Source organism: Ornithorhynchus anatinus, chromosome 16 (assembly GCF_004115215.2).
Source record: "Ornithorhynchus anatinus isolate Pmale09 chromosome 16, mOrnAna1.pri.v4, whole genome shotgun sequence".
NCBI classification, from domain to species: Eukaryota; Metazoa; Chordata; class Mammalia; order Monotremata; family Ornithorhynchidae; genus Ornithorhynchus; species Ornithorhynchus anatinus.
Genome location: NC_041743.1, coordinates 29,099,914 through 29,386,993, shown reverse-complemented (window position 1 = coordinate 29,386,993; position 287,080 = coordinate 29,099,914). Strand labels below are relative to the sequence as shown.

The 287,080-nt window shown below is 42.4% G+C and overlaps 1 protein-coding gene across 36 annotated transcripts; it reads left to right on the top strand.

The window, feature by feature from the left end:
- The first annotated feature begins 47,782 nt into the window (after positions 1-47,782).
- Positions 47,783-245,215, top strand: TCF7L2 (transcription factor 7 like 2). Of its 36 annotated transcripts, XR_005660895.1 has the most exons (17): positions 47,785-48,504; positions 48,795-48,861; positions 49,134-49,258; positions 61,629-61,697; positions 119,381-119,482; positions 213,794-213,926; positions 219,869-219,971; positions 222,038-222,124; positions 227,383-227,523; positions 228,089-228,248; positions 228,823-228,942; positions 235,441-235,489; positions 236,090-236,140; positions 237,325-237,397; positions 237,992-238,064; positions 238,994-239,018; positions 243,005-243,092. XR_005660895.1 is itself a non-coding variant. In XM_039914291.1 (16 exons), the coding sequence occupies exons 1-15, from the start codon at positions 48,316-48,318 to the stop codon at positions 238,032-238,034; spliced, it is 1,512 nt and encodes a 503-aa protein (XP_039770225.1). In that variant the 5' UTR covers positions 47,785-48,315; the 3' UTR covers positions 238,035-238,064; positions 243,005-243,091. The 36 variants fall into 36 exon arrangements, 32 of the variants coding, with proteins under 32 accessions (XP_028936472.1, XP_028936470.1, XP_039770225.1 ...); XM_039914291.1 differs by lacking the exon at positions 238,994-239,018 and having other exon boundaries at positions 243,005-243,091; XR_005660896.1 differs by lacking the exon at positions 61,629-61,697 and having other exon boundaries at positions 47,788-48,504; positions 228,823-228,930.
- Positions 245,216-287,080: the final 41,865 nt, after the last annotated feature.

The window sequence follows — 287,080 nt, the reverse complement described above, 5'->3', positions numbered from 1 at the left end:
CGGTAGAAATCACAAAGCCCGAGCATTTCCGTAGTTACCTAGAGAAGACCGAGCAGCGCAGGGATGGTGGCGGGGAGGGGGGTTTCCGGCGGAAAAGGTGCCATCCTTTCAGCTTCTCGCCGCGCTCCGTTTCTGCCATGCTTTGAGCGGGAGGAGATCAAAGGCGCCCGCTTCCAGACAAGTGGCTCAAGTGGCCGTTGAGCCTGCAGGAGCTTCAAGAAATCTGCCAGGAGGGTTCAGGGCCTGACACAAGGCCTTCTCAGATTTGAAAATCCAGCTCTCTTTTTCATCTCCAGAGAAGCTCCCCACTACCCACGAGGTGGATTTTTGTCAGAAATTCCGGGGCAACGAGGTGGATACAAATCTTTATTTCTTGTTGAGTGGAGAGGGAAGGCTTGAGAGGGAAAAATTCCACAGATCTCTTTAATTATGAGCTAAGGGTGTTTCTGTCCCTTTGCATCTGTCTGTTTCATAGATCTTTATTTCTCCTCAATGCGTCCTCCTCCTCCACTAAAATTTCCCTTTCTCCCCCTTACTGTCCATTCAGTCATCACCTTCTTCATCAGTTGAACTTATTAGGCGCCTACTGTGTGCAACGCACTCTGTTACTCTCTTGGGAGCACACTGCAAAACTAAAAGGTAGAGTCCCTGCCCTCCAAGAGCTTACAGTCTAAGGAGGGAGACAGGCAGACACAGACAGAATACAAGAGCACAAACACACACACTCACACAGGCAAACACCTTTTTTACAGTATTTATTAAGCACATACTATATGACAGGCACTGTTCTAAGCACTGGGGCTCACAGCTTTAATCTCCATTATACAGATGAAGTAACTGAGGCCCAGAGAAGTAATGAGACTTGCCCAGGATCACACAGCAGGCATGTGGCAGAGCCGCGATTAGAACCCAGGTCCTTTGACTCCCAGGCCCACGCTCTATCCACGAGGCCATGCTGCTTCTCAACCTAAATGTAGTAGAAACAGGAGAGGAGATCTTGTGGCAAACCACAAGAGGAAACAGAAGAAGAAAGTGGTGGGATCAATAAACCATCGTCCACATAGGTGCTGAAGGGATGACCTGACCAAGGGAGGTGAGGATCAGTCAGGGAATGCCTCCTGGAGGAGGTGGCTGTCAAGAGGCCTTTCACAGGGAAGAGCATGTTAGGTCAGGAGGTTGTAGTGGTGGTTTAGGGCCACACAAAACAGCCACCCTCAGTTCTATTCCGTGTACCTTACTGCCTCTGCCATAGCGGTGGTTCCCTCTCGTTCTATAAAACCTCCCTCCGGCTGGGCCTACTCCAGTCACTGCAGAGTCGGATGGCTCAGAGTGTGGGGAAGCTCGGCTTGGGTTCCCGTGCCCAGCTCCCGGGCAATCCCAGCAGCACTTGTGGCACCGTGAGGCAGTGGGTGGCCGAGCCCGTGAACCGATTCGTCTCTTGCAGACAGAATGTAGCAGGTGTGGCTGGTGGGCTGACCAGACCAGAGCCTCCTGAGAGATCTCATAAACTCCCGCCTCCCCACTGCACCTCACACAGTGCAACCTGAATGAATGTTTCCCCAGAAGGACTCGGAACTCAGATTCTTACTGACTTCCCTGCAGAGGCCTGAGACGTTCCAGGATTCAGGCCCTCTGGAACCATACCTGATTATTGCCTTATTCTTGCCAGGCAAGGAAGAGCAAGAAAATATTTCTCATAGAGCAACTTGATACTCCGGCTTCCAGCAACGAGCTGATTGCAGTTTAAAGGTAATAGGGGAAAGATTTCATTTCTTGTGAAATGTCCCTCTCACCAAGTCGCTGACTCCAGACACACACACACGTATATATATATATATATATATAGATACATATATATATATATACATACATACATCAGTCCCCCGACCTCTCTCCTTCCACAAGGCTGCAGTCAGTCACAAGGAAGGAAGCATAGGCACCGTCACTGGAGATCAGAAAGGGGGAGCAAAGGAAAAGGCAGGGACATTTTGGGTGATGCTGCTCAGATATTTCCATCTGAAATTTTGACCTGGTTCACAAGTACCATGGAAAGTTTCTTATGAATCAGTTAAACCCTCAGGGCTTGTGCAATTTGTCCTCATGATTAGTTTATGTTTGGTGCTGTGGCTTCCTCTTCTGACAGCTAAATTGGCTGTGGTCTCCTCCCCTGCCTGGTCCTGTTCCTTTTGCCTAACAGCTTTGGAACTACAGAGAACGGGAGAGATGCAGCTATAATGGGGTGTGGTGTTTAAGTACTTCCTCTATATCAAGCATTGTAATAAACACTGGTTATGCAAATACAATCAAATTGGACACAGTCCCTGTCCCACAAAGGGTTGTTCATAATTCAACGGAGAGGGAGAACGGGTAGTTTATCCCCATTTTACAGATGAGGTTACTGAGGCATAGAGACATTTAAATAGCTAGAAAATTAAATTTAAAAGTAGCCCAGGAAACACATCCAGGTTTGGACTGTCCTTTCACCTGTGGCCTTTGAATTCCTTCAATAGTAACACTTCAGGTGGCCTAATGGATAGAGCACAGGCCTGGGAGTCAGAAGGATCTGCGTTTTAATCCCGGCTGTGCTATTTGTCTGCTATGTCACCTTTGACAAGTCACTTCACTTCTCTGTGCCTCAGTTCCCTCTGCAAAATGGGGATTGAGACTGTGAACCCCACATGGAGCAGGTACTGTTTCTACCCTGATTTGCTTGTATTCACACCAGCCCCTAGAACAGTCGCTGACTCGTAGTAACTGCTTAAAAATACTAAAATTATCATTGTTATTACTATTACTAAGTTATTTAACTTCTCTGTGTTTCAGCTACCTCATCTGTAAGAAGGGGATTATGACTCCAAGCCTCATGTGGAACATGGACTATGTCCAATCTTGAAGCTTCTATCTACCCCAGTGCTTAATACAGTGCCTGGCACATAGTAAGCACTTAACTAATGCCATAAAAAAAAAATTAGATTGCAAGCCCCTCTGAGGGACAGGGACTGTTTCCAAATCCCACCTATTTATTCTTTCCTGGTACTTAGTACAGTGCTCAGCAACAGTAAGAGCTTAATAAATACTCCTCCTACTACTAATTTTAGTATTTAAGTGCTTACTATATGGCAAGTACTGTACTAAATGCTGGGGTAGTGAGGTGGGCCAGGCTTGCCAAGACCAACTCCATTTTGTTGGCCAAGTCACCATAGCCTAAGGTGAACATATCACGACCAGTGGTGTGGTCAGCAGATGGGTGACTGGTATTGCTGATAGTGATTGGAGGGGCCTCGAAAGGGCTGGGGGAGGACTGGGGTATTGCTGACAGCAAATACAAGGTCCCCAGAAACTGGAAAGTCATGGTGTTGCCACAGGAGCTGTCAGCTGAACGAGGGTGTTTCTCAATATTGCTGATATTGAGAAAGAGGGTCCCAGAAAGGTGGTTATTTGGCCACACCTGCACTGATTAGCCCCCCCAGCATGCCACCCAGGTGGAAAGCTGAGATGGGCCTGATATCCTATAAAATCAGTGCCCAGGAGACAGCTCTGTGTAGCAGGATGAGTGCTACACCAACTCACCCTACCCAAAGAGTGAGATGCCCGTTCTGTGATGTCCAGGACCTGGAATGCCATGAAAAACCCACTAGGGATGTGACTATCCCCTGCTGTTGACCTATAAAAGAGTTAGTTGTCCCTTTTGGGCTGGAGTGTGCATAACTGACCTACAGGTATGTCCCTTAAAGACCTGGTGTTTGGTGTTTAATTTGCTTCTGCAATTAATGCAGCTGGACTTAGGTGAGCCTGGTGGCTTGGGCCTGTTTGTTGAATTGTAGTTGGACCCAGCTGAGCCCGATGGTTTGGGCCTGATTGTCCTAACTTTTACTCTAAATGCTAGCATGCTAGATACCTAGGTGAGCCCGCAATTGGACCGTGTTGTAACGAGTGTCTTCCCACTAAACAAGATGACTATAAGTGGCTTTAACAAGCCAGCATGTTGAGTATTAGCGATCCTGTCCCTTTGTGAACGTTCCTGCTTCTCTGGTGTTATGAATGTAGAAATTTGTATTCTAAATGGCTAGGTGTAGCTGGTCTGTTTAAACCCCGGCTCATACCAAGGTGTTGAAAGTCAGATCCTTGAACCTGGGTTCTAACAGACGGGTGACAGGTAGATGCAGTTAAATCAGATCAGATACAGTCCCAGTCCCCATGTGGTGGAGTTAGGGTGAGAAACCCGCTTTCTTGATGTTGAAGCCTTTGCTGTTTCTACTAGGCCACAAAGAAGCAATGTGGCCTAGTGGATAAAGCACAGGTCTGGGAGAGAGAAGGACCTGGGTTCTAATTCCAGCTCTGCCATTTGTCTGCTGTGTGATCTACAGCAAGTTACTTAACTTCTCTGTACCTCAGTTACCTCATTTACAAAACAGAGATTAAGACTGTGCCCCGTGTGGGACAGGGACTGTGTCAAACCCTGAAACTTGTATCTACTCCAGTGCTTAGTACAGTGCCTGGCATAGAGTAGGCATTTAATGAATACCATGGAAATTTTAAAAAGGCTGATCCCTCTCCCTTATCTTCTCTGCCCAACCCTGGCTCATCTAGTCCAGTAGAGAGACAGAGACTCTTCTGCTCAGGTTTCTTCCAAGCACCAAATGAGCCAGCATCGGGTGTGGATAGGAGGTAAAAGAAAAGTTGAATTTATTAAGTGCTTACCTATGTGCTAAGCACAGTACTAGGGAAGAAGTGTGGCTCAGTGGAAAGAGCACGGTCTTGGGAGTCAGGTCATGGGTTCAAATCCCAGCTCTGCCACTTGTCAGCTGTGTGACTGTGGGCAAGTCACTTAACTTCTCTGTGTGCCTCAGTTACCTCATCTGTAAAATGGGTATAAAGACTGTGAGCCTCATGTGGGACAACCTGATTACTCTCTATTCTACCCCAGCGCTTAGAACAGTGCTCTGCACATAGTAAGTCACTTAAATACCAACATTTATTATTATTATTATTATTATTATTACTACTAGGGTAACTACAAGATAATCAGATCCCACTAGGGCTCACATCTAAGTAGGAGGGAGATTGGATATTGAGTCCCATTTTAAAATAAATAAAATTGTGGTATTTGTTAAGCGCTTACTATGTGCAAAGCACTGTTTTAAGTGCTGGGGATACAAGGTGATCAGGTTGTCCCATGTGGGACTAAAAATTTTCATTCCTATTTGACAGATGAGGTAACTGAGGCACAGAGAAGTTAAGTGACTTGTCCAAGGTCACACGGCTGAGTAGCGGCGGAGCCGGGATTAGAACCCATCGCCTCTGACTCCCAAGCCCGTGCTCTTTCCACTGAGCCACTGAGCCACAACAGATAGGTGGCGGAGCTGGAATTAGAACCCAGGTTCTCAAACTAACAGGTCCATGCTCTTTCCACTAGGCCTCACTGCTTTCTGTGGCTTCCTGTTCCAGCCATGCTGTGGTGGGACGTAAGAGCTGTTTCCTTCTTCCTCTCTTCCGCTTCCCCTCCTTTAGAGGGGCCATGGGGGAGCAAGCAGAAATATCCCTGATAAGAGTAGCTCTCTCTGCCAAGGCTGGAGGAGGATCTGTCATCAGCCATCAGCTCACCTCTTCCCTCACCCTCTTGAGGCCAGGTGAAGCATGGGAAGCAGACCAGAGGCTCTTTATTTATATGATTAGCTCCCCACCTTTCAGCGAACAGTTGGGGGAGGGGGAAGAGAGACACCATAGTTATCTAAAGGATAAATCTGAGACCTGCAAGCATAGGGTCCTGAGAACAAGCTCCTTCCTGCAGCTTAACACTGTGGAAAAGAAAGCCTCCCTTCTGAAGGAACAGAGAGAAGGTAGGTAGTAGCTGGGGTCCATATGACTGGAATATCTTCACTACATGAGCTCTGGGCTCTATGGGTGTCTGTGGGGACTTAATGACTGGGCAACCTTCCCCTCTCCCAGCTGCCCCCCAGAACTGAAGCCCACCAACTATCACTGTGAAATACTTGATAACCAAGGCCTGGTGCCTACAGTGGCAAGGAGCCTGAAGACTTGTTTTGCTCATGGTAAACATTCAGTAACTACCATTAATTGATTGATCGAGTAATTGATTAACCTCTATGTACTTCCTTAACTTCTTTTAATATGGGTCAATTTTTATTCTATTTAGACAGCATTGTGATTTTTATCATTTGCTTTGATTATTTGCAATGATTCGGTTTGTCTAGTCATATGCTTCTAGATGTTTACTCTCTATGCCCTGTCCTTGTCCTCTTGGATTCTGAGTCTTTCGTGGATATCGCAGTGCTTAGTGCAATGCTTGGAACATAGTAAGCCCTTAATTAACAACAATGAATACCATGATGATGACAATAATAATAATGCAAAAATCAATATGAGTAATCAACGATCTTGTGAATACTCCGAACGTCGGGTCTTTGAGTGACAGACACATGGAACTCTCGATAACACGGCACCTCTTGTGCTCTGTGGATCCTAACCCTTTATTTCTTTGAAGTTCAATGGCAAGAGTTTGGGATTCAAAAGAATAAATATGAAGAAGTCAGTCAGGTGAAGTGAAGCATTTCCATGGGTTAAGAAAGTTTGCCTAGATTCCATTTAAACAGAAAGGAGATGCAAATCAAGCTCATTTGGATGTTTACTGATAAAAATGGAATGACCTCTGCACTACTCCCCCTGAAATCCCCCTAATTGCTCCAAGAGACTCTCCTGAATGGAGCTGGAAAGGTGCTGGAAGAAATGGCTGTTACTGAGGGCAACAGCAACAATCTGATGCCCACCCAGCGCTGAGGAGTTGCGCTTCTTTAGGAACTCAGACAATATGGCTGTAATCACCCCCCACTTCCAAGCACTCTCAAGCAAAGATCATCAGCTCCCAAACTTCCTGCCGAGGAGTCAGAGGAATTCTCCCATCGTGGGTCGCTGGGACTATAGCAGTTGGCCCATTTGTATTTAAAATATTCTGCATGCAATTAGCTGATTCTCCGGGCCTCCGGGAGGTGGCCAAAATGACTTTCAGAATTGCAAAGTGCGGAAGCCCACCCCACACTCCGCTAGATCTCACCCGCTGTGTCTGGTGGAAACGAGCCTGAGTGATCAGCTTCGGTGAGATTCTCTTCTCCCTTGAATCTCCATGGGGGGACCACACCGGGCTGGGAGACTCAGGCGGCATTTCTAATTCCTTTCTGCTACAGGCTGAGTCCGGAAGCATCAGGACTTCTGTTCTTGTGTTTACTGGTGCCTTGTAGAAAGTCTGAAACCCTGGTTCACTGGCAGCCCCATGGATTAATCGATGAACATTTGGCCACTGAATTTTATTATTAGAAGGGAAGTGACTGTGTGTAACTTATGGGAATCCTGGGAATATGCTGTTCTTCTTTTACCCTCAAGGAATAAGTGCTGCCTGGACTGAACCACGATGGCTAAGTCACTGCTGGTCACTCCTGAAGCCCTAAAAGAAAAGATGTGAGTGTAAATCTTTCCTGAATTTTCCAAAGAAATGAAACAGGTTTTGATTCTTAATCTAGGCCAGGGTATCCCTCCCTCTGCTCATGAGTTCTTTTATTCTCTTTGTCAATATTTTTATGTCTGACTCCCTCATTAGAGTATAACAGTCCTTGTGGGGCAGGGTACATATTCTTTTTCACTGTACTTTCCAAAGCTTCCTATAATGCCTTGCAACCAATAGGTGCTCAATAAATTCTATCATACCAGAAGGAAATGAGTTTTGTGGTTGGGTTCAAGGGTGAGGAGTCTGAAGCTCTGTGCCCTGCTGGAGTTTTATTCTAAATGGTGCTATTAGCTTTATCTCACTGATGCCTCTTTGGGTCTTGACTTTCTCAGTTGAAGCAATCAATCAATGGTGAATTTTGAGAGCTTACTGTTTGCAGAGCACTGTACTAAGCCCTTGAGTGAGTATGATGTAACAGAGTTGGTAGACATGATTTCTGCCCCCAAGGAGCTTACAGACTAGAAGAGGAAACTGTGGGAGTGAGAGTGGGGTGTATAGCAAATGCTAGGGTCAGTCTGAGATCTTCCCTCTTCCCCCACTCTTCCCACTCTCTTGCCGCCTCCCAAAATAACTTTCTTATTGCACCTTGCTTTGACTCTCCCTTGCTCATGCCCTTTCCCCATCTGAAAAGTCCTCCCCCTTCAAATCCACCAAACAACTCTCCCCAGCTTTGTGGTCCTCCTGAAATCTCTCCACCTCTAGGTAGTGCTCCTCCATTAAAACCCCCCATCGAGTTCCTACCGTCCCAGCAGCGACCCTCAGGACCGACGTATGTATACACATCAGCTTCAGAAGTTGTTCAGTTAAGATGAATGGCATTTATGACATTTCTAAATTTACATCATGTCAGCTTTACAACACATCTGATTCAATTTTACAACACTAGCCTTCCTTGTGGTACCGGTTCCAAGGAGACAGGCAATGGAAAGGAGGTACACAAGACTGACAGGAAAAAGGAAGCAATGGTTAAAAAGTCACTAGAGAGGGGAGAAACGGTAGAAAGTTTCAAGATGGTGGAAGAGGCTAAAGGCTGGGAATGAGGAGTTAGTCACCAAGTAGAGTTAACACTTCCATTTTACTTCAATCATGTCAAGGAACCTCTTTGACTCAATACACATGCGATTGAACATAGCTACATCACTCATCTCTAATTGAGTACATCCAGGGCCTTGATGGTTTGGGGAAGCTATTTCTGCCTAACCCAATGTAGAAAGCAGAAATGGTGGTACCATACCCGATGTTCCTGGGAATGTGGAACAGTGCTTGGCACATAGCAAGAACTTAAATGCCATCATCATCATTATTATTATGTCTGTTGTTGGAAGCAGCATGGAGTAGTGGCTAGAGCGTGGGCCTGGAAGTCAGAAGGTCATGGGTTCTAATCCCAGCTCCCCCACTTGTCTACTGTGTGACTTGGGGCAAGTCACTTCACTTCTCTGTGTCTCAGTTACCTCATCTGTAAAATAAGGATTGAAACTTTGAGCCCTATGTGGGACAGGGACTGTCCAACCTGATAAACTTGTATCTACCCCTGTGCTTAGTACAGTGTTGGGGTCATAGTAGGCGCTTAACAAATGCCATCATTATTAGGAGCGGTCCTCTGACCAGACAGTTCCTGGAGGGACTGGAGAACAGAGGGATCCTGGGGCCTGGGCAGGTGGGTGCTTAAAGTGCTTAGATTAATTCTCGTCTCCTCAGCCCCAACCTCTTTCACATGTGAAACGCATCATTTAGCCTTTAGATCCACCCCTGAAACTAAGTACATAGGCTTCTAGATTCACTGAAAAGGCTAAAAAGGACTGTGATCATCCAAAAATCAGGAAATTTCAAAATTTAAACTGAGTGTGAGTGATGGTGTTCATTTCCCCACAGTCCCACAGGAAGAGTCAGTTGATAAATTAGCAGACAGCTGCATAAAGGCTATTTCTGTGCTTTTGTTTGCACAACCAGAGGGGTCGGGGCACATATTTTGGGGTGCAGTGTTGTTCGCGCTCCTCAGTGCTTCTGTTGAATGTCCTAGAGCGGCTTTACTCGGGCAGTTTTACCTCGCTTTGAGGTGCATAAATTCCAACATTTTAGTATGTAACGTGATTTAGAAAATGAAATCTGAGCATCATTTTAAACCAAAATTTTGTGTTTTACTCTCTGCATATCTCCCCTGACAGGGTGTTGTAGGACCGTGGGTATTTCTTGCAGCCTTATATCGTTAGAATACTGTCAAGGTGTGTACAGAGATGTGAGGGCTTCCTAGGTAATTATAGAATTAAGTGCTTACTATGTGTCGTGTTGAGGTAGGTAGAAGACAAGCAGAGCAGCCATATCCTAGCAGCTCACAGTCTAAGAGATAGAAAGCAGTAACCTATTCACATTTTTCAGATGAGGAACTGGTCTCAGAGAGGTTAATGACTTGTCAAGCTCCCACAACTGGCCAGTAGCAGAGCAGAGTTTAGAATCTGAGGCCCCACCCCCACCCCTGCGACTCCGGGTCCCTCTTTCTTTCCATTTGGTCATCAAGTGGATCTTAGACTGTGATCTTAAACTCTTGTAAATCAGGTTGGCCCCTCCCAAATGTCTTCACATCACAATAACAATTGGGGTATTTTTTAAATCCTTACTATATGCCAAAGCTGGGTAGATACAATCAGCGCGTCCATTTACCATATGGGACTCACAATCTAAGGGAAAGCGATACAGGCATTTAACTCCATTTTCTCGATGAGGAAAACGGGGCACAGTCTTACTTCAGGTCACACAGCAGGCAAGCGGTGGAGCTGGGATTAGAACACGTCTCCTGACTCTCAATCTGTGTTCTTTTCATCGGGCAGGCTGCTGGCAGAACTCCATTCTGTTCTTTTTACAGTCAGTGGCATTTATTGATCACCTTGCTGCACGCAGAGCACTACATTAGTAGTTGGGAGAGTACACTTGAGAGAGCTTGTCCTTTGCCAACAGGAATTTACCAAGGTGCCTCCACCCATATCTTGAAAATACAGTCGTTGGGGGAGTAGCCAGGGGTGTGGAGCTGCATTCCTTCATTCATTCTTTCAGTCGTATTTATTGAGCGCTTACTATGTGCAGAGCTCCTTACTAAGAGCTTGGGAGGAAAAAAAATAAATGGACACAGTCCCTGGCCATAAGGAGCTCACAGTTTAGAGGGGGACACAGACATTAATGTAAATAAATAAATTACAGATATATACATAAGTGCCGTGATGGGGGGCTTAATCAGGGAAGGCCTCCTAGAGGACATGTGCCTTCCATAAGGCTTTGAAATGGGGGAGAGTAATTGTCTGTCGGATTTGAGGAGGGTGGGCGTTCCAGGCCAGAGGCGGGACATGGGCGAGGGGTCAGTGGCGAGGTAGGAGAGATAGAGGTACAGTGAGAAGGTTGACAATAAAGGAATGAAGTGTGAGGGCCGGATTGTAGTAGGAGAGTAGGGAGATGGGGTAGGAGGGGGCAAGGTGATTGAGCGCTCTTGCCCTCTGGGGTTGCTGCACTTCTGATGAGCAGTGCCAACGTGAAACCCCCTCTCTCTCCCCCCCCCTACTCCCACAAACCCACCCCTCATCTCAGGAGGGGGCTAGCAGCTCCTATTTATATTTGAGGCTCTTTTGCTTCACCCCAGTTATTGGCAGCTCTTCCGTTTGATGTTAATGAGTTTGTGGACCTAATGCAAACATGAAAGCCCAGACACTTCCCCAAAAAGAAAATCAGAAAGGAATCTGCCATCAGAACGAGCCACTAAATATTGGAATTGAATTCCACCTTAGCAGCTCCTTTCCTTCTCTGACGGTGTCGATTATTTTGAAAGCACAGAAATCAAAATAAAATGCCAGACCATTTAATTTTCCACAAAATAAGACAATCGGGTTTGTCAAATATCCTCTGACAGGGAAAAATAGGAATTGACAGATCAAAGTGAGAGCCTCTCCACCTCCGATCCCTCCCACCTTATTAGCCCTCCTTTAGACAAGAGAGAAACAAATTTCTCCCACATCAGTGATTCCTCCATAATCAATTTCAAATAGCCCCTTGCACAGGGATGCAAATCTTAGCTTTCCCTAATAAAGCATTTTAGAAGATAGATGTTCTGATCTGATATTATTAAACGAAAAGTGGTCTCTTTTTAATCTAGAGATGCAGGGGCGTCGGTAACCGACTGAATCAAAGGACTGGTCTCTTTCTGTTCCTAATTATCAATAGTGTTTTATAATCTTATTAATATTGATACACAGTATACCAAAGATCTGTTAACGTATAATGTATGTGGAGGATAATTAACAAGATCTGAGTCAGATCAATCGCCTATTTGACAGCAAACGGTGTGTGGCTTATAAATTATACATACTCTAGGTATGGCTAGAAATGTTTAAAGTTTCCGTCCAATCCTTCTAGTACAGAGCTGGGGAAACTGATGAACTTAAAGGTACAGTCCCTAGCCTCTTAGTTATATACCAGGCCCTCAAAGGAATCACTCTTACTTATAAATCACAGCATTCCATTAAACAACCAGATCTCCAAGTGGCTCGAAAACACACCTTTACCTCTGCTCAGTGCAGAAAAACAGCAGATGAAATCTTGCAAGAAAAGAAACGATTAATAAAAATGAAGTAATACACCTTTTGATTTCTGTGAGGAGGCAGTGGTCTCTGTGTTGCAAGCGACAGAACTGAGTCCGAGAATGGCCTTGACCCTGAAGGGGCCGAGACTTTCTGTTGCACTAAATACAATTAATAATTGTAATTAATATTGCATGGTTTGGTTGGCTCGAGAGGGCTCAGCTGTATGTGTATGCTTGGTGTGTGTGTGTGTGAGTTCAGACGCGTTCCCCCTAGAATTCACTCTAAGCGAATGTAGGAGTAAGGTGGAAGCAAAACTTTTGTTCAGAACTGGCAATGAACCTGTGGGTGGGATGAAAGGGGAAAGCTCTGGTTTACAAAAATAACGAATTATTGTGATGAATAATTTACCTGGGGTCACGACCTCACAGAGCAATACTGGCTCAGAAGGCTAAGCCTTCATTAGATTTGGAAAGGCGAGTGTGAGCTGCGATATCATCCGCTACCCTGAAACCGGCCTTGGTGGTAAAGCCAGGCTTGCCTGGGGCCCCGAGGAGCCTCTCTGACCTGGAATGCCGGACACAGGTCCAATCCCGGACCTGGCTTTCGCGTTCATCTCCCTGGGTCCTCCGGGGAGGATTCCAACATGAAGCCTCTGAAAATCCCTTTCGCCTTCCTTGTTTGAATGGGATTATTAACCAGTTAGCACTCCACGGGAGCAAAAGTGGACACTCTTTTAGACATGAGAAGCAATGTGGTCATAGTGGATAGAGCACAGGGCTGGGAGTCAGAAAGATCTGGATTTTAATCCTGGCTCTCACTTGTCTGTGTGACCTTGGGTTTAACTTCAAATACATTAGTTACCTCATCTGTAAAATGAGGATTAAGACTGTGAGCCCCCTGTGGGGCAGGAACTGTGCCCAATTTGATTACCTTATATCTACCCCAGTGCTTAGTACAGTGCCTGGCACAAAGTAAACACTTAACAAATAGCATTGCAAAAAAAAATGGTCATAGTTCATTTTTAAATGATTAATTTATCATAGTTTCTTTAAATCTTTTCCATCCCACCCTTTCCCACCTCTCCCTACCCACCACAAACCTTGCCATCTAAGCTTCCCTCTCTAGACTGCAAGCTCATTGTGAGCAGGGAATGTGTCTGTTATATTGTTATACTATAGTCTCCCAAGCACTTGTGCTCTGCACAAGGTAAGCACTCCATAAATACGATTGACTGACTGACTGACTCACAGGTAGAGGAAAAGAGGAGGTCAGTAGCAACACCTGAAAGCTAGAGATGTCTCTTCACCCAACCAATCCCCTTTCCCCCGAGACCTGCTGGGGCCCCAATCCCTGGATCGCCGAGATCCCTGGATCCCGGCCATCCATTCATTCATTCAATTGTATGCCCATGCTCTATCCACTAGACAAGCTGCTTCTCAGTGCGTTGCACAACAGAGATGCTAAGCAGCATGATGTAGTGGATAGAGCATGGGCCTGGGAGTCAGAAGGTGATGGGTTCTAATCCCAGATCCACCATTTGCCTGTTTTGTGACCTTGCTCAAGTCACTTCACTTCCCTGTGCCTCAGTTACCTCATCTGTAAAGTGGGGGTTGAGATTGTGAGCCCCATATGGGACAGACACTGTGTCCAAATCAATTTGCTCAGTACTTAGTACAGTGCCTGGCACAGAGTAAGCACTTAACAAATGCCATTATTATTATTACTACTAAAGCTAATGGATCTAAATCAGAGGGGATTCTGGAAACTGTGGTCATCTTGCCTCTGATCTTAATCTCATCCTTAATATAGCTTTTGTTTGGGAGATTCTTTGAGAGCAGGGAAATTATGGACAGTTGAAAACCCAAGTGAGTTGGAAATAAATCCATCCCCACAGTACCCAAAGTCAAATTGTTTTTAGCATATGGTGGTGGAATTATTTAGTGCCAGGTTCAATGTGCTACACTCAGTGGGTGCTCAGTAATAATAATAATAATTATGGTATATGTTAAGCACTTACTATGTGTCAAACACTGTTCTTAGTGCTGGGGTAGATACAAGGTTATCAGGTTGTCCCAGTTGGGGCTCACAGTCTTAGTTCCCATTTACAGATGAGGTAACCGAGGCACAGAGAAGTTAAGTGACTTGCCCAAAGTCAAACAGCTGACAAGTGGTAGAGTCTGGGGCTCATAATCTTAATCCCCATTTTATAGATGAGGTAACCGAGGCACAGGTGATTTGCCCAAGATCACACAGCAGACAAGTGACTGAGCTGGAATTAGAGCTCACGTCCTCTGACTCTCAAGCCCGTGCTCTTGCCACTAGGCCGTGCGGTAAACACCGTTGATTCTGAATTATATTTAGATTGAGTTGGCCACAGGGATAGAAAAGAAAATTAGGGCTGTTGTCACTTGCTCTCCCAACCTTCCTGCTCTAACTGTTGAGCAGGCCGTGACCGAGGGAATGGTGGGGCTCAGAGTCATGCTAGGTCCCGGCTAACTGCAAGGTGGGGTTGGAGCTGTGACTCCTGCTATCACTGGGCCCTGCTTTGGCTCCCATACGACCTCAAGGTACTGCAGCGTCAAGGAATCCGTCAATCGTATTTACTGAGCACTTCCTGTGTGCAGAGCACTGACTAAGCGCTTGGGAGAGTTCGATATAACAAAAAACAGACACGTTCCCTGCCCACGACAAGCTGACAGTCTGGAGGTTGAGCTTACAGTCTAGAGTCTAGATTCAGAGAGAGTCCAGCACCCAGCAGAAGGCAGCTGCCCCTGGAGACCACTTGGCCTAGAGTTGTGTGTTCCTACTACACAGCTCTGGAAGCAGGACAGCTGGGGAGGCAGGAAGTGGAGACGGAGACCCCAGTTTGGGCCAGAGAGGGGCAGAGGCCCTTTTGATCCAGGGGCAGCTCTACTGTCCATCAAAGGGCAGGGACTGTCTCTATCTGTTACCAATTTGTACATTCCCAATGTTTAGTACAGTGCTCTGCACATAGTAAGCACTCAATATATACTACTGAATGAATGAATGCTCCTTCAGAGTGATTGCTCCACTAGCTCTCCTTGCTGATCCATTGCTGTACCAGAGCCTCTTCTGGAACATTAGACCTTGAAGATGGCTGAAGCGATGAAGCATGTTCTTCTACCTTTCATTCATTCCTTCAGTCATATTTAATGAGTGCTTATTGTGTGAAGAGCACTGTACTAAGTGCTTGGGAAAATACGATACAACAATAAACAGTGACAGTCCCTGCCCATAGCAAGCTTACTTTCAGGACTAATGTGAAGCCATCTGCCATGTTTGGATTTGTAATGGGCTGGAACTACCAAGTGGTTACTATTTTCTGGCACCATATAAAAGTCTCACAGTGGTCCCCAAAACGCAAGATTTCACCCCTTCCCATAAGTTGACTTGCATGATATAAGGAAGAGTGAGCAAAATACCAAATGTGCCTCAAGGCAAAGGGGTACAGCTATGGGTCAGGAAAATTCTGCCAAAAGCAATGGTTGGCAAGGCTGTGCCAACACGGAAGCCTGGGCAGGGGCTTGACCAGTTTGGCAGGGACCTTGGTTAGGTGGTGGAGCCAAAGGGTTGCTACTACCTGTCCATTAAGTGGGAGCAATGTGGAGCCTGTCAGTCGCATTGACTGGGAATGGGGATAGAAAAAGGCCCTGCCAAAATGCTCGTTACTCGTGCCCTGGACTGGGATCACACCCAGTATTAGTACTAGTAGTTATTTATTTTAATGTTCATCTTCCCTACTAGACTGTAAGTCCCTTGAGGGCAGGAATTCTGCCTGCCAGTTTCATTGAACTGCTCTTTCTCAAGCACTTAGTACAGCACTCCGCACAGAGCTAAATAAATACCATTGATTGATAGTACTGATGATATTTAAGCACTTGCTATGAGCAAGGCCCTGTACTAAGCCCTGGGAAAGGATACATGGGTGAGAAGTAGGCCTTCGAGGGGCTCCCGCTCTATGGATAAAGGGGGAAAGGATACTTGTAACAGACACATAAGGAAAAAATAAAACAATAAGAATGGTAAAACAACATGGAAGATGAGGACAAGAATAAATACAAAAATAAAATGCAATAAAAGTCCCAGGGGATCGTGGCTAAAAGAGCAGAATTTCAGGCTGCTCGCAGCTAGGGCTAGTAGTCACAGCCACAAGGACCACCACAGCCACGCCTTTCCAAGAAGTCTGTGTTTCGTGGAGGCGGCCTGCTGTCTCCGCTCCTGTCCTACCCTCTGGGAAGGAAGGAAAGGAGTTTGGAATCTAGGCAAAGCACTAGACAAACTCTAGGTTTGGCTTAAACTAGGTGCTCCCGTTTTGACTGCAGCACAAATCTGTAACTCCCTGTAAGCTTCCTCTAGGCTGTAAACTCATTGTGGGCAGGGAATGTGGCTGTTTATTGTTACATTGTAATCTCCCAAATTCTCGGTACAGTGCCCTGCACACAGTAAACGCTCAGTTAAATGCTGGGAAGCAGCGTGGCTTAGTGGAAAGAGCATAGGATTGGGAGTCAGAGGTCGTGGGTTCTAATCCTGACTCTGCCACTTATCACCTGTGTGACTTTGGGCAAGTCACTTAACTTCTCTGTGCCTCAGTTACCTCATCTGCAAAATAGGGATTAAGACTGTGAGAACCACATGGGTCAACCTGATTACCTCGTATCTACCCCAGCGCTAAGAACCGTGCTCGGTACATAGTAAGTGCTTAACAAATACCATCATTATGAATAAATATGATTGAATGAATTAATGAAATCGTTATACCAAGAAATGCACCATCATTTTCCTCTACATCATCATCAGTATTAACTGAGGATTTCCTATAAACTTCATTGGGAACCTACAATAAAAGTAAGAGATACATCCTTGTTTGTTTTTTGGTACTTGTTAAGCGCTTACTATGTGTCAAACACTGTTTAAGAGCTGGGGTAATTACAAGTTAATTAGGTTGGACACAGTCCCCATCCTGCATAGAGGCTCACAGTCTAAAGTAGAAGGGAGAACAGATATTGAATCCCCATTTTATAGTTCAGGAAACTGAGGCTCAGAGAAGTTAAGTGACTTGCCCAATGTCACACAGCAAACAATTGGCAGAGCCAGGAGTAGAATCCAGGTCCTCTGACTCCCCGGCCCATGCTCTATCCACGAAGCCATGCTGCTTCTCCTCGAGGAGCTTACATACTTAAGGCGAAGATAGGCAACCCATATAGTATATATATTTTCCAGTTGTTCCCACATATACACACCCAGTGGGAACAACAGGAAAATAGCTGGTAACTTGAAATTAGAGATGCTTTCCCCTGGCAGTTTTAAAATTGGAAGGCCCAAGGCATGTGTTTGGTTTGGATACTACATTTCTATTTTGGATTGGGTGTCTAGACCCAGACTTTTAGCTTCCTCTTTGCAGGCAGCAAGTGACCTGGATACAGGTGCTAGAATAAACTTCTGCTCCCCTGGGAAAGTCTCACAGGTCAACAGTCATTCAAAAATCGCTCTACAAGCAGTATTTGACTTAAGACTTTTCCAGTTAAAGTTGCACTTGCAGTGTTTCTCGATTTACACCCTGTGTCAGCTTTACAACACATAGGTTTCAACTTTACAACACTAGTCTTCTTTATGGCAGCAGCTCCAGGAGTAGAGGGATTAGAAAGAAGGACCAAGGAGCCACTGGAAAATGAGGAAATGATTTTAGAAGCTATGATGGGAAGGAAAGGGGAAAAATGTTTAAAGAGGGAAGCTGCAAGAGCAGGAGTAGCCAGAGGATGGGGGTTGTCACCTGATCAGGGCAGAGTGATCAGGGATCAAAATGTCCATTTGATTTCTGATGGAGTTAAAGTCAGGTGCCTTATCTTGGAACTCTTCTGAAATCACTATTGCTGTTGCTAGGAGAGCACTGATTCTGACTAGCAACACTTTGACTTGAAGCAATTTTGAGGTAGCCGTCATCCAGTGGCAAGAGTCCGGGTCTGGGCATCAGGAGATCCAGGTTCTAGACCCGCTTTACCACTGACCTGCTGTGTATCCTTGGATATGTCACTTAATTTATGTGTGCTTCAGTTCCTTCATCTGAAAATGAGGATAAGATCCCAGCTATCCCTCCTTTTTTAGACTGTAAGCCTTAAAAGAGGTGGAGACTGTCTCTGATCTCATTCCCAGCACTTAGCATATAGTAAGCTCTTAAACATGTCATTTTTGATTAATGCCTTTATTATTTGGGAACCAGTTTTTTAGACTATTTGTTAAGCGCTATGTGCCAGCCATTGTACTGAGCACTGGGGTAGACACAAGCAAATCAGGTTGGACACAGGCCCTGTCCCACATAGTGCTCAAGGTCTCTATTCCCATTTTATGGATGAAATAACTGAGGTACAGAGAAGGTAAGTGACTTGCCCAAGGTCACACAAGAGACATGTGGCAGAGCCAAGATTAGAACACAGGTCCTCTGACCCCCAGGCTCGGGCTCCATCCACTCGTCCATGCCACCTCTTAAATGTGAAGACTATTGTGCCCTGGAGACACAAACACTCAAGAAGACTTGCAAATGATTATGAAGTGCTTCACCAAATCAGCCAGGCATCACAGTCTGGTGTTACATTTAAAGAAAACCAAGTTGATGTGCCAGCCTCCACCAGGGAAGCCTTATGCACAACCAAAAGTCTATATTGGTAACAGAAATAAATGCTGTCACAGAATTCTATTACCTAGATAGTATCTTGAACGATGATGCAGAGGTCCCGGGTTCTAATTCCAGTTTTACCACTTGCCTGCCGCATGACCTTGGGCAAGTCACTTAACTTCTCTGGGTCTCAGTTTCCTCATTTCTAAAATGGGTGTTCAATACCCATTCTCCCTCTCCTTTGGATTGTGAGCCCCACTTGGGACAGGTACTGTGTCTGATCTGCTTATCTTGTCTCTAATACCGTACTTGGCATATAATAAGCATTTAATAAATACCACGATTATTATTATTATCGTGGTCCTCTGTGAGTGTCCACCCCTGCTCCTGGAGGACAAAGGAGCTTCATGTCAGTGAAGTCCCCAAGAGGGCACAGATTCCTAGCTCTGAAGCTATGCTTGCCTTAACCCACCTGCTCTGGGTGGAACGCGTGAGGAAAACGGATGACAGAAGGAAACCCGGACAGCTGCTTTGGGGATAGCTCAAACTGGGAACCCTTGAAGGCAAGGAGGACAGAGGAAACGTTTTAAGGATCCAGTAATGTAAAGTGTCAGGCGAAGGTGCCTACCTGCTGAAAGGTGGAAATCAATCACAGCAGGTAGTTCGGTGAGACACACTATGCTCACAAAAGGAGTGGCTTTTTTTAGGAGCGAACCTTCCTAAGGATGGTGAGGTAACGGGGCAAAAGCAACATCAAGAGCTGTAATTGAGAGCCATTAGAAGACAAGGATGGACAGTCTTTGAGTGTGCATAATACAGTCAAGACCTGGAATCCCAAAATGACCTACGCAGCTACAGATGTAGCCACAGGTCACCTCATCAGAGGCACCTATTTAGAGCATGAAGGACAACTGTTTGTGTGTGTGTGTGTGTGTGTGTCTATATTGTGTGTATATGCATATACTGGATCAAGGAATTGCAAGACCGTGGTTAAATGACTCTGATTTTTTGCACCCAACAGCTGTATTTCATCATTCTCCTTGTCAAACCAACCCCGGTGACCATGGAGCAGTCTGAGAGGCAGCCACACAAAGACCTATCCATTCACTCTCTCTCCGCCCATTTAGCACCCGCTCAGCTTCGCATGTGTGGAAATTGGATTGCTAGTTCCCAGCGTTGTGCATGAAATTAGGCCCAAATCTGACTTGCCAATTTTTCATGTATTAGCCAAGAAATTATTTTTAACTCATTGGAATGTAGGGTTTGGGATTTGGGGGTAATTTTTAACTTTGTCAAAGTCGGGTGCTGTTAGGACACGTTCCAAATTAATATAGTTCTGGAATAGAGTGATGAGAGAGAGACAGATAGATGATAGATAGACAGACAGACAGATAGATTCTACCCTGACATGTTAAAAGCAATTTGCATCTGTCCCCTCTCTTTTCATTCCACTACCCTTTACCCTTCCTTTGTGTGTTCCGAGGTGCTATTGAATGCTCGTTAACACATCATTAAGTCTTAATGAGAGGAGGGAAACTGAATAGAGGACAAGAATGAAAGAGGGAAGGAAATTTATAAGTAAAGAGAAAGGCTAAATATTCATGAAGGGGTGTGAGAGAGATGTAAAAGAAAACCCTGGTTTCTGGTAAATCATTAACAAAAAAAGTTTCCCTTAAAAAAGTGCCAAGCAGAACTTTCAACTTCTCTAAATGTTAATGTCAAAAGTTTAATGGGGCACCAGAAAGCTTCTGTCAAGGCCTCTTTAGTGCAGAGTCATGCTATGTAAGGGCTACACTGTGGATCCCAGGAAAAGGGGAAGGTTGCTGGGGATTGGAAGGCCTGAGCCAGCTGCCTGAAGTAGACTGTCTCTCTGACCCATTTGAGCCTCTATTTTCTTTTCCAGATTAAGAGTCTTCAGGACGTGGTCCCCAGAATTGAGGGGAGTCTTGGGCGCCAGACCTTCATCCCATCCAGGGAGCTTATGCCATTCTTCATTAACTGTCCTGTCTGCTCTAGGTCAAGAAGGCCCCTAAAACACTCCTCGTCACTGTTTTTAACAAACCAATGGAGAGGAAGAGAGAAATATATTTTTCCGGGATTCCTTCAGTCCATTTTAAAGCAAGTAAGCTTTGAAAGTGATATTGGTGTCCTAATCTTTTATTCTTACATATAGAAAACATATATGTAATCTTTATAACCTCTACAACTTCTTTTTTGCAAAAAGAAGTACCAACAACTTCATGAAATTCCACTAGCGAAACTGCCACTCTCTGGACAAACTGTCTCTCCTGCAGATTGTCAGAATTACATTTTGTCAAGGAGTCTTAGGTACTTCTCCTCTTAACTTGTCGGTAGCTTTTCCGGAACTGCGGGGAGGGGGGGGGGCGGCGGAAAAAAAACCTGGTAGAGTTCACCGAGGTTAAAAAGTCCCCCAAAATATTCAGCATTAGCTGTGTGAGCCCGTTCGTATGCTAATTTGGAAACTAATGACAGCAGTGGGCAGAGAACTGTAGATATACAGGGGGAAATGGGTGGGTAGTTGATTACTGATTTTAGTCAGAGGCTGATTTCCCCTTCTTTTTTTAATCCCTTTTCCTTGTGAGTTGAGTTTATACTCCAGGCAGATCAGGACCTGGCAACATTGCCAAGATGTAATTGCTAAAAATCTTTGCAATTTGGAATAGACCGCTCAGCTGTCTAACAGGGTCACTATATTCTCTGCAGCTATCTTGCTGTTAATGTGAGTCCCAAATGGTCTTATCCTGAATCCTTTTTTCTTTATGGTATGAATGAGAGAGGAGAGCACCTGCTTGACTTAAACAAACAACATGGTTTAAAATGATTCGTGTGACATCATCGACTATGGAAAGCCTAAGTAATAGACTCACTGACTTTTGTTTTTGCCATTCTCGAGGCATCAAAAGAGGAGTGGGTGGCATCGGGAAAGGCTATGTTCTTCTTGACACATTTTCTTCACACTGATTCTTTGTTGTCTTGCATCTCATGTTAGTTTATTGTTCACTACCCAAAGGTTTCACACATAAAAATGAGCCCCTTGGCTAGAAAAAAAAAAGCCCGAATTTGTCATCCAAGTTGAATTTTCCCTAGCAAATAAATTATACATGGAAACATCACATAAACAAACAAGAAAAGCACATGGATTTGCACAGAGGATGCCCTGCTGAAATTCTTCTTAATTTTGGTGGCAAGCCTGCATTCCTCCCTAATTCTGATCACCCACGCCATTTCTGAAAGGAGCCTTCTCTTCTTTCAGATTTGGCTTCTTTCATTAACTCCCTCTCAATTTCTGAGATTTTCAATTTCCAACTTCCATCTTTGGTTTGGTTCATTGGGATCTGGTAATTCACTTGATTTCTCAGCTAATCTGATTTTTCAGGTTTGGCATCTCTTGTGATTAAGTCTACTAAGGTAACCACTCAACTTTCAGGTGAGTGATGTTAGTGAGAGAACAGGCTTTGCTATTCTCAGAGCAGAATGGAGAGAAGGAAGAGATTTAGGTGACTCAGAACTGGGTCAAATTGCTCTTAACCAGTGACTTTAAAATGGACTTTACTCCTTGAGCGTCTCTGTCAGGACACTGAAACAAAAACATGTTCATCTAATGGTGATGTGGGGAAGGGGTAACATCTACAGAGGCTCTTGTCGGAATAAGATTGCCACTGTAGTTCTGTGTAGAAAGAAAATATGACTTCCTCAGAATTCCTCAGAGATGGGGTGGGAAAGGGGAAGAGAGATTCTGATTATTTAAAGACTGGAGATTATGAAGTGGGACATTTAGTGGACTGGGTGAATGGAAGTGGAGTGGAAATAGAAAGGATCAGCAGAACAGAAGGGTAGGTCTGAAAAGATGTGTGTTCATTTAACCTTTATGAGAAGCAGCCTGGGCTAGTGGATATAGCATGGGCCTGGGAGACAGAAGGACTTGAGTTCTAACCCTGCCTCCACCACTTGTCTGCTTTGTGACCTTGGGCAAGTTATTTAACTACTCTGTGCCTCGGTTCCCTCATCTGTAAATGGGAATTAACAGTGTAAGACCCATATGGATGTGGACTGTGTCAAACTGATTAGCTTGTATCTACCCAAATGCTTAGTATGTGTCTGGCACATAGTAAGCACTTAACAGATACCATTAAAGACAAACAAATAGGAACAAAAAAAACAACCTCTGCGGCCTGAGTTTCAACTGTCAAAGGGGGATAATAATACCCGCTTCTTTCCATCATGCAAGGTGGTTGTGGGGAAAATGAGACAGTGTATGTGAAAGTACTTTGGAAAAATAAAAACAGTATACCAGTGGAGGCTGATGAAGGGTAGAATTGCAAATATTGTAGTAGGAGCGAAGTCCTACATTATAGATCTCAAGATTGCCTGGCAGAGGGTTTCTGGACAGCTGCTTTTCTGATACAGAGAACACAACCGACTTTTGGTGGGGAGTCCAACTGAGGGAAATCTGCTTGCTTGAATCATTTATTTTCTGCCCTTTTTTCCCTTCAATAAATGCCTTCTCTTGCCCCCTTTTCCTCATCCTCCCCTTCTGTCTTAGGCATCACTGCCATCTTCAGAACCCTCCTAAAATTCCCACTTCCTCCAGGAAGCCATCTAGCACTGATTTCAGTGGAATGTTATGCAGCTGGAAGCAGAGAGGATGTCCTGGTAGGTGCCCAGCTGCTGAAGGTTAAGGAAAGGCAGCTGATGGACCTGTGAGGATTTTTCCGTAGATTACGGACAGTCCGAGTTCGGGAAGATGCCTGGGATAAGCCTGAATCATCACCTCTCCCTAAAATGAAAATATTAATATAATAATAATTATGGTTCTTGTTAAACCACTTTGCTATGTGCCAGGCACTGTTCCCTATTTTACAGGTGAGGTAACTAAGGCCCAGAGAAGTGAAGTGACTTGCCCAAGTCACAGAGCAGAGATTTGGACTGTAAACTTCTTGGTGGGGAAGGGAATGCGTCTACCAAACTCAGTGTACTGTGCTCTCCCAGTGCTCTGTACATGGTAAGCACTCAATAAGACAATGGATTGATCATTTGAAATAAAGGTATTTTCTGTGCGAGGAAGTTGGAAACAGCTCAGGGTCATCTGTTTAGTTAGGGATCTGTGTTACTAGTTACTAAAAGTGATTTCTACTGGTTGGCGGCCAGAAATGTGTTGGTGGTTTCAGGCTGGTCCCCAGGGGATGAAGGCATCCACCTCAACTCTTCCCGTGCCGCTACACGAGAGGGGAGAGGTGAGAGCTTCAGCAGACGATGAGAACCCTCCGGGCAAGGGCCAAGAATCAGCTTGTTTGAACTCCAGTTCATGATATTTCCATTTTGTACACATGGGATCCAACAACTCACCTCTTCTCAAATTTCATCCCCGGAGAAAGTTTTTGACAAAATATTCAGGTATATTGTTTCCATCCACCTCCAGTGCTGCTGGCAGGAAGGCACAGAAAGGAGGCTGAGGAAAACTGGAAGACCAAGCTCTATTCTGTGTTAAATCTCTTCCCCAGAGGATTGTGGTGTACCAGTTTCTTACGTCAACAGCCCGAAACCCATTGGTGCTTGTAAACAACAACAAAAAAACCTTTATGATAGATTTTACGAGTCCTGCAGACAGGCTCTTGCTCTTTCCCCGCTTCATGGAGAGATTTGCAAGGCAGTGGATTTCTTGAGGTGAATCCTCCAAACTTCCACAGCAATCTGTGACTCCTTCCTCAGAATCAAGAGATACTTGTAATTAAAGCTTCTAATGCAAATCATTACTCAAACAATGGTTTTCATTGAGCTCTTGTTGGGTGTGAAGTACTGTACTAAGTGCTTGGGAGAGCACAATATAATACAGTTGTTAGATATAATCCCTGACCTCAAGTAGATTACAGTTTTATGAAGAAGACAGACACTGAAATAAACTACAGGAAGAGGAGGGAACAGAGTATATGAACGTGTGCATAAGTGCTGTGAGTATGTGTGTGTTTGTGTAGAGTGAATAATAATAATAATAATGTTGGTATTTGTTAAGTGCTTACTATGTGCCAAGCACTGTTCGCAGTTAAGAGATGAGAGATTAATCAGGGAAAACTTCCTGGAGAAGATATGATTTTAATAGGGCTTTGAAGGTGGGGAGAGTGCGATCTGTCTGTGGAACACTTTGTGAATCACTGTGTCATAGTTTTATAGAATGTATGCTTGTCTTGTGGGCCGAAGCTGTATTTATACTTTATTTAACATGTCTGTTTAATACAGTATCACTCAGGCTCCCTGTGGGATCTCAGGATGCTCCTTCCATCATTTTTACCGGCTCCTGTCCCACTTTATAAGAAGACACAACACGAGTCTGCACTGTTTGAAAATATTCTTGGAAAGTTAAATACAAGCCTTCCTTACCTGCCCCTGGAACTTTGCCATTCCCTCCTTGCATATTTCCACATATAATCAACTGCCCATTTGAATTTTGACTAATGTAGTAGTTTCCTTAGAATCATTTATTTGTGGTTGTTCAAATGCCATAATTTTAGCCATTGATATATGACCTTATCCTTTCCCATAAGCATTTATTTGAAACAATTCTTGTCATAAAAAAACTCATTGCTGATTTGTATTCCGTTAGAGGACTGCAGACTGTCTGGCTAAAACCAGATATGAGTACCAAATGGTGGAGAGGAGGCTTGTGAAAGTACAGTTGTGTGAGTGGCAACAGAAAGAAAATGTTAATAAAGGGCAGTCCACTTGAACTGAGGTTAAATACGTTCGTACTTCTCACTAACCCAGAAACTTCCCTGAATTCTCATTAAAAAAATGTTCTCTGTAATATGATGTTTTACCTCATTAAATGCTACAATTTGAGAGGCAAAGAAAGGGATTTAGTGAGGAATGGCAGCCTGCAGAGGTCAGCGAGTCCTTATTCTTTCTGCTTTTAGAGGTGTTTGGGTGCTTCTCTGGTACTAGCGATCAATCGATCAGCCAATGGTATTTATTGAGCTCTTACTCTGTGCAGAGTGTTGTACTAAGTGCTTGGGGGAATTCAATAGAGTTTGTAAACACAACCTCCTATCCTCAAGGAGCTTACAATCTCTCAGTCTGGATAGTCAGAAGGTTCATTTGTTTCACTTTCAGCCCTACCTAAGGGCTGTCAGGAGAAACAGCATGGCATTTATTTATTTATTTACTATGGCACTTGTTAAGCGCTTATTACCTGACAGGCACTAATTCTAAGCTCGTGGGGTAGACAAAAACTAATCAGGTTGGACAGAGTTTCTGTCACTCATGGGGCTCCCAATCAGTGGCATTTGTTTTTTAAAATTGTATTTTGTTAAGCACCTTACTATGTGTCAAGCACTGTACTAAACCCTGGAGTAGATAAAAGTTAATCAGGTCGGAGGAGGTCCCTGTCCCACATAGAGCTTAATCCCCATTTTACAGATGAGGTAACTGAGGCACAGAGAAGTTAAATGAATTACCCAGCAGATAAGTGGTGGAGCTGAAATCAGAACCCAGGTCCTTCTGAGTCCCAGCCTCATGCTCTATTGACCAGGCAACGCTGCTTCTTCACATGGCCTAGTGATAAGAGCATAGGACCGCTTGCCTGCAGTGTGATCTTGGGCTAGTCACTTAATAGTAATGATTATGGTACTTATTAAACACTTTCAATGTACCAGGCACTGTTCTAAGTGCTGGCGTAGATACAAGTTAATCAGGTCGGACACAGTCCCTGTCCCACGTGGGGCTCACACTCTTAATCCCCTTTTTGCAGATGAGGTAACTGAGGCCAAGAGAAATTTAGTGACTTGCCCAAGGTCACACAGCTCTGTGCCTGTTTCCTCATCTGTGAAAGAAGGATTAAATAACTGCCGTCTCTCCCCCTTAATAATAATAATGTTGGTATTTGTTAAGTGTTTACTATGTGCAGAGCACTGTTCTAAGCGCTGGGGTAGAAACAGGTTAATCAGGTTGTCCCACGTGAGGCTCACAGTCTTCATCTCCATTTTACAGATGAGGTAACTGAGCACAGAGAAGTTAAGTGACTTGCCCACAGTCACACAGCTGACAGGTGGCAGAGCTGGGATTCGAATCCCTGACCTCTGGCTCCCTAGCCCGGGCTCTTGCCACTGAGCCACGTTGTTAGATCATGAGCCCCATGAGGGCCAACGACTGTCCGAGCTGATTGAATTGCATTTTTTCCAGTGGCTAGCACAGAGGTTGGAACATTGTAAGCGCTTAACAAATCCCACAGTCATTATTTTTCTTCCATACTTACCTTCATTTTTCACACGTTTAAAATAAACTAAAGCCTCGTGAGTATGGCTTTTTAAGTTGTTTAATTTTTCAGTCCACCTGAATATAAAGGAGGTTTCTTTCCAGAGTTATTTTGAATCCAAAGATAAATCAGGATTAAAAGATCCTTTTACCAAACCCATTTTGATCGAATCTGGTTCGTGAAGGGTGTCACCTTCAGTTGACATAATTTACATCTACCTTACTATTTCTAGTTTAGGGCCAAACATTTCTTCCTGCTCCATCTTTTGAGGTGAAGGGTATCTCATAGTTGGCTCTGAAATCAGGGCACATTAACCCTGAAATTTAAGGGGAAGCAAGCACAGACCTGTTGTTTTACCGTGGTTCCTGATGCTTATTTATCTTTTTCCTTGTGGTGGCAGAAGGAAAAGTTGACTCACACTGAAGCAGTCTCTGCCCTATACAGAAAATCCAATCTTCTTAAAGACTGAACAACCACAGCACCACTTTGAATCAACACCACTCTTTCTGACCTCTTCACACTCTTGAATATTGTTTATGTTTGATTCTAGATTTGCAGTAGCTAGTCTTCAGGCAAAGTAAGGAATTAAGGAATATCACATCACACATGATATCATATCACATGGGAGACTTTGGAGTATCTTAAAGAGGTGGTAATAAGGAGAAATTGTTCTTTTTTTTGCCCTAGTCTTTTCCACAGTGTCCAAACCGGGCTTTAAACATACATATAGGACTCCTTGCTGCCATAGAGAATTGAGTTTTTAACTGTCTTTTTAAATATGACTTTATTGTTTCTGGAAGATCTGTCGTTTTATCATGAGATTTTATCAATTCAGAAAGTGTAAAAAGCCCTTTTCATTTGGATATTTAGAGCTTCTCTTCCTTGCTTTAGTATGCTGTTATTATTTTTACTTAGATTTTTAAAACACCTTTTGTTACCCTTGAGGGCCTGCCACGATTTCAAAAGCTTTTCTCTTTTCATGAGCTACTGTGGAGCAATAGGAAAAAGGAACTTCCTACTCTATTATACTGAGGTGTTTTATTCTTCCTTCCTTCTCCCTTCTTTTAAGGCAGTTGGATGAAGTATGCATTTCAGGTAATTCTCAGAAACTGGAAATAACAAACCACAGCTTCTACAGTGTGTTTTAGAGTTCTTCAGAAAAAAAGATGCAAGACTACTGTGCTTGGTATTATTAATGAAGAGTAAAATCTTCAAGATGGAATTGCAAAATATTTAATATAATCCCCAGGATGGTGCGTGTGTGTGCGCGTGTGTGCACGCATGTGTGTTGGAGCCGATGTGTGTGGTTGGGTATGTTTCCTATTTATATCCTGAAACATGATTGGAGAAAACAGAATTCTTAATGCAGTGCTATGAACCATGTTTCAATACAACAAAGATAACTGCACCACCAGTTAAGCACTTTAGGAGAAATAACCAATTATATCTCCATGAATCTTAAAGAGCAGTACTAGAAATACTTATACATCAAGCTCTCTTTATGTATCAAAATAGCTAAGTATCTATCTCAAAATAACTAAGATTTGAGGCTCTACTCAGTGACGTATAAATCTACAGGCTTATTTAGAGCCACAATCTGGGGAAAGGGATTTCGGCATTCTTTCATTACCAGAAGCAACTAAATTTGCCCCAAAGTGACAACATAAAACCTGGAGAAGAACTTTAGTAAATAGCATTTGTGTCATTAGATACAGAAACAAGAACCTCTTAATACTCGTTAACCGTAAAATGTTCTAGTACACGAACCCACCTTGAAAGTAGGCGTAGCAACATGATATTTAGCCCTAAAGTGAATAAGATTTTACAAGTCAAAAACGATTTACCCATAAAACCCCTCAATCTTTTTTGTCCCTAACCTGAAACTCCAGTTGTTAAGGGCACAGGCTTGGATTCTTGACAATTGCTCCTCTTTCCCTGAGTGAGAAGAGCCTCTTGTTCAATCCCTCTTTGTCAGGCAAAACCTAATAATAGCTGGTTTAGGGGTAGTTTTGCCTGCAGGCAGAGGGTTGGGCTAGCTGGGCAACTGCTAGAGGGTATGGACTCTGAGTCTCTTTCATTTCATGAATTATCAAGGATAGGGGCTAATCTGCTTTGACCACCTTTGCGGTGAAATTCTAGCACAGGACAGGTGACTCCCTTTTTCTACTTTGGAGACAAAGCCATTTTTTAATTTAAATTTGGCTTGGACCATCTGAGAGGCATAAGACTCTAAATCAAACTAGACAAGCTTGATCTATTGAGTCCAAGTGTTCGAGTGTTTTTAAGTCACTCCCTGGCTGGAGTTACTGGTCTGAAAGAATTAAGAGTGTGGTTTCCAAAAGATTCAATTTATTGTGAAGCTAGACTGTAAGCTTTTTGTGGACAGGGAACATATCCGCAAATGCTTTTGTATTGTACTCTCGAGTGCTTAGAACAGTGCTCTGCGCCTAGTATTCAGTCATAATAATAATAATGACATTTGTTAAGCGCTTACTATGTGCAGAGCATTGTTCCAAGCACTGGGGTAGATACAAAGTAATCAGGTTGTCCCACGTGGGGCTTACAGTCTTACTCCCGTTTTACAGATGAGGGAACAGAGGCACAGAGAAGTTAAGTGACTTGCCCAAGGCCAACCCAGCAGACACTTGGCGGAACTGGGATTGGAACCCACGACCTCTGACTCCCAAGCCCGGGCTCTTTCCACTAAGCCATGCTGCTTTGTATTTATTGAGTGCTTGCTGTGTGCAGAGCACTGTACTAAATGATAATAATAATGTTGGTATTTGTTATGCGCTTACTATTTGCCGAGCACTGTTCTAAGCGCTGGGGTAGACATAATAATAATAATAATGTTGGTATTTGTTATGCGCTTACTATGTGCAGAGCACTGTTCTAAGCGCTGGGGTAAACACAGGGGAATCAGGTTGTCCCACATGGGGCTCACAGTCTTAATCCCCATTTTACAGATGAGGGAACTGAGGCACAGAGAAGTTAAGTGACTTGCCCACAGTCACACAGCTGACAAGTGGCAGAGCTGGGATTCGAACTCATGAGCCCTGACTCCAAAGCCCGTGCTCTTTCCACTGCGCCACGCTGCTTGTCATAGGGGAATCAGGTTGTCCCACGTGGGGCTCACAGTCTTAATCCCCATTTTACAGATGAGGGAACTGAGGCACAGAGAAGTTAAGTGACTTGCCCACAGTCACACAGCCGACAAGTGGCAGAGCTGGGATTCGAACTCATGAGCCCTGACTCCAAAGCCCGTGCTCTTTCCACTGAGCCACGCTGCTTCAAATGCTTGGGAGAGTACTATACATCAGTAATCAGACACATTTCCAGCCACAACGGCCTTACAGTCTACAGGGAGGGAGACAGACATTAATACAAATAAATTACAGATATGTACATGTGGGGCTGCGAGGGGGGAAGAACAAAGGGAGCAAATCAGGGCAACCCAAAAGGGAGTGGAAGAAGAGGAAATGGGGTTAATCAGGGAAGACCTCTTGGAGGAGATGTGTCTTCAGTAAGGCTTTGAAGTGGTGAGGGTAATTGTCGGAATTGAGGAGGGAGGGTTTTCCAGGCCTGAAGCAGGATGTGAGTGAAGGGTCGGTGGCGAGATAGATAATAATATAATAATTAATGCACTTGTTAAGCACTTACTATATGCCAAGCACTGTTCTAAACACTGGGGTAAATACAAATTAATCAGGTTGGATACAGTCTCTGTCCCACATTGGGCTCAAACTCTTAATCCCCAATTTTTACTCATGAGGTAGCTGAGGCACAGAGAAGTGATTTGCCCAAAGTCACACAACTGACAAGTGGTAGAGCGCTCTGCACACAGTAAGCACTCAATAGGTATGATAGACTGATTGAATAATAATAATAATAATGTTGGTATTTGGTAAGCACTTACTATGTGCCGAGCACTGTTCTAAGCATTGGAGTAGATACAGGGTAATCAGGTTGTCCCACGTGAGGCTAACAGTTAATCCCCATTTTACAGATGAGGTAACTGAGGCACAGAGAAGTTAAGTGACTTGCCCAAAGTCACACAGCTGACAAGTGGTAGAGCCGGGATTTGAACTCATGACCTCTTGACTCCCAAGCCCATGCTCTTTCCACTGAGCCATGCTGCTTCTCTAATAACACGAATAAATACGATTGATAGATTGATCGAACAAGAAGTAGCCAAGACAATGGAAGAATGTAGTGACCCTTTATTTCCTGCTTTTAGAATGACTAACGATGTCATTTTGAAACCACTGCACTGTTTTATTCTGCATCACATACCACACACACACCCCCCACCCCTTCCCCCCAACCTCCCCAGATTCCCATCTGGCTTTGTGTGCCAGAAGCACACTAAATACTCCCATTTTGTTTTATATTTATATTTTCATTCAGAAATGTAGCATTTTCCATGCACAATGAGCCAACTAGCCCAAAGCAGGAATCAGATCGCTCAGATGTTGCAAAGCCAGTAGACAGGGATCATTCAAGTTCTTAACATATCAATCCAGAATTGCATAATTCACAAACCAGAGCAGCTACCAAGTCACAGAGGGGGCAACTTAATATGTTCCCCAAAGTCCATTATGTTATCCATATCCAGGAAGCTGCTTGTGCCAGAGCTTTCTCAAATCAAAGTGATGTCCACTATTCCTTGACGGTAAGCCTGCTGAGAATTTTTTTTCCAGTTCCTGGCCAATAAATATCTGGCTTTAGTAGATGCCAGTTTGATGCACTTTGTGACAGGTCCCTTAATAATATTCAAGTCTCCTAGTCCCATAACCCAAAGCCCAGTAACAGGCGAGAGAACATGTCCAATACTTTGCTAGGCTATGAGAACCCCCTATTATCCTCCCAAATTACCCACCCGAGACTTCATTCTGAGCGATACGGCTCCTTTTGCTTTCACAGAGGACCTGCAACATGCTGCTTTATTTTTTCATTTTAACAAATTTGCCGGGAGAGTGAACACCTGGATGCTAGGTTACATCAGTGGACTATGTTATCATTCATACTGTCCCATTTAGATACCCTGGATAGCTTCAAGTGCTCCTTTCATGTAGAGTTCTTAGCTCCTTGCCCAACCCTTGCTCTGTAATAACATCAGCTTTCCAATGTTGAAAATGTGCCACTAATGGTGCCCCTTTTAACAGGCCTAGCTAGCACCCACTGGCCCTCAGATTAGACTGTAAGCTCCTTGAGGGCAAGAATTAAGTCTACCAACCCCATTCTATTGTACTCTCTCCCAGGCACTGAAAACAGTGCTTTGCACCCAGTAAACTCTCAATGAATACCACTGATTAATTTTGATTGATTGATAAGGGGGCTTCTTTGTTAGAAAGATTAGGCTGCTCTAGTACCTCTGAGATCACAGTTCTTGAAAGGAGGGCATTGTAGTAGCATGAGATCAGCATGACATAGTGGATAGAGCACTGGCTTCAGAGTCAGAAGGTCTGGGTTCTAATGTGGGCTAATCCACTTTTCTGTTGTTTGATCTTGGGGAAGTCACTTCACTTCTGTGCCTCAGTAACCTCATCTGTAAAATGGGGATTGTGACTGTGAGCCCATATGGAACAGGGACTGTGTCCAACCTGATTTGCTTATATCCATACCAGTGCTTAGTACAGTGCCTGGCACACAGTAAGTGCTAAACAAATACCATAATAATAATAATAATAATAATAGTTTTTACTTTATAATGTCTTCAAATTCTGGAGAAGTAGGATATGAGTGTCCAGGCAATTTTCTCTTTGTTTAGAAGAAGAAAGGACAATGATCAGTACTTAACTGAAACAATGGGGGAAGAAAATACGGTTCATTCTGGCTCCACATAAACTCAACCACTCCTTTCTCTGAAAAGTAGACTACTGAACACCCCTAACCAGGGCCTCATGAGATAACAATATGATGTCACCAGCTCCAGCTTTCATTGACTGATCTTTCCCTGGAGGTTGACATGTCCTCCAGTTGCTTAACCCTCTCTCAACCACAACATGCCTCCCCTTAAATCCACAAACAGACGTGAAAAGGCATGTTTTGGTCTCCATCTTTAAACGCTGCTGTATCTTGGGTGCTTGCCACAAGAGCCTACAGGGCCGTTATATTCAGGACCCGAAACTTCTTCATCATGGACCTGGCGAAAGTATTAATCTTAGAGAGGTCCTAACTGCTTGTGAGCAGGGAATGTGTCTACCAACTTGGTATGCTTTCCCAAGTGCTTTTTTTTTAAAGATATTTGTTAAGTGCTTACTAGATGTCAAACACTGTTCTAAGCGACGGGGTAGGTACAAGCTAATTAGGTGAGACACAGTTCTTGTCCCTCTTGAGGCTCACAGTCTAAGTAGTAGGGAGAACAAGTTTTTAATCCCCATTTTAGAGTCGAAGAAAGGAGGTAGAAAGAAGATAAGTTAGTACAGTGCTCTGCACAGAGTAAGCACTCAATAAATACCCTTGATTGATTGATTGCTCCTACCTGTAAGGGCTAAATCCGAGCTAGTGATATCACATGCTTGTATGATGCAGATATAAAGGGCTTATTTACAGGGCTCTGTGCACAGTAAAACACTCAATAAATGTCACTGATTGATAGTTTATCAAGGGTTTTAAGTCAAGCAGAATATGACCAGCTCCTCCCCAATCAATCACCTGAGTAGTTTTTAACACTTTGCTGAGGCTTCTGGACATCTTCACAGGAATAACAAACTTCCTTTGATAGGCCTTTGGCTTCTGGCCAGTGATGTTCACAGAGTACTTATTGTGTACAGAGGGCCATACTGAACACTTGAGAGAGTACACCATAAGCAAAAGACAGGGCCCCTGCCCTCAAGGACATACCATCTAATGGGAGCGGCAGGCAACATAAATTATTTACAGAAATGGGAGCAGGAGGAAGAACAAGGATATAAAGGGTCATAGTATGACTATGTTTGGCTAAGATAACTGAATAAATAATAGAATGTACTATATGTAAGTATACACATATGCGCACACACACACACACACACACACAAATTCTGAGGAGGGTGTAAATACAAACTGTGTGCTAAGGGTGGTTTTGTTGGACATGCTATTATTAGTACTCAGTGATGATGGTGTGATGAATGGCTAGCCAATAAAAGAGCCACCCAAAGAGTTGACCTGATAAACAACACTCAAGTGGGACCCAGTTGCATCCCAAATGCCTTGTAAGGAGAGCCTTGGGTAATAATAATAACAACAATAATAATACTTATTTAGCACTTTCTAAGTGCAAAGTACTGTACTGCATGCTGGGGTAGATAGAAGATGATCAAGTCTGATACAGTCCCCATCCCACATAGGGCTCACAGTCTAAGTAGGAAGAAGAATAGGTATTAAATTCCCATTTTACAGATGATGAAATGAGGCACAGAGAGGTTAAGTAACTTGCCCAAGGTCACACCAGGCAAGCGACAGGATTGGGATTAGAACCCAGATCTTCTGACTCTCAAGCCTGTGCTATTTCCACTAGGCCACGTTACTTCAGCTTAGGTCTCCAGCCTAGTTTTACTTTGCTCGAGGATTAAGATCACATGGCTCTCCCAGGGTCAACCAAATTCCTCAGCCAGGTAAAGGAGTACAGATTCCAGGCAGCCTAAGCTTTCATTATAAAATGAGGAGGTCAGACACTTCCAGCAGACTTGTGCAGAACTTTAATAACTGGTTTGGCTGTGAGATTGAAACTTGGTTGCATTCGTCCAGAGTTTTGCAAAGGTTTGCAAACTTTTCAGGTAGCGGGGGCAGGCTTAAGCAAGTACAGGGTTAGAGATGACCTGGTAAAGAAGCTAGACTTTGCTGGGCTGAACCAGGTACGTTTATTACAAGAAATTTACACCCCAAAGCCTCCAGTGAAATTCTGGGAGATTGAGGTTCCGGGAACTAACCAAGCCAACAAATTCCCGTTTTAAATCTTTTACGGCTTCGAAAGCGCTTCCCTCAGAACATCCCTCATTCTCAGGGCAAACCATCTGGCTTTAAATGGGTCAAACTTCTGATCACTTTTAGTGAAGGGTGAATTTAAAAGCATGGTTTAAGGCTACCCAAAACCTTCTAAGCCCATTCCACTCACCCACCACACACACTAGACTGTAACTCCTTGAGGGCAGGGATTGTAGCTACTGACTTTATGATACTCTCCCAAGCAGTTAGTATAGTGCTCTGGTCAAGGTAAGTGCTTAACAAATACCACTGATTGATTGGTATTTCTGACAGGAGGAAAAGAAGCATTATAATTTGGGGGAAGGGGTTTAGATTAAGAATGGAATACTGGGTGGGTACCTCTTTTTGGCCCCCTCCCCTCCACCAGTGTACATAGTTTTGACTGATGAGTGGTTTCAAATCAGTTATACAAGTAAAGATCAGTGAGATAGCCTGAAGCCATGCAGAGAAGCCAGAAGATTTGTCACCATGTAGTTTTTGGAATTCTGGAAGACCTCAGAGCCTGAGATAGGAGGGACCAGCTGTCTGAGATTGTGACTTCTAGGCACGGAGGTGCCGGTTATACAAACAGAGCAGCGAGTTTCCCATATGTGTGCTTATGGAATATGGGTTAAGGGGTTATTTGGGAGAAAAAAATCATTCTTGTTTTGGAGGCTTGGGTGAACCAGGCTGTAATTCAATAACTGGTTTATGGCCCACCACCTGCTTAGGGGTCTGCTCAACAAGCATCATCAAGTTCACATAAAAATAAACATAAACCAGGACTGCACCTTAATGGGCAGGTGGAGAATGTCTTCGGGCTTGGCTGGGCCACGAGAAATCCTTTTTCATATAAATAATAAGCAAATATTGAGGAATTATATTCCTTCCCCAAGTTCACAAAGAGAAACACACTGGGAATATTCTCATGAAAGGTAGCCAACATTAGCTTTTCTCTGTCTGTTCCTTTAAGAGAACACCCCTCCCTCTCTGGCCTGAGGATCTGTGGCAGGACTCCAGCTGCTTAGGTTTAAGGCGCTGACTGAGAGAGGTGGCCCGCAGGCAGGGGCGGCAGTTCCCCAGAGAGAGCCATCCTCACTCTCAGGGAGAGACACTCTAGCTTTCTCCTCACAGCTTTTGGAGCAGGTTGGGTAGCCATAGATGGAGCTGGAACTAGAGCAGCAAAGTCAGTTCCATCTTTTGCTCCCTGCTGTCAGGTCTGGCCTGGCCCTGCTCTGGAGGTTCTGGAGCAGGGCCAAAGGCTTCTTCTCTTGACCCCAGCCCTGGAGCTCAGTGAAGGCGAGTCAGGGGCATGCCTCACACCCAGCCCATTGCCCCTACACCTGTTCTGGAAGGAAGGCAGGGATTTGACCTCGGTAGCGACTGCGGTGGCACTGTAAACCCCATGGAGCCTCGTTCTCTGATGCTGGGGGCTACTATCCTCTGCTGCTAAGTAGCCACTCAACTCAGCACTCAACTCCCTCGCTGGTACCTGGCTGGGGGCAACAGAAGATGGCAGAAATCAGGTGATAGCAGAAGGCAAGTGTTCTCTTCCTTTCCTTTCCCCTAGAAATAATTGTGGGATTGGTAAAGTGCTTACTATGTGCCAAGAACTATACTAAGTGCTGGGGTACATACAAGATAATCATGTCACACACAGTCCCTGTTCCACGTGCGGCTCCTAGCGTAAGTAGGAGGGCAACAGGTATTTTTACAGATGAGGCAACTGAGGTAAAGAGAAGTCATGTGATTTGCCCAAGGTCACACAGCAGGCAAATGGCAGAGCTGGGATGCTAACTCAGGTCTTCTGACTCCTGGGGCTGTGTTCTTTCCACTATGCCACATTGCTTCCCTCCTTTCTTCCCCCTTTCCTTCCTCTCCTTTCCCCTTTTTCCTTCTCCTTCTTGTCCTTGACCTACTTTTCCCTCTTCTTTCCCATTTCTCCCAGGTTGTCAAAATCCTTATAGCAAATAGATTCAACTCACCTTTCCCAATCCAATTTCTACCTGACACAGTAAACTGGTAGCAAAATGTACGGATTGAGGTTTGTTTCCACCCTTTCCGCCAACCTCATAGTGTCAGCATTAATTGTAAAATTACAGAGTTGGAAGGGACCTCAAAGAGATGAGGTCTGGTTTATCCCAGCCAGATTCTTGTCAGTGCTTTTTAAAAGCCTCTAGAGATAAATATTTTGCAACCTCCAAGGATGGCCTGTTATGCTTTTTCAACCTTCAGACAGTCAAGACGTTCTTTTTCTCTAAATGAACTCTTGTTTCAATTTCAATCCATCAATCAATAGTATCTATTGAGCATTGACTTGTGTCTAGAGCATTGTACTAAGTCCTTGGAAGAGTGCAATATCCTGGAGTTGGTAGTCATTATCCCTTCCCACAAGGAATTTACAGTGTAGAGGGGGAGACAGACAGTAAAATAAATTACAGATAGGGGATATGGCAGAGTATCACATCTCTAGAATCCACCCCTTCCCTTCCATCCAAATGGCTACCATGCTGATCCAAACACTTATCCTTTCTTACCTTGACTACTGCATTAGCTACCTCTCTGACCTCCCTGGCTCTTGTCTCCCCTCTCTCCAGGCCACGCTTCACTCTGCTATCATTCAATCCACGTCTCCCCATTCCTCAAAAACCTTCAATAGTTGCCTATCCTCTGCATCAAACAGAAACTCTTTACTATCCATGAGGCAATCAATCAATCAAACAATTGTATTTATCATACTTATGGAGCACTTACAGTGTCCAGAGCACACGGTCCTTGGGAGAACAAAATATAATAGAGTCGGTAGACATGTTCCCTGCCCACAAGGAGCTTACAGTCTAGAGGAGGAGCTAACAGTCTTACAGGCATTCGATCAGCTTCCCCCTACAACCTTACTTTGCTGATCTCCTACAAAACCCAACCTGTACCCTTCACTCCTCTAATGCAACCTATTCCCTGTACCACGATCTCATCTGCCTTGCTGCCAACCTCTTGCCCTAGTAGACTTTCCTTGTGGAAGCAAATAAGGAACACCATAGGCTGTGAGTTAAAATGACCCAAATTATACTCTTCCCTTTTGATTCTGGCTCCCTCTATGGCCTGGGGCAAAGTACTTATCCTCTTGGCTCCTTTGAAAGGGGGTAATAACACCTGCCACACTGGGGAGTTGTGATGCTTAATTAATGTTTGTGAAGGGCCAGGTATTATTAAATTACTGTGCAATTGAGGAGCCCTTAGGCTTCTGAAATTTGTCAGTTGTATGCTCTCCTACCGAAGACGTTCTTGAGTACGCATCCCTGTCTTCCACTACAAGAGAAAGAAGGTTTGCCTGGGCCACTATCAACTCAGCTTCTCCATTGGATTCCTGAATCTTAAATTTTCCAACAGTTCAGGAGATGCTCCGTTTTGTTAGATTCTGATGGGCTGCAATTAGTAATTTCACAGCTCCATTCCAGCAAGGTTGAGGTGAGCTCCTGTGGAATTATTCTGACAGGAACTGAGCCTCCTAAACCCACTGTTAGAATGGATTTGACCTTAGGCCTGATGGTTCTGTCCAGAAAGTTAGACCATCCCCCCACTTCACCTTGTGATTATGTTTTTGGTTTTGGTTTTTAATTGTATTTGTTAAGTGCGGGGGTAGATACAAGTTAATCATGTTGGACCTAGTCCCTGTCCTACATGCGTATCATAGTCTAACTAGGAAGAAGAATGGGGCTGTGCCTTTTGATTTCTATTGTATTGTCTCAGGGACATAGTAAACAATTTTGGCAGTAAGCACTCATTAAATAATGTTGATAATGATCACGACTACAATACACTGGTTGGAGACTTCATACAAGCATTGCTTGAACATATAGAAGCAATATACATATATGGGAAGTAGCGTGGCCTAGTGGGAAGAGCCCAGGCCTGGGCATCAGAGGACCTGGGCTCTAATCCCAGTTCTGCCATATATCTGCTGTGTGATATATGCTTAACACACAGCTTAACTTCTCTGTGCCTCCGTTACCTCATCTGTAAAATGGGCATTCAGACTGGGAACCCTACATGGGATATGAACTGGGTTCAATCTGATTATCTTATGTCTACCACAGCTCTTAGTACAATGCCTGGACATAATAATAGAAAAGAAAAATTGAGAAGACACACAGCATCGCGTCATCTTCAACAAGGAAAGTAAAAGATAAGGCTAGGAATAGCTCTTTGGATTCATTCATTCATTCAACTGTACTTACTGAGCGCCTCCTGTGTGCAAAGCACTATACTAACCGCTCGGGACAGTACAATATAGGATGGATGTCTTACTGCTCTCCATTGCCAGCGTGATCCTAGTCAGGGGTCTTTCTGGACTGTCTTCTGAGGAATCTCATTATCTGTTGCTCTAGAGGTCTGTGTGATTTTAGAACCAGGTTAGTATGGTGGTTACAATAATGATAATCGTGATATTTAAGTTAAGCACTTACTACATGCCAAGCTCCATACTAACATCAATGTAATCAGGTCAGACTTAGTCCTTGTCTCATACAGGAGAAGCAGCGTGGCTCAGTGGAAAGAGCATGGGCTTTGGAGTCAGGGCTCATGAGTTCGAATCCCAGCTCTGCCACTTGTTGGCTGTGTGACTGTGGGCAAGTCACTTCACTTCTCTGGGCCTCAGTTCCCTCATCTGTAAAATGGGGATTAAGACTGTGAGCCCCATGTGGGACAACCTGATTCCCCTATGTCTACCCCAGCGCTTAGAACAGTGCTCGGCACATAGTAAGCGCTTAACAAATACCAACATCATCATACAGGGCTGACATTCTAATTAGGAGGGAGAACGCCTCTTATATCTCATCTGCAAAGTGGAGGTAACTGAAGCACAGAGAAGTTAAGTGACTTGCCAAAGGTCACACAGCAGGCAGGTGGAGCAGGAATTAGAACCCAGGTCCTCTGAATCCCAGGCCTGTGCTCTTTCCACTAGGGCCACACTTCTTGCACCCCATCAGATACAAGTGATGTGCAAGAAGCAACATGGAGGTATTTACTCTTGTTTCTATGGGCCTTAGAAAAGCTTTCGGCACCCTCAGTAGATCTGGTCTGCACACTGGCCTTTCCTCAACCATCTCTCTCCCACCCCTTCTGTCTGGGACCCAAAGTCAGTTTCTGGACAAAGTGGGCAGTGGACTCGGGGCTCTCCTCTCTAGGGTGGAGGCTGAGGATTCTGAATTTCTCATCTCTCCCTATCACTGGGAACCATGCCACGAACTGAGGCTGGTGGATTCACCACAGAGGATCCGTATATAAAAATAAAACTAAAGATGTCTGCTGTACAGACATCAGAAGAAGGGGAGCAGCAGGTATTGTGGCCAAGTGTGGTAGCCGTCTCGATGGGGTTTATAATAATAATAATGTTGGTATTTGTTAAGCGCTTACTATGTGCAGAGCACTCTTCTAAGCGCTGGGGTAGATACAGGGTAATCAGGTTGCCCCACATGAGGCTCACAGTCTTAATCCCCATTTTACAGATGAGGGAACTGAGGCCCAGAGAAGTTAAGTGACTTGCCCACAGTCACACAGCTGACAAGTGGCAGAGCTGAAATTCGAACCCGTGACCTCTGACTCCCAAGCCCGTGCTCGTTCCACTGAGCCACGCTGTTTACGGTGTGGGTGCCATCTTGAATGTCCTAAGTGGGGTTCATCTTGGGAGAATTGAGAGGCCCCTTACTTCCCCTCCTCTCTGAAGCTGGCCCTTTAATCAATCAATCAATCAATTATATTTCTTGAGCGCTTACTATGTGCAGAGCACTTTGGAGAGCACAATATAACAGAGTTGGTAGACACATTCCCTGCCCACAGCGAGCTGACAGTCTAGAGGGAGAGACAGACATTAATATGAATAAACATATTCCGGGTAGGTACATATGTGCTGTGGGACTGAGGGAGGGATAAATAAAGAGAGCAAATCAGGGTGACGCAGAAGGGAGTGGGAGAAGAGGAAATGAGGGCTTAGTCAGGGAAGGCCTTTTGGAGGAGATATGTCTTCCATAAAGCTTCGAAGGTGGGGAGAGTAATTGTCAGATAGGAAGAGGGAGGGCATTCCAGGCCAGAGACAGGATGTAGGCAAGAGGTCAGGTGCGAGATAGACGAGATTGAGGAATAGTGAGTAGGTTAACATTAGAAGAGCAAAATGTGTGGGCCGCGTTGGAGTAGGAGAGTGGCAAGGTGAGGTAGGAGGGGGCCAGGCGATCGACTGCTTTAAAGCCGACGGTAAAGAGTTTCCATTTGATGCGGTAGTGGATGGGCAACCACTGGAGGTTTTCGAGGAGTGGGGAAATATGGACCGAAAGTTTTGGTAACCAAAATGATCTCGGCAGTATAGTAGAGTATGGGCTGGAGTGAGGAGAGACAGGAGGCAGGAAGGTCATCAAGGAGGCTGATGCAGTAATCAAGGAGGGATAGGATGAGGGGAAGCAGCGTGGCTCAGTGGAAAGAGCCTGGGCTTCGGAGTCAGAGGTCATGGGTTTGACTCCCGACTCTGCCACTTGTCAGCTGTGTGACTGTGGGCAAGTCACTTCACTTCTCTGTGCCTCAGTTACCTCATCTGTAAAATGGGGATTAACTGTGAGCCTCACGTGGGACAACCTGATTACCCCGTATCCCCGCCCAGCGCTTAGAACAGCGCTCTGCACATAGTAAGTGCTTAACAAATACCAACATTATTAGGAGAGCTTGGATTAAGGTGGTTGCAGTTTGGATGGAGAGGAAAGAGCAGATTTTAGTGATGTTGTGAAGGTTGAACAGACAGGATTTAGTGATAGATTGGATGTGTGGGTTGAATGAGAGAGACGGGTCAAGGAGAACTCCACGGTTATGGGCCTGTGAGAGAGTACAGACGGTGGTGCTGTTTCAAGGCCCGTCCGGAAGGTCCGTCCTAGCTTCCTCTATGGGACGGGGCCAGAGTCTGAATCCGGGTCCTTGTCTCTCTCTCCTCAGAATCCATGTCCTTGTCTCTCTCCCCAGTGTTGCTTACAGTGTCCTGCACACTGTAAACACTCACTAAATGTCTTTACGAGTACCCTTGTAGAATGCCAGCTTGCGACTCTCTTAGTTCATTCAAAAGGAGTCTGCAAATTAATTGTGATAGAAGGGATTTCTATATCTATACTTCAGTTGTATATCTCTTAAAAGCACCATGGGATTCGGAGCTGACATGTAAAGGGCATGATATGATGTAGAAATGGTGCTATATAGACATAAGCTAACTGATATTGCTTTTTTTTCTGGATGAAAACCTCAGGCATTTACATTAAGCATTCTCATAATAATTAATACTAAGTATCTATGTGAATCAACACTGGCACAACTTTTTTCACCCCTTTCCTGCCTTTTTTTTTTTCTTTTGGAAACACTCAGACCTACCCTTTGGCAATAACTATCAGATGGTATACCTCTGTATAGCAGGGTTGCACAAATAATTCAGAATAAAGCAGCCCAATTCTTGTAGACTGGCATTAGGATAAGTATATCTTAAAGAAAGTTCTTATTCAGACTTGGCTTCAGGCAATAAAACGTCATAGATGTATAACTGTAGCAAGTGAAATTTCTAGGGAGCAAATTAGGCTGAAAACATCTTCTAGAGAAAGCTAGAAAGGAATCACACACCACCCGAAAATAAGGCAAGTTATGCAGTAAATGTTTCATTTATTGGCCTTCTTCCTTTACTATTAGCGTTAAAAGACATCTTGTCAATAAGAAAGTTATATTTATGGAGGGCTGATGTATTTCAGAAAGGTATTTCTTGTCACAAAAGCCTAAAAAGTTGGATATCAGTTTGGAAGGTAAGAAATAAAATTCTTTCCATCAATCCATTAACCCTTTTATTCTTCAGATAATGTTGTCTCTTTAAACCTCTGATTAGGCTCCCAGAACAAGAAGAAGAAACCATATAAGTGCCTCATAAGCTTCAAAAAGGTGTCTTTTTCTCCATTTCCCTCCACTGAAGCCATGAGAGGACCCGAGGTTGGTGAAGACAGACACATTCTCCAACTAGAAGGACATGGGCTCTAATCCCGGCTCTACCACACGTCTGCTGTGTGACCTTGGACTAGTCACTTAACTTCTCTGTGCCTCAGTCATCTCATCTGTAATATGGGGATTAATACTGTGAGCTTCCATGTGGGATAAAGATTGTGCCCAGCAAGATTAGCTTCTGTCTATCCTAATCTTTAATACAGTTGGCTTGCACATAGTAAGCGCTTAAAAACCATAAATCCCCCCTAAAACAGAGAACGAGAATCCTGCCGGCTCTAACCCATAGATCCCATCAAAACTTTAGAAGGGAAAGGGCTGGGTGTCTAATTTCCCAATCATGCTCAAACAGGCGAGCGAGTATCATTATTCGACCGTCAAATAAGGAACTATCACCCACGTAAAAGATAAAGCAAACAGAAAATCTCACAGTGGAATGAGGACTTTGACTTTTAAACATTTCCCCATTTTATAGTTTCCTTATGTTTTTGGATTCTCTCTTTTTTTTCTCCCTCGGTCAGCACAGTGACCGTGCAGATAAGACCATCCCTGTGCACTGTGGGAAGCAGGACTATGTGAACTCTAGCCAGATTTTAAAAAAATGTCTGTCAAAGGTGATTTAACAGAATCTTGCTCGACAATCAGTGGCGCCTCAACTTGATTGTCAAAATGCAACCCCTATGTTAGCTGCGTGGTTTCTCATCACAGTTACAATATTGTGTGAAAATATGGTAGGGAGAAATGCCAACAATCAAAGTCAACTTGGCTCTACTCATATCAGCCATAGCCTGGGCTACGGTTCCCCTCAGCCAAGCTTCCTATCTGCGGCTGGAGCCTCTCCACTGACCTTTTCTCAGTTTAGAATAAATAACTGAGTTGCAGAATAGGCCCAAGCATTCATTTTACTCTCCAGATCCAGTCACTTGTGGAAATCAAAAATCACCAGGACCTCGATGAGAACAGGACCTTTAACAACTGGCTTTGACATACCACCTGTTGTTGAAAACTGGGTATGAAAGCTATAAATCACATGGTCCACATTATGGATTAGCCCAACTTTCCCCTGAATATTATATTACCTTGGCTTTTCCTAGTTAGGCACTTTTTTATCCATGCATCACCTGAGAACCCTCTAGCTAACAGGTGTGACTGTCCCTTTGAGATCTCTTGTATTTCTCTGAGCATTTTCATAGAATTGAAACTGTTAAATAAGATGTGGCACATGTGCTTTTATTAAAGAACTTTTAATTGCTGAATGAAAGCACCAATTTTTGAAGGAAATATACAATGGAATTATTGGAAAAAAAAGGACAAGAAGGATAAACTGAAACACCCAAAGTTCTTAACAATGCAACACTGTTACGAAACTGATGAAAATCCATGCCAGCACATAAAAATGCTAATACTCTTTTTAAAAATTTTAACTCTACCCTTTTTACGGGAGTACATTAAGGCAGACAGTTCTATAAAATAAAGAGGAACCCTTGTTTTCTGTCTCAAATCAGATCTGGGGTAAGTGGAAAAAAAAAACCCCACCCAAAAAACAAAAGTCAAAGAAATTGTCATAAAATTGAACTACTATAAACCTGTTCCAGTGCAAGTAAACAAGCTTATAAATGGATCTGGGGAAAGTGACTACAGTATAACATAATACAAAGGCTATAGGTGACAATTAGCAAATGTGTATGTACTCAGGGTAGTTCCTGAAATGCCTAAAACTAAAAGCAACTTAGTCAAAGGACCTAAAGAAAAAGAAACTGTTAAACCCATTTGTACATGGTTTTAACAGTGAAGTATTTCATTCTTCATGTTTTTACTTGGTGTCTTGAAATAATCCCTTTTCTGTCTCCATACTCCCACTTAGACATTGTTCACAGCCTTATTTATTTATGAAGTCTGAAGGTTAGTCCCTACCTGCTGAGACTAATTAGCCCTGTTCTTTGTATCCTATGCAATCCTGTCTGATTAAATGTACACATTTGTTTTACTTCTTTTCATGCTTCCTCTCGTTCTATTTCTGCTTCTCTGATTAATATTAAAGTTGTAAGTGGCAGTGATTATTTTTATTTTTCCTGCATACTTCTCTTTAGTGTGCAAATTTTGATGTGGCTTTCACGATGCCTGAGAATTTGTTAGCCTTGTCAATCTCAGTTTTATTATTTTAGGTCATTTTCTCTTAGAGAACAGAGTCTATAAGGCAGTTTTGCTGGAACCCCAAACTCTCTAAATATTACATGACAAATTGGTTTTCTTTTGGAAACCCCATGTGCTGAATTGCCCTCTGTAAGAGCAGCAGGTTAGATTTCTTAGGGAATGTTTGGATTATTTAGTACTGCCCGACCCTTGCAGCCCATCACTATTTCTGTAGGGCACTTTGCTAATTCCTACTGAATTCACTGCTGCTGCTCTTTTTACCTCTTTGGTGAAGTTTTCACTTGACTGTTAAAAAATTTTTATAATTGGTCATTTGCTTCAAGATCAATCTGCTTGCTTCATCTTTCGGCCATATTATATTCAGGGACCAGATGCCATTTTTACATTTACATTATTCCGCTCTCCAGTCTGCTACAGTGGATTCTGAACTCTGGCCAGTGACTCAAAATTCCTGCCTCAAGTCTTTGATTTAAAACCTCCATCCCTATGGCTCAACTTCTTAGTTTTATCTGTTTGTTGGTTTGCTTTCTCAGACACTTGCCTAAATCTTGGTCATTTGGTTATTTTCCGGGTGATTTTTCTGACTCAAGGTCAATCCAGAGGAAGGCTCTGGACCTATGGATTCTACAGGCCGTTGAACTTTCGGTTTTATTTTCCTGGGTGGTGTTTACACTCAAAAGTTTTCACCTCAAAAGTCATAAAGGACCTTAAAACCCTGCTTGCACCCACCTTTCTCCAGGCATCGATGTCAAATCTTCTCAATCATGCTTGCTTTCCTTCACTTTTTCATGGAAACATTTTCAGGTGTTTCTGCTCAAGATAAACAATGTGGACTATCTTATGGTCTTTTAAGAATTGTCTTTTTAACAAAATTATATTAAAGGAACTTGACAGTGACAGAAACCTCTCTTTACCAAAGAGTGCTATGATTTCCTTCCCCTACATTAGGGGCAAAAATGTTGTTTTAGTTATTAGGGTTTCTGTTTTAGAGTCTTGACTGACCATGATTATAAAATAAGAATATTTTTCAGAAATTCTACTCTTTTACCCATACAAAAAAATCAGTGCTGATCCTTTTTCCTTCCCACAGGTTGATTTGGTCAGCCAAAGGGTTGAGCTCCACTGCTAAGTCAACCACCAGATACCACCCAATGGTATCTTCCTTTCCCCACCTGCACCCCTTTTCTCCTCCTTTTGCTTACCCTTAAATGCACTTTGCTCTTACAATTTCGCAGGTAGTTTTTTTTCCCCTTTGGGGGCTCAAGGGTCTTTCCCCTTCTCTCCGACTTCTCTTCTTTTCCCCTTTTCCTTTCATTTTCCCTCCCTCGTCTTTCCTGCTTCTTTCCCAGTTTGCATTTTCCCACATTCTCTGGTCCTTAATATAAACCCACCCCTGCCCTCTTCCTATTCCTCCTCTGCTCCTTTTACCTCTCCATTTCTCTTCCTTCTACTTCTCCTCTCCCTTATGCCTCTCTTTCTCCCTCCTAACCCCATTATCCTCTCTCACTCACCTTCATTATAATCATCGGCATTTACTGAGCACCTTCTGTGTGCATAGCAGTGTACTAGGCCCAGGATAGCACTGTACTAGGCTCCTGGAATTAAATGAGATCGGACACATCCCTGTCCTTGAAGAGTTTACAGTCTAAGGGGGTGATGCAGGTGACATGGATTTCCAAGAATACAGTAGTTGAAAAGTAAGTGCTTAGGCACAAATAAGGCAAAGGAAGCAACTAAGGAAATGCATTAAAAAATAGCAGATAAAAAAATATATACGCAAGAATGCTATGGGGGCTGATCGGGCATGACCAGAAAAGTGAACGATTAGTCAGGGAATGCCCTCTGTGAATTTTTAGGAAGTTTTCAAGGTTCGGAGGATGTGGTTTGGCAGACTTGAGTCGGGGGTGGGGGTGGGGATCCACATGGGGGAAAGTGTTGGGAGTCCCCTGTTTTTCTGCCTTTCTCCTTCCTCTCCCCATCCTCCCTTCCTGCTCCCTCCTGTTTCTCCTCTCCTTCTCCATATCTCTTTCCGTTCCCCATTTCTCCTCTGCCTCCCCCTCTCTTCCTTTTGCCCCCCTCCTCCGCATCGATCGGGGTGGGGGGAATGGGGCTGGATTCTCGTCCCGGCTCTGCCACCGGCCTGCTGGGTGACTCCGGGAAAGTCACTTAACCTGTCTGGGCGTCCATCTCCCCAGCTCTCAAGTGGCAATAAAGATCCTCTACTTTCCCCTACCTCACAGGAATGTGCGGAGGATCAAATGTGCCAAGGGGCGCGCAAGCACTTTGGAAAAATAAAAGTGCTCTAGAAATTCAAAATATTATTATTACCTCCTCCCCTTTCCTTTATCCCCTCCCCCTTCATTATCTCCTCCTCTCCTCTGTCCCCTCCCCTATCCCTAAACCCCCTCCATACCCCTTTTACCTTTCTCCTCCTCCCTCCCTCTTATCACCTTCTCCCTTCTCTTTCCTTCTTTTCTTTCTTTTTTCCACCCTCCTCCTTTCCCCTTTCTCTTCCTTCCCTCCCTCTTCCCAACCTTCCCCTTCCTTTTCCCACCCTCTTCCCTCTCTCTGGCCAGAAAGGATCATTGTTAGTTTCTGTCCCTCTCCCCCTCCTCCCGGCCCCCTCCCAGAGCTGTTTATTTATGCATACGTAAGCGGAGGTGTCCCCGCCCCCTCCTGCATCTCATTAAGGAGCTAGTGTGTTTCTCTCTCCCTGTCAATAATCTCGGATCCCAGACTTCTCCGTTTCTCCGGATTTCGATCCCCCTTTTTCTATCTGTCAATCAGCGCCGCCTTTGAACTGAAAAGCTCTCAGTCTAACTTCAACTCACTCAAATCCGAGCGGCACAAGCTCCTTCTATATCTACGGCTTCCCCCCCGACCCCCCTTTGCTCTTTAGAGCTGACTTCTTGTTGTTGCTGTGGGGTTTTTTTTTTACCCCCCAATTTTTTTTATTTATTATTTTTTTTTTGGTACATTGATCGGTTCCGTGGGAGAGAGAGAGAAAAAAGAAACCTAAACTCACGCGTGCAGAAGAGATTTTCCCCCCCCTCCCCTCCCCTCCTCCCTCTTTTCCCCTCCCCAGGAGAAAAAGACCCCAAAGCTGAAACTTCACCTTGGACTCTTTTTCGTACCGATTTTTTTTTTTTGAAAAACTTTTTTTGAGATTTTTTTTTTGGTTTTTTTTCCTTCCATTTTCTTCCAAAATTGCTGCTGGTGGGTGAATAAAATGCCGCAGTTGAACGGCGGTGGAGGGGATGATCTGGGAGCCAACGACGAGCTGATCTCCTTCAAAGACGAAGGGGAGCAAGAGGAGAAAATCTCGGAAAACTCTTCGGCAGAAAGGGATTTAGCTGATGTGAAATCGTCGCTCGTCAATGAATCGGAAACGAATCAAAACAGCTCCTCAGATTCAGAGGTAAGGAAATTTCCCCCCGGGGGGTGGTGATGGGGGGTTTTATGTCCCCTGCTTGGCAGTGTTTGTACCCTCGAGAACCTGGGTTTGGGGGGGAGGGGGGAACCGGGCGGGGGGCAGCGCGGAGGAAAACAACGTTGCGCTGGGGGTTGTGACCGCTTTTTCTCCATTGCACAAACTTGTAACACTTTTTTTCTCTCCCCTCTGAATGCCTCCCCTGTTCGTTGTTTTTTTCCCCCCTTTCTTTTCTCTCCCATTCCCCCCCCCCCTTCCCTCCAACACCCATTCGAAAGGCGGAAAGACGGCCTCCGCCTCGATCCGAAACTTTCAGAGATAAATCCAGGGACAGTTTAGAAGAAGGTGAGTAACCCCCCCCCCCAAAAAAAAAATCACTGAAATTCCCTTAAATCAATCTGCTCCATTCCCCCCCCCCTCCCGCCCCAAATGTCCCCCCCTTCCCGCCCCCCATTTGAGCCCTCGTCCTGCTCTGCAGAACGCGCTGGCGGCAGAGATCCAGCTGTGCGCTGGTCCAGCAGTGAAGCCGGGCAACTTTGGGACACTTTGTAAAAAGTTTTCTCTCTCTCTCTTTTTTGTCCTCCCTTTTCTCTTTCTCTCTCTCCCCGCCATGTTAGCTGCGAAAAGGCAAGATGGAGGGTTGTTTAAGGGCCCACCATACCCTGGTTATCCTTTTATAATGATCCCCGACTTGACCAGCCCTTACCTCCCCAACGGATCGCTTTCTCCTACGGCGAGAACAGTAAGTGGCCTTTTTTTTTTTATTCTTGTAAAAAAAATTCTCCCCTCCCCTACTTCTGAAGTGGAGACCCCGATGGGTCCTGCATGCAACCCCTTTCCTTCCCCACTCTCTCCTCCTCCCCCCTCCCCTCCCTCCCTCCCTCTTTCCCCTCCCCTCCCTCCAACAGCTACGGCTAAGACTGCCAGAAACTTTCCAAACTTTCTATGCCTTTTGTGGACTGGGAATTGTTTCCTCTTCGCCATGTTTCTGCCTTCAGTTTTGTCTCGTTGGATTTTTGAAATCTTGCTCTACAAGCAGGGTTTTAAAAAAAAATCAGATGACTTTTTTTGCGCTTTGGGTTTTTTGTGTGTTTGTTTCTATTCCCTGGGAAGATTGCTTCGCTCTCTCACTCTCTTGCTCTCGCTGGCTCTCCCCTCCCTCCCTTTCTCCCCCCCTCCCCTCCAACCCCCTTGGGCTTTCCTCCTTTAACCCTTTCGCTGCTGCAGAAAACCCTCTGGTTACTGATTTACTGTAGCGCCTGGCGAATAGCTAGAGTACTTTCCTCTAGGCAGCACACTTGGAAAGAAAATTCCGAAAACTAGAAGCGATCCTCAGTGTCTTCCTTGATCTGGGGGTCCACACGCACACGAACCCACACTCTTTTATTTTCCCGGCCAGATGAGACTTCAGCAGTCTGACTTGTAGAAAAGTTAGTGGCCCTGGGCTCCTCGCTATCTGATTAGCTCCCGTTAAAAGTATGACGCCGGGAGCCCGAAGACACCTTTCCCGCCCGGCTCCAGCCCAGGAATCCGGGCGGAGAGAGGAAAAGTCCGCCCTCCTGCTTGGGATAGGAAAGTGAGCGCCAAGGAGCAGTTTATTATCCGTGTGCTGCTGGTGGCCGCCTTGGAGGTTGTAGGGCACACAGAGCCCGAGCTGGAGCTGATGAATAAAGAGAAGACGGCTCCCTTCCTGAAAGTAATGCAATACTTGTAGGGACCCCCCCCCCCCCTTTTTCTTTCCAGCACCTTTCCATCAGGCAGTGCAAGCAGCAGGCGAGAGGTGGTTTTGCTGTGTGCAAGCCCGGGGGCCGGTTTGCAGGGCGACAGGGCCCCGGGCCCGGCAGCTCTTGCAGTGGGAGAGGGAGGACAGTTCGAAGATCCCCTGCAAGAGTGGTTTCCCACCCGACCCTGGACGTAGCGAAAGGGAAGGATCGTTCGGTTCCCTCCTTAACCCCGCTCCCCTACACATTTTTATTTGGAGGAGGATGAGTTTCCCCTCCCCTGTTCTCCTCCACACCCTCCCAGTCCCCCGAAGCTTGCCCGGCCGGCTGATCCCCACGGGGAGGGCCAACTGTTAACTCGTGCGTCGGGGTTGTCGTTTTGCACCTTCTTGCTGGAGATTTCACACACACACACCCCCTTTTCCCTCCACTTTGTGTCTCGCTTATTTGCATCCTTTAAATTTTATATTTTGGGGGGGTAACTCGAGATAGTCATTTGAAATAATAGATCCACCGTCGAGCAGGCGTGGGGGTCGGGACTTAAAGACTCCAGGGCCCGCAGGACTGGGATAGATCAGATCTACAAGTGTTTAAAGCTTTGCAGTATTCACCATCGGGTCTGACTTGTTTTGCTCTGACAAAATGGCCAGGGCGCGCCAGACCCAGGATTCTTTTAAAAGCCAGAAATGAGGAATAATTGGCTTTCCTTGGCCCTGCAAGCATGAAAGGCTAGAGGAACGTGCTTCTCTACTGTCTTCCTTGCGGAGAGTATTCTGCAAGACAGATGCAGCTGTAGTGATTGGAGTTGTGGCGGGGGGAACCATAGATTGATTACTTTATAGTCTTCTTGGAACATGGTGTGTGGCAGTGTGTGTCTGTGTATGTGTGTTTTGCACTTAACTTGATTCAGGATCTGAGAGTTGGTGGCAAAAATCTATCCATAAATTCCCCAAAGGAAGCTGGAGAATCCCCCCCCCCCCAACGTTAGCTTCCATATTATTTCACTTTTCTATCTTACACTTTAAACAATTCACCTCTTCACCTGATACTTTAGTTGCAAGGGGAAATATTTAGATATTTTGATTTGTGGCTGCTTTAAGTTGAAGTGCCCTATCCGGTCAACAAATTTAATCTTTTATATTCCTCTCTTTAATCTTAAGGGTGTGAATTGTTCGGTAAACAGATAGCAAAACCTTTTACTTTCCTTGTTAAAAAAAAAAGGAATAGCTTCCTAAGGCTGGTCCTTTTGTGTGAATTAAAGGTGTAGAAGGGATCTAGTTATTTTACTGTTGATTTAGCAAGTGGCCTGGAAGTGTGATATCAGATTAATTCTAAAAAGACATTTTTGCATTCAGTAGCAATTTTAGTATTTGTGTCAATACCAAAGATTTTGTGTTTAACCCTTTTTGTGCATTCTACTTACCTGTTACCTTATAGTTTAATTACTTGATGTTACTTTGGAAATCTAAAATTATTTAGATTAAAGCCAGGTAGCAGTTGCGTGTGGCAATACGATTCTCTTGTCATCTACCAGAGATGCCAGTTTTGAGGCCCAGATTTTGTGGAGGAGCGTAGGATCGTGTAGTTTAGGCACAGTTTTCAATCGACAAGTATTTTTTTAATAATGCTTATAGGGTTTAGAGTCATGTCCTTGTGATTTTTCAATCAGGAAAGAGTGAAAAGATTATTGAGGCATAAGCTTTATTCCCTTCTCTTTTGCTATTACAAATTGTATTATTGGTAAGATGTATCTGCATCTGTCTAGTTTAGAAGCAACCCCCCACTCCCGCGCCCGCCAAATTGCTGATTTTTGCTTTTCTGTTTAAGAATGTTAAGAATTAAGGAGTATCATTAAATCAGTTTATGATGAATAATACATTATCTCAAGAATAATGCTTTAGTTAATCAAGACCCTATAAAGCTGGATAGTAATAATTCTGGTTTAAACCGACAGAGATTTCTAATGGTAATTTAGCCTTTGAATGAGTAAAGTGAATGATTTTTAAGGCTACAGATTTAGATACAGGCATACTTGAAGGAGAGGGCTAGTGAAGTAGACGTAAATTGAAGTAGCTACAAACATTCAGAGATTTTGGTAGCATGGCGTATTAGTGGCACTAAAGGATACTCTGTCAATTTTAAGTTAGAAATAGTTAAAATCTATTTCATACTGGTATAGATGATTTTCTGTGACATAAACAACTGACAGTGTTTGTTCAGAATCTCAGTCTTGGGGTTTGGGAATATTGGTATGTAAGGACCAGTTCATTTTCCTTATCCAAAGTTGCTCTCCAACTCGGGTCATTTCTTACCCTGTGACACAAATAAACGGCAACTTGAATTTATTTTTGAATTTGGAGTCCGGCATAGAAATAAAAACAAGATCAGCCTCTTCTCTGAAGCGTCTCATTTAGCAAAGGTACTTTCTTACTGACATGTGAAAAATAGATGTTTTCCGTTAGCCACAGGCTCAACTTAATCCTTTCTAATACAAAAGACTGAGACGTTGGGGTATGAAGGGTTAATAGAGGTCTTTCCCCACCCCTCGGTCGTTGCCCCCCTCCTCACCATCTGATTGTTTTGACAACACTTTTCAAAGTGTGACATTCCAAGCCCCTACAATACAATGTAATATTACTGTAATTACACAGGTCATTACATTTTAAATAGAGAACAATAAAATGCTTATCGCCCTGAAAAAAGAACAGGTGTTCTTGCCCTTCTTTGGTATTTATGCTAATTGTTTTTCATCTCCTTCAGAAATATTTATGGCCAGCATGTTTAGATTTCAATCTCAGTGCTAATCTTTATGGTTGAGGTTATATGTCTGCAGTATGGATTATGGTCTCTACATTTACCAACTAGTTTTAATAATGGATATGTAACACAGTATGTCAGCACTTTGCTGTTTTATTGATATAATAGTTATTTCGGGAGCTGCATTAATTTACCTTTGGTAGGATAGCCTTTTTTTTTTTTAAAAAAAAAGGAATGTTTTAATCAAGTTTTTAGAACTATTGCAGAAACAATCTCCAAAGAACCATTGAGTTTTATGACAGATATTCATAGAGACCAAATGGATAACATTTTTTAAGGAGATTTTTGAAAGTTTTCTTAGCATTCACTGACTAAATAAATGATTCACTGTGTTCATGCCTCATGATTTGTATACCACAGTCAAAAATCCATCTTAAATCAGTTCTTTCTCCACCTAGATTTAGTTTATCTGATATGACTTCATTTAATAACAAATGCTTTTGTAATGCTAGCTTTTGAAGAACCTTTCTGTTTCTTAGACAGCTACTGTAAAGTTTCAGGAAACTGGCAGAACAATATAATCCTGTTAGTGTACAGAATAAATGCAGGGCTACACTTCATTAAAAATAATATTTGCCTTGGAAATTGTACATTTTAATAGTTGGACCAATGACTGATATGAACTTTTCAAGACCAAGAGCCTTTGGAGGTTTTGAATATCTTCAAACATTTACTGAGGGTGTGTGTATATGTGAAATGGAAAAAGTGCATGGATTTCTGTTGGAAAAAAGAAATCATAGAACTTTATTTTCTCTCAGACTGAAAGATATCTAACAGGGCTTTTACATTTTTGTCAGATGTTTCACAACAGGGCTCCAAAATCACATTAAAAATGCAGTGTAGAGAAAAGACAGCTGCAGATTTTTGTGTGGACGTGTGTTTCTAGACCATGACTAAAACTCAGAGGACCTTTTCCCAGCTGTCTGGGAGTTATGTGGAAGTTGGATTATTGGCAGTTAAGTACGAGACAACCTGGATTTAGCAAATGCTCTTTCCTATACAGGAAGTAGATGACATTAAATTGGGGGAAGGGTGAAGTCCGTCCTGAGACATAGGAGGAAGCAAGGATTGCTTTTTCTTCTAAACCATCTAGTTGCCAAATAAATAAGCATCTTCCAGTGCTGTAGCTACGCTCTTTAAGGATGGCTAGGTAGAATTAGATGTTCCCGTGATTTCACTTTATAGCAATTGAAGAAACTTTTACTTCCTGTGAAGGGTCAAGGTTGGGGGATTGAGAGGAGGGATTCTAAAAGTCTTTTGGGGTTTTTTTTTTCCCCCCAGTTTTGGGTAAATATCTTTTGGGAGTAAGACCTGTGAATATGTAGGTAAACCTTAACCTTTAACTTAAGGATCGAGCACATTTGTGAAGGAAATGGTTAATTTTACAACCAAAGGCAAACTTGCACCTCGACAGGTCTGCTGAAAGAAATGTGCCCCAGTCATTTGCTGGCAAGCTCCACCGGGTCATAAATCCACAGGGTTTATTTACAGCCTATAACACTTATGAATGTTAAGATATTTGACGCCACGCTGGCCTTATAATATCCAAGGTCCGCAGACACTGGCTGTGGGTCAAATTTCTTTCACTAATTATAAGCAATGGGAGGGGAGGGAGAACAAAAGTCAAAACCAGTTCCCAGCCCCCCACCTCTGAAAGCGGAGCATATTGAGTTTGACCTGCTTAGCAGTTGCCTTGTGCTTGGGGTTTTATGTTGGTTATTGCTATTAAATTTATAATTAACACTTTCAGCTCTGAAATATCCAGGAGGGAGTCTTCACAATGCAGTTAGGGATGCAAACCGTGGTCTCTTTTTTTTTTCCTCCAAACACACTGACTGCATTGTGCAGTGTATGTAGATACCAAACCCACAAAATATTTCCCAGAATACTTAAAGAAACCTGATCCGTGGAACTGTTCTTTAATTTATTGATGTACCCCTGATCAGGATGGGAAAAACACGTTTACAGACAAGGCGCCAGTTAACATCTTGAGCTTAAAAAACAATGGCTTGATTAAAAGGCCTTGGGAGTATAGAGAAGGAAAAATCTAGGCTGACAGCAAAAAAAAAAAAAAATTCAAGTGTTTGGGGAAAGAGAAATGGTAACCCCGGGATGCATAGTGAAGAATCTAGGGATTGGGGAATATAATTGGATGGCTAAGAAAGAATAGCGAAGCGCAAGGAGAGATGTGAGAGGCCCGAAAAATAGTTTTTGGACAGAAGGTTGAAGAGAAGCTAGGGATAGAAAATTTGACTCTTATGTGTCAGGAAAGCCTTGGGGACCCAAGGAACGTGGTTTTTGCTTAGCCAAACTTGTTTTCAGTTCACTCCTGATCCTCAACTCTACTGAAAAAAGATGTTCAATAAAATCTTTTTTCTTTTTTTGCTGCTTAAATAAAAATACATAAATAATATATATATGTACATATCTAATATAATCTGCCTGATACGGTCTAATATCCTTTTAGCGTTAATCTCTCCAGCAGAGAGGTGAGTTATGCTGTTTCTGGGAAACTTGTCTTACACATTCACCTTGCTCTGAATTTCTATCTGTGGTTCATCTGCAAGGGAAGGGGATTTTTTTTTTCTCTCCTCCTTGTAGTGCTCTATAAATCACATTAAATAAGGTGGGACAAGACAGGAGTACACTATCATTTTGTGCTTTCTCCCAAACCCAACTAACAAGCAGCAGGAGGGTGGGGGTGGAAGGTTTTATGCATTTTCTTAATCAATGGAATGCTGAATTTACTAGCCCCCAGGGATAGATATGAATCCCTCAACACCAAAGTTACAAAGATGGTGTGGTAAGACCTTTGAACAGGTTATCAACTGTGCTATTCTTCAGTTTTCCCATGATACTTTTTCCCTTCTCCAGCCCATCAGATTGTATGTTGGTAATTCAATCCGTTTCATTTTTTCCTTTTGTTTTGGTCAGTCTTAAGCAGGCCCTTCATATTGTTGAGAGAAGCTGCTGGGAAGCCACAGGGCATTACGGGATCAGTTCTGAATGAGTTAAATTGCTTGCTAAAGTTTGGCATCATGAAAATAAATTTGAGGCCTGGTAGGCATTAGCAGGGCACAGCACATTTACAGAGCTTAATTAGTACGAACTGTAATTGTTCATGGTCTGCCAGAAGGAGTAATGTTCAGGAAAAGTGGAGTCGTTCTTTTGCAGTCTTTAGTTTTAAAACGATAAATCACTTGCATATTTGTGCAGTGATTCAAATGGAGCTGAGACCTCTCCCATCTCAACATGTGGTAAATTGTAAAGTCAATGAATTGCAGATGGAGGGTACAGTGAGATTCTCTAAGAAAATGCAGAATGAATGGGAAAGAGTGATGCTATAAATATTTACTGAGAAGATAACTAGAATCCTGCGTGCTGGGTCAATTATGATGTACTAAAGATATTACTTAAAAAAAAAACCACCCCTAAATCTAGTGAGTCTTTGGGTGGGTTGGTTGTTTTGGAAAGTGAAAATGAGGCTCTATTTAATTTTCATGTAATTTTAGTTCAACCAAAATCACAATGGAATGCTTGTGTAAATCCACATGAAATCCACATTAATGCAAATTCATTCATTATGAGTTACAGCAGAGTGGCTGCAAAGTGAAGTAATGATGGGGGGGGCATCATTTAAGAGTGTGGTGCGGCAACTTTTAATGAAGAGTTCTGTTGCTAAGAACATGTCTCAGCTCTAAGCTTGTGTGTTGATATTCAGTGGAAATGTTTACTATTTAAAGTGGAAACCCTAATAAATTGACTTAAAATGGACGATTTTTTTTTTGGCATTTTGATGAAGGGAGCCTTCCCCATTTCTTACTAAGCCCAATCTCTGTTTTCAGCAACTCTATTTCAGACTAAATGTAGACTCTAGCAAAAAGCTGCCAGCTATTGAAAACAATAAAGGTAGTGCCCATTTACGAATGTTTTAGATGTAACTTTCATGGAGGTTTTTTTTCCCCCCTCTAAGACAACTGTTCTGTCTCAGGCTTCCCTGCAAGTCAATACTTCTTTCCCCAATGTGAGTAGGTGGATTTGTATGGAAGCTGTAAAAGTTAATGATTGTTCTCTGACTCATCGCTGATGGTTTCAGTTTGAGGAAAAGAAAAAAATTAATGAGAGTAAATAGTAATTTGATGGAACAACTAAACGTTGCGAAAAGAAATTCCCTGTGGTGATAATATGCATTAAGGTGCTGTAGTGAGATTACTGGAGGAAAATGAAAGTTTCAGGAAGATGAACTTTTGGTAACTTGTTTCAGAATGTTTGAATGTTGAATTTTTATGAGATTGACCTGGGTCATGAAACCCACATTGATTCAGATTGCTGTCTATGTGGATGTTAGAGATTCCCATGCTATTGTTTTAAAAGAGGAAGGCAATTATACCCCAATGTACTGACCAGAAGTTTACTTCCAAATGTAATAGGCTTCAGGGCCCTGCTCTGTGTGTGACCTGGTGCTCAACACATAATGGCTGCTGTGTTTTCCTATAAAGCCACTTCATTACCACCACCTACCTAACCCACTGTTCCGTGAAGCCTGGGGGAGGGGTGCCTGAAGTATGAGAAAGGGGTTCACATAAATTCTAAAGTTATTTTGTCTTTAGACCAGTGATGCAGAAACCTTCTAAAGGGCCAAATATTCAGAGAGTGCTAGTGGGGTAGAGAGTAAAGGAAATAAATATGAAGAGAAAGGGAGATGTGGAGAAAAAGGAAAAAGTTTCTCATAGGCTTCTTTATCCTTCTTCACATTTCTTTTTCCTGACTCTGTTGCTCTGCATTTTATACTTCTGGACTAGAAGTTCTGGGTCAGCAGTGGTGGGTGACAATCTTAAAGGAGAACAGTGTTAATCTGTCCTCAGCCAAATTTCAAGGATTGTTGGCCCAGTTAGGTAAGCAAAGGCAATTAATCGGTAAAAATATGGATGCCTTTGCCTCCCTAATGAATCCATACACCTGGAACTGGCCCTTTGGAAAATCCTAGGGCGATTACTGTTTTAAAATGTGCCGGATCCAGGAAGAAGGGTGTGGTCTTTTACTGACCTTGACAATCGTAAAATAATCTTTTTTTTTGTTGATTGTAGTATATATGTGTATATACATATATGCCTTTTCCTGTAAGGAGTTCAGAGTTCTCATCAGTGCCTGTTATTCTTCGCAACACCCCTGCGAGGGACTTCCATGGCAAGTGTTGTTATCCACAGTTTTATAGATCGAGAAACTAAGGCATAGGAGGAGTTTAGATGGCAGGGTCGGGTAGTGTCAGCAGTTAGGGACAATTACTGCATAATTTGCTGAAGGGAATGGTAACCTCCCTCATCTTCTCCCTCATACTACAACATATATATTCTCTTATCTTCTCTCTTGGGAGAGAGTCCCGGGTATTTGTTATCACAAGGCAAGAGAGGTATCTTCTCCAGGCCTGTTTCTCCCAGCAGCCATTCAAAGTTTTCTGTGTTTTCACCGCTGGTGCCGCTGAGGTTCAAATGGCCTGTGAGGGTCAGGGCGAAGCTATGGCTCCTTGGGAGGGTGGCTGGAGGACATATTTTGGCCAAGGGATTTGCCGGGCTCTCACTGACCCAGGTCCACTAGAACTGTAAAATGGCCTGGGAAGGAGGTTTTATTCCACATCTAACATCCAGTCTTTACTGGCTCCTCTAGATTATTTCCGTTGCCAAAAAAACCCTAGAATGTAATGAACAAGGGGTCTTTGTACTAAGGTGGATGGGGAGGGAAGAAGCAAAGGAGCAAGGAAAGTAAAATATGTAGTAGAAAAGTGCATTTGGATACGAGAAGGATGGAAGAAGAAACACATAACATTTCGTATTTATTTTTGTGCCTGGGCAAAGCAAAGAGGATCAGAAAGTCTACAAAGGAAATCCAAAGCTATTTGAGAAGGCTGAGTTGGCATACCCAGAGAATGCACCTCAGAATTATGTGTTTGTGAACATGTTGTAGTGATTTTTGTGTGTTAAAGTTGGGAGAAGGGAATGCTTGTTAAAGAGCTTTTTCAAAAAATTGAAGGTGTGCCTTGTTTTGTACAGATCGTTACACATCTGTGAGGTTGACTCGGGGTAGTTCTGGTGACAGTTTTAAAAATAGGCCAGGGTGTTAGTTTTAACTCTCTGATGGCTTGTGTTGTTATTTAGGTAAGTATTGAAAACTAGGATAAAAATGGAACTGGGTAAGAAATTGGATTTGGGTTATCTGCCATTTTATTAATTTATTCATGAGACCATAGTTATGTGATTGTGGGTTTTTTTTTCCCAAGACCTATACTTAAAGTTATCAGGTGTCCATTCAGTTTTAATTGACAATATGAGATTCCTGTGGTTTCCCTGCGTACAGATCGCCTAGGGGCTCTGCAGGGTTTGTGGGAAGAAAAGCCAGGACAAGTTTCCATTAAAGCTCTGAATCAGGCAATTGGAAAAGAGGAGAATAAAACAAGCTGAAAAGAGGAACAACTTGTTAGTGTTGCATACTGGGCTTGGATGGGGAAAGCTTTGAGACAAGAGTGGTTCTCAGGCCAAGAATTTCAAACTCGTAGAGAAACCTGTCCGGAACACAAAAGTTGTTTTAGCGCAGTGCAGAATTGTCACAGTAATTAGAGCAATCTCCGTTTACTGACTGGCAAATCTTTATGAAAAGAACAGGGGATAAAGACCTCAAATTCATCTTTCTCTTTTAAAGATTCACTTTTGATGAACTGGCTGCAAGTGTGTGTGTGTGTGTGTGTGTGTGTGGTCATGTTTTCCACCAATCACCATTAAATTATTTGTTTTAGAGGATCTTGGTTGATATCTCTGTCCTGACTGTTGCAGAGATGTTTTTACCTTTTATTCTGTCCTATTTTAGATTCTGTTTAGTGTTTACTATTGGAGGAAGTGGGTATCAGCAGTGGTGAAGGTGGAGGCAGGAATGTTTGTCTCTTGTCTGTCACTCACAACTGAATTGTGCATTACATTTAAAGCAATTATATCCTGAGCTAGTCACTTACTGCAAAACAAACAAACAAACAAACAATTCTACAGCTCAAACAAAGGAAAGATAAACAATCTAGTTACTCTGTTACTGCTGCGGTTGAATATTATCAGAAGTTTGTTTGTATATGATCCTTGTGTGAATGTTTCAGCTGGGTAGGCCAGATCAATTTGCTTTCAGTGATCAAAATGCAGATCAGTGAGTCAAAATCACCCCCTCCCCCCCTTTTTTTAAACCTCAACTTTATTTTTGTAGCAGTAATGTAGAAATCAGTGAGTCTATCGTGGACAGGCTGTAGTCCCACTTATTGCTAGTAGTTGGAAGGGAGGGATATTAAAAATGAATGCCAATTCCTTCATCACTTGTTCTGTGTGATCATTTAATATGTGGTAGAGCCCAGCTGATTTCCTCGAACAAAATGGAGACCCAGTGGAGATTACTGATTTCTTTTGTAGATTTGAACATTGTTAACAAATTGTCATTTAATTTTCAATTTGAATCCCTTGAGAAGAAAAAAATGTTTTGGGGAAGTAGAAAGCTCACCTGTGATATCTAAAATCTTGTTTATTTTTTAGACCAAAGCCTATGAGCCAGTCAAGAGCATTGTATTAAGTGCTTGAAAGAGAATTAAGGCATGTGATCCCTGACCCCAAGAAGTTTGCACTCTAGAGGGGGAGACAGATGCTAAAACAAGTTACAGATAGGAGGAAGGAGGCAAAAGGGATATGTGTTTGAATTAGTGTTTAAGTAATAAGGGATGTGATATTTTTCACAAAAATGCTGGAGGCCGTAAGTATTTGAGGGTGAGTGAAGGTAGCCCAGAAGTGCTGAGCAGGTACTATTATATGAACACAATTTCTGAATAGTAAATTCCTTAGAGTAAGAACAGGCCTTAGGGAAGTAGAATGATCATTGTACTGTAGGGTGATTATATAGCATAATGATGGCTATTCAGCCATTGGCTAGTGTAGAATCTATCACTGATTGCTATAGAATCCAAGAACCTTCTATCCAGTGTGGAAAGACCCCATTATTGGGGTTTGTGGTAAGCCATGGTGCAGTCTCTATAGAGTCAACTTCTGTTTGGAGCAATGTGTGGTTTAGTACATTTAAAGAATGCTTAATGAACTGGGCTGATGCCTGTATTCCAAGTTCATTATACATAAGGCCAGTTATCAAAAAAGTGGGATTTGAATACCTGTTGCAGATTACTGACATCTAATGATCTTCTCTCTCTTCTATATGTGATAATCCTGATGCTGCTTCAGTAACACGCAGTCATTTTTCTTCACGACCGCTCGCAATACACTGGCTTCCTTTATGTCTTAATGGGCGTCAGTCTTTCTTTTACATGTCATTGATTTCTCCTCTACCCCCTTTTTGCTTATTGAATAGCCTTCTTTTTATACTTTCTCTTAGATTATTATGAGCATTTTATCCATAGCAACAAATAAAAATTCACGCACCTTGACTGAATGCCAAGGCTGCAGTTCAATCTAGGGAGGTTTGTCTGCTATTCATAAACTGCTTAAGATGTTTTCTTGTAGTTTGTGACATAAGCAGAATGCTTTGATTTGGTTTTTTTCACAGCTCCATATTCAGTCGGGGAGCACTCATTACTCAGCGTACAAAACGATTGAACACCAGATTGCAATTCAGGTAGGAAATTCAAGTGAACCTGAAGCTTCAGTTGTCAATATTTAGGCCATTTGTTTTCTAGTCTTTATTGTTATTTATTATGATTTGGGTGGGGGTGGGGTTGAGTGGGGAGGGAGATAAATGGGTGGAGAGAACAAAGGGGAAATGTTATTGAAATGATTGAAAGAAGATAGGATTTATTTTGTGGTTTTGAGTACTTTGGACGCACATTGACTTGCAACCACCTCTATAGAAATAATTCTGTGGAGGCTGGGTTTGGGGAGAGAGCGAAAGAGGGGGACATGAGGAGACCGTTGAAAAAGGGGGGAACTGAGAGGAAGTTGTGTCAGAGCAAGTTAGCTGTTTCTAGGGTATTCATGTTAAGTGGTGCTAAGTATATCGCTTTTGACCTGATTATCTTGAAATGTTGATTCATCTGTGACCTACTGATATATGAACCTAAAAGTGCTGGAATGAGGGGAGTGATGGATCCCTGCTCCAAATGAGTCCTGTTTCCTGTTCAAGTAATGCTTCCATTCTCTTCAATCCAAAGGCTAATCTAATCGTAGACTAATATAGACCAAGAGCAGAACTGTTGCCAAAAGAGTGCAACTACAGTGAGAAAGTGAGCTAGTGAGACTTTTCCATTTTGTCTGTCTTGCTATGTACATATGTATATATGTAGGTATGTGTGTACACACATACACACACACACACATATAAATCAAAATCTTAGAATGGGTAACTCATTCAAGAGAAGACTCAATTTTTAACCGTATCATTTTGATTTAACTTTTTCTCAAATCCCATGGATTGAGACAGAGCAAAATATTCTTTTGTTCCCACAAGTTAATTTTTTGTTGAAAAATGTCAAGTTCTACTTCCCTTCCTACTTGTCTACCCACAAGCACAGGTAGTATCATGAGTTCCAGTTATGGGTACTCTAGATTTCCATAGGACTTTGTGGATCTTTTCAATGAATGATATCATTTTTGAATGAATCTTGGGTGCCCAAGCAAGTGGTAGACCGTGCTGACTCCTTTTCTGAAGGCCGACCTCTGATTAAGGATAGGCTGGAAAGCATTATTCTTGGCTTGGTTAAATTGTGTACATTCATTCCTTCGGTCGTATTTATTGAGCAGTCACTGTGTGCAGAGCACTGTACTAAGCGCTTGGAAAAGTACAGTACCGCAATAAAGAGAGGCAATTCCTACCCATAGTGAGTTCACAGTCTCAAGTTGGGGGATGTATTTTCAAGGCTGCAGAAATGGATTTGATGATGGTCTCCAACCTACCGAGGAGGTGGAATTTGAGACTAGGTATTTTTTGGGAAGATAGGGCCATTTTGTTGGGCATTTTTCAGGTTGCAGGTGAATGTCTTTCTAACCTGGATATAATGCATTTAATTTGCTGGCAGTTGTCCCAACAATATGGATGATTTATGTCATGGAAGGTGCTGAGACCTGCCGCTGGTGGGAGGTCAAAGAGCCACGAAGTCCTAAGGACTATCAGGAAAATGTATCTGTTTGAAGACCCTCAACACACCATCTTTTGGAAAAACCTATTTACCAAAAATCAATTTGCTGGTGGTGTAGTTGAATCCAGAACCCTTTCCAACCTTAAAGATGAAATGGAGGTGGTGGTGGGAGAGAGACAGATAGCTACGGGTTGCCTGAACATCCAGTTAAATTTAAGAGACCCTCTTGGGAAGTATTTGTCCCGATTAAATGGCAGTGATCTGGATCTTGGTGTGGGATGGCCTTCTGAGCTGCAGCCTGGAAGACCAGCTGTTATATCTTAACACCCTCTGCTGAAGGGATCCCCTTGTTAACTTGGGCATTCATTCCTTTAGAGCCACCTGGCACTAGCAAGCCATTTGAAGATAGCTCTCTGGGAGGAGGGCAGAGTAAATTACAGAGCTCATTGTTCAGAGAACTAAAACCATTAATATTCCTCCATGAACAGGTACTATTGTTCTCCTCTGCTTCTGTTTGCTAAGGCTTGATGCCCATGTGGGCAAACAGAGAGACATTTTGTTAGATACACAGCACCAGAATGCTTTCAGTATTGATTCCTCCTGAATCCCTGATAGACTAGACTGTAGTCAACAAAGCCAAATGTCATCCAGCTGTAATTTAGTTTGATCATCAAAGGACGAGTGGCGAAAAAAGAGAAGAGAACTGAAAACGGACTGAAATAAAATCCTTGTAAAAGTGAGTTTGCATACAGGAAGCTCTTTGGGGTAATGTACCGCTCTAGTCTTGGATATGTGGGGAATATTTTCTCAAGCTCATCCTGCAGCATTCTGGGCATACTACAGCCTCAGAAAATTGCTCTTTCCACCTCACTTCCATGAAAAAATGTAAGACATTTCAGTAGCCAAAGGTTCCCATCCTGGAACTTTAACCATATTTAATATGATCCCAAGTCAATCAGTTCTTCTAAGCTGTGTCCTAAAATAACTCAGAGTAGTATGACACTACGCATCACGTGGGGTTCGTCATTTCCCTCTCCCTCTTTTTCCTCTCACCTCATCCCTCCTCCACTCCACCTCTGATGTTCAAACCGTGTTTATGTGAATGGTGTCAGAAAGATTCTATAGATGTGTCATATTCTTCTAAAAGGTTTGGACACCGTGTCAATTGCTTCTTTGGTATCTTTGCTTCTTGACATCCTCCACACTAGCTTACTTTCAGTTTTGAAAGGATAAAAATAGCACGGTTGGTCAAAATCTTATTGAGTGAAAATTGCAATTCCTTCTGCCAAACAAACCTAAGTGGCCAGTAAGTATGGTACAGCACCTGGATTAAGGACATCTCATCTTCTCCACTATCTTGGCCCTTTAGAGAGACATGAGAAGTGAAGACAACATCTCAGGCATTCACATTCATACTCATTAACGTGATAGTAGAGCAGTTAGTGAGATTACATGGAGATCCACTTTACCAGATGTGTCCCTAATGAGTTCGGGGGAGTAGTAAGTATAATTAGGCAGGAATAGACCCAGGTTAATTTTGTTGCATTTAGTGAGGTCACGGAGTAGAGGAAGAGATGCCCCTTGTTTCAGTGGTTTATTGCCTAACCACAACTGTTAGATTCTCTTCCTCTGTTTTTTATAGCTTTTCTAAGGGCACTTATGATTGGCAATTCCCGTGCAGTTACTTGTCTCTCTGTTGTACCCATTTTTCAGGGCAGGTAAAAATCCATTAGGTAGATCATTTCAGTAACGGTTGTTTCTTTAATGGCTTCCTCAGGGGATCTCTTCAGTCCGCTATGAACATTATTATTACAGCACTGCTCTTAGAAGAGTAATAAAGATCAAGGCTTCCCAACCCCTCCTGATTTTGTTCCACTTATGTGGCAGTAGGGCTGCCGCTGAAGTAATTAAGACTTTGTTTTAAGAGTCCTCTGGCCAAATATTAATGTTTTTTCATCAAATCAGTTGTACTGCTCAAAAAAAACAAGAGGGTGCACAGGACTGCCTGTGTTTTTCTGTTTAAAAAGATGTGAAATTGTGTGTGTGTGTGTGTGTGTGTACACGCACGCGTGTATCCTAGAAGAGCATCCAGGAGAAATGGACCATTTTATTTGTTTATTCAGCTGGGCTTTGGAGAAGGTTCCAGGGGATTTTACTTTCCCTCTCTCCCCTGCACTTTCCATCCTAAGCTTATAAAGTGTAATTTTAGCGATTCTCTCACGATTTAGCCTGCCATGTCTGTCTGGAAGTGTTAAGTTTTCATTAGTGTCACCAATGTGACCAGAAGGGACCTCCCTCTTCTACCACGATCCACTTGGGGAAACCACAATCAAGTGGTTCCTGACAGTTATTTGAGGTGGATGGTGAGGGAGACTGGAGGTTGTTGGGAATTTCAGAAATGTGGCCTCTTTTTTATGGTTCTTGTTAAGCGTGTACTTTTTGCCAAGCATTGTACTAAGCGCTGGGGGAGATACAGGATAATCAGGTTGGACACATTCACTGTCCCCCATGGGCTCACAGTCTAAGTAGAAGTCTAAAGAATTTCAGGCAGGAGCTGGTCTGGCTCAGGAAATGCTAGACACATCCCCAAGTCTGGGTCCTGGAATTTCTTCACCAGAATACTCTTTCTTCCTGGTTTTTTTGACATGGGGTTCAGGTTCACAAGCTGAACTGCCCTACCTTTTTCTTTTAATGGTATTTGTAAAGCACTTACTTTGTGCCAGATACTGTTCTAAGCGCTGGGTTAAATGCATAGTTGTTAGGTTTGGCACAGTCTTAATCCCCATGTGACATATAAGGTAACTAAGGCACAGAGAAGTGAGGTGACTTGCTCAAGGTCACACAGCAAGTCATTTCACTTACCTCATGCGATACCCTCTTTTTCAGCACACTGGGACACCTACGGTTTTACACATTCAATCTGCCGAATTCTAATTTTGCTTGGCTTTTGGTTATGGGAGTCTACTCTTCTAATATTTAAATGTTATTTAGCATCCTTGGAGGGTAAAGACACAGAACGATTTCTTTGAAGCAAGATATTTAGGGCCAATGTTACCTTCTGGGTCGGTGAGCTTTCAGTTAGTGTATTCAAGCAAATTGGCTTTCCCTAAAGCCAGTCTGGATGACTCCAAGGCTGAAAGACCAGACTCCTGTGAGACAAGACTCTGGTGGATCCCATAGTTTGGTGTTCAGATCATTAGCTAGAGACAGGATGGGGTGGGGGTGGTGGGTCCAGGAGAGAGGGAGAGGGAACGCTATTATTTCGCCGGCGCAGAACAATTAGAGAAGCAGCGTGGCTTGGTGGAAAGTGCATGGCCTTGGGAGTCAGAGGTCATGGGTTCTAATCCCGGCACTACCACTTGTCAGTTGTGTGACTTTGGCCAAGACCCTTAACTTCTCTGTGCCTCAGTTACCTCATCCGTAAAATGGGGATTAAGACTGTGAGCCCCGTGTGGGACAGCCTGAATACTATGTATCTCCCCCAGTACTTAGAACAGTGCTTGGCACCTAGTAAGGGGTTAACAAATACCATTATTATTATCATTTTATTAATCATTGCTGCACTTGGTGCATTTTAAGAGAACAGACCAAGAAGTCCCATAAAAGGAGGGAAAGTCTGTTGTGGAGGCCTTTTGGAGAACAGGAACGAGTTGACACGTATGGTGGCTGTTGGAGAGTGAGCAGAGGGAGCCATTTTTCCATTCTCTGATGTGAAACCAGGCTGACTTCATGTTGGGTTAAACACTTTAATCCTAAAATTTCTAGTTATGATTATTCCCTTATCAAAGGCTGATTAGGGCAGTTTTTGCTGTCATAAAGCAAGCACAGTGCCGTAATTGGTGGGGAGGAATGAGAGGGATGAAGGCTTCATTTCTGGTAACAGGTCTTTGCTTTGAGAGTCTCTTTCAACCCAAAACAGGATGAAATAGGGACAGAGGGTCATCTGAAGCAGTGCTTCCCTTAAAATGATTACATTATTTTTGAAAGGAAAGGCAAATATGTTGAATTTATGTCTTTTAAGAATAGTTTTTTTCCCTCTGGTTGATGGCCTTTGTCTCTGTTCTCTCTGTGTGTGTGTTTGAGTGACAAAGTATATGTGTGAGAGAGTGAATATGTATGTGTGAATAAATCAACACTTTATGTTGTTTATAAACCTATCTTTGTACCACTAATGGAAGGTGGATTCCTGGTGGTTTTTACTGAAGCAGCTCCTTTGTGTTGGTTTGGTTTCCCCTCCATTTTTTGAGGCGTGGAATGGCAAAGTTATCTTGCAGAAGCCGCCCTCTGGTCAGTGCAGCTCCAGATAAAATCATCCAATCTGCAGGGCCCATCCAGGTGGCAGTCAGGAAGGTGTGTTGAAGGTATCCTATTATGAGGATCCATTTCAACTTGGAGCCAAGGAAAATCTAAGTGATAATTTTTTATTGCTACCAAGACTATCTACTGTAACAAAGGTTTATGGCTCTTGTTAGTCATTATGTGCTTTGTCAGTAGATAATCTTTTGTGTGCATGGGGAAAGGATTGGAGAAAGGAGCAGCTGAAGGAGGAGAGGTGTGGGAGAATGTTTAGACACTGAAGAAAAGCAGCAGAGGATCTACAAGAGAAATTTGAAATTGGATGGATTACTTCATTCGTTTACATTTTGTTCATTTATCTTCAGAATTGGGTTTCTTCCCATCCTCATGCCACATTCAACACAATAAATAAACAGTTTCACCTTCTTGGCCCTCCAATTTGCCTGACTGGAGACAAGTGCAGAGTTGATTCCTCTTGAACTTTTTTCAGATCATTTCAGACTCTATAAATCCCAGATGCGGTTGTCCATTTGTTACTTATTGACAACCAGGGAACTGTTATTCATATTCCTAAAAGTGGATTCTTCCAGTCCTTTGTATAAAACAGCCCGTGGAAAAAACATGTCCTTTTTTTTTTTTTAAGTCACTGGGTTTTCCAGAGCCTTGTGAAGACGAGTCAAAAGTAACTGGCTAATAAATCTTAAGTTGCAGAGGGTTTTTAGGATCGAATAATGTCACACCAATAAAAACGAGTGATCGGAAGCTTCTTTCCAGAGCTTGGTCGGACTGCCAGCCTCGGGACGATAGCTCTGTCGGTGGCATTTAGGTTGTTTCAGTAAGCATTGTTGATGATTGAAATTGAAGAATTGTGAACACAATTCATCTTCACGAACAGAGAGCACCGGGTGTGAGCTACGCTGACTGGGAGCAGACATTGACATACGGGCCGTCATCAAACTAATTGTTGTTTGAATTACCTGTTATGATCCGATGACAAATCTGCCTTGCTCCCGCCACTGGAGCAGAAAATGTAGCTCGAATTGGCGTGATGTTAGCAAGTGTAAACTGTACTTCAACAAGATGGATAAACCCAATTACGGGGCAGACCTGTAGAGAGAAAATCCATTTAAATCTCGTAATGTTAAGCAGAGCTGTGTTTAATTCATTTGGACCAATTTGGGCATGATGTATGAGCGTTGGCGAGCCTTAGTCGAAAGGGGAACACTTGGGGGGGAAGAGAAGCACTGTTGTAGCAGTGTTCAACCCCAGTGGCAAGAGAGTTGTGCCGTTTCAGCAGCTAACACTAATGGCTGAGGGAGGCTGGAATGACAAAAAGATGTACTAACTGCTATTGTGAAAGCCACTCCGTGTAAATGAACCAATAAGAAAAACACCCGAAGCAGAAAAAGAGGTAGTGTTTTTCCTAAATACTACTGACAGTACAAATTGAGAAGGAATTTTGTGGGTTTTCCTCCCCCTGATACTCGTGTACATTTGATTTACTCCATAACAGAAATGTTAAAGACAACACCCAATCGCCCCTTACCCTGAAAACCTAACTTAAAACTTAAACATGAAAGGAAAAGGAATAGGAATTGATGACAAGCTTGTTTTTCTCCTCAAATAGGAATTAAAAAGAAATGATTCGTTTAATAAACTAGAACTTTTGGGGGCTATGTTGGTCAGTACCTTTCTAGTCAAAAAATGACACTTGCCTCCTAAAGTATTGGATGAAAGCAACAGCCAGTTTGCATCATTGAAGTAGTTTTCTGTAGATTCAACCCCAAATCACTCCCAAATTATCCACTGACTTCTGTCCCGATCTTGTGTAGTAGCAATAGGTGGGCCAGATTTCCTGGTTTCTCCTCTTACTTTTATCCTCCCTTGTGTTTGATATTAGGCACGTTCTTAATTAAGTTTGTTGAATCAGTGACCAGATTCTACCCCTTCGTTTGCCCTTCATTTTGGGGCTTACTATGATTTACAGGCTTTTTTTCCCCCTTTTTTATAAAAAAAAACCACACGTGTGTTAAGTGTCATTAAGAGCACGAGTCATTCTTGGGAGCTTGTATGTTGCACTCTGAATGACACCTACACCTTACATGGAGTCAGCTGTAGCTTTCCCTTGTATAAGAAGTGGACCTTTAATGCCATCAGTTCATTCATGACTAAAAGCTCTTATCCCCAGAGGCTATAAATCTAATCATGCACAGTTTTGGGATGCATAGGAAAAGTATTTAACTGTAGTATTTGTTAAATGCTTACTAGATGCCAAGCACTGTTCTAAGCACTGGGGTAGATACAAGATAATCAGGTCAGACACAATCCTGTCCCATGTGGGGCTTGAGGGAGGGAGAACAGGTAAATTAATTGCATTTTACAAATGAGTAAAATGAGACACAGACAAGTTAAGTGACTTGCCAAGCGCTTACTATGTGTCAAGCGCTATTATGAGAATGGGATAGTTACAGATTAATTAGGTTGGACACAGTCCCTGTCCCACATGGGGCTCACGGTCTAAGTAGGAGGGAAAACAGGTATCGAATCCCCATTTTACAGATGAGGAAACTGAGGCACAGAGAGTGACTTTGCCAAGGTCACATAATAAGCAACCGGCAGAGGCAGGATTAGAACCCAAGTCCTCTGACTCCCAGGCCCACACTCTCTCCATTAAACCACACTGCTTTTTTACTAGGTCATGCTGCTTCTCTTTTTGTTGCTGTTGTTTTTAAATGAAGTACAGCTGTTGTATAGAGTGATTTTGTATGTAGTGTCAAATGTAGTCAAGCAATTGATGTTTGCCAGAAGAAGACTTTCATTTTGCTTTCTGTAGACTCATGCTTCAGGTATCCTTCCTGTTGGAAACTATAAGGTCCATCTCTTTCTGTAGATTGTAAGTCCCCCGTGGGCAAGGATCACATCTACCAACCCCATTGTATTGTACTTTATCAAGCAAGTGCTTTGCACACAGTTAACCTGAGAGGCAGCGTGGTCTAGCGGAAAGAGCATGGATTGGAAATCAGACGACCTGGGTTCTAATGCCGGTTCTGCCGCTTGTCTGCTTGTGAGACCCCCGGGCAAGTCACTTCACTTCTCTGTGCCTTGGTTGCCTCATCTGTAAAATGGGGATGAAAACTGTGAGCCTTTTGTGAGACAGGGGCTGTGTCCAACCTGATTAAGTTTTAGGTACCCCAAGGCTTAGTAAAAAGCTTGGCACATAGTAAGTGCTAAACACATATTAAAAAAATAAATGCAATTGATTGATTGACTAATTAAGAAATTATTAGGGAACATTAGGGACTTCCTGGCAGATGCTTGCACTACTCATATCCCCTCCGGGTTAACCAGAGTGAAATCAATTAGTATTTATTGATTGCTCACCTTGGGCAGAGTACTGAACTAAATGCCTGGGGGAGAAGAGTAGAGTCAGTGCTCAGAATTCTCTGTCCTCAAGGAGTTTTCAATCTTACTTCATCTTCCTGGTGAACCTGCCTACCTTTCAGCTCTTTCCTCACACACACCTCTCCTACTGAGGTTTGTACTTCCGAAGTGACTTAACCACTCCCACTTATAGAGATAAGTCAAAACGGTGACTACAATTTAAATCGCCATGAAACTCACCAAAATTAGTTACTTAATCAAAAATCCACCTATATTAAAGTCCACAGACTTAACGAGGGAACAGGCTACCTATCTATTCATAGTGATTGTAGGTACCTATATCTGATGTTGAAAACTCTTGCAGTTCCAAGTTTTTGAATGAAAGATTTCTGGACTGGACATAAATGATATGCCCTAATCATCCCTCAGGGTATAAATTTAAAAAGAGTTTACTTTATCCAGAAAGGTCATTATTCCAAAGTGGATTGGTCCTGACCCATTTTCATTAATGGAATCTGTTTGTACTTTTTAATGGTAATTGTTAAGCACTTTCTTTGAGCAGGGAACTTGTTTATCAACTCTTTTATATTGTATTATTCCAAGCGCTTAGTACACTGATCTGCACATAGAAACAATAATAATGATGGTATTTAAGTGCTGACTATGTGCCAAGCACTGTACTAAGCACTGGGGTAGATTTAAGGTAATCAGGTTGTCCCACGTGGGCCTCAGTCATAATCCCCAATTTTACAGATGAGGTAACTGAGGCCCAGAGAAGTTAAGGGGCTTGCCCAAGGTCACACAGCAGACAAGTGGAGGAGCCCTGGATCAGAACCCACGACCTCTGACTCCCAAGCCCGGGCTCTTGCCATTAGGCTATGCTGCTTCTCAAAAAGCACTCAAATATAATTGATGATGATGATCAGTCAAGCACTATACTAAACACAGCTACTGTTGCAAACGTAGGTGTGCACAAAGAGGAAACACGGAATTGTTTTTTCACATGTTCATCCGCTGACTTTTGAGCCTTATATATGAATCCATAAAATATGTTAGGCTATTTTGAAGTAAGATCTCAAATCATTAATAAATAATACTAGGCAAACAAGGAATTGCACAAGAAAGGATTTTCTTAAAACAACTACTTGAAATTCAGCTTTGTCAGTGACTGAGCTTAGGAGTTCTCAGTTTCTCTTACTATCGTCGATGCACCCGTTAAAATCTAATGAAGCAGAAGAAACAGAAGTAGCAAGGTTATGGGTTCTAATTGTGGCTCCACCACTTGTCTACTGTGTGACCTTGGGCAATTGCTTTACTTCCCTGGGCCTCAGTTCCCTCATCTATAAAATGGGGATTGAGACTGTGAGCCCCACTTAGGGACTGTGTCCAACTCGATTTGCTTGTATCTACCCCAGCGCTTAGTACACTGCCTGGCATGTAGTAAGAGCTTAACAAATACCATAATTGTTATTATGAAACCCAGGTTTTCCAATATTATATCCACAATTTTAGAAGAAACTCAAATTTCATTTTGATCTGCTATGAAAATATTTAAAAGAGAAACTTTTACCTGACTGAAAAAGGAAACTGGTAAAATATGCTTGATTATTTAAGAAGCTTATTAGCCGATGCTTAACATTCATTGAAAATCTAGAGAAACCTTGAGTGTTTGGGGATGACTTATGGAGTGGCTTGAATTTTAAAACATTAAACACACCAAATTACTTCCTTGCAAGAAAATGACACTGATGCAACTGTGATCCTAAGCAAGATACAGATAACAGTAACTACAGTACCTCAGTGCAGTAGTACCTAGTTATATAGTGTCCTACTATTGGAGGTCTTATTTATTTGGATTATTTTGAGTTCAGTGTTCAGTGTGACCATTGGTATGTCTTAAGGCTGTGGTAGAAGAAGGGAAAGCCATGCTCACAGAGGTGGTGGCCAGTGGGGATAGGAAAAGGAAGGTGATGATAAGCCTCAGTAAAGGAGCCCAAGGAAGCAACCCAGAGGCAGAGAAAAGGAAAGGCTGATCTGAAAGGAGATCACAAACTCACAGTGGAGTTGATATGACTTCCTTGATTTTTATCCGAATATATGAGATCATACCTTATTTGTAAAACCAGTTCTTTAGTTTGATGAGTCACTGTTTAATTTCTGTGAAAATGATAGTGTTTATTAAGTGTTTACTACATGCAATGCAATGTGCCAAGCAATGGAGGAGATACAAGATAATCAGACGAGACACAGTTCCTCGCCCACCCGGGCTCACAGCATAAGAGGGAGAAAACTGGGGCACAGGAAAGTTAAGTGACTTGCCTCAGGTCACGGAGCAGGCAAGTGATGGAGCCAAGATTACGGCCTGGGCCACTTGACTTCCATTGTTAGTGCTCTTTCCACTAGGCCACGCTAATATCGAAAGAGTAGTGGAGTATATTTTTTTTTATGCTATTTGTTAAGTGTTTCCTGTGTGTCAAGCACTGTTTTAGTTTCTAAATACTGCATTATATGTGAAGAAAAACTGTTCTGATTAACTTGGGACTTAAAAATTGTAACTCAGAACTTAATAGAGAGAGGAGGAGGCCTCCTGTGGGATGTTAACTTATCTTAGTGGTGAAGAAGTTGGTGGTTTTTAAATTCATTTTAACTACCAAGCTCATCAATGTCCACCAAAACCCAAAAGATATATTTGTCTTTCTGCAACTTTTGATGTCCTTTGGTAAGAATCGGTTCCTGCTTTTCTGAAGCCTTCTCCATGCTAGTAGAGAGAGTGTCACCCATATTGGATAGGCTGTAATTACTCGACTGATTCCTGACATTTCCTCTTAAGTGATAATGGTTTGGATTGGCGGAATAGCTGTCTACCACAATTATCTAATTTCTTTTTAAAGTACATCTAATATGTTGGAAGATGTTTTGATTTGTTATTCCCCAGATAGAAAGCAGTGATTAGAATCTATCTACTATTTCACTGCCACTTTCTTTTAGCAGCCATGCAAACCACCATGGTTAATGTGACAGGAACCAAGTGAGCTGGCATACTTTTGAAAAAACCACATGCAAAGTATGTATGGTTTTGATTTCAGCTTCAGTGGGTCTGTTATCATTTCTGATTTTGGTGAGTGGATTTTTATCTCTGCCTTGGTCTGGTTCCTGGTGAAGTTCAAGGTTTGTGGTTTCATTAGTATTACTTGATAGGGTTTCCATTTTCTCTAACAATTCATGATTGTGCTGTCCAAGAAGACTATGATTACTCTACCTCTGGTATCCTCAGAATTTTATGAAATGAACTACTACATGAGAAGCAGCATGGCGTAGTGGAAAGAGCACGGGCTTGGGAGTCAGAGGTCATGGGTTCTAATCTTCGCCACTTATCAGCTGTTTGACCTTGGGCAAGTCACTTAACTTCTCTGTGCCTCAGTTACCTCATCTGTAAAATGGGGTTTAAGCCTGTGAGTCCCACATGAGACAACCTGATTACCTTGTATCTATCCCAGTGCTTAGAATAGTGTATGGCACATAGTAAGTGCTTGGCAAATACCATTATTATTATTAAGTATAAAATTATGAATTAATGAAATCTAGATTGAAAGTAGGTGAGTCTTTTAGGTCAGGGAATGATCTTCTAGGAAAGTTGTGTCAGATTCCCTGTTGCACTTTGTGATTTGAACTCTACAGGAAAATATATCTTCATGACATTCCATCTAAAGTAAAAGAGCTATGGGATAGAAGTTTTTTAAGTTGTTCATATAGTGATCCCAAGTTGATGTTTTCATTTTATCTTTCATTTTGTGAATCTTACATCCCTCTTCACCCACCCTCAGTCCCCCTCCTCTAGTATCTCTTTTTTTCCCCTCTAACGCTTTTATTCTATGTTATTTTTAGTAGGAAACTTTTTATTTCTTTTCTGTCACAGGCATGCAAGGCAAGCACAGTGTCAGTTGGATATCTCTAATGCCTCCTGACCCTAGCACTACTCTTATTCTAATGAAAACTAAAGCTATTAATGTGCTGCTGATGAGTTTTGAGGCAGAACAAGTGAAATTTCCTCTCTGTAGGCTTACCTCCCTAACAGTACAAAGTATTCCCATAAAACATGTCACCTCATCTTCACCACTGGTTTCTGATGATAATTGTTTTAAAACATAAACAGTTAAAGCAGGTAACATTTTTTTCAATTCGCCAGTGAAATGGGCCACTTTTCATTCGGTGAAACCACATACCATTTTTTTCCCCCTGCCCCACACTAAAATTAGGGACTGTTGGGCCTCTTCGAAGTAAGGGAATCCAAGCCAGGTGGCCCTTTGGCCCTTCAAGGGGTGTTAGGGTGAAAGACATAATTTATCTCCCTGTGGTGGAGAAAACAAAAGGCCGAAGGGGGAGACTGGACTTCGAATTATTCAGCATCGTGATGACCATGAAATTAGTGACAGCTAGGTGGAGAATTTGTTTCCAGTTAGCTGTACTATTTGCTCTGACTGTGGGAGCAGACTTTCTGTTGCTTGAAGTCTTCATTTTCGTTTATTAGCCTTGGTGTCCCTTGGAAGGCCTTGGGCTCATCCCTCACTTGGCTGATAACACCGCTTTCATTTTCATGAGAATATGCTTTATAAGAGGCAACATCTCTCCCGCATTGTTTGCCGGAGCGCCTAATAAGCGTGTAACAGGCCCCCCTCCCTCTCCAATTTGCCTCGGGAAGACAAGCAGTGCTAGTTGGCTTCTCCCAGTGAGAAGCTTCCTTCTGCCTGCCCCATCCCTGTCCCCAGCCTTTAGAGGTTTTGATTGATAGCTGAACAAAACTGTAGTCTATGTGCATGGACTCCTTTGGAACAAGCCTGTGACACCACCTCCTCCCTGTCTTGACACTGTCCTTCTATCTGCCAACACAGTGCAGATGGAATCGTTTAAAATGGCATGGGAGAATATGATAACGTGGAAAGTAGAGTGGCCAGAGTTGTGAAGGACGTTAATATTTTCATAAAACCAAAACTTTCTGAGGTGGGATGATTGGGAGGCAGCTGGGGTTAGCAATGTAAACAGATATCTCATTGGGGCTAAATTTCTGCCAATTGCCCATCACAGTAATTTCCCTGGGTGCTTGAGACAGCATGGTTCTGTGAGCCCCTTTGTTGGGCAGGGATTGTTGCTAGCTGTTGCCGAACTGTACATTCCGTGCTTAGTACAGTGCTCTGCACTAAGTAAGCACTCAATAAATACAACTGAATGAATGAAAAAATAGCCTAATTGGACCTATAGAGTGAGACAGCCACTTATTACTTTGCAGAAGTGTAAATTAAAACACAGTTCATAAAGATCCTTGTGTGTTTGCCTTTCCTTAGCTCCCCAGGGATGTAAATTAAAAGAACTGGGTGTGTATAATTTGAGAACCCAGAAAGCAGTTCCATTAAATGGGCTGTAACTCTGTGGACTTGAGTAACAGACCTTTCGTTTGGAGCGGTGTAAAGCAATAGATATGCATACTGGGATTACAGCCTTTTTTGGATATTTTTGAAAGTACTACTATTTCAGTTTAGTTTTGTGTGTGAAGAAGCTAAGGTATTTACAATATAGGCCAAGCTATTGGAGGCTGATAGGAAGGAAACATTTTCCAGTGCTTGATTGGCTGAGGTGAGAAAGTTGACTTCGTTTTTCTCCCCTTCGTACTAATTTATTGGTTGTCCCCAGATTATGGGTAGTGTTTCCTTCACAACTAGAAAAGGCTGAAATGGAACTCCCAGCCTTTTGATTTGTTGATTTCTCAAATTTCTGATTTACCACTTTACTACTTACCTACCTGAAATCTGCCTTGATTTACTTAATCTAATAAAAACAAAGTATGCATTCCCCAGGCAGCACTTGTAAAATAATACATCCTTCTCCTGGGAGTTCATTGTCTTGCTGCAAGGCAGTGGGGAGGAATTAATTAAAAGAAAGGAATGAAGCTTAGTAATTAGTGGGGGGGAGGGGAAGGAGCTGGAATGCCTCCTTGGTAGTGTTCCCAGATCTACCACTGAATTGTTAGGTGACTTCGGACAACTAATTTAACCTCTCTGAGAAGTTTGCCCACCACGAAAAATGTCTACAGTACCACCCTCTCTGCGGAGTGGGGAGACCAATTAGTATCTGTTTAAAGTGCTTTGCCATCCTTGGTTGGAAGCTGTTATTATTCTGATTATTATTAAACGGAGAATTAGTCCAATAGTTATAGTAAACTAGTAACTACTGTCTCAGCATGTTGGCTCTTCTTAATTCCACTCATAGACGAGCTGCCAGTTCCTTGAGGTGACTCCTGTTGGCTCTCCTCTGATTCTGTCATTTCTTCCCACCATTCTTTTTGGGGCTCCAGGAGATTGAGAGAGAGAGAAAGATATGGAACAATTTAAGTAATGAAATGCATAGTGCTTTATCAGTTGGAAATCTAACTTTCTGTGAAATAAACTTCAGAATTATTCGGTGGCAAAATCCCAACACAATACTTGCTAATCAGATTTTAACTTATGTTTTATTTGGAGGTGAGCTTCTCCCCAGTCGTCTCTCTCTCTCTCTCTCTCTCTCTCTCTCTCTCCCTCTCCCTTTTTTTCTTTCTTTCTTGATCAGTGTCTACTGGCCTAATTCCAGAATCAACATGTCTGTCTTTTTTCATTGCTGAGCAAAAACAGTCTGAAGGCACCGTAATTCCTTAAATTGGATTTCACTTCTCGATCCCCTTATGTTGGGTAAACAGAGTGTTTTATGAAATAGCACTGTTTAGGAATTGCAAGCTGGAAGTTCTTCGTTTTTTAGAAAGAAAACGTAGCATGGAAGACTCCTGAGTACTAAAAGTGTGGGCGGTGTAGATGATGCAGTTGGTCACCTGAAGAGAATGGGGAGTAGGGGAGAAAACTTGTTTGGCAAAAGTTTAGGAAAATGCTTCAGTGACTAGTCAGTTGAGAAATTTATCTTTCGTGATGTTCCACTGCGAAAATAAATTAGAGCCTAGGGCAACTACTATTGGGGAGGCAGAGGGGTCAAGTGGAAAGAGCTGGATTATTAATTCCTTAAGGGCAGAGATGATGTCTATTAGCTCTATTGTTTCAAACATAATAGTGCAGTGTTCTGTACACAGTAGGTACTCAGTAAATTGTATTTATTGATTGACTGGGGCTAGGAGTCAGTAGGTCTGTATTATAGTCCTAGCTCTGCCACTGGCCTGATGCATGTGTTTGAATTCATTATTTAAAAATCACTGTGTCTCAGTTCCCTCACCTGTAAAGTGGGATTGAATAATACCTGCCTCTCCCAACCTCCTTCCTCCCTACCAGGGATGTTTTTAAGGGTATGATGAAATAATTAATGATAAATGCATAATCAAATGCAAGATACTATTACTGTTGTTTTTGCTCTTGTCTGGCCATTTTCAGTAGTTTACAAGATGCACAGGAGCAAAGATAAAGGGGATAGCATGAACTGCCAAGTTCAGGGAATTAAATATAAAATGGAAACTATTTCTGATTCAGCCCCCCCGTATGACATTTCTGTTCTGAAAACACCTTGTTTCTTTCCATGCTAGTGGGTCTGAGCTACAGTTCTCAATTTTGGACACTGTAATTCTGATCCATCCATTTACAGGGTTGGATAGCTAAAAGCTGCAAACAAGTAAAGGCAAATAAAAACGTCACTACTGCAAGAAGCTTGGGAGGTGAGGTGTATGGTACTTGAAAACAGGCACCTCTTCCTTTACTTTCTCCAGCTTCCCCTAGTGCATTCCACTCGGAGAGCCAGTGGGCCTGCACATACCTCAGAGGTCTGATTAGCCCCTAAAAGAAATGGTAAGTTGATTGCTTACAGAGGTGACGTAAGCGACTGCTCTGGGGGACAACAGGCTGGATTTCTCATGCTTTATCTTATAAAGCCTAAATTAACAGCTGGTTTGGTTTGAGTTCTCCGGGATCTGACTAAGGGATTATAGTCCATTCTCAAGTGAGCCAATCTAGTTTAATTTATTTCAGGTCTATCAAAAAAGATCAATCAAAGCTCTTTTGAAAGTAAAGCTGTAATCGGTCTGCTCACTTAGATGTCACCGTTGTTGCACTTGCTCTGCCTCTCCAATGGAAAAATGCTCAGACTACGGCTAACAGGATGTATCAGAGCATTTTCTTGTTGCTTTTTTTTTTGCATCCAATTAAATTTTGAAAGAGAACTTGTGTTTTTCAAAGACTAGTGGAGCTTGTGAGTATGGATTTCCCTCTTTCACCATCCCTTTATGCCCAGCAGCTCTTGGGGTTGTGGAACCATCTGAAGTTGAAATGGCACCCTCTAGATGTCTGCTGCATTTGCTAAGGTTGGGGGCTGGCTCAGTCTATTGAATCCATTTCTCTAAGAGTAGATCTTTTGGACTGGTTAGGAGGGCGGAGTGCTGTTGACCAGGGTGCAGGAGGTGAAATGCTCCTCCAGTTGACATGTTAGGTATGTGCAGTTATCAGCTATGAATGCATCCAGGGTCCTCTCCGCTTCCCATCTATCCTTCATGCTAGTAAAATAACAACTATTAATTACCTTGGGGGAGAGGCTGCACTGTAATTTTTTTCCTCCAATGGTATGGGCCTATGATATTTCATATAGAAGCTCATTTGTAAAATGTAGCGGCTCTCCTTTCATATAGATCCGCTCCTGTGGATTTCCAGTTGGATCTTACCTGTCTATCATCAAGTAACTACTACTTTCAGACCATTAGTATTCTCCCTGTTAAATCCTGGAGGCCCATCTCCCATGGGCTCGCAGGTTTTCCCCTTGACTTTCGTGCTATCCATTCTATTGTACTGAGACACCGAAGACTAAGTTTTCTGGATGGCTCCATCCCCTGCCTGACTGAGTAGTTGTAGTGTCAGTTGATCAATTCATGGTATTTATTGAGCATTTACTGTGGGCAAAACACCGTACTCAGCGTCTGGGAGAGTATAGTAAGGATTGGTAGACACGATAGTTGCCCTTGAGGCGTTTACAGTGTAGTAATAGTATTTATTAAGTGCTTTCTATGTGCAGAGCGTGATACTAAACTCTGGGAAAGAATACAGAGGTGGGAATTGGACACGGTACCTGGGCTTTAAGGGGCTCCCAGTCTAAGAATATGAGAGGAGGGAAGGAATTGACCACAGACTCAAGGAGCGATCAATCAGTGAATCGTGATTATTGAGCGCTTACTGTGTGAAGAGCATTGTACTGAGTGCTTGGGAGAGTACACTATAACAGTGTTGGTTGACACGTTCCCGAGTTTACAGTCTGGAAGGGGAGATGGGTGTTAAATAAATTATGTATACATACATAAGTGCTATGGGGTTGAGAGAGGGGTGAAAAAAGGGAGTAAATCCAAGTGCAGGGGCGATGCAGAAGGGAGTGGTGGAAGAGGAGATGAGAGTTTAGAGGAGATGTGCCTTTAATGAGGCTTTGAAGGTGGGGAGAGGGAGGGTGTTCCAGGCCAGAGGGAGGACATGAAAAATGAAAATAAATGCCTCCAAAATAAAAGCCCCATTTAATTCTGTTTCAGTGAGTGGCTAGTGTGGGGCTGTAGTGTTGCTCTCCTAAGATACAATCATATCCTAGGTAGGGTGGTATTGTATCAGTAGCTGGTTGTTCACTCCAGCCATTCTTTTCTGCGTTTGTGAGGATTTACCCAACTCTTCAGACTGACTCTCCTCAATTGCCCACTCCCTCCCCTCCCGGACACTTTAAAAGTCAACAGACTAGGGAGGTCACTTTCTTTTGATTCTGCTGTGTACTAGAACCTTTCATAATTCATTTTTCTCATATGCTTACCTAGGATAAAAAGAAAGAGATTCAGAGTAAATGCTAATAATTGTAGCGTGTAATGTAATTGGAAGTGTTTCATTGACATGTGGATGAGAGTTTCTTCTTCATCTTAGTGCTTGAATATACCACTAGACTTGCATTTAGCTTCTTGCTGGAGCCCTTTGATGCAGGTAGATCATATTATAAATAGGCTCGTTGCTATGGTGAAGATCCGAGTCCTTGCTTGCTGTGGGTAACCTTTCTTACCTTCTTGGACACTGTTTTTATACACAGTCATACAATAGAATGTTATCTAATCTTTCGAGGGTGGGAGAGATGGTGAAGTGGAGATTTAAAAAAAATAATCAAAGGGGAAGAGTTTTTTTTTGTGGTTTTTATTTTTTTGAGCAGTCATTTCAGGAGGGAAGCACATTTCCTGGTTATTCATCATTGTTCAGAAGATGTTCGATATTGTCATTGTTGTTTGTTTTTAAATGCATTTTATAATGGGTAGGAAAAAATGTTCCTTTTTCTCCACCTCTGCCTCCTTTCCTTGTGAACATTTCTAAGAATTCATTGGCTTTGATGCAGGGTTCATACACTGAAAAGAAAGTTCACATAGGCATGATGCAAGAACAATTATTCTTAGTAGCAATATTCTCATTATTGTTAATAATATAAAAACAATTGCCTGCCTCTCAAGAGACCTAGCCAACAGCTGGGCATTCTCACAGTGATACATATTTAGTAATGGGACCTGGAATGCTTTTTAGACAGTGTTTCTCGTCAAATCCCTGGTGGAACCAGAAAGAAACACCTGTTTCTTTCCAGGGCTGTTAAACCAAGGATGACTTTTTTTTAAAACTTATATAGTTCTCCAATAACATGGGGTTATGCAGTAAAGAAAACTCATATTGTAATAAGCGCGCTTTGACTAGACCTGCATACATGTGTATTACTGTTTCTGTCCAGACAGATGAGTACTGTGGGAAGAACATTTTCTGATTCCACGACAGTAGTCTCTCTTCAAGTGCACAGTGAAAACCCAGCAGAGGGTATATATTAACAAGCAAAGATAGCAGTTCCAGTAAAGTTGAAGTCAAGGATTATCATTCAATTATCCCCACACACTTTAAAAGACATTCAGAAAAGTGGGGAGGAGATTTACACTTCTTTTCAGTGCCCAGGACTAAGAAGAGGGGATGTTGTAGAGTGAGGCACATTAAATATTTTAATCAGACACTTTAATCAGAACCAAGTCATCCATGGTTCAGCAAGTAACTTCCATGGAAAGAGACAGATGTTTCTTTCCAGTTACACAGGGGATTTGAAGAGAAACAATGTCCAAAGTCTCCAAAGTACTTTGATCACAATATTTCCTCTTCTCCTCTCATCCCTAATTAAAATGATTAGGAATTTTTCATAGTGAAAATTCTACCTTCTGATCACTGTTTCACTATTTTCACTATTTCTTTATCACCTTTGCCTTGCCTTCTTAAGCCTGTCTCGTGTTCCCTATCCCAGTAATAATTGCAGTATTAAATATTCATTCAGTCGTATTTATTGAGTGCTTACTGTGTACTTACTGTGTGCCAAACACTGTACTCAGCATGGGGGTAGATGCAAGGTAATCAGGTCAGACACAGTCCCTGTCCCACATAGAGCTCACAAACTAAGTAGGAGGGAGATGAGGTATTGGGTCCCCGTTTTACAGATGAGGCAGCTGAGGTACAGAGAAGTTAAATGACTTGCCCAAGGTCACGCAGCAGGCAAGTGAGTGGCATAGCTGGCATTAGGACCCAGAAGATCTGACTCCCAGGCCCTTGCTCATTCCACTAGGCTTTGCAGCTTTCCTAGTGTCAAAATTAACAGTAACGATTACCAAATGGAACCTGGATGGTGTTCTTGCCTCTGGGATGTCACGTGGTCTCTCTTCCTGGGTTTTGTTTTCCCAACCGCAAAATGGGTAGGCTTTTAGTGCCTGCAGAAGGAACAGACAAGTAGCCTCCTGCTAATCATACTCATTCACTTAGTGACGATACATGGTAATCCTGCCTAATCCCTCGGTAGCCCGATTTGAGGGATGGGAGTGGTTCCCTTCACTACCTAAAATAGGGCCAAGGTTTGTGGGCTGTACCTTGTCGTGGGAGAGTGTGAGAGTCACGTTGTGAGGCCATTTCTGGCCTCCTGTGACCACGATGGTGATGAAAAGTCAAGAGTCCACAGCTCTTTGATGTTTGAGCCCAGAGGGGTTCACTATCACCTTGCTCGAAGGCCGCTGGCAAAACTTGGGTGAACCCCACTTTTTCAAAATGTGATGCTTCAGCTCCCCAGATGAAAAATCTTGCAGGCATTCCAGGAACTCATTTATTCCCCAGGACGACCGATTGGATTGACCAAACCTCTCTCTGCTCGGTTTTGGGAAGGACTCTGGGTTCATTCATTCGGTCGTATTTATTGAGTGCTTTGCTTACTGTGTGCAGAACACTGTGCAAAGCGCTTGGAAAGTACAGTTTGGCAACAGATTTGGGTCTGGTTTACAGGGACTGACCTCTGCCCTGGATAAAGGGGAGGAGGGAAGGGAGAGGACTGTTCATTTTTATTCTACTCTCCCGGCTCCCCACACTAGCACGCTTATAGATTCTGCCTCCGATTCCCGAAGAAATCTCACCGAGAAGGTGGAATGTGTACCACAATAGAGGTGGTTGTGAGGGCAGCTGACAGATGAAAAGTTGCTGTGGCATGTATTGTGCCGTAAGCTGGGTTGCATATAGACCTCATGATGGGTTGGCTGATGTATTTATTTAGAAGTATTTCTAGAGGGTAACCTCATTGGGCTAAGAAGCATGTCTGAACAAGAGCCCTTTGTTCGAGTTGCACCCGGGGAACACTTGCAGAGATACAGATGCACAAACGCCTGGAAGTCAAACATTGTATTCAAAAGGCAGAGAGGTGGGGAGGGGGAGTGTGGCCTGGATGATGAAGACTCTGGATCCCCCATTACTTCAGAACCCCCAAACTCCTCAGGATTTATCAGCAGCTGGGGAAGACTTGTCATACATACCATTCCCTGACAGTTGCCTCTTCCTCGCAGTTCAGCAAAGGATCAGCCTTTATGGAATGGTGCCAGATTAAGGAAAAGAGGAAAGAAAAAAAGGGCAAAATAGACTTTTCTGAAAATTATTTCCTGGCTCTGCACAGTCTTTCCCTTCCAAGGAAACTCAAAAATCACCCAAGCCTATCAGTTTCACTCAGGAACCAGAAAGGGATCATTTGTTAGGGATAAAGGAAAAATGGGGAAAGTTGGTGTTGTGTTATAGAGCGAGCCGCGGGAGAAGGGGATTTAACCCCGACTCCCTTGCCTCTGTCCTCCGCTTTTCTGTTTGGGAAATGGGCATAGTCATACATTTTCCCCTCTCTTTTCCCCCTGACTCCCTCACATCTCTCACATACTCCTGCAGAAGGTACAGTTGTGTTCATGGTGAAGTCATGAGCACATGAGCAGAACAGTTTTTCCCGAATCCACGCTACATTCTCCCCAGATAGAAGCATGCCATTGGAAAAACATTCCCAAATTACCCAATGACATTGTAACCAACACAGGAGGTGAAGTCACATGGTCTGAAAGAACTGAGAGTACCTACCTGGCCCTGCTGCTAACCTGGTCTTTATCAATCAGTCAAATAAACAATGGCTTTTATTGAGCTTTTACTATATGCAGAGCACTGTACTAACCACTTACTTCCCAAAGCCAGAATTGTAAGGAGATGGAGCCATGGTGTATGTCCATGAGACCCAAGACAAGCAGTCAAAGGGTGGATGAAGGCCATTTATAATAATAATTATGGTGCTCCCAGCTTAAGAAGGGAGGAGAACAAGTATTTTATACCCATTTTGCAGATGAGGACACTGAGGCTCAGAGAAGGCAAGTGACTTGCCCAGAGTCACGCAGCAGGCAAGCGGCAGAAATGAGGCTAAAACCCAGGTCTCCTGAATGCCAGTCTCTTGCTCTTTCCACCAGGTCTACTGCCGTCTTGTAGCTTTCCCCAGGACCCACTAGCTAGAAGTGGGTACAGTAAAAGCAATAAGTAGTGGTCAGTGGTGTGCAGATGGGATGGAGGATAAGGAAATTGGAGGATATTTATCCAGCTCACCAACGAATCCCACATATAGCTGCAAATACTGGCCATCTTAAGGGGAGGATAAATCCGTCAAGAGCAGCTGTAGGCAGTTATGGAAGTCAAGGTCCTGAACTACTTAGTGGAGGAAGTATGTGAGAATTTGAAATGTAGTGGGGTTAGAAAATCTCATAATGCACGTAAAGTTTGTTTTTCTGAATTTTCTTTAAATGGCCATAAATTGCTGTCCACGGAGACTGCTGCCAAGTGATCTGTCCCTTGATAATGGCTGGAGTTTATTATTATTATTTTGTTGTTTGCTTTGTTTTAACAATTTAAACATGAGGGTTTTTTTTTTAACCCCAAGGCTTGTCTTCATTCATAAATAACTGACTACTGCTTAGTTTGCTTGAATGGGATATTTATAGCCAGGCACATTCACCCTGGGTAATCTTTTTCACAGACACTTCACAACTGTAAAAATGTGTTCATGGAACATATTGCTTGGCCATTATCAACTCTTCTGTTTATCGAAACTGTTGCTTATCCTGAAAATTCTCCAAAGCCACTGTAATTTCTGAATACTCTGGTTGGGCACAGTCTTTGTCCTTTAGGAGTTAAATCTCAGGCTGCCTTCAGAATTTGAAGAAGAAATGACAGGGTTTTTTTTTTTTTCTTCTTTTTTTTCCCCAATGAATGCTAAAGTTCTGAGTGCAGATTTTTGGGGGGCCGGGATAGATTGTGAACAGGCAGTGAATTAAGCCTTTGCTCTGATGCATGGGCTAGAAGTCAAATAGCAGGTGTTCTGCCTCCGAGAAACACTATCCCTTCCTCGGTGTATCCAGATGAGACTCCACTGGGGGTCTCGATTGGTAGTCTGAGTTACTGAAAGATGCAGAAAAACGGGAAGAAGCAAGAACATGAATTAAAAGCCTTCAGTGACTCAAGAGGAAAGGATTTCTGCTTGCAAATCAGAATTAAGTTGGGGGACATTCCAAGCATTTACAAATATATGAAAGGCATAAATGGCGTATCTTCAGATGATCATTATGTATTATCTCTGGATTGCCAGCAATGTCCTCCATGTACTCTTGGAATTGAGAGGTTTGCAGTTGGAAAAGTCCCCGAAGAAGGCTGCAAAGCCGCCTAATTAAATTTATCTTAAAGGCGAAAGGGGCTTTCTGCAGTCCTTCTGCTTTTGAAAGCTGGCTTCCTTCTGAAGCAGTCAGATGTCAAGGAGTTGAGCTTTTAGGCAAATAGTCTGAGTGTGTGGAGTGCACGGGTGGAGTTGGTGGGCCAGCCAAGTTTGAACTGTGGAGTGGGTCTCTGGGCATTCTGCTGGGGAGAAAGGCTAAGCATCCGTGTTTACAACCTGTTAACCGGATCGGCTTTACGGCCTTTGCCTTGGCTGCATAAACCACTCCCGTTCTCACCTCTGGTGGAGTTTATCTTGGAAAATGTCTAACAGAAAAGGTGGTGTTCACTTTCTCCACTATTACATCACTGTCTGGGGAGGAGCTCCATTTCAAGTAAGGTCAAGCAAAAGTCTGTTAATTCTCCCTCTTTTGGTTTGTGCTCAAGGTCTAAAGGAGGCCTCTTGAGTTAGTTGCTTAGTTGGTTGGTACTTTAGTTAGCATTGGTAACCATCAGGATTATGGAAATATTAGTGTATTCTTTGTAACTTTTCTTAAGGGGGTGGTGGGGATTTTACTCCTCTGAACAGTGGTGAGAAGTCCTTAGGGAAAAATCGGGCACAGAGAGGCTTTTCTCCTCTCCTTGACTGGGAGGAGGACTTTACTTTTCACCAGCAGTAACACATTTTGATTATCGTGTGGCCTCGGAAAGGAATAATAATAATTGTGGTATTGGTTAAGTGCTAACCGTGTGCCAGGCGCTCTATTAAGTGCTAGGGTGGATAGAACAAAATCGGGTTGAACACAGTCCCTGTCCCACATTGGGCTTACAGTCTCGATATGAGATGCTCTAAACAGATGTGTGGTTGTGGAAGAACTTAGGTTAGTGTTGGTTGGAGATCTAAAAAGCCGTGTTCGGGAGAGTTTTCGGGTATTCACTACCTGCTCCTAAAAAAAGATAGTAGACTGGGTGGATTTTGTATTTTCAGTTCTGCTGTGGGATTGCACCAGGAGTTTACCTAATTTACTTGTGAAAAGTTACAAGCAAACACTCAGTCAACAAATATTTACTCAGTGTCCCAAGGTGAAAAGCATTGTAGTAGCACTTGGATAAATAATAAAGAGTAGCCCTAGTCCCTGCCCTCTAGGAGTTTACGATATAATAGGGTGGGAATTAAGGCTGGCAATAATCAATAATCAAGAATGAGTCACACTTTGTGCTGGCAGGTTGGGAGTGGGTGGGGTTAATCTGGAAAAAAAACCAACTTCCTGAAGGAGGTGGGCTTGAAGGTGTATCATAAAAGAGTGGAGATGAAAGGGAAATTTGTTCCATGTGTATAGAGCAGTTTAGACAAAGCTTCTAAGGAGGATGGGGATGGTGGCGGGCGGCCCTATTTTAAAATATTTTTAAATGAATGAGAAAATTGAGTCATTGCATGGTGTTTGTCAGGGTATGGTAAACACCTGTACACCGACCAAAGAAGGATCATTGTATACTGGGCGTCCTCAGGGCCCAGGGACCCAGCTCCTGACCTCTAGGAATTTTATTCAGAAGATTAGGACCGGATCTGACTAGTTTTACACTTTTGCCATCACTTCCAGCGTGGCTTAGTGGAAAAAGCATGGGCTTGGGAGTCAGAGGTCATGGGTTCGAATCCTCACTCTGCCACTTGGCTGTATGACCTTGGGCAAGTCACCTAACTTCTCTGTGCCTCAGTGACCTCATCTGTAAAATGGGGATGAAGGTTGTGAGCCCCACGTGGGACAACCCGATTACCTTGTATCACCCCAACGCTTAGAACAGTGCTTGCCACATAGCACTTAACAAATACCAACATTATTATTATTATTATTACTGCCACACGTTCTAATGTGTGTTGTCCATCCCTCTATTGCCAACTTTAGTGGAGCTGCAGGAATCTCCCATCACACTTGTGTGACTGCCCATTGACTCATTTTCCTTTTCCTACTCTTTTTCTCTAATAATAATAATGGTTGTGTTTATTAGGCAGTTACTGTGTGCTAAGCACTGTACTGAGCACTGGGTAGATACAAGTTAATTAGGTAAAATACAGTCCGTGATTTAGGCTCAAATTCTCTGATACACAGTGGAGAGAAGGCAGTTAAAATGATTGACAGGAGTCATCAAGGAGTACCTAATGGATAGAATCATTTTTCTCCACGAAATGGGGATTCTGTGGTCTGATGAAATAAATACAATTAATTGATAGATTAATTGAGATCAGGCTTACCTGCACTTCCGCTTTATGAAATTGTCCTCATGCCTTTTTTGACTAGTTCCATGGGGATTTGGAGTAAATGGGAAGCCATTTTCTCCAATTCCATATATAAAACCCCAAATCGATTGCTGAGCTGTTCTAGTTTAATGTTCAGATCTACGGAGAAGAAATTGAATCACGATTGCCATCTTCCTGCCTCTGGCCCAGTGTGCAAAGTGCGTGGTGGTGGGATAGGGCAGGGATAATGATTATTATAATACTCATGATGGTGATACTTGTTAAGTGCTTGCTATTTGCCAAGCACTCTACTAAGCACCGAGGTAGATACAAGGTAAGCAGGTCTGACCCAATCCCAGTTCCACACAGACTCATAAGTAGGAGGGAGCACAGACATTGATCGAATCCCCGTTTTGCAGATAAGAAACCGAAGCCCAGAGGAAGTAAGTGACTTGCCCAAGGTCCCACAACAGGTAAATGGCAGAGCCGGGATTAAAACTCACATCCCCTGACTCCCAGCGCTCTCTCCACTAGGCCACGCTACTTCTCTGGGAAGAGCCTGGGGAAGATCATCCAGGCTGTTTGGACCATATCTGGAGTTCCTTCTTACCTGCTCCCGACATGGCCCAATGTGCTTCTCGCCGACCTCCCAGTGGAGGGGGAGAGAACCCACTTACGGGAAGAGGTAAATCAGCTCATCACCGGTCACCTTAGACAGTGGTTGGAGGCGTGTGGGGTTCGAGCTTCAGCCCAGGCCCAACCTGCCTCCAACTTTCAGGCCTGGGCCCCAAATTGAGGTGGTGGCCAAAGCTGGAGAGTCTTTTCCTACCCTCTTCAGCAGTCCTGGTCCTCTCCCATGTGAGTGTGCTTTGTGGGACACTTGAGTGAGAGCTCATTGTGTTTGAATGAGGTATTTAAAGAGGGCATATATCAGGTGTTGAGTAGGAGCGGGTGGGTCTTCTGAGTGTTTGTGTATGTGTATTGTGTGACCTGAAGTGAGATTTAAAAACATATGTGTATAGCTGTGTTAGAGTGAGAGCTGTATGTGTGTGTGTGTTTGTGTTTGACTTTGGGTGGGTGGCAGTGAGGGGCAGGCTGGGGATGGCGCTGAATCAGAGGGCTGGCATTCTGCCCTTATCCCAGCCTCCCTGTTCTGGGATGGAGCCAGACAGTTTTGCTAGTTCTTACCAAAGAGTGGGGTGAAGTGCAGGGTTATAGGACTTAGGGCCCACAAAAAGCAGTAGTGCTCTGTTTTTCCATGTTAGGTAACAAGAGTCAGGACCTATCCAAAGCATCTGAACCTGGCCCCGAGCCTGTTCATCTCACCTGCCGCCCTTCCTCCTGCTCTCTAGGACAGTACCTGCTTTGTAATGCCTCCAGGGATCTGGTCTCTGAGTGTCTGAATGTTGCCTCCCTCTTTGTGACAGGGCTAATGTGTACTCTTGATTATGGAATAATACCTTGTATTTATGTAGTGCCTTTCTTCTGAGAAGCTCAGAGAGCTTCAAGGATATTCCTTAAAGTGCTTCACAGATATTATCTCAGTTTAGCTTCTGTGAGATAGGAAGGAGGCGAAGATCGATATTAATGCCAAGTACATGACTGTGTTCCCTGTGGGCATTTAATATAGATTGGATTGATGGTAATGGGGGAGGCACCGAGTGGTTTGGTGGCTTGCCCAAGGGCACCCAGCAACTTGGAGATAGAGAAGAAAAGGATTTCTAGATACAGTTAGAGAATCAGGGAAAATGTCTGTCGACTCTGTTATACTGTAGTCTCCCAAGCATTTAGTACAGTGCTCGACACACAGTAAGCGCTCGGTAAATACGACCGATTGATATGAAATTAGTGCCGTTAATGAAAGTCATTTACCGTCATTGGCCTTTAGCCAGCACTTGCTGCTTGCGCTGAATTGGCGCTTGAAAATGAAAGCTGTGCCCTGAAAGAGCCTCCAATCAAACAGAAGAGACAAGCAGGCATCGTTTCCAAATATATACCAGGTAAAACTTAAAGAGTAGATATGAATGTTAAAAAGCACAGGAAAGCAATTCAGCCTTCATAACAAGCTAGGGGATATAGACTGAATGCTGAAATGACTGATGGGGTAGCATGATTAGGGAAAGTCAAGACGAGGTCCTGAATGCCTTTTGGAAAAGGTCATTTTTAGGAAGGCTTTGAAGGTGGGGAGGGACTTAAGGAAGAAGGAAGTCTCACTCGAGAGGAAAGGCATGAGCCTACCTCAGAAATGGGAGAGCTGAAAGGAAGATTGATACAATTAGCAAGTTAGCTCGGAAGGAGCCAAGAGGATGAGCCCGAGTGTAGCAAAAGAAGAGGACGGATAGATGATACGGGAGAGACAGATAAGTCACAACTGCAGAAAAGGGAATAGTTGAGACAAAAAGGGCAGCATTTTCAGCTGTTTCAGTGTATCCACCTCTATAAGAAACTTCAATTCTAAGTGTGGTCACCGAAGAGGAAAACTTTATAGAAAGAGGAACATAAATAAGGGTCAGGTGAAGATGGGCTGTTCTGGTGAATTTGAACAAGTACCTGACCTTTGGTTGCCCAAGTTGTTTAGTCTGTAAAATGGGGCGCAGATTTTCTCCACCTGGATGCAGTGAGCAAACCTTCCTGTAGAGCTGTTGAAAGAATGGGGCTTTGTCAATAAAGCTAAGCACTATTGTTATTACGGTGTTTTAATATAAGCATGCATCTTGTAGGAGCCAAGGGGAATGGTAAGAAATGCTCTTTCTCCCTGCAGGTTGTTGGGGTTTCCCTCCCCATAGAAGGCTTCGCTACTTGCCTGGGTTCTGCCAGCAGCAGGTGTGTCTGTGTATGAATGTTTGACAGCTAACATTCAGAGAAGCAGCATGGCCTAGTGGATAGTGCTTGGGCCCGGGTGTCCAAAGGCCCTGGGTTCTAATCCTGGCTCCACCACTTGTCTGCTCTGTGACCTTGGGCAAGTCACTTCACTTCTCTGTGCCTCAGTTCCCTCATCTGTAAGATGGGGACATGGACTGTGTCCAACCCGATTAGCTTGCATCTTCCCCGGCACTGAGTGCATTGCCCAGCATGAAAGAAGCACTTAAATGCCAATAAAAAATAAAATTTAAAAAAAGCGAAGATTTAGGATGCTGCCGAAGGTTTGAAATGAACCTTGTTTTCCTCCTTGAGGTATTTAGTGGAGTCATCTGCCACCACATTCTCTTTCTGTCTGAGATTTTCCCATGCCTCTCAGGCTTGTAACTCCAAGGAGCTAATACAGACTGTTTCTGTCTTTGTTTTGGGTTTTTTGAGTCTTCTGAGGGGAAGAGATGTTCTGGGAGGCCTAATGAGAAACAGGGGAGATCCTTGTGAGGTAAAAACATTTCCGATCTGGGCTGGGGAAGTCTCCCATTCCCCCTTCTGTGATTAGCCAGTAGAGTGGCCCGCCCAGGACCCTTGCTGAGAAGATGGGAATCCAGGCAAGCTGAAATCACTGGAGAGCAGAGGCGACTAGCCGGACTGAAACTTTTATCACTACTGCTACAGGTGAAAGACGTTCATTTGTGCAGGTCCAACAAAAGACTATTTTATTTATGTGCTTCCAAGCCCTTAAAAATTCTTTAAGGGCACATCAGTGGGGAGTTAATAGAAACTTTGAAATAAGAAAAAAAGCCTGCAGGGTAGGCAGAAACCCAACCGGGCAGTTTGAACAGGAGCTTGTGCTGTGAGTTGGTAGATCACTTGCCAAGAAGGAGCGAGGTAGGTGGGTTACCAGAACATGATCACCCTCTTCCTCGGTCTGTTATTCGTCATTGACTAAGTGGATGACTTCAAAACCTTCCCTGCTTATAGTCTTCTTAAGAACTGAATTGGTTTGCAGAGGGCCCAATGGGGAAACCTACAGAGAGAGAGAGCGAGAGAGCGAGAGAACGCACAAATGCATATTTGGATGTGTGAAGAGATGGAGCATTTCACACAGATCTGAAAAATCCTAAAGAACAGAGGATATTGGGGAGCTCTTATTCTCTTCCAAATTAGTCAGGTTTAAAATGACATCTGATCCAAGTCCATTAAAAGACCCACTAATTTGTTTATTTTTTTTCCTATCCAGAACTAACTTCCTAAAGAATTAAAATGCCTTCTGAGCCCATGAGGTTGCCCTACCCTTTTTCTATTAAAGGGGATTATAAAGGATTTAATTCGCAGAGAATTTTATGTGTCGAAGGCGGTTTCTCACATAATTTTGGTCCAGAAAGCAGTGGACCGTGACATTCTTGTTGAATTTACAGCATCCATTTAAGGGCTTGGTCTTGTTAGCCAGGGAACGGATTTTTGCAGTGTGCTTCTCCTCTGAATATGGGACTGGCGAATAGTGTTCTTTCCGTCAGTCGCTCCCAACACCATCCAGAGTTTGGCCTGGGGAGTCATGTGCTGTAAAGCATATGGGAGGAAAAGGAGAGTAAGGGGTCCATGTTCCAAGTGGAATGTGTGACCTCCAGCAATCTAATTTCAGTTTCTCATGAAGATGAAATTTCAGCCGTTTCTGAAAGCTGTCCGGGGTGCTTGTTTCAGTCATTACTCTTCTGCTAGGGATGTTGTGGAAGCGGGCAAGCCACAAATTCAGGGTGTGTCTCTTTTTAGGATTCTTTTTTTCCCTAACTTAATCCAAACTGGAACATTTTTCTGGAACCCAGCTTTCTTCCAATTTCAGGGAAGCAAACTTTTTAATTTTTTTTTCCCTACCACAAGGGATGGTTAACTCAACCCAGTAGCTTTAGGTTAGGGCTGTGGGACCTGAGAGTAGAAGTAAAACAGTCCAGTTTCCATGATCCCAACATAAATGAAATCCATTGGCAAAGAGCAGAGAGGAAAAGAAAAAGTTTGCTTCTATACCAGGAGGTGTTCCTTACTAGTTCATAGAGATTAGGTGACTTTTTTTCTTTTAGATGTCTCATAAGCTCTTACTGACCTGTGGAGCTACTATTGGTGACCTTCATTATGTAAGGATAAACCATTGGTGAACAACATCTCCATTGTGTAAAGCACAAAACAGGCTTTTCTTTGACACTGGCCATGCAGGCCTGCTTTCTCTAGCTATTGTTATTGGATGAAATTTCCTTTTTCCTGGTTTGAGCAAACATATATTTATTGTGGTCGAGGCACAAGTGGCTTCCCAGCTTTCCGTTTCAGCCTCCTTTCCCCCTTTTCTCCCTTTTCCTCTCCTTGGTTTCTTCTAGGGTTCTTGCTTCAATTTAAATGCTAATTTTGTCCGAGTTGAGAAGGAACAGGCAGTTGTAGGCGCAGTGGAGGTAGTGACCTTTCTGGCATCAAACTATCTACCTAGATATTATTCATGCTTCAGAGCACTGCTCCAAGTCTTTGGGAGAGTACAGTAGAGTTAGTAGACACAATCCCTGCTCTCAAGGAGTTTGCAGTCTAATGGAGGAGACAGACAAGAAAGGTAATTCCAGGTAAGGAGAAGTTGTAGAGTGGAAATATACTTACTTAAGTCCTCCTTTACTCTGACTTCCTTTACTATGCATGAAAAGGCTGCCTGGGAAATAGCACAGTAATTCTTTTATTAACCAATCCTTCACATGCAGTTTATTGGGAGGAGCACTGTGGGCCTGAGTGTTCAGCATAAGGCACTCAGATGCAGAGCTCAAACACGGTAAACTCCCGCATGCACTCGTTTTAAGAAGCCATAACTGGAGTTGTAGTTCTGTGAGTGTCCTCCAGCCCATCATTCCCAAACCTACACATATTTCCAGAACTTCCCCTTGCTGAATGGAAGGGAGATGTTGATTTATTTTTTTTTAGCTACACTGATATTAAAAAAAAACCACTGATGCCCACACATCCATGGATAGTGGAAAGACCCAAGCTTGACCCCCTTGTTTCTGCCTCTCTATCTAAAATACTTTAATTTCTTTGGCCCACTTTTTCCTGGGTTTGGATTAAGAGCATTTGCTCTCTAGGTTTATGAACTTATTTTAGATTATGAAACAAAGATAAATTTGTTCTGTTTAACTCACCCTGTATGGCACCTAGGCCAGGTATAAATATCCTCTTCCTGGGGGAGATGGAGATAATGGTCCCCACAGCTTTTGGAGCTGCACTCCAGATTTGTTCATCCCAGATCTTTTTTTTTTTTAATGATATTTAAGTGCTTAATATATGCCAGGCACTATACTAAGCACTGGGTTACATATAAGTTAAACAGGTTGGGTACAATCCATGTTCCACATGGGGCTTACAGTCTTAATACACATTCTATAGATGAGGTAACTGAGGCACAGAGAAGTTGAGTGACTTGCCCAAGGTCACACAGCAGACCAGTGGCAGAGCTGGGATTAGAACCCAAGTCTTCTGACTCCCAGGCCTGTACTTTTTCCATTAGGGCACACTGCTTCTCTTGAAATGCATTTTTTTAATTTGAGTTTTTCCATTTGAAAGTGGGACTGATGATGGGGCCCATTATGATCTAATGAGCCAAGATAATAATAATAATAGTTGTGGTATTTGTTAAATGCTTACTATGTGCCAGGCACTGTACCAAGCGCCGGGGTGGATATAAGTAAATTGGGTTAGACAAAGACTCTGTCCCACCTAGGGCTCACAGTCTTAATCCCCATTTTACAGATGAGGTAACTGAGGCACAGAGGAAATGAAGCATCTTGCCCAAAGTCACACAGCAGACAAGTAGCAGAGTCGGGATTAGAACCCAGGACCTTCTGACTTCTAGCCCTGTGCTCTATCCAGGATCTTCCATTCAGCTCTAAATTCTCCTGGTGGGGATTGAGCTGAAATTGTCATTCTTTGTTTGTAGGGGACACCAAGTGCTGAAAAGAGGTTTCATTTTCTGCATAGAGAAGGCCAAATGTTGCCTGCAGTTATGAACGAGCAGTTTAGGGTGGTGATGACAGTTCTTGTTTTCTGCGTGACCCTGTACTTACAAGGACTTGGGCTGATGGATGAGGGACTTGGTTAGGCAGTTTTCCTCTGTTGGATTTGTTTTCTCCGTGTCAGCTTCAGTGTCATTGTCTAAATGTGTGGTGTGGTGGTGAATTCTGGGAATCAAAATAAAATTTAAAAAAAAAAAAAAGAACCAGTGTTGGGAAAGGGAGAGGGCGAGACCCAGAGAGGTTAAAGGGAGTGTGAAAGGAAAAGCCTCTAAGTCAGTATTTGAAGACAAGGGGGAAGAAAAAAATAATCTTTTAACATCACAGAAACCCAGAAGTCCTCCAAAATGAGGAGGGGAATTCTCTGGGCATAAATAGCTTGTATTGATGTTTCTTAGATATGAAAAAATTAGGGAGAGAGCAACAGTGAGGTTGGGGAAAACATGATATTCACTGCATTAATCAATAACATTTATTGAATGCCATCTTTGTGAGGAGCACTGTATTAAGCTTTTGGGAGATATTGTAGAGTTAGAAGACCTGATATCTAATGATCTGTAAACTCAATATGGTCTGGGAGTGTGTCTTCTAATTCAGTTACATTGTACTCTCCGAAGTGCTCTGAGCACTTAGTACAGTGCTCTGCATGTAGTACGCGTTTAATAAATATCACTGATTGAGTGATTGTTTCTGAACTGTTCATTTGATTCTCCCAAGAACACCTCCACCTCTTTCCATTCTATGAGACAGGGTGGAAGGTGGATAGAGCAAACTCTCTCCGATAGGTTCATTTTCTCCTCTAAACTTTGGACTGGCTTAGACTTCGTTAATCCTTGTCTTCTGAGGTTTGATTGGCTCAAGCCCAGAAGGTGGCTGGAATGGACTGCTTCATCTTCCAAAAGTAAAGTAGACATTATTTGTCTATTTCTCTGTGCCAAAAGATTTTATATATATACAATGACATACACACATTTCTGTATATGTGTGTCATTGTATACATAGAGAAAGAGAGGGAGAGAGAGACATTGACAAAATGGTTTGTTTCATGGAAAAAAATTGCAGAAGCACCACATAGAAGGTGTCAACATTGCCCAGTGGGAACATGGCAGATTAGGAGGAAGGTCATTTTGGAGATCTGTTTCATGTTGCCTTAAGCTCCCTCTGGAAGTGATGCGGATCGCCAAAGTGGCCTTCCCAGGATTTGGTTTAGGTAACCCAGCCGCGGGTCTAGATAACTCTGTTCTTGTCCGACTTTCTTCCACAATAGCTTTTTCCTACCTCCCCTGTCTCTTTCTCCCTCTCTCTCTCTCTCTAGTCATGCTTTCACTTGGGTGCGCTCTGTCTCTCTCTCTGTCTCTCTCTCTTTTGGCCAGGATTTTAACATATATTGTAGGCTTGTAGGCTAAGAGCCTGGGACTTCCCCTCACCACACTCAAAGCCTTTGATCTTTTGCTTTGGAGGTAACATCAAAAGGATGGCTGAGAAAGACAGCCAGTGCTGTGAAGTTCAACGTTCAAGTTAATAGCTTGACTGAAGGTTGTGCTGCCTGGCTCAGGCTGAAATAAACACAGGCAATTCGGCCACATTTTATTGAAAATTGAACTTAATATTGTAAAAGGGCTTCATTTGCATTTCGAATGAATCCCAGCCACTGAGGAAGGGACGTATTTTTTTTTCCTTAGCTGTGAAAAACATGAAATAAAGGTGGTATTCAAAAGAGCGGTTAGGTAGATGGGGTAATCTCACCATCTCAATCAATGCTCTTAGCAGTTAGCCTTGTTCGGGTCCTGTGTGTTGCAGGGCTGTTTCGCGTTTCCTCTGCATGGCTTGTCACTTGTGATTTAGCTCCATTTTTCAGCCTACGGTGGGACCTGAGAAGGGTTGTCAAGTAGCTTTGGCTCAGAGTTTAGGAAGTTGTTTGCAACCCAAACATTGCCGCATGAGAACTGGAAAGTGAAATTTCGTTGGAAGCAAAAGTGAAACTGGGGAATCTGTTCTCCTGGCCTGTACGGAGCAGATTTTATTTTAAATCCACTTTAGTTAATATGAGGGAGCTGCTCTTCTTTAAGCTTTTTTTTATCCTTGCCAGTTTCAGGGACTCCCTTGCAGTCTTTATGCTCGTTAGATTCTCATCTCCCTAACGTTGCCTTTCCCCTAGATAGCTAGTCTTTCCTATATCACCTCCCCGAATAACTGTCCCTTTCCTCTCTAGACTATAACACTACTCCAAACCGTTTCCTCCCACACAAATACTTGCCAGTTGCTGATTTCTGTCCATTTTCCAGAGCTCGCTCCAGGTATGTGTATTTCATATGGGAAAGGTCAGGGCTGTGGGGTTTCTGCTACTCCCAACGACCCTGCCTCTAAGAGGTACCCCTCTTCCAAGCAATCAGTTAATTATCCCAAGGGAATCCCAAACCACAGAACCATCCACAGAACCATCCAGATCATTTCACACTCAGAAAAGCTAGGCACATAACACTCAACCAGATCTAGGATACTCCCCCAAATTAATGCCCCCAGGGTAAGGTCAGAACCCCATGGCCCCTCCGGGTGAGTGAAAAAGCTAAGTACCGAATTCTGCTCAGTTTGAGCTGCCGTTCAGAGAGCTATTGTTGCTTGTCCATCATTTGCCATCTCTTTCTTTAGCATTGTCGTTAACTTTTGTGCCTCAGTTTCCTCGTTTGTAAAATGGAGATTCAATACATGTTTACCACCTCCTCAGACTGTGGGCCCTATGTAGGACCAGGGATGGTGTCTGATCTGATTATCGTGTATCTGTTCCAGTGCTTAACAAATACCACAATTATTTAGTCTTCACAAAAAATCCCTTTAGTTGTTATAGGTTGTGCTAGAGACGTCTGACGATTGCATTTTCAGGCTTTAAGTAGTACACACCCAGGTTGCCTGAATGATTCAGCATTTATTTTCTTGTGGCAGACCAGACCTGTAAATTCCACAAAAGGTGCCTCACCCGAAAAGAGGATTTTGCCATAGTTCCACAGATTAAAAAAAAAATCCACCACATTCTTGTGTGTTAACAAAACAGCACCATCTAAATAAACTCTGCTCAGAAAAGTTTTTATAGTCATTTTAACCCCTTGAACAGAGATCTTGGAATAACATACCTGAAAGTTTGTACCAGTCTTAAAGCCTGAAAGGGACATTGTCAAATTTGTTTACAACCTCCCAATTTCAGTCCCTTGGAGGAAGTAAAATTGCACTCTGCATTCCTAGACAAAGCCTTTCATATATTTAAGAAAACTCCTAAAATCTCTTTGGGTGGAAGCATGGGAGAGAAAGAGATGAAAGCTTTTCTCTGGTCATGCAGTATGGCATGTACTGTTATTTAAAGTAATTTTTGGAGACTACAAAGGATAAGAGCATAAATCCATTTACCTTGCACTTGGAGGTCTTAATTCTTTTGTTGGGTTCCCTTAATTGGCCCATTAGTAAAGGCTGTGCTTTCCTCTTGATCAGGTCTCTCTCTTACTTAGACTGTGAACCCCATGTGGGACAGAAAGTGTTTCTGATATGATTATCTTGTATCTACCTCAATGCTCAGTACAGAGCCTGATATATAATAAGTGTAACAAATGCCACAAAAATCATTATTACTATTATTATTATTATCAGCTTGTGATTTTTTTTATCCTGGCGTGAAGACTATTGTACTGACGATTGTAAGCAACAGTGTAATTAAAAGGGACACCCCCAGTTCTGCTTTTAGAAGGGGTGGTGGGTAGGGAGGGCAGATAAAGCGTGTTAAATATTGTTGCTGGAGATTCACCTGAGATGCCGGAGACACCCTCTTTCAGAATCCCTCCCCTACCTCCCGCAACCGGTGTCGGTACATGATAAAAAAAAAAAAAGCACCCCATTTTTTTGAAGGGTGAGCACCCCGGAGGACTAAAAGGCTCAGTCGGGTCCGGCCCTAAATGGTCTCCCATTTCCAAATGGACAGAAGAGGGATGTGGAAAAATATTTAGCATCTGTAGCACTGAGTTTTGATCCAGCCCCATTCTGGGGAAGCTACTGCATCTAAGGTCTTCCAGCCCTAGTAGAAGACTGCAGGCAAGGCAGATTGCTAAAGAAGGGGCTGAGGATCATTCATTCAATTGTATTTATTGAGCGCTTACTGTGTGCAGAGCACTGTATTAAGTGCTTGGAATGTACAGTTCGGCAAAAGATAGAGATAATTCCTGCCCAACAACGGGCTCACAGTCTGAAATGGGGAGGCAGACAGCAAAACAAAACAAGTAGACAGATCAGTGTTTCCTGGTTCCCATACTCATTCATTCAGTCAGTCAATCATATTTATTGAGCACTCACTGGATACAGAGCACTGTACTAAGCGCTTGGGAAAGTATAACAATAAACCGAAATATTTCCTGCCTACAACAAGCTTACAGTCGAGAGGACGAGTTTACAGTCTAGAGGAGGAGCTTCCTTAGTTTCTGTCCAGTGTTCTTGACAGTTTATGATTCCTGGTCGGATGATAACTATTCATTCACAGAGGATGTAGCCATTTATTTAAATGGTATTTGTTAAGTGCCAAACACTGCACTTAGATATGATATAAACTAATCAGGTTGGACACAAGGGACTTACAGGACTAATCCCCATTTTTATAGATGAGGTCACTGAGGCACAGACAAAGTGAAGTGACTTATCCAGGTCACACAGCAAACACATACTGGAGCCGGGATTGAAACCCAGGTCCTTCTGAATCCCAGGCTCAGGCTCTTTCCACAAGACCATGCTGCTTCTCTCTTCTCATAAGGAGTCTATCTGCCTTGTATTGTACCCTCCCAAGTGCTTGGTACGGTGCTCTGCACACAGTAAGTGATCAATAAATACAATTGATTGATTCCCCATCTGGTTCACCATACAGATGCTTGAGTGAGGCATTAAGATAGTGGACTTATGTGAGTTTTGGAGGCCAGCCCGATTAAGCCTTTAAGGTGTAACTTGGGGTCATCTTGGGGCTTTCACTGTAACAAGCTGATGTCACACAAGGGCTTTTTAGTATAGTCATATAGAAATACTAAGAATTCCACTAAAATGGGAAGATGGTGGGAGAGGGGAGAGAATTGAACGGGGACGTGAGAGCTGTCCCTTTGTTTTCTGTTGCCGAGTGCACGCGTGAGTCCTGGAAAATTGCAGTAAGTCCCAGTAATAAATGGGCTATCCTGTACTTGTCCAGTAGCTTTATTCCAGTCAAAAAGCACATTGCCAGCAACTACCCACTGCTGTTCATTTTCACTGCACTTGACTGAGGGAAACTGAGTCATGGGAAAGTGAGATTCTGTAATAATAATTGTGGCATGCGTTAAGCACTTACTAAGAGCCGAGCACTGAATTGACCCACAAGTCAGATACATTGCGATTCCACATGGGGCTCACGGTCTAAGTAGAAAGGAGTACAGGTATTTAATCCCCATTTCACAGATGAGGAAATTGAGACACAGAGAAGTTAAACTTGCCCATGGTTATTCAGCAGGCAGGATTAGATTAGAACCCAGGGCTCTTGACTCCCAAGCATTGCCTTTGTAGCACTAGGCCATGCTGCTTCTCTTTTTAGTCAGCTCCCAGGAAGCAAGGAGAATTGTTCCTTGTGTAGCATTCTTCGGTGGAAAGGAAGAGAAGCAGGGTTTTAATCCCTGCTAGATTTGAAATCCCTTTTTTAATTCTGAAATTTAGATGGTCCAGCCCATTACAGCACCTTTCGTTCTTCCTACTCAGGATCATGCCAGCCTTAATTAGTTAATGTTTGTAAAGCACTTTGAAACCCTCAGATGAAAGGCACCACGGAAGAGTAAAGTATTATTATTTATTATTAGTCTAGACGGTAATGGAAAAATATAAGGCGGTTGGACAGTGCCTGTGTCTTGCACCAGTTTAATTCACACTGTTGAACACGTTCCTTTCCTTTTCTGCCAGACAGCCGTTCTGTTTTAAAAAAAAAAAGCTGCGGGTGGATTATAATTAATAAGTTATTTCATGACTAAATTGTAGACAGTTAAGGTAAAGGAAACAAGGAAACCCAGTGTTTACAGAATAATAGTCTTATTAACTCGTACTGAAGCAGCAGTCCCCTGCAGTGTTCTTTGGAAGGCAGGGCAGTCGCAGTTCACTCTACCCTGCAGGGATAAACACGATGTTGCAAACCTCACCCTGCTTCATCTATGCATTTTTTCGAAACCATTTTCAGCAGATTAACCGATAAGATATCATTACATATTGTTGAACCTAAATAAAGCATAACAGGATGTGGGAATTGGAATTTGCTTCCTGGGAGGCAAGCTGTGCTTTGTTAACCATTTTTTGCAAAGGTCTTTGGGTCCGGTGGGTCATACCCAGACGATTAATTTAACTTTGTGGGCGTATTCCTAATAATAATAGTAATAATAATAATAACAGCTTGAATTGATATAATGCTTTTATTTTTCCAAAAAACTCCGACGTCACTTATACTGCCCTCACAACAACCTGTGATGTAGGCGAATATGCTTTGACTGCTTTAGTTTTGGCATAATACGCAGATATTAAGTATGCCACTGAAATAAGAGAAACACACTTTATCTAAGGAACATCTGATTTAGAATATTTTCCTATATTTTTAATTTTTTTAAAAGGGAAATTATTGAGCTTGAGTTCATTGGCTTGGGATTTGAGCTACCTTTCTCCCAACGAACAAGCCTAACCCCCTTCCATCACCCCTATCCCCCCGACCATACTGTTCCCCACCTAACGAAACCCCAGGACGAGCCTTGAGAATTGCGGGTAAACTGCGATCACATATAAGATTATTTAATGTTGCAAGATTGGAGCCTTTGCTTTCTTGGCTGTTCAGTAAATACATTGGTGTCTCTTGGATGTGCCCTGAGGCCCTGAAACCTGAGGCCTGCCCACATCTTAAGTTTCACTTTCCTGCCGCAAAGTGCCCCTGGGCTAGGCCAGTGAGGAGTTGATTTCCCCTCTCCTCCCAACCCACTCTTCCCCATCCGCTTTGTCTTTAATGAAACAGTGTTTTAAAGCAAGCATAACTAGTCCAAGCTCAAGTAGCTGCTGTTCCTGTCCTTTTTAAATGAATTTGATAAATTTCCTGATTAATGTCTCCTTTGCTGTCCTCCCCACCTCTTCCTTACTTCCATATCAATCAGTGGTATTTATTGAGCGGTTACTATGTGCAGAGCCCTGTACTACATGCTTGGGAGAGTACAACAGAAGTAACAGACACATTCCCTGCCCATTATGACCTTACAGACTATTCACTTAAGCATGAGAAGCAGCATGGTTTAGTGGCAAGGGCATGGGTTTGGGAGTCGGTGGATATGGTTTCTAATTCCACCTCTGCCATTTGTCTGCTGTATGATCTTGGGCAAGCCACTTAACTTCTCTGTGCCTCAGTTACCTCATCTGTAAAATGGGGATTAAGACTGTAAGCCCCAAGTGGGATAACATGATTACCTTGTATCTACCTTGGTGCGTAGAACGGTACTTGGCACATAGTAAACGCTTAACAAAACCATAATTATTATTATTATTTGGGTATTCCCCCCCCCCAAACTTTTGTAACTCCACCCCCCCCCCAAACTTTTGTAACTCCACCCCCCCCACCTCACCCAAGCTTTTGTTGCTTTTACCTACTTTTATTTTAGTGTCTGACTTTCCTTCTGGAGTGTAAGCCCTTTAAAGGCAGGGAACTCTGTTTTATTCTTCCAACGGCTTAGTACAGTGCTCTGCACAAAGTAAGGGCTTAATCTGACTTTACTTTCACCCCAAACTCTTACAGTAAGTCCTGAGTTCTCATTCAGTCAAATCAATCAATAACTCGTACTTACCGAACTCTTATTGTATGCAGAGCACTATACTAAATGCTAACAGAATTGGTAGAGATGTTCCTCTTCACAAGAATAATAATAATAATAACTGTGGTATTCGTTAAGCATTTACTATGGGCCACACATTGTACTAAGTGCTGGATGTGGATACAAGCAAATCAGGTTGGACACAGTCCCTGTCCCACATGGGGCTCAGTCTTAATCCCCAATTTACAGATGAGGCAACTGAGGCACAGAAAAGTTAAGTGACCTGCCCAAGGTCACCCAGTAGACAAGTGGTGGAGCTGGGATTAGAATCCAGGTCCTTCTGATTACCAAGATCGTGCTCTATCCACTCAGCCACACAAAGAGTTTACACCTTTACTCGATAATAATCATGTTTTATATTTAAATAGCTCTTTAACCACATCCCAGTTAGGTAAGGAGAAACAGGTTTTGTTATCTTCGTTTTACATATGAGGAGACTGAGGTCACGAGAGATGAAATGACTTGCCTAAGATTACACATTAAGCCACTGGTAGGGGTCTTCTGACTCCCAGCCCAGCATCCTTCCCACTGGACAACGCTGCCTCCCTCATTCATTATATATAGTCCAAAGTTGGGATCTGGCCCCCCCAACTCTTTGAAAATGATCAGTCTGAATCACATAAAACAGTTTGATAACTTTCCGCGTCCTGTCTTTGGCCTGGAACGCCCTCCCTCCTCAAATCTGACAGACAGTTCCTCTCTCCCCTCTTCAGAGCCTCAATGAAGGCACAGCTCCTCCAAGAAACCTTCCCTGACTAAAGCCCTTTTTTTCCTCTTCTCCCTCTCCCTTCTGTGTTGCCCTGACTTGCTCCCTTCCTTCATCCCTCCTCCCAGCCCCACAGAGCTTGTGTACATATCTGTATTTCACTTATTTATATTGATGTCTGATTGCACCTCTAGACTATAAGCTCGCTGTGGGCAGGGAATGTGCTTGCTATATTATTGTACTCTCCCAAGTGCTTAGTACAGTGCTGTGCACACAGTAAGTGCTCAATAAATTTGATTGACTGACTGGCTGACTGTTGACTGACTGGCTGACTGTTTGAAAAGGTCCAGCCTGTTGAGCAGTTTCCCCCAAACTCAGGAATTAGGAACACTAAGGTCTGGTGATTGGTTTGACCAAAGACTTATGGGACTGGGAGAAAGACGTGGTGCTTTCTGACTGGTTCTAAACAGTGAAAAGCACACTGCTGGGGCCACCTCTGTAAGCAAGTGAGAATCAAGTGGGTGGTTGTGGGCTACGGAAACTGCTCATTCAAAGCTGAATAAGTTCTGATCTCCATCTCTCTCTCTCCTTCCCTGCAGTCTTGCATTTCCTTCTGCCTTCAGGGCATCTCTACTTGGATGTTCCACCTACACCTCAAACTTAACCTGTCCAAAATGGAACTCCTTACCTTCCCACCCAAACCCTGTTCTCCCCGTGATTTTCCCATCACTGTAGACAGCACCACCATCCTCCCTATCTCACGAGCCCAAAACCTTGGTGTTGTCCTCGACTCATCTCTCTCACTCAGCTCACAGATTCAGTCTGTTACTAAATCCTGTCGGTTCAACCTCCACATCGCTAAAATCCGCCCTTTCCTCTCCATCCAAACTATCTTCCCCTCTAGACTGTAAGGTTATTGTGGGCTTATTTTAGGGAATGTATCTACCAACTCTCTTATGTTGTACTAGCCCAAGAGTTTAGTACAGTCCTCTTGTACATAGTAAGTGCTCAATAAATATGATTGAATATTGAGTGAGCCAAAACAGATACAGAACATTAAGAGTGGAAGCATGAATCTGGGATTGGCAAAATCAAGGTTGTACTTTACCACTTAGTCATTTTGCTTTATACCAACAATAGAGTTCTGCAGTCAGAGGGAAATCTCAAAGCAAGAAATAACACTAATCCCCACCTATTTCTACCACAAAGGCCATGTGTAAAGAATATGTCTTAGAGGAACTGGGGTTTTTTATGGTATTGATTTAGCATTCCTAAATTAGCATTAATAATGCCAGGCAACATTCTAAGCACTAAGGTAGATACACGCTAATCAGGTTGGACACAGTCCATGTCTCACGTGGGGCTCACAGTTTAATACCCATTTTAGAGATGCTGTAACTGAGGCACAGATAACTTAAGTGACTTGTTTAAGGTCACACAGCAGACAAGCGGCGGAGTCAGGATTAGAACCCAGTCTTTTCTGAATCCCAGGCCCATGCTCTATACAGTAGGTCATGCTTCTTCTCCCTGAGTGAACTGTTCTTGGTAATGAAGTAGATGTTGCATCACTGGGAGTTGTTTTCTGTAAATAGTATTTGTTAACTCATTAAATTGTATTTATTGAGTGCTTACTGTGTGCAAAGCAATGTACGAAGCCCTTGGGAGAGTACAGTATAATAAGCAACAGGCACATAACCAGTAGACACATTCCTGCCCACAATGAGCTCAGAGTCTAGAGTGGGAGACAGACATGAATATAAATAAATAGATAAATAAATAAATTACAGATATATACAGATAGATACAAGGGCTTACTCTGTGCCAAGCATTGTACTAAGTGCTGGGTAGATACAAGTTAATAAGGTTGGACTCAGTTTCTGTCCCACGAATAACTCACAGTCTTAATCCTCATTTTACAGATGAGGTGAGGCACAGAGAATAATAATAATTATGGTATTTGTTAAGGATTTACTACATGCCAGATACTGTACTAAGCGCTGGGTTAAATATGAACAATTCGGATTGGACGCAGTCCCTGTCCTACGTGGGGCTCGCAGTCTCAAACCCCATTTTACGGATGAGGTAACTGAGGCACAGAGAAGTGAAGTGACTTGCCTCAGGTCACACAGCAGACAAGTGGCAGAGCCAGAATTAGAACCCAGGTCCTCTGACTCACAGGCCCGTGCTCTTTCCACTAGCCACGCAGCTTCTTACACTGTTTCCAGGCTTTGAGGAGCGCTTTAACTTAATCCTTTTCTTCCAATCTTGTTTGCAAATGGGCAGAGAGAGGTGAGTTGACAAAAGGCAGAAAGCTATTTGGTCAAAGTACCCCACTTGCATGAAAATATAATTCAGTGCCACCACATGAAAATATAATTCAGTGCCACCAAATACCATGTCCCCTTTTCCTTTTAATGTTTTTCAAAGGTTACTGCTGTTCTTTATGTTCACATTTTTCTTGATACTGTACTTTCGTGTTTTTGTGTTTTCCTTACAATGCTTATGCCATACCTCGTATCTATTTTGAGAGAGAGTTCAGACATAGTAATGAACCCCCAAACCACTGCCCCTTAAATAAAAATAAACGGTGGGTCATTCAGCTTTCAGCCTCCTAACTAAATTTAGTATTGAGTGCTGCATTTAGCACTGAGCTGGCATAGTCTTTGAATAGTTTACCGTAATGATTTCCTTGTTTCAACGTTTTCACTTAGTGGTGTTTTTAAAATGTCACCTCTACAGATCTTTTAAAGGTGGGTGGACTGGCTTTGGATGGGTGGATTGCTGAACACGTAGGAATTCTTCATCATTGGGGAGAATGTGGTTTAAGCTAGTTTAAGTTTGCCCAAATGTCACAAAATGAGCAGCATTAGTGCTGCCCCTTATGGGTTTTTTCTTTTCCCATCCCTCTGAAACAGCCAAGCCTTTAAAACCAATTCTAGAGGCAGGCATTTTTGGCTAGCGGACTAAGGTGAGCGGTCTTTTTAATACAAGACCTTTTATTTCTAACTTGACTGATGCTCCAGAATCACACTTTTTGCCTAATTCTTTCATTTAAAGAAATCCAACAGTCATCCAGAGCCAAAAAGAAACAGATTACCTTCGTCACGTGGTAAAGCAAGTATTACCATGGTTACCTAAAGACTTAGGCCGGAGACTGCCTGTTGAGCTGCACTTCCATACATCTCCATAATTTATTTATATCAATGTCCAACTCCCTCTCTAGATTGTAAGGTAGTGGTGGGCAGGAAATGTCTGTTATACAGTTATGTTGTACTCTCTCAAGCACTTAATACAGTGCTCTGCACATAGTAAGAGCTCAATAAATACAATTAATTGATTGATTGAGAAGTTACACTAGTGGTTCTAGGATCACTGGTTTGAAAGCAGAGTACATTACCCCCTGGTCTCCATTCTTGGGGCAGATGAAGGGAGTAGAAGGAAATTTAAATTTTCTGATTTTTGGATTCAGTGTGGCATTTAATAATAATAATAATAATAATAATAATAATGGTATTTTTGTGCCAAGCACTGTTCTAAGCGCTGGTGGCGATGCAAGGTAATCAGTTTGTCCACAGTCTCTGTTGCACATGGGACTCACAGTTTTATTCCCCTTTTTACAGATGAGGTAGCTAAGGCACAGAGAAGTTAAAGAAATGACTTGTTCAAGTCACACAGCAGACAAGTGGCGAATCTGGGATTAAAACCCAGACCCTTCTGACTCCCAGGCCTATGTTCTATCCACTTATAAAATGTAGATAGTACAATTTCACCCTCTTTGTGGCCTAGGACCCTTTATTGAAGGACATGTATTTAAACTAGCAGAGTGACTTGTAAAATCTGACAGATGAGAAGAAAAAAACTGTACTCTCCCAAGCACTTAGTACTCTGTCCTGCCCCTAGTAAGCACTCAGTAAATGCCATCGATGATGATGAGAAAAAGAAAACAGCCCATTAAAACCACTTTGATTTGTCCCAGGAGATTCTTTCACCTTTCCGGCCCTGTCAGGAAGTAGTTACATTGTTCTCTGTTGATATGGCAGGTGTCAATTGTTTGATTTTTTTTTTTTTAATTTTGAAACCTTTATGCATGATTTGGATTTGGGTGCCAATCAGCATTCAGGGGCAGAATAGCTGCGGAGAACTGGCTTGGAGAGATTTTGAGGAGGGGTTGCAGCAGGCTTGAAGAGCAGCCAACAGAATCTGATTTCCTTCTCCCCAGGTCCCAACAGCCAAGATTCTCCTTGGTCTTTCTTCTCCCCATGGTTCCCAGCCTTTTCCTGGACACCTCTCCCATCATCCTTGTTACAGCTCCCTCCTTTAATATGTACTTTCTTCTCCTCATCTTTCCTCTCAGACCTCCATCCTTGCCCTGCCCTCCCAAACAACCACCGCCACTCGTCCCATTCTTTGACGAGGCTCTTGGCCTAGCCTCCTCAAAATGACAGTTTCATTTGTGTTTCTTATGGCTCCAAAGCTGTTGCTTAAAGGAATGCTGTCAAGTTTAAATCAATCGAAGTGGCATCACTAACCTCTCGTTTCATGTGGTGTGCCTGTTTGCTGCCCACCGAGAATGAAAGCAGTTATGTAGAACTTCTAAGCAATTTGACAATCTATTTAAGCCTGTGGATGGGGGAGCAGTGTGAGGCTGGATGAGGCGATAAATGAGACAATTCAGTTTTGCAGCTGAGCTGGAGGTAAGGTGACCACAGGTGCCACTGTTTCTCCTCTAGACTGTAAGCTTGTCATGGGCAGGGAATGTGTCTGTTTATTGTCTGTCTCTCCCAAGCGCTTAGTACAGTGCTCTGCAAACAGTAAGTGCTCAATCAATATGATTGACCGATTGCCTGGGCGGCTCTGGTCCTGTAGGTGAGTCCACCTAATCCGGCCCGTCCCAAGCCATATCGTTACCACGTGGTGATGATAATAATAATAATGGTGATGATGGTATTTATTAAGCGCTTACTATGTGGCATGCACTGTTCTAAGCACAGATGACGGTGTCACCTTGGTGCTGGGTTGGGCAGTCCATCCGGCGCCTCAGCCCAAGAGCGGCAGCTACAAACCAGGGGGAGCAGCCGAGTGGCCCCTGCCTGGGGCCATGAATGAATGGAAGTTTTGGGTGTATGTTGAAAACTCATTCATTTATTCAGTCGCATTTGAGTGTTTACTGTGTTCAGAACACTGTACTAAGCGCTTGGGAGAGGACAGTATGACAATAGACACATTCCCTGCCCATAATGAGCTTTCTATTTAAGCTCAGGCTCCACAGGGACTAGTAGTGCTAATGAAGCAGCAGAGGTGGCCACAGCAACTGGGGCTTCTCCTGCTGTAAGAGGTAGTTTAAGAGAATCAGCCTGATCCAGTAGAAGGAGAATGGCCCTGGGAGTCTGAGGACCTGGGTTCTAATTCCTGCTCCATCACTTGTCTGCTGTGTGACCTTAGGCAAATGACTTAACTTCTCTGTCCCTCAGTTACCTCATCTGTAAAATGGAATTAAGACTTTGAACCCCTTATGGGACATGGACTCTGTCCAACCTGATTATCTTGGATCTACCCCACTGCTTAGTACAGTGCCCGACACATAATAAGCACTTAACAAATACCACAATCATTATTAACTTGGTGAATTCTTAGAAATTTACTTATCACTCAAGGGTATTTATTAAGCACTTTCCTATGAGCAGACCACTGTACGAAGCACTTGGGCAAGTACAGTACAACAGAGTTGGCAGATATGTTCCCTGTCCACAGTGAGCTTACAGTTTAAACTTATTTGTTCTTATTATTAAAGGACTGAAGTGTAAGTATTTGGATATGATAAATGCTGGGGTAAAGTCAAGATAATCAGGTTCCCACATAGGGCTCACAGTCTGAGTAGAAAGGAGAGCAGGCATTGAATCTCCATTTTGCATATGAGGGACCTGAGGCACTGAGAAATTAAGTGACTTGCCCAAGGTCACACAGCAAAAATGTGGCACGGTTTGGATTAGAGCCCAGGTCCTTCTACTCCCAGGCCTGTGCTCTATCCACTAAGCCATGCAGCTTTTCCATCTGTTCACCCTTCAGTTGTTATCCCCCTCACTTTTGAGAATATTTGAAAAAAAAAAGTTTCATCATCATCAGGGTCCCCAAAGTTGGGTGCTTTAGATTCCTTTGGCATTAGTTAAACTAATAACTGCGGCATTGGAACCTGCTACTTGATTGCAAAATCTGTCATCTTCCGTCCTGCCTGCCGACCTTGGTTTCTGTCTTCTCTGATTCAGCCCCGGGATGACCCTGATGTTCTCTTGTGGTGGTCTGGGACCTGGTACTTGAAGGATTTATTCTGCAGCTTGTCTTTACAGGGTCTTTGTCCTGTCCTGTCGTTTTTCCTCGCATGTGGCTTCTCTGGAACATGATGAAGGAATCCGGGGTGTGGACTTCCCTTGAGTGATTTGGATTAGGCATGTGTAGTCTGCTGTCAAATAACAAGTGTGTGGAGATAGTTAACCATTGTGTGAGGATTCCGGGGATGGAAAGCCCTTCATCTTTTACTTTCCTAATGGACAATTGAGACATTCAGCTTATGTTTGAAAGGAAAATGGGCCAGAGCGGTCTAGCTGGCCTCCCCAGACTAAAGCGGGGGGTAGAGGCAAATAGAGAAAAGGATTATTGATAGGGGAAACAACTGGTGTTGAGTCCTGGGAGGGAATGTTTATTTCCCTGCTCTCTAGGAGGGATTTGGAAAGAGCCATAATCCTGGGTTAGGAGTAATTTGTTACAGCAAGATGATACTTGAGTGGCAGGAGGATTCTGGCGGAGGCAGGAAGACTTTTATTCAGGGGAGTTGTTGGGCTTCCAGAAGGTCAGCCACACATAAATCTTCACCCTGGCCTGGTGTTTGTTCCTCCACGAGGAAAATGAACCAAAAGAGTTGCTGACCTTTCTGCTTCCTGGGTGTTGCATTACGAAGGTCTCTCGCCACATGCTCGTTACAGCTAGAATTTTACAATAAAGAATCTGGATGGAGACACCGGAGCGGGTAGACCTCTTGCAAACCTGACTGAAAAAAAATGACTTAGCACAATTCCTGGCCTCACTAGTTGCCTGTTACAGGTGCTTTGATTTGTTTTGATTTGTTTGTGTAAACATATTGGGGGGCAGGTCCCTTTTTTGAGGGAGGCCGGTGAGGCTTGATTCAGAAAAATTCAAACCAGAGTTCTTATCTGTGGAGAAAATGACAGCTTTTGCAATTCTGGGTTCAAACATTCTGAAATTAGAGGATTCCTAACTGCTTAAGAACAGGGACTCAATCATAAATGAACCTTCAAGGGAGATCCTGAGAAATATGGTATGAATTTAGCTGATCTTGGTAGAGAAAATTCCCCCAGAACTAGCTATACTAGAACTGGTATTCTGAGAAAACCTTCCAGGGGCTCTCGTTTGTTGTATTTATTATCGAACACTAGAAGGTGATAGTATAACTGCTAGTTTCAATTTAAAGAGTAAGTTTCTTCCATAGAACCTGGGCACTACATTTTTTTCTTTTATCTTTTAGATAGAGAACATCTAGTAGATTTTCAACTTCACAGAAACTGAGGCAAAGAGAGGTTAGGTCATTTGGGAAAGTTCACACAGTGGTGGAGACCGGAGAAGAACCTAGGCTTCTTGACTTCCTTTCCAGGATTCCACTTCCTCATTTTTGTGTTGTCCTTTAGCAATCTATCACAAATCAAACGCATAATAACGAAACAAAGAACTCTTAAGTTTAGTTCCTTTATGCATTTTACTTCCGATTTACTTGATGCATTAGATTGTAAGTCTCCCGTTAGCAAGAAACATGTCTTTTTGCATCCTGTGTTTAGGACAATGTTCTGCACCATGTAGGCATGAAATAATTACCAATGATTAATTCAGGATTTCAACCCCCGTCACACGCCAGCCATGTATTAACCCAACCTTAGAAGAAAACTCCTCATAACTGTTATTCATTCTTCCCAGGACCACACTTAAAAAAGCATTGTTGTTTCCTAAGAGATAGTGTTGGATATGGAAAAGCAGAGTGGTCTAGGGGAAAGAGTACAGGCCTGGGAGTCAGAGGATCTGGGTTCTAAACCCGGCTCCTCCAAGTCCCTGATGTATGACCATGGACAAGTCACTTAACTTCTCTGTGGCTCAGTTCCCTCATCTGCAGATTGGGACTTCAATACCTGTTCTCCCTCCTATTTACTCTTTTAGGTCCATGTGGGACCTAATTATCTAGTATCTACCCCAGCGCTTAGTACCACAATTATTATTATTACTAGAAAGTGTGAAGAATGGTAGAATGAATTAATGCATTTCTCTACTACGTTCTAGGAGCTAACCTAGCCTTTAGGGGGGGAAAAAGCCAAAACGTTTTTAAAATTGTATTTATTAAGCACTTACTATGGGCCAGGCACTGTACTAAGCACTGAGGTAGATACGAGGTAGCCAGGTTGGGCACAGTCCCTGTCCTAAATGGAGCTCACAGTTTTAATCTGCATTTTATAGATGAGGTAACTGAGAAACAGAGAAGTTCAGTGACTTGCCCAAAGTTACACAGCAGACAATTGGTGGAGGCGGGTTTAGAACCCAGGTCCTGACTCCCAGGGCCTTGCCCTATCCAGTAGGCCATACTGCATCTCATGAATTTAATTTTGTAAGTCAATATGTTTCTGGACAAGAACAATTCACTTCAGGTCATCCACCTGTAGAGCTATCCATTTCTCCTCCAGGGTCCATCTTATTTCATCAGTTTGCTTTCCATAGAGCTATTTTCAACTCTTTTCTACTACCAAGAGTCAAGACCAAATGGCGTAGTGGGTGGAAGACAGGCCTGGGAGTCAGAAGGTCATGGTTTCTAATCCCTGCTCCTCCACTTGTCTGCTGAGTGACCTCAGACAAGTCACTTCACTTTTCTGTGTCTCAGTTACCGCATCTGTAAAATGGGGATTGAGACAGTGAGACATGGGACAGGGACTGTGCCCAACCTGATTTACTTGTATTCCCCCCACGCTTAGTACGGTGCCTGGTGCATAGTAAGCACTTAAATATTATTATTATTAATAAGACTCAAAATTCGTGGTCGTCATTCAATCAATGGTATTTATTGAGCACTTGCCGTATGCAGAGCACTGTCCTAAGCACTTGGGGGAGTACGTCAGAGTTGGTAAACATATTCCCTGCTCACGACAAGCTTACTGGTCATCCCTTTGTCAATTCCAAACTATCTCCCCATCCTACAATAGCAGGCAAGGGGCATACCAACTAAACCTTGGGCTGTCTGGAGGCAGGGTGAAAGTTCTCCTTGATTCCAGGGAGTGTAACGATTCCTTCTTTTTTGAGGAAATAAGGAAGGGAGGTATTTGTGACTGAAGATTGAAATATCCTTCAGCCCAAACTGCATGAGGTAACCCTCATTGAAGTTCTAGTGTGAGCCTCTTAATGCTTTTCCTTAGGATTTCATGCCATCATTAATTTGTTAGTTACCATGACTCAAGGGCAGAAAATGAGATTTTGTGTGTTGCTGGCTTCGTAGATTGACAGGTACGTTGGGAGTAGTTTGACGAGAGGCTGGCACAGTTGAGCTAAAGATGATTCGAAGGAATGTGTGTGTTCATGCCCACATGTACGCACACGCATTCACACACTCTCTCCCCCTCCCTCCCCTCACCACCTTCCCTCCTCCTTCCCCTCTGCCAGAACTGTGAGGGCCAGGTTTGGGACGTTCTTAACCTAGCTTTCCTTATGTTTCTTGGAGATTATATCCCATGAGAAGTAAGAGAGAATAGAGTTGGAGGAAGGGGGGAAATGCCGGTTTGTTCATATTGAAAACTTGGGGTCACTGTGCGCTTATCAGGTGACTTTTCCTTGGGCCGTGGCCTTTAAAGTGTATTACTGGTGATGGGCTGGAGAGGTTTACTTTCACCATCCAGAACAGTTTTCAGTTGATGTTTCAAAGATTTGGTATTCAACAACTCCTTGCCAAAGCATTAGCATAGCAGATATGAAAATCCTTCAGTGGCAGGGTTGGTGGTTAGGGTAGAAACCATTAGGTTTGCTGCTGACTTAGAAAGTGTGACACTGGGGAAGTTGTTTCCGATCTCCAGTTGCCTCAGTGCATACTGCTGTAGAAGGGGACGGAAAATAATTAGCTCAGGTGGAAATTACAGTAATGTTTGTGGAGAAGTTTGAGAACGCTGACTAGAACTGCTGTGCGGTAGAACAGAGCAGGATGATTTAATTGTAGGTTTTCAGAGTAGCTTTTAAAGTGCTCTAAGACTTTGCGAACTTTTGTCTCGGTCATGAGCGCTACAGTGCACTGGTAAGGTGTTCCTGGGAGCCCAAAAGACTATCAAGAGCCCAAAAGGAAGAAAAAATAGTGACTTTAAAAAAATTGATTTGACACCGGTACAATCTGACCACAGAGTTAAAGCAGACACTTATCCGATTGTGCTTAAGTGTTAGAATACTGCACATTTAATTGTTCTTATTATACTGAGGCACTGGGAAGTGAATTAAGGAAAATGTTTGCACTCTGAGTGTAGTTCTTTGTTATTTTGAAGTAATTTTAGTCAATTTTATTTTTAATTGACTTTGGCATTAGAAAGTGCTTCATGTATTAGTGCCTCTGAAGTTCATGATTTTTTTTCCCCACAGTTAACAGTATAATAAAAAATTACCTAAGGGTTAATAGCTCTCTAGTTTTACAATAAGATATGTTCCAAAAATATGGGTGGGTAGTGTTGGGACTTGTGATTATCATTTTTTTGTTGAGTGGAAATAGCGACCTTTACAGTTCTGCAGATTTTTCTTCTGTGTTATGTGGTTAAAGGGAGATGAGTCAAATAATTTTAAAGAGGGAAACTTTGAACCCAGGTTTTCAAGACGTTTCAGAGTGGTTGGCTGGATTTTTCAGGTTGACTTATGTGAAATACCTTATTAGCCTTACTGGCAAGAGCACAAGCCTGGGAATCAGAAGGATCTGGGCTTTAATCCCAGTCTGCCACTTGTTTGCTGTATGATCTCGGACAAGTCACTTAACTTCTCTGTACCTCAGTTATCTCATCTATAAAATAAGAATTAAAACTGTGAATCTCTCGTGGGACATGGACTACTGTGTCCAACTTCATTAGCTCGTATCCACCCCAGTGCTTAGTACAATGCCCGAAACGTAACGCTTAACAAATACCATAAAAAAATTCCCCCCTGCCCCCCCCCGAAAAGGAAAACAACAACCCAGAATTGAGAGAAGATACTCCATGACTGCTCTGGGGCCATAGGGTCAGGGTCAAAATCCAGTGAGAAGCATTTGATGGATAATTTTCTTAATAAATAGTAGATAAGTTCTCTATTTTTCTGGATTGTAGAACAGAACATATGAATACTGAGGCCTCCCTCCAAATGATGGCACCTTTAGAGGGAGTTCTGGATAATCAGTCAATCAGTGGTATTTATTGAGTATGTACTGTGCAAAGAGCACACTCATAAGGGGTTGGGAGAGTTCAATGTATGAGAAGCAGCATGGCCTAGTGGAAAGAGTGTGGGCCTGGAAGTCAGAAGGCCCTGGGTTCTAATCCTGGTTCTACCAATTGCTTGGTGTGTGATGTCAAATCTCTTAACTTCTCGGTGCCTCAGTTTACTCAGCTGTCACATGGGGATTAAGTACATGTTCTCCCTCCTACTTAGACTATGAAACCAATCGAGATAGGGATTGTGTCTGACCTAATTAAGTTGCACCAAAGTGCTTAGAGCAGAGTTGACACTTAGTAAGCACTTAACAAATACTATTAAAAAAAAAGCAGAGTTGGTTTGATAGACACATTCCCTGCCCACGATGAGTTTACAGTCTAGTGGTAATCCGAACTCCTGTGAGGGGGGAGAGAGAGAGAGGGAGAAATAGACACAAGGGGGTTGGAGGGAGAAATTGACATCACTTTTTTCTTTTATTTCAAAAAGAGCGATGGTTATTTGTGAGACTGTGGTATAGTGGTTAGTGTCTGGAATACTGAGTCAGATGTAGGGGTTGTGACATTCTATTTCTAGCTTCCTCTTGCTTCACCCTCCCCACTCTTCCATGCTGTTCTATTCTAGTCACTGTATGTTTGTACTTTAAAGTGTGTTTTGAAAGTTTCACATGCTTCCCCATTCCTTTTAGATTCACAGGATTTTCTAATTTTCTTTATAGGTACTCTAAATAACCTATGCTATCTAAAGAACCATTCAACTAAATTTAGATAAAACAGTTAGATTTAGCTAGTGGTGTTACCAAGGGTGTGAAGTTTTAACTTTTCTGTTTAGTCCTTGTTTTTTGGAAGGGCGGTGGAGTGGGAGGGAGGCTGTTTGTTAGTAAAGGACATTGAAACTCCTCCTCAGAACTAACTTCCTAAGCGCCTTAAAGATCTCAAACTCAGCCACCAGAGAAAGCCACAATCTTAGGGGAGTTCCGGAACAGAACTGCTTTATAGTTTCTCTGAAGCGCTGAGAATGGTAGTGAAAGTAATAAGGGAGTTTATGAACCTACTTTGCTCACAAGACACTCATATTTTCCATTTTCTTTATATATATACATAAATAAATAAGCATATATATATATAGAATATATTAGTGTAAAAAATCCCAAGCCCTTTTAGATATCAGAGAGGGAAAAAAGGTAAACATTTAGCAACCTTGAAACAGCTTTGATTTCTTCAGAAGTACATTGGGATTTCATTGATTTGGGAGTTAAGCACAAACGTCTAAACTTAATAATTATTTCACTTATGGTCTTGGAGAAATACTATAAAAAGCATTATTTAAGAAACCTTAATAGTCCATGATCAGAACCTGTTATTAAGCAAAGGATAAAAAAAGTAAGCCAAGGTAGTCTGATTTTGAAAAGGGAAAGCCCATCAGAGCCCATTTCCCTGGTTTTCACTACAATAATTCCCACAGCCCTATTTGAGTCCAGTTTGTTGAAAAGTTTAATGTTTTTGTAGGCAGTCATAATTTCCCCATCCAGGGAGCCGAGGAGGAAAAGAGTCCAGTGTTGTTTTTGCAGCAGGAACAGTGGGAAATTTTTTTTCCCTGAGATGTAAATCGAGTGTTGGAACTGCTGGGAAAATCAGGCATGGTTTTCCTCGTCTCTTCCTCAAACCGGAGCAACCTCCCGCCCTCATTGGCATTTAGGACTCAAAGAATAGAATTTCCTGCTATTTAACTGCTTGAGGAAGGAAAGGATTTACCTCCTGCTTGTAATAGGACCTAATTTTCATTTTTCTAGTTCTTATTAAGCACCCATTGCAGAAGGCACAGAAAAATCTGTGAAAGCAATCACTTTTTAGTCACCATTTTCTTATAAAGGGTCCCGATGGTAACTCTTCTTCTGCCAAAAGAAGCTTGTCCATCTGGAGTTTCTGCCTTAAAGACGTGATGCATTGTGCACAGATTGTTGGGGCATAGTAATTATGTGGTGTCTTGTTCCATTGTGAAAGAGAGAGTTGTTGAGGGGCGGTTACTGCTACGTAACTCCACAAGATTGTGTGCTCTTTCTCTACCATCTGGATTCAGTTAGCTTTCTTGGGAGTAGAGCTGAGTCTCATTTCCTCCAACCAGTAATGTTATATAGGCAGTGATCCTGTTCTGCCCTAACATAATTGAAAATTATGTGTATTGTAGACCCGGAGCGCTGAAATGTAGACTTGTAAAAATATGTGGTTCAGGTAGCCTGTGGAGATTGGATCTGGCACACAATGAAGCTTTTATGTAAAGTAAGAATTATAAGCCACCACATTAATATTGCATTATGGGCATGACAATTCCTGGACGTGGAGTCTTTGAGTCAGGCTTGTCACTTTAAACAAAGCTAATATTTCATACTTTATCAACAGGGCTGGCATTTTAATGTGAGCAAATTACACTTTGCAAATGTCTAACATTGAAACTGTCAGTTAGTCTGACACCACAATGACTGGCTACAGGGTCTCAGCCTCCTTTTAAAATAGAGGCCAAGCATCTTTTCCTTGGTGTTCTGCATTTCTTCAGTAGGAAGTGGGTAGGTTGGAGGCTTCCCATTTTGATTGGACTTATGGGAATTGACTCAGTCGAGTGGTTTTGACCAGTGTAGACCGTACAGGGAGAGGCCAGTTTCTCTACGGGGTCACTCATTCAATCATATTTATTGAGCACTTACGGTGTGCAGATCACTCTACTAAGTGCTTGGGAGAGTACAATACAGGCACATTCCCTGTCCACAACAAGCTTACAGTCTAGAGGGGACTAATGGTCCCCACCATTAGGAGAGAGTGGATGGTCATGACAGAAGGAGATTCCAAAGCTTAGTTATAAACTTGTTTTTATTTACTGGAAAGGACACGCCAGCCCACCCGGGATTGTGACACGGAGCCATACTTAAGTAGCCAGATGCAGGGCTGTTTCTGTCTAAACTCATGTTTTTGGGTTGGTTGATCTAACCTGGGACTCCTGAGGGTATGGGGGTCTAACCCATTCCCTGTTGAAGTACCTCAGAGAAAACAAAATGGCCCTACTCTTGCACCCTGTTCCTTATGAGGGAATTTGAGTCCTGGGGTGGGGTGGAGCCAGGACTCATTTCCCCCAAGTCCTAGGATGTGGTTCTATCTAGACCAGCTACATGTAGAGGATTTTTTGTCCTTCTGCAGTTGAGTACCAGTTAGGTACAGGCCAGCAGGGTGTTAACATACACATTTTTTCCATCCTCTAGACTGTAAGCTTCTCCTAGACTATAGGCACCTCTGTAGACAGAGATCTTGTTTACCAATTCTTTTGTGCTCTATCTTCCAAGCACTTAGTACAGTGCTCTGCACATAGTAAGTGCTCAATACCTCTGATTGATTGGTTTGCATGTCCGGGCCCATTGCGCATCTTATTCCGTGCTTTCAGTGACAGGTGAAAATGCTTAGAGTAGTTGATTCACAGAGTTTGGAATGATTTTATTTCAGCTGTCTTTAACCATATCCATAGTACTAGGTGTCAAGTACAGTGCTGATTGAGGTACATATATTGAGACTATCCATCCTTTTGATTTTAAATACTTTTTTTCCTTTGAGTTTCCTGGTACTCAATATGAGGAATATATATTTCTTTTCATAGAGGCTGAATAAATAGAATGTTAGCTTGTGTCAAAGCAGCATCTATTAAATCTAGGAATTTCTTTAAGTACATCCTCCTTTTCCCTAAGAAAAGGATAAGAAAACGGACAATCTCTTAAATGATGACCAATAACCCTGATGATCAACAGAACAGTGTTGCTCCGAGTTTATAGTTTCCTTGAACACTTGACTTATATTTGCCTTCCTCCCATTTTTGCTACATCTGCTACGGCTTTATTCTCATTTTTTCCTGTCCTCTCCCTTGCTCCCTTTTACTAATTCCACATCCCCTCCCTCCTTCTTTTCTTCCCTGTCATTCAAGAAAACAAAGAAATCTGAAGTTCACAGCAATATTTCTTGTTTTATTTTGCTTCTGTCTCCTCCTTCTAGACTGTGAGCCCGTTGTTGGGCAGGAATTGTCTCCATCTGTTGCCGAACTGTACATTCCAAGCACTTAGTGCAGTGCTCTGCACACAGTAAATGCTCAATAAATATGATTGAATGAATGAAGAGTTCAGTGATGACATTATAGAAGGAAGCTATTGGTTCTCTGCATGTCCTGTATGCACAGATTCCAAGCCACCCAGCAGAGTTGATTTTAATATTCAAATATTTTTATAGTTTGGTTATAACTATTTTTCATTTTCTCTTAAAGTGGGACATTTTGTGTTTCTTTTCTAAACGTGTTTTTTTTTTTTTTTCGTGTTTGTTCCCTCCATCCAGTATCTCCAGATGAAATGGCCGCTGCTTGATGTTCAGGCAGGGAGCCTCCAGAGTAGACAAGCCCTCAAGGATGCTCGATCTCCATCTCCAGCACATATTGTTGTAAGTAACTTGGCCAAGACAATGGCTTCTGTAATTGCAAATGCCATTTCGATGGTGATGGTGTGCAAAATCAGTGTTTCTGGGTTTTGGAGTATTCTAACATGGGTATCATTGAGGTACCCTTGAAGAGTCCTTGAAATCTGTACTTACTCCCAGTTCTCTTGATTTTTGTTCTCTGATTTTTGTCTCTCCAGATTCCAAACAGACCGACTTACAGATTTTGCCATTTCTTATTGAATCTGTGACTAGCACTGGGGATTTTTCTAAAAATAGCCATATTCTAAAGACTTTGTATGAGAAAGACTAAAAAAAGAAGAAGAAAAACCTTGGTTTGGAGGCTTTTAAAAATGCACTCCTGGACCCTCATGCCCCTCCACCATAAAGCACAACATTTTTTGTATTTTATAATTATTCTTCGGAGATGGACTCTGTACTTTGAAATAATGGATGGCATACTTTTACAAGAGTTATAAAAATTATGATTATGCAACAGTGGAATTAGTCATTTATTTTGGATGTGAACATAAAAGTTGAGTTTTCACATTGTTTTCAAGTACAAATCAAGTATAATACATAAATGTGGTTAAGGGAAGACATTATAAGATCATAATGATTTTGAAATTTAAACTACTTTGGATACATTAGGAATATTGTCACTCATTTGCTAACCTCACATTTGTAGGATCTTAGTCCTGTGTCCATGTACACCACATTGGCTCAAGAACACAGCACAGATTACTTTGATTTCTTTAAAACCTTTTCTTGCCTGTTGTAAAACCACTGTCAGTGGGGGGATGGATTGGAAGAGAAGGAGGTAGACAGGTACCTTTCACTAGTTTGGTCTGTATTTTCTGCCAAGAAAATTGACTCGATCCACAGTTTAGGATTTGCCACCTTCTTGTAGAATTCAAAGCAACCTACCTTTCCCGAGTGTACTAGTAATCTGTGTAATGTTGCTCTGGCACTCCTGGATAGCCTTCCTTCACTGACTTCCCCGTCTAGCAGTAAATTTGAAATCGTAGAGGCCGGTCTATAAACAGAGGCTCCTAAACCAATATACCTCAGTATATACCTCAATGATTCCCAATCTGGCCTTAGAGACGGGGGAAAAGTGCACCAAGATCTGATAGTTTTGGTTTTTTTTTAATTGCCCTCCTTTGAGTTTCAGGTTTTTAATTTTTTCGTAATGAGCGTGGAAGTGATTGATGAGGGTTTGGACTAGCTCAGCCATTATGAAAGAAGGACCATTTCTACAGAGCACTGAATTGCTTCTGTCTTAGGAGAACCTTCGAAACAATGGCTGTTTCCAGTGCTGGGTAGTAACCATCCAGGCGTCCCCGGCCACACCTCTTTATGGACAGTTGTGGGCCGTCTGTCTCATCCCCCATCCTTTGAATGCTGCTCCAGTTTATGCCCAGTGAGCTTACAGAGCTATGCAAATGTAACCTTTGCCAAAAAAAACAAGTAGGGCAGCCCAGGTTCTAAAACCTTGTATTCATATTGCAAATTAAAAAATTGGGGGGGAGAGAGCAAAACATTTTTCCAGGAAGCCTGAGTCAGAACAAATGTGGATTTTGGCCATTGGGGTAGCGGGGGTGTCTTAAGGACCATTTTCCTTTGCTGTTCAATAAAAGGAGTGTTTTCCATAGCAACCACTTTGGAACATATACTACCTCTGAGACGGACCACCTTCCAAAAGAGCCACAGCTGGCATCTGTAATACAATCTTTTGTGCTACTTACAGTGTTTTCGAGTGGTGATAGTGGACCGGGGAGGAGGGAGCACCTGGTGGAAAGAGAAGGGGAGAGGGGCGAAAAAGATGGTGTGAGTTTTTAGTAATGATGAGACAGAATTTGCAAAAATATCTGATGCTCGTTTCTAAATGGTTTCCTGTGTTCTGTATAAGCGATCCCTTTCGTTCCCTATTTGCACATCTTTGATATTACATAAAGAGAGTGTGAGTGGTAACATTCTGGGGAGGTGGTGGAAGGACAGGAGGAACTGGCACGTAATACAGTGCCTGGTTAATAGTAAGCGCTTAGCAGTTATCATAACCGCTCCCCCTCCCCCACAAACAACAGCAACAACAACAACAACAAAAAACCAGGGCCTAAGAATAAAGAGACTATCAGCATAGGGCTATGTGGAATTAGCTCTGTATTTCTATTTATTGGTCTTGTTCCTAACTGTACCCCAGGATCTGCTATCTGTTTTCCCGGTAAGACTCAGTGCCAAATATGATTAGCCCTTTTAGTGGAGAGAGAAGGAATGTAAAGCGAATCGAACATGTCTTTGTGCAATTGGAAGACATGCTTTGGGAATGTGGGGGTACATTTTCCTACTGTCTTTGTCTATTACCTTTTTGGGAGGTTTGTCTTTGAGAGAGTATGAATTGGTGCATGTGTGTGCAGAATTTGTGATGGAGTGTTGTAGTGCTCTATCAAAGCTGTTTCAAGGTGAGTGCCGATCACTTTCTCTGAGGTCTGGATTTTGGTGCTTATGGTAAAATAACTTCTATAGATTACATTTGTATAATATAGTAATTGTGGTATTTGCTAAGTCCTTACCATAGGTCAAACACTGTACTAAACACTGGCCTAGAGACAGGATAAGCAGGCCAGAGCCAAGATGCTAACAGTCTAAGTAGGAGGGAGAACAGATATTGAATTCCTGTTTTCTAGATGAAGAAATTGAGGCACAGAGAAGTTAAGTGACTTGCCCAAGGTTCCACAGCAGGCAAGCAGCGGGGCTGGGATTAGAACCCAGGTCCCATGACTCTCAGACCCATGCTCTTTCCACTAGACCTCATTGAATGAATCTCATGTTTCTTCTCCTTTCTTCCTCCTATCATTGGGATTGCAAACACCTCAAAATTTAGAACCTGGTCTGATTGTAATCTTTTAATATGCCTCAACTTCTAGTTCAGTCTATTGCACAATTTGCTTGGATCCATCCCAGTGCTTAGTACAGTGCCTGGCACATAGTAAGCCCTTAACAAATGCCACAGTTATTATTATTAAGAACTGCTGATTCAGGAAAAAGGGCTACAAAGGCATTTTGGAGGTCTTGCTTTAATAACCTCTAATAATAATAATGGTATTCATTAAGTGTTTACTATGTGCCAAGCACTATTCTGAGGTACAAAGTAATCAGGTTGTCCCATGTTGGGCTCACAGCCTTAATCCCCATTTTGCAGATGAGGTAACTGAGGTGCAGAGAAGTTAAAAGTGACTTGACCAAAGTCACACAGCTGACAAGTGGCAGAGCTGGGATTAGAACCCACGTCCTCTGACTCCCAAGCCTGTGTTCTTGCCACTAAGCCATGCTGCTTCCACAGTTCTGTTCATAGAATGTGAAGGGATGTGCAGATCGTGGGAAAGTAAATTTAGACCACCTCCTCACTTTTCTCACTTTCTGGAGGTTTCCTTCAGTTCTTCATCAACCAGATTTCTGTGGATGGCATTTGACATTGTATATAGTAGCACCATGTATGTTGTAAATTCCTCCCCAAAAAAGTGATTTTCTAGGGGTAATGGCAGTTCTCAACAGGTTAGTGAAGAAAAATAAGAAGAGAATGATCTATTATTACTTATGCTTTTTATTTAAAAGATGAGAAGAATATGGAGAGATATTTTCACATCTGAATTGCTCAAACCCTCATGGCAAGATTATAAATCTTGTATGTGATGAGACGTTTTCAATTTAGCAGGCTTAATTTTCCTAAAAACAACTGTGATTTAAATAAATGTCCCTAACTGATAGTTTATATTACTTCACTTAAGAAAAAGATAGTGGGGTTTTAAAGTCATACATTTCTATTTCTTGTAACAATCACTGTGTCCTGTTTGTTATGATTCTGTGGCTGCTGATTTGTGTTCAGAAGTAATAGTAATAATATTTATTAAGGGCTTACTCTGTACAGATCACTGAACTAAGCCCTGGGAAGAAGTAACACAGGTAGGAATTAAACACAGATCCTGTCTCTTGAGGGACTCACAGTAGAAGAATAATATTCCTAAGGAAAGTTGTTTAAGGTAACTGACCAAAAATATTTCTAAATTTATCCAATAAATGCTGTTATTTTCCATCCTCTTTTGCTCTAGTTCAGAGATTGTGTACTGGACAAATATTCAGTCTTTAAAAAACAACTGACTTTTCTCCCAACCCAAATTCCTCTTCCCCATCTAGATGACTGCATTGCTCAGTATTTTTACTTCCAAACTCATGCCTGGTCATTATTCGCTCTCAGGTGTTTGGGTATTCTTTCTTAGCTTTCTTTTTAAATGACTAATTGGAGGCCTTCCCAGACTGAGCCCCCCTTTTCCTCTGCTCCTCCTCCCCTCCCAGTGGCCCCTACTCCTTCCCTCTGCTGTACCCCTTCCCGCCCAACAGCACTTGTGTATATTTGTACATATTATTCCATGTATTTTATTAATGATGTGTATATACGTATTATTCTATTTATCTATTTTGATGCTATTGATGCCTATCTACTTGTTTTGTTTTGTTGTCTGTCTCCCCCTTCTAGACTGTACGCCGTTGTTGGGTAGGGATTATCACTATCTGGTGCCGAATTATACTTTCCAAGTGCTTAGTACAGTGCTCTGCACACAGTAAGCGCTCAATAAATGCGATTGAATGAATGAATGAATGACTCTAGAGAGATCTTATATGATAAACTGAGCTGTAGATTACTGGATAAAATTTCTGAGTTGGGAATGATTCACCGGGTACTACCTCTGGTATCTTTGCCATTCAGAAGTTTTTATTTGACATCCTTTGTACTCAGCAAGAAAGATACTGTACCAAATGGTGGTATTTTGGATAATATAGATATTACAAAGTGGCAAGAGACTTCAGAAGTTCTGCAATTTCATCTCCGGGCTTTACTTTTGAAGTCAATGACTTTACCTTGGGGTAGTTCTTTAGTACTTATGTCTTTTTTGTTTTGTTGGGTAATGAGCATGTTCATAGAGGGTATTCTAGAGTTGTATATTCTTTTTTTGATGCCGCAGAAGGAGCAGGAAAGCGGGGGAGGGAGAAGTTGTTATAATATGATGGGTGAAACTTCAGGCAAAGGCTGTACTTGCAGCACTGAATATTTCAAGTGGGCACAGAGAGCGAGTTGTTGTTCCGAAGAAATCCCAGTGTCGTAGAGCACCATTTGAAGTTTCTGATGCAGCTTCAGATTGTAGACTTCTTCTGGAATTTTCTTTGGCCTTGGTTTTCTATTTAGAAGATAATTTTATTTAAAAATCTATGTGGCATAAACTCTTAAACCTTGAGCACATTATAATCAAAACAGACTCTTGACCCAGACTTGGTCATGAACCTTGGAATGACTCAGTTTCACATTGACTCCGAAAATTGTTGACCATCTCCCCCAAACCCCTTCAGCAAAAATGTATTTTTGGGTCCCCAGAGCAATTTGAGTCAACAATATTAGCCTATGTGTCTCATGCATCTTGAGTTGTTTTAATTGAAAGGATTTCACATAAGTACCTTGCTTTTTAGCCCATGTAAAACTCCACCCTGTTTGGAGAGAAAACTGAACTGGTCAAATTCACTTTGAAACCCAGGAAATGGAACTATATATGAACTCATTTCCACACACTGGATAGTGTGGCCCAGACATTTTGAATGAAAAGCTTGTGGAAGCCATTTCTCAATTCTTTGTCAAGTATTATTGTTCTCCCCAGTGGTGTTTTGGGATTCTGTAGGATCAGATTGGCCAGTCAATTCCTAATGGAGAAAATCCACATTCTTGATCTGTGACCTGAAAAATTACACCATGGTTGGCAATTGTCAAATCTGAGGGGCATGTTCATTTTACTCTCTTAGTGCTGATCCTCAGAGAATAAAGAAGGTTCATAAAAAATAATTTTTATACCCTCCCTCAGCATTTGTGGGTATGTATATGCATATTCTTGATTTTACAGTTTATTTCGATTTCCTCAATTGTAAATGTTTTTTAGTCTGTCTCTCTAGTTAGAGTTTAAGCTCCTTGTGGTCAGGGAATGTGGCATCATGCTACTATACTTTCCCCAGCACTTAATACAGTGTGATTGTACCCATTGGATGCTCGATTAACTCCTTTCCTCCTCTTGCTCCTCCTCCTCCGTCTCCTCAATCCCCTTCTCCTCCTCATCTGCACTGTGATGAGGTCGCCACTCAGGAAAGGATGAGATGTAGACAAGTGGTCCAGAGTTACATCTCCTTGCTGTATTTCAAAATTAAGCTTTTGCTCTAGGGGCATTATCTAATGGTTAGGTCACCATATCTGTTGTCGACTTGTTCATCCCAAGTGCTTAGTACAGTGCTCTGCACATAGTAAACGCTCAAATACTATTGAATGAATGAAAGAAATAACTGTTCCCTTGTCTTCACCTCACATAGGTTTTGAATGTTCTTGGCTATCTTGAGCATCACTCTCACTTTCTTTTCAAAACTGATCATTGAGTCTTTGCTTATGGTCTTCATATGCACTAGTGAGGGCAACGGGTCCAGTAAGTGGAGTGAGCCCACGAGATCTGGTGGGAATTTCTGAGAAGCAGTTGAATGTAGAATGTGTTTCCTATAAATGAGGTCTGTTGCATGGGCGAGGTATTTTGTGTTGGGAAATACAGCGTTCTCCTTAGCTTTGTGGAGTTTCTCCAAGATAATTTTCATTAGCAATTTGAGGCTCCAATGTTGCTTGCACAGTGATTGAGGGGGATATTTGTTCAGGTTGAGAGGACGGAGAGTAGTCCTGCCATAAATCATCTTGAAGCCTTGCAAGGGACATAAGATCTGTGTCACAAAGGAGGGCCCCAAAGCCTCTGTTAAATTTGATTTGTAGTGGGCCGATTATTGTTCTAGTAGGGTAGATGGCATGTTGGCAGCGATAAACTGCACTTGTCAGCCTGCTTTGGGCCTCTCCGAAACCAAATTACACATAACCCCTTGGAACATTTTGGCTCTGGGGTGAAAGGCAGGACATAAGAAGCTACACAGACACATGTTAAAATAGTAAAGGAAATGCATATCCCAGCTCATCTCTTTGTCCTCATAGTTCTGTTCTGTTCCATTCTTGGCATATAGACAGAAATTCCTATCTTACTAACCAAGACATTGAAGGTTAAAAGAAACATGTGTTCATTGCACAATCAATAATGGCCCTAAAAAGTAATAGCCTGCATATTTTTAACTAGTTCTTTTGGAGAAGCTTCCATTTTCTTTTCTTGTATTTCGAAAAACAAAACTAAAGAATACCATTTCTTGTGTTTGACCTGAAGGATGTATTTTGCCCTGGCGGTAAAGAGTAACTGTGTTTGAGAACAGGATGAGAACTCTAATTATAGCCAAGACATTTTCCTGCATTTTATTGTTGTGACCAAGATCAACTTGATCATTTACAATAAAACAGGTCATCGGCTATAATTTTAAGAGCTTTTTCTACTTACGTCTGTTTTTTGGAGATGCGCTTTCTTAGGCTGAAGCTTTGTTTGGGAAGATTTGATGGTCCAAATTTAGAAACCTTGAGTATCTTAATGAAACTGAGTTAATTACACCAGCCTCATTTCCCTGAAACATGGTAAATACAAGAGACCCAGTAGATGAAATCGAGGAAGGTCTTGTGTTCTGTTGATGGTCAAATGGAGTGGGTGGATGAAGTATTCTGAATACTCCAGGGTCGGTGGCAAATTGAGAGATTTTAAAAAAAATAACGCATGGTCAGGTTTAAGGTAGGATTAGTTGGGTGTGTGTAGAGTCATTTATATTTTAGAATTTGCTATCTGTTTGTTGAATGCTCTTTGAATTAATTTGTGCTTTTCTTCTTGCCGTTGCATTGGTCTTTTATGCACCTGGATTGGAAAAAAAACCCATGAATCTGTTTACTGTACACCTAAATCAATCAGCCAGTCAATGATATTCATTGAACACTCACTGTTTGCAGGACTCTGAACTAAGCATTAGGGAGAGAACAATACTACAGGATCAGTCTACATGTTCCCTGCCCACAGTGAGTTTACATTCTAGAGGGGAAGAAGTTAAAAGCTTCTTGGGATGGTGGTGAGAGAAGAACAGAGAACAGCCCACAACATTAGTTCATTGAAAAAGGCTCTTAGCTGGAACTATGAATGGATGTCGGAACCCTGTCATCCTATTTAGTTTCATGGCTTCACCTTCACAGTCCTGGATTAGGAGCATGCCAGTAATGGGACATTATAATAGCTACTGTAACTCTACTTCTTAATTACTTAAGTCAATTCATCTTAGCATTGGCAACGCTCTGATCTATGCAGCAGCTGTGGGGAAGCATTGTCAGCACTTGGTGACACTGTGTTGGACTGAGGCGAGGAACCTGCCTGGGTATCGGGGCACTGTAGATAGCTGGCAAGGGGAGACTGTTTAATTGCAGGCTTCACTTGCTCCAAGAGGGAGATCTGATGGGGCATCTTTGTCTCTGTTTCATCCGTCACCATAGTCACCAAGGCACAGAGCGTTATAAGGTTGTAACAAACCAGGGCTTGCGAGACGAACCTGAAGGCAGTGTGGAGCTTTTCAAAAACTGTAAGGGATAGGTGGCAAGATGTTTTCAGTTAGTCTGGCTGGCAAGGGAAGAAGAGCAGCACTAGTAATAATTGTGCTTTTTATTAAATTCTCTCTATATACCAGGCATCCTCGCAGGTTCGCACCTGGAGATTTGCCAGTATTCTACCAGTCTTGTGGGCAAGAATGTGTCTGTTTGTTGTTATATTGTACTTTCTCAATCACTTAGTACAGTGCTTTGCACACAGTAATCGCTCAATAAATACGATTGAGTGAAAGGGACAGAGTCAAACAGAGGCATACCCATTCCTAGCTTGGCCAGTAGCTAGTGAGTAGAAGACATTCTGCTCCAATCTGCTGGGCAGCAGAGGCATGGGAGAGAGTCGAGGGTGGAGACTCAAGTTTACTGCATGGAAGAAGGCAATGGTAAACCACTTCTGTATTTTTAACCAAGAAAACTCTAAGGATATACTACCAGAACATTTGCATATGGAGGTAGGACATTTTGGGAGAGATGTGTCCATGGAGTGGCTAAGGGTCAGAGACAACTCGACAGCATAAGACAAGACGATATACCAAGCGCAGGTAGTTACAGTATAATCAAATCAGGTACAGTCCTTGTACCTCATGAGACTCACAGTCTTAGGGCCGGGGGAGGGAGAACAGGTATTTAACCCCCATTTTATAGATTATGAAATGGAGGAACAGAGAAGTAAAATGACTTGCCCAAGGTCACCCAGCAGGTTCATGGTGAAGCTGGGATTAGAACCCAGCTGTCCTGAAATCTAGTCTCATACTGTTTACACTAGGCCACACTGCTTCCCAAAATAGTGCATAGCAGGAGACTTAATGGTTTTGGAGAAGGCCAGGTAGCAATTTATTGAGCACCCACTGGATGCAGTGCAATTTACTAAGCGCATTGAAAAGAATGAAATGGAGGAGTGACGTGTTCCCTGCCCATCAGTAGTTTATTGTCTAACAACTGAGATAGACATGAAAATATTTAAATATTGAGTAGTTAAAAGGAATAATCGAACGTACAGTTGAATAAACATGCACATACATATATGTATATATATGCACACGTGCGCACTCACCCATGGACCAAGGATGGGTGTAAATAAATATGCAAGCGTTAGAAATGGCTGATGTGTTTGTACAGCTTGTGGTGTTGGGGATTTGTGGAGTGTGGGGAAGACTTGTTGGAGGAGGACGGATTTTAAGGGGACTTTGAATATGAGGAGAGCCGTGGTCTCACAGAGAGCAAATATCATAAGACGGGGAGAGTAGGGAGAACGCTTAGTGACCATGATTCCAATGGTGGGGACAGAGGTCCTCAGTACGTCCGGGTCAGAGTGCACAAGACCCCTGTTTTTGGTGTAAACAGACGTTGCCCAGGTGCTGTGGTGGATAAAACAGCAAGTACTAAAATTACAAAGGAAGGAAGGAAGGAAGCTAGCTACACAGGACTTGGAACAAGAGTGTTCCCTGTGCCCCCAGGGACCCAGTCCTCTATACTGTGGTGGTGACAATTTCAACCCCTGTGGACAGGATTAACCAGTCTCCTCTCCTAGCTCCTCCCTCCTCATCTCTCTTTGTATTTTCCCAGTGTCTGTAATAATAGTAATCGTGGGGTTTTTTCAGCACTTACTTGGTGCCAAGGGCTGTCGTAGATTAAAGATATCAGGTGGGATGCAGTCCCTGTCCCACATGGGACTCACAGTCTCAGTGGGAGGGAGAATAGGTATTGATTGTGTATCTGTTTGGCAAATGAGGAAACCGAGTCCCAGAAAAGTTAATTGACTTGCCCAAGCAGGAAAGTGGTGGAACTGGGAGGGGAACCCAGGTCCTTTGACTCCCAGACCCGTACTCTTACCTCTAGGCTACACTCCTTCTCTAAAGTTTTTTGAGGCCATGGAAGAGCCTCAGGAAGGCAGATGCTGTTGATTTCTAAGACCCATTTCTCAAGGCCTTTCCAACTGACAGCAGAAATAGGGCTTGATAGGTAGAGATACCAATTATAAAGAAAATAAACCTAATGATTGAAAGATTGTTGGGGGGGGGGGGAATCAAATCTGAGGGGAAAAAATTATCGAAACAAAAATACCTCTTCAGAGATGTCTCCCAGAAAAACACAGCAAGGATCATAAACTTAGCATCTAAATTTGAAAAAAACCCAAAAAACCAAATAAAAAAACAGTGAATGAAACCCACCCCCCACAAACAATGCCAGCAAACCCTTAAGTTATCCTATTCCCCAGTCCTCCAAGGAACTCTGTGGAAATCCATAGGTGGCTTGAAGCCATTAGGCATGGGTGGGATCGAACCGTATTTCCAAGGACATGTACTTAGCCTGAGGAAATAAAATTCACAAATCCTCCAAGTCCAAACTGGTCCTGGCCACTCCAGGTGCAAGCTGCCTGGGGGACTGAACTGTTTGAACTGCTCCTTTGGCTCTATCAGGGACTTCTGTCTAGGGTGTAACAGAGTCAGAGTAGAGGGCTCCATGGGAAACGAGGAAGGGAATGGACAAGTGTCAAGGTGAGAAACCGGATTACCATGTTTCCAAAACAGTGAGTCGGTGCATGGGAAATTGGTTTGTGCGCAAAAGATGCAGGCAGGTGGAGAGTAACAGAAAATTTGGAAGAATACATCCGATGAAGTAAACACTTTCAGTAACAAAAATGTACAATTTTTAACCCCCGAATCTTTAATGTGATTTTCTTCAGTTTTGTATTTACTTTGAGCTTGATCCATTGGATTTTCCCAGAGGCAAATGGAAATTGGAAAATCGTGGCCTATATCGACTACAAGGGGACAGAGAGTTGGTGGATGTGAAGGAGGGAGTGGACATGGGGAGGAAAGTTGAGGAAGAAAGGATTGGGAGAGGAGGAGCAAGAGAGCTTTGGACTTTTTGGTCTGCTTCAGCCCAGGAAAGCCTTTTTTCTTGGGTTATCCCCGAAATGGACGGCATTTCAGCAACCTACAAAAACTGGTGTCTTTCCAGATCTCATTTTCTGGGAGAAAACAGGACTCATCTAAATCACCAAACAGCCTAGGTGTGTGTTGTCTTTCGTCAAGCAGTACTTATTTAAAAATCAGAGCTGTTTCAGAGAGGAAGTTAGGGCCTGAGTGTGTGAGAGTATGGTGATTGACACCTGTTTATTACCTGCAAGGGGGCAGGATCCAATGAGGGTAAGTAATGCATTGCCTTTTCTGATATTGTGGACTTTCAGGGTGTAAGTACTGCTTTTCTCTTTCTCGTAATGTCGCATGGTAAAACAGGCCTCAGATAATGGGAAAATGTTCCCAGGAATCCAGAGTTTCAATTCATCAGTCAATCATTGATGTTTATTGAGCATGTACCCTATGCAGAGCGATGTATTAAATACTTGTGAGAGTACAATACAACTGAGTGGTGACAAACCCTGCCAACTGCTTACAAGTAGTTAGTAAGAAACTTGTAAAGTCTCCCCCTTTCCCACTTCTCATTTGGAAAGGGTCTGAGAGAGATGAAATGAGCACATTTTAACTAGAACTGGGGAGGAGTAATTAAGTATGGAAATAAAACTTTCCAGTGGGAGGTTGTGTTGTCTCTCAGCATTATGAATTAGGCTGTATTCGTTACAGCATAAAAAATGCAATTTGTGTAGGGATGAAATTCAGATGAAATTCACTGACCCATCTGGAAATGTTGAAAATATAGACTTAGTCTTTAGTAAAAGCTCCATTTCATTGCAGATCCTTTCGAGAACCAAAGTGTGGAAACCATCCAGATATTTTAATTGGGAGATGTGTTTTGAGTGAGTAATTTTGTGACTGACAGGTGAAAAAACAAATATGAGTTTATCACTATCGGATTTTATTACCCTCATTTTGCTGCACCACCAAATTTGGTAAATCCCATTATGTAATGCCACTCTCTCCCAGGAGTCTTGCAGAAAAGAGTAAAATCAATGAGCGGTGAGAATACGTGTGACTGTTGAGGAGCTCAGTATTTACATAGAAAAAAACAAATATGCTTAGAAGCTATTAGAAATGGAAAGAGGGATTTTGGTGTATGAGGAAAGGGAGGCTTGTTCCATGAGGAATCCCACATAGCTGTGTTCATTAGCAAAGAGTTTGTCAGTTCATTTTGGATAGGCACCCATGTGTCTGGATGCTAATCTGAACCTTCTCCAAAACTCTTGAATCTGCAAAATAGCATCCGCTGGAGATGCAGAGGTCACAATAAGGGGAAGGATTTTTTTTTTTAAGTCCTCCTGGGCTTGGAAGTAGAAATACAGAGACAAAGGCAGAAGTGAAAATTAATGAAACCAAATTAATCAAATTTCATCTTGAGTTTTACAAGAAGTTGGGGGAGCCTGAGTGGGAGTCAGGCTTGAACCTACTTTTACTTGAACCAGGCAGGAGCTTCCATTTCTTGTTTATCAACTTTCCAGGATTGATTCCTCTGAGAAAAGGAATTTGGAAAGGCAAAGCAAATGCTAGAGTCAGTGCAGTTTTTAGGGAAAACTGGGGTTGACTTAGTTTGCAGTTTGGAGTAGAGGGCTGGAACATATGTAATATAGGCAAGGTGACTCCAGCACTTAATGCAGAATTTGAGCAATGATTGTCTCTTCCTTAGAGTGCAGTGATCATTTGGAAGCAAAAAGTTTGGAAAAAAAAAAATCTTCCTTTTTCTGAAAGGTCAGTCCATAAGGAATTCAAGAATGCAAATATGCTTCCATTTCCCATGAAACCACTCAATCTTGGCATGGTAAAACAGTACCAGAGAATACTTATATGTGTTTTGTCATTTCTGGGCAATATTATGAAACAATGCTTTTGCATTTTTAGAGAAGCTGTACTTATCTAAAACTTCCGTCCAAAGAATTCAGTTCTTTTCAATATTATTATTTTTTCTGATCAAGTCTACTCAGTGTACTTATAAAATAAGTTAGGGGAATAGTGTTATTCAGCTACTTTACAGCCATTTGTTCTCCCTCCTACTTAGAATCTGAGCCCCATGAGGGACAGGAGCTGTGTCTCATCTAATTAACTTGTTCCTACCCCAGTGCTTAGAGCAGTCTTTGACATAGTATAAGCACTTAACAAATACCATTTATAAAAAGGGCAGAAATGGACATTGGAGTGGGGAGAACTGAGGCATTGACCTAAGTCTTTGTAAGATCTGAAGGTCTCCCAGCAAGGTAGCCACAGAAACAAGATCCGAAAACATTTTTTAGTCCAATATCCTATCAGCTCAAGTCCACCGACTGCCTACTTATACCAGTAAAATAGCCTCTGTGAGCCCATTAAACTTTGGGACCATGCTGGTTAGCATTAAGCAGAATAGCATGTAGCGTTGAGTGGAGTAAGGGGGAGGGGGGAGAGACTTTAAAAAGCATTATTTAGAATGCTTGCTGGCTTGGTGGTCTTAGTGAGAGGAAGCCAAGAATTTCATTATTTATGGCTCTTTCCCTTTGCTATGAAAGTTGCTGTCTTACTGCTTCATAATCTCCCATACAGCGCTCAACTGTGGGAGACACATTGATCTGCAGCAATTCCTTAAGGGCTCAGGCCTGGGAAGCAGCATGGCCTAGTGGATAGATAGAGCATGGGCCTGGACCTGGGAGTCAGAAGGACCTGGGTTCAAATCCCGGCCCCTCTACTTGTCTGCAGAGTGACCTTGGCAAGTCACTTAACTTCTCTGTTCCTCAGTTATCTCATCTGAAAATGGCATCGAGACCATGAGTCCCACGTGGAACATGGACTATGTTTAATCCGATTAGTTTGTATCTTACTCTAGTGGGTAGTACGGTGCCCGGCACAAAGCAGGTGGTTAACAGATGCCATACGAAAAAGAAGGAGGCATGAACATCCAAAGTTGTACAGATGTGGATGACACATGTTCAGCTCACACTGCTTGACAACTGCTCAATCGAAATTTATCTTTCTCTATTTGGAATTAAACCAAGGGAGCTTTGACTGGAGTTGGATTAGAACTGCTGGCCCTCATGGAAAGAATGGGGATCTGGTGGTTAAGAAGCCCATATTCCTGTTCAAGCTCTGACAGTGGTGTGTTGTGTGGCCTTGAGCAAGTCAGTTATCCTGCCTGGGCCTCAGTTTCTTCATCTGTAAAGTGGGACTACTATACCTGTTTTTCCTCGTAGAGGGCGAGCCCTAAGTGGGATAGGGACAGTGTTCAATTTGATCACCCTATAACTACCCAAGCATTTTAGCACAGTTAATCCCTTGATAAATAATAAGAATATTATTTAAAAATTACCTTTAGTTACTATTTAGTCTGATAGAACCCCAGGGATGGGGAAGGAGGGAGAAGAAAATTATTAAAAAAAAAAAATCCAACCACCAAAAGTGCAACCCACCAGCAAGTGGTCAAAGCAAAAAAATGAATGCTTGGGTCATTAAAGAACTTAAAAATCAAAATACTAGTAGTGGATAAGTCACTGCTTGAGAATTCCATGTTAGCATCTTTGTGCAAGAAGTACATGGGCTAATCGTTTACTTTCTCCTAAGGAAATTCCAGGGGGATGTTGAAGATTTGAATAACCACAAAAGCCATTTATTCCTAGTACTCAGCGCTTGTCATAAACTTGATCCCTAATCCATAATATAATTAATAAAATTTAAGAGGTAATAGTACTGAAGCCCACTATAACAAAAACAGATTAAAACAAATATTTTTAAAGGGCTTGTCCTTTAGAAAGTTTCAAACTGACAGTTCATTTCCAAGCAGCAGATAAGTACTTTGGTATGGGCAGGAAACAGCTGAAGAATTAAGGGGATTCTCAGTCCTGGTACTTGGTAGCCCTACAATGCTTAGGAAACTTCAGGAAAGTGGTTTTTTTTCTCACTCCCTCCTCAAGAGCACCAAAGATCAGAAGGCAGTGTAAGGGAGGGAAGGCCTAGAGAAGGGAAAAGCCATTAAAAATCTCTTAGGGAAAATGATATTGAAATTTTTAAAAATATTCTGTGCATGTGAAGAGTACAGACCTTTTCATGACGTACAGGTCGGGGCAAAGGAGTACGTGAAGTTTAAGGAGAAGACTAGCTATAAATAGACGTGATCCCATGCATCCCTTATCTATTGCTTGCTACAGGGAAAAGGTCAGGGCTCTGTGGAGTAGCGTGAACAATTGTACCAGGAGTTGCCTTTGTTGAAAAGAAGCAGTGTGATCGGAGACCATTAATATCAGTCAGAGTTTGTGGGTTAAAGGGGAGGAAGAATTTGGAGTTATTTTGGCCGGTTAGTGGAATGAATAAGTACTGCACTAGTGCTTTTATCTGACTTCCGCAATGCCCACTAACTTGTTGACTGAAAAGTGTTGTGGGGGAGAAGGTATAATAGCAAATGGTTGCATGTAGACACCGAAGAGTTTGCTAGGGTTCAAAACTTTGTCCCTGGCAGTCATTGAGCTCTCTAGGGAAACGTGGTGTTCCTGGCCTCGAGGAGTTAACGTGTGTGTGGTACACTGGTTCGTTAGGTCTAAAAAGCAGCAGCAAACTCAAAAATCTTCGTACCTTTGGTCCATTGGGACACTGACTTTCAACCTTGGTTCAGCAATAACATGTGCTTGCTCAACTGGGCTTCCTTTTAGGAAATGGGAGAGAATGGGCTGTTGCATTTAAACATGCTATAAAAGTTTCACCAACTATTTTGGTGTCTTGATGGTCTGTGCTTGGAGACTCCCTCATGGTTTGGAAGTTCAAATGGAAAGGGAGCAGGCACGCCGAATTCTAAACAAAGGAGCGGCAAAGATAATTCCCAACATTTTTGGGCAAGGCATAGAAAGCAGGCCAGAAAAGGCAATTGGTTAAAGCTAGGCACCTTAGGTGGGGCGCAGTAAGCGCTTAATAAATATGATTGAATGAACTAAAGAGAAGAATTAGCTAATAGAAGGAAATCAGGAAATTCCGTGGCACTTTGGTGGCAAATGAAAGGTGTCCTAAGTTTACAGTTAGCTTTTCTTAATCAAGAACCTATGAAAGAGAATGAACTCTTAAACATGCATAAGGCAAGGGCACGAACAATAGTATTTTTACCCAATGTTTGCAAGACCCTCATTGGTTTGCATTTCAATTTCTTTTTGAGTTGAACTTTAGAGAGTCAAAGGTATAGTAGTTTGTGTGTGTGTGTGTCTGTCTGTCTGTCTGTCTGTGTACCTCAGTGCTGAGAGGAAGGGGTGAGAGACCTCCATGAAGAGACTGACAGGGTTTGATATAAACCAGCAGGACCGCATTGCTGCCATTATTCAACAGTAAATCCTTTCACAATGCCATATGCCGTGCATTCCATCGCAGCAGTGTAGGGTGTGATATAGTTAAAGCACACTCTGCAAACAGGAAACAGTGGTAACCGCTGTGTGTGCTTTTCATGTAGATAAAGTATCAGGAGCGTAACACAGAAAACCCCTCAAGAGCTGGAAGTGGGGATTGGGAGAGTAGGGAGTTTTGGGTGGGAATATCTCAAAGCTTAAAGCTCCAGGTGTTGTGAAAGTGTAAACCAGAGATAGAGCTGATTGGAAATGGGTCAATATTAGAAAATTATATTTTCCTTTTGGACATTTAGTGTATACTCCAAGTGTAGCCTCTGCTCTACTTGTGGATAGTAGAGTGTTTTTTGGGAGAGGTTATTTTTGACTCCTGGGTTACACGTATGTATACACTTGCAAGCACACATATCTGAAGAACTTTTTTTTCAGCTATGAAAATATGAGGCTTTCAGGCTGGGTTGTTTTTTTCTCATTTGGCAAAACCATACAAACACGGGTATTCAAAAATATTTTGTTACTTTTCTTGGCAGTCTCTGTGAAAGAAGGAATTGCAACAGAGTCCCAGAATTAGGAGGCAACTTTCTGGGGGAAAGGCGGCTGTGGGGGTGGGGAGAGTTGGAGTTTGAATCAAAAACAGACACCGAAGCTTTAATAAAATAAATGAAGTGGAGCCTTTTCAGCTCACGGCAGACTGTATTGGTGCAGGTCAGACTTTAACGTGCCTAGTGGAAATTGACAGGCTGAGAACTGGGACATAAACAAAAATGTCAATCCCTGGGAGTCCTGTTCACTGGACAATGTCTCAATTGTTTCCTTGGTTTTCGCAGGCAGCGGGGGATAGTGGGAGATTAACTATTTGTGGTCCAGTCAGGCCAGGGAATTGTTTGGAGAATGAAGAAGAGCAGAAAATAGCATTTTTGTTTGGGGAACGATTAAGCATGTCAGTGTTGATAAGGAAAAGCCATACTATTCTCTCTGTTAGCCATTCAGTTCTGTCTTCAGAGTTTTGCCACCCAACTTCTGTTTGTCACTCATCTAATACTTTGTGTTTTTAATTGCAAGGGGGTCATGGAGGTGGTTCACATTTTTTTAAATTTGAAACTCTATTTTAGGTGGTGTATTTGTAATAACACAGGTTTTTGATAGCTGGACTGTTTTCCTTGAAATGAGAAAAGTATTCTAATAGCCATTAATTTATTTTTGAAAAAGGAAAACGTTATGGAATGTCCTAAGGGACATTGCTGGATCCAAAGAAGCCCCAGAATTGTACTCACCCTCAAGTTTTGTTGATTAAGAGAACAAACACTTAGTGTCCACAACATACCAGCTTTATCTGAGCAAGGTTCAAAACCCAAGAGGTAATTATTTAGTCAGAAAGGGGTGTGTTACAAAAGGAGAGACCAAAGTTACTTTTGGGGGGGCCGAGATACTCAGTAGTTGCAGTTAAAGCTTAAGGAATTTAACTTGAAATACTTCATTTCTGGTTAGCTAAAAAATCCTTCAGATGAACAAGGCAGAAATCTAAACTTCTGCATTGTCTTCCCCGTCTCTGTCCCAGCTCCCCATTTTAACTGTTGTGTGGGTTTGGAAGGCAGCAAAGTCAGTTTTGGCTCCTGCTTCCTGTCAGGCAGGAAATCACTTCCTCAGTGAAAATTACAAGCTATGGCAAGACTTCCCTGCCTAAGCTGAAAAACTAATTCTCTTTGCGTGGAAATATTACAATGAGATTCAGAACCATGAGGAAATATGCCCAGAATGTGAACAGGGAAGGGTGTGTAGTTGTAAGAGATTAAAGGTAGGATTGTCCAACGATCTCATATAGAAAAAAGGGATGGTCCCTTATTTTGTCACTCTGTCCAGGTTACTGGGAGAGGACCAGCACATGTTCTGCCACCCTGCAGGAGGGGAGAGTGGATGCGGCCACGTTGCAGAAGGCAAGAGGGGAGAGTAGATGTGAACACACTGAAGGAGGGGAAAGTGGATAAGGTCACACTGCAGGAGTCAGTGTTCCATACACTCTGAACTGTAAGCCATTTGAGGGTAGAGATTGCATATATGTACTGTAGTGTCTCCAGTGCATAGTACAGTGCTTGAACATGGTAATAATAAATAATAATAATAATTATGGTACTTGTTAAGCACTTATTATTTGCCAAGCATTGTTCTAAGGGCTGGGGTAGATGTAAGTCAATCAGGTTGGACAGAATCCCTGTTCCATATGGAGCTCACACCCTTAATCCCCATTTTACAGATGAGGTACCTGAGGCCCAGGGAAGTTAAATGACTTGCCTAAGGTCACATAGGCTTGTGGTAGAGTTGGGATTAGAACCCAAGTCCTTGTGACTCCCGGGCCCGTGCTTTATCCATTAAGCCATGCGGCTTCTCCATGGTAAGCAGTTCATGGTAAACGCTAAACAAATGCCATTTATATTTTAGGGACTCAAATGCCATTGATTGGATCTAGCAATGTTAGTGCCTGCTAAATAGCACTGGCTCGACTGGTTGACTGATTGCAGTAGGGCAAAAGAAGGACCCAGTGACCAGTACGTTTTGGACATGGGTGAATTTAGTGTGGGTGGATTTTTTTTTTTTTCAGTGCAAGTTAATTTTCCAGCCAGGAAAGCTAACGAACTAGTTGGCAGCTTATAAATTTCAACTCTGAATCATGCCCACAATGTCATTAGCGCAATAGCTGACTCGTGTGAAGGTCTAAATTATCTATAAGCTTCAGAAGGCGAAACCGATAGGAAACTGGGCAGAGCCAGCAGAAATACAGTGTTTTGCACATGGTAAGCGCTCAATAAATACAATTGAATGAACAAATTCCAAGAGGCTTGGGACAGTTTCACTGTCAAGTTTCAAGCTTGTGGTTGCCTGTTTTTGAGGGCTCTATTAAAATGACTGGTTTAACCGAAACTGAACTGTTATAGGCCTTCTGGAGAGAGTTTTAAGTTTTTCTTGTTGTTTTTACTCCCAGGAGACAACTCCACATTAAGATGGGTTCCTCCCCATAAAAATAGCTTTGAGTAGAAAGAGGTCCTGCGGATCTCCTGATTAAGGAATTTAACATAGGTTTTATACAGTCCCACAGCTCTGCATAGCGTGTGTTGTAGTTGCAGAGACCAGTATAAGATGTAGAAACCAGATTGCCATGTTTTAGGGAAGAGCAACATCAGTGGGTATTTATTGAGAACTCAGGGGAGGCACAGCACGTTCTGATGCTTCCCTCTAGACTGTAAGCTTGTTGTGGGCAGGGAATACGACTACTGACTCCATTATATTGTACTCTCCCAAGCCCATAGTAGAGAGCCCACAGTAAGCACTCAGTAAATGTGATTGATTAATTCAAGAAAGCTTCTGTCCTTTAGTCTCTGCCTTGTGGGAGGTTTCAGTGTAATTGTGGGGAGACAAATCAACTGAGGCATGGTGGTTTCTTATCATTATGAAAATGATTAGGGAAAATGAAAATGACATTTGATTTGCTAATTTTGTTTGGGAGAATAGAGAAGAGTAACACAGGAAGCTAGACAAGTTTGTAAGCAGTTTTTTGTCTGGCTGGGACTCATTCCTTCAGTCGTATTTATTGAGTGCTTACTGTGTGCAGAGCACTGTACTAAGTGCTTATATCTATCAGGGAAACTTCTCTTTGCTTTTTATGCATAATAATTAATTTTGGCATTTATTAAGCATTTAATATGTGCCAAGCATTGTACTTAGTGCTGTAACAGATACAAGATGATACAAGGGGAAGCATTTTACAGATGAGTAAACTGAGGCCCAGAGAGGTAGAAAATTTAGAAATTATTTCTTGGGGAAATCCAGATTCACAGTAGCAGAGGTAGAGTTTAGGAGATGTCAGTACTTATACCATTAGAAAACTCGGGGGGTCTTTTTAGTTGTTAAAGATAACCAATTGGGATGCAGTTTCATCTCTGCTTCCTCATGTTTCACTTTTTGGAGACTGAGAAGAATCTTTCAGAATATCAAATTAATGCCTTCCAAAGTTTTTTTGATTGTGTATTGGAATCATCAATGGCAAATGAAATATTTTGCGTTGAATTTCATTCTCTTCTCCATCCCTGATGAAGAAGTGAATTAGAAGTTCTGGTAAGAGACATCAGCTCCAGTCCAAAGAAAGCGTAGAACTCTTTGAACGGAGAGAACGCAGCAGCGGAAATCAGTCAATCAATTGTATTTATTGACCACTTTATTACCTGCATAGCACTGTACAAAGCGCTTGGGAGAGTACAATACGACGGAGTTGGTAGAACAGGTTCCCTGTTGAAATGTAAACTTCTTTAGCATGATTTGCTGCCGGTTCCTTTTTGTGGTTTACCTCTGACCTGGAAAAAAAGGAAGAGAGAAAATATTTTGGCTTCTATGGATCATCTTATGTCCATCCTCTAGATAAGGTCCAAGCAGTGTACTTCCCAGTTGGATGCCATTTGGTTGTCAGTAGCAGTTTTACTCATCTTGAACCAAAGACAGATTTAAAACAAGGACATAAATGTCAAGACCTTGTGAGGTTTTTGTTTTTTTTCCATTCCTCTGAACCCGCTAACTTTCAGGACACTTTGCAATTGCATGGATGTGACTTGGTTTTCAGGATTGATAGATTTTGACTTAATAAATCATCTCTTTCCATAGATTTATGATAACTTACAACATTCTCTTCTTCCCCTGGTAACTAGCAATAAGCAGTTAGATTCACCAGGAAATCCATAATAGATGAATAATTTTGTTGAACAATATGAAAGACTCCTTTCCACTCTACTGAACTTGGAGAAACAAGTCAAAGATCTAGGGAAATGAATCTCTGGAATCTAGGCTCTTGTTGAACTCTTGGAATTAATTCTATCCCTCTGTTGGTAATCAAGTCGCTTAACTTCTGTAGTCTCTAAGTGAATAGCCATCTTATTCTGGCTAAAAGACTGGAAGAAGCACTAAATGCTCATAACACTGAGTGAGTTAAGAATTGTCCTGACAAATCACCTATGCGGTTCAAAGCCTATATTGGTTTACAGCGCTGTGATTTATTTGGACATAGTTCATAAATGCTAATGAACAATTCAGTTTGGCAATGTAGATAGAGTTTTATTTAGGTATTATAATTCATAACCAGATAATTTCCTTTAGCTTCTAAATGCATGGTACTTCATCAGGGGTTCAGAAGTGAGTGACTGGCCTATTGGAAATCCAGCTGTTGTGATAGCATGAGATTCATTTTACTAGTGAAATACTGCTTGAAGGTGTTCATTGAGTCATATTTACTGAGCGCTTACTTTGTGCAGAGCACTGTACTAGGTGTTGACAAAGACTGTACATAGTATAAACAGTTTGCCAGATCATTGCTGTTCCTCACTTCTCTCTAGTCCAATGAGGTATTCAGGAGGAAGAGAAGTTGGGCCAGGAGATTTGGTGAACATCATGAAAAATCCAGCAAGGGTTGTGAGATTTGGTTTTAGAGTGCCACCAGACTAGAGTATCTTTAATTTTTGATTTCTTCACTTTTTACATTTTGGTTATCTGCTGACTTAAATTCCATTTGCTTCGTCTCATGTTCGGGTCAGATAATCAAAAGAGTTTAATGGTAGGCTGGCCCCATGATAGAGACTCTATCATATACAAAATTGATGGGCCACAGTGTTCGAAGACTTGTTTGGGCCTAGAGTTTTAGAACAGTGAGGGAGGGCAGTTACTAAATGTAATGCAAAGGTTGATATTATCGGTATTTCCCAGCTGGTTATATGCTCTGCAGGAGGTTGGCTAACATCTGAATAGGGGAGCCCACATCTGCTTTTATTTTTCTCTTTGCTGCGGGCCAGACTGAAAACTTAATAAATTGCATGAAACCTAAGGAAGCATGAATGTAAAAGAACATTAGATAAATTATATAAGCATGCCTACCTGTAACAATTTTATAACATTAAATCACATATGTGTATTATTTTGCCATAAGTGTACACATGTACCTAAATTTTATTCCACAGTGCTCTTGTTTAAACTGTGTTACTTGTGAAGCTACTGTTTCTCAGCTTTTTCCTACTCCCTTCCTGTTTCAAACCCTGTTGCAGGAATCCCAGAATATACCTATGATGCTTTTAAATATCGTGGTGTGGATCTCTCGTTTCCAAACTTTGTCATGTAAGAGTGACAATTGCCTATAAAATTCTGGCCGATTTTAAATAACTGCTGAAGTTACATAGGCTCTTCACCTCTGAACACAAGACACTTCCTAAAAGGGTTGTTATTTGCTCATGTTTTTAAGGTGGCCCAGGCAATCATATTTTACTCCTGGAGAAAAAAAAGGCCCCAGAAGAATAGATTAGTTTCCTTCTGCACATGACAAGATATGAAATACAAATCTACCCCAGCGCTTAGAACAGTGCTCTGCACATAGTAAGCGCTTAGCAAATACCAACATTATTATTATTATTATTATTATTATTATTATTATTATTATATGTCTGACTCCAGGCCAGTGCTTTGACCACCAGATTCAGTATAGTTAGGGTTAGTGAGGCTGGTCCTCTTCACAGTTGTGGGCACAAGGCAGTAAAGTGAAATTTGCACTCACCTGGGTTTACCTCACACCAACCAGATAGACCTGTTTTTTAAACACCAGAAACTTTTTCATTTGAGGTGTGAAATGATCATCCCAGATTTCTTTCTTTCCCAGCAGTTTGGGAGATAGGAGGCCCAGGCTGATGGTTCAGTCATATGGGAAGCAATTCAAAAACTGATTTATTCCAGAGGACTGGAAAATCTGATCACAGTGTCAGCCAAGTCACCTGGCTGGCTCTGGTGTCATGAAAATGCTTGTAACTTGTAACCAGATCACTCTAACTCTCCTTAGTCACCAGGCAACTGCTGTGGCTTTTTACGGTTTGCAGTGAACAAGGATGTGTGGTACAGTTTGGTGTTCTGTTTACCCAGAGGTCAGAGCCTTGGTTTAAGGGGAAGCCTCTATTTAGGTTTGAACTCCCGTGGCTGCCGATGGTCTTTCGGTCCCTGTAATGTAACACAGAGCAGGTTGCAGCAACAGATCTGCCTCCAACCCCTGATTTTTGGTAATGAGAGTATGAAACTGTAATAGCCTAGAGTGTGGTATCTGGAGTAATAATCTTTATTTCATATCATGTGCTTTTAAAAAGCACTTCTGGTTATAGAAATATTACAAGTGACTGTTTTTGTCATACTTACATGTGATTGATCTGATGGAAGCAATGGCACAGCCCAGGCTTGAATATGAGTGAGGTGAAGAACCATATCATTCAGAATCCATTCAAAGCAGGAGCACCCAAAGGCTCGAGACACATTAATTAGAGCTGCCGAGCTTCGTATGGGTATGATAAGAAGATGATCATCTCTGAGCCCAACTATATTTCCTGGTGGAAGATTTGGTATTATTCATAATTGTGGTGTTTGTAAAGTGCTTACAACATGCCGAGCATTGTATTAAGCGCTCGGGTAGATACAAGACAGTCAGATCCCACATTGGGCTCACAGTCCAAGTTAGAGGGAGAACAGGTATTGAATCCCCATTTTGCAGATGAGAAGACTGAGGCACAGAGTGAGTTGCCCAAGGTCGTCCAGCAGACAAGTGGTGGAGCTCAGGTTAATAGTAATAATAATTACGGTAATTGTAGATACAAGATAATCTGGTTGCCCCATGTGGGGTTCACAGTCTTAATCCCCATTTTGCAGATGAGGTAACTGAGGCACAGAGGAGTTAAGTGTCTTGCCCAAGGTCACACAGCAGACAAGTGGCGGAGCCAGCATTAGAACCCCCGTCCTCTGACTCCGAAGCCTGGGCTCTTTCCACTAAGCCATGCTGGGATTAGAACTCAGGTCGTCTAACTCCCAGGTCTGTGTGCTTTCCACTAGCTACGCTGCTTCTCATTAACCCTTTCACACCACTGGACCATGTTGCCGAAGCTGAGTATTGCCTACAACGTCGATCTAACTTTTCCCAGAATTGCTTGAAAGTGTGAATGTCTCCAAGGGTAGCAGACCCCCTTCAGAGAGGGAGGTTAAGAACTAAGAGGATTGGACCCACTTTTTCTAAGTCCTGGGGAAGTGACTTATAAAAACTAAAGAACCCAAGTATTTGCTGAATTTCCCTGATTTTTAGGCACACCAGGGAAATCATTCCTGTATTTTATCTTTCCTTCAGCTTGTCCCCACTTGGCAGAGGTTGAGTTGTGGAAAGAAAGGGAACAATGAACATTGTAAGAGAGCCACCTTGGAGGAAGATATTTCAGTGTATTTCTGCTCCTGTGTATTCTGTTGTGAAAGAATTGTCACTGAACATTAACCTTACTTAAAGTGTGATAGAGCATACACGTGAAGATGGAACCAAAGAATATGCATTTCCACAGAGAATGGTTTTGAAAAAATTCAAGGTAATGGCTTGTAGTTATTAGCATACTGTGTGAATTGCACAACAGTCCACTGGGAGGACCTTGAACTAATTTCACCAGTTGAGTTGCCTTTAGATCGTCATTGCTTAAACCTGACTTCAGTTCTGTTGGTGTACTTGTCATATAAAGCAGTGAACACTGCTGGGAAAGGGGTCTGTTATATTAAAACAATAACAAAATCCTTTTTTCTTTTTTTTGAATGCAGGGACCGAGACCACATTCATCATCCATGGGATTTATTGAGTACTTACGGTGTGCAGAGCACTCTATTAAGTGCTTGGGAGAGTACAGTTCAATAGCGTCAGTAGACAAGTTCCCTGTCCACAACGAGAATAAGTTTATTATGCAGTGGAGGAGAAGGGATGCTTAGAGTCAATCAGTCAATCAGTGGTATTTATGGAGCGCTACAGGTGTGCAGAGCACTGTACTAAGCGCTTGGGAGAGACTACAATACAGAAGAGTTGGTAGACCTGATCCCTGCTTTCCAAGAGCTGATTTGTCATGTCCTTTGCTGTCTGTGAATAACCAACCCCAAACATTTCCTTTTAGAAGTACTCACTGCCCACTTCTTTTTTTCCACATTATCAAGAGACTCTTGCGAGGAGTATTATTCACCTGAATTCTCCCCTTGCAGCTCCAGGGAACACCACAGTGAGGTTCAGAGGGGGAAACAGCTTTCCATTCCCTTTCCTCTGCTGTAACTGGGTCCCTTTGAGGAGCTGTCGGAAAAGGAGCAGAGCAGCTGCGCACCTGGAGGATTAGCCAGAAGCACGTTCCTGCCATTCCAGGCCAGGCCCATAAATGGTACCCATCTCTGGTGTGCTGTGGTTTGCATGGCCGGGCCGGGACTTGGACAGGGTGCTTGTGCTGTGTGCAGCAAGGGGAAGGAGGAATTGTACTTTCCAAGTGCTTAGTACGGTGCTCTGCACACAGTAAGCACTCAATAAATAAGATTGAATGAATGAATGAATGAAGGAGGCAGATATTCTCCCACCCTCAGAGAAACACGCAGAGGAGCTTGAAAGAACTGGTCTGCAGGCTTAAAACAGCATATTTTCTCCTCTCCCTTACCTTTTGGATCTCCTCTCTCTCCCCTCTGCCTCTCCTCCTGGAGGGAGAGTTGTCCTCACTCTGCTGTTGTGCTTTTCGCTTCAGTCTTCCCAATTTGGACAAAGCCAAGTGGGTTTAAGTTGAGACAAGTCTTTCAAGAAATGGAGTTGCAGTCGTGAAATCCCAAGGCCATTAAGCTTTTACAGTCCCACCCCATATAAGCAAAGATATTCCCCAGGGCGTTTTTTTAATCCTACACCTCATCTCTGTTGAATTTCTCAGAATTTGCTTCTAAAGATGCATTTGCATTAGAGAAGCAGCGTGACTTAGTGGAAAGAGCCTGGGTTTGGGAGTTAGAGGCCGTGGGTTATAATCCCGGCCCTGCCACTCGTCAGCTATGTGACTTTAGGCAAGTCACTTAATTTCTCTGTGCATGTTACCTCATCTGTAAAATGGGGATTAAGACTTTGAGACCCACATGGGGCAACCTGATTATCTTGTATCTTCCCTAGAGCCTAGAACAGTGCTTGGCACATAGTACGCGCTTAACAAATACCATCGTCGTCATCGTCGTTTGCAGTTAGTTTAATTTGCCTTTTAATCCTCATTTCAATTTAAACATTTCGGATAAGGACACTGTTCACACATTTGAATGGTATATATTAAGTGCTCATGTGTTGGAAGCATTGTACTGGGTGCTTTCTTCATTTACATGGTATTTCTAAGCACTTTCTAGATGCCAAGCACTGTGCTCAACATTGGGGTGAATACAAGATAGTTAGATTGGTCATAGTGCATGTCCTGTGTAACGCTCGAAGTCTAAGGGGGAGGGAGAAGAGTAATTTTATCCCCATTATACAGCTGAGAAAACCGAGGTGTGGCGAACTTAAGGATTTTCCTAACCTCACACAGCAGGCAAGTCACAGAGCTTGGATTAGAACCCAGCGTGGTTTAGCGCAGGGGGCTGGGAGTCAGAAGGACCAGGGTTCTTCCTAGCTCTGCCACTTGTCTGCTATGTGACCTTGGGCAAGTCACTACACTTCTCTGTGCCTCAGTTACCTCATTTGTAAAATGGGGATTGAGACTGTGAGCCCTATGTAGAACAGGGATTGTGTCCAACCTGATGAGCTTGTACCTACCCCAGCGCTTACTACAGGGCCTGGCACATAGTAACCGTTTAATAAATATTTAAAAAAAAAACCAACCACCACCAGATCTCCTTTTTCCCATTCCTAGGTTTTGTCCACTAGGCCAAGATCCACTTCCCTCTGGGTGCTCAGTTTATGTTCGAAGTGGGTATTTGGTAACATCTGTACTGGTGATGGCGATTACCCTATCCATCCCTTTCCTCTCCCCCCTACCCCACCCCATGGGGACTCTAGAATGGATTTCCTCAGTGGGGAGGTCAAACTGACATATGTGTCATTTCGAGAACTCTTCCTTTGTGACTATATACTATGACCGCCTCTGCACTAGGATTACTCCAACAGGTCATTTTCTTCTTCAATTTATTGTGAATGTGTCTTCCATTTATTGGGTGTTGAATGAAGACTGATCTTTTGTGGGGCACCCTTAAGGTTGATGTCAGGCTGTTGGTAATCACTATTCTGGTACGGCCTGTGTCCACTCTGTCCCTGAGAGTTGTTTCATGGTCAGGGTGGTACACCTTTAGCTTATCAATAACCCATTTAATGAGGGACAGAATCTAAAGTCTTACAGATGTTAGATTGCAGTCCTTGCTTTCACCCCGGCTACACGGCTGTCACTCTAACCCAGAAAGGAAGTCAGATGTATGCTACTTTAAGGCACGGATCATGTGCTTTTCTTTTTCTGTATGTTTCCAAATGCCTACTACCTTGCCCTGTACACAGTTGGTGCTCAGTAAATACCACTTATTTGATCTTCGCGGAGCACTGTACTAAGCGCTTGGGAAAGTGTGATACAAAAGAGTCGATAGACACGATTCCTGCACACAAGGACCTTAGTGAAATTAAGTGACTTGCCCAAGGTCATCAGCAGAAAATTGGAAGAGCCGGGATTAGAACCCAGGTCTTCTGACTCCCATGGTTGTACTCTTAACACTAGGCCATTCTACTTCCCAGAACAGTGGTAATTGTTTGTAGGAGGTGGAACTGAATCCAATGCAAAAGTACCAAGTTGTCCTTGTGGATCCAAAATGTGGGGACTTATGCCATTGATTGATTGATGGACTGATTGATTGGATTGAGTGAGTGGAAGTGTGTTTTTGGAATCATCTGCAAGATCAATTTAAACCTCGAACACAGGACACCTTCAAGGAACGGGAGAATATTGTTTAGAGCTTGATTCTTTATAAATAAATGCATTAGCTAGAAAATCAGAACACATTCTGTCTTTGAATGAGCCTTGTTGGATTTTCTCGTTGGGAACGGTGGAACAGCCTCAGTCCTAAGACCGCATGGAGGAATTGTTTATAGTACTGGTGACTTGTTATGCATGTTTGGCAGAATCCCCTGTGGTATGGGGACTCTAGAATGGATTTCCTCCCTGGGGAGGTCAAACTGACATATGTGTCATTTCGAGAACTCTTCCTTTGTGACTATATACTATGACCGCCTCTGCACTAGGACTACTCCAACAGGTCATTTTCTGAAAGCCCTTTCCCTTTATCAGGAGATGTCTGTTCAGGATTGTATGGAGATCTGGGGACTTAACAGTGTTGGAATTGGGCATAGGACCCAGGCTCCCGGCGCCCAGACTGAAATCCAAACCAAACTGAAAGAGCATTGAAGGTTGTATGTTAGTTGCCTGCCTCTAGACTGGCAGGGCCGTCTTTTGGAGAATCATGTTGGCCTTAACCTTATCGGGAGAGTCGTTTTAGCCAATGTCCTGACTGAGTTTTATCAAGTTAGGCAGGGTTGCACCGGGACAGGATCTTGGATGGGAGTCTTCCAGGCACACCTGAGAGGATTTGGCAGGAAGTGGAGTGACCAAATAGACCTTCAGCAACCTTCCCCTGACAGGTAGGGGAAGTAGCGTGGCGTAGTCTCTAGAGCCCGGGCCTGGGAGTCAGAAGGTCATGGGTTCCAATCCCAGCTCCACCGTTTGTCGCTGTGTGGCCTTGGGCAAGTGACTTCACTTCGCTGTGCCTCAGTGACCTCATCTGTAAAGTGGGGATTAAGACTGTGAGCCCTGTGTGGGACAGGGACTGTGTCTAACTCGATTTGCTTGTATTCACCCCAGCACTTAATATAGTGCCTGGTTCATAGTAAGCACTTAACAAATATCATTATTATTATGATTATTAAGGGGGAATTTAGGCCCTGAGTTTTCCCATCACCCAGAACTTCAGCAGTAGCTGGAATTCTACAGACAGTGCCATCATGAGACACTGTGTGTTTTGTTATATTATTTTTTATGGCATTGGTAAAGTGCTCACTATGTGTGCCAGGAGCTACACTAAGTGCTGGGATAGATACGAGTTGGACACAGTCCGTGTCCGTTGTGCACTCACAGTCTTAATCCTCATTTAAAAAATGAGGTAACTGAGGCCCAGAGAAGTTAAGTGGCTTGCCCAAGGTCACACAGAAGTCAAGTGGTGGAGCCGGAATTAGAACCCAGCTCCTCTCACTCCCAGGCCCGTGCTCTTTTCACTAGGTCCTTCGCCTCTCTAGAGAGTTTTCCAGTGGAGATCACTAAATCCATCCTCTTCATTCCAACCCTCTACAACGTTCATTTCCCATGCCACGATCCTAGACACGCGATGAAACCTCGAAAATAAATGTTAAATTGGGGATTAAATGGGGTATTGGAAATTCCTTTTTCTCCTTCCTCCCAATCCTCCACAATCCTCACAGTCCTGATAATGAAAATAAGTGTCACTGCCTCCTTTTCGTAGCCTCTGTCACTTCTTATTCTCTACTTTGGTGATAACAGTAGGTCCCCAGTAGATGCTGTGGAGGATCATGAAAGTGACCAGGTGGGCTGGGAGACATGAATGGACATATAAGAAAGGGTTGGTTGAAGACAGTCCCTAATAGGTTGGTTAGCATCTTTGGTTTCCAATATGCCCTTTGGTTTCAGATATGTCTTTTTAAAATGTTAACGTCCATGACTTGACCTTTTGAAATAAAAAAATATTTGAAGTTTCTTGATTTTACCGAGGACATTAAAGGCAAAATTACGAAAACTCTAGATGGTTTAAAAATAGCTATTCATCCCACCCCACAGGACCCACACTCACACTAATCTCACGCTACTATAGTACAACAATTGGTACATTAAAATAAATAGGGCTGACATGGGGCTTTGGCAGAGTCGCTTGAGGCAGGGCATGATTCTCTGCGGGTCTTGATTTCATATTTAACACATCTACAGTATTTTGGTGGACTTCCAGGATTTCTGGTGGGATTTTCAGTGAAGGGTTGGAGATTTCCTTTTGGGTGCGTACACCGATTTTGGTTTTTGTTTTTTTAGGTGTTTGGTAGTTCCGTAGTACCAGGCACGGGGTGTAAAAAGGGAGAGAGTGGGAAAGGTAGAAATCTTGCTCTCTTCTGTAGCTTTGATCCATTAATACCTACTGTCTACAGCTGTTAACTTGCTGAAGAGGGAACATTTTAAAAATTGCTATTTGCATCAGAGAAGGAGGAATATTAGACCAGGGAAAAGTGAATTTATCATTCCCAGTTTGAGAAGTCAAGGTTAATGACTACTTGATTTGAGATTTATCACAGCATGTGGAATACATCTGTTTAAAAAATAGATTTTCTTGCTTAGTAGTTCACAAGGACATCCCTATCTCTCTTCCTCTATAAGATTATGATGGCCCAAACATAATATAAACTCTAATAGCTTTTCATGCTGAGAAGGGTTGGCTTTCAAGAGAATTGTCCCTGATGAACTGTCTTACTATCCTTATCCAGGAAGGGATCAATCAATCCATCAATTGTATTTATTCGGTGCTTATTGTGTGCAGAACACTGTACTAAGCACTTGGGAGAGTCCAGTATAACAGAGTTGGTAGACTTGTTCCTTTCCCACTGCCTTGAACTGGAAAATATAATTCAAAGTAAATGCATTTACATTTTTAAAAATCTTGGTTCTGACTTTTAAGCATAGAATATTGTACCCACCTAGTACTCTTTTTTTGTATGTGTGGTTTTAAGGGCCAAAAATAAGATCTCCTCCCACCACAACCTAAAAGTTTTTTAAAGACATAGCTCCTAATTACAGTCTGGAACTCCAATTCAGTTTTCTAAATCTTGTTCTTAAAAGGAAAAATACATTGACAGTACATCATAACTGTCTTAGCCACTCTCTGACATTTCTGGGGAAGAAAATGAAAGGTGTAAATTGAAAAAAGCAAGTGTTTGTGTTTCCCACTTTAACCTTCTGTTATGTTAAATGGTTTTATTGAAGAGTGCTGTCAGTGTTCTTGAAAACTTGGGAAAATCCAAGGCAAGAAGTGCAATTAGTTACCCTGGGAGCATCCAATGTTTGATGTGAAAATTATATGGACACATCTAATTGGGTGCATTTTCACCCCACCAGATAGCAACTAAAGAGGTGAATCTTTTTTTTTTTCCTCTTCTCTCTTTCTCTCTCTCCTTTAGCTAAATTGTTTAACCGGCATTTCATCCTACTCAAAATCAAGCTCTGAATTCCAGCTGCCATTTTTTTTTTTACAGGTTCTTCTAGTGGCAACTTTTCAAACAAGTCTAGAAATAGGGTTGTATCTTATTTTTGCTCACTCTCTCCTTAATTATGGGACAGTAGATTTTTTTTAAACCTTCCCACTTCTTTTCCCCTTCTTGCCATGCAGATTGTAAAATAACGTTAGCATTGAAAACTCTAAGATCACCAAGAGCCTGACAGTAATTTGGTTGAAACTACCTGTGGGCACCTGTTTGCAGGGATACCGAAATCCTTATTGTATTGGCTGGTTGGTTGGAAAGGAGTGTCTAAAATAAATATGTAACCTTTCTCAGCTCTAAAGTCTTGTTCTACATTTTTCCAGTTGTGCCAGTTAATCTCCTTAGCAGTCAATGCCACTGTTATTAATTAAGAATTGTAGCATTTGTTAAGTGCTTACTATGTGTCAAACACTCTGCTAAGTGCTGAGGTAGATACAAGATAATGAGATGCCAGTTCAACTATCAAAAGTTATCTACCATTAAGTTTTGAACATTGTTTGAAGCCGAATAACACGTTGGAAGGTAAATGATCCCAAACTGAAAATGGTTGGGCCGATTTAGATGGTCTGTTTTATTTTTATGGTGTTCATTAAGCTCTTTCTCATAAGCCAGCTACTGAAATAAGGACTGGGGTAAATACAAGATAATCAGGTTGGACACAATCTATGTCCCACATGGGGCTCCCAAATTTAATCCCCATTTTACAGATGAGGTAACTGAAGCACAGAGAAGTGAAGTGTCTTGCCCGAGGTCACACAGCCGACAAGTGGCAGAGCAGGAATTAGAACCCAGGTACTCTGACTCTCAGGCCTGGCTGTGCGCTATCCATTAGACCACACTGCCATTCGACTTCTCAGTTGGTTACTGCATGTTGGAAGTCCTTTATAATGGCATTGTAGATGTAGATAATCTATATCTAGGGAACTCTGGGCCAACTCTGTTGTAGTGTACTCTCCCATGCATTTAGTACAGTGCTCTGCACATAGTAAGTCCTCAGTAAATACCATTGATGATGATAATGGTGATGGTCTTAGTTTCCAGGAAGTTCCATATCGTGCTGGGCCTCAGTTTCATCTGTAAAGATAAAGTAAGACTGTCTTGAATCTGGTGTTATGGTTAACAATAATGTACTCTGATAAGAAACGTAATTCTTCCTGTCACTGCAAATAGCTAGAACCTTCATTCTGAAATTCCAACAGTGATTTGCAATAACTTCTTACAGTTGTAGGAAACCCTTAATCTTGGTATCTTCAGTCTACCCCCACCCCCACCATGTACATGGTATTTTTTCTTTAAGAGTGATAGTGATGTGTGCACATGTAGATGTGTATTTCATTCATTGGCATTTGCTTTAAAAATGTATCCATCTATATATCTGTTGTTCTTAAAGAAGATGCTACTGACAGTGAAATTTGTTATATGGTTCTTGTTAAGCACTTGTAATGTGTCAAACACTGTTCTAAGCACTTGGATAGGTACAAGTCAGTTAGGTTGGACACAGTCCCTGCCTCACATGGGGCTCAGAATCTTAAGTGGAAGGGAGAACAGGCATTGAATCCCCATTTTACAATTGAGGAAACTGAGGTCTAGAGAAGTTAAGTGACTTGCCTAAAGTAACACAGCTAGCAGTTGGCAGAGCAGTGGACAGAGACGGGATTAGAACCCAGGTCCTCTGACTCCCAAGCCCAGACTCTTTCCACTAGGCCATGCTGCTTCCCTGAAGTCCACCAAAAGGTGCAAATGAGCCTGAAAAGATGAATGTGGTATGCAAAATCCAGGTCATACCATAACAAAACAGTGTCTTTTATTGTCATATTAATTCTTTATCTCACAGAGAACAAACTTAAATATGACAAAATTGATTAAAGTCACATAGTAACACATTCTGAACTAGGTATTAGCATTTTCATTTAGTATACATGAACTGCATATTTTTAATATGTGATACTCTCAGTGTGGCACCATCTTCTCCTCCAGAAATAGACATTTAGGAGCTGTTTTTACTCCCTTGGTTTTGATCATCACTTTACTATTTTGTCAGGATACATTTTTTGAGTTGAGTTTCAACTATACGTTTTTTTATAGGGGTTTCTTCAAACACTTTAAGTAAAACATTTTTCAGTAATTTAGCTATTTTCAATATAATTATTTAATTATTGTGCCACAGCGGCGTTCTGTAGTTTGATGTAGTCAGGAAACATATTAGGCAAAAATAGTATATTGTCTGATGTTAATTAGCAGTTGGTAGAAATTAGAAAAGAGGACATGTAATTGGGCCTCCTGTGGCTAATAAGATGAGAATGATATAGACAATTCCAGGAGAGATTCCAGGTGCTATTATCTGAACCTGTTATTTGCATTTAAAAACATTAGTGGGTATTATGATGTGATCAGATTCATTTGTAGGGGAGAAAAACCGGCACTTTACTATGAAATGTGAATATACCATTTCCCGTCCGTGCTACCCTGCTGTCTTGTTTCTACTCTATAATTACTGATACATACCAGTCAATGCTTTTAATTGGTTCCATGAAAATATCGTTAAGTGAAAGAGTGCTAAATGAAGCATAATTTCCCGAACACAGTAATGTAAAGCACATTAAGTCATCCCGAAGGTCCAAAAAATTGCCCAAGAGGATACAAATACATTTTTTAAAGAAATGAAAAATAAACTGACGTTAACTCCATTAAGATACATGATCAAATAGCAATGTAAATATGTAACAATAATCAAAGATTAGGAATTTAAACAATTCAGTGTTAACACATGTACACAAAACACCAAACCATAACTGTCTTCATTGATGATCCTGCCACACCTAAAGTTTGTCATATGCGGACTGCATGCTCACCTGAGTCCAGGTACTTTAGCACATAATTATCATACTTTTTAAGCACTTACTATGTGCCAAGCACTGCATTAAGCGTCGGGGTAGATATAGTCCGTGTCCCACATGGGGCTCACAGTTTAAATAGGAAGGAATAGGAATTTTGCAGATGGTACCGAGAAGTTAAGTGATTTGGCCAAAGTCATATAGCAGACAAGTGGCTGAGCTGAGATTAGAACCTGGGTCTTCTGACTACCAGACCTGTGATCTTTCCACTAGTCCTTGCGACTTCACACATTTCATTAAGAGGCCATACTTAATCTCCGATGATTTTTTTTTCCCCACTCTGGCAGTGGCAGCTTTGGTAAACACGATGTATTACACACCCTACCCTCAGTTTCACAGCACTACCTACATATACAAAATTAATTTTAATAATAATGTTGGTATTTGTTAAGCGCTTACTATGTGCACAGCACTGTTCTAAGCGCTGGGGTAGATACAGGGAAACCAGGTTGTCCCACGTGAGGCTCACAGTTAATCCCCGTTTTACAGATGAGGTAACTGAGGCACAGAGACGTTAAGTGACTTGCCCACAGTCACACAGCTGACAAGTGGCAGAACCGGGATTCGAACCCATTACCTCCGACTCCCAAGCCCGGGCTGTTTCCACTGAGCCATCTGCCTAGACTGGAAGCACCTTATGGGCAGGAGGCATTTCTACCAATTCTGTTGCGTTCTCTCAAATGCAGCACTCTGCAAACAGTGCTCAATAAATACCATTAACTGATTGATTGGGCAACGTCATTGTAAAACACAGGAGCCGGTGTGTTGGTGCATGTCGGTTGCCCTGTGGGCCCTTTTGTGCCCTACACAGAGAACCTACCTGCATTGCGCAGAGCGAGTCAAACCAGAGTGCTGTCGTGGAATGAGAGCACTGCAGTCAAATTCAATAGCACCATTGTGAAAAAGCACTAAAAGAAGAGCCTATTCAGGGGACGGGGAGGAAGAGGGTGCCATAGACTGCTGCCTTTGGTTTTGTTTTGTTGTGGAGGAGAAGAAATTGATTTTGAAAGGTAGATTCCATGTAAAGGGTCATACTGTTCATCAAATTGGGATTTTGCCTCTGGCCATAGCTGACACCTCATTCTTTAAAAAACTTCTCTGAACCTCTCAGTTTGCCCTTTGCTCTGGTTCTACTGCTGTCCATGGTATGAATAGACATAATGCCTTGCTGATCTCCGTGCCGGTAGAAAGCTGATCTTCTAGAGCATTGGGGTTCACCTCTGGTATGTGAGATTTTTCAAAGCCAACAGGGTCCTAACCCCCTGGTTAAAAGCCAGCGACGAAGGGCAGCCTCTTTCTCTTCGTTTAATCTTTACTGCTGATTTCTCAGAAACCGGCAGTCTGCCAATGAATGAACGTCTGTGGTCTCCTTCATTGCGTCCTGTTCTCGGAGAAGATAGGGTCGAAGCGGGCCTGTCCGTGATGCTGTGTTGTCGTTGGTGCTGGTTCTATAATGATCGATCTTTTTGCTGGCTGGCTACACTTTTCTCACTAGGCCTTCAACAGGTGGGTGCTTCCTATTTTCACTTAGTAGCATTTATGGAGCGCCTACAGTATGCACAGCTATGTTCTAAGCATTCGGGAGAGTTTGAAAGAGTTACGATCCCTGTCCTCCGGGGAAGGGTAATCTCCCCTGTCAGGATGTCATTTTGGGTGTGTGTTACTTCTCTCTTGCTAGGGAAGGTTTCCATTTAGATCTTGAGTCACACCTCTGGGTGCTCAGAAACCACACAGATTTACGGTTATTATTATTATTTACAATAGTAATAATTGTATTTGTTAAGCACTCTGTGCCAGACACTGAACTCAGCAGTGGGGTGTAAACAAACAAAATGAGTTGGACACAGTTCCTCCCCTACATGGGCCTCACAGTCTTAAGCCCCATTTTACAGATATGAGGGAACTGAGGCGCTGAGAAGTGAAGTGACTTGCCCAAGGTCGCGGAGCCGGGATTACAACCTAGGTCCTTCTGACTCCCAGGCCCGTGCTCTATCCACTAGGCCACACTGCTTATCTTTAAAACAAAAATCTCTACCCCAGTGAAGAACACTGCTGCAAGTGGAATACACAAACCATTTTTGTGTTGGGGTTTCTGCTCTTAAAGCATAAAGGAGTTTTCCACTGATGGCTATTTATTTGACAAGCGGATACCTTTTTTATGGTATTTGTTAAGTGCTCACTATGTGCCAAGCACTGTACTAAGCACTGGGGTAGATGCAAGCTAATCGGGTTGGATACAACTCATCAGATTTGGGCTCACAATCTTAATCCGCATTTTACAGATGAGGTAATTGAGGCACAGACAAGTTAAGTAACTTACCCATGCAGCAGAAAAGTGGTGAATCTGGGGTTAGAACCCAAGGTACTTCTAACTCCCAGGCCTATGCTCTATCCATTATGCCACACTGCTTTTAAACTTTACCATGTAAATTGGCTGGCATTTTTCTCCAGAGAGATACGCGCGTGTTTCTGTGAGCATTCTGGCAATTCACTTGTCTGTAATGATTAGACCATTAAGACTGGTACATCTTAATTCCACATGCCAACAGTTGATGCAATTAATTGATGTGGAAATTTCAAGGAGAAACAGTATTTTCTAAGTGATGAGGTCAAGTTGGAACCTCATAGATTCTTTGCTCATAAACAGATTGAAGAAATGTATGGTTAAGGGTGGCTCAGGCCTAAAGAACTAAGCCCACCTTTCAAATGACTTTAGACTTTAAGCTTGTGAGCAGGGACTGTGTCTGTTCATTGTTGTATTGTACTCTCCCAAATGCTTACTACAGTGCTCTGTGCACAGTACGCTCTCAATAAATACTATTGAATGATTGAATGGATGAATGATTTCATTAGAGTCCAACAAGAATATGCATTGAAACTAGGTCCCTCTATGTCAGTCTTTATCCAGTTCTCCTCCCTCTTTCCTGAAAACACAATTTTACAGTTGCCAAGACTAGATAGGCTTCAAAATCTTTACCAGGATAAAGAGGAGGAGAAGTGTGGGGAAAGAAGAGAGCAACAAGGGGAGGAGCTTGAAGAGTGCCAATTTTCCTCCTTCAACCCACTGCTCCCCTGCCTCTCCCTGAACAAATCAAGGTCCTCTTGGAGCTGGGTCAGAAAGCAGAGTGGGGAGAAGGTCCCTTGAGTTTCACCAGTCCAAACAGGCACCAGTTCACAGATGATTTAGCTCAGTGTGTTTTCCTCATGAATTGAAGATGATAATGTTATTTTGTTTTGTGGGTGCTAAAATTGTATATTTTTGTGATCATTGAGGCTGCCTGTCCAGCAGCAATTCCCAACATAAATTCAGTAGGCAGGTGAACTCGATAAGGTTCAGGAAGGTCTGTTTGGTTTCAGGAATTGCTTAATCCTTCAGTGGTATTTATTGAGCATTTACTGTGGGAAGTGCATCGTATGAACCGCTTGGGAGAGTACAATATAATGGAGTTGGTAGAGGCATTTCCTGCCCACAAGGCTTTAATCCTGGTTCTGCCACTTGTCTCCTGTGTGAAGTTGTGCAAGTCACTTCACTTCTCTGTTCGTTAGTTACCTCATCTATAAAATGGGAATTAATACTGTGAGCCCCATGTGAGATACGGACCGTGTTTCAACTGATTATCTTGTATCTATCCCAGCTCTTAGAACAGTGTCTGACACAAAGTAAGTGCTTAACAAATACCATAAAAAAAAAGAACTGGAAGTCTTAGAGGTGAAGCCCTGTATGTTTAGGCTACACAAACTCTGAGACCCTCAAATAACTGCCTTCTCAATTTCTCTTTCTCTCTCTCTCAAACTAGCATTTGTACCCTTAGTCATGGCCTAGGCAGCAGATCCCGGGGCTTTGGGTTAAAGGTTGGATCCTGAAAAGAGACTTCTGGTCTTCCTGCCACATTTCTAGGGTATGATTGTCATCTTCCTGATGATCTCTCTTAGCCCCTCCTTGAATGGGTTTCACCTGACTGCCTACACTTTCCTCCCAGGATTTGAGTTGGTCTCCTGAACTTTTCCAGGTATCTGTCAGGATTTGGGTGAGTGCATTTTTGTTGTCACCTGAGACAGAAGTCAGTCTATCTCTTCCTAATAACAATAATAATAATAATGATGGCATCTGTTGAGCACTTACTATGTGCAAAGCACTGTTCTAAGCGCTGGGGGAGGATACAAGGTAATCAGGTTGCCCCACATGGGACTCACAGTCTTAATTCCCATTTTACAGATGAGGTAACTGAGGCACAGGGAAGTTAAGTGACTTGCCCAAAGTGACACCTCTGACAAGCGGCAGAGCTGGGATTAGAACCCATGACCTCTAACACCCAAGCCCGTGCTTTTTCCACTGAGCCACGCTGCTTCTCACACATGCCCATCCTCTGCCTGACCATCATGCAACCATTCTTTGTAAATGTGTTTTAAAACATCTCTCTTATTTTAAGAGAACACTGCATACAGCGAAACCATCTGTCTTTCCCCTACTTCCAGAGTGCTTCTCTCATCAAGAAAATAGTGAGCCCCATGCGGGACAGCGACTGTGTTTAATTCTCACCTGTATATTTTCTCCCAGGGCATAATAGAGTGCTCTGCGCAGAGTAAGTGCTTAATACTACTGTTGCTCCTCCCTGATAAAGAAATCCACTAGTCAATCAGTTGGTTCCATTTGTTGAGCACTTACAGTGTGCAGAGCACTGTACTAAGCGCTTGGAAAATACAGTTCAGCAACAGATGGAGACAACCCCTACCCAACAACGGGCTCACAGTCTAGAAGGGGGAAACGGACAACAAAACAAGTAGATGGGCATCGGTAGCATCAGATTGTGGGGGAGGCTGTTGAATAAAGAAGTGAGTCAGGGTGACACAGAAGGGAGAAGAATAAAAGGAAAAGAGCTTAGCGAAGGCCTCTTGAGGGAGATGTGCCTTCAGTAAGGCTTTGCAGGGGGGAGAGTAATTGTCAGATATGAGGAGCAAGGGCATTCCACTAGGTTGGCAGTGAGTGAGTGTGTGTGTGTAAGCTCATTTATGGGCAGGAAGTGTGTCCGCTAATTCTGTAATATTGCACTCTCCCAAATGCTTAGTACAGTGCTCTGGTCATAGTAAGCACCCAATAAATGCCACTGCTTGACTGATTGTGTGTGTGCGCGCGCGCGTATTCCCGGGCCATAAAATGTGCTCAACATTTACTATAGAGCATATAGTCTAAATAGTGTACAGTTTCCTACTGTGTTATGGAAATGCAAAGTAAATAGACCTAAGGATCTAGAATGATATCCTTTTAGAGGAGAAATAGTCATGACTGGGCTTTTCTGGTTTCCTTCTTCGGTGAGCAGGATATTCCAAATGAAGGTTAACTTTGCTCTTTGTAAATGGTGGAAGTGATAACTTGTCAAAAGCCCTGTTTGGACAGATAGAGCTTATTTGGCATCCACAGTAAGCTGTTTGACAAAATGTTTCAAATGTAATTAGTTCACATCAAAGACCCATCACCTTCAGTGGTGGGTAAAATTGATGGGAGTTAAAGATAGTCAGATCAGCACAACTTGACCAAGGGCCTTAATACTCCTTTCAGGTTTCTGGGATTTTTACAGGACGTCTTTTCAGCGGGATTATATTTTCTTAAATGTATCATTTTATGACTCATGTTTCTGAAAATCATTCTCTGACCCCCAGTAGGTGTAATTTAAAAGGTAACCGAGATGCCTTCAGAGTACAGTTAATGATCTCAAACCTAGAACATAGTGTGTAACCACTGAGACAGAATATGCAGACTTAAAAACAAAAAAATACGTTTTTGAGACAAGATGTTTCAACATCTGCAGGCTTTTACTTCTCTGCTAAAACTTGGGTTCGACAGCATAAGAAACAGTTGTCGGCTGTACTTACAGAGTGAGTAATGCCATTCAGTGCAGAATCCTGAATTTAAGTCTCAGAGGGCTTTAGAAAGGGTTTTGTTTTTTATAATGCTTTATAGCTTTCCTTTCTGAATCAATTTTTTCTTTCCTTTTTTTTTTTCCTGGCAAGAGCAGTTTGTACTTTCTAGATCATTGGGTCTGGTGCTCTTGCATTAACTTTTGAACATCGCCCAGTTGCCTGCTGATGGGTGCTGTAAAAACTCATAAAGAAATAAAATAACAGAACACATAGACATTGCTGTGACTTTATGGGTGGGTAATCTTGATTTCCAAACCCCCTTGCAATGGCTGAATAGCCAGAGACATTCCTATCAGGTTTATGTGAGGTGCTGATCCCCCAGTTCAACGGAAAATCTGAACATGCTGTACCTTCTTTTTCTATTTCCTTCTCTTTAACATTAATGTATAGTCCTACTGCTTCTTTTCCAAACACAAACATATAAGACACCGCTAGAGAGCTGAAGAAGTCTGAAGTTGCCAGAAGCAAAATACGTCTTTAAAAAGGGAGACCATGGAGTGAGCATGTTGTCCAAAAGATGGAGGAGCAGGAGCAGTTGAAAGGGAAAAAGCAGAGAAAAGTGAGGACCACTGTGAGCACAGAACAGTGACCAAAGTCCTAAAAGAGACTGTGGATGGTGCCATTTGTGGGCTAAAGATTGTATCATTTCTAATTGAAGTTGAGGAAGAAATTTATTAACCAGGGTAGTTTAGATTCTTCCTCAGAAACGCAGATTCTTCCGCAGAAGCCAATCAGAGGACCTGGGTTCTAATCCCAGCTCTACCACTTACCTGCTCTGTGATCTTGGGTAAGTCACTCAATTTTTCTGTGCTTCACGTCCTTCATCTGCAGAATGGGGATTCAATACCTGTTCTCCCTCCTACTTAGATTGTAAGCCCTGTGTGGGACTTAATTATCTTGTGTCTATCCCAAAGCTCAGTAGAGTGGCACGTAGCAAGGGCTTGACAAATAAAACAGTAATAATTCGTAGTATTAGTATTATCATCATCATCACAGTAAGTGTTTACTGAGCCCCTACTGTATATTGAATGCTAGACCAGGTGTTTGAAGACAGCAGGGGACATGATCACTGCCTTTGAGGAGCTATCACTTTATATACATATTATTTTTTAATTTATAAGGAAGGAAATGTAAGGAGGTTGAATAGAGCCACACCCAGACATTATCTCCAGTCTTATAGTGAATTTATTAGAGCTGATGAATAGGTCAGTTATGTCATTGACCTATGACTTTTAAAAAACCTCAAGAATAAGGAAAATACACATTGGAGGTGTGTCTCTTTATCTATTATATATCCATCTACCTACCTATCTATCTCTCCATTCTTGAGATGAAACAAATGGCACAGTCAAGCAGGGATTAAGCCTTAGCATGACTGGGTTAACCACTCTCACCTTTGGTGGAAGACAGTGAGTCATTGCTGTTATTAAGAAAAATAGGATTACTTGAGTTGTAAAATTGTAGTAATCACTCAAATGTCTCATTCCTAGCTAATGACTCATGTTTCTGTTTACAAACAGCAGAAACAATGCCCCTCACCACTTCCATGTCTTAAAAGCTTAATGATACCTGTAAAGCAGCCAAGACCCTCTAAAAAAGTGAAAAGTTGTTTCCTTTGGTGCCTCTAAGGACATGTTTTCCTGATGATCATCCTCAGTTTTCTGGATAGCGATGTGTTTGGAAGTATGGGTTGCCACCTCCTGCCGGTTTTGCCAGGGGTCCGGGGAGGGGGCAGAGCAAAGACAGACAAAGCTGCTGCTGGGTTATGATGGGATTCCCTCTTGCTATTAGGTGAGTTCTCCTGCAGCCTTGAGCCTAAACTGTAGCCCACGCGAGCCCAAATCGCACCTAGCACGTACGTCTGTGTGGACTTCTGGCAGTGGAGTAGGTGCTGTGTCAGACTTGATTTTTTTTTTTTAAGTTTATAGTGCCCGAGCTCATCCTGAAACAGTTTTTGTAGTGAAATTGATCTGGGAGTGTTTGATTTTAAAAGCCCAGGATCTGTAGCAGGCACCAACCAAGGCCTGCATGATTTCCAGTGACATTAAGAGTGGGATAAGTGGACTGTGGCTCCAGTCGGAATACAAGTCAAGATATGTCCTGAGGGATTCAATTTTGAGTAATGGCTTAGATGACAATAAATTATCTGGATCATTTAACAGCTCCCAGTGGAGAAGTGATAATCGGCACTTTTCCTATGGACGGCGGTGAGGAAGTTAGGTGCCAAAATCCCCAAACACATTGGTTCTTTTGCTGAACATATTATAAAGACTAATTCACATTCTGTCAAATCAGGTGTAACTCCCAGGGCTGGTAAGATGACATAGAAATTTCAGTTCTTTAAAAAGCAGATTGAAAAGGTGGTCATTCAAAAACACAGCACAGAAGTAGCATGGCTTAGTGGTTAGAGCGCGGGCCTGGGAGTCAGAAGGTCATGGGTTCTAATTCTGGCTCTGCCATTTATCTGCTGTTTGACCTTGGGCAAGTCACTTCACTTCTCTGGGCCTCAGTGACCTCATCTGTAAAATGGGAATTGACTCTGTGAACCCCACGTGGGACAGGGGACTGTGTCCAACTGAGTTTGCTTGTATCCATCCCAGTGCTTAGTATAATGCCTGGCACATAGTAAGGGCTTAACAAATATCACAATTATTATTATTATATGACTATATCAATCCAATACCAAATAATGATGACTTTCCTGGGTGTGTGTGATATTATAGATGGGTCCATGTTAGATGTAATTGTAGCAGTATTTATTGAGCACCCATTTTTATGCAGGGCACTGAACTAGGGAAAAAGTCCACGGATAAAAATCCAGGGTAATCAATCAGAGATATGTAATATGTGCTTACTGTGTGCAGAGCACTGTACTAAGTGTTTGGGAGAGTACAGTTGAGTAAGTAGACATGATCCCTCTCCTCAAAGAGAAGTCACTGTAATGTAAGGTTGTTGTGGGCAGAGAATGTGTCTACCAACTCTGTTGCATTGGCGTAGTGGATAGAGCATGGATCTGGGAGTCAGAAGGTCATGGGTTCTAATCTTGGCTCTGCCATTTGACTGCTGTGAGACCCTGGGCAATTCACTTCAGCAGCATGGCCTAGTGGCAAGAGCACAGGCTTGGGAGTCAGAGGTCATGGGTTCTAATCCCAGCTCTCCCACTTGTCTGCTCTGTGACCTTGGGCCAGTCACTAAACTTCTCTGTGCCTCAGTTACCTCAGTGGCAAAATGGGGATTAAGAGTGTGAGCCTCAGGGACAAGAGGGACTATGTCCAACCTGATTGGCTTGTATCTACCTCAGTGCTCAGTACAGTGCCTGGCACCTAGTAAGCGCTAAACAAATACCATTATTGTTGTTATTATTATTAAAGGGCTTAGCACACAGTAAGCGCTCAGTAAATACCAGTGATGATAATGTGGGGAAACAAACAAAAAATATTTACAAATAAAGTGGACAAAATACAAATTGAATAACTGGGCTACGGTGTACTTCTAGGAAGAAGCTAAATTTTGAAAATATCATTGTTTACAGTCGGCCTTCTCAGAAAATGCCGTAAGAGTAACATGTGTATAGGTTCTAAGAAGAAAGATGGAAATGGAAAGAATGGATTCAGGGAATAGATAGGATCACACTAAAAGGAAAATACAGTTTTTCATTTATAAGCTCAATAGTGGATGGAAAGAATTATAAAAATTTACAGTATGATGCATAATGAGACCCTCATAAATAAATTCATTTACTTCTAGGTGATGAGTGAGAATTCAAGGTTGAACTGTCATGCTTTCCCTTTAATCCTATGCGTAATTAGCAAATACAGCAACAGGAGGCAGAGAGGAATGGAGGGAAAACATCAAGCAAACAAACAAACACACACATAGCTGGGCAGAACCAGCCAACATCTGGCCGGGGTAATTCTGTTTGGCGAACTAAGCCAACATTTGTTGAGTCCTGTGTTTGACTATCAATTAGTGTACCTCATCTGATCTCTTGGGGAATAGAAGTTTGTGCATAGTGGAAGAACCACCACTAGTGACAAAAATGAATGAACTCCCAGAGGGCAGGCTGCTGGCATCGTCCTTCTTAAACTGTGTGCCAATGATAAGCCCATTTGGAGCAATCAGTACAGTTTTGTAATAGCCATGATGTATGCATCATATAGCTGGAGAAGGATTTGGCTCTGCTGAGGGAGACTCAAAGGATCACCATAAATCTCTAAATTAAAACAGTTTTATGTAAGGAGGTCTTTTTAAAAAGCATTCAATTATATGATTGGAACAATAGAAAATTTTGTAGCAGAGTTTATAACAGAACTTTATAGTATTCTGTTAGAATAATGGGATCCTGATGATCGTTCATTCGTTAGTACTTATTGGATGCGAAGTGAGTGCAGAGAACTCCATGGACTTGGGAGAGCACGATAAGAGTAAAGTTTGTAAAGAGTAAAGTTGAGAAGATGACAATCTAATGTGTGATGCAGGTAGACCTTCAGTCCGTGGTATGTGAGTGCTTACTGGGTGCAGAATACTGAATTTTGTGTTTAGGCGAGTACAATAAAATAGAGTTGTAGATGCAAGCCCTCCCCACAAGGACCTTATAGTCTAGAAACATAAATCTAGAAGGACCCCGATAAAGTATATTAATAACTGTTAAAAAATACATTCACATTCAAAGCATGATGGAATACCGGGCCTGCGAGTCAGAGGACCTGGCTTCTGATCCCAGCTCCACCACCTGTCTGCTACGTGACCATGGGCAAGTCATTTCACTTTCCTTTGCCTCAGTTTTGTCATCTGTAAAGTAGGGATTAAGGCTGTGAGCCCCAATTGGGACATGGCACCTAGTATGGCACCTAGAAACGCTCAACCTGATTAATTCGAATCTACCCCTGCACTTAGAACAGTGCCTGGACATAGGAAGTGCTTAACAAATACCATTAAAGAAGAAAAGCATAGAAAAGTAAAATGAATGAATTGTTGCGATCCTTGGAAAGATGGTTATGACAAAATGGGGGGGTGGGAGGCAGTGGTTGTGCGGTGGAGAATCATGCCTATTGTCTTGTCCTGTACTCCTGCAGAGCTTGCAGTGAAAGAGAAAGCTGCCTTTCCCAAGAAAGCACGTAATATTTTAAATGAAAATTCTCATAGACTGACAAAGTGCCTCAAGCCAATTCCTGTACTTGCTGGTTGGTATGGCCCCACCTAGAATTAAAGGAAGTTAGTAAGCCGGGGGTAAGATCCAGGACATTCATCTTGTGGAAGCAGAACACCTAAGACTCATTATCACCAGTTTTATGGCCATATTGTACCATAGGATATGATAGCCAGCAACGCACAACTCGTGTTGAAAGCATTGGGGGAAAAAAAAAATGAAATTCCAGGAAGACCTTTCCAGTGGAACCGATATAGATGGGCCAATATGACACCTGAACTTAATGCAGAATGGCAGATCAGAGACTCACACGATCTAAGGAGACCTCTCTGATGACAAAAATATATCCCATTGAGCCAAAATGCACCCTGGTGGGGCACCTCCTTTTAAACCTACTCCATTTAGAGTAGGAGAAGTGGCCGTTATGAGTGTGTGCCGCTTTGGAAGATACATCTGTCTGTCGTTAGTATGATCCAATCGATGAATGTCTTTCTTGGTCCCTTATACAGTGTGACAAGAACAGGGCACAGGTTCTGGCCTTCAAGGAGTTTACAGTCTACTGTCGGGAGGCGGGCATAATAATAATGCTAATAATAATGGTATTTGTTAAGCGCTTACTATGTGCCAGGCACTGTCCTAAGTGCTGGGGGAGATACAAGATAATCAGGTTAGAAAAAGATGTTTTACAAATAGTAGGAGCCGGAGAACAAACAGAGATATAAGCTGGTTGTGGGTAGGGAATCGTCATACGATATAACATATTGTACTCTCCCAACTGCTCAGTAGAGTGCTCTGCACACAGTAATCATTCAATAAATATGATTGATTGACGTAACAGGTAGTAGTATAAATGGGCCAGGGCGAAATAGCTGAGTAAATATCGAATGTTCAAATATTTTCAGAAGTGCTAGGGATAGGAATAAAATACGTAAGGTCTAAGAGTGGCTGAAGGATTGACACTGACTAATCATGACTAATCTTCCCCCTGCCTCCCATCTAGCACTTATGTATATATCTTTAATCTCTGTTGCTTCCCCGTACCTGCAATTCATTTTAATATCTATCTCCCTTCACTAGATTGCAAGGCAGTCGAGGGTGGGGATCTTGCCTACTAACTCTCTACTATCCTCTGCTTTGTACAGGGCTCTGCACAGAGGATACACTCATCAATAAAGAAATAAATTGATTGATTGTGAATTAACTGAGGAAGTTTACCTAGGGGAACAGATGGGTAGAGCTGTAGTTGGGCCTATGGGAGCATCTCAATTTTGTAGCTGATATTGGTTCCCACCCCAAAAACGACCACCCATTCCCCCTCATCCTGGTCTTCTTCATCCTTCTACCTGCCCTGACCAGGGGTCTGTGCCACAAAGGTTACGAGGGCCTCGGCACTTTGGCTAAACCCAAAACCCACCCTTGAACTAAAGCCTCTTCTACAAGCTCTCTCTGTTTCCACATCAGCCCCAGGAAGGGGGCTTAGCCGTGGTGTTGAGATCAGTACCAGGCTGGTGGGTCCAAAAGAGAATAGCCGAAGCCTTGGCACAAGCTGAGGCAGAGTTGCTTGGCTTCTTGCTCTTTTGCAGCTGAAGCATCTCCCTCCGTGGCCCTTGCCAGTTCCACCTCAGGGATCAAGGGTCAGAAGCGGGAGGTAGGTAACAAAATGTTGTGGAGGGTGGGGAAAGACAGCAGACATGAAAATACTCTTTTGAAGGACTCTGCTGTAGATAGCTAATACGGAATCAGTGACAGCACGTCAAAAATTTCATGTAGCTCTCTCATGGAGAGTGATTTAATCTTGGCCTTCTTGGTCTAAGACGGGTTTGAGTATTCATCTTCACACTCGCTCTTCTCGATTGCCTTGGGATTTTAACTTTTCTAGGCCCCTGTCTGAGTCACGGGGGTGATACTATCAGTTTACTTGGTTGTAGAGTGGAGATGGCAGTTTTTGGGTTATGCAGACCTTTGAAGATTCTTGGGTCACTCTGTAATTCCAATCCTTCTCTGGAAATTCTTTGTCAAGTCTTTTGATCAACTGAGGATTCAGATAGGAAAGGGGAAATATGTGACAACTTATCTTTTAAAGCTCTATTTACAAGGGATAGGAAGGAATTTCACAAATCTTCATCTTGTTTATGGGGTCTAGCAGAATAACGTGCAACCATCCAGCCTTTTTTTTTTTTTTTTTGCTGATGTGTTGGAAAATTGTAACTCTCTGAAACTCAGGCTGCCCAAACCCAGACACAACAAAACTGCCAGCTTTTTTTCAGATAACGCTCTCACAGGACATGAAACATTGTTAATTTCTCTTTAATAATTCAGTAGGATGTCAATACTCCAACTCCCAGTACTTGGGAGTGACAGTTCTGTTCAAATTAGTAGCCCTGAAGACTAAAGAACATCCAGGACATGCTTTTATCTCAAGAAAGGCAGAAGTCAATGCATGCAGAAGTTTGTAAAGTAGCAATTTGAAGACCAGACTTACACTTAAATGGCAAATGATTCAGTACTATTGCTGTGGCATTTTAAAAAGGCATTGAATATTTATTTTGGAGCCAGTCATTAAAGTCCCTATGAATAGACCCAGAAAAATTATAAAAGTTCTTTCTTTTATAAGATGCATTTGTTCACACATACATTTCATGGAGATTTGGCACAAGCATTCTTCTAGATTTACACAAAATAATTCAGTAGTGTTCTGTAGAAAATCCTCTGTCTCTAAGGAATTCCTTTAGACATGTGTGATCAAATTTGAGAAGGTTGGTGAAAATGTTTTCCACAGCACTTATTATGTGAAACATCTGCCTTTTCATCTATCCACAGGGCCGCAGGGAAATTTCACAGATTGGTTTATTGAAGACCACAAACAGGGTTGGCTTTGCCTAAAGACCCTTAGCACTCTAGTCCCTTTCAAGGATCTAAGAAAACAAAAACTTAAGGTGGGGATAGGAAAGCTAAGTTCCAATATCTTGTTTAGTAGATGAACTCTTTGTGCTTTTTCTAGTTTCTAATGGCAGTAAGTGGGATTCCCCCCATTTTCCCAGGGTAATTCCACTGTCACGGGGATAAGGAGTGAGTGTCGTATTTACCAGAAACCAAATATGAGTCAACAGCATGGTGCCAATATTTTACAACGCCAACATGATACTGGGGTGTCTTAAAAGAAGTATGAAATTCTAGGAGGTAATCTATGCTCTAGGAAATCCCTTTTTAGTGTTTGTGTTCAGTTTGGGGTTTTGATCATGTGTTTTAGAAAGGATATTGGCAAACTTTGGACGGCCCAGAGGGAGTGTAAAAAAACTTATTAAATTAATGGAGTCTAGATCCTTAAAATGAAAGGATAAAAGAATCTGGATGAGTGAAGTTGTCTTGAAGTTCAGTCAGTTCTCCCATATTGTGTGTTTTCAAGTAAACATTTTCTGTGGAACGCTGTTGAGGAATTAGGGGAAAGTTCTACTGACAGTATGCGGTTGTTTTCTTTTAAGACTTTGTAAAGCACTTACTGTGTGCCAGGCACTGCACTAAGCACTGGGGTAGATACAAGATAATCAGGTTAGATACAGCCCCTGTCCTATATAGGGCTCACAGTCTAAATTGGAGGGAGGAGGATTTAATCCCCATTTTACATATGAAGAAACTGAGGCACAGAGAAGTGAAGTGACTTGCCCAAGGTCACAGAGCAGTCAAGTGGCAGAACCAGAATTCGAACCCTGGATCCCTGACTCCCAAGCTCACGCTCTTTCCATTAGACCACCCTCCTTCCCTGCGTTTATCGGGCTAGAACATGACGCAGTGCCAGAAAGAACGGTTCCGTACGGACATGTGGCATCAGTCGAGATGCCTGTACTGTAATGTTCGTTTTACTTACGTGGAGTTCTTCACAAATGAAACCCAGTGTGATAGAGGAACTGACTGTCTGTGGAGGGATTTTGTGTGGGAGATGTTGGCCAGATGCCGTCCTCATCCACGGGTGACCGGACGAGGGAAATAGGCTCAAATTTAAGAGAGAAGGATTTTCTTGGCTGTAAAGGGAACATGGACTACCAGGGTAATAAAACATTGGAATAGGCTTTGGAGGGAAGTTGCAATACCTACATTAATGTAATTGTTAACAAAAAAAAAATGGGCCCCTCTCTGCCTTACTTAGACATTCACTTGCGTAGAAGCAGAAGACTTACCAGATGATTTCCCAAAGTCCTCTTTTTAACTTAGTCCCTGCAACGGCCTTATCAGCTTTACCATTAGGAAGTTTTTACTGGGGCAAACTTTATAAATCTACTGGTGTTCGATTATAGCCAGAAATGATAAGCCCTTACCAAAATTAGCTTCTAAGCTACAAAGGGCTTTACAAGCAGTAACTAATTAATCTTCAACCCATCTTTATGAGCTAGATAAGGGTCAGCCATTTTGTACGCAGGGGAAACTGAAACAGAAATATTAATTTCTTCCTTATGACTACAACAGACTCCGGAAAGTATTTTGGAATGGGTGAGCTCGAGTTCTGTTTTAAACTGAACCTTTCTTGTCATCCTGTCGACTGGACCGCTTGTAATCGAAAAACTGCTCTGAAAAGGCTAATTCTCTTATTGCAGGTTTTACCGCATTATCTCCCAAGAACCTGAATTGTAGAGCCACATATCCAGAAGACCTTTACCAGTGTCTCCTCAATAAGGAGGCTTTGGTTAGAAGAAAAATTGCTTGAAGGCTGTCAGTCGTTATGTTTTTAAAGGAGGATCATAATTCTTGGGTGTTGAGGCAAGCTACATTTCCCCTAAGGTTTGGCAAAGAGTATCTGAAAGTTCGGTTTATTTATCTAAAGTGTGGTTCAAACATTAAGCCCTTCACATTTTTTCCTCCCTTCCTGATCCATTCTTCTTCTGCCTTAGTAATAAAGGCCAAGAGCTTTGAATTTCTAAGTGCCAGGGAGTAAACAGGAAGCAAAATTTGTTGAGAAATCTTTCCATGCATGCTGGACTCCACTTTCTAATTTAGGTGGCATTTACTCCTGATTGGACGAGCATGCACACAGCCTGCGTTTCAGTATTCCCCATCTCCCACCACTCTACAAGTAGGGGTTCCAGGAGGTGTGGTAGTAGATTTCTTGTGGGGTGAATGGATGAAATTCCATTAGATAGCTCACTTTCCCCGAGGCCACGGCCAGCCATCATTTGGTAGTCATCTTTTTATTAAAATTTTGTTTAGAAAGAATGCGTTCCACCTGGCCCCAAATCCACATGGTCTCTGGCTAGAAGTGGGAGGATATAATAGGATGGTGGCTCAATTTCCTCCTGTTTCTTGTCCAGCTAGTTTAACTTTTGCCTGTTCCTGATTTCTCTTACACTTCCCTTCCTGTAGCACTATTCTGATCGACGGGGGGAAAAAAGTACCCCTTGCAGTAAGGATGGGAGATCAGTTGAGTAAATATTGCTAAGTAAGTAAATAGGGTAGAGAAGGGTTTGCTCACTTCCTTTTGGTTAGATATTCATTCAGGCTGAATAGCGAGCCACCCCCATTTGGACTGTTCAACTTGTTTAATAGTGACAATAATAGGGTGTGTGCCGAGGCATAGGGTTATACAGATAACTGAGGGCCTGGCCTGAAATTGCTAGGGCAGTATTTGTTTCGTGGAAGCACTTTTAACAAACTTGGCTTGTTTTTAAAGTATTACTCTATCAGCCCGAACCCCGCTTTTGCTGGACCGACAGACCGGCCCTGACCCTTCGTCCAACTAGCAAGATAATCACAATAGCCCTTCCACCTTTATGTTGACCTTACCTTCGGCTAAAGCAGAAGGGGCTTTTACCCCCAATTAATATCCTTCAAAGAAAACATCAGTCTTGAGAATCTCTGAATCAGAGGTACCACCCTTCGATGTCCACGCCGGGCTCACACTAAAAAGTCTGCGAAAGACCATTTCATACGATCTGCCTGCGCACTCTTGCGCAGACACATTGTACATGTTCTTAAACTATTTTGGGGAAGAGAAACTTAACTTAGGTTTATTAGACCACATCCTATAGAGCTGTTTCTTTTAATAAGTGTTCGTTTTGTAAAGTCACCCGTCATCGTGAAATCCAGATTGTGTTTTGGGTGCTTATTAGTCACTGGAGATGACTAATTCAAGAGTTGGGGGTAAAACTTAAGTTTGTAAATTGAAACTATTTTAGCAGTTTGACCGACCTGTGAAAAATTCAAGATTATGAATCAAGGTGTGCAAATTGTGGGTTAACCAATGAGACACATAATAGTCTTTTATAAGGGATCTCAATGATACGATGTTTCCTGTAGGAAACCTCACTTTCTTGGCTGTGACATAACTAATGTCGTCCATGTATGTATTACTTTTCAGAGAGAAATCGTTTCAAAATATTTTCCACTTCGTAATAGTCGTCCATCTGAGTGCCAGTGGAGGCACAGAGGTTACGGGACGGGAGTCAGTTCCTTTTTGTCCTTGCTGAAGTCACAGGCTCCTACATCCCATTGTTAACCCTGCTTTGTATGTTCTTTGGGTTAACATCACTGGTTATTATCTTTGCTGTGCTCCTCCCTGTACCTAGTCGTGGTGAGTCACAGACTTTCTTCACATCCTGGGTTACAAAGTTCAGGAATGTCATTGAGATATCATCCTTATTACTCTATCTTAGGTTCATGACATTTTACAGTTAGAGCAGTTTATTATCCTGGCTCTTCCCATTTTGCCACTGGGTCGGAGGTCACTTTTTTTTTAAATGTAAAGAATGATGGCAAGGAAAAGAATGAACTAACAGCCAAGAGACATCTTTTGGAAACCAAATAGAAAATAATAAATCAGAAGTACCGTAAAAAGGGAAACCTTTTTTTCTCACTGGTAGTTTCTTCTGTCACCGTCTCTTTAGGTTGGGCTTACTAGTATAGAAATTTCTGTTACAATGTGACCTCTTTCGGGTGTGATTTTGGCTAGACTACACACGGACGACTGGGGGATAGAGTGCTGTAAAATGGCCCTGAATTGTCTGTAACCTGACGTGGTTCTTGGCAGGAATGTCTCCCAGCAGCACTGCAGTGTGCTTCTGTATCAGAATCACTGTATCAGTTCATTAACATTGTATAATTAACTAATTGTAAATGTTTAAAATGAACCGTTACCATATATTTCCTGGAAACAGTGAACTTTCACAGTTACAAATTAGCTTCTTGCAAAAAGCTAATGAACTGATAAGGTGTTTCTGATACAGAAACACAGTGCGGGCTCAATATAAGGTTAAGCTCTAGAAACAGAAAGAAACTCAAGGATCTATAAGTCTCTGCCTCTACTGTTCTATTAGTTTAAAATCAGATTTCCCTTAACCCACTGTTTACCATTGAAACAGCAGTTGACATGACACAATTTTTAACTCAGGGATTTTACAGAAGACCACTGCTGACCACGCGCCGTTGTGGTCAGGGAATACATTCATTCTTATATCGTACTCTCCCAAGCACTTAGTACAGGGCTCTGCACATAGTAAAGGCTCAATAAATACGATTAGGCATTTCTTCTTTAATCCTACTGGATTGTGAAATTATTGGTTGAACTGCCAGTCAGCCAAGTGAATTCCTTTCACTGGGGGTTACTTTCTCCATGCCTTGATTTAATCTCACATCTCTGTAAAGTGACCAGACTTCACATTAGACAGGATGATCACAGATTTGGGGGTTCTGTTCCGACACTTGAAAAGCGTCGGGGGGATCACGGGTACAGCTTTTGTCCAGGGGTTGCAGGAGTAGACCGGGCTGCTCGGATGGAATATCAGGTGAGTGAGTGGAGAGGATATCCGCCCACCTTCTTCTCCTTCCTACCCCCCCATCGTTTCCTGGAAGTTATTGCCTGCCCGCCCTGATGTAATGCCCGCTCTACCAGCAACCTCCATTAACCAGCCTCTGCTTACTGGCCTGACCTGAGCAATGGAGGTGCTTGCTGCTGGGTGCAGAGCAGCAGAGTGTGCATTTGTGTGCAACTGTGTTGCTCCTGCTCCCCCTAGTGGAAGGAGCATGGGCCTGGTAGTCAGAGGCCCTGGGTTCTAATCCCTTCTTCGCCACTTGCCTGCTGGGTGCCCTTGGGCAAGTCACTTAACTTCTCTGGGCCTCGTTTCCTCATCTGTAAAATGGGGATGCAATACCCGGTCTCCCTCCTATTTAGAGTGTGAGCCCCATGTGGAACAGGGACTTTGTCTGAACTGGTTAACTTGTATCTGTCCCAGCACTTTTAAAATACTGCTCGGCACATCGTAAGTGCTTCTTAATAAATACTTCAATTATTATTATTATTATTATCCCCACCCATTGCCTAGCCCCTCTCTTATGGCTGACAGAGGTACTCTTACACCCATAATTAGCAAAACCTATATCTTAAGCCTTTCTTTCAACACATTTCTGCTCCCTCCACCCCATTTCCATTTGTCCAATCCATTAAATGAATGCAGCTTTTCTAATGTTATAGTACATGGGGCCAAATATAGTTCTGTACTCACTCTACAGCAGCAAATTTTGGACACCATTTAAACGGGATAGAAAAGCAGACAGTTTTGCCATTAGATAAACCATGATCTACCTTTATGTGGATTACCGCATGCAGTTCCCCTGACTGTGTCTTGTGAAGGATTCACTAGAGCCAGAGAAGGAACGGAGGGCCGGCCCCCAGAAAAGCTACTCTATGAGGATTCTTCGAACTGGAATAGCGAGGTTGAGAGGGACATAATTGAAGTTTATAAAATAACAAAGGATATGGACAAAGCAAACATGGAATTGTTGTTCACTATATCCCACAACAGAGACTAGGAGCATCCAATGAAGCTTAAAGACGGTGGGTTGAAAACAAAAGGAAACACCTCACCCAGTCGCTGTTCAGTATGTAGAATATGTTTCCCCAGGAAGTTGTACAGGAAAAAAAATACATTACCAGGTAATTCATAAGGTGTGATGGAGGAAAAGCCAAGGAAGCAGAGGGAAAAGTCAAGGATGTGAAAGGATTTTTCCCCAACCATAGGAGGGCAACATCGTGCAGTTCCTCCAAACTTCCTGGTGCCATTGTTGGAGACAGGCTTGGTCAGATTGACAACTTCCTGACAGAATAATGGAATCTCTTAGAAAACCCCCATAGTAAGACAGTTTGATGATGAAAACAGGTACAGTACAAGCCTTGGGTCACTCTTTGTTATTCTCCCCTCCCCCCATCCACAGCCAGCTGCCCTGGTTATCACTCTCAGGGTTATTCTTCACCTTTTTGAAGTTATTAAAAAAGTTTCAGGGGAAACAAACTTACCTTCAGTGGATCCTTACCAGCTTCCCAGCCTTCTGCCTGAGAATGAGTAGCTCAAATGGAATACAGAGCTCTGCCCTTTAGCCTCAATAGACCATTTGTTAGTTCCACTTTGTGAGTGTGTGTGTGTGTGTGACCTCTGTCAAACCAGCACCCATCCTCACTTCCTTTTTCAAAAAGAAAAAAAGACACCATGGTGTGGGAAGACCTAAATATAAGGAGTGCTCTATCCAGATTTAGATTCCTGCTTAGAGTGAGGATTTCTTTTTTAGAAATGTCAGTTCCTTCTAGGGTGGTGAAGTGAAGAGATGGAGAAGGAGGGCGAAGCAAGATCATGGGGAGCAAGGAAAATGGGAGTAAACTAAGAGCATGTAACTTCCCCAAGCAGCTTCTCTCTCACTCTCCCATCCATTTGATGGGCCAGATTTTCACTAAAGCCCACAGGCCCAAGTTTCTGTAGCAGGCTCTACCTCTTAGAAAAGCAAACTTGACAAGGAGATCATGTTGTGTTTACCATCATCCACAGGATTTGGGTCATGGGGAAACACCAGAGCCTTCAATCATCGGACAACCATCAACATGTCATTGTCCCCTAGGTTTTCAGAGGAGGGGTGCAGCAAATTAAGGCATTGGGTGAGAAGTCACCATCTTTCCAGAGGAATGAGAATATGGTGGCTAAGTACATAAAAAAAACCCAAAACACCCCAAAAAACAACAGGATTCAACGTGCATGGCTTCTTCCTAAACAGAAAGAGGGTATAGTGCTTTCAGTTGGGTTCTTTGAGGACATTGTTTTCTGAAGAAATTTTGAGAATGTGGGTCCCATGATTTTTTTCTCTCACAACTGAAAAAAAGAGGAAGTAGCATTTTTTTTTTCTTCTGCCTGTGCTTTCCCCATTTCTTTTTAAGAGGATGTATGTGTTGTGGATATCTTCAGGCAGAGCCAAGCAACATAAATATTCTAGCATCTGTGTTCGTACAGACTGTAAACTCCTTGAGGACTGGGATCAGGTCTACCAAGTTTTGTTGTGTTGTACTCTCCCAAGCGCTTAGGACAGTGCTCTGCACACAGTAAGTGCTTAATAAATACCATTGATTGATTGATACAGATGGCGTGGGACCGAAAGAGTGAATGAGCGAGAGAGTTCTCTCCTAATGCAGTGGCAGAGGTGAAGAACAGGCAGAGTGGGACGAGTCAGAAAAGGGGCTGAAAAATAAGAGAAGGAAGTGAGAGGAATGGAAAGCCAACAAATGAACTGTCCCTTAGAGGACACTACATTTTACTAACATGTGATTAAAGGCTTGGGGAGGAGGTGTTGAAGTGAGGAGGTGTTGAAGTTGTTGGCTTCCATGAGTAAGAGTGGAATTGAGGTTTAAGTTGCTGTTGGGAGCTTTCTATTGTGCCATATCAGCAATCCAGCAAGCTAAAGGAGGTGATGTGTGTATGTGTGTGTGTGTGTGAAAGTGAGAGATACAGAGACAGGCAGGCAGGCAGCATGGCCTAGTGGAAGGAATATGAGCCTGGGAGTCAGTGGACCTGTGTTCCAATCCTGGCTCCTCCATTTGAGATGTATATCACCTTAATTCTGTTTATTTGCTATTGTTTTAATGAGATGTTCTTCCCTTTGATTCTATTTATTGCCATTGTTCTTGTCTGTCTGCCTCCCCCGATTAGACCGTCAGCCCGTCAAAGAGCAGGGACTGTCTCTATCTGTTACCGATTTGTCCATTCCAAGCTCTTAGTCAAGTGCTCTGCACATAGTAAGTGCTCAATAAATACTGTTGAATGAATGAATGAATTTGCCTGCAGTGTCACCTTGGGCAAGTGACTTACCTTCTCTGTTCCTCTGTTTCCTCATCTGTAAAATAGCAATTTAATGCCTGTTCTCCTTCCTACTTAGACTGTGAGCCACCTGTGGCTTAGGGACCGTGTCCAATCCAGCTCAGCGCTTAGAACAGTGACTGGCACATAGTAAGAGCTTAACAAGTACCACGGTTATTACCTGTGTGTGATTGTGAAGAGCCCCTGTCAGGGTGATGGTATGAGGTTTCATAGACTACTGAAATCAGTTGAAGTTTATGATCTGAAGTTGCATACACGTGTGTTCGTCCACTTTGTCTACACAGAATTAGGAAATAGAGGAGTCGGGCCCGGAGACAGCTGTGATTCCAGGCAACCACACTCCAGTGGGCAGCATTCAGTGCTTCTGCTGTAAGCACTGCTCAGAAAGGTAATAGCAATCTCACACATGTGAATTCTTGTGTAATCTAATTCCTCTCTTTGTAATTACTTGGAAACTTGCCATTTAACCAATTGAGAGGGAGAAGCAGCGATCCAGCACATGAGCTGGGAGACTGAGGGATGGCAGGAGCAAGGGTGGAGAATAAATAAAGTCATTTTAACTTTCAGCCGCTTTAACAGGCAGCTGCAAACTTTTAGAAAAGGACAAAAGTAGAAGTACTGGCATGAGCTAACTAGGGCAGGGCAAGGAGGTCAGCTATCCTGGGTGTAGTGCTAAGGTATCCAGCTGGGCTCTTGTCCCTTTAAGGGCCTGCAAACTGCCGTTTTGGTTGTTGATCCCCTCAGTTGGCTCTGGCATGTGGATTTAAAACACACACACATAACATCTGATTTGTTTCAGAGTGGTGCCCTAGCCCAACTGGACAGGCAGGTGGAAGGCTTGCAATTCCAGGGGGACAGGGAGTTATGCAACCCTATTACAGTAGCACATTTTCTGGGGTTTCTGGATTCGGGGAGAAGGAAGGCGAAAGAGATGGAAGAATCCAATTCCTAATTCTGCTTTGGAGTGTTTTCTGTAGAGAAGTTTTCAAGAGAAGTTTCTACAAGGATGCTCCCAGTCTCCTGTAGGGTGCTAGCTCATTTTGGGCAAGGGATATGCCTACCAACTCTATTATATTGTATTCTCCCAATTGCTCAGTACAGTGCTCTGCACACAGTAAGCTCTCAGTACATATGATTGATTGATTTCATTTATTCCCCCCAAAGATCAGTAGTGGGGAAGCACCAGAGAGAGCCCAGAGCAGTGGGGTCTTGGTTTTCATTCATTCATTTATTGAGCACTTACTATGTGCAGAGCACTGTACTAAGTGCTTGTGAGAGTACAGTGCAACAATAAACTGACCACATTCCCTACCCATAACGCATGGCATGAAATTACCCTCAGAGGGATTCTCGCAGTAGATTATTATTATTATTTTTTTAAAGTTCACCTTGCAGGGGCCCATTTTCAAGAAGCTGCTACCTTAGAAGCATCATGGACTCGTGGAAAGAGCATTGGCCTGAGAGTCAGAGGAACTGGGTTTTAATCCTGACTCTGCCACGCGTCCGCTCTGTGACTTGGCGCAAGTCACTTAATTTCTCTGTGCCTCAGTTACTTCATCTGAAAGTCCTCCTCTCTCTTACTTAGACTGTGAGCCCCAAGTGGGACAGGGAGTGTATCCAACCTGATCAACTCGTATCTACCCCAGTGCTTAGAGCAATGCTAGGTACATAGGTACATTGAGAAGCAGCGTGGCTCACTGGAAAGAGCACGGGCTTTGGAGTCAGAGGTCATGGGTTCGAACCCCGGCTCTGCCACTTGCCAGCTGTGTGACTTTGGGCAAGTCACTTAACTTCTCGGTGCCTCAGTTCCCTCATCTGAGAAGCAGCGTGGCTCAGTGGAAAGAGCACGGGCTTTGGAGTCAGGGCTCATGAGTTCAAATCCCAGCTCTGCCACTTGTCAGCTGTGTGACTGTGGGCAAGTCACTTCACTTCTCTGGGCCTCAGTTCCCTCATCTGTAAAATGGGGATTAAGACTGTGAGCCCCACGTGGGACAACCTGATTCCCCTGTGTCTCCCCCAGCGCTTAGAACAGTGCTCTGCACATAGTAAGCGCTTAACAAATACCAACATTATTACATAGTCAGCACTTATAAAGTATAATAATATTAATAATAATGAAGAAAGTTGGAATAGGGATAATTACTACAGTTACCCTAGACTTCTATTCTCATGAATTCCGGGAGATCACTCAGATTTGTTCTTTATTCTGAAAGTTCTCAACAAAAAAGGCTGAAATCATTGTAACACAAAAATGCTTTAATGAAAGGCATCCCCTCTGCCCTTCTCTCACCACTCTTTTTCTCACCTCTTCTCCTCACCTTTAGGCAATCATGACTTAAGCTCATGGCCTTATATCCACTCCTGTGCTTAGTACAGTGCCTGGCACATAGTAAGTGCTTAACAAATACCATATTTATTATTATTATTATGGCCTAGAGAGCCTTAGGGTAGGTTTGAGTCACTCAGACTCCAACGGACTCAAGCTTACTGCCTCTGAAAGACAGATCCCAAACCTTGGGTGAAGCATGAGGGAAAGAAAAGTGGATTGTCGCATCCTGCTGACTCTTGCAATTCCCTGTCATTTGCAGAGCTGGGTTTACGGGCAGATGGAGCAGAAGTGCAAGTGGAAGTTCTCTGTAAGGAGAAAGTGGAAGAAGAGCTGTGGAGCGGGTGTTTTGGTTCTTTAATCGTTTGTTGTGCTGAACTAAAATAGCCTAGTGGAGATCTGCTGTCTGTAGAGGGATCGTTTCCCTAGCCCTGTGTTTGTTATAATGACAGTGCACTGTCCTAATTCTACTACTAATTTGCTATTTCAGAACCTCTGGGGACTCAGTTTCAACCGAGGTATTGCCGTTCCTTTGACAGTATGGATGTGTGGCTAAATGTCTTAATTCCCATGAATTCCCATGCAGTAGAGCACATGGTTATGTCTTTTTTTCCTTCCTCAAAATTTGTTGTGGCTCCTGATTAGTATCTGAAGCCCAACTTAGTTTCAGCAAACTCCCACATAATAGGTTTTTGGGTGACAGATTGCGTGGTTGAGTCCCAGAGATGAAAGCAGCAAATATTTGCTTTAGAAAAACAAGGCAAAAAATTATCTCATCCTCTCGGCTCAAAAACCGATCGGCTTAGAATTCCATTTTCAAAAATGACTGTCTAGAGTTCAACTTGTTGGTACCCCCTGGGCATCATTAAGATGATTCGCTTTTCCTCCTCTCACTACTTTTTTTCTTCCTTCAAATGTTGGACAGTGGTTGATTGTGCCGCTTCCTTTTCATGTGGTGTGTAATGGTCATTCTCTGTTCAAGCTGAGCCTAAACCATGGATAAGGGAAAATCTCTTCCTCTTTCCCCTTCTTCCAATCCATGTTTCACACCCTCTGTTGTATTCGTCAGTGCTTTAATATGTTGATAGATTTCTCTCAAATGACTCCTGTTAAAGCCCTGTTGTACTCTTTATTATTTCTACCACTACTAATAATTGTGGTATTTGTTAAGTGCTTACTAGGTGCCAGGACTGGGCTAAGCACTGGGCTGGCTACAAGTTAATCAGGTTGGACAAATTCCCTGTCTCGCATCTGGTTCACAATCTAAATAGGAGGGAGAATAGGTTGGTATGCTTTGGCTTAGTGGATAGAGGACTGGCTTGGGAGTTAGAGGACCTGGGTTCTAATCCTGGCTCCACCACTTGGTTGTTGCGTGACTTCGGGCAAGTCACTTCACTTCTCTACGCTTTAATTACCTCATCTGTAAAATGGGGATTAAAATTGAGCCCCATATGAAACAAGGACGGTGTCCCATCTAATTAGCTTGTATCTATCTCAGCGCTTAGTACAGTGCCTGGCACATAGTAAGCAATTTACAAATACCATTAAAAAAAAGTATTCCTCACTCTGCTGACTCAATGATTTGGTTTTCTGGTTGTATAGTACACAAATAACATAAGTAAGATTTTGAGAACAGTTATGGATCATATGACTGGATCTTACTCTTTCATTCTTCTCTGCAGAAATTTTTTAAAAAAAATCCTCGTTAGGATTTGGAGAGTTTGGCTCAGCAGAGTCTCAAGGCTTGCTTTCCACTGCCTGGAAACTGTGAATCACACACAGAGGCAGGCTTCCCCACCCATGTGGTAAAACTGGGCAGGATATATTGGGCAAAATCTGGGATGTTTATTGCTGTGAGTGAACATCAATTTGCCTTTCAGTTGATTTACGCCTGATTGAACCTTCTGTCGTCGCAGGAGGCACCGTGGCCTAGTGGTTAGTGCCTGGGTATAGGAGTCAGAGTCCCAGCTGTATGACCTCAAGCAGGTCATTTAAAGTCTCTGTGCCTCCGTTTTCTGATTTCTAAATTGGAGATAAAATACCTGTTCTTTTTTCTGTCTGTCACTGTCTTTCTCTCTCAGACTGTGAGCCCCTGGCAGGAGAGGGACTGGGTTTAATCTAATTGTCCAGTGCCAGGCACAAAGTAAATGCTTATTAAATGTAAAAAAAATACAAAATTCTGTGTGTGCCTTACTCCTGTGAGCTCCTGGTGGGGCAGAGTCTTCTTTTTAAATTCTGTTGGTGTGTACCAAATTCAATACCATTTATTAACGAGGCAAAAGCCTGGTGCCAGGCGTAGATACAAGATAATCAGGTTGTCTCAGTCCCTGTCCCACATGGGGCTCAGTCTAAATCCCTGTTTTAGAGATGAGGAAACTGATGCACAGAGAAGTTAAGTGACTTGACCTAGGTCACACAGCAGACAAGTGGCGGAGCCAAGATTAGAACCCAGGTCCTCTGACTCTCAGGCCTGTGTTCTTTCCACTAGGTCACAATGCATGTTCAAGCAAGTTTGATACTAAATTGCACAGGAATGCATCATGAGTTGTTACTTAAACATAGGTTTCTGATGGAAAATGAGATTAATACAGCCGAGTTACACTTTTAAAGCCAGGATTTTCACACATGAGATTGGGAACAAGTGTGTAACGACACGTGGAGCAGTCGACTGAGACCCATTTTGCCAACTATTGTAATAAATTCATTGCTTCCTTAATTTTTGAAATTTCATTATGATGGCTTTCCGGTTCATTAGCCCATTTAGATCCTCACCGAAGTCACAACTGCTCCAGAAAGAAGTGTTTTCTCCCCCAACTCTACTGATGCAATGCCTTTAAGAGGCAAATTTGTTCTTTGTGGGCATGGGAATATTAATATAAGCCTTTACACCTTGAGAATTTTCCAGTCAGACAAGCACGCGGGAGAAAAGAGGGAAATACCGAAAATTTGTGGTCTGAAAAATAAAACTGCGGTTCACATGCTCGGTGGGGCCTCTTCTCCCTTCTCACTGGTGTCTAAGTCACTTTTCAGTACAGTAGTTTGGTCAATTACAAGCGCTTAGTACAGTGCTCTGCACACAATAAGCACTCAATAAATAAGATGGAATGAAAACCCAGGCACTAGAATCAAAACTATTCACAACTTATATAAAAACCTTTGGTTAACTAAGCTTAAACCCAGAACCAAATTGTCAGCAGAAGATGGTTACCGTTTATGGAGCCCCAAGTCACAGAAAGCTCTGAGCTGGGCAACTTCAGGTGAGTCGATATCCAACTTTAAGAAGGATGGATGCGTTCTGGGAGGAGTATGACAGGGCCTTATTAAAGGTCAGGTGGTAGGACAGAGCCCATTGCCTTTGAAGGGGATGAAAACCGCTTCAGTCGCTGCTGTCGACAAGGCCACCACAGCTAAATGGTGTGTCTGGACCATGAGAAGCTGCATAGCTTTGTGGAAAGAGCGTAGGCCTGGGAGTCAGAAGACCTCAATTCTCATCCTGGCTCTGCCACTTACCTACTGTGAGACCTTGGTCAAATGACTTCACTTCTTTGTGCCTCAATTTTCTCATCTGCAAAATGGGGATTGACTCCATACCTGCTCTCTCTCCTATTGAGACTGTGAGCCCAGTGTGGGACAGGGTCTGTGTCCAACCTAATTAACCCGTATTTACCCCAGTGCCTAGCACGGTGCTTGGCATGTAGTCAACGCTTAACATATACCACAATTATTATTGTTAGGATAGTAAGCGGACCGACACTGGAGGGCGGGAAGGGAAAATGTAGGGCTTCAGAGCCCCCCAGAAGACTCTAACCCAATGGTTAGTTCAGTGTCTGGCACACAGTGAGTACTTGGAGGTGGGGAGGGACGGGGTTGGGGGGTGGAACTCTTGGCTTCACAGCCTTCCACTCTGGCAAAGAAGCAGGGCATGGCTCACTCTAAACTTTAGCAGGGAAGTGTTTCTGGACCTTATCATTGCCGTTTATCACAAGCATCAGCATTTCCTGAGTGCCTTCTGCATGCTGAGCACTCCAGTAGTGATCGGGAACATACAATAAAGAAGACACGGTCCCTGCCTGCCAGGAGCTAACAAGTGGACATATTACACAACTTGGGATGAGCTAACAACTCTGCTGAGAAATTATAGGCATTCTATTAATAACCAATGGGCCTCTATCCCAGTTGCAGTAGGCATTTAGCATTTACCTCCTTTGTGCTTGCAGATACCGGTTCTATAGCACCAGTCTCTCCATCAATAGAGAAGACTACAATTTTACTACTTTCCATTAGCAGCAGTAAAGGGAGTGGAATACAGTTTGCAGGATCTTTCTCTCAGTACCTCTGGTCTCATCTGGTCTGGAAGTTACAGGACCTGGCTTCTAATCCTGGCTCCATCACTTGCCTGTTTTGTGACCTCGGGCAAGTCTCTTCCCTTCTCTGTTCCTCAGTTACCTCATCTGTAAAATGGGGATTAAGATTGAGCCCACACTATGTCTGTTATATTGTACTCTCCCAAACATTTAGTACACTGCTCTGCATACAGTATGCGCTCAATAAATATGATTGAGGGGAGATGAAGATTGGCAGGCACTGTTTTGACTTGGTGTAGCAATGGAGTGTATTGAAGAGATGTGATCTAGTGTTTTGACATTGGTATACCTTGATTCATATTCATTAATTCAATAGTATTTATTGAGCGCTTACTATGTCATATGGGTATTCATATGGGCATCCTTCAGAATGGATTCTTAAGGGTTATCCACCCCCTAAAGAAATGTTGCATTGGCCTCAGAAAGAAAACTGATTCACTTAGAATCTTTAACTTGCGTATGTCTTATGCATCTTGATAGTCCAAAGTTTTTCTTTACTTTTTTTTTCCTTTCCGAGGCTTTAGGAAAAACAAAAGATCTCCTTTTTAAGTAATAAATTCCCTTCCCCAAAGGAGAAAAGGAAAAATGTCAACACAATAGGTTTTTTTTTTTCTAAGAGACAGAGAGAGAGATGGAGAGGAAGAACTAGAATAACTGCAAATGGTGCATCTGCCTAAGGAGAGATAATTAGGGTGGAGGGAGGAGTCTTCTTTGTTTCTTCTCCCATGAATGGATGTAAAGTGCTCAGTGAACCTGGATATACCTCCTTTTGTGTCTTATGCACTCGGGAACAGTTAGAGTTGGCACAGTTGCTCCTCCGGGTAATGTGAAGGCCGCTATTGTGGGAGGGAGGGGCTTAAAATGAAGTCATTGTTGGCACAGGGATTCCATTGTTTTTGAGTCTTATGGGTGGGTAAAAACCTCAAGGGCTGCAAGCTTCAGTGTAGCCACTGCAAACCTATTCCAGGATTTGCACTGGACAGTAATAAAAGCCAACAGTCCAAGGGGATTTTGTAGTTTGGAGGCAGTGCCCAAGAGGGGGTTGGTGCCGCTCAGGTGATAGGCCAGGCTCAACCTCAGTATCTGGGCCGATGTTTCCTCTCAGTGAGTTTTCGCACAGAGCATCCCTCCCAGCTATTCTTTGGTCGTTACTTTGCAGGGAGCAGTTTGCATTCCACAATCCTTAGGGGTTTGTGTATTTTCTTCTCTGATGGATTCCCCCCTTACCCCCCCCTTACAGATAATTGAACTTTAGTTTAAATATATATATATTTATATATATTTATATTTATCTACATATATAATTCTCTTGATCCCTGTGCAGCTCTAACGGGGCTGGTGTTTGTCAATATAGAGGGGGACTTTATTGGCTTTAATTATAGCATATTAGTGATTGGATATCCAAATAAAGGGCAGCAGATTGGCTCTTGAGGGTCCTAACTATATTACAACCTAGTTTCCACCTGTCTTCTGCGGGTCCCTCTTATTCCATTTCTAGCTATTAAAGTGTGCCTTCAGGTTTTGCAGTTTTGCTTTTAACTCGAGATGGGGTCAATGTGGGGAAAAATCATGCTTATATAAAAAAGCTAGAGAGCAGTAGGTGAAGATGGATGGATTGGCTAGTGAATCGAGAGGTGAATAAGGTGTTTGCAGGAAATCAAATGAATCTTACAATTTAAAAAATTCACATTAATTGGACATTTTTAATGTTTATCTGGAGTTAGATGTAGAGAGAGAGACTCCTTTTTGAGTATTGCAATATGAAGCTCTCAAGGAGCGATTATCATCTTTGTGCCCCCAATGTAAAAATATTATCAACAGATGGATGCTTCAGTGAATTCTAGAAAGTCTCATGATGATGGTATGGCTCATTATGTACCAAGCACTCTGCTGAACACTGGAGTACAGTCCCATGTGTGGACAGTTGAAGACTTAAATTAGCAGGCACTTACTCCTATGAAATGTTTTAGGTGTTTAACTTTGGGTCAAATATAAGATTATCAGATAGAAAACAGTTGTTGTCCCACCCAGCAGTTTACAATCTGAATATGTGGGAGACTGGGAGTTTTATCCCCCTGTTACTGTGTGAATGCTTAAATTGACATATTTTTAAAAATATGTGAAACTCTGTGAGCATAAACTGAAGTAGCTTCCTGTTGTCATGTAGTACTGAGGATTTCTTATGTAATGAAGTTTTCTGTGATGGCTAAGCAAAATATGCATACTTCATTTTTTAAAAGAAAAATTCTTGCTACGGACATAAAATTGGTATATTATGCTATAATGGTTGTTCTTTGAACCAAGGAGAAATGTGTGTACGTCTAGCTTATGCAAATGTTGACTTAGTGACTTTACTTAAAACATGTCTTTTCTGATCTCAATATTTTCCAAGAAGTCTGTAGGGGTGTAACTCTATAAGTGTCCATTTATGTAATTAAAAAATAAACTCATATTTCATATCCATAGTGGGGTTTTTTTTAAATCTGTAAGACTCACTGATTGCTAGAGACTTTTGGGAAAAACATTAGCAATAAACTCCATTTCCTCCTTTTTTCCACTTTAGTACAAGTCATCAATGGCTGATAACATCCTGGCTACTCCAGGCTGGTCCTTCTCACTTGTCCATGTATCTAGTCTGTGAACAGTCAACAGAATCTGGCTGGAAGGGGCCAAATTGATTTCACCTATGGCCTAACTAAACTTGAATAACCCCAGAAGTGGGAAAATTAGTTTGTCATTCTGCCTCCACCCGCTCCATCCCTGCTTTGACTCTAAGAAGTTGTGTTGCATTGGAGTACTTTGAGATTGGTGAAAGTATATGCTTCAAATTGACCAAAGATTTTAGTCCTCATAGAGCTGTAGGCAAGACTAAATTGTTATTAATATGGCTAAACTCTTAGTATGATATCAAATACAGACCTAGCCATGGGGACTGTGAGTGTGTTATGGAAAATAAATTATTTCCTTTTGAGGATTATGATAAGTGTGAGGCAACCCAACTATAGTATACCTCATTCTCCTAGGGCTCAGGAGTTGGGTTCTTGCAAAACTCCAAGTTGAGGAAAACTCACCATGCCTGATGCCCTTTGTATGTAGTGAACACACGTTCAGATAAATCACTCCTGACCCTGGAACACACTGCATCCAAAACAGCTTGCAGAACTGGATGAATGCTCCCTAAATCTTCAATCACATTCTTAACCAAAATACAAACCAAAAACTTGTGTTATAGATGAACTGATTCTGGCTCTTTCTATAACCGAAAGGAGAGGCGTGGTACTTGACCTTGAAAGGCTAACTATCCAGTGTTAATGAATAGTAAATCTAAATAACATAAAAGGTATATTTTTGATTGAGGGTAGAATTATAACATCAATAAGCCTGGTTCTTGCAGAGTGTCACTACCTGGGTAGAGCAATTCATTCAATAGTATTTATTGAGTGCTTAATATGTGCAGAGCACTGTACTAAGCGCTTAGCACTGTACTAAGTGATGCATTAAATAGCTCCCAAATGAATGATGAACCTCCCAAAATTACTACCTCTCAGCACAACATTTCCAAAGTCACATTAGGGAGGAAAACAGACCCAAACTTTCTGCCTGTCACAGTGCCAGTCACTGTGGAATCACAATGGAATCACGATATTTTATTTTACTTACATTCTAGACATATTCTTTGCTTACTAACTCCTGAGAATGTTGATAAGTTCCATTGGAGAAAAGGCAGTACATGATCAAGTTGGTGTGCAGTTGAAAAAAGTAGCAGAAAGATATGACCTAATAATAATAATAATAGTAATAGTTAAATGCTTACTATGTGACAAGCACTGTACTTAAGCGCTGGATACAGCAGGTCGGATACAGTCCTTGTCCCACACTGGGCTCACAGTCTAAGAGGGAGGGAGAACAGGGATCGAATCCTCCCGTTGTGGGCAGAAGTGCAGAAGCCATGAAGATTTTTTTTTAAAAAAAATAAACCTTTCAGATTTCAGGAGATCAATTTTCCGTACTTCCTCTTCAGAGTTACACATTACCTGTACACATATTGTTTTCCAAAAGCCAAAGGGGTAAAGGAAAAAAAATAGCATGTGAGAAAATGGTAGCAAATTTGGGGCAGAATTATGTATCTGGTGAGGTATTTATTTGAGGAATGAACTTCATCTTAGGAACAAATCAGCATGGTTAGGAATCTTTTCAAAAAGTTGTTTAGAGTGCAGGAAGATGGTTCTTTTACATTTTGTGTTATAGCCAAGTAGAATAGCAAGAATAATCTGTCAGACCTGGATGACTTTTCCCATGGTCATTCATATTTCGAAGTCTCCCAGGTGAAATTCTGCATGCGATTTGAGGATGCTTTCTTCCCATCTGTTAATCGTGAATTAGTTGGTTTTCTGCCAGAGATTCAGTCATGTTAACTTTAAACTCCGAAACAGACCTAAGAAATCCTTCCCAAGCCCTTTGCGTGATATGCCAGGATGTAGCAGCTGCATAACTATGCATACCCTCATTATGTACTTGAATGTTTTGAAGTGACCAGAAGGCAGACTCGTTCTGGTGTCATTTTATGGGTACAAAACAGTCACAGAAGCATGAACCCGCCTGCAGATACGTAAGGTCATCTTTCTTGGACTTCAGTGAGAGTTGCGTGGCATGTTTCGGAACAGAATTTAGCTAGTACTGTGAACTGAGCAAATAAGTACAAAACAACCAGATAAGCTTATTAGTGTAAGATCTTTTAATTTGATCGGATCACTGACTTCTCGCTTTGTGACCAACCTGGTGCTAGTAAAAACCATTTACTTTATTGCCTGTCCAGAGTCAATTAAGAAGCAACTCTCTAAATAGTCTCTCTGTCAGCCTAAACACAAAGGGCAAATTGTCTTGGGGTGGTGCTTACTGGCAAAATAGATGAACATTGCTTGTGGGCTTTGAGTGGCTTTCATATTTGCCATGAGAGGCTTTCATGTAGCCATTGTAATAGTGTTTTCTTTAGCTCCACGCTTCACTATCAGTATTTACCAAAGAGCCACTCTTCCTAGATGATCCTAGTTTTGTTGAACATATGGACCTAAAAGGCACATCACAATGAAAAAGCAGTTAAGTCTCACCTCCCATCTCCCATTCATTTCTTAAAACTACAAAAAAATTTCAGGAGCAATCGCTTCCAACCCCCAATGATTCCAATTTATGTTTAGAATCATTTAAAACTTCTAGCCAGTTGAAATACAAAGTGACCATTCATGCCGGCTGGGTGATTTGACTGTTTTGGTTTTTTTGTACCCGCAACAGCGAGGCTGCCGTCTTCGTTTACTGCATTGTCTCAAGACCATTGTTTTGAGTTCAGTTGAAGGGATCACTTGCTTTTTTTCTATTGATTTTTCTCAAGGAACTTTTTGAAGATGGATGCTTATATTTAGCCCCAAATACCTAACAGTGGATTTCTCAGAGCCAATAGCCGCATCGCGTCTGAACCCCACAGCTCCTTACTGACATAGGTTTGTAGGAAAAGATTACTCTAATTGGTTCTAATTTGCAACTTCACCAGAAACACTGACCTGGCTGTTCTTAACGATGAATCTATCTAATGATAACTGGTAAGATCCCTTACCGAAGGCATTGATGTATACCCAGTGATGGATACACAAGAAGTCATCTTCAACCCGCGAGCATTAGGAGGACTTAGTAGCGTAATTCATAATATCCCATTGTCCTGGGCATTTCCACAGCATGGAGCTTTGTCAGTTCTAATGATAACTATCCATCAGACCACCTAGCTCAAAATGAAGATAAATTGAGTTAATACCAATGTGAGTTAATGACTCATTGATATAATTAAACTGCCCAGATTGTCTTGATTCCACACATGTAGTTATATTATTCTAAGGTCTTTTGAGTGAAAACAGTTGTTTCATTCTCTCCCATAAGTACATAGAGCCACTTAATGATTCTCGAATAGCGGTTGATTGCAAGGGGTCTGTTTGTAAGGAAGCGGAAATTTGTTTAGTGTAACACGGAAGGTTTTAAAATTTGTCGTATTTTCAATTGATAGGAAGTTTTAAAGGAGGTCCGTTTTTGTCTGTGTGCAGCAATGACTTACCAGTTCAATAGCATAAAATAACAGGGAGTCAAGTAAAACTGGATTTTTGAAAACTGATTGAGCTGAGTAATAATAGCACAGTTATGTTAATGTGGTATTGTCATCAGGTTGCCTGAATTAGGATTTTAAATTGGAGCAATTAGCTTTGCTTCTAAAGAAAGGAGACTAGCAGTTGATTTATGAAATGCAAAACTCATACCAGATATTTTGTGAAATGTGGGCACGCTAGGAATATTTGATTTTTCAGGGAGCATTGAGTAATACTGAATATCATATTTCATCTCAAGCAAAAGATGATCAGAAGAATCATTTTTAACATTTAAAACGATTCCTAATTGGCATTAGAGGGTTGAAAGTTCATTACAAAGGTGTGTTTTAAATTTACTAATTAGACTGAAATGCACTTCAACTTAGAACTGATTCTTCTATTTTTAATGTCACTCTTCATGGGGAGTAAACGTTTTACTCAATTTCTCCTTATTTAATTTCAAGTGAAATATTGTTAACTTGGAAATGTTTGTATCAGAGAATTATTGTTAGCCGCTTCAGCTTCTCTGAATAAAAACCATCATCTGTTTACTATGGAAATCCTTATCCCAGACTTTCTCAATGTCGTTCAAATAGGATTTTAAACTCATGGAATTTTACGATGAACAGAGGTGGTTGTTGTTGTTGTTTGCCTTCACCAAGTTGTTTGATGCAGTTGAAATTGAAGGCTGAAGTAGAAGGGACCACTTAAGCAGTGAAGAGTTTTTCTTTGTAAATAATAGATCAAGAGCACTGGAGCTGTATCTAATGGAGCCGTGTGCGGCCTCAGTTCCAAGGACAGCGAGTGGTTTAACAAACCACAACCACAGATCGTCCCATCTACAACCTGTGGTCAGTTTTTCGTTCACGCGAGCATGTTTAGGCCTGCGCGTGCGCGTGTGTGTGTGTGTGTGTGTGTGTTAGGGACAGAGAGAGCCAGATAAGTCCGAGAGAACGTTTTTTCTTCTTTAACGGTCTGTCTGAATCACTTTTTATAATTAGTAAACTTTCGAAGTCCACAAAGATATTCTGATTTAGTGCAGTTAAGACGGTTCAGTGCTGATTTCCAAAAACGTTCAAATACACTGTGGCTTTCTTCTCTTTTTAATGAAAAAGGTAAATGATGGCACAGTTAAGAAGAAATTACCATTCTAGAGCGTAGCTGGAAAATCTTGCAGACTTTACAGATATATATTCACACCGAAATTGGAATCTGGTGGAAGTATTTAGCAGTTTTTTTCTCTCCTGGTCATTTTTTTGTGTATGTTTGAACTAGAAATAACAAAAATCTAGCACTGTTTTGCTAGATAAATAATGTAGATTTTGATTAGAAATTTCACCTGTGTGATATTAGACACTGAGAAGAAAATAATACCTTTTTACTTGAAAAAGACCTTCTAGTTAATGTTACCTATATTTACTTTGCCATTCAGGGTGTAGGCAATAGCCACCTGATTAGAGCATTATAATTGAATATTTCTATTTTCTACTGCTTCTTCACTTGTCAGCCAGAAATATGTTCCAGTTATTTCTGTTTAGCAAAGATTAAACATGTTTTAGGACAGCCACATGAAGTAAAAGTTAAGTGTTAAAAACACAATTATTTTCCATTTAAATATGGCAATTTCTAGATAGAGATTTAAAATGAGACCTATTTTATCTTCTAAGCAATAAGTGGTCAGTACAGCTATTGATACTGAATTCAAATAATCTGATGTGTTTTGTTCATGAACTTTCCAAAACACAGTTATATTTCTGAAAACAGAATAATTTTTCCTAAAATATTTTTTTGAACATATTTTGAGCTAAATCATTTAGTGTTACTTAACCTACATTTATCCTTTAAAAATAAAAAGAAAAGAATAACCATTTTGCTTTGATCAATGCTGATCTTTTTTGATATAAGTCAAAGTCTGGAATTTTGAATCCAGTGTCTACATATCTTCGGGGTTTAGGGACATTACTAATATGGCATTTGTCTTTTTGGTTTCATGTTCTAGTTTGTGCTTATTCAGTTTATTCACCAGAACTGAATTCTAGGCAGTATTAGGTGAATTTTTTTAAAAAAGGATCCTTTATGAATAGTTTAGATAAATTGTGGCTTAGTTTTTTTTGTTTTTTTTTTTTTAATAGAGTAACCGTCCCCAAATCTGATTCTTAATCTCGAACGGCATCCTAACCATTTAAAGAAAGCCGCCGTGGCTGTCCTTGGAAATAATTCACCAACTTTTCATCAGTTCCTCTTTCAAAGTCATCAGTGTAAAATAGTAACTTTTTAGTATTGTTGCAGTGGCAGGGCCACTTATGTGTCTTTTGGGGGGCAAAAAAGGAATACCGCTTGTCTTGTGCTGCAGACCAAAATCCTTTAGTGAAATTGTCACTAAGGTATTACTTTAAGGGATTGTATTCCACTTCTCCTTTCTTGGCAAGGGTCTCCACGGAACACAAATGACTGAATCTCAGTTAACAATGGAACATCTTTTTCTATCCCCTACAGCAGATATTGGTTGGCTAAATGAGAAAAGGTATTAGAATAGGATTCCCCATATTTAAAAATCATGTATAATTTGTCATCTTACCAGTTCTCGGCATCTATTTGGAAATCTGTTAGTCAGTGCCGGGAAAACCGCAGGCTGACAGCTAATAGATATCTCTGCCATCAATTGTTTAGACATTTTTGTCTTTTGTGACATTGAAGCAAAGACAAGGAAGGGAATGGAAACAACTAAAAAATGTCAAAAGATCAAAAAATCAATGGGCTGAAGGAATGTGATCTATTTATCAGGCTGTAGCTGCTCTTTCTGTTTGCATTAAGTCCGAGTGAGTGTCTCCGCTAGCCACTAAAGTTGCTTTTATTCACTCCCTAGGAGATGTAATACAAGCATGAAACGATGTTTCACAAAGCAGATACATCAGTCTTCCTTCCACCTCCTCACTGACCACCCCTCCTCCCACCCCCCTCCCCAAAAAAATCTAGGTTTTCTTTTAAAGACTGTAAAACTTGGTTTTTAGCTCGACATGTTTCACTGTTTCATTTCCAGATGCACTGCGTTGAGCTCAGCAAATGGGCTATGATATTTACTTGTAGCACTTTCATTTCCCTGTTAGAGGGCGAACTTGTCACATTTTTATTATTTATTTGGTTTTGGAGGAAAAGTCAATAAGAGTGAACGGGGTAATAATTAGGGGAGGGCAGGTCAAGCAACTGAATGAATATATGTGCTTTTGCCAGGTCATTCAGAAGGAGGACTTCTGGAGATCTTTCTTTTCGCCGTTCCGTGATGGGAAATTAAGTTGGATTTAATCCGGCGTTGGGCGTGAGATGATACAAACGGGAAGATTTTTTTTTCTTCTTCCAAATGCGTGTGGAGCTGGGTGCTGTTCAATGGATGATCTTGTTAAGACAGACCTGTCTAGCTTGAGTTGTTTTCTCTACAATAGATACTCTGTGTGTGTGTGTGTGTGTGTGTGTGTGTGTGCGTGCGTGCGCACATGTGCCTGTTCGTTCTCCGCCAGCCTATGAGAACCGATAGCACAGACAAGGCGATGCTACAATCTACGAGCATATTTTCTCAACCCTTGTAGTTATGTGATAGGAAGTATGGCAGGGGCTGCATATTTTATAAACTTTCTATTAAAGTTGTGGCATGTTATCATAAAACTCAATTGCGCTACTTTGTATTACACTCTGGGATTGAGAGATAGACATAGGATTAAAAAAACAATTTCTAGGCATTTCTAGATGATAAATTTAATTTTCTTTGCTATTTGGAGGTCTTCTTTGAAAATGCAATTGTAATGAACGCATTCAGAACTGGAGAATAGATTTACCCTTGGCTTCAAATAGTTGACGTTATCAGGCTCTGTCATTCGTTCCTTCCTATTTTCGGGCTGCTAATTGATGTTTTTGATGTCAGCAAGAAAATTGAAGAAAATGTCATGTGTGAACCAGTGCGGAAGTTAATAAGATTGACTTCGTTGACAGAATTTACAATGAGCGCAGAGACCGCATAATGGCACTGCTGCGAATTCGTGTGCTCTCTTTGGAGTCAAAATTGACACCTCACGCTAGGCCAGTGGTCGATAGGAAAGATGGAGCATTTGGGAAGGTTCCTAATCTCGTTGTCCCCTCTTTCCCCCTGCTCTCCCCCCCGCCCCCCGCCCCCATCTCCAGCCCCGGCACCCACCTCCCCCACCTCCGCCCCACTACCTTTTGGTCTGTGGGCTTATTTAGTTGAACCAGCAGCTGTTTATCCAGAGGGTTACCGCTTTGGACCAAGCCAAAGTCTTAGTTCAGTCTCCCATTGCCACCAACAATACTCATTTGTCATGCTGTTTTGAGTTTGAAAGCAAAAGAGTCTTAAAAAGGTTAGATTAAGATGTGTCATAAGGAAAGATATAACTAATATCGGTCAGGGTCATTGCATATGCTTGGACTATGTGCAATAAAGCTGAAACGTAAATCCCACTTCGAATAAAGAAAAGAAGCTGTGGGGCACTACCATGAGCTCTGACTGTAGCAGAAGGCAATAACTTGGGAAAGAACTCTAAAATTGGTCTTATTTCTTTAGGAATTTTAAAAGCACACCCACACAGAAAAGTTACCCTTTAAGAGTCAAAAAAGTTTTATTTTTCAGGGGCCAAATACTCTCCCTTAATAGCTTAATTTTCCAGCAATGTGGCAAAGTTTATTAGATTTGTGTGTATAATTATGGAATGGATTAGTTGAGTGTGGTTCAGTGCATCTGATTATTTTCTGGCCTTTAGGGAAATGCGCTAAAACCCTAATATGTCCACTCCCCCCAAGCGGTCTCTTTTTGAAGGCGCTGCACAAAATGTGGTCTCTACTAGTGCTTGGCCTCCAAGGGTCTTCAGTGAGAGACATTATTCTTGGAATATCCAATTAATTCCACGGGCAGTGATCAGTTAGCGCTTCTTCTTCCTTTCTCGCCATTTGAAATGCTAACACAATGAATATTTTCTCATTGGTCTGTGTCCCTCGGCTAAGCTGTTGCCGCGGGCTGAGAATTTCATCGACTGATGAGACCAGAGGCTCCGCCGATAAAAGGTTACAGTACGTGATTTGCATGCCAACCGAGGCTGGGTTTCACCAACTTAGAAATTCTTTAACTTTTATTTGACTTTTTTTCTTTTGTTCATAGGAGAGGGGACACTGTGTGTGTGCGCACGGGTGTGTGTGTGTGTGCATGTGTGTGTGTGTGTGTAATTATTGGGAACTTCATCAGCAACGAGATGGTTTGTACCCATTCACACAAATGGGCCTTAACTAAGGTCTATTATATCCTCCGCCTTTGTGTAGAACAAGTAAATCAAAACTTCTCTTCCCTCCTGACAGATGAAACCTATGATGCGTGCAATATTAGAATCTTGAATTTCTCATATACTCCTCTCTAAGGGTGTTCGCATTTTGAGTTCCTTACCATCATATCCCTTAATAATTTTACGATATTATTTAAGGTAATTGTAAGTAGTCTGGTATAGAGAAAAAGACTATAAAAAATTATTTCCTTTTGAATGATGTTGATCAGAGACCTGGGTTCCAAGACATTAGTGCCTTCCCATAAAAGAATTTAAGACAGATTGTTTGCTATTTTTGAGGGGTATAATAGATTGCATCAAGCATAAGAAAATCTATTCTCCCGCCGCCCCAGACAATGCTTTCCCACTGAAGTATATTGCCGGCAGATTAAATTTTAGTGGGTTAGATTAGAACATATAAAGCCCGTACTTTCAGAACCCTTCTTAACCTAGCAAAGCTTCACGAAGTGGAAAGCCACCGGTAGTTACGTATATATATATATAAAAAAGTAGTAATCCAAGAGAAAGGAAAGATGATTTGGAAAAAAACCTGATTGCACAATTTTCTCTTTGCTCCTTCAGAATCTTTGATATGCCATACATAAATTGGGGTAATCTTTGTTGATTTAGAGATATAATAGATGTGTCTTCTGATCTGAGAAGTATTTGGTTGGAGAGGTGGGAGAGGAAAGGGGAAATAAATACCAAATCCCCTCTTTCAAAAAAAAAAGGTAAGAGGTAAAGGACATCAAGGCTTCAAACTATTATAATCTTAGAGGTAGGGTAAGACAATGGGAGACTTGACATATTTCAAATGAAGGACGCCTTTACCAAAACTGTTAGCAAAGGAAACTGGCCAAGGTAGGCACGGAAACCTTTACCCAACCAACGGTCCCCTCTCCCCATCTCCACCTCCCCCGCCCCTTCTTGCTACCTTCCTTTTCCTAGCTGTCTATGAGGAGTAAAGCAGGTGACTCCCTGTGGCTGACTTTTCATGACAACATGCCATTAGAAATTGCCATCCTGTTGATCAATCCTCTCTACATGACAGATTTGCCGCAAGGCCTGGTTCTTTGAGCACCAGCACTGTGGCTTTTCCCTCCTTTTTTCCCGCACTAATTGGTGAAAGTTTTTTACTGTGCTAGTGGCAGAGGAAATTCTTTTGAACGTTGTCACAATCAAGTGTTGACTTCTTTAGAATTGCAAGTAGGTTAAGTGAGTATCAACATTCCAAAAAAAAAAACCACAAGCACAAAAGATGTTACTATCTAAATTTTATTATTAAAGCAGGATTGGGAAAACACATTGATTGGGTTATCAAAAAGAATATATGGGGATGAAGGCTTCAATTAAAATCATGTTCCTTTTAAACTTTCCTTTTTTGTCAGCCCTGCCATATTTGAGTCTTATAAATGGACCGATGTAAAGAAATGACACACTTCTGGGCCCTTATTCTCTTCGTGTTATAAAATGATGAATTAACCAGGAGAGTGACAATAAAGCAACCCTGTACAGATGAGAACAAGCGGATTGAAGCACATTTGCATCTGCCAATATTGCCTACTTTTAGTCCAAGACTATTAAATATTTTCTTCTGTCAGTAGAAAGAGGCCTGGCCAAAGATTCCTTTTTTACACTTTGATTCTTCACTCGAGTTCTGAAATTTCCAACTGTATCTCAATCGTGATGTTATCGTTTGGTAATAAGATATCTTATTTTCAGGAAAATAGAGTTTTCACTAATTTCTATAGTGGGATGTGTGAAATGCTGTCACTTCTGAACCCAAAATCTTTGGAGGGATTGTGAAGAAAATTTGCAACTTGCTTTCTGAACTCCCTTGTTGGAAAACAAACAAAAAAATACTGTTTATAATAGGCATTGTAATGACCTGGTCAAAAATAGGAATGCTCTTGATAAGTGAATATACTTAAATCATTGATATATTTAACCAGTATTTATATTTAATACTGCTCTTCAAATAATTTAGTGATTTGATTCTTCTTGCTTTATGTAGCTCATATATTAAAAACCAGCATATCAAAGAATAATAATAGTAATAAGCATGTATTCTAGAAACAACCACATAAAAATGACACTAAAAGGTAGTATTGTGTCAGTTGTTTGCAGAATAAATAAAAAGCAAAAGCAACAAAATTATGTAGGTAGATGTCAGGTATGTAGATACAGTAAACTAAAAATAATACTGCTGTAACAAAAAAACTTGAAATTCTTACTACTCTGCTGTGGTGGCTTTAGGTGTCTTACGGTTTATGATAAATAATTATGGTGTCAGAGCAACCCCGTAATGTGAAAGGTGGAAATTTTTGATGCACCAAGTTTTAAGAGCTCATTGTGCGACAGTTTCTTTTGCAACTGCAATTGCTGCAATTATTTTTCCATAGTTCGGGAAACCCAAATTAAGAGCAGCATAAATTCATATAATTAATTTTGCCATTGTAAAAATCATTTGCTAAAATTTGCATTATTAACATTATCAAGTCGGTAGTTGGTAAGACATCAGACATGACGAGTGTGAAGGACAGCTTAGGGAGAACTGGGCTTTAAACCCTCAGCAGATCGGAGTTAGGATCAAAGGCGCTTGTTTTATGTGGCTGTGCGAGACTTTGAAGTCTTGACTGCACCTACAGCACTCATTTCATCAAGTTCACTGGTGTCTTAATAGCAGATCAATAAGTTTCAAAGTCGGAGAGTTAATTTGATACTAGTGCTGATGCAGTCGTGCTGGGGAAGCCGAGAGAGACAGAGGAGAGTGGGAGAGAGAGAGAGGCAGTTAGAAATAGCAGCCTATTAAAAACTTGCACCGTAATGTTGTGATTATCCCTAGCAATCAAATAACAATTTGGAACTTAAATGTGAAGATGGGAGATTATGAAGTTCTTATTTTAATTAACTAAATTAATGGGGAAACAGCTTCTGCTGATTTATCATCGGTCATGTATACACGTATCTATATATTTATAATACATTTAATTTTTGTAGGATATAAAACTCTGTCCATTTAACTTGGGTCTTATATAAATGAAGATAATTTTATAAGAAGTTACATATTCTATGTAAAAGATCAAAATCAAAACCCCAAAAATGCCTTCTGTGGATTTTTTTCTAAAATGTAAACAAAATGGTTCAGGTGGGGCTTGTAAGATTTCAGCCCTTTATGAATCAAGGGAAAGCCAAGAGGGGAATTTGGAGATGGGTGTTCTCATATACATTTGTAAATTTCATAATGTAATTATGAAAAAATGTGGGTTTAGTAGTAGCCTTTTAAAAATCATGCAGTTTACAGGAATGCACTTGGATTCTGTTTTCCCCTCTAAGTGCATCTCTTGTTCTCTAGTAAAGAAATGAAGAAAAAGTTCTCACTAAAGCTACTCAGCAGCACTCTTTTCCCTTCTCAAAACACCACTTGATGTGTTTGCCAATAAAGGAAAGGGAAAAGGTGGAGATCTGGACTTGATTAAAACACACACTTACACACAGGCACATACTATGTTTTACCTCTTCTGATGAATGATTGATTTTTTTTTTCATTCCACATTTGTGATTAAAAGATGAAAGATTGTGGACTCTGCTTCCAAAAGTTTTGTGGATTTTAAAGGAAACTAGCGGTTCAGGGGATAACAAATCCCAAAAGCTATGGTAAGACGGAGCAACGGAAAGGAAACGAAGGTGGAGAGAGAGAGAGAGAGAGAAACTGTGTGTGTGTGTGTGTGTGTGTGTGTGTGTGAGAGAGAGAGTTGGGTGTTTTTTTTTTGTTCTCATGACAGCATAAAGATTTGGGGGTCTGTGATATTGCTGCCAGTGGTAGTGACAGTGGGGGGAGAAGACCCAGTTCAACAAAACCATGCAAATTATGAGAAGCGTAGACTAGAAGCTTTTTATTTTCATAAGAACTTTGCCATCTGTATGTACAGCGGCGGTTCCCTGGCACCAGAGGTCAGATTCACACCCTTTTCGAACAAAACTCTAATTTAGAATGTTCATCTAAGGGTTGATAATGGTATTAGGAGGCCAGTGGGGTGGTCAGTGGGTGTTGTAGATTAGCGCAGTGGCCATTGCAGCTTTACCTAGACCCCCGCGATTCATTGGATAGATTTAACAATCACATCTGTCATTTTATCCCTTTTAGTTCTCCCCCTTTTACCACATTTAAAATAAGAAAAGCAGGGGAAAAAGCGAGAAAAATATCATCTCGAGGACAATTTTTATGAAACAAGTCAGGGAAGCAAGCAGCTATGTCAAAAAGGTCTAAGAAATGGCTCTGATCAGGTATATATGTATGTGTGACAAACTATGTTGAAACTGGGTGAATTCAAATATGTGGGTTACTCCAGGTAAGCCGTGAGTTTTTGAGCTTAATGTGTTTCTTATTTGAAAAATAATGTACTGTATTTTATTTTCTTGTAAATTTCTCTCACTTGCCCATTTTTCTCATAGCCTAATATTCGGTAGTGTAGATTTTTCCAAAGAACTTCTGTTTAGACCTAGCTACAATTTGAATGGGAAAAATTGAACCCAAGTAGGTGGAGGCAACTCTCTCTTCTTAGACAACTTGGCACCTGCCTCTTAGGGGTGTGTGTGTGTGTGTGTGTTTATATGTGTGTGTGTGAATGTGTTGTTGCCTGTGTACTTATTACAGAAAGATGTCACTGTTAAAGGGAATTTAAGAATTTCTGTAAATGCAATGATTCTTTCTGAATAAAGTAAGAGAGACAGTGCTCAGGATCTGGGGAATAAGGGTGGGAAGAGTTGTAGCTGATGAAGGTGTTTCTTGTCAAATTTGTGTAGGAATTATTTACTGTGCTGTCTTTCCTGAGCCGCTACAGTAAAAGTGAAGACACGGAAAATTATCCCAGATGGGACGAATCGCTCCTTCTCTGTTCTTTTTTAAAAAAAGGAAAAGATTTCAGAAAACTCTTCTTTTCTGTTAGAACAGTATGAATAAAATCTGGACAGCTGTCGAAAAAGATATGCTGTCTGCATTTTTTTTTTAAATTTCTAACCGCCACCATAACTAAATAGCTTGAATAGTACATCTTTTTTTTCTTCATACATAATGATCTCTACTTCATTAAAAGCGTATTAATCTGGTTCCCATTCTCTTGGGAGACACCTTAAGATGATGATATTGTGGGTTTTTTTCCCCCCGAATTGTTTAAAAAAAAAAATTCTAGCAGATTTGGTCCCTGTCAGTCAGAAATAATTGTGTTCTTAATCTTGTCCCTGATGGATGACTCGGAGTTCAGCAACGGGCCGGCTCCAATGACAAATACAATATTAATATTCATTAACTGCTTTGACAATGCTAATTTTGATGCAGTAGTAAAGGGCCTTCCAAAGTTAGCGGCCAAAGCATCAGAGCTGCGCAAGGTGGCAAGATAATTTGTGCTGGTTTGCTGAGCTGAAGGCTTTTAAAGTCTATAGCAAAAAGCTAGGTACCACAAACAAAAAAGAGAAAGGGAAAAAAGTTCTGAAGCATTGGAAGGCAGGGCTGCGGAAATAATACGATCACAGTCCGCTAAAAAATTTGACACCTCTGATGCAGTTTCTTTGAGTGAAATTTCTACAAAGTTGCAACAAAAAAGCATAGCATGGTAAGTCAGCACATTCTTGATTTTGTTTAATCTTTTTGATCTTTTCAATTATCGCTATTTGAAGATCAATAGTCATTTTTTCCTACTATGCTTAGAAGACGCGCAGCGGTGGTTTAATATGTGTTAGGACCATTTGCTTTAAAGGAACACTTCCGCAAGTTTCTGTGGTTTTTGACTTAGCCATGATTTTTTTTTTTTTTACAGTAAATGGTGATGACTTTTTTTTATATTGAGGTTTTAATGGTTTTTTTTTTTTTAAGAAAAATCAATTCAGCAAGATAAGCTCTGGATCTTGTCAAGAAATCTTGAGGGTAGTTTTGGTGGGCAAAAACTTAGAGCTGCACGATCCTCTAACTTTATTCAAATTTAAATAGATTTTTTTCCTTTCCTCCTTCTCTGAATGGCATCAAATAGCTATTAAAGCTTAATTTCACCAGAGAACCGCAAAGCACTACTTTCAACAACTTAGGTGAACTTCTGTGGAGTATTGAAATTGCCTTTATATTTGCCAAGTCGGCAAATAAAATATCAGCCTTTGTTCTTTTGATTGAAAACGGGGTTGAAAAAAGTGAGAGCCTCTTTTTTTTTTTTCCCCTTTTTCTTTTTCGGTGGATCGTTATTGAATCGGGGAGGGGGAGATGCACGTTATTGTGTTCTTCCCTATCAAGCGAGATAATTCCATGAATGGAACTGTACTTGAGCATCTTTTCTGAAGAGGTGGTGTTGTGTGTCTGGTTCCAGTGTGTGTTTATCTGTTCGGTGCAGCTCGGTTGTGAATGGTTTAAGTAGGGTGCTGCCCTCCAGCGGATCCGCCAACAGCAGTGTTATTGCACATCATGTAGGTACGTTAATATACCAAACGGCAGCATGCTTGAAACCAGGCAGCGTGAAGGAGACCGATTAAAACCGTTATAAATGGTAAGCTATAACTCTGCTAGTTTCCCGACGGCTCAGGAGACAATAGCAATCCTGTGTGTTGGCTGATGTGCGTTTCTACCTAGCTCTGTGTTTTGCCATTTCCATTGCATGCCAGTTGCTGTAATCTTCCGAATGTCTGCTAACAGTTTGCAGTAACTTCAGAGATTGATGGACTTCTGACTGGGAAGGTTTCTGTCAGAGATCTTTTTCAAGAGAGAGATGAAACCTGAGCCGCGGTCAGTTTGGAAACATGTTTTGTCGTTTTCATTCAGAAATAAATGTGTTATATTAGCCTTTTCTCTCTCAAAGGTAAAGTGGCAGGACTCTTCTACCCTTCCCACCCCCACTCCCAACGATTTTAGTGACGAGGAGCATTTTCTGTCTTTAAAATATACCATCGCAACATCCTCCCTTGTCTCGGATGCGTACAAACTTTTAGGGGGGGAGTTGGGGAGGAAGGTAGAGGGGATGTTCTGAATCCAGGAATGCGTGATGCAAATTGAGTTGAGTTTTCTTGTCTTTTCCTCTTTCCCCTCCCAAAACGACACTATCCTTGCCCCCACCCTCACCTTTCCCCTCTATGTGATTGCAATTTCATGCTAAGAGGGGAGAGTGTCTTTCTTGGGAGAGTTTTTGCTGCCATAGTGTTTTCTTGCATGGACAACAGTTGAACACTTTGGTACTTTCTTTTCGTTAATGTATACACGCCCCTAACAATTTTGAGGAGCCTGTGATGGCATATTCCGAACCAGAGTGAAAAGCTAGTAAGTAGAAGCAGTTTCTTCTGAGGAATAAGTTTGGAAAAAAAAAATCTGTATGTATTTGAGAGGAAGTCTTGAATGTTTTGGCTCATCTTGACTTTTCCATTTTCTTCTGTCTTTTTAGAAAACCACAAAATAGATTCCTAGTCCAAGCTGCCCATCCGGTTTGCAGCACTTTATAAGTTATTGTGTCTAACTGATTGGGAACCGTCCATCATTGGCGAGAGAACTTGCAGTTTACTTAAGAAATTGCATGTGTGACAAAGGCAGCTGCTGGAGTGTGGTGGTCTCCATGAATAGAGGGAGGGAAGGCAATTAGCTGCCGTGTTGTTGGGGCTTTTTACTTGTCAAACCGGAGTCTCGTTGCCTTTGTTATTGCCATGTAAAGGGAAATCGGAGGGTTTTGTTTTGGTATTAAGGGCCTTAAAGATTGCTGGCTGACACTTACACGCGAAGGCCAGATAAGTGCAGGAGGGGAAGAGGTAGGAAGAAATGAAAAGTAAGAACTCCCTCTTGCGTATTATCATCCTTAAGCCTTTCCCAGCTTGAATTGGGTGTGAGCTTGTTTTGGGGGAAGGTTATTAACTTGTCCCGAATGCAAACCGATGGCTTAAAAATTTACGTCATGAAAACGATCCTGGAGAATCCAGATAAAGCCAAGCAACAATCGCTGTGCAGAATTTGCCGGGTCAGGGTAACTTCATGTAAAGGAATCTTTGGAAATGACCTTCTCTAAGCAAGAGATACTTGTGATGCCTCCGTAACTTACCTGGGCTAGAAAAGCGTACTTTTTTGGAGAATGACCAAATAGCTTTTTATGAGGGCTGAGGTGGGAAGGAGCTATTTTGAAATTTGACTATTTTCCAACTTCCTGTCTCTCCACTCTCTTGTGAGAAGGGAGGTGAAGGGGGTAGTTCAGCTGCACTCCAACTCAACCAACTCAGATTTAGAAAAGAAATTTCAGAGATACTTTAAATGCTGCACGTTTGAGGCAAACCCATCCTGGGACCATATATTGAAGCACAGGAAAAATGTCGCGTTGGTTTGCTTCAGTGATGGTATGTGTGCCTCTGGGCCCCCTCACTCCTTTTCTGGCTAAGCTTGCAAAATACAATAGCTGTTGAAAAGTGAGCAAGCATTTTGGCTCCTGGAACTCTGGCCATACTAAAAGCTCTTCCGGTGTTATATTTTGCAGTGAGGTCAGTTTTTAAAACAAAAACTTTAAAGTGCAGTCTTCACCCCGGGCAGGACAGGAAAATGTAGCGGTGGGTGTTCGGGGACTACATCAGCTCTATTGGCAGAGCCGTGATGTGGGGACGGGAAAAAAAATGCTTTTTGGGCAGCTCTCTCCCTAAGAAATGCATTTTGAGGGATCTGACAATTGTGCAGAAAAAGTGACTGCTTGCTCAACTTGGGTGATCCGGCTCCTTTTGGGCCAGTGGTTATTTCTCGCTCCACTCAGTGGTGCCTGCCCAACCTGAGCTGTGATAGCGTTATCGTTGTTTCTCAAGGTAACTGACTTGGAAGGGAGAGGAACTTGGAGAAGGTTCCCCAACCAGGCAGACTTGAGGTGGCCGCTCCCCACCTCAAAGGATTCCAAAGTGGTAAAGATTAGGAACCAGAGAAGGGATTCTTCCCCCCCGTATTTTTGTACTACTAGCAAACCGAGGCGGCTTTTTAAAATATGAAACACTCACTTCTCTTAGCCAACATGACGGTGGGTTTTGAGTACTCAGAATGCACCAGGCCAAAAAAACTGGAGACATCTTGATCTTTTAAGACAGTCTGTTCAGTACTTTAAGTGAAAGGGGTGGGGGGGAGGGCAAGTGGTAGGAAGTAGAGGGAAGCAAAGCCGTTAAGGAGAATTAAAAAAAAATACAATCAGCATCAAGACGGATTAGAGGAAGTTTATAGAGTTAAGACAAAGGAAGACAAAGCTGTTATGTACCCAAGAGATACAGTTTTGGTGGGAATGGAAGATTTCAGTGGTAAAGGAGGGACACTAGCCCCTGGGTTCTCTCTATTCCAGCACTTTGGCTGTTGGCAACTTAATTTGAATTGCTGGGTGAGTAGCACTTTGTGTGGTGTGCGCATGCTTTTCAGTCTTGACCACCGGACTTCTGACGTGACCCTCCTTCTAGAAAATTTGGGCGGAAGGGTGAAAAGAAGCCCCGAGCATAAACCGGTCATCTCAAGCAGTGACCTGATGCTAATTAAATTATGGGGGAGCACGGGGTTGAAGAGGGGGGAGGGAAGGGGGGAGAAGAGTATGTAGGGGAGAAAGCTTGACTCTTCGATCACAATCTTTAATGCCATAATAGTTTCGGAACAATATAAAACACCTCTCTGTCTTCATGTAAAGCTGAGCCAGAATCCAGAAATGACGGGGATGATTTCTGTTTGAGCGTTCTTGAAAGGAAATGATTTCCCCTCATCCCCTCCAAGGTGGGTGAAGTGAGTAAAGGAGTCCCTGCCCCATGTTCTTCTTACAAAGCACTGAATACTTTTAATCAAGAAGCCATGCCTTTTACCATGGCTGAGTTTGTGTGGGTGTCGGTGCAGAGTGCATATTCATGTAGCATTTTTTTTCTCTTTTTATGTTTTATGTTAATCTCCAAATTTGGATCCAGGCTTAGAGTAATTTAGAGTTTCTTCAGGTGCCTTCGTTTTGTACATTGGAAATTTTTTAAATGTTTATTTTGTTTGTGAAACCTAAATAAAAGACCAGTGACAGTTCACTGAGATGTTCATGAATGGAAATTGTTTTTGTTTTTGATTTTTTGTTTTTGGCCAGTCCGTTCTTGGATTTAGGATAAATTCCATTATTCTCCCCAAATGGTGTAGTTGTGTTTTTGAATAGGCAGATTTTTCACATCACTTCTATGCTGCAGGTTACAAATGATCAACTAATCTTATAAGGAAAACATCTTTCAAACCTAAGGACTGAAGTGAAATATACAACTTTTAAAGAAGCATGGATAGTATAATTCTGTTTTTTTTAACCCAAGGAGAGACAGGTTTTTTTAAAATTTTATTTATGGTTGTAGTAAAAGGTGCCTAAAAAAATAGGTGTTTTTTCCAAGTGAGGTGGAATGACAGATGTGGTTTTCAATCGTGTACACTGTCCCTAATTATATGTGATACTGCAAACAGGCTGTTAGGGTTTCTATAACTATCCCATCTAAAACTGAACCTTCTATTTAAAGGCTTTTTCATTTTTAGACCTGACATTGAAGTCAGTCATTTTGTTAAATATTCTGTTCCTTAAATGAATTGTTCCTTTTTCCTTCCTGAAGTTTTGCTTTAGTTATTTGAAACAGTTAAATCTTGGCACAAATGATATAGACATTACGATCCTTGTTCTGACCCAACACAAAACTGCACAAGTATTTTCTCAAAGCAGTGAACCCTGTAACCTTGTATTCTTGGAGAAACCTCCCTCTTGAGTCTTGGGGTTAGTGGGGGGGGGGGGGGGTCAGCGGGGGGGTGGCGGGGGGGGCGGTTGGTGTAATGAGATTCTTTCCTTCTGCAATATGTGGAATGTGTTGAAATCCTGACCTGTACTCCAGATTACATACTTGTGTTTGTATTTATTTTCTAATTGAACGAATATGCAGTGATATTAGGACTGCATCACTTCAGTATGTAAAATATAACTTCTGTTAGACAGTCCACCAATACCATTGAGAAGGATGTCTCATTTTGCCAATTAAGAGTGCTTCTTTTTTTTCCATTCTTCTTTTTTTCTTTTCTTGACTCGTATGCCCTGCTAAATACGATGATAATTTGGGCACTTTTGAGTGTATCCACACGAGGGAATTATGTTTTTATCAGGTGTATGGGGGAATTTTCTTTTTTCCCACCCAAGTCTGCCTTGAACTTTCTTCCAGAAGCCCGGGTTTTGGGTATCCTGTTCCCCTTCCCTCTTTACTCCTCTGTTACCATCCCACCTCCATGATCAGCAAGGTATTTTGCTCTTTGAAGGGGAGAAAGAAGTCTCAGCTGTATGTGTTCCTGAACATGATCTTTTGTTTTATTCATTTCATTTAATACGGTAACTTCCCTTTCAGGGTTAGATAACGATCCTATCCGTACCACCGTAAGGTCAAAAGGAAGGAGAGGGACCCTACACAATGTTAGAGAGATAGGGAAGGGAGAGTCTTAATCAGTTTAATGCTGTAACTGTTACAATAGCAGTGAGTTGCGATGGAATCAGGCATATCAGATAATCACTTAGATATTCGAGTTCTCGCTTCACTTCCTCCCCATCCCATTTGAATTCTAATACATGAGTTCACAATGAGGGGGTCTTCTGCTGCTTATTTTAAAATTAACATTGGCGGTGTTTTCCAAGGATTTTTGAATGCGGTAAACATGATTTTTTTTTTTTAATGTGCAATGAGTGTGCAGAGCAAAGATTTGTGGACATCATTTGGGTAATGAGAGGTGTGTCCTCCTCCCTCCAGTGCCCAAATATTCTACACTCTGGATGTTTACCTCAACCGATTAGGTTAACGCTCATCAGTTAACACGGTCAAAGATGCAGAAAAATATCTGCCCGGTGGGAAGGAGATCTCCATTTGCAATGATTTTGCTGGGGATGAAAGGTCATTTTGAAATGGTTATCGCTTCAGACTTGAGGAGGGGAAGGCCAGCAGTCAGGGACCTAGTTTCCCCTGTTGCAAATCCTCTTGTTGACCTAGAGGTTTATAACATTATGATGCCGAAAAAGGCTGGCACAGAGCAGAGGCGGCAAGACAAGCTGGGAATCACATAGGCCACAGATCGCTTGTACAGGCAAAGACTTACGCTTCCAAGTGCTTTAAAGGTTAGCTAGGCGAAACACAATGGGACGCTTTCTTTTTATTGGAAAATAAATGAGAATGAGTAGAAATAAATTATGTTTAATGAACTTAACTGGAAGCAATTGTTCAAGAGCCTGTGAAAGCTCAGCTCGGCCTGAACAGGCTTGGCGGAAGCTCTCAGGGAGTCTGGGATCTGGAGCATTTCTTTATTTTCGAGGTTTGAATTTTCCTTTGATTCTTCTTTTCTCTTCCCTTTGGGAAAAAAAAAAGTCTGAGAAGGAAGTTTAGTGTCCTGGCCACTTAAAAAGAATAGCAGGGTTGACAACTTTGTGTGACCAGCAGGCTAGTTTTTTTTGAAAAAACAAGTGGTTAAGATGGTTTGAGTTCGTGGGTGTATGCATATTTGTGAATTTTCATGGAAATTTATTGCATAGATATCATCTCCCTGCTCCCTCCAAAGTATCATCTTATAGGTGGAATGCAGAAAATGTCAGGGTGGGCCAATGAGAACAGATGATTTGGCAAAATTTTGGCCAGCCTGTAGAGTATATTTTATTTTTATTTTTTTTTAAATGATATGTGTCTTCAATCAGGAATGGAATAGACCGAGGACAAATAATTACAGGCAGCTTGGCCAGCCCTGGAACCCCTATGCAGTTCCCAGTGTATGGAACGGACTCTCCGAGATTGTTGAGTACCCTTTACAGGGAAGAAGGCAAACGTGGGCCCTCAATCCTGGGGAGAGAGGTTCAGGCAGCAAGCACTGCCCAAATTAGCTGACACCAGGATAACATTAGCTGCATTAAAGAATGCAGGTTGTAGGGGAGGGTTTGGTAGGGGTTAGGGGGTGCATATTTATTTTTAGCCCTGTGATTTGGAGGTGGGGGAAGAGAAGGGAGGTGAAACTGGTTCAGGGGATGGGAAAAGAGATTGTTCCCATTACATGGAACTCTTGTCGTTCTGTGTGAAAAAAGGGGAGGAGGGTGGGAGGTGGGGGCAGAAGTGGAAGAGCTTTGGAGTGTTATTCCTCCCTGCCCCCCTTCTCCTCCCTCTCCCCCTATTTATTTTCACCAGGGAGAACAGTGACTCTCAATGGAAGCCTTGTCCCGCAGAACAATAAGCAGTCGGCTTAGGGCAGGACCTTCAGCAGAAGTGAGTTACACTAAACTGTAAAGGGGCTCAGATTGTTCAAGGGGTTGCGGTGGAACAGGGAAGGCGGTAGAGCAGGAGAAGAGACTGCATGGTCAGATGCGAAGAGGTCCCTTTCCCTCCCCAGCTTCTCCACCCTCCTCTGCTTGCACCCATAAATTGGGAGTTAAAATGATTTCCAAACGATTTGTTTTGAAGGGAAAAATCTGCCCAGTTAGCAGTTTGGGGTAGAGAAAAGAGGGAGTGCTGCCCAAGGATTTTGTGCTTTGGATGCTTGGATCGCTCTCAGAATGCAAGTTTGCTCCCTGTGTAATTAATTCCAACAGCTCTGTCAGAGCAGTTCCTGGTTGCTATGAATCCAGGTCTGAAGTGGAAGTGAGTAGGTTTGAGAGCATTGGTTTAGGGAGAGGGTTCACCCCCTTGTGGGCCATTCGGATGACATCTGTTTCATTGCCAGAAAGACTCAGCTAGTTTTGGGACACCGAAGACTGGTCTGTCTTTAGGAAACTCTATCCTTTCCTCTGCCTGACTCACCTCGGGGGCCGAATCATGTGAAAATTCTATTAATGTTTTACTGGTCACCATGAGCCTCTGTGCTGCCTCAAAAAACGGCCTCTCCAAGATGCATGGAGATGAGTTATAAACGCATTTTTTAATGTAAACTGGGAGAGAATAGCCCCCCTTTGCTAATGCAGAGGGCAGTCCCTGGGAGGGCCTAGTAATTCAAGACCACTGTAAACCTTCTACATCCCCCCTAGAAGAGGGGAAAAGGCTGACAAACGCTCTTCTGTGCTGCTTTTGTTTTATTGTCCTGGGCTCATAAAGGCACTTTCAGTCTCCATCTTTCTTCTGCAGAAAGGGAAAGCAATAGGGGAGTATTGAAGAGGAGGACAGGACGAAAAGACAGGCAGAGCTATGGCTCCATTGGTTTTCAATGTCTGTCGATTAATAGGTTGAAAGGTGAATGGCAAGCTTTCATTCCTTTTAGGTTATCCATGGTAAGAGAATGAAGCTGGGCTGGATGCAGGGATGGTGAGGGGAGGGCAAGGGAACTAAAATCGAACTGTCTAATCAATCTTTTGCTTACCAAGTTCCAAATTACGAACAGAACTCGGCCGGTGTGTGTGAGCGAGTTTCTTTGGGGCGGCAGAATTATTCAGCAGCAGCACATGATGCTTAAGTGCCCCTGAAAGGTCCTGGGCTAGGTGGCGAGGTCTTCGGCAGGTTGTTGTTCGAGGGACAGTGGGATGGAAAGGCTCTTAAGTTCGTATCGTCGTAAAGAGTTCTTTCTAAATCAACTACTCAATGTTCAAATCGTTAATGAGCAAAATGGGAAATTTTCGTTGGCGGGGAGATGGGGCTGTAGACACTTAACAGATGGGTAGTAGACATCAGTCATCCACTACTCAACAGTTTAGCGAGTATTTATTTTTCTCCTTGACAAGCTATTTTTGGCCCCCCTATTCACTTGGAATTTTAAAACTTTTTCATTATTTTATTGTATAGCCGGTATTGACCACATACAGTGAGTTTTACCACCAGCTTCCCGCTGAGTACTGACGCCCTATACTGGAATTGGAGCAACAGAAGCATCCTATTAAGCCGTCTTCATTTTCCCGCAACTGCCAAGGTGTTCTAAGGCCCCCACCAACTCCTTTCCCTGAGTCGCAGGGGCATGCAGACGTAGAAGGCAGAACGAATGGAACCGTTTGTTCGGCTCTGCCCTAGTGCAATTCAGATATTTTCGCAAGTTGGTGCAGAGTCAGACAGAGGTAATCCAGGATGTGCTGTTTGAAGGGTCAGTCCGGTTTGATTCATGAATTGTCCACATCACCATAGGAAGATCAGTGCAGGCTAATTTCATACCGTGCATTTTGATCTTTTCACTGTCTCCCTATGTCGTCAAAAGCGATTAGCTAATCACAACTCGAGTAGCTCCAGACCTGAATAAGACCACATTACATACAGAAATTAGCCAGGCCTGGTCCAGGGAGTCCCCAAATTTCTCACAGTGTCCATGCATTTCTCCTTCCAGGTACTAATCGACATTTCTCATGATCGTGGCATTTCTTGGCATTTCTCTCAAGGGGTCTGCTGTGGATTGCAGTTGTCGAGAAATCCCATGGCCTTTAGTGTCATTGCATCTCTGGAGAATTGTACTCTCTGTTTTGTTGTGTTGTTCTTGTTGCTTTTTAAGGGGTAGTATTGGTTGCCTTATTTCAGATCACAGTGAATGGATGGAGCATGGGCCTGGGTGTCAGAAGGACCTGGGTTCTGATCCTGCTTCGGCTACTTGTCTGCTCTGTGACCTTCGGGCAAGTCACTTCACTTCTCTCTGCCTCCGTTTCCTCATCTGTAAAATGGGATTAAGACTGTGAGTCCTATGTAGGACAGGGACTGTGTCCAGCCCGATTATCTTGTATCTACCCCAGTGGTTAGAACAGTGCCTGGCATATAGTAAGCACTTAGTACTGTCATTACTATCATTATTATCATCATCATTATTATGGTTCCCTGATGGGCCATTCAGTTTTCCCACCATCTATCCCCACTTTGCTCTTTCTTGGGTTCCTTTTATGAGTCGTTAAATGAGACAGAAGTCATGGTAGTTTATTATGGTTGGGCAAGTTTTTTTCAGGAGCATTTCCTTTCCATTTCATTTAGTAATTTTTGGTGGTTAAGAGTTTGAAAATGTACTGTCTGGAGCTTTTCACCTCTCTGACTCCAACTTCTCCCCTTTGGTAACCTCATGGCCTTATCAGCTTATTACAGCTTCAATTATGGAAGGAAGTGATACAGATAAGATTTTATGCATTCAAGCATTTGCTTCCTCACTCTTCTTGCGATTTGAAGAACTAGCAAGACATCAGTGATCTGGAAGTGTTTGGATTAAAAGAACCCCTCTTTATCAGTGGACAAGAGAACAATCCTTTAGAGTGATGGATATGATTATTGATGTGAAGGATCCCAGTCATTAGGTTGCGACTGATTCTTTAAAGATGGTTTTAAGTGCCTTTTTGGTGGTGGAATTTGCCCATATTTTCCCTGTTGCTAAGCTGAACGTGGAGTGCATAATTAGTGTAACAGGAGGGGATGTTAGGGTAGATGTAGTGGGCAGGGAACGTGTCTACTTAACTCTGTTGTATTCTACTCTTCTAATAACAATAATAATAATCATAATAATGATGATATTTGTTAAGTGCTTACTATGTGCCAAGCGCTGTCTAAGCACTGGGGTAGGTACAAGGTTATCGGGTTGTCCCACGTGGGGCTCACAGTCTTAATGCTCATTTTACAGATGAGGTAACTCAGACACAGAGAAATTAAGTGACTTGCCCAAAATCACACAGTTGACAAGTGGCGCTTACAACAGTGCTCCAGAGCAAACAATCAGTAAATGCCACTGAATGACACAGGCTCCGGGGCCTATCTGTGAAATTAAATTTTTCCATTTCTGACTTGAAGCCCTTGTGCTTACACTCAGGTAGATCATAAATTATCTCACTGTCTACACAATCACCTGTTACCATCTTTTGTGACTGTTGATTTTCCTTTGTTAGTGGATTCACTTGTTTTATACCAGTCTGAAGATTGAGTTTTCATTTATTTTTAATCGCACATTATCCTGACTGGGGAAAAAACAAAAATGTAAAAAAATCATGTCTTCATTTTTGTTGGCGAGTCAGGCTAATTGGGCAGGTATGAGTGCAGTTGTTAGGAGAGCCTTCCCCTCTGGCAGTTCATGGTGAATAAAGTTTAGGAGGGAACTCTTATGGACTTCTCGACTGTGGAGCTCACTTTGGGAGGGTGAATAGTGGAATCTTTTAGAAAAGATATGGGGCGACTCTATTTGGGACAGCAGTTTTATTTTGGGGATGACACAGGTACCATGGATACAAAACTCTGTGAAACCAATATCTAGGGCCGTGGCTTCTAGGATTCCAATATTCAGCAAAGTATTTCCAGATCTCTGGAATGTGATGATCTTTGTTGGTGATTTAGCAGGACTGCAGTAGTGGCCAAGTTATGTACCCATTGTTTTCTCTGCAGCACTCTCCTTTGGATTGTGATCTTCAAGGAGCAAAGCAGAAGTTCTGAATATCATTCGAGTCCCTTCCTAATAGCCATAACCCTTACTGGGAATCATTCTGGCAGGCTGAGTTCCCATCGAGAATTTTCTTCGGAGGCACTTAAGGTGGCTTCGTGTCTCCCAGATACAATGCTAGTGTTTAGAAAGTTCTGAATAATTGTTTTCCATCTTCCTCTCTAGATTGTTCTCCCCATCTTGCGTGGAAGCTCACTGTGGGCAGGGAACATAATCTATTTATTCATTCATAATCGCAACCTATCTACTATAATGTTATTTATATTAATGTCTGTCTGCCCCGTAGACTGTAAGCTCATTACGGGCAGGGAGCGTCACTGTTAATTCCGTTGCATTGTACTCTCCCAACCGCTTAGTATGGTGCTCTACACATAGTATGTGCTCAATAAACATTGGTTACCAATTCTGCTGTACTGTACTCTCCCAAGTTCTTAGTACAATGCCCTGCACACAGTAAATGCTCAGCAAATACCACTGATTGATAAGAGCAGCAACAGAAACCCACACAATACCAGAAACCTGCTTCACGCTCTCTAAAAAGGAGTTTTAAGCCAACAAGTGTGACGATCCATGAACTCTAGTGGCGCTGGTGAGCGATCTCACCGTAACCTCGGCACCGTTCTTTTAATGCAATTCCTTCTCCTTGATGTTAATGCAAGTTGTTCCTTACTTAAAGTAATAAAAGGAAATGAAGACACATTCTAAAATGAAACCTGACTCTAATCCATTCATCATCTAATACTAGCCTCTTTATCTTCGCTAGTACCTAATCTGGTTAAATGTCCCTGTTGTAGGATTTTAGTGAAAATCCTCTACTGGGAATAGGGTTTTTTGCAATTGGATTACTCTCAGTAAATGGCCCCGTAGTACGTTTGTTTCAGCTTAATTTTTTTTCTTTGTGATCTTGCAAGGCTGTTATAGTGAAGTACTGCTTTGTTGAGGGGGAGAGGCTTTGAAATAATTTAGAGCAACGGTTTAGAAATGACAACGAGAGATGCTCGAAATGCAGATTTTTTTCCGTTGGCTGGGAGAAAAACAGCTTTTGCTTTCAGGGGCGGGCGGTGTGGGTGTGTGTGTATTTCAATTCAAGCCTTTTATTAGTGCAATTCATCATTATCCAGTTAACTTATTAGTGTTCTCTGATGAATTCCTAATGAGTCTGGCCTGCTGTAATATGCATAAAATATGCAGGTGATTGCTGTGCAGTTTAGTGCTGCCTGGCGCAGTTCACACTGAAAATAGGCACAGCCTACAGGCCTTTTCATCCTGAGTTTGGGAAAGGATTGGAGAGTGTAGGTGGAATTCAGAGAGCGGAAGCTGGGGGTGGAGATGCTGGGAGGAATCTGGGGTCCCCAGTCAGTGTCACGTAAATTACGGTCATCCATCCGGGCCCCTCGCCCTTGGAGCCTGCCTGCGTCATGGAATTGAGGCATGTAGAGCTGAGGAAGGAGCCGGCCTCCACATGCGGGAGCCCAGTGGGGAAAGGAGATTAAAGGCAGCTGCTTCCCCACTTACCTGTCCACAGGAAAACGCAACTCATGGGTTTTATGACGGGGAGGGGAAGAAAAGATTAAAAGTCAGACCCGGTGGGAAGGTCAACAGCACTGGGCCAGCCCAGGGAGGTGTTCTTTAATATTTGAGGGGAGGACCGTGGAGGATGATAGGGAGGGGGAAGTTTCAATTTTTTAAATGGGGACAACAAACAAATAAACCGTTATGGTTGCTTTGGGAATCTGTGGGACTCAGCTGTTAACCTGGCATCTCTTTCTTGTTTTTTTTTTCTTTTTTGACAGTCTAACAAAGTGCCAGTTGTGCAACACCCTCACCATGTACATCCTCTTACGCCACTTATTACGTACAGCAATGAGCACTTCACCCCGGGAAACCCTCCTCCACACTTACCAGCCGACGTAGATCCCAAAACAGGTAGGCATCGGGACGTCCTTGGCCAGAAAGGGTGCTCCAGCGAAAAGGTATTGCCGTGGTGACACAAATGTCCTAGGAAGGGTAGAGCTCAATGGGACCATAGAACAGGGGATTCATTTGATCGTATTTATTGAGCACTTACTGTGTGCAGAGCACTGTACTAAGGGACGTCTGTCACCAGAATTCCTTCAGGTTCAACTCAGTCGATCGCTCTATATTGAATATTTACTCTGTGCAAGGCACCCTCTTAAGCACCTGGGAGAGTGCTTTGTGACCTCGGGCAAGTCACTGAAATTCTCTGTGCCCCAGTTCCCTCATCTGTAAAATGAGGATTAATACTGTGAGCCCCGTGTGGGACATGGACTGTGTCTAATCTGATTAGAAAGTACCTACCCAGTGCTTAGAACAGTGCCTGGTACATAGTAAAGCGTGATCCCTGCCCTAAAGGAGCTTCCAGTTTAGCCAGGGAGACAGGTCGGGGGAAACAAGTTTAAAGATAGGTTTGTAAGTGTTGTATGGGGAGGCAGTGGAGTAAATACCTAAATTCATAGGGGTGAGGGCTCAAGTGTGGAGGTGACTCAGTGTGGGGGAAGCTGGGTGGATAGGTGAGGGGCTCTCTGGCTTTCGGGAGGAGACGTGATTTAAGAAGGACTTTGAAGATGGGGGAGAGTAATAATTGTTTTATTTGGTAAACGCTTACCATGTTCCAGGCACTGTACGAAGCGCTGGGGTAGGTACAGGCAAATTGGGTGGGACACAGTCCCCGTCCCTCGTGGGGTTCACAGTCTCCATCCCCATTTTACAGTTGAGGGAATCGAGGCACAGAGAGTGAAGTGACTTGCCCGGGGTCACACTGCAGACAAGTGGCAGAGCTGGGATTAGAACCCATGACCTTCTGACTCGCAGACCCATGCTTCATGTTTCCGTACGCCATGCTGGTGTGGCTGATATAAAGGGGAAGGGACTCCCAAAAAGGAGGGAGGGGGGAACCTTGGTCGTATTAGAGTCATTTCATTTTTCTTACATCATCATCATGATAGTAATTATATTTATGTTTGTGTTTATGTTCTATTTTTACCACCACTACTAATAATGTTGGTATTTGTTAAGCGCTTACTATGTGCCGAGCACTGTTCTAAGCGCTGGGGTAGACATAGGGGAATCAGGTTGTCCCACGTGGGGCTCACAGTCTTAATCCCCATTTTACAGATGAGGGAACTGAGGCCCAGAGAAGTTAAGTGACTTGCCCACAGTCACACAGCTGACAAGTGGCAGAGCTGGGATTCGAACTCATGAGCCCTGACTCCAAAGCCCGTGCTCTTTCCACTGAGCCACGCTGCTTCTCATACTAATGATGGTATCTATTAAGCGCTTACTGTGTGTCGAGCATTTTTCTAAGTGGTGGAGTAGAGTCAAGCTAATCTGGTTGGACACAGTCCCTGTCTCCCAAGGGGCTTACAGTCTTAATCCCCGTTTTACAGATGAGGTAACTGAGGCACAGAGAAGTTAAGTGACCTACCCAGGGTCACACAGCAGACAAGTGGTGGAGTTGGAAGCACCTTCTAAGCCATCTAAAGTTTTCCAAGCTAAGTAGTTCCGTGATTGAGTCATCACATCCCTGCCCGAGGTCTGCTAGTAGTTCGAGGGTACCCTAACCATTGGGATCCCCAATTTCTGTTTGTCAGAAGGAAGTTTAAGGGGGGGCATCTTGTTCCCATCTCCCTTCTGCCCAGAGCCAGATGTGAGGCTGCAGTAGAATAGCACAGTCTCCCTCTGAAGTGCTCCCATGTGTGCTGGGAGCACCCCAAGCTGCTGAGAGCAGAAACTGCCCTATGGGGAAATCACCATTCCTGGATTACCGAGTGGGGAATTCAGCCAAGAGTCTTCAACTTCCATTATGCTACTTCCATCTTAGAGACTGAGGCCAAGAGAAGTTTGTTATTCATAGAACCACAGGTCCTTGAACTCTCAAGCCTGACAAGCACAGATCAAGGTAATAAAAACAATCTATGGAAAATTATAGCGCAGCAGCTGTGTTTGCCGAGGGCCAGAGAGCAGGCGAGTTGCATTGATGTCCAACCTCCTACCGCAAAGTTAAATGTTCTGGTGATTGGAATGGGAGAATGAGCAGCCACCATGCGCTACTTGCCCACGTCTCCCTTCTTTTCACCTATTTGGAATGGCACTCTTTTTTCTGCTGAAAACAAACTATGTTCGAGTCTGGTTTAGAGACACGTGGTTTACTCTGTGGCTCAGAGAGAGTAGGACGGGCTAAACTCTTCTTAAAGAGCCATTGGTTGCCTTTTCATAGTAACAATTATGGTCCTCGTTAAGTGCCGACTATGTGCCAAGCACTGGAGTAGATACAAGTTAATCAGGTTGGAAACAATCCCCTTCCCACGTGGGGCTCGTATTCTTAATCTCCATTTCACAGATGAGGTAACTGAGGCCCAGAGTAGTTAAGTGACTTGTCCAAGGTCATACAGCAGACATGTGGCGGGACTGGGATTAGAACCCAGGTCCTTCTGACTCCCAGGCCTGTGCTCTCTCCACTAAGACACGTTGCTCCTCAACTCAACTCTGGCTTGGGTTGTGTTCAGGGGTCAAGAGTCCTGGCAGAGAGGCATCATCTAACCCACCCACTCCTGGCCACGTCCACCGCGCTCCTGGGTGCTTGCTCTGCTAACTCACGTAAGACGCGGCTAGGCTTCCTTCCTTCTCTTCCTTCCCACCCAAAGCAGCCACATAGATGCACCTCTGTCACAACACTGGAAGTTCAGGTCTCCCAAGCCATAGCTAAGCAGAGCACTCTTGTGAGGCCCTCTTTTATCTTCTGGTGCTTGACTTGATTTGAGTGTCTCATAAGGAGCAGCACGCTGTGTCAACCAATGGTCTGTCCAGTCCAGCAATAAGCACTGTTAAGCACTTACTTTGTGCCAGTCACTGTACTAAACACCGAGATAGGTACAAGATGATCAGGTTGGACACAGTCCCTGTTCCACACGGGGCTCCCAGTCTTAGTTCCCATTTTGGGAAAGTGCACTGAGAAGTTAAGTGACTTAACAATAATAATAATAATGTTGGTATTTGTTAAGCGCTTACTATGTGCCGAGCACCGTTCTAAGCGCTGAGGTAGATACAGGGTAAACGGATTGTCCCACGTGAGGCTCACAGTTAATCCCCATTTTACAGATGCGGTAACTGAGGCACAGAGAAGTAAAGTGACTTGCCCACAGTCACACAGCTGACAAGTGGCAGAGCCGGGATTCGAACTCATGACCTATGACTCCCAAGCCCGTGCTCTTTCCACTGAGCCACGCTGCTTCCCTATGTGACTTACCCTGTGTGACTTACCCAAGGTCACACAGCAGCCCAGTTGCAGAACTGGGATTAGAACACAGGTCCTCTGCTCCCAGCATCAAAAGATGTTTGGAGGCCATGCATTTGCACGGTTGGGTTGCTTCTTAGTACAGTGCTCAGTGTTTAGGACAGTGCTTTGCACACAGTAAACGATTAGTAAATATTATTTCCTCTCTTCCTCCTTCTAACATTCCTCCTGTTAACCCTAATAGTTCATCAACTTGCTGGACTGCACATTCTTATTGACAGTGGCCCTGAGGGGAATTGGATAGGAGCAGCTATTAGTTAGGGTTAGTTGTGTCTCAGCACTGCCGCACAAACAGCAGTGTGGCCTGGGAGTCGGAGGACCTCTGTTCTTATTCCAGCTCTGCCGTTTGGCCTTGGGTAAGTCACTTGACTCCACTTCGCACAGGCCTGGGAGTCAGAAGGTCATGGGTTCTAATTCCGGCTCTGCCACTTGTTTGCCATTGGGCCTTGGGTAAGTCATTTCACTTCTCTGGGCCTCAGGTCCCTCATCTGTAAAATGGGGATTGAGGCTGTAAGCCCCAACCCAATTTGCTTGTATAGCCAGCTCGTAGTACAGTTCCTGGCACATAGTAAGTGCTAACAAATACCGTTACTTATTATTATTATTATTGTTGTTGTTATTCTCAGCACCTCGCTTTCCCAAAATGGAGGATTAAGACTGTGAGCCCATCTGGGACAGGGACTATGTCCAACATGGCTATCTTGTATCTATTTCAGAACTTAGTACAGTGTCTGGCACATAGTAAGTGCTTAACAAATGCCATTATTATTATTATTTTAAACTGTGGCTCGGGGTGTTTCAGTCGACTTGACTCCATCTCCAGGGCTTCTGAAGCCATTGCCCCTTTCTTCATGGAAAATAGGGCCTGTTCTACACTGATTTCCTTCACGTGCCTTTTTTCAGAACACCAGCCCATTATGAAGTGAGGGAGACCTGTACTTCTCTAGGCAAAGGGTGTAGAGGTCACCTGGGACCAAGTCACTTGGGGCCCCGATTGGAAATCAAATCGTTGGATTCACACATAGGATGTTCCGGGGCATCGGGCATGTGGTGGGCTTGTCCCCTGCTTGTGCGGAGTGCTGATTCTCTTTTATAGCCCCCCGTTAGATAATTAGCTGTTTCAATTTAAAATGGAGATTGCGAGTCATTTTTGTCAAAGGAATTGTTCCCTCGGGTGCCTGACGTGCTGCAGTTTATTTACACCAACCCCAGCCCCTCTGAATAAAGCAACACATTAGCTGGTTTTCCCAGCCTCCTTCCACTGGGCCTCCTTTAGAAAGGGCCTGCCTCACTCTCTCTGGGCCCTGGGAGTGAATGGCAGAGTCAACCACTCATTTAAATAATGGTAGTACAGGGAATAGCTTTTAAACGGTTATCGTAAAACATATGATTAACGTCTGTAGACTGTTTACTTTTCTTCTGTGAACATTCTTTCAAGTGTGCAAATGGCTCACTGTATGGTTAAAGCCTAGTTAATCTGTTTGGTTTTTGTAATGGAGAAAAAGCAGGGTCTGCATGAAAATGTCACACAGGGAGATTTAATTTAGAGATTAAAAGCTTCCCGAGTGACTAAAAAATAGTTTTCAGCCTGTGAATATGCTGCTCCTTCACTTTAATGCTCTCTGTTTTAATTCTGCCTCCCTGTTAGGCACCAGTTTCTTCATTTAAATGTAACGTGCAGAATCTCCTGGCTTATATCTGAAGTCCTTTCTGACCCTCGCTGCCTAAGAACAGACAGAAGGGACTGTGTGTGCTAGTCTGCCTGTTTCTCGGACTTCAAACCACATCGTTAAGTGGTTTCCTCATCCTGATTTCTCCTGTTCTCTGCCACTCCCGCTATTTTACGTGTATTGCACCTAGAGGTTTTTTCTCAGTTGCCCTTTCTATCCATTTATAACTGTAAGGTGGGATCAACTAAAGCCGGGAATGTCAGGATGGATTGGCCATCCCGTGAGTTCAATACAGAATTTAAAACAGGGTCCAAAGCTCCTTTCTCCTCAGATTTTCCCCAGCCCCAGGGAAGATGTCTGTTGACATATGGAAAGAGGAAGGGACATGACTACAACAAGTCGCTCTGTACATTCACTACCAAGAAATGTGATTGATTAAGGTGAGGGAGAAACATTTTCAAATTAAAGAAAAGTGGTAAACACTGGACGGGGAGTGAGGATGTTGTTTCTTGAAATGATTCAGTTTTCAAGTTGGAGATGATAGTTCTGATGCAGAAGGTCCTTTGAGAAATTTAGTTGAGCAGGTCTGTTCTCCAAGAACCAGGGCGGGGAGCTACATAGAGCTTTTTCTCAAATTTTTCCATTGCTACCACTCAGACCAGCCAGCCCAATCCCAAGTAGACAGCATGACTTCTCAGCTCCGCAAGACTGGGAGAGCGGTTCAGAGAAAAGCTAAGGTGAACCAATTAGTAAGCAGGCAACTAGCTCAAATTATAGACCATTGCTCTCTGCATACCTCCTATCTCTCCCCCTCTTCCCATACTCTCTCTCTTTTCCTCTCTTGCTGCCCTCATGCTCATAACATTTTTTTTCTTCTTTCCTAGGAATTCCAAGACCTCCACATCCTCCAGATATATCTCCTTATTACCCGTTATCACCCGGCACCGTAGGACAAATCCCCCATCCGCTAGGATGGTTAGTACCACAGTAAGGAGTTCCATTTTTTTAATTTCCATTTCCGATTGTGGCCGGGTACAATGTATTCCTTTAATTTTTGAAGAGTGTGAGAGTTGGGGGGTGGTAAGAGAGGGAAATCTGACCTAGTACTTTTGGGATGCAGGTGAATCGATAGCTAGTCAAGAGAGTGGGTGAAATCCGAGGGACATGCTTAGCACCTGGGCACACTCTGCTAAATCTAGATTTTGGCATCCTATCTCGTGTTCCTAGTCAACTTGGATAGCATCCCCCGCTGCTGCAACCTGGGCTCCACACATCAGTGGAGTTGGGCATCAAAACTTTGGCCACAGTGTAAATTTCCACATTCAAATAAGACTTATGTTAGTCGTGGAATAGAGACAGAATTTTTTTCCCCTGTTGAGTTGTTTCTTTTGGGTATTCAGGAGTTGGGGAGAAGGGAATGAGTCCATTTGAGACCAAATCATAGCCAACAGGTTACAACCTGGGCACAAGGTTTAGACTTTGGGGAGAGGCCTGAAGAAAGAAGACACGGTAGAACCGGTTTTAAGGGAGTGGGGGGGGAGGCTAGCCGGAGGTGACGCAGAGAGGAGAGAAGAATAAAGGAGGGGCTGGGAGAGGAAGGGGCACCCCAAGAAGAATTTGGGGGATGGGGAGATCCCATGGAGTTGCGTGTCGTGGTTCATTTGAAATGTGAGGAATAGGTGTGAGGTATTCCTTCTTCCTATTGAGGTTTGTATAGAGCCTGTCCCTGGGCTCTTTTGGCAAGAAGCAATTCTACTTGACCAGCTTTCTTAAGCGGGTAACTCTGGGAGCTTAAAATTCCCCATTCATGTTTCAAAGAGAGAAATTTGCAGTGTAAGGTATCTGTCCACCTTTGTAATCCTTTTCCAATAAGGAGATGCAGCAGGAATGGAGAGTCAGCTCTCTCTGCCCTCATTTGCTTAGAGTAGAGGGAGTCCTGTTCAACCCCTGGTACCGATGATTCTTCTTTGAGAAGTCTTCCATTGTCTCAGTTTTACATTTGGCTAGTTAATTTGAAGTGTCATGTAGCCAAATTGCTAGTTCTTTGGCCATAATGCTTGTTTTCGAGGGGCCAAATAAATAATTTGGGTCCCTCCAAATCGATTGAAATCTTCCTCATCTAATCCTTGCGTTTGCCAAGAATTTGGTAAAAACTGTCATTTTCTTACATGAATTTTTAATTCAACAGTAATAACGAGAATATCTGCATAATAATCCTGGTAGTGGCCTGGCTCCCAACTGTGCACATTTTTCCTTGGACTTGCCATCAGCTATTGATCCATTGATTCTGAAATAGGGTGGGTCAGATTTAGCAGATGATTCAGATTCCATCTTCTCCCCACCCCGCAGCTCATGAGGAAACATTTGAAAGCTAGATAAAAAGGAATAGCCAACTCAGACAAACCTCGCTCAGGAAAAGTTGTGTGTCTTTCATGAGGATGCTATTTTGCATGTTGCTGTATTTTTTAATTATTGTAATGAGGTGTGATTGTCTATTGGTTACCCACAATTCTTCTTGGGGACTCTCCCCCGGTAACTCTTGTCAACACTTGTTAATTTGACAAAAGGCTACAAATTAAGCTCTGTTAATTTAATGTTTTCTCACCGAGATCTAAATACCGAAAGAGGCCCAAAGCGCAACTGAAGTCCTTTGATTCACTGTACTTTATTTTGGTATAAATTTACATTCATTATTGTTTTCCTTTGGATGTGTAGCCCTCAATTAGTGTGATGGCTCCATTAAAGCAAGCGAGACTTCGCCTTTAATTATTACAACAAAACACCTAGTTTCAGCTTGGGGAGAGGGTTTCTATTGACATAAGCAGAGGTTATAAAATTTAATTAGCCATTCCTATCAGATTTATGGCATTCAAATTGTTCTGTGTTTCTTTCCTTTGATCCTTGCTGTACAATCCCCAAGATTTTTGTTCTGATCAAATGAGAATAAAGCTTGCTGGGCAGAGAAGGGGGTTTTTTCTTCCTTTTTTTTTTTCCTATTTCCCCCCCCTTTTTTTCTTTCTCTTACTTTTTTTTTCCCCTTTTCCCCTTTCCAGGCAAGGTCAGCCAGTCTACCCAATCACAACAGGGGGATTCCGACATCCCTATCCCACAGCTCTGACTGTCAATGCTTCCATGTCAAGGTGAGTTCAATGAACTGAGGTCTTGAAACCAGGGCAATGTATAACTTCTTGGACGGTTCTCTTGACAGTAATGTGCTTCATCTAGAAACACTCAAAATGCAGTTTGGAAGACAGCTAGCTAATGGCACCAAACAGATTTTGGATGATAGAGACTCACCCTAACTAAGATAAGTGGGTATTAAAATGACACTGAATTCCCAAGGTGAGCAGTATCAGAAATCAGCTAATTGAACAATATAGAAAAGGGTGTTAAAGGAACAGGGAGAAGTCATGACACGAACATCCTTTCTAGTTCATCTTCTCTGGAGTGTTGGACTCTGGGAGAAAGGGGATGGTGGAGGTAATTTTATTGTTATGCAAGTAGGGTTTGAGAAAAGGATATTATGCTTTCCCAAGAGCTCAGAAAGCAGATAGCGTAAAAGAACTGCCTGTCCCCCTCAAGCTTAAGAAGTTTTTAAAAATGTATTTCTTCCCTACATGCCCCCTGCCTAATTAATTCCAGCTAATTTTCCAGTGACTGCTAGTTTATTTACAAACTGGTTGGCAGCACTATGTTTAAGTAATCACTAATTGCTCCTAATGATAGTTTTATTCTCTGTTCATCTGATTTTCAGCCTGGTTAATTAAATCGGTGGAGGTTTAGACTTTCCTGATGGGCTGAAACAGCTAATCCATTTTGATGATGGCACATAATTAAATTAGCATGCATTACATGGCAAGGATACTGTCCCTTTACCTCCTCTTCCTCCCTCCCACACTTCCCTCTTCCCTCTCCCTTCTTGCTCCCCACCCCCTTCTCCTTTGTAGTTAACATGTGAAGTCAGAGAACAGGAAAGTTTGGATAAAAAGCAAGCGTAGCTCTGCAGGAAAATATTTTGGAAGGTCGGGAGGAAAGAGTGAAGAGTCTAACCAAATATATATATCGTTAATTAAACCCAGGAGCTCTGAGGAGGGTGAATAAATCATGCTACCCCACCAAATCTGTTTAATCAGTTAATCAGTGGTATTTATGGAGCTCTTACTGATTGCAAAGCCCTGTACCAAGCGCTTGGGAAAGTACAATACAACAGAGTTGGGAGACCCGATCTACCAACTCTGCTTTTAAACGCTGCGTTTGAAAGCCATGGCACCAGAAACAAGAGAAGAGTCAGATTGCATGGGGTCCTCTTCTTTTTTCTCAAATTGTACAGGGCTATAGCACTGAATAGTGTTAAATAGGGCCCACCCTCCCCCCACCCCAAAAAACTTCCATTCTGAAGTTGAAAATTCCCATTCAAGCATGATTGCGATCCTTTTTATTGGTGTTTGTTACATTCTTTCCAGAAATGGAAAGCAATGGGTTACTGATAGGACGGGAAGCCGGCTGTAGTTTAAGAGCTGAATTATTAGTAGGTAGATTAAACCTCTCTCTCTGGTAGGGGGTGCCATGGGGGTGGTGGGAGGAGGAAAGCTTATTCCCCAGGTAGGTCTTATGAAAGATACCTAGTTAAAAAGAGTATACAGCAAATTAAATACATTATTGTGGTAATGGGGTGACAGAAGTACAGGTCTATTATATTTATGGCAGTTATAGGATTGGTAGGCTGCTTGGCCTGTTCCTGTATACCCTTTGATATTCATTCCATTCAGCGGCAGGGCCAGGGCTTCTCAGAATTAAGTGATGGGTCATTATACTTTAAACACCATGGAGAAGCCTAGATTGGCAATTAAACAGCACTGGCTGACACTCGTTTGTGCCACCCTGTGACCCGCTTTAGATTGAGATGTAGGAGCTCCGGGGCCCTCAGCCTGCTAAATTGGTGGAAGGCGCTTTTCCTGACGAGGGTTGGCTCTGAAATCCGCCGGCTTCAAAGGGAGCAAGATCATGTATAAACCATAATGTGGGTGCACCGTGGCTCAAAAAAAATAAGCCAGGAAGAGATGAAATGTTCCAAGTGCAAGGGGAAAATGAGAGAATAATGACAAATCTAATGCAACTCAAAGCAGGATTGTTGCAGAGGAAAATGCATCCTACTGCTTGTGCATAAAATCAAGGCAGGCAGATGACATCCAGTTAACAGAAACATGTCAACAGTGAAGTAAAGTGAGAGTGAGTAAGAGAGGAGCCCCTGAGACAGCCAGGAACAAAAATTAGTTGTCCTTAACAAGTTAAGACTCATCATTATATTCTGGCTCGGAGCCATAAAAGCAGACAGGGGTATATAATGAGCTACTTAGAATTTTTAGGGTGTTTATTCGATTTCATGAAATGGTGGTCTTCAGACAGGGAATTGCTTAAGCAAAGGTGGACCCTGTCTACGTTTTCTCCTGGTCATATGCGGGCAAGTGAGCACTTAAGGAGCAATATGGGGTTAGTGAAGTTCATCGTAAGGCTGCCCTTAAACTTTGTTGTGTGGGAGTTTTTTTCCTGCATTTCCCCTATCAGGGAGCACTCACGAGCACATTCATCTCACCCTAATCTTACTAATTTCTCATTACAACCCATCCCCCACATTTTGCTCCTCCAACTCATATCTGCTTTCTGTACCTCAGTCCTCACCTGCGTTTCAGTTGGTCCCTTTCTCACGTCATCCCTCTATCCCTCCTGCCTGTAACTCCTTCCCCCTTCGTATCTCACAGAATACCATTCTCCTGTGTGTAAAACCCTATTAAAGATCACATCTCCTCCAAGAGGCCTTCCCTGATTAACCCCTCATTGTCCCACCTGTTCACTCTCCCTTCCGTGTCATCTGTGCTTATGGATCTGTTTCCCTTATGCACTCCTGCTCTACAGAACCTATGTGCGCATCGTTATACTCTGCTGTTTCCCCTCTAAAGTTTGTTTTGATGTCTTCCCCGACTAGAATGTGATCTCCTTGAGGGCAGGAATCGTGCCTGCCAAATCTATCGTATATACTCTCCCAAGCGCTTAGCACTGTGCTCTGTACAAAGTAAGTGCTCAATAGACCCCATCAATTGACTGATATCTGGAGGTGTTGGAGGGGGTAAGGTTGGGTAAAGTCGAGGGTCAGAAATCCAGGGGGAAAGCTGCCACCTTGTACCATGACCAATCGTGTGGACACTCTGTGGGTACCTTGAATGCTCATGAGGCCCCAGTGCCCTTTTGGGGCAGCATAGCGTACCCTGAGATCTTCGGCCTCTTAGATGGTGGTGTTTTTTATGCTTATTAAGCAAGTGGCCAGTTCGGATTATGAAGAATTACATTTTAATTTTAAAATGGCCAAGAGAGATCTCATTTGTGTGGTGGAATTAGGAGCTATAAAAAACAAACATCTCCACCGTAGCAAAACTAACACATCTGGCCTATGTTAGTCAGCAGTTGGCTAGGGAGAAAGAAAGGTGGCTGGGGTTTCCTTTTCTTCAGTCCACTCACTGAATAACCTCTTTTCAGACTGTGTTGGGTATTAATATTAAATTACTATACCCCTAAGTTTTTAACATTTTCTGTTGCATCATGCTTTAAATAACATTCATTTGTTACTCTGGCATTTAGTTAACAAAGGCATTCCTACTACTTCTAAAAAATATATGGAACCCTGTGTTAGAATAATCAATAATTCATGACTCAGATGGAATTTATCATCAGTGGTGCCCTTATTTCTTTAATAACAGCTACAGTATGTGCGTATGACTATTAATTAGGATGATGACTTAAGGTGGGATACTGCTGAGTAGTTTGAGGGATTGGTTTTATTTTTATGGGTTTTTTTTGGTAAATAAACTTAATTAAATGTCTGGTCCTAATCCTGGAAGAAGATATTAGTGCTTTCCTCTTCGAGCCTTTCACACTTGACTGACCCCATCAGATTGGTCAGGGTATCCTCATTTTTCAATCAATTTATCAATCATATTTGTTGAGTACTAACTCTGTGCAGAGCACTGTACTAAGCGCTTGAGAGAGTATGATATAACAATATAAAAGACACATTCCCTGCCCACAATGAGTTTACAGTTTAGAGACAAGCTTACAGTCTAGAGTTTGTAGGCATGGCCCCACTCTAAAGGAATTTACAATCTAGTTGGGGAGACAAACTAAAAAATAAATCGTAGGTAGGGGGAAGCAACAAAATTTAAAGACGTGGGCAATAAGTGCTGGAGATGAGGAGGATTGGGTGAGCCCTTGGTGAGTAAGCTTTAGAGGGCAATATAGGGTTGACATCTGAAAGAAAAGCTTGCCAAAGCTTCAGGGAAGGCTTTCTGAAGCTGATGCGATTTTAGGGTCACAAACAGAGTCTTTGATTGCGCTTTCAGATATATTCAAGCAGGGTGTACAATACCTCTGGTCCCTGGGTCATGGGGATTAAAGTATAGTTTTAAAATGACACAGCATCTGCTCTGAGTTTCCCATAACTAGGTTTATCCTTGGGTCTGAATGAAAATTATAAGCATTGATTTGTGGCCTAAGTGTCTTTGAATGTTCTTTGAAATGTGGCTAAGAGCATGAGAGAATGGTGAGTGTGAAATGTAGAATTTTGTAAGATGAGAATCCTTTTCTGATTTTCAGTGAGTTTTAAGATATAATTGGCTATCTGAAATATCTATATATTCAAAATATTTGAAAATAAAAGTAATTGATATGGCTAGCCTGGAAAGAGTCACTTAATTCATGTTGATTAAAGTTGTCATTTCTCTGGATATTTGCTATTTTTAGGGAAAGTAAATGAAATAAATCTTCTGATGTGCACAATTGGTGGAAATTTGGGTTTCTCTACCCCTCGCCCCACAAGCTTCACCCAAACCCTTGAAGCAGTACATCCCAATAGTAAATCAACAGTAAAAATTCATTGGAATGCAGTCTGGTGAAGCTAGAGGGCCATGAAAAGAGTGGGCAAAACTGTAAACTGCGGGCAGAATTCATATTTCAGTTAACTGCCAGTGGTAAATGAATGATTTCATCACTAATTCTAGGGTCGATTGGGAGCTATGCAATTGGCTTTTTAGTCGCTACTCAAAAAAAGTGGACACAGGGCATCCGACTGGGAGCTTAAACCCCATTTTTCTGCCTAAGTGCATCAGTTGATTTGTTCTTTGTTCAAGATGTTTAAAGTCATATGGTCTAATGTCAGTAACAATAATGAAGGGAAAGATTGGCTTTAATGACTTAATAAGAATCATTAAATTTTATTTATGGTTAATTAATGCTGACAGCTTTCATGTGCTTTGTGTAGCTTTAATGTACTTGTTACGTGCCGTTATTTTTTTAATATGTGTACACATCCCTCCCCATTCATTCATTTTTATTCTGACGATTTACACAGCTTTCTCTCCTCTAGGTTTCCTCCCCATATGGTCCCACCACATCATACTTTACACACAACTGGAATCCCTCATCCGGCCATAGTTACACCAACAGTCAAACAAGAATCTTCCCAGAGCGATGTTGGCTCACTCCACAGCTCGTAAGTACAGTCTGTTTACTAATTTCACCTTAATAATCTCAGGTCGCTTTGGGAACTAACCTATGAGAGTTACTGCCAGGGTAGTTTTTTTGTTCTTTATGAAGGGGCTTGAAGTTTGGCTTGTGCTGTATTCTTAGTCTTGACGCGGGGATCACAGCTCGTTGTAGGAGAGAGTTAGGAGTGCTTATCATTTGTTGGGTGGAACTGAGATTAAAAACAGCTCCCTTATCATGTTTCCTGTGATTCGATTTTGGGGTTTTATTGCAAAAGATTTAAAAAGTAGCCTGCTGGAGTGCATGTTCAGCAAGTAAGAGTTTTTCCCTAAATTTAAATGTAAAGTGACCAGAAGAAGTCATTAATGAAATCCATTTCCTTTCCCCATGGTTGTTCGTTTAATTTTAAGAAATATCAAAAGGAATTTTCTTACCTTGGTATCTAATCAGGGGATTGTCCGGCTATGGGGCCCTTGGGTATTGAAGAAAGGTGTATTTTACAACCTAGGAATCAGGCTGCGAGAATGTTCATCACTATATATGTGGTGTCTTCTTGTGTATTATACATCCAGGAAGCATCAGGACTCCAAAAAAGAAGAAGAAAAGAAGAAGCCTCACATAAAGAAACCTCTTAATGCATTCATGTTGTATATGAAGGAAATGAGAGCAAAAGTCGTAGCAGAATGCACATTGAAAGAGAGTGCGGCAATCAACCAGATCCTTGGGCGAAGGGTAGGTAAATGAGACGAATAAGAGAGGATAGGTGGGGAGAAGTGGAATGGAAGTCAAGAACATTTGGCAAGGGAACTGGCAGGATCCCTCTCTATTTCCCTTCTCTTAAGTAATAATATGTATTTCAGAAGGACTTTAGGTCGGGAGAAGTTGTTGGGAAAATTGGAAATTCAGCATGTCATGAATGTTAAGTATAGTGTTGTATCTGAATAACATTTGTATTCCAGCACTTAGAACAGTGCTTGACTCATAGTAAGTGCTTAACAAATAGCATTTAAAAAAAAGTGTTAGCATACTTCCCCCTTCCCCCCCATCCCAACCCCCCCGCCCCACATACTTTCCAAACTTCCTCCTGTCCCCTGGAAAGAAATGATAAAAGACTGAACAATAGACAGGACATATTGAATCTCAATTGAACTGTTTGGACAGAGCCCTTGTCTCAGTAAAATAACAGTTAAAATGTGCTGTTTGAGAATATCAGTAACAAAATCTTTTTTTCATGTTATGTGGATTTTGGTTACTTAAAGATGACATCTTGATTTGTTTTTCTCTTTTCCCCATCCCTCTACTCCAGTGGCATGCATTATCCAGAGAAGAGCAAGCTAAGTACTATGAACTAGCAAGAAAGGAACGACAGCTTCATATGCAACTTTATCCAGGCTGGTCCGCACGGGATAACTATGTAGGTGGCTATGTAGGTGGATATTTTTTTCAGTAGTAGAGTTTGTAGAAATGTACTGTTCATTGAAATCACTGTTATTATTATCATCAACCAGTTGACCCACATTCAGTCAATCACTTGCATTTATTGATCCCTTACTATGTGCAGAGCACTGTACTAAGCATTTGGGAGAGTACTGTACAACAGAGTTGGTAGTGCATTTGTTGTCCATAAGGAGTTCAGAGTCTAGAAAGGGAGACAGACATTTATATAAATGAATAAATTATGAATACGTAGATAAGTGCTGTGGGGCTGAGGAAGGGTTGAATAAAGGGTGCAAATATAAGTGCCAGAGCAATTCAGAAGGGAGTGGGAGAAGAGGAAATGAGGGCTTAGTCAAGGAAACCCTCTTGGAAGAGATGTGTTTTTAATAAGGCTTTGAAGGTAGGGAGAGTGATCCTCTGTCAGATATGAAGGAAGTAGGCATTCCAGGTCAGAGGCAGGATGTGAGCAAGGGTCGGCCCCGAGTTAGACGAGATCGAGGTGAAATGAGCCGGTTGGCATTAGAGGAGCAAAGAGTGAGGTCTGGGTTGTAGTAGTAAATCAGAGATAAGGTGGGAGGGGGCAGGGCGATTGAGTGCTTTAAAGCCGATGGTAAGGACTTTCTGATTGATATGGAGGTGGATGGGTAACCACTGGAGGTTCTTGAGGTGTGTGGAAACATAGATTGAACTATTTTGAAAAAAAATGACCCAGGCAGCAGAGTGAAGTATCGACTGAAGTCAGGGGAGTCATGAGCCAGGAGCTTAACAAGGAGGCTAATGCAGTAATCAAGGCAGGATAGGATAAATGTATGAATTTACACGATAGAACTTTGGATGGAGAGGAAAGGATGGATTTTAGTGATGTTATGAGGGTTGAATCGACAGAATTTGGTGACAGATTGAATCTCGGGGCTGAATGAGCGAGATGTATAGAAGATACCACCAAAGTTATGGGCTTATGAGACAGGGAGGAGTGTGGGTCTGTATAGAGTGATGGAAAAGTCAAAGGGAGGACAGGGCTTGGGTATAAAGATGAGGAGTTCTGTTTTGTGTTACTTTAGAGGTGTTGCCGAGACATCCAAGTAGAGATGTCCTGAAGGTAGGAGGAAATATGAGACTGCAGAGGAGGAGAGAAATCAGGGTGGGAAACATCCATATAGAGATGGTAGTTGAAGCCATGGGAAGGAATGAGTTTTCCAAAGTGGTGGGTGTAGATGGAGAATAGAAGGGGACCCAGAAGTGCCTCTTGAAAGACTCACACAGGAGGTAGGAGGCCAAGGAGGAGCCCACCAGAGTGGTAGGAAAATCAGAAGAGCACAATGTCAGTGAAGTTCAAGTTGGGTAATGTTTCTTGAAGAATGGGGTGGTCAACGGTGTTGAAGGCAGCCGAGTTGTCTAGGAGAATTAGGATGAAGTAGAGGCCATTGGATTTGAGAGGGCAGTTTTGGTGGAGTGAAGGGGGCAGAAGGTAGGTTGGAGGCAGTTAAGGAGAGAATTGGAGAAGAGGTAATGGAGGCAGCAGGTGAAGTCAGCTGACTCAAATACATGCCCTTGGTTCACTATTAATGGCACTTCACAGTCCCAGACTAGATCTTATCTCTCTCTTAAGATGTCTAGAAAGACCCATCCTACTTTAGCATGATAGGCAGCCTTTCGAGTGGCATTCAAGAAGAGGAGAGAGGTAGAAATGCTAAGTGAACGGATATGTATGTTTGATCCGTGTAAGAACGACTGCTCACATTTAAGAAAACTGAAGTGTTATAGCCATTTCTGCTCACACACCCTACTGCTGCTGTTGATAATTGATGGTCAAGGGAGGAATTGGACTTTCTTCTCCGTTCTCACCTTTAACTGGTAAAAGTAAGCAAATCCAACAAGCTGTTGGTGATTGTTCAGTGAGAAATGGAAAAACATTTAAGAAACGGGAAAACATTCTGCCTTTAGACAGATTGGGGCATTATTGCTCATAGTCATGGATGTTTTGTGCTCATATTTACAGGACTAAATGCCTCATGCCCTGCTGCTACCCGACTGGGCTCTGTTCTCTTCATTGTGCACGTTTCTCTTGGCATTTTGCCTACAAGCTTTCCATTATCTGTACCCTTTATTTTAAAAATATATATATATTATGGCCTTGCTGCTTTTCTTTATTCTGGACACCTCCCTCCAAATCCATCCCCTTCCACTTTTCTATTCTTCTCAAAGTTTGAGAAACATCTTCCTATTACAAAGAACAATCTATGTTTTATTGCCATTTTGCATCCAAATTTCAGGCCCGACATCCCTATTGCCTTTAAAGTGGATTTTACCATGTTTTCAGTGCGTTTTTTCAGATGTTTTATGTTTTGTGTTGGCACGATAATTTGAATTTTAAAGCATTTTGTTTCATAAAGCAATTTATTATGCATCTCTTGGAAAGCTTTGGGATTTTGCCGTTGACGCTAGTGACATACGTAATCCTTCGGCTCTTGTTTCCAGATTCTTTTAGACCGGTCAGTCAACACTAAATCCTGTGGAACGGCTATACAGCCTCTCCTGTTTGCCTATTTACATGTCATTGTATGGAAATGGAAGATTATATCCTGATCCCTCTATAGCCTCATGCGTTTCAGTGACAACACAAATGTGATGATGGAATAGCTTTTCATTAGGCAGGGTGATTTTTGTTATCCTTTTCCCTCCTGCTCGTTCTCTGATGGGTAAATCCAAAATGGTACAACCAGGCCAGGGGAGGGTATAGTAGGGGGCGTGGAGGAGGTGGGTAAGGGAAGAATTCAGTCCTGATTTACCCAGCCTTCCAGTGGCTCGCACCCATTCATTTACATACCCTGCCCTTATGGGGCAGTGGTAGACCAAGCTAGTGATTCCATAGGGTTGAGTAGCTTTCAGCACTAGTCTCTAGTCCGATTCCCCCAGGAGTTGAAGCAGGAATTAGTGCTAGGACCTGTCAAATGCTTGAAAGGGGTTTCAAGAAATGTTCATTCTCCTGATAGACTGTGTCGCTGACAGATGGGCATGTACAGTGTCTTAAATGTTTAGGACCTTTACATTTGTCCTCAGCATGTGTGCACTGTAAAACCCTTTCTTCTAGAGCTAAAAGAAGAGGATGAGAAAGCTAATGCTTTCTCAGAGGCTTGATGCTGCCTCCCCACATGACCTTGGGGTGGAACCTCCCAGCAGCAGGAGAGAGCTCAATAGCCTTGGATCATGCAGGCATATCACCTTCAGGGCTTCTTTCTTTCTCTCCCCTCTCAACTCCAGTCAAGAGTTCTTGGAGTTTACTTCATTCCTCAGCCTCCTTTGGACACCATCCTCTTTGAGCAATCTAGAATGAAGACGTGGTGGGGAATCCATGCCGGACCGTACATAGCTCACCCCAAACTGGCATGATCAGAAATGGCCTTAAAGTTTTGGGGGCTTGACCTCCTTAATTCTCCTTCATCTTTTGCTTTGTTGTTCCCATAGGCTGGTCTCGCAGTGCCTTTTCAAGCAATATGTTGCATGTTATCTTCAATGCACGGTCCCACATCTGATAGTAAACTGCTTCTGTGTCATTACCTTGCTTCCAGTAACGTAAAAGATCCTGCTGGTAGGACCTGCCATAACACCAGCTCAGTTTCACATCATAAATGAAATTGCTGGAGGTTGATAGAGTAGGAAGGAGGGAAAAGGTCCTGGAGAAAATTTGGTCAGAAAGGAGGATTTCTCATCTCCTCCCTTCCCCAAATTCTCCACAGCAAAAACAACACATGCGCGCTCTCTTGCTCTCTCTTGCGCTCTCTCTCTCTCTCTCTCTCTCTCTCTCTCTCTCCCTCTCTCTTATCTGATCCCTGGGCTCACAAAAAGTCTCCAGGCCTTTTGCCTCCTCTTCCACCCCCTTCTCAACATTGCTCTTTCTCATTAGTGTCCAGGGGTTCTGCCCTAACTCATGTTTTCCTTAAGCCCTGTGATAGAATCCGTGGTAGATAATCAGTAGAATTGGTGACAAGAGAATTGGATAGATCATGACAGGAGAGTTAAGGAGCTTTCTGCTGACCACATGTGTTTCTAGACGTGAAATCGGACTCAGTGTGAACACCTCAATGTGTTTTCTCTGTAAAGCAGGGCTCTGTACAAAACCAGGACTCTCTAACAACGCAGCCCTTGCATTATAGGAAGACTTACTGGACCTCTTTTCTATATGGACCCAATCAACTACTGTCCCGGAAAGTAGACAGTGGGGCCTGAAAAGTGGCAAGATTTGGTTGTTGAGAGACCTAGGGAGTTGATAACACCAACAAAGATGTTTCTTCACATTCTTTTGTGCACAAGGCCTGTGTGGATCAGGGCTTTGTCTCCAAGTAGGACATTTTGAAGGGTCAAGCAGTAATTTGTAGGGGACCAGAATTCTCTTCACTTAATAGGACCAATCTGATGTTAGTTTGCCTTTCCGTGGTCACAGAGAGTGTTACCTTGAGTTATTAACAGGTTGTGTGTAGTAGAGTGTTTTCCTACCAAGGGCTTTTCTCCTTCTTTCAAGCCCGCCAGGAACAATTTTTGTATTTTGACTTTGGAAGATGACTGAAGGTGAGCAGCTGCTTTTCTGCCTGCATTTCCCTTTCCAGATGTCAAGGGATGTGGAATCTGAAGAAAAGGAGCTGGGAGAAAAGGCATATCAGAAGAAAAAGAAACAGTAGATCAGGCTCAGGTCTATAGCTCTGTCAAATATGTGTGTGTGTGTGTATAGTTGACAGAACTATAGATTTTAATCTATTCTGAATCTATTTAGCAGCAATTGGAGAAGATTTTGGATTTCTTCTTTTCTCTGTCCTGATCAGAGGATGAATGATCTCTTATCCCTCTATGTCTTAGAAACCTTGGCACCCCTTTTTTCTCTTTAGTCTTCTTGAAATAGTATATTTGCTAAGCCACCCACACATTCAGAAGGCCATTAAACATCTTCCCTAGACAATTTAGACTATTCAGGGTGTGTCAGGGTGGGGGATAAGATTTCAAGCAGTGAGGAAAGTCATAATGTCAAAAGAGTGCCCAAAGGCCCTTATGTCATATTGAACCTGAAGACCCTAGAAGAAGCTACAATGTTCCCGGCTGCTTCAGAGCTTTACTCCAGCCTCCAGAACATTTTACCTAAACAACACTCTACTTGTCAGCCTCACTCAACTGCATGGTGGAGAGTTTCTTCTGGAGCAGACAGACTGAGCAGGAGGAACGAAGAGTAGGTGCCAGGAGTTCTGCATGATTTTGCAATTCAACTTCAAAAAGGGCATTCACCGTTTTGCTCTGAACATTTCAAGAAGTATAAACAGTTTAACATATGCTTAGAACCCAAGCCCAAAGTAAACCTCATAAGTGGGCTTTAGCCAAATTTATTGAAAGAAGAGGGCTCATATCTAGGGAAAGTTGGCCTAGTTCCCCGCTGTCTAGCCACCTCTCGCTATATGAGGTCTTATCTTGACATCCTTCTTTCTGTTCCCTCAAGCTAACATCTTGCTTAGGTACTTCAATTCCCATATCTCTTATGCTAGGTTTTCCAAGACAGAAACATCGGCTTCCTTAAGCCTTTGCTTCCCCGTCTGGGAACTCAGAGAAATACAGGTGATTTTAATACTGTTTTCTCTAGCCAGAGCATCCTTCTATTTTGAGCAGAGTCTAAGAGGGAGCAATTATAAGTTCTCCAGGGGATACAGAGATCGGCTTTGGGGCTGGGTGGGAGGGGGGCTTGTAGAGCCCAGAATCCCCCTGCTTATTTTTAAGCAGCATCCATAGAAAATCAGAGGTAAGTTTGATCTTCAGTTTTAGGGGGGAAAGGAACATTCCCTAATATATTTGTCTCAAAATGGGACGATTTGAAGGGTCAAGCGGTATTTGTAGGGGGCCAGAATTATCTTCACTCAGTAGAACTAAACTGGGGTTTGTTTGCCTTTCCATGGTCATAGAGTGGGTGACCTTGAGGTATTAACATGTTGTGTGGAGTAGAGTGTTTTCCTACCCAGGTCTTTTCTCCTCTAAAAAGTTCTTAGATGGGATTCTAAGTGTTTTGGTTCTCTCCTTCAACTAAAATTAACAAAAGTCCTTTTTCATCTCCAATGATGGAATCGCGTACTTCCTTTCAAATTTGCCTTTGAACCTCTTACTTCTTCCAGGCTGTAACAGTTGTAGTTTCAGCTGGGCCAGGCGTGGAAGTAGTTATAGAGAGGGTTTAAATGAAGAGCAGAAATATCTTTCAATTCTTTCTCAGAATGGGACCCTGAACTGCCTTTGCAAACCACCTTACCTTCTTCCACCATATACCACCTTTTATTGTTCATTCTTCTGGCAGGAGTGCCTAGTGGATCCCTAATAAATAATAAACAACAAGAAGCCGCTGGACTGATAGCAGCAATCCATTTATTGTTCATCATCTCCTCCTTTTCCGATGAGCAATAAGCAAGCTTGGCCCCCAGTATTTCTGGAAGTAATTATCTCATATTTTATATATTTCACATAGGGGAAGAAGAAGAAGAGGAAAAGGGACAAGCAACCAGGAGAGACTAATGGTAAGTAAGTTAGTTCGTAGCAAATAAATCTTGGACACCCCCCTATAGTATATCTGTTTTGGATCTTGGGGGAGGCAAAAGGAATCAAGGGCCGGGCTTTGGGTAACCCATCCTAGCTAGGTTTTTTGTTAGTTAATTTTTAATTGCTTTATGACTGGCCTTTAAAAGCTAGTAACTTTCATTGTTGCATGAAAAGCACATTGTAATACTAGTGGAATGTGTTTAAAAATAATTGTGAAGCCATTAACTACAGAGCAGTAGGCACGCCTATGCCACCGTTTATAAAACATCTGCTTAGTTTTCTAAGGGTGTGTGTGGGTTTGTGTGTGGCTGTGTGTTGCGTGGCTGTGTGTGTGTAGGGGTGGGTGGGTGTGACCAGTCGGCATGTCTTGTGTGTTTGATTCTAATTTGGGCTGTTCTTATATGTTCTGATGCATGCCTTTACAGTGGTAAATTGTGCCCATTTTAAATTAAGGAGGTTTGTCATTTTCTAGAGGAAATTAGAAATACTGCATAGGCAATCTCAGAGCCCATTTGAAGAAGCCCAGACTTTAAACAAATATTTTTGAAGACTTTGTATAATTTGTTCTTTTTTTTCAGAACACAGCGAATGTTTCCTAAATCCTTGCCTTTCACTTCCTCCGATTACAGGTGCTAATGTCATTTTGAGTAATTAAAATAGTTGATAAACTGCTTTTTAATTTTTCTTGCCATTATAGTTTTATTAACATTGAACACGTTTGACATTCTTTAAAATGACCATCCACATGTTTTTATATGTTTGGTAGCTTTTTACTTTTTAAAAAAATTTTGTTTAACTTTGATTTTGTTTTTTTCATAACAGTTGTTGTTAAACAGTGATGAAAGTGATTCAGAATTGAACTAACTGTGCAATTGAATATGCAGTATTTCTTTAAAGAGACTGGTAAAGAATGGAAGGAATTCAATAATAAACCTCCTTAATCTAATGGCATTTTTCGTTGCTCCCACTAAGTTTTCTCATGCAAGCATGCATATGCAGTATGGCTTTTTTTTCTTTAGTTTCATTATTTTTATTTTCATTTTTCTCCTTTTGCTTTCCTGCTCAGCCATTAAATTGCAGTCCACTAGTTTTTACTGACTCAATGCCTGCTTCATGCTGCTATCAGTTTCTGGCTGAACTAATGTGTCCATTCTGCATTCTGCTTATTCTTATCCATTCTTATCTTAACATTAAAGAAAACAGAAAAAAAAAGGAAAAAGAAAAAAAAAGTTGAATGTTCCAAAAGCTGCAATATCCCAAAATGTACAATATTCTTTCCTTTTTTTTTTCTTTCTTATTTTATTCCTTTCTGGTTTGTTTGTTTGTTTCCAAACTATTAAACTGTTTAAACTGGAAGAGAAAAGCATGTTAAGGATCTCACTTCCTTCCTCCGCTTTCTTTTCTTCTTGAAAAAAAATAAAATAATCAAAAAATAAAAAGGAACACCAACCCAAACAATCCTTCGAAAGAAATTTAGCCATGTGACTTCCCAATATCTATTCGGTCCAATCCCAGAGACAGTCCTTGAGAAAGGGATACTGCAGCTTTAGTTGCAACAGCTAATTTCACAAGTTGACTAAAGAATGTGATTTTCACTTTTTTTTAACTTTTAAAAATCAAAAGTCAATATTTTGCAATTGGTAACTGGGTCATTGATTTATTCCCTTTTTTATTTTTATTTTTTTCTTATTTTGATCTTTCTCTTTTTCCCCCTTTTTCTCTTCCTCCCTCTCCCTCTCTCTCTCTCTCTCTCTCTTTCTCCCCTCTCCTTTCTTTTTCTCTCTCTGCTCGCTTCTTTCTTGAACTCATTCAGACCTGAGCGCTCCTAAGAAATGCCGAGCGCGCTTTGGCCTTGATCAACAGAATAACTGGTGCGGCCCCTGCAGGTGTGTATAGTTTTCCCAGACTCGCTATGGCTGGTTTGCAGCTGGTTTATTTGGTACTTTCCCCTTTTCTGCCCTGTTGCTTTGTAGCTCTGTGTTGTGATCTTAGCAGACACAAGGGAGTGGGGCACAGCCACACATGATCGTCTCTGTGAGGGATTTTGCTTTTTCTTCTTGCTGCTGCTAGCCAAATGCCACTGTAAAACAACAGCATCAGCCGTCACTCTATCTGGTCATTGACAGCAATTACAAGTCTCTCCCTCTCTCAAGGATGTTTCCTTCCATCTAAATGTCTCCGACACCCTTCAGTACTGCAGCCAAGAGTGTTGTTCAGTGTTCAGTGGTTTGGATGTTAGCGCTGGCCTAAGTGGAACAAATAATGTCACATTTCTTTCTCTCTTTCCTTCCCTCTGTCGTTCCTTTTTTTTTTCCTTAGATTCACCAAAGTCTCTTTCCTTTTGTGTCCTTGGTGAGGGGAGATTACCAAATAAAACTGAGGTGATTTAAAACAAATAGCTGTAGTAGCTAAGATTTCACATCCAAATGAGCACTGTCCACCATTGTATTGTATTTTTTGTGTTTACCTTATGCTAACAGATGCAAATACTCCAAAGAAGTGTCGGGCATTGTTCGGGCTTGACCGACAGACTTTATGGTGCAAACCGTGCAGGTATACTACTACCGTTAGGCCTTGGGGAAATCAAAACATTCTGTTCTTTTAGTTAGTATGATTTGTTTTATCCTTTCCCACCTACTCCCCTGACTACCACTAGCATCAACGGCTAATAATCCTTATCCTGGAAATTCCTTGCTAATTTAATTCTGTTTCCTTTCTCCTCCCTCCCCCCCCCCTCTCTGTCTCTCTCTCTCTCTCTCTCTGTCTCTCTCTCACTCTCTCTTACCCACAACATCTCCCTGGTGGTAAAACTGGGAACAATCAAACCTTGAGGTGCACAAATCGGCATCTATACTTTCACTCTTAGAGAGCTGGCACATTTCAGGCGGCCGTAGCCCTTGAATGCTTAGAGTGGGTGTATACTGGACGTACATATCCAGTTTCCACCGGTTAAACGATTGAAGGATCTGCAGCAGTGGTATTCTATCCTGAAAGTAGCTATCAAGAGCCAGTGTTAGCGGCTCATTGTGCATCCATCCAGTTGACCTTCTGGTAAAGTGGTGGGCACTGAGTCAACACGAGCTTTTGGAAATGGTTTTTCAAAAAAAATATACACTTTTCATAAAGATGAGTAAATACACTTTGCTGATGATGCTTTATGGAGCCAAAACGAAACGGTGCATGGAATAGTACATACCAGCTGAGGAGCTGTAAATCCTCTGAGTAACAGGAAAAGAAAATTGTTCTGTCAGTAGGCCTGCAGGATAATTGTTGGTGCTTCAAGGAAGCCTGTAACACAAAGGAATCCAAATGAAAAGCCCCTGTTTCTACTGCAGGTTTAAATCAAACCTGTAACGCCACGTTTCACTCAGTAGGTACTTCTTTCTTGGTGGAGGGATACCAACTAGTTCTCTTGTCTCATTCCTTTTCCTTAATGACCACATTTGGTTAAATTTGTTGTTTCTTTATTCTGATACAAGCAGTCTTTGAATTTGGAATCTTATGATGGTAGGTATTTCAACCCCCAAACACTCTTCTCTGTATGTAGTGCTTCCTGTGTCACCTTTCCTTCCTGTTCATGCCCTTGCCATGTGCTTCATGTTGTTTAGATTCTAGACCAGATGTTCATCACATTACGTGCATGCCCACAAAATCCCTGTTTTCTCTGGTACCAGTACAGAAAAATTGAAAAAGTCCTATATGTTGAAATGTCAGGCAGGCAAAGGGAAAGTGTAGTTATGGATCCAAACCTCTAAAGATGGCACTTGGCTTATCTGACGCATTAATCAGTACTTAGTACGGTGCCCAGCACTTAGTCCAATGCCTGGAACATAGTAAGAGCTTAACAGATGCCTTAAAAAAACAAAAAAACAAGATGCTCACAAATTAGCATTGAGTGAGAGAATGCATGCTCGGTACAGAGCACCATGAGTGAGCAGCAGACACATCCATGCAGGAAGTCAGAGTCAGTGTAAGTGATAAAAAATATTTAGAAAACCACCCTTTCAAATGACTAGAGAGCTCCAAGACAGCTGGTAATCACTTTCCCCTCTGAAGTGCTAAGCATCTCACTCTGATGATAGCTAAGAACCCAGTAGCACCCAGTAGCAGCTTGTTTAACCACATCAATAGATGCCTTATCTGCCCTAAAGATAACATATCTAATTAGTATTAAACTCGGTATGCTGAGTGGGTAGACATCTAGCATGGCAACCTGTTCTGTGGCCTATCACTTTTTGCCGTTTAGGTTTGCCGACGAAAGGGACTTTTGATTAGCAAAGAGACCTTTTATTTGATCTAGAGGATTAACAGTGTTGTTAATAACACTATTGTGTGGCGGGAAAAAAATAGAAAAGGAAAGAAAAAAAGTTTAAGGGGGAGTTTGGGTATATTCATTTTCATTCAGAAACTGTTGCTGCAAGATAAATTTGGCACCTGTTCATACATTTTACTTTACATGGCCGGGGTCACCCCCATTCAAAGGTAGATCTTTGCAGCAAACTTTAAATGGCTTGATGTACTTAAAAGTGCTCCAGGCCTTACAGATTAGGCTCGTGGAAATAATCTCCTTTTCCATTCCCAATCCAACTGTTGGCGCTTGATGTTTTCAAATCGCGGTTTTCTGGAGTGAAGATGTGAGGGTTAGGGCTAGGGTCAGGCTGTAAAGACAGAGACTCTGCCATTGGAATAGAAATCGAGAGAAGCCCTTGGTCATAGGAAACGAGAACCCAGCAAACCCTCTTCATTATTCACGGCTTTCATTTCTAGCAACAGCAGTGTCATCAGTTTTCAGGCTGCCATTATCATCTCTTAGGGGCAGGATTCCATCACCCCCAAAGAGTTTAGCAGAATGAGCAGTATATTCTACCTCAGAGGGTTAGCATTCCAAAGATGTGACCGGCAACATCCTTTAAGCTACTTTAACTCTCTGTAGCTCTTCTGAAGGCCAGGGAGAATGTGCAAACCAATACCCACAGGAAGTGCATGCTTGGAGTCTGGGGAGCAGCCAGAGGGGCAACACTAGGTGATGGTTCTCCGTTTTGGGGGAATGTACCTCTATTGCTGTATTCTGGCAGAAGTAGGGGCTGGCTGCCAGCTGAACCAATTGGACCAAGTCAAGTTCCCTTAAGAAACAAAACCTGTTGGAAAGTTGCATTGGTTTCCTGAGAAGAGAACTGAGGCTCAGAGACACAAAGTCATTCCAGCTGCCTTCAATTTAATCATCTTCTAGAAACGGCCCTCTGTCATTCCTTGGGCTCAGAGTTCAGTTTTTAAATTCCCATTCTACCACAAGCTGCCCAGTTTCCCCCTAGAAGCAGTAATGACTTTTGAGGGGAAAATATTTTAACGAATTCCAGCAAAGTGAAACTCTTAGCTTACAAATGTGGGTTTCCAATTACATTTTCTGTTTGGGACCCCCAAGCAAGGTTCTGTTTCGAGCCCACCAAGTTGATTTTTTTCCTCCCATCTTTTAACTTTGCTCTAATATAGCATGGTATGCTGCCTGACGTTACTCACCTTTCTCCTCTTTCTCAGCCTTTCTCATTTTTTCATTCTATTTCTTTCTGTCTTTTTTTCCTCCTTCTCTCCATAAATACGTAAAATGCATGAACATCTTAGATTTTAGCATGTTTCAAATCTGCAGGCTAAGGTGGTTAAAACTCTAAGAGCCTAACCATATATCTTACTGTCTGGGACTTGAGCAGAACCTCAGCCTAGTGTCTGTCTCCGAACCGTGGAGCTTTCCAGAAATCAGGATGAGGGCAAGCTTCCAGCCACTGACGTGAGGAGTCCCCTGAGGACTGATGGATGCAATTGGTTTCCTTGAGGCAGCAAAAGGCCCCGAAGCAGAATTCCTTCCCTCACTCACCCCTCACCCTTCACTCTTCTTTCCCCTCCCATTTGCCTCAGCCCCCATGAGCCTCGCCCAGAGGTCATGATGAGGGATCCCAGATGAAGTGGGGAGTTAATCCCGTCCGATTCAAGAAGCCGTTAACCTCGTGCGGCAGCAGCTGCCCAAACCTGGTACCGTCTCTACGATGCTGTAGGTAGAAAGAAGCTGCTCAGTGGTACTTAAATGGGAGGTTTACCGAATTGGTTTCTGATGCCAGGAGGTTCTAGGTGAACTTTGGCCAATGAACCCCAGAGAATTCAGTGGCGCTGAAGCACTTTCAGGAACCAGCTGTTTGATGATGAGATCCCTTTTCCACCATATCTTATTCGACCGAACCTGTAACGAAGGGTGAGATGTGTTCAGTCACGTGCCTGATTTCTTTGTTCAGTTGCTAACTTTGTCCTTCGCAAGACAAGGGAGAGGTTCTGAAATATCACTTCTGTTTCTAAGTGGATACCAGGAAGGGGAAGTTTTATTTTTGTTTGCAAGTTGATCTTTCTGACAACACTCGGTGGAAACAGAAATCCATGGTGATCGCTCATCTGCGGACTTTCCTTTTTAATTATTGTTACTATTATTACTACTATTATCATTTTCTGTTGCGTCCTCACTGAGACTTGATTCCCGCCTCGCCATGTTAATTATGTGAAAGGCCTTATATCAAATGATCAGCACATCCATAAATGATAATCTCCCTCTCTACTTCTCCCCACTCGACTTGGCATCCCCACTGGTGGGGAGGGGGGTGGGGAAATCAAGTTTTAACTTAATTTAATCCACAACCTGCAGGCCATAAAACCAGTTATTCTTGTTACTTTGGATCATTTTCTGTTTATCTCCTTCTTCCCCTTTTTTATCCTATTCTACCTGTTTTGTTTTATTTCTCCTCTCACCTGACTCTGACCTCTCTTGATTTGGTGCGGTTCTTAACAGACAGAGCCTGAAATATAATTTCAGCTCCGGCAGCTTCGTGTTGATGGTGTTCTAAAGCCTTTAAGTCTCTCACTAAAGCAGCCTTCAGCTGTATGGGCTACACAGTCAGCATTTTCAAAATTTGATAGTGATAAGAGGCACCGAGGGAAGGTCCTTTGGAAAGGCTAAAGGGTGAAATGGAGAAAGGGTTGATGGGGTGGAGGGTGGAGAAGACAAAGCTGAAAAGCCCAGTGGAGAGAGGTTAGCGATTCAATTCGAACGACCCCGAAATCCAACTGGGAAAAATTCTAAGTCTAAGGACAGGTGCCCCATCATATGGTGACCTTAAAAAGGGTGCACCGTGGAACCTCTGTCTGGGCCTGTTGGGTGGCGGGGGATAGCGGCTGCGTGTCTCCCCTTCTTTTTGGAATCATCAGAGTTAGAGACTGGGGGGCAAGGGATTTGGGGCTCGGGGGGACCAGGGGGACCAGGGGAGCGGGGAGGGCTTCGCAGTTTAGCTCATGTTCACACCCAGCAAAAATTTAAGTGCTGTCCAAGTTCTGGGTGTCGGTGTGACACGCGCAGGGCCTTAGCTAGAGGACATCGGCTCGGCTCCTTGCAGTAGATAACTCTCTCCATTCGCGTCTTTGCCCTTTATTCACAGATAACTCTCTCCCCCTGTTTCTAGGAGAAAAAAAAAGTGCGTTCGCTACATACAAGGTGAAGGCAGCTGCCTCAGCCCACCCTCTTCAGATGGAAGCTTACTAGACTCTCCTCCTTCTTCTCCTAACATGCTAGGCTCCCCTTCCAGAGACTCAAAACCACAGACTGAACAAACACAACCTCTCTCGCTCACATTGAAACCCGACCCCCTGCCACACCTCTCGATGATGGCTCAGCCGTCCCCTCTAATCTTGACCCAAAGCGCCAACGGCAAGCCCAGCGCCCTGCCTGCCGCCCACTGTCCGAACGGAGCCCTGGACCCACAGCCCGCCATTTTGCAGCCTCCGGCCGCCCCCCCGCCGCCGCTCGCTCAGCCTTCGACGTCCTCTTTACATTCCCACAGTTCCCTGGCCGGGGCCCAGGCCCAGCCCCAGCCCCTCTCCCTTGTAACCAAGTCTTTAGAATAGCTTTAGCCTCTCTAGCCCTGGATGTTTCGGTTCCCTCTCCCACCCACCTCCCGCCCCCCCTCCCCCCCCTTTCGGTTTTGTTTTCGGTTTTGAGGATTCGTTATTCTGTTTCGTTTTTCTGTCGGTTTGAATTTTGTGCCGCATGGCTACATTAGTTGATGTTTATCGAGTTCATTGGTCAATATTTGACCCGTTCTTATTTCAATTTCTCCTTTTAAATATGTAGATGAGAGAGAACCTCATGATTCTGCCAAAATTTTTATCAACAGCTGTTTAAAGTCTTTGTAGCGTTTAAATATATATATATATATATACATAACTGTTATGTAGTTCTGATAGCTTAGTTTTAAAGACTGATTTAAACAAAGAAGCAATTTTGAAGCAGCCCTTGAAGAAGGCGTTGGTTCTTTATTATTTGTATTAAATACGAGCTTGCGAACCAATCATTTTACATCTGGTTTTTAAACCATAAGGGCACAATGAATGCAGTGTGCCATTACCTTTTTCCTTGTGTGAAACAACTTTTATTGTGATGTTACTTGTTATTGTTTAAATGTACAGAAACAAAGGGTTAAAAATGTGTTAATATACCTTGTTCCATGGTGTTGTTCTTTTTAGGGGAGGGGGTGCTACTCAACAATTAAAAGTATCACAACGCTATTGGACCAGTAGTATTTATTGCTTTAGAGATTGCTTGTTGTATCTGTATGTTGTCCCTTTTAAAATATGTTTTCTTTTTTCTTGAAACATTGTATAAAGTTTTTTTTTCCCCCTTAGTGTAAGCATCTTATATATAACTACTCATTTGTACAAGGTTTTTAAGTTTATATAAAAATGTGTATATATATATTTTTTTGTTATGTTTTGATTTTTTTTTGTTGTTTGGTTTGTTGTTTTTTTTTTGTGGCTGTTATTTTTGCTGTATGAAACACAGGTGCCACCAAATGGACATTGTAGATGCATTAAAGGATCAATAGTGTAAAAAGAAAACCAATTGCTTTAAAAGCCATTACGTTAAATAAGACTTGAAAATTAGCAAGGGAATTTTAGCGAAGCTGTTTGAAAAGCAGCCAAAGCATCGGTGACTTCCAGTAGGAACTGCAGTTAAATCCCCTGCGACATTAGGACTGTGGATGGACTGTGTACAAATTTTTATGTGCCAAAATTCTCAGTGACTTTAACTTTCTCCCAATTTTTAATGCTGTAATTTTTGTTCATCCTGTTTTGCTGTGATGTTACATAGGTAGATATGTATGTAGTTTTTAATGTCACCTATAACAAGACGTGTTTGGTAGCAGATTGTCCGGAAAGCATTTAAAATGAAGAGGTATGAACCCTTAAGGGCCAAATTCTGTATAATAAATTACTCATAAAGGAAAAACAGACTGCCACTTTTATGTACCCTTACTACATACAGGTAGGTAGCAAACTTAAAAAAAAAAACTAGGCATGTTGATGTTGCAAAATCGCTGTATAAAGCTGAAAATTGTTCATCTGTTCATTCAGTGCCATTGTAGTTGACATGACGCGATTGTAAAACTGTCTCAGATTTTTCTCTGGTTTATTAAGATGCTAACTATAACATTTTTTGTGAATACTTTGAATGTTTCCTAACAGTTGTGATGTTACTGTTCCGTTTTATGCTCTTATTCCGATTTTCATTTTCAATGGTTTTGGAGCCATTTTTGTAATGAATAAATGTTCATGCTGTACAGTATCTGTAGCATGCAGTTCTGGATTAATAAAAGCAACTTAGTATGTGCAGATAATGGCTTGTCGCTTGTTTCCTTTGACTGCATTTTCACTTAGGGAAAATCAGATCCACTCTAAGTAAGGCAAGAGTTGAGCTCCCAAACCCTTTTCGGTGTTCAGGTTGGTATTTTAGTGGATATTCTGGAAACTCAAGAGCTGGCCCAGAAAGAGCTCTTTTGGGTAGAGTTTCCCTGTCATGTATCACAAGGCATCTTGGGTAGCTCCCCTCAGATATAACCCTGACTTCATATCTTTGACCCATGCTGGAATTCGTTTTGCCCGTCTTTTACAATGCCTTATTCCTACAGAGGTTACTACCTTGTTGCTACCTTCCAGGAAACAGTTGTCCCATTTCAGTGGCTTCTGTACAAATAGCTTTTTGCTGGACTAAGTCAAACTTGGGGTCGATAATTGGATCATATGCCATTTTCATGGCTGACGTCTTGCTGAGAGAATTGAGCATTGTTGACCAAGATGGACTGAAAAGACCAGCTCTTCCCAGGAACACTCTAGGGCCATAATATCTATTCATTTGAAGTCACTTTCTATGTCCACTGGCAAAACCTGAATTTGCCCTCCGTGTACCATGCATTCCTGGGAGTAAGATTTCTTCAAGGTCAAATCTTTCTGTACCAAGTTAAAACCTCTTTTGGGAAATTTGATCCAGCACCATTTTCAAGGCTCATCTGGAAGATGGTGTCAGTGGCAAGGCAACAGATACAGTGGTAAGTTTCTTCATCTTCATTAATGTGACTGTGAAGTGAAAAACAGAATGTCCCTGTGGATTCTCCGTGGAGATGATTCTGAGTCTGCTCTTGATTCTTCCTCTACCACACTTGATGTCCTCCTTTGTCCCTTTCCCGAATTGAGGTTCCATTCTCTCAGGAAAATAAGGGTGAACAAACTGATCTACCTCACCAAGATATTGAGGGGAAAAGTGCATTTCTAGTGGTGAAATATTTACAGGACCTTCAGTTCTAAAGATACTCTAGTGAATCTAAGGTGAGACATTAAATGCTGTTGTAGGAGTTCATATTTTAGCATTCCAGCCCATTTCCAAGATAACTGAGGACCCAGTTATATTTTTTTTCCCTCCCATCTAGCCTGGGAATTTGGACATATCCCAAGCCGTGAAAGGAAGGCAGGCTTTACTTCAGCCTTCAATGATGGTAGAACTGCCTAGCCTGGTGGTTTATGTTAATTATCTCACACCGTTATCTTCAGCCCATGAACCTGCCTTTTCTGTTCCCTGCAGTGTATTCCCTCTGGCTCCAATGTCCTTTCTTCTGATTAATTTCTCCTATAAATGAACCTCTCTGAATTTCCCCTTCTGATATTGCGACTGTTTCTCTCTTCCCCCATCCCCTCTAACCTATTCCTACCCTTGGCTTTTATCTGCCTAGAGTTTTATTTCAGATTGGTGAACATCATTTCGGGCAATAATGTTCAGTAGTGTTTGCTGTGTTTCCAGCCATTCATTTGCAAGGTTGGATTGTTTTTAAGTAAAAAAACAAGAGCCCACTTCCATCAAAGGGAAACTGTTACTCAGCTCCCTGGCTAGGAGTTCATAAAGGCCAGAAATTCCTTGGCAGGAGTCAATCTTATGTGCAAAAAGGCAGGATGGGATACAGTTGATTTTTTTTGTTTCTGAACAATGAAGAATGCTGTAGATTCAGCCTCTACTTCAGACCAGGTTTGAAGTCTCATTGGTCAGCATTAACAGTGACACATACTGAGAAGAAGCATTGTTTTTTAGAGAGTTCATCTTGGGATCTTTGAACAGATAGGAAGCCTGTGGTCCTGAAAGAAATGATCGTTTGCCCTTCTTTCAAAATGGACTTGTTAATCAGAAGGTCCAGGCTTTTGAAAGCGTAAGAAGCATGGCCTAGTGAAAAGAGCACAGGCCTTGTAATCAGGGGATCTGTGTTCTAATCCTGGCTCTGCCAGTCTGAGGCCCAGTTTCTCTGTGCCTCAGTTTCCTCATCTGTAAAGGGGGATTCAATACCCATTCTTTCTCTTAGATTGTGAGCCCCATGTGAGAAAGGCAGTGCCTGATATAAATATCTTGTAACTATTCTAGCTCCACTACCTTGCAGGACATATAGTAACCACTCAACAAATACCATCGTTATTTTTAGCAGGGTATTTTGCTTTTAAACACATAATTTTTTTTTTAAAGCACTGCTGAGCAAGCATTCCAGCCAAATGGAGACTTCTTTGTCTTGTAGCTTCTTCCTTTGGGCCTCTTTCCTGCCAGGGTCATGCAGGATGTAATGAAATGTTTCAGCAAGATGGTTGCCAATGGCCCCAAGGCTCTGAAATGCCAGCTGTAATTAAAACGGGCTTTTTTCAAAGGATTTGACCATTTGTTCAGGGAGAAGGATACTGCCAAACATTCAGGTTAAGAAATGGAACAAATCATGTGCAAAATAGTGGAAATTTGTAAAGCAGAGTATAACCCAGTATAAAATAGTGGGAGTTTAGAGAAGGATCAAGACTATATGAGCAAGTGTGTGCGCACACGGCCGACTTCGACATGCTGATTTAGAGAACATCATCATATATATGGCAAAATTCCCCAAGCAAATAGCGTAACCATCAATACCTTGTTCTCCCTCCTATTTAGACTGTCAGCCCCGTGTGGAACAGGGAATGTGTCCAATCTGATTATCCTGAATCTACCTCAGGACAATGTTTGACATATAATAAGCACTTTGAGAAATACAATTTTTATTATTAATAATCTCTCACTCTCTGCTCTCTTGCCTCTCACCCATTACTTATGCCTTTCCCTTCTGCCTCCCTACTCAATTTAACCAAACCCCTCTCTTCCTTCCAAGCATTTCTAAACAGATACCATGCCAGAAAATTGTTTCCCAGTGAATTCCCTCATCTTTCAGAGCATGCCATCACCCCAGCACTCTTATACGCATCTGTTATGTCATTCATGCATCCCTTTGTTATCATGTCTGTCCTCACCCTGACTAGTTTATGCCACTTGTCTTCCCCATTTGATTTGAAGTTCTCTGTAGCATTTACACTGCATGTTTCAGCTAGAATGTTTTTGGGAAATGGTGAAGCGCCAGTCAGAGAACATGAGCCGGACTGGATGTGATACATTCAGGTGCTGGAAAAAATAGTGCTGCATACCTGAAGCATCGAACCCAGAAGAGTGGGAAATGTGTCTAGCAACTCCGTTATAATGTACTCTCCCCATCACTTAGTACAGTGGTCTGCACATTATAAGTGCTCAATAAATGCCACTGATTCATTTAACTTTGAATGTAGGGTTTTGCAAGAAGGCAACCTCTGTGTTATCTATCAAGCAGTGATATTTATTGAGCTCTTACTGTGCACAGAGCACTGAACTAAGAGCTTGGGAAAGTACAATATAATCTAGACAAGAACTCTGCTCCTATTGCTAACTCTGTTTGCGATCCCATAATCTGGATTGAGTTTTAAAGAGCAAATTCTCCCATCTGCCTTCAGGCAGTGTCTTTGGGAACTCGGATGGTTTAGATAATTTGCAAATCAGGGCAGTCAAATTGCACTTATTCTAGAGGACCTGGATGTCCAAGGAAAGAGAGGCTATGGAGGGTCCTCACCTAGTCTGGGGCAAGTGATCAGTCTCTCTGAAACTCAGTTTGCTCTTCTGTAAAAGGGGGGCACAAGAATGCCACTGTTTCCCCTTTTCCTCAGAGCAGCAGTATGAATTTTAAAGACATGTGGGTCACTTGTGTGTGTAGTTGGGGTAACCCCAAAGTGCCCGTCTCATCAGACCACTGGCTTCCATCCAGACGAATAGGGAGGTGATAGTAACATTGGATTCTTTAGCCTGAAATGCTCCTTCCACATTGCTTAAATTCAGGTAAGACCTCCCTCATCTGAGATCTGGCCCATCTAAAAACCTCTGCCTGATATTTAGAGGTCTTTGGGGAGTATTTCTAGGGTAATATAGAAAGCACACAAGCCAATATGTATGTTAATATCTATGCTGGTATATGTAGTGCTTTATGTACTTATGGGAGTTGTATTAAATTCTCATTATCCAGTCTTCATTATGAGGAAATAACTAGGTAGAACAGGAAAGACACTGTGGAAACACTGAAGAACCTGACAGTCAACTATCAGTCTTTTCAGTTTAAACTCCCATCTCCATCAGCATCATCATTTTGGATATGTTACTAAAAATTATCTGTGGCATTGGTATAGATACAAGATAATCAGGTCAGACATGATAAACACTACAGTATTAACAGTTACATCAGTAATGATTATAACTCATCTAGTTTGTGACTAGATTGAAAGCTCACTAGATTGTAAACTTGTGGGTCAGGCTCATGGCCACGAACTCTGTAACACCCTCAAAATTGCACAGTACAGTGCTCTGCATACACAGTTAAGGGCTCAGGAAATGCTATTGATTGATTGATTGATTGATTGATTGATAGAAGTGAGTTTTTCTCCAGAGAGTTGTCTTAAAAGTGGTACTTCCATATTTATTTTAAGGATCTTGAAAACCATTTCCTGAACTTGAAGTATTATTTAGTAATGCTTATTGTTGGATCCATTCTATGCAGTAAAGCTTTTTTTAAAAAAAAATTACCTTAAAGCTGCATTCATTAAGTAAAGTAAGTAATAACACTAGCTATTGCTTCCATCTGGTGTATTGGGTCAGGCAGAGAAGCTAGTCAAGGCATCTTAAAGTCAAGCATTTATTTTCCATTAGCGTTATAAATCTCATTTTTCACTTAGTGTATGGAATTTTAAAAAGTTAAAGTGTAAGCAGTTGCTGACTCAATAAACCAGTGCCACATGGTTTTAAACTTAGGGAAAAAATTTAGAGTCCTATTAGTTTTATTAGACTATAAAAGGATGTAAGGGAATTCAGCAGTGAAAATAATAGTATGGACCATTGGAACAGTCATGAAAATAAATAATAATAAAAAAGATTGAATTCCTGTTCATGGGTGAGGCAGAATGCTGACTTGAAAATGCAAGTATTACCCTGGCTTGTGTGTTGGGGATGCTTCCTCTTCCCCTGGTCCTCTGACTGTAACAGTAACCTGGTTGAGGTCAGGGTTGGGGATAGGTGAGTTGCCAGGCAGAAAATCTGTAACTTGAATTGTGGATTTGTTTTTTTGTTTGTTTATTGCTATGTTTGTTTTAATGGTATTTGTTAAGTGATTACTCTGTCCAGTCATCCAGGAAGAAGCAAGGTAATCAGGTTGGACACTGTCCTTGTCCCACATGGGGCTCAAATACCTATTCTCTCTCCCACTTAGATTATGAACCCCATGTGGGACAGTGCTGTGTCTGTCTTGATTATCTTTTATCTACCCCAGCGCTTAATATAGTGCTTGGCTCCTAACAAATGCTTAACAAATATTATCATTATTTTTACCCCAACCCGATAGATGAGGGAGCAGACTTAGTTCAATGCTCAAGGGCAAAATCACACAGCAAATACATCACAGAACCAGGACCAGAACTGGGCTCGCCAACCGACCACCCGACCCTCTTGTCTTCTCCACCACGTTTTGGGATGGCAGATTCTGAGATTGCGGAGCCCAGGCTTTCATTTCCAGGGAAGGAGTTGCTGTTCTCATTCAGTTTTTTTCTTCACCCACAGGAAATCCTGGCCACTGGCCCAGGGCATAAGGCTTCAGTTTAACCTTTAATGTGGATTGGATGGATCAAGGAGTCAAATAGAATAGGACAGCTAATCTTCCTCTGTCCTCTAGAAAAGGGATTCAGCTGACTGCTTCCATAACCAACCAGTGAGAGAGCCTCACAGCCATTAAAGAGACATAGCACAGGGAGGTGGGGTGGAGAGGAGGAGGGGTAGAGAGGGCGGTACCTACACCACTCCGTGGATTGGGTTTTCAGGTTAGAGGCTTGTGTATTGGTGGATTGGCCCAGAATGTTGCAGATGCAGGAAAAGCAAAATTAATCTGGATGGCTGGACACCCAACCATACAAGCTGCTTTTTTAGCCCCAGGAGATATAGTCTTAACCCACCTTTATTTTACTGAATTAAACCCAAGACAACTTTGAAAAGAACTTTATTTACTTGCAGAATCATCCCAGTAGCAGATTCAGCAGAAATTGTATTGTGCAAACCTAGGCACTTACATTAGTGTGCACATGTGGGTGTGTGTGGGTGTGTGTGTGGGTCGTGTGCGTGCCTGTGTGCATGCCTGTGTGTGTGTGTGCGCTTGCGTACTTGAAAATTGGCTGACATTGTCTTTCTCTGCTCATATATCCCCTGCTGATTTCCTCTGGAGTTCTCAATACCTTTAATCTGTTTCTCTTCTTCTCCTCCTCCTCCTTCTCTCTACCTCTTTCCAATTTATATAATGGCACATTATATAAAATAGCTAAGCAGGTGGTATTTTTAAAGACAGTGAACATTTTGGGGCCTAAATTTGGAAAGAAACAGATGGATTTTTAAGACTCGGTGCTTTTCCTATGAATAGTAACCGTTGTTCTCCTCTGCCTTTAAACACCAGTTTCAAGACCACCTCCAGCAACCAATCAGCACTCTGTTATTTAATTATAACAAAATTCTTAGCTCTGTCTGCTGTTGCATGGGCAAGTGGGGGGCACTGGATCAATTTCTGGAGCCAGCCAGACTTGCCAACAATAATTTTCCTTTTCCCAGAAGGCTTCAGAGGCCTGGAGCAGGTTCCAAGTTTCTCCTCTCCTGGCTATTCAGTTTGGGCTCCCTGACAGAGTGTTTGAAAAGGGTTATAGAAAGGCAGATAAATGCACTTCTTGTTGCAGGCTCCTCTGACAAGCCAGGCCTCAAGAACAGTGATCTCATTCCTGCCTCATTATTCCTGGTGCCAGATTTTTTCCATTAACAGGTAATTGAGTAGAAACTAAAATAAGCCGAGTTTGTTTCATCCCCTGCGTTTTCTTTCTTGCGTCTGAAAGAAAAACACTTTAGCGTCATGAGCTCGTAATGTTTCTGAAAATACATTTATGTTTTCGGAGATATTTTGCTCTCCTCAGGTGTCGCAAACCGGCATCGGCAACTCACTTGCTCTTGTTTTCATGAACAGACACCAGCAGGCTTTTTTTTGTGTTTGTGTGTGTTGGGGCAGGGGGTTGGGAAGAGGTTGCTTTTCTTTCTTTTTTAAGTGGATCGCATTCCTCTGAAACGATAAGGCCCACCGCCCTATTTCCCTGACGTGGCCCGCTGCAGTGTGAGAGGTTCCTAGGTACACACATTAGTTTCCTTCAACTGACTTCTTTCAAGGTCCCAGAAGCAAAGTAGCAGCAGGGACCAATTAGATCCCAATCCACTACATAGCCTGCAAGCACAACGAGATGAGCTTTCAATTGCAGTGTGGGGGATTGGCGCTTATACCATCCCATTAAAACAGGGAAACAAAGTTTAGCAGTTCTGCCCAGGGGGATCTGGCTATATTCTAGAGCTAGATCACTTTTCCGGCCCCAAACAGGTCTCTGATTCTGTGTATACTTATGTGTCTTCCTTCCAACGGGTTTCAAGCAGAGTGAGAGTCTATCAGACAGCAATGTCCGTTGCCAGGAATACTCACTGGATCTACTGAAATGCAAAATATCCCTTTTTGTCTCCTGGCTGCTTCTGCTCAGAGTCAGTTTTGCCTTCTGCTTTTTTTTTTTTAATGGTCTTTGCTAAGAGTTTATTATGTGTTCTATGTGCTATACTAAGCAATGGGGTAGATACAGGCTAGTCAGATCGGACACAGTCCATGCCCCACATGGGGCTCTCCGTCTTAATCCTCATTTTACAGATGAGGTAACTGAAGCACAGAGAAGTTAAGTGACTTGTTCAAGGTCACACAGCAGAGAAGTGTTGGAGGCAGGATTAGAACACCAGTCCTTCTGACTCCCAGGCCTGTGCATTATCCACTAGGCCATGCTGCTTCTCATTGGGCCAGGTTGGAAGTTATCACTCAGAGCGTCTACAATTCGGAAGGCTCAGTTACCCTTTCTCCCGAGCTACTCCCTAAGCTCCTACAGTGGTGTTCAATAAGATGGTGAAAATTCCAACTGAGAACAATTTAGGGTGATAGCTTAAAAGCCAATGGATTTCATGAGCCACCTGCTTTATTTCATACCGATAACTGATGTGGCTAAAAGATAACTAGTAATTATAAGCCAAGAGCAAGGGTCCTGTCTACCAACTCTGTTTTGTTTTACTCTCAGTTTTGTTTTTGTTTTTGTTTTACTTATAGTAAGTGGTCAATAAATACCATTGATGATGATGATGATTGAGCACCTTGTCTGTGCAGAGCATTGAACTATGTGCTTACGTACTTCTCTTTAAATTGTATATTATAAATTATTCATATTAATGAATCATCTTTAAATTATAAATTATTTATGTATATTAATGTCCATCTGCCCCTGTAGACCGAAGCTCGTTATGGGCAGGGAATGTGTCTGCTAATTCTATTGTATTGTGATCTCCAAAGTGCTTAGTATAGTGCTCTTTATGTAGTAAATGCTCAATAAGTACGATTGATTGACCGAGACCACTGGAGTTAATAAGCACGGCCCCGCCTTAAGGAATTTACAATCCAGAGGGTAAATAAGGCACTAAGACAATATGCAGATGAGGGAAAGGGAAAAAGGGTATGTTACATGAGTTAGAACTGAAGTAACAAGGGATGGAAGATACGTACGTAAATGCCAAAGGAGGTGATGAGTACGCAAAAGCTCGGTTGGCCTAAAAGTGCTGTAGTGGTATCTGTGGTGATACCGCCCAGGGAAATAGTTGCCTGCTGTGTTTTTTTGGGCAAGACACTTAACTTTCCTCTGCTTCAGTTTCCTCATCCTCAAAATGGGAATTCAATACCTGACTGGGAGCCCCAGGTGGGACAGGGACTGTGTTCAATGTGATTATATCTTATCTATCCTAGTACTTACTACAGTGCTTGACACACAGTAAGGGCTCAATAAATACCGTAATTAAATGAAAATGCAATCATATGGGAGAGGATGAGTTGCCCAAAGGAATGAGTGTAGATTAAGGAGACAAGGGGCCACAGAGTAGAGCATTCCAAAACATGCACAGTTAGGACCCCCTTACTGGAAGTCAGCAGAAAAGATTGAAAATGATCAGACAGAGAGAGAAGAGGTGAACCAAGAGAGAAAATCCAAGGATGGATAGCATTTCCAGGAGAAGGGAGTGGGCCACAGTTTCAAAAACAGCAAAGGAATCAAGGGCAATTAAGATAAAGAAGACTCTGTTTGATTAGTAAGGAAAAGCTCACTGGTGACTTTGGACAGAGCAGTCCTAGTGGTGTTATAGAAAGCAGAAGCCTGAATGTAGAGGGCGAAGAAGAGAGTTGGAGAAGTGGAGGCAGCAGGTGTATTCAAACTGTTTGAGGAGTAGGAAGATGGGTGATAGATGTAGGGTACGGTAAGGTTCAGAGAAGTTTCCATTAGCCTAGAAGAGAGGTGGGCATAGTTAAAAGCAGATGGATAGGAACAGTTGAAGATGGTGGTCAGGCAAGGAACAAGAATGGGGGTTAGTATTTTAAGGAGGTGAGAAGGGATGGAGTGGGAAGCTCATATGGAGGGGGGAGAATTTTGACAGCAGGGAGGAGATCTCTTAAGAGATGTCTAAGAAAGATGAGAGAGTAAAAGTGGAGGTGGGTTCGGAGAGACAAGGGGAGACTTTGACAAGTTTACACCTGGTGGTTTCAATTTTGTGAACAAAATATTTAGAAGGGTCATTAGAGGAAAGAGGAAGAAGAGGTGGGGACCTTGGAAGTGCAGGAGGAAGTTAAAATCCTGGAATAATTGGTTGGTTCAATGGGAATGGGAGTCAATGAGGGAAGAGGAGTAATGTCACTGAAGAGAAGAGAGGCCAGGGTTGTAGCTATTATGGATGGAAATTCAGCTGGATTTGTACGTCAAGAGTGGGGAAGTTAGTTGGGGATCCAATTGGGGCATGATGGCCTGGGATACGAGCAGAAAGTCTAAGGATTGGAGATCTCTCTCGGGAAAGAGAACACTTCTGTGGATAAGGGGAAGAGTAAGAAGGCAAGTTAGGAGTTTGTGGTCAGAGAGTAGGATTTCAGCATTAGTAAGGTTAGAAATAGCACAATAAGATTTGATGGTGATATCCAGTGTGTGTTCCAGTTGGTGTGTGAGTGAAGTGGGCTGGAGTAGGAGAGCTCTGGAATTTGGGAGTGAGAAGAGGTGGGTGACTTGGGGTTCATTAGGAACATTAGGCCCCCGAAGTGAGCCCCCAAAGATCAGTTTAGAGGAGAACAAAGAGAGGAGAGGAAGGGTGTCAAAATTTGTCAGAAAAGAGGAGGTGGGGCCAGGGAGATTTTAAACTCTTCCCACTAAATTGTAAACTCCTCCCACTAGACTGTAAACTCTTCCCACTGGAGTTTACAGTAAACTCATTAGAGGGAGGGATTATGCCTAACCACTCTACTGTACTTTCCTAAACACTCAGTACTGTGCTCTGCACACAGTAGGCATTCATTAAATACCACTGGTTTTATGACTGATTTGAAAGAGTTAGATGACTCCGACTCATAATTGTAATTGACTTGAACACATTCTTGGAATAATTGTTACTTGTTCTGAGATGAATAACTTATCTTCAAGCAGCTGAGGCTGATGCCTGCTCCATTTAAACAAACACTTTTCAATCCTCATTTAGCCTAATGGAATTAATAGTAATCACTTTTAGCATACTGAATTGCAACTATAGTTCCACGTGGGGTTTGCTACAGGGGCATAGTGGGCAGTGGGAGCTCTTGGGGGCATATCAGGACCCAGAAACTATTGACCTTCATGTGGAGCCCCATTCAACTGGCTCTTTTTTTTAATGGTATTTGTTAAACACATTATTTGCTAAGCACTGTCCTAAGTTCTTGGGTAGACACAAGATAGTCAGGTTGGATAATGTCCACGTTCCATGTGGGGTTCACAATATCAATCCCCATTTGAGAGATGAGGTAACTGAGTCACAGAGAAGTGACTTGCCCAAGGTCACACAGCAGACAGGTGATGGAGCCGGGTTTAGAACCCAGGTCCTTCTGACTCCCAGGCCAATGCCCTATCCATTAGGCCATGCCGCTCTTGTTCCTTCTGCCCTTCCTCCCTCCTCCAAAGCCTCCCAAGGGAATCTGGTGGGTCAGAGTGGAGTCCTTCTGGGTACGAGCCATGAAAAAAGCCGCTTGGTTCAGGCTAGCAGATGCAGTGACTCTTCTAAGAGCTCTGTGATTAGGCCTTTGCGGTTGAACAAAGCTTACATACACAGTTCCGATCCCCAATTCCCCAGGGTCTGTTATTACTATTTTCCCCAACAGTCCAGTTCCTTTTTTTAAATTTTATTTTACTGATGCAGCTCTGGTTAAAACGGCACGTGGGATCTACCTCTCCCCCTTTCCAGATATTACACTGCAGCATGTTCCCTTGGACAGAATACACAAGCCCAATACTGATCAGTTAACATTCACAACATCTTTAAACTTTAATACATTTTCGACTATAAACGCCATCGGGCTGCTTTCGTGTAGGTACTTTTCCATTGTTCGTCGTCAAAGTCTTCTTGAGTGGATTTCCCACTGTGACCCTTTTGTACGAGTCAGATCAAGATTATAGGTAACGGAGAAGAAAAAGGAAAAGAAGAGAAGGTTAGACCCTCATTTTCCAGTTTGAGAAAAATCTGCCAGCGGGTTGTAGTTTGAGTTGGTAATGAACATGAAAGGGGGAGTCCAAATCCTGTCAAGGATGTCACTCTATTAGGTTTTCAGGGGAAAGCATACAAAAACACGCATTGTAGTGATTCCATAAGGAGACATAAATTTAGGAACAAGCTCTGACTTGGCTTGAACGTAGCCGGCTCTGATAATAGGGAACAATCGGCTGGAATTCACATGAACTGGATCCCTCCCTGGCCCTCCGTGTCCCTACTCAAAGCTGTCCTTATTTTCATCCTGGTCACTTTTACCTCCCCCGCCCCAGCCTAGCTGGAGGGCATTTTTCCTAGCATTCAGTACTGGGTTCCGCTCACAGTAACCACTTAGTAGATGCCATTGCTACTAAAGCTCACACATTCCATGAATTAGCCAATTGGAATCACGTGGACCAGCAGAATTTTTCTAAAAGGTCGGTGGCACTTCACCAGTGTACATTCAACTATTATTCTGATATTTCCTCATGATGATGATGATGATGTTGATGATGATGGTATTTGTTAAGTCTTTACTTTGGGCCAATCACTGTATTAAGCTTTGGGGTAGATACAAGCTATTCTAGTTGGGCACAGTTCCTGTCTCACATGGGGCTCACAGTTTAAGTGGGAGGGAGAATAGGTATTAAATCTCCATTTTAAAGATGAGGGAACTGAGGCACAGAGAAGTTGAATGACTTGACCAAGGTCATAGCAGGCAAATGACAGAGCCAGGATTAGAACCCAGGTTCCCAGACTCCCAGGACCACTCTCTTTCCACTAGGCCACGCTGCTTCAATAGGAATAGGATAATGAACTGGTAAAGCAAATCAAGAGGAGGCTGTGTACTTGGACCTCTCCCCATTGACCCTTGAACTTCCTTCCGCTCCAATTATTGGTCATTTTTTGTCTTCTACATTGGATTGTAAGCTCCTTGAGGGCAGGGAATGCCAGTGTTGCTTCTGTAAAAGACGTCGAAGAGCTCTGAATTACGTTTAGCATTCAGTAGGTTCCTAACAAATGCCACTGATCTATGGATTACTTTGTAGCAGAGTTCAGGTAGGGAACAGCTAGGTTTTGGTAGGCAGCATCTAGTAAGTTTGTGTGTCCCCGAAATGCTAATCCATAAATCAGGGGTAGCCAAGCATTGTGAGTTGAAGGACCTAACACAAAATCATAATATGGGCAAAAACCGCAGGGCAGGAAACAAAGTGTTGTGCTGGTGCAGTGGGGAAATGGCAAGTGGTGGTGATGAGTCAGAAGCGGCATGGAAAGCAGCATGGTGTGGTGGATAGAGCCTGGGAGTCAGAAGGTTCTAATCCCGGCTTTTGTTCTTGTCTGCTGTGTGGCCTTGGGCAAGTCATTTTACTTCCTTGGGCCTCAATTACCTCATCTGTAAAATGGGGATGAAGACTGTGAGCCCCATGCTTGACAGGAACTGTATCCAACCCAATTTGCTGGTATCCACCCCAGAGCTTCGTACAGTGCCTGGCACATGAGAAGCCCATAACGAATACCACGATAATTAAAAGCATCTGGGGTACGTGGGCAGGAATACCACGGCCACCACCACCCAGAAGCAGTGGCCCACTGCTGCCCTCCGTGGAGGTGAAGTATTTTCCATACTGCAATAACCTATTTGGCAACTTTTGTTTTACCAGAACCGAGATTTGACCCATTCCAGTTTATTTTCACTCCTGATTGAACCATAAGGTATGTTACCTAGCTTTACCATGACCCAAAAGGCCAGCGAGCAGCCGCCCCCTGAGATCGACCAGCTGCAGTTTGGCCACCCCTGCTAGAGGCCCAGGCCGTGGAAAGGGCACAGGACTGGGAGTCTGGAGACCTAAATTCGAATTCCAGCTCAACCATTTCCCTGCGGTGTGACCTCAGGCAAGTCACTGAACTTCTCTTTGCCTCGGTTTCCTCATCTGTATCTGTTCTCCCCCCTTCATCTTTGAACCTCAGAGTGTATCCAATGTGATCATATAACATTTACCCCAGTGCTTAGCTCAGTGCTAAAAATACTATCATTGCTATTATTACTGTTGTAATTATCATCATCATCACTACCATCATCCCAACTCACTTTCATTCATTATCTCTCTTCTTCTTTATCTCTCTTCTCCTTTCTACTTTCCACCTCTATTGGAGAAGCTCTGAATCTGCCATTTGGGTCAGGGAGGGATAGAAGAAAAAAAAAAGAAAAAGAAAAAACAAGCAATGATAATTCAGCACCAACTTCTACTGTGTTTAAGTACTTGCAAAGCCCTGCCTTAAGGAAAACTAGTGTTGTAACACTTATGGTGTACGGAATTACATTGGTGACCTATTAAGCCCATATACGTGCACAAGATTATTTCTTCCGGTACTTTAGCTCTCTATACCCAAAAAGTGCATAGTGTTGGTTGAACATTCCCTAATTCCCTAACTGCTCTCCAGTCCTGACATATAGTGCACAAGCACATATGATGTAAAAACAATGTACTTGAGAATTAGGTGATACGATGATGTACTGTCACAGAAGATGCATGCAAATCATATGCAAGTGTTATGCAAATTCACCCATGACCATCTGTTGCCGTTGTAGTTGGTTCATGTAGTGGCACAACTTCCCTCCGCTTTTGTTTTACCTGGTAGGACTCACTCCAACATCATCCTCGAATAAAATCAAACTAAAGAATTTCTTGAGTCTGCAGATTCCTATTCATTTCTGAATTCACTCTGTATCGTCCAACAGCTCCTTTTATTTCTTAGCACATTTCCTGCCCTTGACAAAGATTAACAGTGCATTATTTTTAGTTTTGGCAATCTTTGCAAGGTGCTCTTCAAACTCCTTTTTTGCCCACCTAATTTCCTGTTTACACCTAACCTGACATTCTTTAAGAACTTCTCTGTTCTCTCTAGCGTGAGTTTTCCATTCTTGAACGATGGCCTCTTTAGACTACCCTGGTTTCTATTCATTTTCCAGGTTCCTTAGTTCTGTGTTCGTTAGCTAGTCAATTAGTAAGAGTTAGCAGTATTAGTACTGACCTCCTGTACTCTCCAAATGCTTCATTCAGTAAGTTCTCAATAAGTAATGATAATAATAATGATGGTATTTGTTAAGCACTTACTATGTGCCAAGCATTGTTCTAAGCGCTGGGGTGATAATAATAATAATAATTATTATGGTATTTGTTAAGTGCTTACTATGTGCCAAGCACTGTTCTAAGCACTGGGGGAGGTACAAGGTAATCGGGTTGTCCCGCATGGGGCTCACAGTTTTAATCCCCATTTTACAGAGGGGGCACTGAGGCACAGAGAAGTTGTGACTTGCCCAAAGTCACACCGGTGACAAGTGGCGGACCTGGAATTAGAACCCATGACCTCTGACTCTCAATCCTGTGCTTTTTCCACTAAGCCATGCTGCTTCCCATTCTTACTGATTGATTAATTCTGGTACACATTTTTCCTGATTTCTAAAATCATCTTTATAAACAGCTTCCAGGCTTTAGTTTTTTCACTGATCCTTCCCAGGTTTTTTTTCTAATAAAGCTCCTAGCTTTTTCATAGTTCTCTTTTTAAATGGCCTTGTGCAATTTCTTTTCTTCTCTTCTCCCAGAAAGAATGGTAAATTGTATTGAGTTGTAGTCACTAGGGCTGAGTGGCTTCCCCCACATAAATCCTCCTGCACAAAACACGGCCCACTATATAGAATGAAGTGATATATTATCAATCATTTATTATTGGAAGCAGCATGGCCTAATGGTTAGAGCATGGGCTCAGGAGTCAGAAGGACCTGGGTTCTAATCTTAACTCTGCGGTCATTTGTCTGCTGTGTGACCTGGGCAAGCCATTTCACATCTCCATTCCTCAGTGACCTCATCTGTAAAATGGGGATTAAGGCTGTGCGGCCCATGTGGGACAGAGACTGGGTCTGACCTGATTACCTTGTACCTACGCCAGCACTTAGAAACAGTGCTTGGCACATAGTAAGTGCTTACGGACACCACATTGTTATGATAATATAACAATAATATATTATTAATAATAAAAAATCATATTTATTGAGTCCTTACTGTGTGCAGAGCACCATACTAAGTGCTTGGGAGAGGACAACACAACAATATAACAGTCACATTCCCTGCCCACAAGTAGGTTAGAATCTAGAGGAGGAAACAGACATTAACATAAATAAATACATAATGGATATGTACATAAATGCTCTGGGCCTGGGCCGGGGTGGTGAAATAAAGAGAGCTAGTCAGGTGACACAGAAGGGATTGGGAGAAGAGGAAATGAGGGCTTAGGGAAGGCCTCTCGGCAGAGATGTGCCTCCAATAGGACTTTGAAGGTGGGAAGAGTAATTGTCTGTTGGATATGAAAATGAAGAACATTTCCTTGTTGCCTCTAACCTGTCACAGAAGACAGTTTTTTGTCCCACCTACTCTCTCGCTGAAGAATTCTTCAATCATTCTTTGTGAGGTAAGTGAAGTGCTTAGAACAATGCCTGACACACAGTAAGTCCTCGACAAATATCATTTTAAAAAGTGAAGCCTCCAACTGTTATTATCTGCTTTAGTTTTAGAGCTTCTCCCCCGATTCATCCAACACATCCTGATCACTCTCCATGTGACCTATAGAATGCTCCAAGTGTGATATTTGTGTTTTACTTTACAGTTTCTATCCAAAGAGATAAATAAGCCAACTTCCATTTCAAGGGAAAACTTTGCAAAAAGCTTCGGTTCCCAATCCCAGCCACTTTAAGTTTCACTGGTTTCCGGATGTGTTGCTATTGTTATTTTTAAATGACACCTCAATCAGACCTAATAATTAATAATTATGGTATTTGTTAAGCACTTATGTGCCAGGTACTGTACTAAGTTCTAGGGTGGATACAAGCAAATCGGGTTTGACACAGTCCCTGTCCCACATGAGGCTCATGATCTTAATCCCCATTTTACAGATGAGGGAAATGAGGCACAGAGAAGTAAAGTGACTTGCCCAAGATCACACAGCAGACAAGTGGCAAAGCCGGGATTAGAACCCCTGACCTTCTGACTCCCGGGCCCATGTTCTATCCACTATGCCATGCTGTGTCTGTCTTGTATGATGATGGTGGTATTGTTAAGCGTTTACTATGTGCAAAGCACTGTTCTAAGCGCTGGGAGATACCAGGTGATCAGGTTGTCCCAAGTGGGGCTCACAGTTTTAATGCCCAAGTCAGCTTTTCCCATGATGCATCCCAGGAACCCAAGGCAACATTTTGTTCCCCCAAAAGTCCCAAGTACAAACTTATTCCCTGATAGTGTTTTTGTGTCCTTAGCACTCAGTGTACTGAGGCCACATGACACAGTTGTCAGGTTAGGCTTTTTATGTCTATTCTCCTGAGGCAGAGAATGTTATATAAACTTCCTACTAGAGTCAAGGTTGTTATGCTAGCCTGCTAGGAGATTTTCCATTTAGAAGGGAAAAAACTTGGAAACCAGCTCTAACCTTAACCTCTTGCTTTGGTCTAAATGATTGATTCTATATAGGGATGCAGACAGGTTGATTATACGATTCTATATAGTGATAAAGACCGGTTGATAATATAATTCTATATAATGTTGCAGACAGCTGGATAAAGTAGGGCAGGAAAGATTGCTTGACACATTCATTCATTCATTCAATCGTATTTATTAAGCACTTACTATGCAAAGAGCACTGCCCTAACCACTTAAATGCAGTCATCTACTGTATGATTCAATACCTGTCCTCCCTCCCCTTTAGACTGTGAGCCCCATGTCCATAGGGATTGTGTCTGACCTGATTCTCCTGTTATCTACCCCAGGGCTTAGTATGTTGCTTGGCGCATATTAAGTCCTTAACAAATATTGTTACCATCATCTTCAGTGGTCAGTGATTGTCTTCAGTAATTGATAGGTCCATGAGAAATCAAAAGAGTACCAGAGATATTGGGGCTGAAGGAACAGAGATTCGGGTTCCTTTCCTTTCAGATAAGACTATTTGGGCTCCTACAGTCCCAGCAGCCCCACTGGCAGGGTATGGAGCTTCAGTGGCAAAACATAGCTGGGGGTCATCATCCTTAATGGGGTTGCTGAGTGAGGATCTTGAAGATCCTGTGGGAATTAGGGTAACCCCCTAGATTGTAAGCTCCTACCAAATCTGTTACATTGCACTCTCACATGCACTCAGTACAGAGCTCTGCACAGAGTAAGCACTCAATAAATATAATCGATTCATTAATTAATTGATTGTGCTCATAAGGTAAGCAAGTGAACAAAGGGATCTAGCCCAGGAATAAAGGTTGTCCCTTCTAGCTTGGTTTGGGGACTGTTCCAAGGAATTTCCAATGACTGTGAGTCATAGTGCTCAATTTCATTCCTGTGCTCTTTACTGAGGTACTTTATTTGATCTTGTGCATTCTCTGAAACTCAAACATCATTCTTTCATTCACTATTAAATTTGGTCTCAAGGATGACATATGGCTCCAGCTAAAAGGATGTCCCTAGATTTATTGAGGCAGAGATTGGTCCAGTACTTAAAAAAATCAGACCTCATTCCAGTTCTATATGAACAAGGGAATAGAGAAATGTTTTCTTCCCTAACTTTCCAAGCTCCCAACCATAGACGAGACACCAGAAGTAGATTCTTCAGGGTTACATCTTTTGGGTGTTGGCAGTGAAGAAAAGTTTCATTCAAGTCAGGTCCACATCGCCAGACATTATTTCCTCTATTACTGGAACATGATAAAGCAAGGAAGAAGCCTCCTTTAGGCCTACAGGATTTACATGGCACCAGCTTAAGTGGGTTTAAAAAATGGCTCTCAGATATCTTAAACCCAGTAAGGCAAAAACTAAACACAACTTCCTTACTAAACTCGTTCCTCCTCCTAACTGTCCCATTACTGTCGACAACACCATGATTTTCCCTCTCCCAGAATTTGGCAACCTCATTATCATATTTGACCCTTCTTTACCTCTTCTCAAAGTCAACTGGTCAAAAAGTAAATAAAGTAAATAAGGAATCAGGTTAAACTTCACCAAATGCAGTCTCTGGAGCCAGCCATCTCAGAAGGGTCATTTCAAAGGGTAGAATTTGGGTTAAAAGAATAACCCAAATGCTACGTATTGGATCGTTATGACTGTGGAGCTAGGTAACCAATGAATGGTATTTATTCCACACCTCCTAGGCAACGGGCACCCAGTGAGGTACTAGAGAGGTAACAGAAAAGATGGACGATACAGTCTCTGCTTTATTGGAAGCTCTGCGTAAGAGTGAAAGATCCATACATCAAGATATCACAGCATAGTGACATCCAGGGTAGGTGTGCAGAAGATAGGCTCCAAAGATTTAATTTGGAAATATCAATCAATTAATCAACGAGGTATTTCTTGAGCACTTACTAAGTGCAGAGCACTTAAGCACTTGGGAGAGTACACTACATCAATCAATCGTATTTACTGAGGGCTTAAAGCGTGCAGAGCACTGTAATAAGCTCTTGAGTGAGTACAATATAACGGAGTTGGTAGACACAGAGTTGGCAGTAGCATTACCTGCCCACATCAATAAGAGGTTTCTCTTGTGTGTATTCTGTGGATCCTCCAGGATGCTGAAGGCATGAAGAGGAACATAGTCACCCTAAGGCCTGTAATGGATCTCTAACGCCAGCCGAAACTCAGAGACTCATGCACGCACACACACACCCTGGGGACTCACCCAACCCTCCAGGCCTATGGAGATTTTCCCTTTGATTTCCCCTGACACTCATTGGCTTCTCTAAGATCAACATGCCCAAAACGGAACTCCAGCCCAGCGTATGCTGGCTTCTCTGGCCCACATTGTTTTATGTCTCGGGCCCTGTTAAGTATGGAACGTTACTGAGACTGATTTCCGTTTTGATGTCATATACTAAGGCTGCAGATCCTTCAGAGCATAAGCTGGAGAAAAGAACATAGGAAACATTAGGAAGGAGCAAAGCCATTCAACAGTGATGCAAGGCTCTTGTAATTCAGTGTTTCCCCCAGGATAGCATCTAATTGCTTCTTGAGCGAACCCACTGTCTCTGCCTCAACCGCCTTGCCCAGTAGGCCATTGCAAACATTTATTATTCTTTGAGTGACAAAGCTCTTCCTTATGTCTCTTCTGAATTTGTTTTTGAACTTTCATTTATGCCCCACTCTTATCATCTAGACTGTATCAAAAGTAGTACATGCATTGATATGATCTGTCTGTTGAAGATTTGGTCTACTTCAGTTAGACCCCCCTTCAATGTCTTTTTTTAAACTGAAGGAGATTGAGCTTTTTAACCTTTCAGTAACTTGTACAATTTTCTTTGGGAAGCAGAGTGAGAGAAAATATTTGTTCAAACCTGACTTCCCTTCAACCCAGTGATAAAATCCACCATAGGGACACGGTTCGGGAAGCTGCCTTTTGGAGTTGAAATGGCCATTTCATTTCCTTGATAATTTCTTGAAAGGATTTATAGAGAGTCACGTGAATGTGAAACTTGGAGTCTGGTGGTGGTAGAGGGAGAATGTGAAAAGAGAGGAGGAAAACGAAGTGGGAGCATCTTAAAATAGTATGTATTGAAACAAAAGGTCCTACCATGAGTCTCAATCGAATAGTCAGAGGATCTATTGAGCACTTACTGTGTACAGAGCACTGTATTAAGCGCTTGTGAGATAGTGCGATAGAGTTAATAAATGTGACACCTCCCTTCAAAGAGCTTACAGTCTTGCTGTGGAGATCCTCTAGATCGAAAGCTCTTTGTGGTCTGGGAACGTGTCTACCAAATCAGTCAGTCAATCATATTTATTGAGCACTTACTGTGGGCAGAGCACTGTACTAAGCACTTGGGAGAGTACAATATAACAATATAATAGACATATTCCCTGCCCACAATGAGCTTACAGTCTAGAGAATCCTACAGTACTCAGCATTCCCAGGTACCGACCAAAATCAACTCTGCTTAGCTTCCCGAGATCAGATGAGATCGGGTGATTTCAGGGAGGTATGACAAGTATTGTACTCTTCCAAGTGCTTAGTTGAGTGCTCTGCAAACAGCGAGTGCTCAATAAATCTGATTGATTGATTGACATATTAAAGTAAATTACAGCTAGGGGAAGCTTCGGCATATAAGGTTATGTACATATATTCTGTGAGGGCAGGGTGAGTATCAAAAAACTTAGTGGGCACAGACCCAAGTGCAAAGGCGACACAGAGGAGAGGGCAAATAGGGTGGGAAAAGGAGAAGTTAGTCAGGGGAAGCCTTTTGGGAGGAGATATGAATTGAATAGGGGTTTGAAGATGGGCAGGGCAGGCTCATATCCCCTTAAGAAGAGTGGCTCAATGGAAAGAGCCCGGGCTTGGGAGTCAGAGTTCATGGGTTCGAATCCCGACTCTGCCATTTGTCAGCTGTGTGACTGTAGGCAAGTCACTTAACTTCTCTGTGCCTCAGTTCCCTCATCTGTAAAGGGGATTAACTGTGAGTGTCATATGGGACAATCTGATTACCCTGTATCTACCCCAGCGCTTAGAACAGTGCTCTTCACATAGTAAACGCTTAACAAATACCAACATTATTATTAATAAGAAGGCTGGAGACAGTCTGGTCTGTTCCACTGCCCTTGGTTTTATAGCAAGTTTCTTGTGGCTTTTTACTCCATCGTGTTTGCACCCACGAATACCTTCATCTAGTCTCACAGTGAGGGGTGTCATGAAAATAGGGAGATGTAGTGACTGTGAGCCCATTGTTGGGTAGGGATTGTCTCTATCTGTTGCCGCATTGTACTTCCCAAGCACTTAGTACAGTGTTCTGCACACAGGAAAGCGCTCAACAACATACGATTGAATTGAATTAATGAATGAAGAGGACAGGAAGCATCTCGTAAAGCGGGGCTGAGGCAAGAGAATGGAAGAGATCCAGGAGTTATTCAGCACGTTCCTGCTGCCTGTTCTGATGAAGCACCAAAATTATTTTTCATTTAATATCAGAGAGAAGGAAACCAGAGAGGATCTTTATCTGGCTTTGTCTCTCTGCTCACAGAACTTCCTTGGGTGTCTCTGGTGGGTGGTAGATTGGCAGAACTTGGAACAGGAAACATAGACACATTAGAGGCTGCACAAATTTAGAAGGAAAATTAGCGAGGCGAGCATGGATCTGATTGAGGGGGCTCTCTCCTTTTTTTCTTTCTGCTCTAGCAGGTGGACCGCACTACCTCATTTTTCAGGGAGGGCTTTAGCACTTTAGAAACCTAAAAGTAAACTTTGGACACACCCCGATTTTGTGAAAGATGAGAATCTGAAGCCACTCAGCAAAACCTTTGTTGGCAGAAAAGGCTTTAAATAAAACTCACCACACCCATCACTAGATTCAGGAATTCAGCGGATAGCCTGAAAAATAAGGACTGTACAACAAATGCACCTACTTTGGAATGAATGAGTCCTAGGATTAGAAACTGACTTCCCTTCAACCCAGTACTCCAGATGTATACTAGGATTAGAAACTTGAGGAAAAAGGGTTTGTTTTTTTTAATGGAGTATCTTTGACATGGACTTATCCTGAGTAGCCAGAAGGAAAGGAAGACTGAGAAGAGAATGCCAATAAGCTTAATTGTTTCTGTCCCTCCTCTGCTTCCCATCTTCCCTCCTTTCCACCTTTTTCTTGCCACCCTCTTCTCTCATTCCCTTAATCTATTCTCTACTTTTCGTTCTCTACCCCCTCTGGCTATCCTTCTCTTCCTCATTCTTCTCCCACTTTCCTTTTTTTCCTCTCTGTTCCTCTCTCTCTCTCTTCTCTCTTTTTTATGGTATTTGTTGAGCACTTACTACTTGTCAAACACTGACCTAAACAATGGGATAGACTCAAGTTAATTAGCATAGACACAGTTCATGTCCTGCATAGGGCTCACAGTCTTAGTAAGAGAGAGAACATTTTATAGTTGAGGAAACCAAGGCACAGAGAAGTTGAAGACTTGCTGAAGATCACACAGCAAAGATTTGGCAGAGCTGGGATTAGAATCCAGGCTTCTTCTAACTCCCAGGCCTGTGCCTCTCCACCTAATAATAATAATTATTGTATTTGTTAAGCGCTTACTATGTGCAGAGCACTGTTCTAGCGCTGGGGTAGATACAAGGTAATCAGATTGTCCCACGTGGGGCTCATATTTTTTAATCCCCATTTTTACAGATGAGGTAACTGAGGCACAGAGAAGTTAAGTGACTTGCCCAAGGTTACACAGCAGGCAGGTGGCGGAACCGGGATTAGAACCCAAGACCTCTGACTCCCAAGCCCGTGCTCTTTCCACTAAGCCACGCCATGCTTCTTCTCACTTTCCTCTCTCTTTGCTCTCTATCCTCTCCCTATCTCCTTTCCTCCTATTTTTTGTGGCCCCTGTTTTCTTTCCTTTAACCCCCTCTTCTATTTTCTCCCATTTCCCTCCCTCTTGTTCTTGCCTGTCCTCTCATTTATACTTCTCCTCCTCTATCCTCTTCTTTATGCTTCTCTGTCTCTATTAATAATAATAATAATAATGGTATCTATTAAGCTTTTAACTATGGGGTAGAAACAAGGTAATCAGGTTGGACACGGTCCCTGTTCTACACAGGGCTCAAGGTCAAAGAGGGATTTAATCCCCATTTTATAGGTAAGGAAACTGAGATAGAGCAGTTAAGTGACTTACCCAAGGTCACACAGTTAGACAAGTGGTGGAACTGGGAGTAGAACCTAGGTCCTCTGTCTCCCAGGCCTGTGCTCTTTCTGCTGGACTGCAAAGCTTTCTCTCTCTCTCTCTTTCTTTTCATTAGAAGTTAAAAATTAACCAGTGCTTTCAATACTTTTGTTTTGGAATTGTGTTCTGCAGCTTTGAGTCCAGAAAAGCAACCGTGACCAGCAAGGGTGGAGTCTACTTCAGCTTCTTTCTTGCTTCCTGGCTATGTGTTTGTTGCTGCTTGGTTTTTTTAATTGACTTGGCATTTTTTAGCACCCTCTAATTATTGGCCTGATTCTCTGTATATTCCTCTGCTGGTTGGTGAAGGAAATTGCCACTTTATTTCTTGGTTGATGACTTCTGGCACTTCTTTCACTCCCTTGTCACTAGAGAATTTCCTATGCGTAGAGAACAATGCTTTGTAAACTTGTTGTGGGCAGGGAGTGTGTTTACCAACTCTGTTGTAGTGTACTCTCCCAAGTGATTAGGACAGTTCTCTGCACACAGAAAGCACTCAATAAATACCGATGATGATGATGCAGAATTATTGTTATGCTGAGACTATTTGGATCATAAAGTAGCATAACTTTATGACCCAAACAACTATCAAATAGAGAAGTCTTTCTTGATTTATTTATGGTTGTTCATTATTTTCCTCTCTGCTCTTCCCCTGCACTTGCTGAAGTCCTTTCAAATCCTAACTCTGTTACTTTCATCAGCTGACTCATTATTTGCCCTAGAAATTCCCTCTATGGACGGTGGGAAAAAATTCATGTGCAAATAAGAGGAGGTTCACATAATGCAACTATTTATTACTGTCCCTAGTCTGCATTTTAAATCTTCAATCAATTCCTAGTCTCTCTCTCTCTCTCTTTCTGTGTGTATGTGTCTGTCTCTCTAGCTCTTTCCCCTTTCGGCAACCCACCATCCATTTTCTTTCAATAATAGTCTTAATAGAAATAATGGTATTTATTAAGTGTTTACTCTGTGCCACACACTGTTTTAAATGCTGGGGTAGATACAAGGTAATCAGGTTGTCCCGTGTAGGGCTCACAGCCTCAATCTCCATTTTACAGATGAGGGAACTGAGGCACAGAGAAGTGAAATGGCTTGCCCCAAGTCACACAGCAGAAAAGTGGCAGAGGTTCAGAACCCATGTCCTCTGACTCCCATGTCCGGGCTCTTTCCACTAAACCACGAGTCTTCTTTCCACTCAATGAATGATACAGTTTAGAAAGTCAGTCTCTCTTTCATGAAAGTTATGGGCCTGCATTATTTATCAATAATATCAACAACAGTAATAATAATACTATCTGTTAACTGCTTTACAAAACCACTGTATTAAACAATGGGTAGATACAAGACAATAGGGTAGATACAACCCTTATCCCAAATGGGCTCACAGTTAAAGAAAGAGGAGTATTGAATCCCATTTACAGATGAGGAAACTCAGGCATAGAGAAGTTAAGTGATTGCCCAAGGAAACAACTGACAAGTGAGCAAGGATTAGAACTCAAGTCTTCTTACTCTCAAGACACACTCACTTTTCAATAATTTACATGGCCAAAATTCTGAGGAACAAATTTATTCTCTTGATACCCTGGCAACAACTTAGCCGCAAGGACCAAACCTTCAACTATAGAATCCTTTGATGTCAAACAACTTTAGTGGTTCTATATTACTTTATTTAGAGTTTTTTTAAGTTCATTTCCCTTTGAAAATAGTGAAAGCTTTATGAATTGTTTTAGGGTGTTCCAGAATGGACCAGAGGAATAGTTCTTTTGGGGAACTGCCAAAATCCTACAGCAAGCAATTTGGTTGCATAAAGAGAGGGTCAAGACACAAAAAAATCCTTAGCTCTTTGGGTTGTCCGGCTTAGAGATAAAGAGAACGAATTTTCGTTTGTGTTTGAACAGTTATTTTTTTTTAGGCTTTTAGGAATATTTGCTTCCATATGCAATAGAATGATTTTTCCTTAGGGATGCCTGTGGCTGCTGATTAAACTCTGGGTTCATCTACCATGTTTGCCCTGACTCACAATGCTTCACACTTCCTAGCACAGCAATTGGAAGCATATGGTAGGTGGTTGGATATGGGGGCAGGTATTCAAGTTTTCAGGGGCATAATGTGTTCTTTATTTTATCCCAAGACCTGCCACCTGGTCTTCTTAGACCTGTATCCTTAGAATACAGTAATCTGGGGTCAGAGGGGCCTGGAGATGAGTTTTCTTTCAAAAGTGTTAACACCTTGATAAAGAGTTAGCAGAAATGACCAAAAATATACATTTTCTCTCTTCACCTAAAAGAAATACTCTCATTAGAGGCTTCTGGTCCCCAAGTTTCATCAGGTTTTACTCAGCCTTCACCGGATTTCCTAATTCACCCATGTTTCTTCCCCTGGCTATTCCCAAGAAGTGCCTTCAGCTGTTCTCTTTTGTTTCTGAGCTTAGATTTGTTGGAAACCAAATTGGTCTTTGCCAGAATCTGAACGTAGTAATCTCTTCATTATTAAGCTTCATCTCCAGCCTTGATCTCTCTCCTCTAGAGTCTCCTATTTTCTCCTGCTTTCAGGACATCTACTTGGACATTCCGCTGTCACCTCAAACTTAACATGTCCAAAACAGAATGCCTTATCTTCTCTCCCAAACCCTTTGCTTCCCCTGGCTTTCCCATCATTGTAGACAGCACCCCCATGTTCCCTGTATCACAAGCCTGTAACCTTGGTGTTATCCTCTCCTCACCTCTCTCATTCAATCTACGTATTCAATTGGTCACCAAATCCTGTTGGTTCAACTGTCACAACATTTCTAAAATCTACTCTTTTCTCTTCATCCAAACTGCTACCATTTTAATCCAAGCAATTATGCTATCCAACCTAACTGACTGCATCAGCCTCCTTTCTGTCCTCCCTCCTCCTCTCCCAACTCCAGTCTTCACTTCACTCTGCAGCCTACTTCAGTGCCTCCTCACTGCTCAAGAACTTCCAAAACTTGTCCATTTTGGGAGGTTAGTATGGCTTAGTGGAAAGAGCATAGAATTGGGAGCCAGGAGACCAGGATTTAGTCCCAGCTCTGCCACTTAATAATAATAATAATAATGTTGGTATTTGTTAAGCGCTTACTATGTGCAGAGCACTGTTCTAAGCGCTGGGGTAGACACAGGGGAATCAGGTTGTCCCACGTGGGGCTCACAGTCTTCATCCCCATTTTACAGATGAGGGAACTGAGGCACAGAGAAGTTAAGTGACTTGCCCACAGTCACACAGCTGACAAGTGGCAGAGCCGGGATTCGAACCCGTCATCTCCGACTGCAAAGCCCGTGCTCTTTCCACTGAGCCATGCTGCTTCACTTGGTCTGCTGCGTGATTTTGAACAAGTCATTTAACCTCTTTGGTTCTTAGTTTCCTCATCTGTAAAATGGGAATGAGGTAAAGTGAAATTTCTAGGTGGACTGTGGACTGTTTCCAATCTGATAACCTTGTATCTACCCCAGCACTTAGCCAAAAGGAAGCACTTAATAAATGCCATAATTAAATATAGACTAGGGCAGACTCTATTAGTGAGAGTTTAGATGGTCTATGTGCTTTTATTAAAATCCAACCTGAACCCAGACCTTCCCCATCAGTAGTAATAGTAAGAATAGTGATGGTATTTGTAAGCACTTACTATGTGCCAAGCAGTGTTCTAAGCTCTGGGGTAGATACAAAGTTGTCAGATTGGCCCATCTGGGGCTCCCAGTCTTCATCCCACTTTTACAGATGAGGTAATTGAGGCACAGAGAAGGTAAGTGACTTGCACAAAGTCACACAGCTGACAAGTGGCAAAGGCAGGATTAGAACCCATGACCTCAGACTCCCAAGCCCTTGCTCTTTCCACCAAGCCACACAGCTTCTCTAGTAGTAGCAGCAAAGCACCCAATATGCTGGTGCCTTAGTTCATTCAGGTGTACCGAGGAATTCTTCATCAAAGAACAATTATTGAATTGCTTATTGGGCTTTGGAACACTATTAGCTTTGATCCTGTGGCAACCATAAAAGGAGCACAGAGAACACTGAACTAAACAATTGAAGCTGGAAAATGCTGCTTATTATTAATAATTCTATTTTTAGTCATTATAAGAAACACTAAAAAGACCCCTGAAAACCACTTTCACAATCGGGACTCAAATGGTTCACAGCAGCACCTCATTCCTGGGGAGTCTCAGAAAAGCAAAATATCAACTGAATGAAAGCAAAAACAGAGTAACACCTTTTCAAAATGAAGTCCTCAGTGCTGAGCAGATCCCTGCTTTTCCATCTGCCTCCTGAGGCTTCTTCCACCTTTCCACTGGCCCCTTAAACCAATTCTAGAGGAAAGACAGAAATTCATCTTTCTGTAAATGAAATGAAAACTTAAGAATGAGCTTCTCTGGAGATCTTTAAATAAAGATGAAGATCCACTGTCTTAGATGTCCCAGATGAAGGTTGTCCTAAAAGGCTTGTCCTAAAGGTCTTAGACAGGGTGTTGCCTAAGTGACATGTCCAAATAGTAGTAAGAGTAGTATTTATAAAATATTTCCTGGGTGCAGTGCACTAGACTAGAAGCAGTGTGTTTTGGAGAAAGAACAAGATCCTGGGATCAGAGGGCCTGGGTTCTAATCTCCACCATGACTGCTGTGTTACCTTGGCCAAGTCAGTAAACTTCTCTGTGCCGTAATGACCTCATCTATAAAATGGGGTTTAAGACTTTGAACCTTATGTGGTACAGAGACTGTGACCAACCCAATTATCTCATATTAACCCCCAGGCTTAGTAGAACACATAGTAAGCACCTAATATATATCATTTTTTTAAAGCACTGGCAAAGATACAGGTGGGAATTAGATATAGACCCTCTCCCTGGAGGTACTCACGATCTAGATACCCGAAATGGGGGTTCTGCCTAAACAACCTGTTCTAGAGGCCTTCAATAGGGTGTTTGCCTAAACGCCCTGCCCTTGAGGCATTAGACAGGGGTTTGCCTAGATGCCCTATCTTGGATGCCTCCTCATTTAGAGGAATTACCTAAATGACCAGCACTAGATACCTTAGACATAGGGTAGCAGTCGATGATCTATCAAGGTCCTTTCTAATCCGCGAATCCTATTCCCAGCAAGGATTACTGCACGTTTCCTGGCTGAGGTGACCCTCTTTTTGCCACCCAGAACTCTTAAGCATCTGGATCCTTGACCCTTGGCATAATCATGGTATACCAGGACATTTCTGCCCAGCCCCCTTGCCACCCTTGATGGACCCCACTGTTGGTTTTTGGCAGCATGCCATTCTGGAAGTAGAAGGTGATTTGTTTTTTTCAATGGCTTTCTTGTTACACATGTATGCAAAGCTTCTTTTAGCTCTCATTTAAATTCTGTTTCCATTTAGGATTGGTTTTGCTACATCAAAAAACTTTTGATGTCTTCAAAAATCAAGCAGAGCAAACTCCAAGGAAAAAAATAACAATAACAATAATGATGATAATATTATTATTAATAAGAGTAATAATAATAATGAAAAAAACCTTACCTAATCTCCCCAGCATTTCACATCCTCCTTAGGAACAAGCAGATGCACATGGGATATTGGCTACTAACGACCATGGAAATAAGAATGATTTTTGATCTCAAGGCCTAACGCTATTCATATTTTTTTCATAGCCTCAAACAATGTCTTCAGATATCTCAGGTAAAGGCGAACCAGAAACAAAACAACATCATAAAGGCATTATTATATGCAGACACTCTCAGCTCTGCTACACGACTCACATTGTCTTTGAACCCTGTGTGATGAGAGAACTGTTGGAGACTCTGGGGAGGGCTCTCGGATATGTTTTTACCTCAGTGCACAGTAGTGAAACAGAATCTTTTGGCTTCAGAAGTCTGCTCCTCAATCTTGCCAGACTTGCCTTCTTCTGTTTTTCCCATTTCTCCAGTCACCTCTCAGAAAGCCCCGAAGCCCGAAAGCAGGTGTCCCCTGCACCTGGTCCAGATCCCCGAAACCCAGGGTTTGGCCATTCCTTCCAAGAAAGGAGGAGTGGGTGGGGTAGGAGAATGAAGAACCAGAGGCTTTCATCAAGGAGAATTTAGGGATGTAATTTTTCCCAGATTCCCGCCCTCCCCAAATAAAATTGGCTAAGGGTGGCTTGTTGGAAAAGAGCCAGGGACAGTGTTGTGATCATAAAGGATCGAAAGCGAGGGGAGAGAGGGAAGGAAAAGGTCACTGGGGAGACTCTCCCTTGTCCTATTGAAACTATCTGTTCTCTGGCTCCAATTCCTCGGTAGCTTTCTAGCCAGAGAATTTCTTAAGCTCTTTTCTTACCCCTCCCTGGCCTCTGGGTATTGCAAAATGTTGTTTACCTTGTATTTTACCTTCAGGACCTTCGCTAGGTGTCAGTCCCCTCTCCACCCCAGCAGGAATTCAAACATTATCTGCTGTCCAGACCAAGGATGGAATTTCTGGGATAATTTACTAGACAACTGGACAGGTCTGTCAGGTCTGCATAAACCAGTCTGCTTGTCTTTTTTCAGCGGTTTGAGAGCTCTCCAGAAGAGATTGTTCTGTTTGTGACTCCAAGATGATTCCAGTGATGGGTTAGAGATATAAAGTCCTTTTATTTTTTGTCTATTGATTACAGTTCTTGCTACCAACCCTCCCAGTCTTGCCTTCCTGTAGTCCAGACCTGGATTTTACTAGCTTTTCATTCTGACCATCATTTTTTTTTTCTGAACTTGATGTACATTTAGATAGAATAATCTCACACTGGGATCTCATTTCCATCCTATAAAGGTTAATTTATCCTTTTTCAGGCTATGTACTCATTTGAACTAAAATTACTCAACTACCAGCCTCCTTGATAGCAATTACATCTAAAGAGAAAAAACGACTGAACTTCATGTATTGGTAATGGGCTTTGCTTCTATATTTTTCCTTAGGGATGAAGTTGTATGGGAAAATTAGGAACATTAGACTAGGAAAACAGTGAACAAAAATTCACATTTAGCATTTTTAAAAAGCACCTCCTGCTACCAATTACAGATTTTATTAAAAACAGGTATTTTAGCATTATTATCTTTATAGAAAACAGGACAAACTGATTTTGATAGTTCCTTAAGAAACTCTCTCTAATAAATACATTCTAGAGCATAACATTTTAATTTCTAATAATAGTGGCCCAGTCAAGCATTCAAATTTTAGTATAACCAGCAGGAAAACTGTTTGATGTTTTAATTATGTCCCTGAAAATGCTGAATGTGTTATAAAAAGCAATTTGAGAAATAATAAAAAAAGGAGTTTTATTAGTGCTCAGGGGAAAGACATTTTCCACATCATATTAAAAATCTTTTTGGATTGTGGAAATGCTATCAGAGATAAACTAGGCCAAACGAGTAAGAGGATATGCATCTGTTGGAAGCCCCCTCGTTTGGAGAAAGGGACGGGAATGTATTCCAAGAGAACAGAATTATAGAGCTGGAATGAACCTTAAAAAAAAAAACCACAAGAAAGACAATCTTTTAATTACACTTAAAGCTAGCCAGAACCCTGTACTCTTCCCAACGAGGCACCTTGGAGGATTAAAAAGTTCCTGATTAATGCACTGACCCAACGCTTTCTGATGCAATGAGTTCAAACCCCAGTTGGGGATTCATTCTTGGTCTGAAGCTGTTGGGACTTCCCATAGTTCTCTTCTGCTGGCATGAGGGTCACTCTCCTAAGGAAGAATCAAGGCAGTTTTCCCCGAGGGAGGGGGAAATGAGAACCTGAGTCATTTTGAACGAACTGAACCAGATGTACATCGCTATGGTAATTTAAATGGAGATAGGCAGTGGCGATGATTATAAGCAGAGAAAAAGACCGTGGTTCACTTTAACTCTTTTTGCTCTCAGCAGGTGCAATAGGCAGAGCTGCCTCTGATAATTAAAGTCTCCTTCCTGAGAGCCCAAAATCAGGACGGTGTTTAGAAGAAAGGTGTCTTTTCTCGTAACTATGACAATTCTGATGAAAATGTAGCTTTTCCTCGGGAACTGTCCAAGTGAGTTGGGTTAAAAAATCGAGGCAGGTGCACTTCGCCTCTTGTCTCTTGTGTCTCTTACTGGCTTGTGCCTGATTGTTTGTAATTTCCACAAAAGCCTTGGACCTCTGCCACTGGGCTGAGAATTGGGTTTGGGCGAGTTATTATTTCACAAAAATGAGCTGACTGATGCCCTGGCCACCGAGAAGGCATTTCAGTGAGGTCAAGTTGTTATCTCTTCTAATTAGACCACCTACTTTCCCTTTTTCCCTCTTTCACAAACTCCGAGTCTGTTAGAAAGAGCCAGCTGCTCTTTAATAAAATATAATGTTTAATTAAACATTAAACCTAATGTTTATGATGGTGTAGCTCCCATTCTGTAGGTGAGTAAACTGAAACAGCCTGGAATGCCCAAGAGTAGAGATTGAAGTTCCGATCATCTGAACTTCAGATGTGTTGTGCCAAAGGTTCACAGATTTCTAAAGAAAGGTCTGCTCAAGTGTTCAACTATCCCTCCTTAGGTGGCATGGTTTCTAATTTGTTTTTACCACACCACCTCATGTCATCCCAGTAGTCTTTTTGAATAGTAGTAGTAATAGTATTTATTGAGCACTTACTGTGTGTAGGGCACTGAATTAAGGGCTGGGAGAGGGTATACAGGTTGGTGTTGGTATTTGTTAAGCACTTACTATGTGCAGAGCACTGTTCAAAGCGCTGGGGGAGATACAGGGTAATCAGGTTGTCCCACGTGAGGCTCACAGTTAATCCCCATACAGGTGGAATTAGACACAGAATCTGTCCCTCTAGGGACTACTTATATACTACCAAATGACTTGGTACAGTGCTCTATGCTCAGAAAGCACTTGATAAATACCATTGATTGATTATATGCATTTCCATCTATCTATACTACTTATTCACTTATTTATTCAGCTGCTCGTATTCCCATACTCTCATTAGTAACAATTATCCTTTCTTTATGGCCCTAAAATATGTAATTCACTGGTGGTTGCCTTTCTCTCCGGTTAGATAATAAATTCCTCAAGGCCAGGGATCATGTGAGGTGGTGGTGAAGCAGCAGATCAGTGTTGCTACCCTCCACTCCCTGCCCTGTCCTCTTCCTCTCCTTCAGCTGTTTTCAGCCCTCCATTCATGGGAGGTTTCTTGTACAGGTTTCTGTTTATGTTCATGTTTATCTTTGTGTTTGTGAATGCCTGCTGTATGTGTACCGGTTTTCCTGCCTACCCTCTCTTCCCCGATCAACTAACAGGCTTTTGGATAGAGCATGGGCCTGGGAGTCAGAAGAACCTGGGTTCTAATCCCGGCTCTGACACTTGCCCACTGTGTGACCTTGGGAAAGTCATTTCAGTTCCCTGTCCTCAATCACTGCAGCTGTAAAATGGGGATTAAGATTGTGAGCCCCAAGTATTGCAGGGATGGTGTCCAACCTGATTATCTTGTATCTACCCCAGGGCTTAGCCAGTGTACTTGACACATTGTAAGTGCTTAACAAATACCATTAAAAAAAGAAAAGAAGGGGAGGCAAAGCTCATATCAATCAGTCAATCTTATTTATTCAGTGCTTACTGTGTGCGAGTACTGTACTAAAACCTTGGGAGAGCACAGTGTAACAGAATTGGTAGACACATACCTGCTCACACATAAAAGAGGATAATAAAGTCTTATCAATTTTCCAGCTATGAGAACTCAGGCTCAGTCCCGAAGCTTGAGCCTGTGCTTGATTAGACCATTTCCTTCACAAAGAAGAGGAACTTCTGTTCTCTGCTGGCAATTCCCTGTTGAGAAGCAGTATTGCCTAGTGGAAAGAGCACACGGTTGGGAGTCAGAAGAACCTGGGTTCTAAGCCCAGCTCTACCATTTGTCTACTGTGTGACCTTGGGCTTGTCATTTAATTTCTCTATACCTCAGTTACCTCATCTGGAAATGGGGATTAAGACTGTGAGTCCCAAGTGGGACATAGACTGTGTTCAACCTATGTTGTACCAATCCCAGTGCTTAGTACAGTACCTGGAACATAGTATGTGTTTAACAGATACCACTGGAAAAAAAAGAGCTCAGAAAGGATAGCTCACAGACCAGAGCCCAAGGCCCAGTCTTACTGGTCACTCTTTTTATCTCTAGATTGATATGGTTCTCTCTTCTCTCCACCAACCTGCTCTCCCATCCCCTAGTTCACTGATTCAAACAGAAATGATGGCAGTCTAAGGTACTGATGAAAGCTAATTGAAAGAAAAATTTGTCTCACTTGGCGAAATCCTCTTCCCAGAGAAAAGACTTGTTCCAAAAGAGAATTTTTATGGACCTTGGAAATCCACAGCTCCATGTTAAACACTTAAAAAGCATTGATGGATATGAAGTTTGCATCTTCAAAAGTCACTGAGCCCAGATGGATCAAGGGACCTAGCTCTGCTGAGAGTCCCTCACAGCATCACAGAGACCAAGGAGAGTAGCTACCCATTTCCATGATGACAGTGACCATGGACCATTTTCCCTGCTGCTCCAGAGAGACAGAGGAAGGTGGTCTTCAGTCTTTTCTTGAAAAATCAGCCCCACCTGCAGCAATGGGTAATGAGTCTTCTAGCAGGGAAACTCAGCCTTCAGTCCATGTCTTTGTCGGCTTCAGGATCTCTATTTTTTTTTAAGGTATTCTTTACTTACTATGTGCCAGTTACTGTTCAAAGGACTGGGGCAGATACAAAGTAGTCAGAATGGACACAGTTCAGGTCCCACATGGGGCTCACAGCCTTAACCCCCATTTTACTGTTGAGGAACTGAGGCACAGAGAAGTTAAGTGACTTGCTGAAAGTCACACAGCAGACAAGTGGTGGAGCTGGGACTAGAACCCAGGTCCTTCTAACTCGCCGGGCCCGTGATCTATCCACTAGGCCACGCTGCTTCTCTTGCCTTTTGACTTGGACTGAGACAAGGCAGTGGGGTTCTGACCTAGCTGGAACTTGGATGGAACACCAGCTGAGTCTGATAGTATTAGACCAGGACCTGGGAGGACATTTAGGACTGTATGACTTGTTTTCTACAGATCAATGGGACTAGCCCAGGGAGACCATCGTGGTCTGAGAGTACCCCTGATCTGCCCCCTTAAGGTGAAGACCTCTCCAGCTTGCATGGACCTCTGCCACTCAGGGTGGGGGCCTTCTCATCTTCGTATTAATAATTCTAAATTTAAAATAAATAATGGTGAAAATGATAGAAATAAAGCTAAGCTTCTTTGAAGTTTGAGTGGTCTTGAGAGAATCTTGCAAGGGCTTCGGAGTCAGAGGTCATGGGTTCTAATCCCGGCTCCACCGCTTGTCAGCTGTATGACTTTGGGCAAGTCACTTAACTTCTCTATGCCTCAGGTACATCATCTATAAAATGGAGATTAAGACTATGAGCCCCAAGTAGGACAACCTGATTACCTTGTATCTACCCCAGCGCTTAGAACAGTACTAAGTTCTGGGGTGGATACAAGCAAATCAGCCACCTTGGGCTCACAGTCTCAATCCCCATTTTAAAGATGAGGTAACTGAGGCACAGAGAAAAGAGTGACTTTCCCAAGTTCACACGGCAGACAAGTAGCAGAGCTGAGATTAGAACTCATGACCTTCTGATTCCCAGGCCTATGCTCCATCCACTACTCCATGCTGCTTCTCGTAAGTGCTATGGGTGGGGGCCAGGGAGTTGGAGTGAGTGTACCCAAGTGCTTAGGGGGTGACGATGCAAATGCATAGGTGACACAGTGGTGCTCAAGTGGCAGCAGATGGGGGAATAACACTTGATTTTGGTATTTATTAAGCACCAAAGCACCGCGTTAAGTACTGGGAGTAGATAAAAGACATTACGTGCCCATTTGCCGGTCTCTTAAAGGTGGCGATTCTTTCACTTTTCAGCTGATCTGTCTCATGTCCAGTGCTGCTCTGTTCCTGGGTACCTTTATACTTGGGATTTTTATTTTTAAATGACTTACATCCCTCCAACTTTGCTCCTGCCGTCAAGTCGTGTGGCTCTGAAATGTTGCCCTTGTTCCACCTAAAACTCAACATGAGCAAGACTGAGCTCCTCATCTTCCCTCCCAAGCCCGGTCCGCTCCCAGACTTCTCCATCACCATGGATGGCACGACCATCCTTCCCGTCCCGCAGGCCCGCAATCTCGGTGTCATCCTTGACTCGTCCCTCTCGTTCACCCCACACATCCTATCCGTTACCAAGACCTGCCGGTTTCACCTCTACAATATCGCCAAGATCCGCCCTTTCCTCTCCACCCAAACGGCTACCTTACTATTACGGGCTCTCGTTATATCCCGGCTAGACTACTGTGTCAGCCTTCTCTCTGACCTCCCTTCCTCCTCTCTCGCCCCGCTCCGGTCTATTCTTCACTCCGCTGCCCGGCTCATCTTCCTGCAGAAACGATCTGGGCATGTCACTCCCCTTCTTAAACAACTCCAGTGGTTGCCTATCGACCTCCGCTCCAAACAAAAACTCCTCACTCTAGGCTTCGAGGCTCTCCATCACCTTGCCCCTTCCTACCTCTCCTCCCTTCTTTCTTTCTACCGCCCACCCCGCACGCTCCGCTCCTCTGCCGCCCACCTCCTCGCCGTCCCTCGGTCTCGCCTATCCCGCCGTCGACCCCTGGGTCACGTCCTCCCGCGGTCCTGGAACGCCCTCCCTCCTCACCTCCGCCAAACTGATTCTCTTTCCCTCTTCAAAACCTTACTTAAAAATCACCTCCTCCAAGAGGCCTTCCCAGACTGAGCTCCTCTTCCCCCTCTACTCCCTCTGCCATCCCCCCTTTACCTCTCCGCAGCTAAAGCCTCATTTTCCCCTTTTCCCTCTGCTCCTCCACCTCTCCCTTCCCATCCCCACAGCACTGTACTCGTCCGCTCAACTGTATATATTTTCATTACCCTATTTATTTTGTTAATGAATTGTACATCGCCTTGATTCTATTTAGTTGCCATTGTTTTTACGAGATGTTCTTCCCCTTGACGCTGTTTAGTGCCATTGTTCTTGTCTGTCCGTCTCCCCCGATTAGACCGTAAGCCCGTCAAACGGCAGGGACTGTCTCTATCTGTTGCCGACCTGTTCATCCCAAGCGCTTAGTACAGTGCTCTGCACATAGTAAGCGCTCAATAAATACTATTGAATGAATGAATTTTCAGGGAAGGGAATGTGTTTACCTGAGTTGGGTGGTGGTTGGGAAGTGGTGGAGGGGATGCGATGGCTCTGAAGTAAAGGAAAGGGACAGAGCTCCACCTGGAAACATACTCAGCAATGAGACTGGTCCCGAAAACTTCTATAAGAACCTTTTCGATGGTGTTTCCTTATGATGCCTTTAATTACGTAACATAAGGATCCACGCCTTCTTCTATATCCAAACTGCCACCAATAGGACGAGGTGCAGTCCTAATGTGCTATCCTGAAACTCCTATTGACTTTAAAGCGATCAATCAGCTCTCTCCCTCTTACTTGTCCACTTTTTCTCCCACTACACTCCAGTTCACGATCTTCAGAGCTCTCAAATGAACCTCTCTGTGCCTGGCTCTCATCTTGCCTGCCACTGACCTGTTGCTTATGTTTTCCTTCTGACTGTATCTCCCCCAGCTCTTCACATCCCACAGATCACTACTCTCCCCACCCTCAAAGTCCTTCTGAAATCTTATCTTCTTCAGGAGACCTACCCCAAATAATCCCTAATCTCCCCACTTTATTACCTAAAACAACCAATGTGAAGCAGCATGGCCCAGTGGATAGAGCGTGGTCCTAGGAGTCAGAAGGACCTGGGTTCTAATCCTGACTCTGCCACTTGTCTGCTGTGTGACTTAGGACAAGTCACTTTACTTTTCTGTGCTTCAGTTACCTCGTCTGTAAAATGGAGATTAAGGCTGTGAGCCCCATATGGAACATGGACTGTATCCAACATGATTTGCTGGTCTCTAACTCAGTTCTTAGTACACTGCCTGGCAGGTAGCAAGTGCTTAACAAATACTATTAAAAACGAAACAAGAAAACCACCACGTCCGCTCTCCTCATGCTACCTAGGATCTAAATTTTCACTATCCAGTTTTGTACATATTTTATACACTCTATTTCTTCCTCCAATTGCAATTTACTTTAATATTGTCTCCCTTGCTAGATGGTACATTCCCTAAAGTCAGAGTTCGTATTTACTAATTCCACAGACCTCTCCTAAGCACACAGTACAGTGCTCTGCACCCAGTTGGTGCTCAGTATTGATTGGTTACAGGATCAGCAGAGGGGTGACCAGAATTCTCTTGAGCTATCAATGGGCACCTGAGTCTCTAACCAACATAAGAATGTTTTTAAAACCAACCCTGTCCCCACTCAAATACTTCCCAGGAACATGGGATGAATATATGTGGACTCGATTTGATCGTGTTTTTTTAACCTGAGTTATTTAATTTACAAATCCATTAGCATTGCTTTTCCTTGCTGCATCTAAGATGTTACAGCTATTCACTTGAGCCTTTCATGGGTCATTTTACTCTTACTTTGGAAGACAATCGAGTCTTCAATCAAAGACCTCTTGACAACAGAAAATGGGAGGATGAGACAGAAAAATGCAGCAGAGTGCTTTGGGTACACCTGCATAATGGGACTCTGACCGTCTGCCATTATTTTCAAAATGATTCTCCTGGGAGACTTTCCTTGTTTAGAGCTTTGTATGCCTCAGTTCCATTGCTCATTTAACCTTGAGTCTCTCTTGCTCTCTCCTTCTTTGCCTCCCCACCAATGTATAACAGCTATTATTTTCTTTGTTGGTTTCATTTTATGTAATTATGTTGGTGCAATCATGCAACATTTACTTAGCCAGATTTTGGACTGAAGATTCATCCCCTTAAATGCCATTCCTCCCGAGTGACCCATCTTAAGTCCTCTACCGCCAAACTTCTGCATTTTATTTACCAGATGAATCTTTGAAAGGAAAGCATAGAAGGGTGCATGCTTTTCTTTAAAAAAAATCCTATAAAATTTTGTGGTAGGACTGTAGGGCCGACGTGGGCAGGGACTGTCACTCTTAGTTGCTGAATTGTACTTTCCAAGCCTTTAGTACAGTGCTCTGCAAACAGTAAGCACTCAGTAAAAACGATTGAATGAATGAATGAACTGCTAGTTTTCTTCATCATAGTAAGCGGCGTGGCTCAGTGGAAAAAGCACGGGCTTTGGAGTCAGAGGTCATGGGTTCGAATCCTGGCTCGGCCACTTGTCAGCTGTGTGATTTGGGCAAGTCACTTAACTTCTCGGTGCCTCAGTTACCCCATCTGTTAAATGAGGATTAAGACTGTAAGCCCCACGTGGGACAACCTGATTCCCCTGTGTCTACCCCAGTGCTTAGAACAGTGTTTGGCACATAGTAAGTGCTTAACAAATACCAACATTATTATTCATCAGCCATCGGCTTTAGGTATTGTTAAAACAGTAGCCAGTGAGTATACTAAAAACCCAAACCAAAAAAAATCCTTAAAAGTCAGGGCTCTTTCTCTTCTTCCCAAAATGTGCTCCTAGTGAAGGTGATGTCTTGTATAGATGGTTACGGCATTTTTATTGTGATGGAAGAAAGAGACTCACCCTCCAGTTGGAGTTGTGCAGTGTGGGAAAAAACCCAAAGCGCAGTGACAGGTGAGAGGAACTGGGTGGAGCCTCCCTTCTGCTTTCCTCCATCCAACCTGGCAGGAGCTGATGTTCCTGCTCCAGCAATTTCATGACATAATCACCTCCACCCGGAAGCAGAGTCAGACTTCCATAGCCCGGCTCCAGGGCGTGTCAGTTATTGTCGACTGAAAGTGAAAATTCAGAACCTTGAGCTTTGTTTTTGAAAGCCATCGCCAGATTTCAGTTCATGCCTGCAGGTTAAAGGCATAAAACAAAATCTCTCTCAACTGCATTCCTCATTTTATAATTAGCACTGTTTCCTTTCAGCAAGGAGCTGTAAATCATTAGGGACTATTTTTAGAGAACAGCAGGTAGGGGCTCTTCATCATTATTGGGTCAGAAGAAGAAAGGTTACACCGAATTCATCAGATGCTGCAGCCTGGTGTTTTAACGCTGAAATACAAGACCAGATTTTTTCAATCCCACCCGTACATTAAAGAGTGTCAGTTCTTAAAACAGACGACTTTTTTAAAGCTGGAAAAAAAAGGGTTGAAAATAGACTTAACCTCATCAAACACATTTATATCTGATCTTTTTTTTTCCAGCTTTGGATCATGAGCAACATGAAAGGGTCCAATTTACAAGACATTTTGCGGCGTTTACAGAGTTTCTCCCACAATTCTGCCTGCCTTCCTTGTTGGAGAAGAAAATGGGCGGGGGGGGGGGGGGGTGGTCGCCTTCTGTTGGATGGAAGCTGCCAGGCCCCATCTAGCTTGATTCTTGTCACGAAGACCAAATGAATTGCAGTGGCTCATCTTCAGGCTATGGATTTTTATTGATCTCTCAAGCTGAGGGTCCTGCAGTTCTGATGGGAGAAAGCTCCATCTGGAAAATAGAGATAGTCATACTTTCCCCTGCTCCACCTCAGTTGATGTTGAGGACGTGGCTTTATTTTTCATGAGAGCACCTAGAAAGTATCCTATCGTGCCACCAATCCTTTCACGCTGAGAAGCACTGTGGGCTGGAAGAGAGAGCTTGGACCTGTGTTTCAGAGGACCTGGATTCTAACCTCAGTTCCCCCGCCTGCCTGATGTGTGATCTTGGGCAAGTCACTTAACTTGTCTATGTCCCAGTTTCCTCAACTGGAAAACAGGAATTTAATACCTGTTCTTCCTTCTACTTAGATTCTGAATGCTGTGTGGGACAGGGACAGTGTCTGATCTGATTATCTTGTATCTACCTTGTACTTAGAAAAGTGCTTGACACATAATAAGTGTTTAACAAACTTTATTGTTCTTTTTATTATTATCCTGCCCCTCTGTCCCCCTCACACCTCCCATTTTTGTTTTCCAGGTAGAGCCAGGAGAGAATGACAAGCAGGTTAGGGGTTGGGGAGAGAAAGGAGGGAGGACAGATGATGGCAGGAAACTGCATCTCTTTCCCCCATCTATGAAGGTGATTTATTCATGTACCACCCAGCTCTCTTTAGAAAATCACTGGTGCGATTTTACTGTAGATAGCTGAAGTTTCCTCCAAAGAGCCCTTTTAACTCATGGGGTGGGGAGGGAGAGGGAAGATGAAGCTCCTAAAGAGCAGGCACTAGGTTGTTGCTGATGAGCTGGAGAGTCAATCCATTATGATCCTCTACAGATGAGGGTAGGGAAGCTGAGTGTGAGGGGGAACCAATATTGCCAGACTGATACCCGGGGCTGGTGCTTTGGTGTCTGGCACATAGTAAATGCTTAACAAATACCATTATCATTATTATTATTATTATTATCATTTAGTGTTTCTTGGTATCAATAAGTCTTGCAGTGTCCCACAGAATCTCTCCCAAGGTTCCTAGATCTTCCCAGATCTTGGTGGATGGGGGTCTTCTGTGGCTTCCAAAGTTAGTGTCTTTGTTCTTGAGGGTCTATTGGGTGGTTAGAACCCTGGAATGTATTAACTGATCTGGGCAATGGCCAAACAAAAATGTCAAAATTTTCCCAGTTTCATCTTTCAATTTGGGTTTGCTTTCAGAATCTGACTTCATCTCAGTGTATCTTCTGAAATCCCTCCCCTTTTGATTAATACTGTTTTGGGGTCTACGTGACTGTCTTAGGTGGTTAATCTGTTAGGGATTGGGTCCTTGAGGGCTGAGAAGAATCTCATCCATAGTGAATACTCAATCAACGGAAGTTGTGGATGATGAGGATGATTATGTTCAGGAGAACTGAAATCTCAGTGGCAAGGAGTATTAAGCTTTGAGCTACCTCTAGAGGCAGCTAGTTAGGGTTTAAGCTTATTTGAGAAAGGTCCTCACCAGTCATAACGGCAGGATGTGTTAAGCACTAATTCTATAAGATCGCCCTCTAGACTATAAGCTTGTTTGCTAAGTACTTACTATGTGCCAGGCACTGTTCTAAGTGCTGGGGAAGGTACCAGCTAATCAGGTTAAGCACAGTCCATGTCCCACATGGGGCTCACAGTCTTAATTCCCCTTTTACAGATGAGGTAACTAAGGCACAGAGAAGTGAAGTGACTTGCCCAAGTTCACACACAGCAGGCAAGTGACAGAGCCAGAATTAAAATCCAGGTCCTTCTGACTGATCTCAGGTCTGTGCTTTTTCCACCAGGACAAGCTGCTTCAAATTTGTGGGCACGACCCCTGGCCTCAAGAAACTTCATATTAGCGAGAGACTCTACAGTCTAGCTATGATGCCCTTTTCCCCTTTTTAGGCCCTTTCCTTTTACATTATTTTCATATTTTTCTTGTTTCATCCTTATGTATCTGTCCCCTGCCCCCTCTTCCCTCCCCTTATTCTTAGGTTTTGAGCCCCCTGAGTGGCAGGGACCATAT

Bases quoted from the DNA above. Each gene is read 5' to 3' on its own strand.
- TCF7L2 (XM_029080637.2), top strand. From the start codon at position 48,316: ATGCCGCAGTTGAACGGCGGTGGAGGGGATGATCTGGGAGCCAACGAC. The intron at 61,698-119,380 runs GTAGGAAATTCA...CCCTCCATCCAG, and splicing joins AACACCAGATTGCAATTCAG to TATCTCCAGATGAAATGGCC. The intron at 228,943-235,440 runs GTAGGTGGATAT...TATTTCACATAG, and splicing joins ATAACTATGTAGGTGGCTAT to GGGAAGAAGAAGAAGAGGAA.